Source organism: Sinohyriopsis cumingii, chromosome 11 (assembly GCF_028554795.1).
Source record: "Sinohyriopsis cumingii isolate HCF-2022 chromosome 11, ASM2855479v2, whole genome shotgun sequence".
NCBI classification, from domain to species: Eukaryota; Metazoa; Mollusca; class Bivalvia; order Unionida; family Unionidae; genus Sinohyriopsis; species Sinohyriopsis cumingii.
The window spans coordinates 35,669,251-35,957,608 of NC_142971.1; the positions used below are offsets into that span (position 1 = coordinate 35,669,251).

The following is a 288,358-nucleotide window of genomic DNA, read 5'->3' on the forward strand; positions in this document are numbered from 1 at the left end:
AACATCACGTACACGAAAGCGAAACAAATAAGGCCAATAACGTCAAACCAAAATCTCTAACTAACCGAGAGTTTCTCTAATTGAGTTAGTTGTTTTTGTTACTTTATTGATGTCTTTGATGTTTTTTTTTTAAAACGTTTGCGCGTTTGGTTACCCACCGTGACGCTTCATTGAGGCCGCGCCCTTTCTGCCGCTGTAAATGTATGAGTAATTGTCATTATTATATCAATAATGGAATCTTACACGGCTAGATTAGCTCGAGAGTGATTAGAAGCAAAAAAAATAATATCCCTGTTCGTGATGCTGTCAAGCAGCAACTACAAGCGCGTCAGGAGTCTCAGGTGGAATTTGCAGAGGATGTAGAACAATTATTTAAACCGGTTACGAAGGCTACCGAAGGTCTTCCTACGTTGGAGCAAACAGTTAAAGCAACTGGAAAAAATAGCAGAAAGAACTATATATAAAAATATTAACTGCTCAACCCCTTGACAAAGTTAAGGAAGAAATGCTTGAGGGTATTGACCAAGCTCGTGCTGAAATAGGTGATAAAAAAGATTGTATACTAGAATCAGAGCCAAAAACTGAACCAGAACAATCAGGGGTCAAAATTGATGTAAATGATAAAGTTACTGAAAATAGTATATGAATGATGCTGTAAATCGTGATAACTGGTTTAAATGGATATTTCGTATACGCTACGGAGTTGATCAGGCTCGAAATGGCAATACTACATATATTGCATTTATCAATACAATATATAACTATCTTGCACGGTTACAACAACCACAGCCAGTATTACAACTAAGCAAAAATCAGGAAAAGTTCTTGTCGCTGGCAGTGTAAACAGCCTTCCGCTGTCTAATAGACAATGTCCCAGCTATGTTCTCGATGACGTTGCGCGAGTAGAAATTCTGATTGGAGGGAAACTTGCTGGACATAATTTTCCAGAAATCATTAATGAAGCAGCTGATATTTGTTGAAGGTTATTTACAGGCGGTATCATGGACACCAATGTTTATGAAATCGTTGATGATTATCACAGTGACTAGATAAATAAATAATAAATAAGATGATCGTTCATAATGCTCAAAGTGGACCTGTAATGGTCAGGGTGATAAATCGCAATTACCTATTTATGAAGCAATTAACGGTGATGGGCTCGGCGATGTTGTTCAGGTCTATTCAGAAGGATAGCCCCCAAAGCAATACCGATTGAAAAACAACTAGGAACGAATGCTATTGACGTTGTTCCTGATAAACGTATTGGTGATGTTAGTGATGTGGCCGGTAAAGCATTTTCGGCGATCACAGATAGACTGTCACGATTAATACGACGAAAACCTCAGCCACCAGTGAAACTGCCCAGCAGTGAAGTTATTCCTGCAAATGTCAGTTAGATAATAAATCAAGCTGCAACCCAAAATCTATTAGAGGTGGCTGATGAAGCAGAAAAATGTTTAGCTTCAAGTCTTATTTCAGGAAGTGGTCTTCGTGTTAGACGATAATAATTATAATAAAATGTTCAAGCATATATCCGATCCCGCATTAGACATGGATGTACTAGTTTTCAAGGATGAATCAATACGCGATTATCAAAATTATTCTTACAACGCACGATAAGCAAATCAGCGCGGACGAATTGAACTACGGGTTCAAGAAATAAGTAGATGTTTCTACCCGCTGAGGCTTTTATTAAAGTAGAAGAGGAACAATAATAGGCCTAGCAGGATATTCTGATGATTATACATGATTAGTTGGCCCGTCAATGATGTTTGCTAAAGACACTTCTGACTTTCCTGACAACAGACAATATAATAAATGACCACCAAGAAACTCTACCAACACTGCTGGTGTTGATTCACAACATGTAACGATCAACGTTAATGTACGCTTCAACTTAGGTTTTACAACACGTCGATCAATGTAAAGAGGTAATAGAAAAAAAAATTTCATGCGTAATTCCACTGTCGCACAGTTTTGGATTTTGCAGAAATGTTAGAAAGGTTATTTTCGGAGCCAAACATAGAATTGTACATGCAAGAAATGCTACTGAAGATGACTCAATCAAGGGGGTTGTTGGCTATGATGCTGGTACAATATTACTAACAGAACTCGTTGTGGATGCCGTTAATAACTCAAACGGTTGTCAAAGAACTAAAATCACTCTTTTTTATGCATTCATGTGGTGAATCATTATTATCATGGTTAACAACAACTACAGACAGTGTTCAAAATACCGTTAATGGTTATTTACGTGGCATATAGCATCTCAGCATGCGCCAAGACACATTTTCATTGTTTTTCAAAATACTAAACGGGTAAACTTGAAAGAAGAAAGTCATATGTTATTTGACAAACTTGGAGTTAGTGTAGTTTCTTTACGGACAAATGGACATCAAGAAACAGCTGAAGATATATTATTAAATTTTGAATTAAATCATGTAGCACGTGCATATCATCGGTTAATGACATTTATGGGACGTAATCAGAATATAGATACTGGTTTGCAAATATCACAACTAGAATTTACAAATCTGTGTCCGATTTATTACCTTTCACTGGAACACCTTGATTTAACCAGAACATGTTTAGTTTATATTCACTTTCGAGCTCAAGTAAATAGAGATTCTGGAGCTGTTCCTAATTACAGAGAAATCGCTGTTATACTCAGCGACAAAATCAATGTTACTTGAACGTGCTGGATTGACGAATGCGAGTTATTGACGATCCAGTGGAAAACATGTAATATTTTCTGAACATGTAGTTAAAGCACTCACGATATTTATAATGTCATATCAACATGTTAGTGTCAGTCTGACTCCTGGTCTGATTAAAAAACTTAAATCGATATCAGCAAAGAAATATGGAATGAAACTATCACTAAAGCGAGATCCGATCACAGGTAGTGAGAATAAATCAATAAGGCCAAACAACCAAAAAAAGCGGTGTTAAACTTAATCTTTCTGCGGGTGCGATAAAAGACTCATTTAAAACAGGTAGTATATTTCCACTTCTTTCAACTATGCCAGCATTAATAGTCGCTGCTTAGCCAGCCGTTGCAATGGCAGCCGCGTTAGGTGTTGTTTGAACCGCATTAGGTGTTGTTTGAATGGCATTAAAGAAAGCAACAAGAAAAGGAAAAGAAAATTGGGAAAGGCCTAAGATTACTAAGAACTCCTTATCGATATGGAAAAGGTCAAATTTTGATTTACTTGATGCTGTTAAAGAAAAAGACATAAACATGTTATTGGTGTTTTTACTAAATTAACCACGCTACGTGTTCAAACCTTTCAGACCAAACAATATTGAAACAGGCATTATCAATCTTGATAAAGGTACCGGCGTTGGTACTCATTGGGTGGCATACGCAATTGATCCACGTGGAATTGTTTATTTTGATTCGTATGGGTTAACTCCACCAAAAGAATGTATGAATTACGTAAACACAATAAAAACTCTAGTCTGTTATTCAACATTACCAGCACAGACAATAACCGATCCACCAATATGCTGCCGTGAAATAATTACTGTACTCGACGATATATCAAAATCAACATTACCACCTCACAAAGTCGTGCATGATTATACAAGTAGACGATTTAAATTGATCTCAAAGTATGGTGGTAGATATTTACGGAGGACACTCTTTGTTCAATGGTAAGAAAAATTCGACGACATTGATTTGTCAAATTACGCTACAAGGGATGAGATCGCCGATATTATGAACCTCTCTGGAGATGACCCAGATGAAGTTGTTGTTTCTCCGGATAAATAAGGTGTTTTAAAGAGGAGTACTATCAAATGGAATGACATAGTTATTAGAGTACTTGGTGCTACCACGGACAATATTCCTGTATTTACTGACCGTGGTAGAAGTAGTGACTAAAATATATCAATCGCAACTATTAGAAACGAAATTGAAAAAAGTGTCGCCGTTCGATTACGATCTACCGGTGATACAATGACATATGAACTCAGCATGAATGGGAACAAAATAGTTGTTTTAAGAATCCAACATCCGATGAAGATTCCGCAACAAACAAATATGTAGACAATAACTATAATACAGTAGATACTAAATTAACCACGCTGCGTGTTGAGTATGACGCGCTCACGTAAGTATGTTTACAAATCTTCGTAGAAATCTTCAAAAAGACGATTTCTTTGACACCAAGTTGACTGTTGACGTGAAACTCTCTGATATTAACACAAAGCTCGATGGTATTAAGACAGCTATGTCAGGTATTGAAACGATTAAAAACCTAGAAGATGTCATAGTGGGATTCCTGATATCGTAAAATAATGTAATCTGATTAAACTTCCGCACAAGCAGATTACCAACAACGCATACACAGTGTCAACAGGCTTCTCAACATGGTCACAGCAAAATAACCCTATCAAACATACTGCAGAAATCACTGGTGTGTACAGGCTGTCTCTGTACAGCGGTGCAAAATTTAGTATATACACTACGTATCCCTGGTGTCATTTAAGTTTTCTGGAACCGTGTCTATTGTGTTACATAGAGGAGACGAAAAAACATTTATACTGGAGTCATCTGATAAATAAAATAACCGCAGAGTCTTACTGGTGGTGTCTGGACGTTGTCGCTGAAAAACCTCAATTGATTAATAAATAAAATATAATGAGCCTTCCAGACGTACCGAATTTTAGATATAATCAAATGTGTGAATGTCAAACAAAACTAAAATATGTCTCAGACGTGTATACAGCAAAAGTAAAGAAATATGATAGACTTGTAGTTGTTATCTACGCAATTGTGTATTCGGCGTCTGCTGCTATTGCTGAAACCGCTGTAATCTTATCAGTGTTAACACCATTGCTAGCAGTTGTAACAATTTGTGTTTCAGCCACAACAACGATTGCTGATATTTTTAATATCATCGCGAAAAATATATATACGTGCACGAAAGCAAACTTACGCAATTATGCAGTACAGTTACATACAGCGACGCTAGCATACTCTAAATTATCCCCGTTGATATAGTTAAGCCTTAACGAAGGCGCAATATCAGATTCTGTGTTTGTCGCGATGGTCAAAATCTACAACGAATTTACTTTAGATAGTCGGGATTTAATTAGCAATTACAGAACTAATTCAACAGATCGCCACGAATACAAAACCTTTGAAAACTACGGTGATATCATTAAGCTCAACCTACCCTGAATTCTGCTTGTTTTTCCAACTGCAATTCAGTGATAGAAATATCTCTTGCACAATTGCGATTATATTACAGCTGGCCCAATATTAGATCAAAATCATTTGGCGGATTACCAGCTAATAATTCTCTGGAGTTTGCTAATATTAATCGCTACGATGGAACTCTTGAATGGCACGTTGTAGAAATACCGACAGGCAGTTATCAAATCGAACAAAGCAATGATGAATTTCAGCGCAAAAAAACATCTATGACAAAAAGAGAATGCAAAAAAGCTATAACGGTTCAGGAACCGACGTTATCAGCCGCAAAAGTAATAAATTCACCATATCACGTCGTTCATATTTATTCTTCGTCGATTAGGACCGTTTTTGGATGGCCCGAAATAGCACCGCCAGCGCTGTCAGCAATATGTGGGGCCTACATTGGCTGATGTTACTTCGGATAAATGTACGTATCATGACTTCATTCCAAAATATGAAAGATACTGGGGTTTTATAACAGCAAAAAAGTATCCACGTGGTGGCGATCTTGGGTATGCTGATACACACAATGATACTATAGGATGGTTTTATAAAGGGATACCTGATCTTCGTGGTTGGCTCAGATTACGTGTGGAGGATGAATTACGTGAAATCAATCTAAATGATGTTCTTGGACTTATCAATGAGGAACATCGACTAAATTATTTCATTTGCTTTTCGAGTATTTGTTTGCATTACAATCTCAGGACAAAATTGTTAACTTACCAGACATCAAGAAAAATAATCAAACAAGTAGAAATATTAAATTAAATCGAATCTGATGGTGAGCTTTGTTCACGAAAGTGTTAAATTATCAGTGTCAAATACGCCGGAGGACTATTTGAGGTAGCTTTTTATGATTGGTATTCACTAATGGAAGCAGATCTACTAAATTTTGAATTTCCTGGATTTGACATTGATAAGTTACGCAAAGACTCAAAAGCCACTATCAATATTATGTTTTCTCAAATACTTGAAGCGTGGAAAAAAATAACACCACTGCAAGATACTATTTTCCGCGCTAACAATAATCGATACAGCGAAGGTTGTCATATTTTGCCGGGAATTGCAACGATCGCATTCAGTGGTGTGGGTGATGCAGTCGATGGTAGTTATCAAACAGATCTTGTAAAATGTAATCAAGCTCAGCAAGTATATATTCTATATACTTTTAGGCCTCAAATCCCTCCCAGACATTTGATCGTGCAAGAACCGATCAATCCGGTCTATCTACGATGTCATAATCCGCTATTATCCAAGATACATTTCAAACTAACTGACCAGACCGGCCACTTGCTTGATTTAAGGTATGAAATTCTGGAGTATAAATTTATATGTAAGATGATAACGATTTTTAATCGTGTAGAGTGCAAATTAATTATCTAATCAAAAGGTATTATGTAATGTACAAGCATGTGAGAGTTTTTATACACGACAAACACTTACTTGAAAATGCCATCAAAACAAAAAAGAAACCGTCCCAGGTCAATACAGAACAATTTAGTGTTAATATAATTATTGATGAATACGGTAGTGAAAAATGTTTAACCGTTCTACGTATACATTACAGAGTTATCTTTCTTCATCTGTCTGTGTCTAACACAACGGGAAATAATAAAATAATAATTTTACTTATACTTTTTTGAATACGTCGATTTGTATATTTTATTCGCTACACGCTGTACCAAAGGCATGCAAATATCCAAATACTTGCCAGCTGCATTCATTAATTGAAATATTATTTGTTCACCAATCTCAGCATTTACGGATTTAACGACTCTAGGAATTTTTTTAAAAATATTTTCTAGTTATTCCAAATCTGCATTTTTCTCTCTGTGTAGTAGCTCGCAAGTTACTTAAAGAGTTATTGAGGTTTTTTTTACATCAGTAAGATCGATCACAAGACCGTTTGCGAGTACCCCCCTCCCGGAAAAATTCGTATATACACTTATGAGAGAGATACTGTTTCCTCCAGACAATAAATCTTAATTAACCATTATTATTAACAGTAACGACCTTTTTTAGTCTATAGAGTCTGATTACATCATCCCGAGATGTCTCATAATTCTTGAAGATAAGATGTCTCACAAATTCATTTTGCTCCATTTATATATAATATTATTTGTCTAAATTATTATTTTTACAATCTAGCTAGATTGTCTTTCACATTTCTTATAACTCTAGTATTGTCGATGTTATTTTGTTTTATCATAATATCGTGCTAGCTCTCTGTTTTTTTTACCAGCATTTTGCACACACAACTAACTCCATCACCACACTGTAAGCACAGTTTTGGTCCAGACTTCCACGACGCACGTTTTATAAATGAAATCCACAAACGGGTAGTTGCAGAGCCTATCATTAGCCACCTACATTTGTTCTTTGTTTGAATTATATATATAAATAGCTGTATTAAGTTAAAGTACCAAGCCAGGAATGTTGTCTGATATTGACTAACCGTATTATGAACAAGCATATTCTGTGACCGCAGTTATTTATGGAATTTATCTGCTGAATGACAATCCTAACATCAATGATCTTGCGTTGATGAAATTATCAAGACTGATTGGGGAAGGCGAACGAGTAACGGAACATTTTACAAACGCGATACGTGGAAATGGGTTAACGGATCAGCGACGTGCAAAAAACCCAAATGGGCTGCATCAGTCATGGATATCGGATCTACAATAAATGATTTTGCTGAATTATGAAAAAATTAACATTCCCAATACAAGTAAAAACGGTTACTGGAGAGATTTTGTATGAATCAAAGAATAAATCGAGAGGAACTTCAATTGAAATTATTAATCACAATGCGCATCCGTGGACTAATGCAGTAACAATATTTCCACGAAATTGAATTGTTAAATTCTACCAGGGAAATATGTTCGATTTTATTAGCGAAATAAGTAAAAACGATCCTGCGTCAGTATGATTATTTCAGAGTTTGGAAACGACGATGAATTGATTAAAACCGATGGAAGTATCTGTATCGAAGATAAAAGTAAGTTGGATCAGTTTGTAAGACCTAGCAGCGAAATATATCGTAAAGAATCTCTCCATAAAAAATGAAAACAATCTTGCGCGGCGATATTTATCGCTGAATATACCTCATGCACCTGATGTTGCTAGGTCTGAACAATTACTGATTAATTGTTTTACCGTTCCGTAAGTCGTGGCTCATTTGCTCAGACGATAACGTCGTGGCAACCAACTCAGTTTGATTTTCTTGAAGAAATACAATGTAGTTGTATAGAATATGGACACGGTGGATTGTGGAATACTAAATACGATTATAAGGATGTTATTCCGTATGATATGGTCGCCTGTTATCCGGGAAGTTTTCTTGGCTACGGAGAGTATTCTGAGTATTTTAGTAGATTAGCATATCCCACACACGAGATGACCAGATTATTGATAAATGGACCATTACCGGATTTTAACTTGACTGGATTCTCCTGTATCGAGTATAAAGGTCTTCATCCGATTTTTTATGTCTGGTTTGGTAAACACTTTTCAGAACAAATGTGGGCACCAATAGTTTTATTAAGGTATATGCTCGATGTAAGAACACTGATATCGTTCTCAGAAAGAAGGTTGGTTACCGCCACAGAAAGACTATTTTGAAGATCCTGATATGACTGATTTGGAGAATAAAGCAGCAAAGGGTCCTGGAAGAAAGCTATTCGGTAAATTCACCCAAGGAGGATCATATATTCATAAACGACATTGTACAAGATTAATTATAGATGACGTTGAGTTAGATTTCATAATTGCTGATACAACGAATAAAATATGTTTAAAGTCGAGAAAAAGTTTTCTTGCCAAATGGAACTAAATTAGTACATTTGTGAGTTATGTGGATGGTGAGTAACCACAGTTTACTCATTTAAGATCTTCAATGCTCGAGTACGTTTCGATAAATCTATTATTGATGATAAAAAGAGTTTCTGAGTTTGCTATCAGAGTCGCTACAGGTTCAGTTTATATCAATAGGAATACAAACTTGCTAGAACTACATATTGGCCCTTATGCATTATGGGGTGAATGGAGAATAAAGCGAGAAAATATACTTGATTATTTTGAATCCGCTGATGTTTCGATTACAGATATTTATTACCAAAAAATCAAATATCACAATTGTCTTCAGCACCATCGGTATATGATCCTGTAGCTAGACATAAAACAGTTTCTCTCAATGTACCGAGAGGTTGTGGTAATACAACTCGTGTAATCGAATTATTTAGACTGAGTTCGCCAAATTCTTTTGATATAATTTTATTAACACCTACACACAGACTCCCAAGAGAAACAAAAAGTGAAGTATTAAGTCATAAATTCTTTCAATGGAAGGGAGATAAATGGACTCCTGAACGAATGGGCGAGAAATAAATTCCAAGGATTATTGTTTGGGATGAAATATGTAAAGTGTCGCTAGATAAGCTTAGAATATTTCTTGATTGGATGCTATTGAAAAATACTGCTGTAATAATGTGTGACCATCATGGTCAACTAACGTCTTTTGTTGGATTGTCTCCTCAAGAATGGTTAAAGAATGTTGTAGATTAGTATGAAGAAATAACAAATGATCATAGAACACTTCATCCAGAATTAAAGGGGTTTAAGAAATTGATCAGACTTCAACCGAATAAAATTAAATGTGAAATAATACGTGAAATAATTTTAGAAACTTCTATGAACGATTTTCTGCAAGTGTGGAGACCAAACGATTTGATAGTGGCAAGAAGAAAGATAGTTCGTGATATACTTCAAGAACAATTATATCAGTTACATAAAGAAAAAAATTCAAATCGAGTCAGAAAAATATCTCAGTCGCGGAGAATTTTCATAGACTTTATAGAAACTGCTGGCGATGTTATTGACAATGATAATGTAAGAAAAAATTAGTTAGTTATAAACAATGTGACAAATTTAAATATAATAAACGCGACTTTGATCTCGATGCATAATTTATAATGACATTGAAACAACAGCAAAAAAATCATTGTGCGAGTTGTAAAACAGTAATGTTGTGGAGCAATATTCTTAATAATCCAAGAAACTTTACAGTAGATAGAATTAATAGCAGTCGTGGTCATGCACGAGAAAGTACAATGTTGACCTGTCTTGAGTGTAATCGACGTAGGGGTGGTAGCTTACAAAACTGATCGCGGTGGTAATTGTGTATCCTCGGGAATTAATTGTAATTGTTCGCGTACAGATCCACGATGAGGAGCAGTTGAATCTAAGATTGCGGGTCTACCCGTGTATCTTACCACGCTAGATTTTGCATGTGTAGTAATACTCCAAATAGGATCAGTCACCCAAATAACCGCTCAACAAGTGTTCGATTAAATCGTTCAACAATTGCTTGATTATGATGAATTGCATTATGCCCTCGTCTAATTGTGACCTTACGCTTTTTCGTCAACGATGACACTGCACCAAAACGTTCTTTGCCAGGATCAACCTGCAATAGTTTTGACCGTTGTAAGGGTCCTCGTTGATAAATTCGTTCAAGCGCAGACGAAACATCAGTTGCTGTTTTAGTTGATAACAACTCTACCTCTTTATACCTACTTGCAACGTCATCAAAAGTCAGCGCGTATTTGCAGGTTAATTGACGTCTACCAAGTTTGATAGTATCATGTGGTAAAAATAATATATCCGCCTGATGAACTTCATATGGCTCGCTGACATCAAAATGTGCGTACTCGATTTTTTTAGGCGGTGGTAGAAACATTGCTATATTGTCTGTAGTGCTAACCATTTTTCAGCAGTCAAACGTATATCATTTGCTGCATCAGCGAGTTTTCTAATCGCTGCTCTACCCGTACACTATCCTCTTGGGCTATAATAAATCGATTCCATATTTTTATAATCGGATGATTAATTACCGGCTCCGAATAATAATTTACCTTTCATCGCAGATATTACCAACCAATTAGCTAATGATTCTCTGAAAGATTTTTATTTATTTATAGAATTTAACGAGTGAATTAATTTCACATCTGCAATATGTCATTGCTGAAGATCGTTACTTTTATAAGTTACATCATGAGTATGACATGCTTTATCAATAGCATTTAGTGGATACTCTCTGGGTTTTGGCTGATCTTGGTTATCTACAAAGTGCTTAAAGATTTTAATGAAAATGTGAAATTGTTAAATAAAGATGGCAGTAATATCATTGAATTTATTGCTTATATTGATGAAGTCACATTTGTAGATGACATTGATGGATTTGTTAATAATTTAGTAGTATATCGTGATGTGATGCTGGACAACCAATAAAATCAAGCAATAATATTTTCTCGAGGCAGGCGTGATTTATGTTACTCAACGATATAAACAAATACCAAAAGTGATCCGAGACAACTATACTATTTTAGTTGTATTTAACGGAATTGGTAGACATACTCAGCGAAATATTAACCAGACTTGGTGAAGCGGAGACATGGATATGATTCAATTGAAATATTTCGATTCGCAAGCACAGTCAACCCCGCACGAATTTATAACAATCAATTTACATGATCCCCGATCACAATATCGTATTGACCTTGATAAATGTTTTGGACGAGTGACTGATTTAATTACAGCAGCAGAGGGGATGCGATCTCAATGAAGCGTCACGGTGGGTAAACACCTGCGCATACTTTTTAAAAATCACAAACGACATCAATAAAGTAACAAAAACAACTAACTCAATTTGAGAAACTCTCGGTTAGTTAGAGGCTTTGGTTTGACGTTATTGACCTTATTTGTATTTGTGTGTATGTTGCAGCGTTACCGACATTACGGCGACAGTGCATTGTCACTGGGTAGTCATTATGTCGACAGCAACATTAGGGTTAAAAATTGTGTGACACTAATATTTGCTATCATTAGTACATTACCTTGCTGACTGATTCACACACATTATTTCGTATATTTATATATTATCGAATTCTAGTATTAACTAAACTGAATGCAAGATATGCACGTGTTTATTAAAAATTGCTATAAAAAATTTAAAAGTGCTTCCTATCTTTTCAAAGTTAATAACTATTTTAGGTTAGTATGTGTATACACAATTAATATTTTTCTGTATGTTATTATACGATATATTTTATTAAACTTTAATACATATATTTTTTTAATAATTTACCCTATATGTACATGATGGCCCTTAAAATGTGTATTAGTTTACAGCTATGACTTAGAAAGTATGTTTGACATTTATGCGTAGAATGCTGATCATGTGTCATAGTATCGCCATATTATCTTTACTAGCTCAATTGCCAGTCGTAGGACGGGAGTCATACAAGAAATTTTAAACATAAAAGCAAAAAAGTGAAAAACAAATTTGGATGTTCAAGTTTAAAAGAAAGCTTGAAAATAAAAGTTAAAATTGAAGTAAAAACAAAAAGAAAAACACTTGGTTACCGCAAATTTCGAACTCGCTCTCTTCTTTAGCAACCGGGACAAGACTCTCAGAAAGAAAGACAAGTGTCGGTGTTGGTGTATATATATGTATGATATTATCTTATATATGTAATAGAAAATTTCTATTCATTGTGTATTTTGCTCATGAGCTCCTTGACATTTACGAATTGCTCTTGAAATCTGGCGCAAGATGACATACTGTTTTCGTTATCTGAAGATGACATACTGTTCTCGTTATCTCAAGATGACATACTGTTTTCGTTGTCTCAATGGCCACCATCCTTTTTGCATATTATAATACACTCGAGTTTACGTACTTTTTCTGATTCACAACATCGCCTAAAACACGAAACGAAACTGAAGCCCTCAAGGACTCAAGGTTTGTTTCGATGCGATAAGAAGTTGATCCGTCGTTGTCATCATGGTAATAGGATATACGTATCTCAGCTCAATTTGTGTTTCCAAAAGCAGTACAAGATAAATGCATAAAACAGTCCGAAAATAATGCATAGAGCTTTACGATAATAATGCATAGTGCAATTGCGATAATAATGCTTAGAGCAGTGCATCTATAATGCATAGTGCACTCAGTACATATGCATAGTGCAATGCAATAATATTACATAGAACAATGCAATGATAATGCATAGTGCAATGCGATAATAATGCATAGTGCAGTGCAATTATAGTGCAAAGTGGACTCCGATAATAATGCATAGTGCAATGCGATAATAATGCATAGTGCAGTGCAATTATAGTGCAAAGTGGACTCCGATAATAATGCATAGTGCAATGCGATAATAATGCATAGTGCAGTGCAATTATAGTGCAAAGTGGACTCCGATAATAATGCATAGTGCAATGCGATAATAATGCATAGTGCAGTGCAATTATAGTGCAAAGTGGACTCCGATAATAATGCATAGTGCAGTGCAATTATAGTGCAAAGTGGACTCCGATAATAATGCATAGTGCAATGCGATAATAATGCATTAAAAAGATATATAGTACTGTGATAATAACTACACATTTCAAATACAGATTATTATTCTTAGTATTCAACATGCTACGTTTCCTGCTAAACCCATACCATTGTTTAAATACTACATTTCCTGTTTAAAAACCGACACCATTGCTGAATACTACGTTTCCTGCTAAACCCATACCATTGTTTAAATACTACATTTCCTGTTAAACCGATACCATTGCTGAATACTACGTTTCCTGCTAAACCCATGCCATTGATGAAAACATGTCGGCATCGGCGTCTGAAGATGCATAGTAGAATATTCCTCAATCAATATTTTTCAAAGTATTAACATAGAACAATACTAATGCCTTTACTTGAATGGAATATCTTTCAAACGCTAAACTACAGAATAGCGTATTATTTCTATCTTCCATAGCGACGGCAGCCACATACTGAACCTTGGGTACTAATCGCGTAAGCATCCACACAAAAAATCAAATTGAAAATTTATTTCAGTGGATTTATCAGAAGTAGACCCACGAATGAATCCATACATGATACTGATCAATTATGTCAACCAGAATTTGTAGTACCATTGAGAGACCCCAATCTGATTTAGATGAAACGAGTTTGCTTTTCATCGCGATCCTAGTCGGAGCACCTTAGCGTAAAACCGCGGTTATATAATTAGACCGGGTAGTAGCGTTGGTTGGGAGGGTGGGTGTAACAAGTAGCTAATTGATCTTAATTTAAGATTTTAAGAATTTATTTGTAAAAATTGCAGTTTTATTATTGTGAAAAGATTACACAGTGTTTCTACCATATAATTCGTAATTAGTTCTGAATTTAACAATAATCGCTAGATTTTCTTTTAAATGTTCTGAGTATGAAATACATGAAGATCTTTATCAATCTCTTTTTCTTCTAAGTAAAGGACCTAATTATATAAAGGAGATTCAATCTCCAAAAATGTTTGAAACTTTTAGCTATTCTGCCAACAGTCTTTTACTTTTTGAATATAAGATTATACATGGTTAAATATTGCCTACTCAAAAATCTTGTTGAAAACCGCGAATAAAAACAGCATTTAATCAATTCCAATTGACTAATATCCTCAAGTGTTACACAGTCAGACCGACTAGAAATATGTAATACCAAATTTTTGTCAAGCGCATATTTTGTCCCATTATAACCTGCCGAAATATCATTAAGGTCCGTCACAGTATCCAATGCGTTTATACCGCATGACAATTGTCAAACAGCAATTTTGAGAGTTTACCTCTCCGACTGCATGAGGCTTGAGTCCGTACAATTTAAACCTCAGAGGAGGCTGAATCTGCTGCCGTTAAAAATTTATCAGTAATGTAGAGTACACAGAAGGTTTCACAGCCATATGATCTCTCATTGCTCAATTTAAAAATGTTGTTTCAACATTATTGGAACACTTGACAAGACCAAATTCTATTTTTCCCCGTTGATGTTTTATTTACTTTCCTTTCCTATCCGTATTTGATTGGTATTGTAGTTACGGAACTGCAACACAGCACTATTTTATTGCACAGAAGAAATTGGAGTAAAAATTATTTTTTATGCGAAACACCTTAATAGACGATCTGGACTGATTACAAGGCAGGTTTAGGACTTGAACCGGCACTTTAATCATTGACCAACATGGAATCTCGATGCTGTAAGTGATTAACTATCTGTTAGTGGTGTCAGCAAGTACAAAGTTAGTGTTCTACTAAATGACGAAAGTATTTTGCGTACGTAAATTATATGTATGTATGTATGTATGTATGTATGTATGTATGTATGTATGTATGTATGTATGCATGCATGTATGTATGTATGCATGTTAGAATGTATGTATGTATGTATGTATGTATGTGTGTGTATGTGTGTGTGTGTATGTATGTATGTATGTATGTATGTATGTATGTATGAATGTATGTATGTATGAATGTATGTATGTATGTATGCATGTATGCATGTAAGAATGTATGTATGTATGCATGTATGTATGTATGTGTGTGTGTGTATGTGTGTGTGTGTATGTATGTATGTATACATGTAAGAATGTATGTATGTATGTATGCATGTATGTATGTGTGTGTGTGTGTGTATGTATGTATGTATGTATGAATGTATGTATGTATGAATGTATGTATGTATGTATGCATGTAAGAATGTATGTATGTATGCATGTATGTATGTATGTGTGTGTGTATGTGTGTGTGTGTGTGTGTGTGTGTGTGTGTGTGTGTGTGTGTATGTATGTATGTATGTATGTATGTATATGTATGTATGTTATATGTAGGTTAAATGCTGCATTATGTATTTGTTCCCCATATACGTGCGATTTGTAATAATACATATCACTTAAGATTTAGGTCAAGGTCTGTGAGTTTTAAATACAATTAATATATAAAGTAAATATATAAAGTATATGATCCAGAGTTTGAATAAATTTCGTTGATGTATGATTATATAGCAATATATATATATATATATATATATATATATATATATATATATATATATATATATATATATATATATATATATATATATATATATTAATGTAACATTTTACCCCTAGCAATATTGAATAACATCTACAAGGAAAATATTTTCAAAAATATTTGCAAACACACGCTGTGCTGATCAGGAAAAGGGAAATTAGTTGCTACCATGACAAAACATGACAAAGCCTCATTTGCTCCACACTACTTGACAATTTTCCCTCGAGAAAGTGACACTTTTTGATAAAACCTAAGATTAAGACGCATATCAAACAGGACGGAAATTTAACGCAATATTATCTAAAATCTGTTCTATTCTGAATTACTCTGTTCAGTAAAAGTCTTTGGCAAGTAGCGGAAATCAAGATTGAATACAACTTTCACACCCTCCTTGATTATCGATCCATTCCGTAATTAGAGTCTGCTGCGCATGTGTACAGAGATTCCTGCACGCGCTCTCGAGTAACTAATTCTACAAAATACGTGACTAGTTTCGGGAAGAAATATCATATGAATATGTGCATAAATGTAAATGGGATGTATGAAATTTTATAGAGGTTTTTGCGAATCAGGTTTTAGTCAACATGATCAAAAGCTAACCAAGATATTATCTATTTTGTAATATTGTATTGATTGTGTCTGCTATCGGAATACTTCAGGTAAGTTCGCTACTAAAATCCATCTAGTGAGTTCATAGGAGATTGGAAATTACAAGAAAACATCAATTATAAATTAGACGAGCTGCTTCAATCCACCTGAGAAACTTATATCCGATCTTATTTTACACAATAATTTTTTTTTTAACTCCACTACAAAAGAGTGTGAGATGTTAAGTACTGAACTGCAATCTTCGTAGGACACCCGCAGTAAAACGTAAAATGGAACTGGACTGTTAGTTGAAATAGACGGTGCCTTTATCTCGCCAATAATGCATATGGCATTTATCTTAGTATATATTTTTTGTGACATGTACATTATATCAGCAAATATTACAATGTATTCAGATTATGGAGTGCAAAATGATGAAACTAAAATATGGGCCGACGGAGATATCATATTTGGTGGCTTATTTCCAATGCACGAAAAAGGGAAGGAGGGCAAAAATTGTGGTGAGTTGAAGAAAGAGAAAGGTATTCAGAGATTAGAAGCAATGCTGTTCGCCGTCAAAAGGATAAATCGTGACCGTACGCTTCTTCCTGGGGTGAAGGTCGGGATGCACATTTTGGATACATGCAGTTATGATACGTATGCACTAGAACAATGCATGGATTTTATTAAAGCACAAATGACTACCATTGACCTGGCAGAATATAAGTGTGAAAATGGAAGGACTCCTAAATATCAACGTTTGAAGCCGGTTGTTGGGGTAATAGGGGCTGCCTCAAGTCCCGTTTCCATAATGGTTGCCAATATTCTACGATTATTTAAGGTAAGTCATATAGAGTGTGTATTTTGTGGTGTAAAGCCATTTTACAACACAGTATAGGCTATACATTGACTACAGTATATCCGGCGGAGGTAGAAACCGGGAAATCACTAGTTATCACCCACCCATGGGAAACAACTAGTAAACTTTCTCACATGCCCAGTTTGTCGAGCCAAGTTGGGCACTGACTGAGGTGAGATCTTAATGCCTTAGAAAACTTTCCTACCCTGATCCCTATGTTATATATATATATATATATATATATATATATATATATATATATATATATATATATATATATATATATATATATATACTTACTGTATGGCTTACTGTATATACTTTTCGTTGCCAAACTGCACAAGAGTTCATTGTGCCTTCAATTATTAATCTATTGTTACATTGAAATTAGATGTTCGTCTAACCCATCTTGTTTGCACATTACCTTCGATTTATTAATTGCACAAAGTTGCAGGTAAAAATCTATTTTCCAATCGATGCTCTGTTATTCGATGATTACGCGGGTCATTGCTTTTCTCTTTCAATCCAATTAACACCAGCCCTATTTGTCGGACGGGTTTGTTTGCATCTACGATGTGGAAAGAAGGTAAACACCAGTCGGACATTTTAAAAGATTGGCGAATCCGTGAAGTAATCAAAGTGAAGTAAATTTGACGACTGGAAGCCTATGATATGGGCCAATATCAAAATATTTTCATAGCCACTACTAAAAGATAATAACAGAAATATATACAGAATAAAGTTAAATTGAAGAGGATACAATTTGCCTTCCTCCCTCTCATGCTTTCTCATCTTCCTTTTATTATCTTTGTGTAAGTATTACTACCAGCAGTAGTACGGAAAAGTAGTGCCAGAGGCATTAAAGGTGACTCACCTAAAATGTAGAAGGGTCACAAGATTGAAACGTGTGGGAAAATACATTGCTATTTTTGGCACATAAAATAATAGCTAATTGATTATTTTAAAATTAATCAGAGGTCATAAACTCCTTTTATCAACTGCACAAAGAAACATTGTATGTTTCTGAGTGAACAATTTAGCATACGTGGCCCAAAGGCCAAATTAGTTTATGGGAAGAGTCCTTACTTCTGTCGCCGTCAACAATTGCCACTTTAACCGCTCCCTAAAAAGCAGCATGACCAATTTCAGCTAAACTTCTCACAAAGCATCTTGCATAAAGTCCTCTCAAATCTACACATATGATACAAATTTGTCTTCGTTACTAAAAATTTAAATACCTTTTACAGGAATTATTCATCAACGCTGCTGAAAACAATTTAACAAGTAATTAACATAAAAGATTCATGTAAAAAGGACGCTTTAAGCTTGTTCAAATGGTGTGGATCTGCTACTATAAATACAAGAAAAAGAAACAAATTTAAATGACTGTTGTCCTTAAACCACATAACAGAATTTGACAAAATTAAACAGAACGCACCATGTCGTGGAGACTTTTCAGATTTGTAGAATTCATGTATCTGCTAAAATAATTTTAAATGACACTTAAAAGACTTCGTGCACGGAACACCATTCCGCCAAGTATTGACAGAAAACATGCCCTTTCATATTTATACAAATATGGTCACTGTTACTAAAAATAAATACATGTAAATATTTCTTCTCAAAAAACCGCTGAAGATAATTTGACTTATATTTTACGCTAAGCTTTCTGGCATGAAGGAAATACCAAAGATGTTGGGGAGCCACAATCAAATATGACCGCCATTTCAACTACTTTTTGTCAACAAATCCAAAACAGAATTTAACAAAATTCACAATCTTGCACTCTGGCATCAAGTGTTTTAATCTTTAACAAATATAACCCATCCGCCAGCTCCGCAATTTAAAAAGATGGTGTGAAAATATCCGACTTTAGAATTATTCGGCAGAACATTTTGTAAAATTGTAATCTTATCAGTTTTGAACGACACTGTGGTTGCTCCTAGGGGTGTACTCATAATCTAAGATTATTATAATATAGATGTAGTGACATAACTTAAGAATATTGTCAGATACGTGATATGAAGCCATTATCTTAAGTGTAATTTGTCTGCTTAGCTTAAAAACAAATGTGATTAACATTTGTGTCAGAATGCATATTGCTATCAATAAAAAACACTCAGTTTTGATAGCATACAGAAGCAAGTTCAAGGTCATTGAACATATGTATGAGTTCACAGACTGGCAACTGTTTCTTCGTTGGGAAAATCGTCATACATGTATTTCTTGATAAATGTATGTACATTGTTTTGCGTATGCCTATTTTAAACAGATAAGATCGGTATTAAAATGATAATCGACAACGAATGAAGATTTACCCGAATAATACATATTTATGTCATCATCAAATATAATAAATTAGGGTAATTAAGACAGTACACGGTTACTAACGATTTAGGAAAAGAAAAGGCTCCCAGAATCGTGATGGATGTTACATTTTTAGATTCTAATGGTGACAATATTTTCTGATACTGACACTTTCGTCGAGTGTGTTAGGTAAAGCTTGGGCAAAAATTGTGAAAGAGGTGTTAAATATGTAGTCTGCTATCGTTTTTTTTTTTCTTCTAAATTAATATCGTGAACAAATATCTAAAGCATTGGAGAAATCTATCAAGACCATCCTTATGAATTTGCCCAACTTAAACTTTGACTAGTCTAACAGCCAGGTCAAGAACGTTTTGAAAGGGTGATGTGATTGTAACGTATTACCAACTTTGGACTATGTTTATTGAGACTTTTGTAGATATAAAGCGATGTGCTTCTTTTGTAAAGACGGGCGGGGTGGGCAAATGGTTATTATCTGAAGGGTCATTCTCGAATACGCTTTTATCAAAAGGACAAACATTCGGGAATGCAAACATTTTCTCAACAATTATTATCGATATCAGTGCGTGAGGGAGTTTTCAAAGATATTCAATATTATGACACTAATATTAAAGGATCAGGTTGCTTTGTTACAGACTTAACAAAGAAGCCAGGTGTACTATATTGAATCTATCAGAAAGTACAAGATAATCAAGAAATTGGGGAACGACTTTGGAATTTTTATCAAAACTCCCAAACTTTTCATTCATTTGATCGCTAACAGATACAAAAATGTATTGATCCTATTTGCAAGTGTGTCTTTATGTACATTTTCATTATTTGCAGTAATTACATGGGGTACACAGCAAGAACTCCATGTGTCAGTGAGTTTGAAATACTTCTAGAGCTTTGTGTCCATTGTACCGGAAATTAAACTCAAGAAATGTTTCCTTTTCATTCTTTAAGGGAGACATTCTCCTTTCTTTCCATATTGCATACTTAGACCAGTCTTTGCTTTGACAGTAAAGGCAACACAGTTTACTGACTGTCGTTATATCGCTAGTGTACCATGCCGGTTGTGTCTGTCAATTAAAACGAAAATATATTAGTCTGCATGTTAAATAAATTAACCACTTTTTGTCCAAATGCGTGGAAAATTAGTCTTTAATAATTTAATGGATATTTTTAGATGGTTTGATAGATTCATATCTCAGCATGCAGACCAGATAATTGTCTATTATAAATAATCTGGGTATAATGGTTTCAGATATGGACTTTGGACGAGTAGTGTATATATGATCAATCAAATGACATGTTGACTCATTTGACCTATTTGATGTTTTAGCAAGCTGAATAAGGTATTAGAGGGGACAATGACAAATAACATTCTGTGATTTTGATTTTAAAGGTCTGTGTTAAAATCATACATATATTTCCTATTCGGCATGAAAAATGTGGCATATTCAACTTTAATATCGAATATGTCAATAAAAGTAGCATCAGAATTAAGGGAAATTGAAAATAAAAGTGAAAGGGTATTGATTTGAATAAGGAACCCTCTGTCCATATAGATTCTGCGGTATCACCGTCAATATCTAATTAATGCTTGCTCTATAACTGACTATCAATGCAAACAAGTATCCCAACACCAGTACTCTGTCGTTCCACTCTAAACCGTAACAATTTGTTTTAATTACGGAATAATCAATTAAATTGACATGGACCTAATATACCGATAATGATGGACGAACCAATAACTGATTTGCGTCCCGTCAGTTTTTGGGAAGTTTTATTTCTTCTATTAAGATGTCCAATATGTAAAACCACAATTTTTCCATCTGCCAACAAAGAGGAAAATAATTACATGTAGCTTTATCAGCAATAAAGTCTGAATTCATTGGATAAGAATTGTATGTGAGGAACGATATATATATATATATATATATATATATATATATATATATATATATATATATATATATATATATATATATATATATATATATATATATACATTGTAGGTTAGATCCGTGGCCGAATGACATCAAAGACTTACAATAATGGTATCAACAGCTGCCTTCTTGGCACTCAGCATTACGATTTTAGTATTAGAACCGGTCGTCCTGGTGTCAGGATAAAGAGACTGGGTGGGACATCATGCTACATGTCTGCGGCATGATGCCACAGTGCTAGACATCACTATAAACTGTCAAACAGCAGATATATTAGCGACATGACTGAACAATTGTTAAAGATACGTTAAAAATCCAAATCACATTCATAAACACTTTATATTGGGCCTGTATAGCGACAAGGGAAAGTGTAGTTATTGTATTGGGAAAATAGGAATGGAGCAGGTGAGGTGACGTCACGGTACTGTAGAAAGGTAATAGTGTAGCAAGGGGCTGACCTCAATCGGAACAAAGAGCGGGGGAAAAACATAGAACGCTTAACGGGACATAGACTTATATAGGAAATCCAACATACAAACATAGATTCATCAGCATCAAACACATATAAGGCAGAGAGATTGAATATCTTTTTAAATCATATGAGTGGCCATGAAAAGGGCCTTCGGTTTTCTTCTTTTAATGTCTTATATTCCTTCACCATCATTTTCTTTTCCGTTCTACACCCTTTGTCTACTGCTTCTTCTCATTCTTTTCCTCTTCCAGTTTTTCCTTTTACTCCTCATCTTTCTTCTTTTTTTCATTGTCATATTCCTTTTTTCCATTCAACTGACTCATTTGTTTTATGTCCTCTTTGTCCTCCTCTTAAACTTACCTTTGGCTTCCTTATATTATTTATTTCCATTCTGAGACGGAGGTGAGTAAAGCCATAATCATCCTCCAGTCTCACGAACATTTCCTTCACCATTCCAGTATCATCAACCACTAATTGCAGCCTGTTCATTTTATTCAAATGTTTGCTTGCCATCTTCTTGGTTTATTCTGTGTAGAATAGCGCAAATGACGGACGCTTGACTTTATCTTTGTTAAGCACGGAAGAAAAACATCCCTTACATTCACTTCACATATCTACTATCCACACAAACGTACGACAAGTCATAAAACCCCCTAAATCTACTATCAATACACGGGAAGACGACGAAACAACAATTAAAATATACTATCCACACACGGCAAGGGGAAAAATTATTGTATACTATCTACAAAGCCCAAATATGCTATGCACACACGGGTAGAAGAAGTAGAAAAACAATCACAAATACACTATCCACACACGGGGAGAGGACAAGATTATTATATACTATCTGCAAACCCTAAATATACTATCCACACGCGGGAAGAAGAAAAAACTATTATATACTATCCACAAGCCCCAAATATCTACTAGCCGCACAAACTTACGTGCACTCATACAAACACAATATCTGCTATCCACACAAACGTACGTCAACACACAAACACACACACACTTCAGGAAATGAGTGTTAATTATCTCACTACTCCAAATACACACAAATTAGAGACTTGAATACTCTCTTTTCTAGAGATTTAGTTAGAATTAAAAATGGCTGTCGTTTTCGAACTTCAAATACATCAGCTTAATTCTGGCACCTCCCAGGCCGGGCGCTACATATATGACAGCGGCTTCAATCGTTGTTCCAATTCACAGTTGTTCACAGGAGCGCATACGTGGCTTGACACTTCCCCGTCTGAGGGATACTGAAGACTTGTTCCCTTATCCTATGCCACACTCGTGGATGACGTGGCCTCCTTATTTCATTTTCCCAGGTTTCCGTCTGAGGGATAATGGCTTTTGCTTTTGGTGGTATTGGTTGTTGTGGCTGTGGTGCTGTTACTGACTGTAAAGGCGTCCTCACCAAAGTCTTGAATTCACACAGAGGTCGCAGCATGAGGTGAGGCATAATCTTTTTTCCTTTTCTTTCTCTTTATTCTCCTTCTCTTCCTGGAGCTTTGCGTCTTCCTGTATTGGCTCAAATGGCCAGCCCATCCAGCCAGGAAGTGCATGCATACTCCAGATGCATCTGAAGTTCGATTAATTATGAAATCCTGCTTATCTTCTTTAGTTGTCTCGTTGACGATGGGTAGCCCGACTGACGAACGCTGTCGCGTTAATTATGCGAAGCGCGGACATGACGGAAAACATCCCCTGTTGCCAAAACTTACAAGACCCATATCATCACCCCAAAAACGCGGAATGCTCAGACCTAAAAGAAACGCTCAATTTTTACTTGCAAACACTAACTAGAAAACAAACACATACGGAATAGTTTTGACAAGCTACTAAGACGTTGTGATTATATACACATTTATTTTTGTATGAAAACAATGAAATGAAGTGCTTATAGACACACTTATATTTCCTTTAACTTACTAACATACCATTGGCAATTGCACTAGGATTTTTTTTTTCTTCTAGAATATTGGAGTACCCTGAAAAGGGCTGTTTTTGTGGACGGAGAGTTATGGCAATCTTCTTTTCATTCCCTTCTGGTGGAGGTCTTCCCACAGGATAGGGCCTGCTTCTTCGGAAAGAGAAGGAGAACAATTTTATGTCTAACAGTAGACAAAACCTCTGTCTTGTTCCTGCTGTTGTTGCTGCTGCTGTTCTCTCTGCTCTCTCTCTGCCTCTAAAGTCTTTACTTCTCCGTCCATTCTTCTTTCTCCTTTATTTTCTCTCTGAAGAGCTCTTCTATCAGGTCTTCAGTCACTTTCAACATTCGGACATTCTCTATCTCTTCAGGTTTATGTATCAGACTTTGCCCGACACGATGCAAATTCACGTAAGCTTTGTTCCGCTTGGCGAGTCCTGAACACATCATCGTAGGGGTCAACAATTCATGGTCAGACTGGAGACCACATCGCTTTATATGGTTGAAGCGCGGACGCAATATGAAACATCCATACAAATGTCAGAACACTATGATTGTTGATTTTATGATGCGGAATAGAATATGTATAATGATAAAATTGAAAACAAACGACAGACATTTTTTTTTCAAGAAACAACATTTTCATTCAAACAACAAACAACAAACAATTTAACCTCTTATGTGACTTGCTTGGTCTCGAATAAACAGTAACAAAAGAAAGGGTGAAAACAACAAGCTTAAAAAAATACAATAATTTATTTCACTGGAAAAATTTCTTAAAAAATAAAAAATATGAACTTACGGCTTTATAGAATCAAATCCAAAAATAATCCCAGAATAATCCAAGAATAAAATTTTAGTAGTCCTAATAACAAAAACGAAGAATCCACGATGGAAGACGATGACGTATGCTGCATCACTCCGGTTTCTGATAGCTGAATACATTTTTATAAAACAAACTGGTCTTGTTCCACAATATTACATGAGCACGCATGTCTTCCAGAATAAAAACAGAATTAATCATTTTGAATCCATGTAATTTGAAATCACTCCAAACCAAGTAATTTGAAATAACTCCAACAGCAGAACATAGAACTAACAATTTAACAGCCCAGCTTCTACTTAGATTAATTCTCCAAAACGTGGGTTATATGGTCTTTCTAAAAGATAAATAAAGGGTCATGTGATCATCGTTTACCCAGCGTGACTCCGACGAAACCCAATTATTTTACACTAAGAAATAAAAAATAAAATAATTGTTTACATTTGAGGACAAAGTCCCATCATGGTCTCGAAAACAACCAATCAGTTTAAAATAAAATAGAACTTGTTGCTAGTAATTTTGAAACAACGTCAGGATTTAGATCAACATCTGGTGTTTATAAACTTACAATCAAGGTCAAACTATTTTCTGAAAGAAGTATCATCTCTAGTGAATATATTTACAATACAATATTTTGCGACAAAAAATAAAGAATAAAACTGACAAACAATTAAAATTGAAATAAATATATATCGAATCTGATATAATTGAATCAAATATATATAACAAACCATAAAACATTTTTCAAACAAACAAACAGACATACAAAGATTTTTCAAATAATCAGCTATGTTTGACAAGGTTGACAATGTTGTGACATGAAGCTAGACTTCCACTGATGAAAGTCATTGTGCCATAGATGCACACTACGTTTCCTAGCTAAAGACAAAATATAGCCATAATGGTCACAAACCTTACATCTACTTTGTCATCGTTTTTAGAAGAATGATGATCAACATAAGTCACTAAATGTTCTAATGAATATCAAAGACTGCGTTGATGAAGAAAATACACGCAATATTTTCCACACACCATGGAATCTATGCCTTGTAATTTCCGATTATTAAATCTTTTCGTCTGGGCATTTCTACTCATACAATCGAAGACGTCGTCTTCCAAAGGTGGCAATCCATGCGAATCAAAATACTCCACACAACCCTCTTTAGGAAAGTAGACGGCTACCCAGTGGTTTCCTGGGAGACGTATGTCGTCCGTGTTGATGACATAAGCTTGATGGTCGTGAGGTTTGCGATGATGCAGTTCATCTTTAGCGCACACGACAGGATTCCGAGAAGCAGTATACGAACTGTGGTTCAAAAGGTAATAAAGTTCCCAAGTATCAATTTTGTGATTTAAATGCTGGGTTTTTTCACAGGTAATGATACATTATCAATTAAATCTGACTTTTTGCTTGAAAATCTCTGACAAGTATCATTTTCTTCGCTTCGTCTCTGCACTCTGAGCTAAGAGGGCGTCGATGTGATGAATCCCTAGAACAATCATTGGAGGAGAGGATCGATCACGCAAGTCTTTATACCACTGACGCAACACGGATTCTTCCGAGATGAGACTCCGAGCTTCGTCGAGATACTCGTCTAAGTTTTTCTTCAGAAATTTATCCTGTTGATTTTGACTGGAATGATTGTTTTTACATCCATAGCAATCTTTCTTGATTAATTCCGTAATTTGTCTCTGCCAGTTGTTTGGCAAAAATGGCAACTAAATATTGTTCTTGTTCTCGCCATCTGGACTACATCATTATGTACATTTCGTATTGATTTCGGCGTCTGCTTCCAAGGTATCTCCCCATTCCATTTCCATAGTTTCCCCACTATTCAAAGAGGGAAAATAATCTTCCATAGCTTTTGATAGTCTAGAATGACTTCTCTCAAATTGTTGATTTATATGGCATTGTCGAATTCGGCATACAAGATGACGTTCACAGTGTGGTGTAGAAGTATTATGAACTAAAGTTCTACACGAATCTGACCGGTTTGATAGGGTGGAAATGTCTGTCGTCGCTTCCTTACTGAGGAGTGAAATCGAAGGCCCACAAAGGGTAACCTTCTGCATAATCCTCGTACTTAATACCGTGACTGGTGTAAGTTCCTAACTAGTCAGTGGCCTTGTACAGAGACAAGTACAATCTCAAGTAATTCTTCTGCTCAAACTTAGGTTCGAAGTGTCTGGTACACAAGGTCTTTCCATCGCGACTAACTTCAATCTTGGATACGTCTTAGTGATACATATTGAAAGGATTTTAATTCTTGTGTTGCTCACGATACCAGTGATTAAACGTTTGAGTAACTGCCCTTGGAACAGATGATCTTCGATAATAGATCGCTGTGCATTAGAAATGGTGAAAGTTTATACTTCCACGCGTCGTATCGGGTACTTGGAGGTCGTTCTGTTCAAAGTGTGACTGATTTCGTTTCCCACTTTACGTAACACTCCCACAAGTCGTACGTAGAGTTTGGTTTCCTCGATGACAGTTTTGTAAGCGTCATCAGTTGTATCCATCAAGTGGAAAGGGGTTCAGCTGTAATTCAGTCTCAAACGGACATTACACCGTGCAGCAAATACGTTTCTTGTAACCACATGAACAAGTGCAAACGATCATCAGTTCAAAACTTTTATTGAGTCATTGTATTTTGTTTCGTCGTTCTATAAATGCCATATGTTTTGGAATTTTGCTGGTGAGATCAGTTTCGGTGGCGTGAAATTGGCCTGGTCAGATTTCCATACCATACAAGCATCCATATGAGTGTTCTTGGCTTTTTGTCCGTACGTCAAGAGAATTTCCAGATACGCTAGGTAAGGGTAAGTACCCATCCTGCTACTGACCTGTTTATTATTAAAGTACAAATCCCCTGAGCCGAGCAAGTAAAGCATACAATTGTTGATGGGAGCTACTGCTACATTGTCTATATGATTTCCAGTCAGAAAATATCTCCTGTTGAAATTTTATGTAGTTGATTTCAACGTGAAAAGTGTTTTGAGTTTCAGTTAAGCTTTTCCCAATGTGCATCGTGATCCAGTTGGATGGCTTGATTTAATTTGGCCGTGTAACAGCACAAAGTATTGCTGAGAAACACCTAAATGGAACTGTCACTGGGTAAGGTTAGGTACAATTGGTTGTTGTTGTTCATAATTTCAGAGTTCTGCTGCTGTCTCCGAGGTGTAATTCAAAGTCAGAGGAGTGTCTAATAGAGGGTTGCTTTGGTGATTTTTGTTGTTATGGTGGTGACTGGCCTTGGGCACAAGGCGTCTGTTATTTTGTTTCGATGAGTTTTTCAGTAAAGGATTGGGAAGACGGTAACCGATGCAACTGCTCAGTAAAATGGTCAACAATTGCCATCGAACAGGGTGACGACAACTTTATTTCAAAACCAGTCTAAGGATATTTAAAATCTCACTGTTCGATTTGGAAGTCAATGGGACGACTCAGGTTAATTTGGAAAAGACGTCGATGACACAAAACAACTATTTTTAGCCACGATTGTAGGTGGCGACATGAGACCTCGGCTAAATTGGCTTGCCATTGATGATCGATGCCTTCCACTAGGGTACGACTTCTGGAAAGGTTCAGTCGGATGGGTTTGTATAAAGTGTACGTGGCTTGTTCTTGTAACCATCGGTGCACTTGAGGTAAACGGAGACTTGTCAGACAGGATTTGGCAGCACAATACAATTTCTGAACTCCTCTGTACACCGCAGGATGGGATGGATCGTATTAAATGCTTACTAATACCTTCTCCATTTGTGTTAATAAGTCACCCACTCGTCACTGATGCTACTCTTTCATTCGTGTGTTATTGTCCTGGCTTTGCGTACCCTGCGAGCGATTGGTGTCGAAAAGGAGAAGGATGTTTGAACAGGGGTAAATGGTTCTTGTTTTACTTCTTTCTTCACTTCGTTCCTTTTCTCTTCTGTGGAATAAAGGGTGTCCATCATCTTTTTAATCCATCCACTTCTAGATGTCGGTGGTATTGCTATATTGCGTACTTTTTCTTGTGAAGTTTGAAACTCTTCTTCTTGTCTTTTTTATGTCTTGGTCACTGGGGGTAGTGGTGGAGGTGGACATTTCATCAGGGTCTTAAAATCTTTCAGATTCGATAGAGCTGTCTCGTCTACAGCTTTCTGGTGAAATAGTTGCAGTCGTTGCAACATTTGACCGTACAGTTGCGATTTTTCTGTTACAAACAAACCGTTGCAATTTAGACATGGCTGCAATTCCTGTTGCAACTGGGATATATCGGTTAAATGAGGATTGTGAGGCAAATGCAGGGTCCTTTGTTTTGCCATCGATGGTATTCCATCCATCGTTTGTAAGGCACCAAAGCTAGTTTTCGTCCTTCTATTCGATTTCAGTGCTCACATCTGAGATTTTGTGACTCCAAAGGTTTCTTTTATCTTCTTGGTTCTTTTTAATCTTGCTCCCATGAGTCCTATCAGCATTGTTCCCAATACTCGTTTCACCAAGGGTCCTCATTTATCACGTTGTAGCAACATCTTCTTCTTTTGATGGATGGGTATTTTCTTTTGGAACATTTCGCAAAGAACGTGTCGATGCTTTGCTAAGGATTCCGTCTGTTGTTTAGACAAATGTATCGTGCCTTTGAAGACATTCAGGCGACATTCACACACGGTATTTACGACGTCTTTGAAGGATGTTTGAATGAGTTGTTTTCGCATGGGTGAAGGAGCTTTGGACAGGACAGACAACATGTCCCAATGTTTGGCTAAACGAGGAGGCAGTCTTTTCTTTTTCTTTTCTTTTTTAGCCAGAGAGCTGTGTGCACTTCTTTTAGGGGACATCTTTGAGCGTTCAGGAGCACGCAAACACTAGTCCCCATCATTTACCGCATATCCTTTTTTTTACTGGAATGCGTCGCCACTGACTGTATTTACGTCGTATCAACTTGATGACATGCATCACAGGTCATGGAGGGGTTTGCAAGGGACTAAATCTGGACAGTTCATGCTTGGGTAAATCCAGTAAACTCTGTAAAATGCCTGATCTGTCATGGACATTGATTTTTGGGGGCATGTAATTTGTGAGCAGCTGCAGCTAAAGAGGAGGATGGTGTCACCACTGGAGGAGAAGTATTTAGAGACGCGGGTTTCCATTATTTCATCAAATGAGGAAGAACCGGTGTCAAACTGGGTTTGGCAATCATCACCGACAACGGAGAAGTGGAAGATCCCGAGGCTACTGGGGACACGGTCACCATCGCTGCAGATCGTGGTTTGCGAATGTAAGGTTGAGTCCCGGCCAAAGTGTAGAAGGTGTTTTCTGCGGGCTTTCATTTTTAGGGGGACATTTCTTTTCCTTTTTCTGTGGGCCTTTCTTTTTCTGAAGTTCTGACCTAGTCTTGACAACATTGGACGTTTTCGTCTTTTGGGTTCGTTTTGTTTTACTGGGAGTGGCTATTTTCTTGGAGAGGACTTTGGGGTTCTATTTTAAGAGGGAACGAATGATAGCACCTCCTAAAGAACCGCTACCTCCAGGTTTCAAAGTGATTTATTTCATGGTTTGCGTCAAGGCTACTTTGTTTCTGTCGAAAAAGCGTCTTGTGTGATGAGGAATGTGAATGATGCCTTGCAGTAATTGATGTGCTGTCACCGCAAACAATCGTAAGATTTCTTTGAGACTGGCTTCTAAGACACGAGCATTTGATTGTGGAATTGTTTCCCGACTGATACCGTTCAAGGCAAGAATCAATTTGATGGGAAGATGAGAATAAAGGGACGTCATCTTGAGGCTGTGTGAGACAGACCCAAATTGTCCGAGGTTTTAATAGATTAGTTTATTGTTGTGAAGTCGACGAAGGGGATGTGTACACGACAGCACCCCCTCCCCCTTTCGTCTTGGCACCAGTGGTGAAACAGATGGGTACGAAATCGTAGATAATCGGGGATAGTGGGTTTTAAATCTTCGAGTAAATGGGGACTGGGGTTTGAGTGGCATCGTCGTACGCATGAGTCAGGCAAGGTGTTCCTAACTGTTTGCTTAAGATTTGCACTTGCAATTTATTTCTAGGGCTTTTAAACTAGACCACGTAATGTGCATTTATACTAATGGTGTGATGGGCTGGCTTTACTTTGTTGAAGCAAAAGTTTGGGTGATTTAAATGACACTGGCATTACGATGATGCCCTTTGTGTGTAAATCAGTTTAATTTCTTCTTCGTCTTCTCCTAACATGGCTTCGAAACTGACCAGGAATGCCTTATACAAACATGATGGATTCACTTTGACTTTCTCGTTAGCGACTGTACGCCGATTGCCACTCTTTGTAACACCACAAGATCCGTTGAGGTGGACGATCGAACGAATGATGTTTATGTTCGATTAAACGTTTGACAAATTCAGTTTCTCCTGAACTGCTAGGTCCAGCAATTAACATTTGGTGATGGTGAAGATACCAAACCTCCCAACTAGGCACGACATAAGTGTCCGTCAATGACTTTCAAAGTGAGAGAAGAGGGAGCAGAGGCAGTAGATGTAGCCATAGTACAGGGAATGTCACTTTTGCCACGAAGACAGACATGAGATTTTATACTTTTTGAGGACACGTTTATTTTGTTTATAAAATGGAACAACACGAAAGACAAAAATACAAAGAAAAGCCAAAGGATTAAGTACAGCGATAAAATACACATCTAACGGATCAAAGTGGAATATAAACAAGTCTCTGTACAACACGTTTTGATAATATAAAAAAATGTGTCCTACGGACAGTGTGTAATGTTCTTACTGTCTATACATATGGTACAGTCACACAGGAGTCCTACCGGAATGGTCTTTCGAGAATGTCCATGACAGACCTGTCCTGAAGGGGAGTGGTTGTCCTCGGTGTATGGTTGTTTTTTTTTTCTGCCACTGTCACTAGCACAGGTTTAACAGTTTCTTCTTTCACTGGACGTTTGAATTTAGAACGCATAATTGGCAACATCTTCGGTCCAAGGCTCGAATCCTCCATTTTTTCAGTTACGTACATCTGTCCAATGGGGGTGTAAGTCACAATCTACACACATATCGTTGTACACATCTTAAGTACCTAAAAAATGACGAATCATTTTTCCACAGAGCTCGAAAAGTATCCACATAAGACAAAAAGGGTTTGAACAAAATGAGGTACATTTAGAGGTACCACTTTCCTGTTTTATTTAGTGATAATTACTGTTTGTAAAGAGTCCACGAGGAATCGACTGGAAAACTAAATCCCAGAATGCAAGTCACTAAGACACACACCCAACGTCGACCCCAATTCATGGGATACAGTGCTCGTAATAAGTGTTGTTAATTCTCCACAATTTGAATATTCTGATTTATTTATTTCCACTTAATCTGTTGTAACACCACTATTAAAGGTCTTGGCATGGTAGGTTGTTTTATACATCTTTTTGTCCGAGGCAATAAGTGTACTTTCTGCACATGATGAGATGATCCTACTAAAGTGGCGAATCTGAATGTTTTAGTCACTAACTTGCACATCACAATACACCGTTCAGAAGTTTCCTCTTGAACTAATTTTTACGTTGTGTACAAGATTTTGAGAACCCTCTAACTCTTCCTCTGGAAATCGTTGCAGTATGTCTACCTTATAGTAAAAAGAATAAGTCACAATAAACCAATACTTATCACCCACGTCCAGTCCAACAATGTCTGACCACTGAAACACTTTCATCTAAATCTTCTTACAACATTCAAGTACAAGTGGTATAAACATTGGTGACATGACGGATGCAATTGTTCTTTGCATTTCACTTGTTTGTTTTTTTACAAGCTCTCAGTAAATGCGTTCTCTTAACTCCACATTCAAACCACGAAAGTTCTCTTGTAAAGTATCCATGATCATGTCAGTCAGTATTATTTTATTTACAATCTTCTCATACACCGAAAGTAATGGACATAGTGAGTAATTTCTGACACCTCTAATTCAGGGCAACGGTCAAGAATGTCAATAAAATCTTCTAATGTAAACGTTCTAAAGCGGAATAATCGGAGGAACGCAGACTTGATGGAGAGAAACCTGACGATTTTGTTGGCTTTTTCACTTTCCTCTTGTGAAGTTCTCGACAAATAAGTTCTTTAGTCACCAACTGAGATTTTGCTCTGGCAAGTCCCTGCCAAACATCCTTATAGGTCTTTCCTTGCAGTTCACATAGTAATCCTTAAATATTACTTTTCAAATGGGGTGTATCTACTTGTCTTGGTGTTGTCCAATGTTTGACTACTAGCTAAGCTGGTTTCTTAAACGACATGGTATGTCACTTCATGGTAGTACCTTTCATGGTTTACTGGTTGACTTTGGTTGCGTGTAGACTCTCTCGGTATGGATTCGCACTCACACACATCATCTTCAAAATCGCTTGCATGATTTTAAGCCAAGACTTCAGCTACTACACGAGGCGAGAAATCTCGTTTCTGGCTCTTACTTTCTTCTCCTTTCTCCACCAAATAATGAGAACGTTTCATCTTGACTGCAAACAGTCAAATGACTACATTTTAAACGCCATGGGTCCCTATATCCATGTCAAAGCAGGGTCTTCCCTATATAAAGGGCCAGTGTCTTCCTCTTAGTATTGAATTGACTCTCCAATTGACCACAACGATGGAAAAGCCGACTAAGATCAAACTTCTGATCGTAGCTTTGCGAGGTGTCATACGAAAGTTTTCTTCAGACAAGCCGATAGACTATTCCACAAGCCCTTCGAGATAAAACTCAAGATACTTGTTATATCTGTAAGAAGTGGCACTTGGCTACAGAGTATCCAGACCGTCATAAAAGCAAGACAGGTGTCAGAAGAGACAACATTCAAGATACCTGTTATCATTGTCTAAAGAACGGACATTGGTCTTCAGAATACCATAAGAACAACGAGCAAGAGGACGAGAGAGGTTCAGAACAGGAAGAAGAGGTATTCTCCCAAAATGAAGGATCCAGACACGTCCAGAAAGACAAATAATAGAAGACAAGAAGACGAGGCAAAGCGAGGACAAAGTGGAGGAAATACAGGTGAAACTGAAGAAATTTAAAAAAAAGAGTGAGTGAACAAAGACAAAGAAGAAGTCTATGAACTTTTTAAATGGTTGTGTTGTGAATTGGATTGTACAATTTGTACCCGAATAGACCAGACAGTAAACGTGTTTTTTAACTTTGGCTTTTTATAATATTTATCTACACTCATGTATTCACACATTTACATCATGGGGCAATAAAGGGATATTGAGTTTTAATTGATTTTGGCAAAATGAATCCTATCTCTTTTCGAGAAAAGGGTGCGAAAAGAACCATTGGGTATTCTTTTTTAAAAACAAACAAACTTTGGAACGGAACGTAATCAGCTTTAACTGTCTTAAGCCTTTGCCACGGTCAAGGTCTACTTCTGGACTTGCTCCTGTCAATGATTTGGTAGAAATCACTAGTGGTGTTATCTCAGGTGTAGCAACGGGGGTTGGCTTCTTGGCTCGGGAAGGTATTTTTCTCTTGGATCGTAATAAAGAAGTCTGATACATTTGTTTCAGACTCCTTAACTCTGCCAAACTATCTAAGAGTACCGTCACCGTTTGACTTTCACTGTCCTCCTTTTCTCTTAGACCTTGTTTCATACCTACTGTTTCTTCCTGTCGTTTCCTTCTTGCTTCTTCTTCTCGCTGTCGCTGTTGAAGAAAAGCTTGTTTAGCTTCTTTCTGCTGTTGTAAAAATTTCTCCAATTCTTCTTTCTGTCTCTGTTTAAAATCATCGACATGTGGTAAAGAAGGTGAAAATGGCGAAGGTACTGGTACCAGAACAAATTCTTGCGAAGAAGAAAGAAAATCGACTAAACCCCAATTCAAAATCGGTCTCTTCTGGAAGTAATAATGTATTGACTTTGGTAGCCACTGCTATACCATCGCTCCTCATCTCCACGACCATGTGCTTCCCAATTCATCGTCTTCTTAGCTTCCGTCATGTTTGGAAACTTTGTCGCAATGATTCACTGCACACAGACGCGAGCGTATATATATAGGGAATGTGACGTTACAGTCAGCTTTCTTAGGGTTGGAAGACAGACTCCACACTGTGACTGAATTTTGTAACCCGTGTTAGGATTGGTGAAAAAACTGAATCCGTTTCGATCCGCTCTTCCACTATAGATAACCACATTTCATTTCATTCCCTCCACCTGTTCTCGTCACAAGATGTGGAATAATAATGAATCATTTACTCTCGTATCGTCGATGCTGTCCCGTACGGACTTATCGATATATGTGAAATCATCATGGAAAATCATCCGAATCACCAATACGAGCGTTTGAAAAAGAAGAATTTATGTGGAGATTCGATGCCCCCTATGTTAAAGGAATGATGTTAACATGAAACCAAAGGCCCATTTCAGGGCTACTCATATGCTCTCTCTCTGTGTGTGTGTGTGTGTGTGTGTGTGTGTGTGTGTGTGTGTGTGCACCAGACATGAGTTGTTCAAACGGCTTTATTTCTTCAAATTCAAGTATCTCACAATTTTCATTTGTGGTTCACACTTCATTTGATCTCTTCTCAACGTTGTAATATTATATATATATATATATATATATATATATATATATATATATATATATATATATATATATATATATATATATATATATATCCACATTGTCACAATATTTCATCATCCGCTCCCGCAGTTGTTATAATGAGCGGCAATTACTACAAAGTGCATTTTCTCACAACCATGCAATGAATTATGCACGTTGTTCTACTAATGTGTGACTTACATAAATTATAAAGTGAACGAAATTAAGCAACGTCAAAACAGTCTCCCTCTCCGACAGAGATGGTTGTAAGTCAAATTATAAATATGTGTGCTAAGGAACTTTGTGATCATTCTATGTAGAAAGAAATTAAATTAACCACTAGCGAAAATATTGGATATAGTTCACAAGATCTGGCCATCATCCATTATCAAACAATCAATCTTCGCCTTTTCAGTGGTTTGATGTAATTTGCTACTTTATAATCCCATCCATATTACAGTATTTCGAACAGACTTGCAGGAATGACGTTTTATATTAGGTTCCAAACAAACTTAGCTATAATATATACATACATATATGATTTTACTCGTAGTACGGTAAACACGATCACCCCAACTGTAAATTCTATCATTTAAAACGATGCATTAGTTTCCTTCTCTGTGATACAACGTTTTGAAAGCTTAACTTAAATTCCGTTCTACAGCGTCATGTCTGATTATGAATGCAATCGAACAAACTTCAATTAACATGTGAAGAATTGCCGCCCCCCATTCACAACAGGCATTAAAAAGTTTGTAAATAAATTGATGTTAGCTTTATCGGTATATGCAAAGTGCAAAATAAAAACTTAATGTGATTTTATTGAACGGAACTAACAAATTTTCAAGCCGGTTATTAAACTTCAAACCACAAACAAATGAGCTATAAGAACCGCTCAGTATGTATGCGTGAAGCTTGACATTTTTAACCTAGTTCTCATCTGAAGGACTCGTTGTATATACCTATCCAAAGTGACCCATTGTTGATAAAAACTGACGCTTAAATACTGAAACCTTAGGCTTTTCAGGTTTTCTTTAATATTACTCTACAATTCTTCGACTGAAAGATGGAGGGGAGGGTTAAAAAAAAACTTTAGATTTCCTTTAATGACGCATTCGTGAAACTAACACTCACAAATGATTTAAATATTTCGCTTAATTGTCTTGCTCTTTCCTAGTACAGTTATAAAACCACTATATGACATGCAACTATCAATACTATATATTTGATGATTTTTAATATATACGATGATCAAACATGGCAAGTAAGCCTAATAGTAATATGAAATTAAATGTATTGACCTTTAAGAGTTTTCAGATGGAAAACAAATAATAATAATAATAATAATAATAATAATAATAATAATAATAATGAGGACTTTGTATAGCGCCTAATCTTCAGAAGCTCTAAGCGCTTTACAACATTAGACAACACCTATAAGATAAAAGAAAACATAAAATGATATGATTACAAAAACAAACCCCAAGAAATTAGAAAACATTAAAAAAACATGCTGAGAATATTTAAGGTAGGAAACATTATTAGGTCTTTAAGTTTGTTCTTGCAGTCGAAATAAGTAAGTTTTGAGAGCCCTCTTGAATGTGATCACTGTGTCTTTGTGTCTAAGTTCAGTGGGCAATTCATTTCACGTTGTTGGGCCCTGGTATGCAAAAGAACGCTGTCCATATGACTTTATTTTCATAGTGGGAATAATGAGTATACGATTATCAGAAGAGGAGCGTAAGTATCTTGCTGGTGTGTACACATGGGTGAGGTCGGATAGGTATGTTGGACTAGAGTCCGACAGTGAAACGTAGAACAGAGAACAAATTTTGTGTTTGTTTCTGGATGGAATGGATAGCCACTTTATGGTACAGAGCAGCGGGGAGTTGTGCTCTGATCGTGGTTCTCTAAGTATGATTTGAGCAGATGTGTTTTGAAGTTTCTGGAGCAGATATTGAGATGAACCAGACAGAATTGAGTTACAATAGTCCAGTCTTGAAAGTACTAGTGAACACACAAGTGTTTTAGTGGCATTAACTGAAAGATATTTGCGAATTGAGCTAACGCGTCTCAGCTCAAGATATACAGCCTTGCATATAATCATGACATGTTGGTGCAATGTGACAGTGCTGTCCAGAGTAACACCTAGGTTTCGTACTGATTGTGTGAATTTAATGTTGGTGCTGCTGATATTTATTGTTTGAGGTAAAGGATGTGAATGAGAAAGTCTTTGTGTTGTGATCCGAATGGCCTCAGTTTTATCATCATTCATCTGCAGCTTGTTACATGTCATCCATGATTTCACATCAGAGATGCACCTCTCTACACCTTGGATGGTAGCATCAACTTCAGTTGGTTGGCTAGATTTGTATCTTTGGGTGTCATCAGCGTACAATTGGTGAGACACTAGATGATGATCTATGACACTTGGGACCGAATAAAGAGAACAGGTTCAAGAACAGACCCCTGTGGAACACCACAACATAGATCAATTGGGCTGGAGTGCATTCCATTTGCAGATACAATTTGTGTCCTGTTGACCAAGTAGGACTTGGACCACGGTAAGGCTGTATCATGAATGCCAAATGCATGCTGGAGACGGTGAAGTAATATATCATGGTATATTGTTTCAAATGCTGCATACACATTTAGGAGGGTGAGGACTGTAATCTTTCCGCTATCCAACGCAGAGAGAATGTCATTAACTACTTTTCGAAGAGTAGTTTCAGTATTGTGGCAAGGGCGATATGCAGATTGCACATTGCTTAAAAGAATGTTTGAATTTAGATGAGAGACAAGCTGGGATAGAACAAACTTTTCTAAGATTTTTTATATGAATGGGAGATTAGAAACTGGGCGGTAGTTCTTTAAATCGTTATGGTCAAGTGTTGGTTTCTTCAGCAGAGGATTTACAATGGCAGTTTTGAAAAATGATGGGAATTCCCCGGATGAGAGAGAGGTTTTAATAACATCAGTTAGTGAAGGCAATACTGGATCTAAGCACTCAAGCAGCAGTGATGGTGGAATTGGATCAAGTTCACAAGACTTTGGTGCAATCTTCATCACGATTGTACGTACGAAATCCATAGACAGGTTCAAATGATGCTAATGGTTGCAGCTCAAATTCTGTATCCCAACTGTATGGCGACGACGAGTCAATTGAAATTGTGGTGTCAAGCTTATCTCTAATGGTTTGTACTTTGTCACGGAAGAAATTTGCAAACATGTCTGGAAAGAAGGTAGTTGGAAGTGGTGTAGATTTGTTCCTTGACATTAGCTACTTAGTAATCTCGAAGAGCTCTTTGCAGCTGGAACTTTCCATGATCTTAGTAGTGTAGTGGGCTGATTTCGCTGCATGGACTATATTTGTGACATTCGTCTTAGCGGCTTCATAGATTTGCTTATGAATAATGAGTCTGGTTGAAAGCCAAAGCCTCTCAGCTTTACGGTGGTCTCTTTTAGAAGTGCGAAACTGGTCCATAACACTGCTATACCATGGAGAACACTTATGAGTTGATACTCTGCAATTGGTAGCTGGTGCATGTTTGTCAAGCAATGAACGCAGGCAGTTATCGAGTTGTTCTGCGGTAGGAGGTAAGCAAGTTGTTAAGTTAGCTTGGATGTCGTGCGTTAGTTTAGTTCTATTTATCATACGGAGGTTTCTCTTAGTAGCAGATAAAGGTGGAGGGTTAGGGACTGATACGTCAAGATGGCATATAATGCAGAGGCGATCTGATGCAAGGTCATGGGATACCAGGGAGGACCGTAGAATGTTATCATCAGTTATATGAAGAATCCAGTCTAAAACGTGACCGTGTTTATGGGTGGGTTGGTTAACTGACTGTTTCAGGTTGAAAACATTAATGGAATCCATTAGTTTTGATGTATTTGGGTTTCCTGGACAGTCAAAGTGAAAGTTGAAATCTCCAAGAATAACCAGGTTGCCACGTATCGAATTTCCATAGTCCAGGAGATTCGGAAACTGCTCCAAAAAGAGAGAGTCAGCCAGCTTGTTTTTTCTACTAGGAGGAGGGCGGCATAGGCAGAAAAAAATGGACTTAGCTTTGCTCCAGTGTGAGTGTGGTTTGGACTAGTTCAAACGATGTGTGGTCGAAATTGAATGTTGTGGTGTGGTTCAGACGTTTTATCATGGTGTTCTTTGTGATGACAGCAATTCCACCTCCGCGAGAATTACAGGGGAACAACCTGATGGAGCAACCAGTGGGTTTAAGATCCGCACACTTGGGCTCATCGCCTGATGTTTTTAGCCATGTTTCTGTCAGGAAAAAGAGGTCAATATTCTGGTCGTTGATAAAATTAACTATTTCTGTGCGCTTTTCCGGCGGTCCTACTGACTGAACATTGAAGAATGCAATACGCAGAGGTATCTCCTGGACAGTTGACACAAAGGTTGACGAATTAATAGGGATTTGAATTAGGTGATCTAAATTAACGGTTGATTTGTTATTAAATTGTTCAGCCGAAATAAGGGAGATAACTGGAATTCTTCTTCCTGTTCTACGCCGGCCAGCTTTGAAACAACGTTTCTTTTTTCGCTTCTGTTTACATTTAGGTAATGATGAATGTAGTCCCAGTTCGCTTAGTCTCGAGCACAATGTAGTCTGGAGAGCCAATGAGTGATCATTTAAAGCAATTAATGAGGGCCCATCATAGCATAAACGGGTTAACTGGCGAGTATAACGTGATGCCGGTTTGTTCAAAAACAGTGGAGCAAGACAGCTGAGAAAAAGTCTATTTGCTGTCATTTCCAAAACAATGAGATGAAGAAACACATACGAATTTAACAGCCAATACATAATGAACACAATAACGTAGATGAAAACAGGCAACAAGCACAAATATTATGAAAACGGCTATACAAAACTGAACAGCTGCTTCAAGTCGGTTAAGCGATAGCGGCCATCTTGTTTCACAGCCAAAAACAGAGTGAGATTTAAAATTGGAGTCCACACTTCATACAAATTTTTAGGCTGATTGATTATTATGAAGAAAATTATATTCCTTTCGTATATTCTTTACTATACATGACAAATTACATTATAGTTCTTGCAGTGATTGGTTAACTGATTACCAGATTAAGAAACTATGTAATAGAGTACTAATATTTATAGAAGAGTTATGTGGTTCAGTTATAACACGTTTATGACGTCACTGAGAATCAAAGCAAGAAATTTAAAATAGCAAAGCCTAAAAATAAAGTCTGATTAGTTTTGATTAATCACTACTTCCGAATTAGATATTGGCATGGTGGTTTGAGCTGCCGTTAACATGATTGATTTTTTCCAAATTTATAAATATTGAATTGAAAGTATATGGGTGCTATGACGACGACATTGATAAATTTTAAAAGTGAATGAACATGAACTAGTTTATATGTAGCATAGCCCGGATTAATGAGGCAAATAGTTGTTGACACTGTTTTTCGAGAACATATCGATCTCACGCTTAAGCTCAATACTCGGCAATGGCTCATCGATAAACTTTGAATTTATATGAGGTTGCATAAAATGCATTCCCAACTTTGAAAATGGCTCAGACAGACAATAAAAAATATAATCTATTTTATGCATATGGTTGACCTCACGATTCAGTATGTTTGAATTATCACTTTATGGAAGCATGCTAAATGTATTTAGTGACAGATTTGCAATACGTGAGTGTTTTAAAATGATTTGATTCAGGAACTTTTCTGTAGCAAATTCCAAAAGCTGACACATTGTAATAACAGGCAGCTCCTACAAATTCTACAGAATAATATATCCGTTTAATTATCAGATCTGAAAGGTGCCCCAGCGCTAATACAAACTATTCAGATTTTTCACAGCTCTTCCCCGGTAACATAAAGATAATTGCTAGGGGTTAAAGATTTCGAGCTTGCCAGGATAATGAAAGTTATCAATTTCACATTATTATCTCCATAGATTAAAAACTATACAGATAACGAACATTACAAAATGTCTTGAGATGCTTAACATCATATGAATCTATCCATGATTGAAAGGGCAACTGTAGGAGAATTATAATATAATTCGAACGACGCAGTTATTATGTTCATTAAGAATACCGTAAGGGTGACGGTGTCACTGTCCTGTGCTCTGAGCCTGACAATTAGTCTATGCATGGAGTTATTATTGCCACAGATCAAGAAAACGTCATGATCTTTTACATGGACTTAAGATAAGGATTAATAGTAAAAGGATTAAGACATGCATATTAAAGACGATTCTTTCTGAAATAGCGTAGTCCCCTACTTCCTTCAGTCGATTATCTACCCCACAAGAAAGGATATACATAAAAACTATTCGAAAACACAACCTCATTAATTGCTTATACAATTAAAAAGATGAATTCGTTTTGAAAAATCCTTTAAATGTTCACGGAATTAGATCCAACACAATGAAAATGCTAAACGTCTCCGTGAAACTTCTTTGCGACACAATTTATTGAGACCCCGGTTCCGGAAAACCTCCAATGTCAAGTCACAAATCTCCAAAGATTTGTAAAGGCAGATTTTCATTTACCTTATCAATTGTTTTTATCCATGACTGTTATTGTGATTGCTAAAGGTTTAGACAGTTTTTATTTCATTTAATAATAGATAGAAGTCGCAATCGGGTCATGTTACATCCATACTCCCCAAGTGTTCACAGCGCTTCTATACACTTGGGTAAAACTGACGTGGTTATAACGTATTTGTAACGTCAGGCAAAACTGCGTAGTAAGCGTTGAATGAATTATCAAATACTGAATAACTTAAACCTGCTCTGAGTCCTTTGAGTTTGAGTGCAGAGAGTGCCCCGTGTTAAAAGTCGCATCATTGCCGCCCATTCAAAATGTTGACCCCATCTTTAGTGAAACTCTTAGGTTACAAACTAGACAAATACCCAGTTTCATGCTTAATGCTGTAGTATAGCCGCTTTTTAGATCCGAATTTTTTGCCTAGAAAATGTAATAATAGATCTCAGTGAACATGTTTGGTAATAGAAAGTAATTCAGACTATCACCGAGTCATTACATTTTACTGATCATTCAACACTTCGGTAACGGCTGACATCCAATGACTGAAAATTATACTCCAAGTTGGAAGTTGCCTATATTTACTTTAATTTATCTCTTGGGGGTGGGGGAGCAGAAATAGAGACATAAACCGATTATCATTTATTATTAGACTTTTGGTGGTGCCATTGCCATGAAGTCAACCGTTCTCCCTCGAATTCGTGCAATAAGTCTTCATGCATGTGGTCATGCTGTATTCTCCGAACATCTCATGCATCATTCAAGCAGCCATTTATTTAGTTCAGAAGAATATTGCTTTACTTTTGCAAAACTCTGCTGCTCAATCATTTCAACAGTTCAAGAACATTAGAATATAAAATAGAATCAAGTTGAATTAAGACTGGCTCGATGATTTCTTTACATAACAAATGCTTAGAAATAAGGCTTCGATTGCATATTTCACCTTAACTAGTGTGGTTGTGAGTGTTATGTTAAATTAATGCAAACACTGCTAATCATAAAATAATGTTAGTGTAAACAATTGATCAAAACAACAGTTTGAATGGACTCTAAAGGTATTATATATCAACTACATAACAGTAGAAAATGGTAATGAAATTCGGGCAACGTTTGAAACACGCCTAACTACATTATGTGTCCCCATGGTAAAATGTGCAAGTGATATGAAAACATCAGATGATCTAACAATGAGTGGTTGCCCCACGAGTTCGGTTTCAGCTGACTGCAGTGAAATGCACAGCACGGTAAAGAGTGTTGTCAGGATGAAATAGTTTCATTAAATATTTTAGCGACGCTACATTTATGTTAAGTTTTCAAACCCACTGGGGTTTTATCCTACCAGACTAAAAGTAGAAAGGCTACATTGTGGTCACTGGATTGTCTCTTAAAAAGAAGTTTATCGTTCTTCAACTGTCGGTAGTCAAACGTATAAGTTCCTATTTTAACCATAGCTTCCAGAATCTCAGGTCAGCAGATAGTTTGTTATTACTGCATGAATACACCGTAAGCAGGATTATAACTGAGTCATACATGCAGCCGTTGTAAGCACAAACCACACTGTGTACATTCAATAATGGCAGCCGATAGTAACGACAATAAATCAGTACTTTTAAACTATTTATTTCGTATAAATAATAAACGTTTTCTATTATGGTGTGGAGAGTATATTTTCTACACACAATATGTAACAAATAAGATGCTGCTTGGATATCTAATTTAATTTGAAAAAACTAGGAATAATTAGTAGGTTACGTTACAAACACCAGTCAAATAGGTCAATTTGCGTCTGGGCAAACAATGGGAAAACAGTTTACAGTTATCAAAAACGTTAATGTATAACGGATAAAACTTAACAAACTGATAAATGATAGACACAATATTAACGCAATAACTGTAATTATTTGCAATGTCAGGTTAGGAAAACCTATTAATAGTTCAAGATTCCTTTTTTCAAGACGGAATGTACACGGTACTGACAATGGCAAGAAACTAATTATTTAACCCATCATCATTCTATGTTAGCACATTTACTATATTGCATTTTTATTTATAGAAATCATAATTGTTACCAATTCATGGTCTTAATTAAAAGAAAGAAGCAAAACCAACAAGTTCAGTAAAACGCAACAAACAATATTCCCTTCAATACAAGTCAAATATTTCAAGCACATTTAAAGTATTTTGATAATCCTAAATGTTCTATCACAAGTCAAAGAGTCAAGAATGTTCCGAATGAACTAAAACCAACCTGAATGTGCTGATATGTCAATAGCTTTGATTGTGCTGATGTACCAATATTCTTACTGGATCATAATGATGTAATCCATAATGTCTTTGAATGAATTCAAAATAGTTTTAAAGCAGTGTTCTAGCCCAGAAAGTCGTCTTAAGTCGAGTGAATAAGTGAAATAAATGATTTTTCTAAAATTATATCGAAAAAAAGAATAGCTTTCACAATAGATTAAATAAGAAACAGAATTGAATATGTACGAATCTTCTTTATTTACAGACTGTCAAATGACCTTTAAGGCAATAATGTGTTCTACAATACTGATCATTTCTAATCGAAAATTTCATTAATTCGCAAACTTGGGCAGGCATTGAACTTAAAGTTTAGTCAACACCTTTTGTATCCATGACACAAATCAGACAGACATTATACGACAATACTTGTAGGCCAACTCTAATCCTCAGTCACGGACAAAAGTCAGGTGCGCAATATGAATTAAATATATATAATAATATAAATTAAATATACGCAATACAAACTCAATTAGGCCGCACATTATAAAACTTTTTAAATAAGACTCAAACGTGGATTATCATCTCAAAATTTATTCAGTCGACAACTTTTACTAAAACTATTTTAGAATTACAAGACTTACCTGAGGTAGAAGAAATAAACTTCTGGTTTAGTATAAGATTCCTGCATTGTTAATTGTCAATGGAAGAAATATACCTCTGGTTTAATATCAGTTTTTTTGGGCTGATAGCGAAACTACAAGTGTAGTGCTCAACATGGCTGAACAACATGGCAAAAGGAAACATTTTAAGATCTCAGATCAGTAAATTTTTTAGGGGACAGGAACATTTAGGATTCTTTTTATTCCGACAGCAAATATCATGTGCAAAATGACATTGGTTGTCATAGACAATTTCTACAATTAAAACCTGAACTCACCCTCATAATTAACAGATGCGGAGTTGATGATATCTACTCGGCCGTTTGATCCGTCAGAAGGGATATGCAACCTTGATTGAGATGTAGCTATTCACAATGCGTCAACAGTCACAAGAAATAGTGATTACTATTTTCTACGGTAGCATTCCAACGGGCGCAAATGACACACAAATGCATTTGAGACTCCCACTGTCCGCAAAAGGACATGCACCTACTACCAGCGCCTATGTACCAACTATGACAAACCCAGCTGTAAACAATGACCAAGTTGTATGAAGTTCTGAGGTTTCTTGTTGTAACTGTATCAATGTCAAGCTACCAGTCGTCATTGGTGACTTCGATGCTAGAGTTGCCACAGAACAACAGACCCGGATAGGTGTAATTGGCAAAATAGCTTTGGCAGATGGAACAAAAATGGACACCTCCTATGTAGCAAATGCTCTAAACACGACCTCCTAATCCTCAGTCTTCCACCACCTGCCAAACTGCAACAATATATTTTTATGCACCCAGACTCCAAGCACTAGCATATGTTGACTACGTCACATTAAGTAGAAGAGACATACAGAATGTCCGAGTGATGAAGGCCATGAAAGTGCACAATGCTGGACTGACAACTGGCCGATAGTCTCCAAGTTTAATATCAATATTCAGACCAGCAGATGTCCACAAGTTAATAAGGTGATCATAAGCTTAATGTCTCTAATTCATATTATTTTGAACAAAATATTTGGTCACAATTGCCTCTTTACAAATGTTAAGCATTGCAACATTTTTTTTTCGTCCCTGGGCATGAAAGTAAAGCAAGATAAAGAAAATACACTCTATTGATTCATTCCTCCAAAAAGCGATTTAAGTTACAATAAGCTCGGATGCATGGTTAAATTACAAACAGCAGTAAATCCATTATTCATATTCTTCCACTAAAACATGGATAAATCATTTCAAATGTCAATATTCCAATGAATAAATCGTAATGAGAAGTTCCACTTTTATACATGAATATTCGATCTGAGTTTCAGTGATTGACGTCTTGTTCTAAATCCCACCAGAACTTCATTAGGATGAGTCAAATAAACAGGCAGTAACGCTAATTCCTTTTGATCTATATTATATTTTTAATACATAACAACTATAAATAACAATATAATGTGATGCATGGTATAGGATTGTCACTCTAAACAGTTCACTCAAAATTTAATTGAACCTTACCTGCCTGAAATCGAAAGGTACAGTATTTATGTTAGCATTCATTAAAATCGAAAATATAATTTGCAACTTACGAAAAACAAGTGACGTGGTTATCCAATATGTACAAACAGATTCTGTACAGATGTGCAGTTTTGCTAAACCACATGATCGCCAAATCTCGCAGCATTCATATTTTAACTCAGACGGATTGGATGGGACCTTACCTTACATAGGTTGTTTCCATCTTGTGACTGCGAAATCATGTGACCAAGTAATGTGAAACAAGGCCAAGTACGAACTCTAGTTTTTGTCAACACATCTAATATTGGTTCTGTCTCGGGTGGGTAAGGGGTTGGTGTTTGCTACTTATTACAAGATGATGAATATTCTACTTAATTTTCAAGCAGGTAAAGCTTTAAATAGGGTTACTTAATTTTGTCGGACGCTGAGTACATAAAGAACCTGTAGCATTCTTGTTCTAACTGCATAACAAGACATCAGTTTTAAAAGTTGAATAAAATCTCATATTTTGTTGTTTTTGTTTTAGTTAGATAATCTCTATTTGCTGAAGACTGCTGATCTGGTTATTTATAAGTGACAGACAAATAACTGTATATACTGGGGTTCACGCTTCGGACTTCGCTAGAAGAATGAAATTACTACGAATACTTGATTTCTATTACAATTTATTTATTTGGTTGTTTTCTAAAATAGATAATATAAAAAATGTACTAGATTGCTCAACATATTTTATTCTAGAAGCCACACTTACCCTGTGGGTTGGGCTCTCAAATCTGCATTTGCATAAAATTTGGTAAACATACACCCACATGCTCTGCGTTGCATAACACGTGGAGAATGTGTCTGCACTAATTCTGCATTTCCATTACGTATACATACTAATTATACATTTGAACATCATCAGCTACACGTCTCTGAATTGACATTGCAGTTTCATAACATTACGTGCACATTCATGAACGTGCTCTACATTTCCATGGCATTATGGAAAACATCCTTGCACTAAGTTTGCAAATGCATAACTTTAAGTAAAGGCCTCTCCACTAACTTTACAACTGCATACAATTTAGGTATTGATACCTGTACATACTCTACATCTGCATACTAATAGGTAAACGTGTGCATTTTCAATACGCATGCGTACCATTAAGCATTCATCACTGTATTTACCCTAAATTTGCATAGCATTGGTCAAATGGCTTTGTATTAACTCTGATTTTGCATAACATTAGATGCACATTACTGCACTTACTCTAAATCAACATTGCATTAGGCAATGCTACCTGCATTTACCCTACATTTGCATAACATTGGGCAAAACGTCTCTGCGCTAACTCTACATTTGTTTGACATTATGTAAACGTTACTATACATATTCTGCATTTGCATAACATTAGGTACTTATACCTGCACTTTCTCTGCATTAGTTTAGCATTAGGTAAATGTCTCTGAAATAACTCTGAATTTGTCTGACATTAGATATACGTATCTGCACGTACCCTGTATTTACATAATATTAGGTTCTCTTATTCTTCAGTTGCATAGGAAAAGGTACTTGAACTTGCACAAATCCCATATTTGCATAACTTTTGTGACTTTGAATTTACTCTAAATTTGTGTGTGTGTGTGTGTGCGTGTGTGTGTGTGATTTGGACTTTTAACATAGCTTTAACAATTTTTCAGTCATATCGCTACGAAGTCTACAGTGTGGCAGTTTATAGTAATGCAAAGCACTGGGCATCATGTCGAATACATGAAGCATGATGTCACACCCAGTCACATGGTCCTGACACCAGTCATAACACTAACGATTTAATGCTGAGCGCCAAGTGAGGCAACTGTTAGTACCGTTGTGTAGGTCTTTGGTATGACTCGGCCAGGGATCGAACCCACGACCTCCCCCATCCGAGGCGAATGTTCTAACCACTAGGCCACCGGAGTGGTCACCTAAATTTGCATAATATTAGGTAATATACCAGCACTTTATTAGCATGTACATGTATCCGCGTATTTTTTACTTGCATTCGTTAGATAAACGTCTATGTACTAACTCGGCATTTGTATGACATTAGGTAACGTCTTTTCATATAATCTGCAGTTGCCTGTCATTATGTACTTATACCAGCACTTGCGCAACGTTTGCATGCCATTAGGTACTCGTACCTGCAATTGCTCAACGTCTACATACCATATGGTACTCGTACCTGCAATTGCTCAACGTCTACATACCATATGGTACTCGTACCTGCAATTGCTCTACCTTTTCATAACATTAGGTATACGTACCTGCACATCAGCTCTATTTACACCACATTAGGCGAATCTGTCTCAAGTTACTCCGTACCTGAACTGAATGAGCATCATAACGATAGGTAAACATCTCTACGCCTACCCTGCATTTGCATAACTTATACTTGCAGTTATTCTACAAGTACCTGACACTGAATTACATAACTCCACTTCCTTTGCAGACAGAACATTAGGCAAATATGTCTCCACTCTCTCTGTAAACTGAAATGAAAGAGAATCATAACGATAATACTTATGTTCAACACTCAGGTAATATCAAAGACAAATTGACAGTTTGCACACACACACACACACACACACACACATATATATATATAATCACCATTCTAGCAATTACTTCTTTATGTCGTATGGAGAAACTTTTTGGTTTTTCATACCAATACTGTATATGTTTAATTTCTTTCCAAGCAATCCTTTTTTAAGCGTAGAAATTTGTAACGCATTTTTGTCTAAAGACGTACTTAGACACTTATGCACACTTGTGAAAATGTTTGAGAATAAAATATTACATCATATAAGATTAATTTCTTGAAAGGGGCAGTGTTTATACCTTTTCACATTAAAATGAACTCACGTTTAGAATAATAAACCAATAGGCTTATAAACCAATCCTTAACCACACAACACAGTTAGGAGGGTTTTTAGTTCAGTAATCAAATTCATTTGAGTCACGTTTTTATGATAAAGATTAGAACATCTTGAAACATTGAATGGTCGCATGTTTAAGTCCTTTTTTGTAATTTTCGACTAATCAACAGGGCCTCTTGGTTCTAAATATACTTCACAAAGTGTTAATTCGATTGAATAAGAGAAAAGCACACTTCATAAAATGAACTCAAACGCTTAAGTTATAACATGTGTTACACCGTCAAAAAGAGGTTTCTCCATAATTTGTCTCGAAAAGAAATGCATTTTATTCGGGTCGGTTTTCAGTAGCACTCAAGTTTCATTTTTATCAATGGATAGTGGGAGAGAAACCATTTTCTGAAACAAAATTACAAAAGTGGCAAAATGTTGCCCTTGGGAAGATGTGGTAACACAATTCTGCAATGACGTAAATCCCATGTGGTTTAGGTCATATTTGCATTCATCCTTGTACAAGCATTGCCTTGATCTCGTTGATGCTAGACAAGAACAACTGTTATTAAGCTGTATCACCGTTGATTCTTCGCCTGAAGTGTCGGATAATTGAACAATTGTTAAATTTATCGAATTTTGAAAGTGTACCCGAACCAGGACAATTATCACATTGCTTTACTATCTGAAGTACATACCGTATTTACAACTAGTAATGAGTCAAGAATGTATATATCATGCATTGCCAAACTATTGTTATTGTACTAACGTATTTGTGCATTGTACTATAAGTGCGATGTTGCTGTATAAAATGAGAGAATGTCATGCAGTCTGTACTGTACCCACTTACTGTGGGTTCTAACAAAGTGTATTGCCACTAACAAATAACTTAGACCTTAATACGGAAATTATATTGTATAGCACATGCCTAAACGTGGTTCGTAGACTGGGACATTATAAACTTAAAGGAGTGATTAGATACAGATTGACAACACATTATTTTGGTAAAACACATTTTTGTGAAGCAGTTTTCCTTAAATGAGAAACACAAAACAAACAATTACCCATGTATATTTGAACATAATGCTAAATATTATTCACATTGATGTATCAGTAAGATTTTGATGTTACATCATGTCTATTATTACGACGTTCCAATGCTGCAAATGTCTTGAAATGTTTCATAAAATGTAAATTTTCATCCAGTTATCAAGACTGTAGAATGAATATAATATGGTGTGTGTGTGTGTGTGTGTGTGTGAGTGTGTCATGAAAAGGGTAAGGAAAAACTTACGTAACCATAAATAACAACCTACACGTTGCAGTTTACTGTTTATCAGTATAATTATTATTATTGCCTCTGGTGTTATAATTTTGAAAATTTTGAAAATAAAGCTATACACCTTTGCGGTTTTGGTGTAAAACTGTATATAGGTGATTTAATGATATTTGTGATAAACATGTTCCACAGATTACTAGGTATTCAGTGTCTACTAATATTGACAAACAACAAATTTGATTACTTCCCTTCATATGATAATTTTAGGATACTCAAGGTATTATCTATATATAGTACTGGACAGCATCACGAGTTTACATCTAATATTCATACAAAGCATGACGTTCCTCTTCCCAAGAACACAAACCTAAATGCATTTTGTAAACAGAAACTAAACTCATTATTTGGTTGCAGCATAGGTAAATTATAGATATGATGGGGTAAAATTATATTACTGTGCTTCACCATAATAATGACACTTCTGTTATTGTAAGCTAAGTACACAATGATTCTAAACGGACTTAATGGTTTTGGATTCTAAAATCACTTCCAGGCTAAGCTGATTTGAAAACGTATGATGAAAGAATAGTTTTAATAATCATTTACGTGATGTGATATCTGAGAAAAAAAAATGATAAAGATTAAAGAATCCAAACTAAACGAAATTCATGAAGTATGATGCAGTGCATAGCGAAGTAATCATAAGAAAAGCAACTGAACTGTGATCCAACAGTAAAAGGTCTGATTAAAGCAATAGAAACGAGATTATAAACATTTTCTGGTTACGTCGATAGCATGCACTGCATTTTTGCACTCTCCACATTAATTTCTAGTAACGATTATTTTTTCCTCTCCATGCAAATCCATTCCTCACTAATGTGAAATACCATTGCAAGCATCAACTCAAATTTAAACCACCCTGAGGGCCGCATGAGGGCATTCTCGATGGCCCAAGGGCAACACCATCTATGTTATTTCTCATGACACCTTGTGATGCCAATCATTTTGCGGAACAGTATACGGGTTTGGCGGGCCCCATGCGGCCCGCGGGCCGTGTGTCGGAGACCCCTGATCTAGATTATTAATAATACAGCGTTTGTTCTATGATTTTTAGACGCCTCTCGTATTCTCATACCAACTTTAAACCATTTTCCATATGGGTTTTAAGTTTCTAGCTCCACTGTATCTTTTATAATGTTTTCTATGTTTTCTTTTTCCATCTTATTGAAAAAATTATTCCAATCCGTACAAGCGGATTTTCCACAAACACAGTGCTTGTTCTGGAGCATGCTTCATTGTCATTCCAATATTTACACGGAGTCATCATCTACGACAGTAACAGCCTAGGTGGTTCGAACATGTATACATTATTTCTGTGCGGAATGTATTGTGCTCAAAACCATGTCGCCACTTTTCAAAATCTGGAAGTTTTTCTTTGATTATCTATGCCAATCTAGGTGTTGGACATTTTACTTTATTGGTGTAAAACATTTGTCTTTGCAAGCAATGAAATTTTTGTCTTGGTTTCGTTTTAAAGTTTATAAATGTTTTCATATTATTTATATTATTACGGGCCTTGGCTATTGTCGGAGAGATGTATCAACGGTCATGCTTTTTAGACATAAAAATAGCCCTCAAAATAATTTCATTACTTATTTTCTTTTGTTTTGTTTTAATGGAACTTCTAACACATTACTGATTGTATTGTACAGAGGAAGAGCGAGTTAAGTGCCTTTCCCAGTGACGAAGAGGCCCTTCAAAAGTACAATGAATGATTATTGAAGTAACGCTGGAATTATGCATACAAACTTATAGTGCCTTGGCGTAATAGTCAGCCTTTGTCTATCGTTAATGGAATTCTTTACTGCAGAATTGTGTAGTTGCCGAGATAACGTGTGCTAATTTAAGCAATGCTTTTTAAATGTCCTTCATTCCTAGAGAGTCGAATATCCATGATATACACTTCTCTTTAATACTGCCGTATTTGTTGGATTTGCATCGGAATACCTTTTTGACAAAATTGGATTTTAGTTCTTAATTCAGTTTTGCATTTTCATAACGTTCAGAATTCTTAAAAGCAAAGTCAATTTTTTAAATTAAAATACATCGATTTTCCTTTAACAGATTTTTCGCCACACGTCGATTCACCTAGAAATATTTTAATGACACTCTTAGCCTTGTCGGTTGTTAGTAAATTCTGCAAGAAACTGTGCGTTTTCTTAGATTTTGTAAACTGTGTTTTCTTTGTGCACCAGTTGTCGTGCATTTTGATGCCATATATTTTAAGAAGCGCCTCAAAGTAATCCAGCCGTGAGGAACATGTGATCCACAAACCCATCGGCATATAGCTATATTAATTATTTTATTTATTTTCATATCACCAGTACATTTCAACTAAAAGAGATTTTAAATTTGACCAAAAAGCAAATTGTCTCCTTTCAAATTAATTGAAGTAACTACCATACCGTGTCATCATCCTTATTCAAATCAACTAGCAAATGCCACATTAGACTCGCTCAGCCTGAATCTTGATTGACTCTGAGAGATCTTGGTCAAGTTTTGAGTCCGATAGAGCTTTATGCAGTTAATTGTTACCGACATGTATAGCTCAATTTTTATATCATCTCTACTCTAACGTAGACTAGCACTCTTTATGCATACGCAATACATGTAAACATATTTTTAATATAATTTATACGTAGCAGACTGTATTATTGAAAAATATTATATGTATTCTTCTTGTACCGTCTGTTTTAGCGTCCCAGTCTGGCGATTTTCAAAAATGTTGTACGGAAGAGACAACCGGTATTATTTTTTATGTATTTTATGGTGCGGGTCCATAACATACAAATTGTAATTGTGTATGATGACTACCATGTCAATCAATCTAATTACCAGGTTATTGGTAAGCTTTATTTTGAGAGTAACAATTCTATGCACAAGCCCCGCCAACGGAGATCCCAAAGAGCCACGCAAGAGATCCGGTTCAATGAGACTGGTTAATGGTAGATTGGTTAACAGGCTATCAGCGCTCTTTACTAATGAATTAGATTTGTAAAAACAAAATGCACAATTTAAGTTTGATTATGTTTTCGACTGGCAATCCATTATCTGCAAAGGTATTATTGATTTTGTCGATGCAAATAAATATTGCATGTCATTAAAAACTATGACAATCATTTTAAAGAAATATGCGTGGCCACCACCTCTTTATTACATAACAAATGTGTCGCGTTTGCATCGTAGGTTTTAGGGATGTTACAATACTGTTGGTGCATTGTTCTGATAGTAAAGAGAATAGTTATGCGCGACACTTTTCGGTGATAATCAATAGTACAGACTTACCAGTCTATTGATCGATGTAGTGTTACGCGAGAGCCTCTCTTTACAAGAGATCAAAGCTTAAATTGTTTCTAACACATGGAATGATGTCAATTACCGTACAAATCCGTACCGTCCGTTAAAAGCTGAACTAATGTCAATTATCGTACTAATTCGTACCGTCTGTTAAAACATGGACTGTTGTTAATTACCGTACAAAACCGTACCATCCGTACTGTACCGTCCGTTAAAACAGTTACAGGATCCGTAGGGACGACTGTAGTTTATAATATGTGTCGAAAATGTAAAACTTCTTTGAGCCTCGCGGTATATTATCACTTGCTTATTAGGAGTTTTCATGCTGGGGCCGATACATTAGTTACAGAAAACCATTATTAAAGACGCTATGGATTATGATAAGAGTACGTGCTTGTGTAATAAATCTAATCACCGTTTTCGGTAATACAAATGTTCCATCTATTAATAATAAATGGATTATCCAGTGTTCATTGTGACCTACTTGGGAAATTGTACTTATAGGCACTGCCTATTACTCAATACTGACCTTTTGTATCTTTTCCACACCACGACGAACAGAAGATTGTATTGTAATTCTAAAAATTTTTGTACAGAAATATAATAGGGTCTATTTCCATACATCCGTTATCAAATATACATACAATAATGAGGAATTATAGAGAAAAATTTCTTATAACTGATATAGTTTCAAATGTTCCACGGATTTCGCAACGTTGTAATACATGGACAATATTATCAAAGTATCACCATCTTGATAGCTAGCTCACGCCGAGTTGCCACGATTATCTGCATTACTGTGATAATTATAGGTTACTGCATTTGTATGGGAAATTATGAACGAGATGTTCGGAGTAATACTGCACAACCTTGAGAGTGAAGTATTAGTTTGAAAAAAACGAGTTTATATTTCTCATATAAATGCAGTAATCTAATTATATAATCATTTTATTTTTCTACTTAAGGCTTAAATATAAAAATATACACTACAACAAGCAGTGTAATTGCACTTATGCTGTATTCCAAAATAAATACACAACCGTAGATTCATCAATACACTATAACAATATTAATGCGCACATAGCACAGTCCATCGACCTTGAACTTTGTCGCGCGCTCTACACTAGTTTAAAAAAGAAGTGTTGTTTTGGTTCACTTAAAGTTTAAATTTAGAGTGATATTGAATGCGCATTGCAAAAACTTTTCCAGTTGGTTTAAAATAGATGGATTTGTTTTGGTCGATTCTACTCAATTTTGCTTGTGATGGGCTGAATTTATTAGACGTGTCCATTTGATTGGAGCAAGAGGGACTTATTTAAATAAGCTGCATGTGTGGTTTTGTTCTGTTGTTGATTTTTCTAATCATAATGTAAGAAATATATGAACTTTTTCGATTAAAGCTAACAAAAGATGTTTTGAAACATCATGTTCATTTAATTTTGAGTACATTAAGGACAATGTGACTGCATTTGGAAATGTGGTCGAAATGACAGTACGATTCGGCGTATGTGATTAGTTTGATGTATGTAATAAAGTTTCAAAACCCATTGCAAAGCTGATGTAATTCGGATTTGCGAAACTAAGAACGTACACTTTCTGAAAATTCAAGATGCAAAAATATAATTATGTATTTTTTTTAATTTTTTTATTTTGCTATTCGTATTACCAACTAAAGAAAACATGCTTACGCCTTGTCATTTGCGTGCTCTTTGTAGGGACCCCAGCTATGTAATGACCTCTACTGTAGTATGCCTTCTGTCGTTAGCCTAAATCGGAAACATTGTATAAAAAGTTAACGTGGTAACTTGCAGAGCAGCTGGTGTTAGTCAATTCAACCAACAGAAATAATAATTCTTCGTCGTCTTGTCTTACTTTTCTGCCAAAACCTTCAACAGCATTTCTGTTTCAACAAATGTAGCACATTTTTGTACAATTGTACGTCTCTGGTAGATATACGAGAGCCTTTGGCCTCACTATGCTTTTCTATGCCATTTTTGTATACCCCAGAGAGCACTGGTCATAATCTGAACAATTCAATTTACGAAACGTTTCTCCTAAATATTGTGTAAATGATCGGAATGGTATTTTCGAAAACTTCGTCTCTCACACAGCTCCGGTGGCCTAGTGGTTAGAGCGTTCGCCTCGAATGCGGGATGTCGCGGGTTACAAAAGACATAAAAATGGTACTAACAGCTGCCTCGCTTTTCGCTCAGCATTAAGAGGTTAGTGTTAGGACTGGTCGGCCTGGTGTCAGGATAATGTGATTGGGTGGGATTTCATGCTACATGTCTGTCCCAGTGCTGGACATCATTATAAACTGTCACACTGTGGACATTGTAGCGATATGACTAAAATATTTTTTAAAAGCTTTGTTAAATATCCAAATCACACACACTGACGTTTATTGTGGTTATTGCAAATATCATGTTCATTCGTTTGCTTGTTTGAGAGTTTCATTTGTAAATAGTAAACTCGTCCACATCTCTTTCCAATAGATGAAACAACTTCATTTGTTCATCCACAAACAACACTAATAAAATTGAGCATATAATAATTATACGTTGCTGGATTTGTATGGGAAAATATGAACGAATTTTTCGGAGTACTATTGCACGACTTTTAGTTTAAAAGTAGTTCCTAATACAATGTAATATTTTTAGACGTTCGTGTCGAGCAATATGAAGACGTGCAATATGGATATATATTACACGATTCTGAGAACGTAAAGTTAACGCAGTAAAAAGGAGCATATGATAATGATATATTTTGTTGTATACCTGTCAATTTTAAGATAAATTATAATATTATAAAATTATAATATTATATTTCAATTCAGTGTACTAACTCACGTTAATGGGTTGGACTTATACAGTAATGTCTTATTACGGGATTTCCGAATGTGATCTTATTTTCTAAAATGGAATATCTTTATTTTTTTGTATTGACAAAAGTGTATATTTTAGATATAAAGCGAGGTTTCTCAGTTAGCATATGTTTGAGAGCTTTGTTTACTGCTAGCGATGGCATTTCTTCGCTAGGGGCGCTGCTTTTGTAACCATTAAACATTGAGGATAAAGCAGTTCCAGTCTTCCTTGACAGTGTGTGGTAATATCGAATCAGAAAATTATTTTGTGGGAAATTACGGTAACCATTTGGCAAATATCTTGGTGCTGAATTGTTTCCATACGTTTATGGTATCCAAAGTATCTCTTCATTAACCGAGTTCTTTATATATTTCATTATTTTTTTCTTCAGTTTTTAATGCAAGTTATCTTCCTTGAACGCGCCGACTCGCACAATCTTGCTTTGTCGTCATAAGTAGAAGCCAAGGCGCTTATCGCAAGAACATTTTTTAATTTCACTTGACTTTAATGCAGCTCTATTAATGAATGTTACTAATGAAATTTTCTGCACTAGTTAGCAAAACGTTAAGTCAAATTACAAAATGGACAGTATTATCAGTAATTTCGGTTGCATTTAAAAATGTGTCCGTCGTCAATTTTGTAATTGGATTGGTGAACCATGATTGTCATGTCACATTACGAGAATTTCGTCACGTGAGAGTCACGTGACGAATCCATTGACGTTCGAGTTGCAAGACCAAAGCAAATATTTCGAATGAGCAAAATCACATCCGATTGGTTCCACGATATTAATGCATCAGTCGATGTAGCCTGTTATTTCGAAACAACGATAAGATGTAGGGTTGGGCCATTTTACGTTGCTTTTAAAAATTTTAACATACTCTGCATGTTGCCCAAAGGATTTTTCGTCCAAGCGCAATTCAAGAACTGCGCGTAATACAAATAAGTGACTGAAAACGAACTGTCTATATTAACTGCATATTTAATGAATAGGCGGGAGCATGTCCCAACCTAATAACACAGTACTGGTTTGGGAACTGATTTATCGGTCTACCAAGCAAATAACTTGAATCTCATTCATTAATCATTCTGTGAGGCTGAGATGCAGTTCCCCATGTGATTATTCTTCTGCATCTCTCTGTGATCATGATGCGCATGTTGTCTCTCCATGATCAGACAAAAAACTGATACCATAGTTTTTCTTAAGTTATCAAATGCATTTAAGTATTAAATATTGTTGTTTTATCAATAATAAAATGCGCAGATCTAATAGGGAAATTGAATGCTGGTAGTCCAGTCAACTATGACTGTAACAGGATAGACCTGAATGGATGCTTGGATTGAATGACAACACGACACAGTGTGATGAAGATGAAAATGTATCAAATGAATTTTTTTTAAAAATTTAAAAAAGTATTTAAAAAAATACATAAATACATAAATAAATAGATAAATATATACACTACAAACACAGTGATTCATTCACGCTCCAAACATACGTCTCATTCAAATACTCTATCCAAACATTCACGAACTGGTAAACTAAAAATGATTCATGTATTATCATGTATGACTAAGATTCAAATAATCTTATGTAACCCCATGTAATGAAAGTGAGATTCAACTAATCTCATGGAATGAAAGTGAGATTCTCATGATCTCATGTAATCCAAATGACTGCATTGTACTCAGTTGAAACAACCAATTGAAACAAACATGACTCAGTAATTTATACAGCCGTATGATTCATAAATATTTGTAAAACTTGCAAATGTGTCCACCGTCAAACCACATAGCTCTCCCGAATTCTTGGGTTGGCCCTCACTGGTATTGGCCGTACACACTCTTCACGGGTCCAGCATTCGCACATGTTTACAAAGTAGCGGTTTCGTCTTCGCATGACCTTGATGGTTACATCATCTTCCATATCGACACACATACTGCCAGACAGGTTGCCTGATACAGACGCACACATGTACGCACCGACAGCACACAGTTCTCCTAAATTGGGTTGGCACACTTGTATTGGCCATGTCCACCCTTCATGGATCCGTCATGCGCGCAGAGATACGTATATACATACGTACAGACAGCTACAGATAGCCCTAAACAGCTTCAGACAGCCCTAAACAGCTACAATAAAACCAAACTGGTCATAATAATAGGATCGGAATTAATATCTACTGATGCAGCAACTAAATTAAACTGTAATAGCAACTTGTAATTCAAACCTTCACAACGTTTCAAATCTGCGTAGTAGCAAAGGCATCGTGTCACGATACGACATTAAAAATTGAATACGTTTCACATATCAAATAAAATACAAATGTAACATTTACTCCTAAGGCTGGAGAAGACAAATGGAAAACATTCACTTCATGACTTGATCCAAAAACCAGTGTGTCAGTTAGAAAAGATACTTTACTTAAATCCACAGGAGAGTGAGCATTAGTCAGGGTAAAATACACGTGCATACCGTGATTTTAGTAACTCTCGCCGCAAGCGATCTACGACGAAGTACATGGTAGTTCAGTTGATGACCTAGAAAAACAATTATCCACCCTAAGTAACATTGTACGCACGTACGCAAAAAATGATCAGATCGTTCTAAGTCGAAACCAAGTTATTTCTTGACTTATTCTGCGACAATGACATCTCATTGAATGAGCGAATTTGATACACGTTGATAGCTGTATTATAATGTTCATCCTTTGATATCTTTTCTACAAACTCATTTCAGAGCATCAATGGAAACTTTTTTAACATGTTCGCGTATTCCGGCATGAAGTTCACTCAATCTATTCCACTCAGTTCTATCAAAGAACTCAAACTCTGTAACTACCGCACGAATACCAGAATACATTTACAGATCCTCCGGTAAAGCTTGATACGTACTTTTCTTTACTTTTCTTAAACAATATGTCCACATTATCCTCACTTGGATCATCGAACTTATTGTTTCAGGCAATTGTTGTTGATTGTTGCTAGGTAACAATATTTTGTGAATACAATGAAAATTTGTTTATATTAAGGACAAAGTATGAAACGCAATAAATAAGACCTTGTGACAGGAACGTATGACGGGTTTTATGAGACTATTCCATCATAACATATAGTGGTGTCTGAGAAGCTTATATTATATATAAATACCCACATTTGTATGTGTGTTGCGGCGGCCAGACACTAGCTAGCACATTTGAAACGCGCAGAACATATCATTTTTTAATTATATTTTTGTATTTTAATGTTTAACCTCTTTTTAAAAACTCAATCGATAGATAGATTGAAATATATATATATATATATATATATATATATATATATATATATATATATATATATATATATATATATATGTGTGTGTGTGTGTGTGTGTGTGTGTGTGTATATATATAGATAGATAGATAGATAGATAAATAGATATAGATAGATAGATAAGTAGATAGATAGATAGATATATAGATAGACAGATTGATAGATAGATAGATAGATAGATAGATAGATAGATAGATAGATAGATGCAGAGTATAATGTGCGCGCACTCGTGAAGGAGATTAAAGCGTTAATGTAGCAAAGGACAAAATTTACATATTTTTCTATGGTTCCATATCATGTTTCCAGCAATAAATGCTTGAAGATGTCAAATAAGTGAGCATTATGGAAAAGATTGACAGTTAAAGGTCAGAGTTGCATGATTACACTCGGCTTCAACGGTTATGTAGTCCAAATATATAGCTACTTTTTAAATTGAAAAGGTAATAAATTTTAATGCGAACTTATTTAGCACAACGACACAATCCAGATGTAATGTAATGTGTTATTATTGTTTATAGAAAACGTCGAAACTAACATAGTTCGTGTATTAACACGCTAAATTACATTAATTAAGCGAATGGCTTCTTTTTCAGAAAACATTATCATGTATCCAAATTGTCAGTATAATGTAATCAAAGTTCCATGAAGGTTTTATTGACGTCCTTCTAACTATTACGTATTCGGCTCTCCAAAACTGCTCTTTCTTCAACAATGACTCTTTTTCATATCATAAGTTAAGTATAGTTTCCAAATGACGCCTTAAACTAGTCACGATTTGTTATCAGACCGTAACAGGATGAAAACCAAGCCCACCTTCATCTATCAAAGATGAAAATGAAACGAAAAAGATATACAAGATGAAACCGATAGAATCTATTGTGAGATAACAATAGTTTATGCTACACTTCTGAGGGAGATAAAATGGGAAAAACTTTCAACAAGGCGCTATCAACATCGAATAAAAAGAATTTAAAAAGAAAAGAAAAAATGTGAAATGGAATAGCTCATGAATATATATATATATATAAATATATATATATATATATATATATATATATATATATATATATATATATATATATATATATATATATGAAATTACAAGTTCTTTCCCTAAGACCCATTCATCTATTTCATCAGCGCTAGCATCTTCATAATTTTCTTTCTTTGTTTCTTTGTTTCTCATTTCTTGTCTTACATGTATATACAGTGTAACCTTTTTATGCTGTAAATGCTTATACGTTTCTTTCAGGTATCATTGCAATTTTGTGTGCATAATGTGCTTGTAATACCTCATTAAAATGTTTCTTTGTTTGCAATAGAATGCCACATTATAAAAATAATATCATTGTTAATTGCATAGCTCACAATTTGCGTGTTGCTTAATCCTCTCCATTATGACGTCAGATAAATACTGTTCTAATCAAATTCGTCTAAAACATGACACACTTGTACATCTTGAGCCTGTTTATTTTAATTTGTTTTATGGAGAGAAACTTAACCTTGTCCGAAATTTAAAGCGCAAAATTCATCCCTTTATACACCATACTCATGAATCTTCTTTTGCAGACTAAGCTCATCGGCTGCCCATATCACACAACTTGTGTTTCAGTGTATCGGTTCAATACTGAAACGCTTCGTTTTTCATATAACTAATCGTACGTTTCAGCATGTCAGTTCAATAATGAAATTTGCCGGCTATCAATATCACTCTAAATGTGTTTCAGGGTATCGGGTCGATAAAGACATATACTTTTCTACTCTTCCAGAACGCGTTTTTGTGAAGCTAGCTACAGTAAAGCCAAATAGTGCCTCACTGCAGTAGCCTAAATTGTATATCCTTTCAGGACAGTGCTGATAGTTTCGAAAAGTTGAAACGGTATTTCGATGCTTTAAAAATAATACTATTCAAATATTATATATTGACTTCCCGTTCATTGTAATAAATATTCTTTTAAGTTCAAGGAATTTGTCCCAGAACTGTTGTTTGGAAATCCAACTGAAGGTTTTTATTTGTTTGATCCTTTTATGGTATAAAACGACATTTCCTATATCAGTTGTGTTTGTCTTAAGACGATAATGACAAACATTATTCTATTATGTAACTCTAGTTTTAAAATGTTATTATGTTATGGATCCTTTCATTAACATTTCCATAAATTATTAGTGGAATTCAAGGAAAGAGTTTGTGGGCGATCATGAGAATAGTATTCAGAACTCGCACAAATTGATGCTAGACACTATTTTAATTGTCTTTTTCGATAAATATGCATTTAATGACAAGTTGATTAAATTAAAAAGTCTTTTTAGGTCCAAACACATGGTTTTAAAACCGTCATTGTTTAATAGTACATGAATAAAGTTACATGCATACGTCGTTTATTCTTTGAAGTAACTTGATATCCAACTTCAGGTCGTTAATTGGAAATGTGTGCTTCATACTTGACTAATGATAAATTACAGCCGTTTGCATACAAACAGTGTGCGTGTTATGCCATACAATGGTACAGAAGGAAAACCAAATCATAATAATCTTGTATTAAGCTAAGCATAGACCATTAACATGTCAAAAGTCTTTGAAATATTGAAAGCTTCCGCCTTCCGTTCTCGTGATATTCAGTTTCTTGTTACATGCTTGAAGAGGATCGTGCTCTTTGATGGAGAAAACCGACATTTTAATGATATTTGTATGGAGACACCCAGGATGGAAGTATGACTACATAATGGCCTCATATAGAATGCTTGAACGATATGCTATGAGACAGACCAAGGCATTCCATATTTGGAAATCAATTGCGATATGTAAATCTGAGCCTAGTTTAGCTGACTGCTCTAATAGTATCTGATTAGGCCAAGGTTGGACATGGATATCAAAGTATTATTGCCTTTTGATCAAACAAATTTTCACCATTACTGGCCACGAATCAAACAAATATTTACTAACGTTGCTGTCGGAATAGGGACAAATGGGCAGACCCTGTATATTCGTTATTTATTTATGTAACCATTGTTTTAGTTGGATGCATGCAGACACATTTGCATTCGTAACGTTATGCTGATTGCCAGTTTGTGATAAACAGAGCTTTAACTAAATCGGAAAAGTTAATATAAGACAACATCAAAGCAATAGTGATCACTGTCAAATGAAGTCATTATATCCAGTGTTCAATAAAAAAGGAGGGAGAAAAATCTTTAGCACAAAAAAACATTTGAACATCAAACTCCTTTTCAATAAAAAAATTATTCAGCATATGTTTTTTATCCACTCTACCAAAAACATTATCGAAACGCCTAATACCAACACTTAATTGAATAATTATACATAGAATATTAAAATAATGAATTATTTAAGTAAAGAAAATATGGAGGGTCCATTTTATGAAGCCAAACGATAACACTATAAAGTCTCGTAAATACTGTACATTATGATGTCTGCTTCAAGTAATTTGCCAATAGTTCGATTTGAGAAATATCCTTTCAACACCGACTCTCCATAATCAGACGAATTATCACTAAAATCGAAAAAATCTATTAACAAATGTCACACACCCTAGATATCAAATTTATATTGTACACGTATGCATAAACAATCAATACTGCAACGTAATTTTCTAGTAAAATCATATAATGTATTTACCTTTTCTTCCTTGATTGAATTTTTTATTTATCTTTCTATTCCATTTAGTTTAATAAGTTTTTATAGAGACTTTTAAAAGCAAAACTTCGTAATTCCTCCAGGATTACTTTCTAAATCTGATATAAATTATAACAGCAGAAACAAAATCTTTTGGGCACACTGTAACTTCACGTGCATCTGTGGCAATGGTCGTTCTCCTAACTGTAAATGTATTTATGAAATCTTAAATATGAAACACATATGCATTATTGAGGAACCCTAACTGAACTCTTCACTGCAAAGGTATTGACTCCAAGTCAACGTATTGCACACAATCTATTGTAACACTGCTCAGTAATAAAGTTGTAAAGGATAACTATATTATATCAGTACGAAATACATTATCTCAATCACAAAATATGTCTGTGTAGAACATATCAGTAGAACGAGATACAGATTTATTATTATATGTGTTTCCATTATGATCTCCGCAAATAAATACTGTTCTACCAATTATATTCCCCGATGATTGGATGTCAGGTAACACCTTGATATTCAAAGGAATGTGTATTTCTTTAGATAAAGAAAACACCACTGTAAATTGTGCTGGAAATGATTAGATTATTTGGTTTCGTAAATATTGTATAAAGCTTAATTTGATAAGGTGCAGTTCTTAGTATCTAAAGTCGATAGATAAATGCCTCAAATGAGAGACGCAAATTAACTAGGAATCAACAAAAAGAAGAAAACACCAATACTCTCTTATTCGTAGGTGTGAGACAATCATCTTTGCTCTCTTTTCATCTAATTAAACCGTCATGCCATATGCCCATTTGATATGGCAACCTGTTAAACCCAAGCGTTGCAAATTAAAAAATATAGATATCTTAAATTAGTTCTCACTTGTCATGTATGGGTTACATTTTAATCAAAAACCTTTCCCGTTGAAATGATTGCTGCATTCTGTTTTATTTGTTATTTATTATTTACTTCACGAGTGGTAATAGTGTACTATTGTAATATTTTCATCAATCGGTGCCGATTGAAGATCGATGTCATAATTTCATTTTTTAAGGCAAATCACACACACACACACACACACACACACACACACATATATATATATATATATATATATATATATATATATATATATATATATAACAATCTAATAAAATAGAAATTTGCAGTCTTAACTTTTTTTTAGACAAAGATTACAAAAATAACATTACAAAATTCAAATTGATCATATATTAAAACACCAAAAAGAGAACATATTAAATAGTCGCTCGTTGTATAAACATGCATAAGGATCTGCTTGATTCCCAGCTATGTCAAGCTCGATGAACTTCCGTGCACACATTCCATGTAATAGTAATCGTTTTTGTCTTTAACTATCAAATTTTATTTAAAGAAAAGTCGATGACTACAATCCAAATATACTAAACGTAAAAAACCTTCAAAACGAGATCCATCAAAAGACATCCCATGTATCTAATGATAGCCATATTACGGTAGAACGTTTCAGGTAAGTAATATTGCAACGTTGACTATTTCCCCTTTTTATATTAAAATAAGAGATCGCTATCAATATTGAATAGATACGAAATCTCAGAATTCTAAATTGATAAATTAAAGAAAGTACGTATACTGTTTTATACAACAAAAGATACAACTATCCATATTTCTAGGAATAAAGTTAAAAGAATACCACTAAAAATACATATCATTTTAGTAGTACTAGCATATTATAGAATTAATTTGTCAGCAAAAGAAGTATTTAAACTCATGGGAAAAAATGTTGTATTTTCGAACTTTTAAGCAATATGATTTGAGCGTTTACCGCAGTGAACGCTAGTTGACTTAGTTGATACAAAATGTAAGGAGTATTTCATGCAATAATTAAGTCTTTGGTCATGTAAAGAAAAATGAGGTGTTGATTTTGTCAGTTGTTCTTGATGATAAATGGGTCAGGTAGGAACTGATAGACTAACACTCATAGTCCCCATTGCTCTGGAGTTTGATCTTTGACCTATGCTGGCAAGCATCAGATCAGTTATAGTTCAGGTAGATCTTTTAAACTATTTCCATATCTCTTGTGGTCAAGGCACAATCGTTAACGTATGTCCACCGACGGCTAGAATTTAGATCACGCGGCAAACACTGTTCTTGTTTGGTTTCTCAGATTTATGGGTTTTTTTTGTGATATGTGTTCCGTATTAATATATCCACTTGGAAGTTGTATTCTTTATGTAGTAATCGCTTTGCAAGTTCTGAATCCTGATATATTTAATTCAATTTGCATTTGTTATATATTGCCAATAAAGTTCTATAAACTTCTTTTGTGTCATAAGCACCCCTTAAATACCAAGCATTCCCTGTAGAGTATTCAGATATGGCAGTTTGTAACCATATCTTTTTACAAATGCTTTGTTTACTGTGACAAGGAATTCATCCTGCCGCAGCATGAATTCCTCAGAGACCGACAATTGCAACTGCCAATCCTTTAGTAAACCAGCCCCTGATAAGGAAGAATAGGACATGCAAATGTACAATGATTATAGTATTGTCATGCCATGGTGTGGCTTCGAAGTAACTGACAAAATGATTATTAATTTAAGTACTACATTCAGTATGACTTTTTCGCATAGCTAGATTTCCCAGCGGTACAATATTATACAAGTTTCTATAGCAACTGACAAAGTTTCAGGCAACATTTACGGCTATTTTCTTTTGTACATTAAAGTTCGATTTACATTCTATTCTCCCTAAAACGGCTTCTTCGTTTTGAAAGTATTGAAAATTTATATAATCATCAATGACATGTACATAAACTATATAAATGATCTAAGAATCATTTTTATTCGTAACGCTAAATGAACATTTACTGTATTAAATTAAACATAACCAAAATAATTATACCCTTTTCCACTGAATCTATAAAGGGAATATTAACTCAGTACATTGATTTCCGGTCCCAATTTTTACGTGACATATATGTTATTCTATTTTTTAATCAACAATAATGTGACAACTTTGTCCTTTGCTGACAATAGCTAGAAAAATCGTCTTCCGCATCACATCGATTAAGGGCTCCTGCCAGATAGAAACTGTGCAACCAGGAAAGGACAAGGGACCAAAGAGATGGTGTTTGCAGCTCGTCAACTCCAGGAGAAATGCCATGGATAGAACTCAAACCTGCATACGACATTCATTGACCTAATAAATGTTTTTTACACAGTCAGCCAGAGAGACCTTTGGAAGATCATGGCGAGATTTTGTTGAAAATATTTAATTATTTGTAATAATAATTTGAATATTTAGGAAGATTATTATGTGACAACTTTCGTGTTATGTATAATAAATTTGTATTATTTGTTAGCTTTACTTAATTATTGCATATTATGTATATCTTTATTTTCTACTTGACCTTGTCCAAAATAAAGTTTATAGTGTACCTGATCAGGGACATTTATTTTTTAAATAACATAATACATAGTAATATTATCTTTGAGTTTGAATACAATATTCAGATCGTTATTCGTGTAAACACGTTACCTTAATTTATCTTTAAAGGTACAGACTGAAATCTGACATTTGCTATTTCTAGAATGGCAGACACCATTAAGTGTATTTTCAGAAAATGGTAATTGCGACCTAGATATGATTGAGAGGTATAAAAATTGTTTGTCTAACAATTACTCATTCTTCCTTAAACATCTTGAAACAGAATCATTTTTGTTGTTGTGTCCAGTTTTTTTATTGATGTGGATTTATTCATTCACATAGTTTTCCCTGTAAATACAACGTGTTCATCAATTTTATTAGTGGACAGAGACATTAATTTGGAATCATAGTGAAAAGACATTAGCACATTATGAAAATTCACGCAACTGGCACATTATCACATTAGAGACCGAAGGCACATCAACGCATTTTATACTGGAATTTAACTGGTAAACCACTGGAATTTAGTTGGAGCTAATAAATTTGGACTTGAAGGACAATGTGGGATTTAATTCACACAGCTTTGAGTTCTTTTTAATCTTTCACTTTGTGTTATATGGTAATAAAAAATTGTTGTTGTTGGCTTATTCTTTTTTCTGTTACTTAGTTAAAGAATATAGTGTCGTAAAACAAGACTTATCTCCACTCCACCCCATCCCGCATATTACAAATTGTCATATTCACGTTTGCAAAATATTATATGGTTTTCGTTATTTTGCTGAAACGTAAAAAAATGATTTATACGATATATTGTTCATTAGGTGTATTTTATTTTATTGGTTATTTAGTGGCTGATCTACTGACATGAAATTTGGTGATCTCTTACAAGAATTTGTTATGCCTCAAGAACCCGAACCTTACGTCTTGTTCGACATATATTAGTAAATTAACAGGAGAGTATTGTGCGGAGGCATTGCATCATAAAAGTCATAATAAAAATGTATACCTCATTAAAGGCTTTTCACATTCTAGAAAAATGTAATTGCTCTCTCAATCTACCCCATTGGAAGATTTGTGATTTTGGGAATAACATGTCATTACTCACAGTCTACCCCATTGCAGGCTTTGTCATTCTGAAGAAAAAAGTTATTATTCACATTTTATTTCCATTAATGCTTTTGCCATTCTGAACAAAAAAGGCATTTTGACATTCTACCCCGTTAGAGGCTAATCGCATTCTGGAAGAAAAATGCCATTATTCACAGTCTACCCCAGTGGAGGCTTTTGGCTTCTGGACACAAATGCCATTACTCACATTTCATCTCGTTTGAGACTTTTGGCATTCTTGACAAAAATGTCATTACATTCTACATATAGTTCCTATTGGGACCTTAGAGAAACTAAACGCGCATAGAAAAAACTTTTAATATTCCTTTGTAGAGATTGATCAATTTGTGATTTGGTAAATTTGTGGTTTGCATTTTTTTTATGTCAGCTGTAAATTTGAGGTTACTCGTATATAGTGACAATCTATTACTGGAGAACTTATGGTAACAATTTAGAGTACTCCAAAATGTATGGCTATCTATTAAAACGTAAATAGATCATGATGAACGCTTGGAAACAGAATTACGTAAGTATTATTTATCTGTGTTCAGCAGGATGTAATTTGCAAATAAAGGAATATTTTATTTACTTCCTTGAAAATGTACATTCGAAAGCTATATTCACTACAAGTTTAATATCGTATTATTTAAGAATTGAACATCATGCCTTATAGGGTTCATGAAATCATTATAAGTTGAACTTCTATTACGTGCTTCACGAAGACCCGTATCAAAGCCAAGACCGTTAATGGACAATATTTAGTTGATGTTCACGCTTTATGATCCTATGCAGCTATAATCTGAAAAAATTACAATAATTTATAGAAATAATAACGAGTCTCAAAAAACCCCCAAAACAACAGTTTAATATGTTAGTCATTGTTTTCAAATATTGTCATAGTAAACAAGAAGGATGAGGACATTTATAAGTAGTTTCTTTCTGGTATTATGAACAAATATACTCCTAATTTCTGAGTCACATTATACGATTTCAAATAATGCTGTGAACAGGTTAAACGATTATCTGACGTGGGTAGAACAAGGTTTGACATTGGTATGCAACACGACTAAATTTGGTTCATGTTTCATTTATTATTATCTCAGTGGCACCAAGTTAAAGTAAAAGTTAAAGCCAAGTCTTAACGTCTCCTGCATGCCGAGTCTTTATGCCTTTAGAAGCAGGAAGCCTTGACAACTTGCAAAATAAAAAGCTGACAAATACCAAGCCAGGAGGATGTAAAGTCAATGCAAGTACCACATTTTCATGCATAAAATACATTATTGACACGAGCAAGCAATAATGTAAAATTTGCATATAAATAAATGTGTTTATGTTGCAAAATGAAGCAAAAGCTTAAATAATTTAGTCATAGAAAATTATTTTTAAAAAAAACAATAACAATAATCTTGGATTCCACCATTGATAAACAGTAGATGTAAATAATTTCATTTTTTTAAAAGGCATACATAACTTTTCTCTCAAACGTAAAGCAATTGGTAGCCAAGTATAAAAGCGGTCACTTGTTCTTGAACAGCACACTGATTACCCAAATCAAGTCAAAACCTTGGTGAGAACATCTTTCGGAAATGTTAATTCAGTCACTCAAATCAAGACATTTCCGGTTTTCTAATAAGATTTGCGCTTCACACAATAGCTTGCTAATACAACAATCAGTATTCATTATGGCAGTTTAGTGTCTATCTTAGTTCCAGTCGAACCATATCAAAATTGTATAACATGTATAAAAAATACCAGGAAATTGCGCCAGTCCTTTTTTTAATCTAAAACGTGCATTGGATCATGAAGACTCGCAATATTGATATAAATCATTAATTACACTAACCAAAATTGGTTCTTCTCCGCTTTCTCTTTATGATAACGCAATTTTATGTTTTTATCAAAAAATCAAAACTCATTACAGCAGTTCATCTTCATCAAGTATCTTTTACAATTTGCACTTGGTAAATTTCTTTAAAAAAACTAGTCCAAAACATATTGTCAAAAATTGTTTAGTTACCACAATCAATCAATCAATCAATCAATCAATCAATCAATCAATCAATCAATCTATCTATCTATCTATCTATCTATCTATCTATCTATCTATCTATCTATCTATCTATCTATCTATCTATCTGTCTGTCTGTCTGTCTGACTATCTATCTATATATTTATATATCCGTCTATCTGACCGTCTGTTTATCTATCTATTTATCTATCAATCTAACTATCTTTCAATCTATATATATATATATATATATATATATATATATATATATATATATATATATATCCATCAACCCATTAACCATATATATATATATATATATATATATATATATATATATATATATATATATATATATATATATATATATCCATCAACCCATTAACCATATATATATATATATATATATATATATATATATATATATATATATATATATATATATATATATATATATATATATATATATATATATATATATATATATATCTTTGTATATGTCTGTACGTCTGTCAATTCATTGAATGCAATAAAACCAGTCTGGCCGATAGTGACCTAGACTTTTACAGGTTACTTACTTGATCGAATTTTAGAATAGACAAAACTGGACACAAAAACAGAGAATGAAAATAAAACATATTAAGTTGGTTGTTTGATTAATAAAATAGATTATCTCGGTGAAAAGAAAAAATAATTGAAGGCCTAGCTTCAATGGCATAGAATGTTGGCGCTGTTTTTTCCCCACAGTGATTCTCGACGAAATGATTAGTTTTAAAAATGCTCAAAGCTGAAGTTTGATTTACTGATCAATAGGTCATCAATAGGTCATAAATAGGTCATCAATAGGTCATACATAGGTCATCAATAGGTCATCAAAACATGATTCTCCATGGGACGGAGTCAGATCTTGCTCGGCACGACTAACGGTATTAAAGTCGAACGTTTCTGATTTTAGAAGTAGCACTAAGAGAAATAATACCTTTTAGTAATTTTAGATACAACCTGCCCAAAGATCTAAATGAGATATACAAACTACTATAATAATCAAAATCTATCCAACATATCAGTTCTGTTATTGGGATCTGGTCAACCGTGTTTTCGACATAAAAACGCGATATATATCATGACTTCTTGAAAAATGACACATTTTCCCGTAGACTTTTATGATTTTCATACATCATATTTGCGTTGTTTAATCAACCTCTCTGTGTCTGTAGTATTTCTTTTGATCAGATGTAAAATTGTAAATGAATCAGTTTGTTTTGGTGATTCTAAATATTAAACAGAAAATTGTGTTTCAACATTGAATTGATTTCTTGTTTGAATTTGTATCACCCTTTTCCTAAAATTTCTTGCAAATTGATGAAAAATAGACAAAACAAATTATATTGCTATTTATCCAGATTTTTCGTAAAGTATTCATACAACCAATAATCAAAGCCGGTATTTGTACCAGAAAAATTGTCCCGATGAGTACGACAATTAATATTCACGGAATCACCCTAATTAGCTAGCGTGTCTGACCACATTAACCCTTTCTATGTAATTATCTTTAATTAGAAAGCTTTTCAAGATGAACTGCCAGTATCATGGGTTTTGTAAACAATAAATAATGTAGATTCCACCATAGTAGGATAATTGTGATAAATGGTTATATGACAGTAATACGCTAACAATGACACTGTAAGGACGTGGAACTTTTAATCGTGTCCTGTTGCTCTCTTTCAACGCCGGAGGCTTGTTCAAAATACAATCCATCCTTCTTTTATTTCCCTGATAACATAATGTAATAAAGCTATCCTTACCGTGTTGTGATATGGATTGTCGTATCACAACAGCTTCAGGAAACGGATTTAATGGGTGTAAAAACAAGAGACAAATAAACACACAACAAACATTTTTCCACAAGTTAAGAATCAAGAAATCAATAATATTTTTGACTAATTACTATCTTGTAACGAGAATACTAAAATCGAAATTAAAAACCACTACACCATGTGTAGTTTTTTATCACTAATATATATCGACCATTAAAAAAACAAAATTAAATTACTAGACAGCAGCCAAAGATCATAGTGAAAATTAAAACAGGCAAATTTACGGGCATTTTCAAATCCATTAAAATATTTAGATCAGTTAGACCTATGCGTGAAGTGAGAGATGAAACTCAAAGTTACGAAAAACCTAGACCAGTAAAACTAAGATATTTCAAAAATCAACATTCAAGAATAATCAGACCAGTCCAATCTAAAACAAAAACGAAAATCATAAAAATTACCTAACTGGCCAGGCTGTGAGGAACAGTACTCCAGAGCAAATTCATACTCTAGTGCTATTTTGAAATCGTGCAACAACAACACATACATACACTTGATACATACAGAGCCATACATGAGATACAGAGTGATAGAAGAAAAGTGCGATAAATACAGTTCTTAGATAACCAAAAAAAGACACCAGTCACATATAAAAAGTATGTTTATTATTTTATTGATTTAAGAACAATTTACATGTACATAAATGGATTGATGTAATAGTTTGCGAAAAGCAATATACATTAACTACATACCTTTGGACATTTGCAATTGTATCAGTTGACAATATAACAATCTGGTTCACAACTAAAGTTGAAAAAGAACTGTCTTCTTACGGCGAGAGAATAAAGTCATTACAAACATTTCACAGAACATAAGACGTTGCATATTTTGCAACACAGATTACCTAACGAAAACAACACTGAATAAGAACAATGTATAATGTTGTCTTTACGTAAGAAACAATTATATCAGGCAAACCGTGCAAAATTAAATACTGAAATAGATTTAACGAACAACCATGTAAAGAACTCCTTGGAGGAAAATTTCGACGTTGGCCCTATATTGTATACGTCTAGATTTTGCACACGATATGAACCTGTTTAAGCTGTGTTTCATAATGCATTCCTGTTGACCAACGGTGAATGCTATCTGCTATGTTTTTTGTCTCAAATACGTTGATTATATAAGATATAGCACATTTGAGGGATTTAATGATTGTCGCTCGTTGTTGCTTGCCTGTCTACGTGGTCGAAATCTCGAACATTTAATGTCTCAGAAATAGGACAGACTTTACACTGGCTCTGCAAACTTGTTTTCTGCAAAACTGGTTGTCACGATGATTCATGACTTAGATTAGTGAATGACATATCTAAAGACAAAGACACACACACACACACACACACACACACCTGGCTGACCGAGACCGAGACAGACAGACAGACAGAGAGATTGACAAAAATATTATTAAATAGGTTCGAGTGTCATAATTCGTCTCATTGGGGATTCGAAACCTAGCACATATTGCCGAATACAGATGCAATTGCGTCCTAATAAATTTAGCCATGTACTTGTCCCGAGAAAGGTATGGAACAAGGTCACAAAAATTTACACTTCAAGTACGTAAGAACTCACTGTCTATGACAGTGGAACGTAACACCCAGCTTTATGCACAAAATCCATCAGTCACAATTGCTACCAGTTTTCAAGAACATCATGGTTTTGTTGAAATTTGTTACACTGTGAGTTATTACCATCAGCGACTCTATGACTTGGAAATCCATTCGAATACCTCGGAAATTACTTCTTTATTGTATATGAGAAAGGGTCTAGAAATGGTGCTACAGACATTGTAGCTTTTCCTTAGCCTTCGTCATCAATACTGCGGCTCATGGAAATCTCACCGTTACAGTCAAAATGCAGAAAATAATACAATTTGAACGCGACTCTACATCGGTGCATGTTAAGTGTGCGCACTAATGAACAGTACATCATCAGAAAAAGAAAAGAAAGGAACAATTCAAGTTGCCGTATTTGTTTTCAGAGAATCTGCAAATATCAGTTAGGAAATATGCAGTAATGAACATGCCTTAACAATCGAAAACTACTTTTTACCGGTGGATTAATAGATCGTGGTTAAATATTAAACCCATTATTGTCAAAATGTTGTTTGTTTCAGCCAAAGTGCAGACCCGTGGGCAATTGACTAGTTTCTTTTTCTCTAACAAGTGCTGTTTGATATGGGTTCTAAGAGTTAGATTTGTTTAAGGTCTTCTGATGACTCGACTGTGCATCTCTAGCGGTTCCTTTGTATTCCGAATTCTAACATGCTTAACATGCTCTATCACATTGCTTCCTATTCCGCTTCCAAATCATTTTGTTGAATCAATATGTTGTAAATGTTTGCGGCTAGTATAACTGGGTAATTGGCATAGATATTTCCTTGGAATCTGATAATGTTGGTTGTTTTCTTCCATCATCTTTTGCTTGCCCTACTTCATCTTCCTACCGTTCCTTTCAGCACCATTCGATGGTTTTCAATATGTTGTATTGCAGCCTTCCATTTTTTTGTATAGTTCATATAGCCACATTTTGCATACTTTGCCACGTATATATTGCAATGCTTGATAGTAAAGCACCTTCGCCTCCGACGTATTTTCTGGTGACTGTGTAGTAGTATCATGGTGTGGTGTGTGTTGTGGTGTTTTCGTTCTCTCTGTTTCTTTCCAGGCTGCATTATGATTTCTGCTTTCTTTTCATCCACCATCCCATACCTTCCCATTGTTGTGTTGAACTAGCCGTTAGTGAGCCTATAGGTATGGCCACGGCTTTTCATTTGCAGCTAAGGGTGGTGCTCTTTTTAGATGATGTGTTGTTGCTCTTGAAGAAAGGTAATTCTTGGCAGGGGCGCTCGTAGTCGTCGGGTTTGCGCTCGAGTTCGTTCCCTCGACTGACTGGTCGCGGTCTTTTTGGGACATGGAATCTGCTTCTCCAGTTGGCGTTGTTTGAGGTCTCACCCCACCCACCCACTCCATTTAAGAAACAACGTAGTACTTCTTGCTTAGGAATTTAGAATCCAGCCTGAAGCAATACTAAGGCCTAAATCCTTTATAGCAATTTTGACCTTGGAGGGAATCATCACTACCGTATGTGAATGTCTTGATTTTATATACTGCTCACTGCTCTCTAAGTTGAAGACTATGACAGGGCCGTTTGATGCGAGAGGAATGCATGTGAAGGAAAACATCCCTTATTTTAATAATCAGAGAGGATAGAATACATTTTAAGAGTAGTCACGCAGATGTGAAGAAAACATCATCTCCCCTGCCTAGAAAGTAAATAAAGGATCGAAACATAGATAATGTAACAGCGTAAAAGAATTAGAACTCGATCGATAAAGTAATCAAACCATTTTTTAAATCGAAAATAATCTTTTAATAAAAGCTGTGCAAAATTATCATTCTCAAATTGATTAAAATACAACTGCAAACATATAAACAGTAACGTAATATTTAAAACAATGACAACATTGGTAAGTGACACGACTGTGCGCTAAAGAAAAGAGATGACTATCATGACAACGAAGTCCCATTGCTAGCCTCTTCATCATTTTGAGCGAAATGAGGCCCAAAACAAGTCAGTAAATATTCTAAAAGGAATTCAAAACTTAATAAATTCAATACATTCAAACGTGTCCCATCATGGAATCTGAGCCTTCTTCTTATAAAAGTATGTCATATTCTAATCTATACGAATCGACATATTCCACAATGGTATTGCTTCTAAAGTAGTCTGTCACTCAATGGGCACCAAGTCGATGAATGTGGTCACTGTTAATGACATTATATTCAGCGTCGTTACCGCAGCGTAACTGGAGTTACTTCACTTCCAGGAAAAGGAGATTGGTGAAGGCTAACGGAATTCATTTTTGGAATGGCACAACAACTCGACAAAAAGATAAATGAATAGGAAGCTGGAACACTTGAGAGAGCTGTATCTATAATATTAACTTGAACAACATCACAGGTAACAGCAGCATCCCAATAGTGGAACAATATCATAAACCATCCACTCAAGAAGAGTTAATGATACATGTGGAAGATTGGAAAACTTATTTTGAACGATTTCACTTTACCCTGTCCGTCTCTGTTTTCTATGATAACATGATACATTGGGAAAAAGATGTTATGGATGTGGCGCAATGCTCGGGAACTACGGGCACTAAATGAATACCCTTTTCATGGTTCAGGAATACTTTTCAGCATCGCCATTTCCCCAAAATCGATTTTTGTATGTTTGTATTAATTTGCATGCAGAATAAATTCATATAAATGAAACGTTAATTTGACATTTTTGGATTTGTTCGGATGGGATGAGATAAGTTGTTTAGTAGCATTACATTTATTATATATTTATTTTTAAGTGTGCAAGCACTAACGCATGTGCATACTTTATTAAAACTTTGTTATTAGTGTCGGTTGAGTATATGATGTCATTTCCAGTATGCGTGATGTGATTTCTGTACTATGTTGAACATGTTAAACTTTTAACACATTCACTATCTTTAACATCACAAAAACTATCATGAAAGTTGTATTCCCGTCTTAATTAGGTTGACGGTATCTTACCCTTATGTCATCATGCTAGTGAGGGTGTGAATTGGATGAGTAAATACGTGTATTCAGTCCCAATATTGATGTAATTTGAAACCCATATACGTTCTAAACATTAAATTCATCTTGTGTCCGGATCGACACCAAATGTTAAACCTTGGATAGTTCATTTTTCACATGAAATTACTCTTTGACCATATACTATTAAGCCTATGGACATTGCTAGCATTAAATTCACCTGTTCACAGCCCGTTCTGCCCGACAGACGGACACACTACTAAGAGTTTATAGTGAGATTTAGGCTCAATGATCCTTTATTCAAAAGATTATGGAATGTTATGTTATACATAAATTATATGAATGCAGCAGAAAGTGATTCGTGAACACCAATGAGAGTATAACCGTTTCAATAGCTCCTTTATTCTCCACATACGGTTTTTAATCAAAGGTGAACGGACGTGAACCAAGAGTTGCGTGCTGAAACGGCGCATGTCATGCCTAACGAGGCCTTTGGCATTCAATCATGGTGGTTATAACCATGTTCCAGACAGTATTGCCAACCATCAACTAATAAAACTTATTATCAGCCTTTAATGCTCAGTTAGAGAACACAGACGGATAATTTAGGAGGTAATTAATTAGTATTAATATTGTAATAGTCAAGATGGAAATCAACGTTAAAGGCTACCTTCTGACAAACCAAGAGGCTCATTGTTAAAGCGAATACGTAATCTTTTCAATTATCCGTATTAATTGCTGCGCAAATGTGCACATATCAGTGATTTCTATGAGTGGTTTCGATAAGAACTGGAATTATTTCACTATATATATATATATATATATATAGAGAGAGAGAGAGAGAGAGAGAGACAGAGAGAGAGACAGAGATAGAGACAACGTGCATAGTTTCATATAAATTCTTCACTGTCTACCAAGCATCACGCTTTCGTTTCATTCTACTGTTAGCGGCGTTATTGTTGGATTTGTCTTTCGTCTCAGGTTCTACAATATGTTCTCTGTTCAGCTCATCTATCTATCTATCTATCTATCTATCTATCTATCTACATTTCTGCAAGATAATTTAATGAGATTTATTATATAACTTGCAGTCATTGGCGGAAGACAGGATTTTTTATTCATCATTTTGCTATCTATAATCAAACCGTAGTTTACCGCTACTTAAACAACAGGTCACCGAAAGATGAAACCACAAAATGACCAAATATAACATTGGGAGAATCTTATTTACGTTTTAGGTGGGACTTACATAAAACATTCAATAACAATAAGCAATTGTTTGCCCGAGAACGACTATCATTAGATTCCAGTAATGCTTATAGTGCCTATTGTAATGCAGGAAATGGGTTGACTAGAAAATCGGTAAAATTTAGTGCATTTGTTATTCTAGCTACAGTCGTAGTCTGGTCAACAGCGATACGTTTATTCGGGATGCCAGTGAACATTGAGTTCCATAACCTATGCTACAAACTCCTTTCAATAGGTCATTAGTTTCAAATGTCAAGAAAGACGAAAAAGCATTCACATATATGTACTGATTTGTATCAGGGCTGTGAAATGCCAGCAAAATGCTTCGAAAAATGTTTTAAACACATGAGCAGTTATGATTTACGATTATGCAGTTCTTTTCAATATTTATCCAGGTTTTACACCTGATCACTCATTCACGTTTCTAATCCTTTATAACTATTATACTATTTGCAATGCAGGCATATATATTAATTTATGTTTCTAAAACCTTATAGACGGGAATAGCTGCTATAATTGGGAAGCTTTGGGACTGAAGATAATTTACTGCCATGGATCGAAGAGTACATCAGTACTAGGACACAGAGTTCTCGTCTGTGACAACTTTTCAGACTTTATACAACCAACCAATTATGAGCAGATTATTTATATCTGGCGTAATAACAATTGATTTTTGGAAGCTTCTCCATTAGAAGGTTTAGTTTAATAACAGAGAAATTGAATGTTTACGTTTTTTAATTTACACCTGGAAATATATATTTCGTACAATCCATTGTCAGCTTAAATTTATTTTAGCATCAAATGTTTCTAGGTTGAATTGTATCGATGCTACGATAGTATTTACTGCGTGTGTATCCTACAGCTGAAGAAAGTTAAAACACTGTTTATTAAGACAACCTAAACAAAATTTAAGTAACTTATATTCGGTCGATTCATGAATACGCATCTGAAAGTGTACTATCATGTACAACTACTGATTCGGACAACTTGCAAAGTTACACTTCAAAACAGCTAGATGTGTTCATAGTGTATCCCTCCGTTCATGTAGAGACACGCTCCATTTTAAACAGCCTGATCTAACCAAACAAACATTTGTACCCTATGCACTATTTTATATAAACTAAACGACGATCAGAACCATGATCAATATGCACACAGTATAGTGACCTAAAGTGTGAGAAAATTTGCCAATCGCGTCCATTCTCGATGTCGTAAATCAGTGAAAATTCATACCATTAATCTACAATTACAGATGGAATAAACTATCTCTACACACATTAAACTCTTCATCAGATTCGTAGAAATTATATAATTACCCAATGTGTTATTTAAGCAACCGAACGAGAAATTTGTTTAGCTTGAAGCGCTTTATTGTTTTTTGTAACGTTAATAAGATCAATCTCTCTGTATCTCTGTCCCTCTCACACACGCACAGACAAACATACATCGTGTAATGCACTATGTGTAGTTTTCATTTGCATCATATTTATATGTGAGTATTTTAACATCCAATTTCAAAATTGAATAAAGAATAAGAATATATCTGGAATTCAGCTTGAGAAACTTCTTTTAAAACCTTAGCTAAAACAAAGGATACTGGCATATTAGGTAATTTTATATCTGACAGCAACTGTCACACATAATGTAAATTAACAATATTATATTAGGTACATTTTTTGAGATGAAATGTAACACAGACTAAAACTACGGAATATGGTTTGATCATATATAATCTGACACCTAAAATAAGATATAAAGTTCTTTACGAAGTATGAGTATCGACAGCTGGGGTATACAATGGAGAGGAAAATTTAAGTTGAAAACCTTGTTTCAATACATTTGTCCTGCATGAATAATTGTGATCTTCTGGGTAATAAAATACGTTAAACTAAACAAAATTAAGAAATACGTCAGATAAACATCTTTTGATATAATCAAAAAGATGATATTCAGTGTATATATAGTACACAATGCTAACAAATAGAACAGTATGACTTGGAATACATCATGTAGTCTACTAGAATATTATGACTTCGAATACATCCTGCTTACAACTAGAACCTTGAAACTTGGAGTACATCCTGTCGTCTACTAGAACATTAGGACATGGAATACATCATGTTGACAACTAGAACATTAGTACTTGGAATACATCCTGCTTACAACTAGAACCTTCGATCTTGGAATACATCATGTTGACGACTAGAACATTAGGACCTGGAATACATCCTGCTTACTACTAGAACCTTGGACCTTGGAATACATCATGTTGACAACTAGAACATTAGTACTTGGAATACATCCTGCTTACAACTAGAACCTTCGATCTTGGAATACATCATGTTGACAACTAGAACATTAGGACCTGGAATACATCTTTCGTCTACTGGAACATTAAGACCTGGAATACATCCTGCTTACTACTAGAACCTTGGACCTTCGAATACATCATGTCGACAACTAGAATGTAACGACTTGGAATACATCATGTTGGCAACTAGAACGTTAGTACTTGGAATACATCCTGTTTTCTACGAGAACAATATGACTTGGAATACATACTGCTTACAACTAGAACCTTGAAACTTGGAATACATCCTGTACTCTACTGGAACATTAGGACATAGAAAACATCCTGTTGACAAATAGAACACGAGGACTTCGAATACATATTGTCGTCTACGAGAACAATAAAACCTGGAATAGATCCTAGTTACTACTAGAACTTTGGACCTTGGAATACATCATGTTGACAACTAGAACATTAGGACCTGGAATACATTCTACTTACTACTAGAACTTTGGACTTTGGAAAACATCATGTTAACAACTAGAACACTAAGACCTGGAAACATCCTGTTGACAACCAGAACATTGGAAATATGAATACATCCCGTTGATAAGTAGAATATTAGGAATTGGAATACAGCCTGTTGACAACTAGAACATCAGGACTTCGAATACGTCATGTTGATAATTAGAACTTTAGGACTTGGATTACATCCTGTTGACAACTAAAACATTAGGACTTGGAACATATTCTGCTTACAACTAGAATCTTGGATCTTGAAATACATCATGTTAACAACTAGAATAATTGGGATTTGGAATACATCCTGTCGTATAATAGAACATTATGACCTGTAAAACATCATGTTGACAACCAGAACATTGAAAATTTAAATACATTCCGTAGATAAGTGGAATATTAGGAATTGAAATACATCCTGTTGACAACTAGAACATCAGGACTTCGAATATGTCATGATGACAATCTAAACATTAGGACTTGGAATACAATCTGTTGACAACTAGAACGTTAGGACATGGAATATATCCGGCTTACAACTAGAAACTTGTAACTTGGAATACATGTTGTTCTCGACTAGAACATTAGCTTCTGGAATACATCCTGCTTACAACTAGATCCAAAGAACTTAGAATACATCCTGTTGACAACTAGAATATAACGACTTGGAATACATTCTGTTGACAACTAGAACATTACGACATGGAATACATCCTGTTTTCAACTAGAACATCAGGACTTGGAGTACACCCTGGTAACAACTAGAACATTAACATGCTCAGATACGCAGTAAACAAAACCAGTAAAGTTCGTTTGATCGACTATAGTTGTTAATATTTGCAAGCAATAATCATTGTTCTTTACAGACGATTTAAGCAAGAAATTTGACTAGATGTACTGAGCAATACTACATACCAACCGAATTTCTCGGAATTAAAACCCCAACAAATCCATATTTAAAATAATGAATCTTACTAATCTTGCAGCAAACAAGCCAACATACAAACATTCCTTAAAATTACATAATGGATCTCAGATCTATAAATCTAACACGCTACCTTGCCCTTGCCCTTTAACTCGTTTTGACGTTTACTTTACATGAATATTGTTTACTATTTAAACACATTGGTATTTATTAATATTGAATAACATGGGCATTTGTAATATTTAACGAAATGGGCATTGTTTAATATTTAAACACATGGACATTTTTTATATTTAACAGCAAGGGTATTGTTTAATATTTAATGATATGAATATTGTTTGATTTTAACGACATGGATATCATTTAACATTAAACGACATTAATACTGTTTAATATTTAACCGACATGGATATTATTTAACATTTACCGATATGGATATTATTTAATATTTACCGACATGGATATTATTTAATATTTACCGACATGGATATTATTTAATATTTACCGACATGGATATTATTTAACATTTACCGACATGGATATTATTTAATATTTACCGACATGGATATTATTTAATATTTACCGATATGGATATTATTTAATATTTACCGACATGGATATTATTTAATATTTACCGACATGGATATTATTTAACATTTACCGACATGGATATTATTTAATATTTACCGACATGGATATTATTTAACATTTAGCGACATGGATATTATTTAATATTTACCGACATGGATATTATTTAATATTTACCGACATGGATATTATTTAACATTTACCGACATGGATATTATTTAATATTTACCGACATGGATATTATTTAATATTTACCGACATGGATATTATTTAATATTTACCGACATGGATATTATTTAATATTTACCGACATGGATATTATTTAATATTTACCGACATGGATATTATTTAATATTTAGCGACATGGATATTATTTAACATTTAGCGACATGGATATTATTTAACATTTAGCGACATGGATATTATTTAATATTTACCGACATGGATATTATTTAACATTTACCGACATGGATATTATTTAATATTTACCGACATGGATATTATTTAACATTTACCGACATGGATATTATTTAATATTTACCGACATGGATATTATTTAATATTTACCGACATGGATATTATTTAATATTTACCGACATGGATATTATTTAACATTTACCGACATGGATATTATTTAATATTTACCGACATGGATATTATTTAATATTTAGCGACATGGATATTATTTAATATTTACCGACATGGATATTATTTAATATTTACCGACATGGATATTATTTAATATTTACCGACATGGATATTATTTAATATTTACCGACATGGATATTATTTAACATTTACCGACATGGATATTATTTAACATTTACCGACATGGATATTATTTAATATTTACCGACATGGATATTATTTAACATTTACCGACATGGATATTATTTAACATTTACCGACATGGATATTATTTAATATTTACCGACATGGATATTATTTAATATTTACCGACATGGATATTATTTAATATTTACCGACATGGATATTATTTAACATTTACCGACATGGATATTATTTAATATTTACCGACATGGATATTATTTAATATTTAACGACATGGATATTATTTAATATTTACCGACATGGATATTATTTAATATTTACCGACATGGATATTATTTAACATTTAGCGACTTGTGTATTGCTTAATATAAACCGACATAAGGATTGTTTAATGTTTAACGACATGAATATTGTCTAATAAATAACGATTGTAGTATTTTTTAATATTAAACGCCATAAATATTGTTTAATTATTTAACGACATAGGTATTGTTCAATATCTAACATAATGCGTAATGTTTAATGATAAAGAAGATGACAGTAAACTTAACTGGCACTTAATTTGTCCATGCAAACCAAAACTAGTTTTGATAACGACAACATACAATCTTTAAAAGAACATTCTCTGCAGAGATAAAACCGCAAACAATCATAATATATCGTCAGGCTTTAGTAGAATCATCCAGTATTGACATTGTGTGTAAGAACAGTTGTTTGTTGAATCTCCTCCCTGATATTTAATAACTTTCAATACTATACTATGAGTTTGATTTGTGATGTGGATTTTGTTTTTAAAATTACGGTCATATCGCTACGATCTCTGCAGTGTGGCAGTTTATAATGATGTCTAGCACTGGGGTATATTACGTGTTTACGCTCGAATAAACAGTAACACAGAAAGTGTTGAAACAACATGCTTTTTAAAATTTAACAAATAATTTATTTTCCTGGAAAATTCTGTAAAATTGAAAAAAGGGAAAGAACTTAGGGTTTCAAGAATCAAATCCAAAAATAATCTAAGAATAATCCACGAATTAAATTACAAAAGTCCTAGTAATAAATGTTCTAATAATTTCAAATCGAATCCTGATGTAACATCCAAGATGGATGACGATGACGAATGCTGTAGTCAGTACTGTGCTTATCTACAGTTCCTTGTAGAAGTACAAATAATGACACATTAAACTTGTAAGCAAAGTCGTTTCAAAATGTATGTGAGCATTCGTCAAAATATTTCCAGTGAATAAAGAATTAATCCTTTTCAAATCCAACTGATCTGAGGAATTATTAACTTAAAATCTAGCTACAACAAATTAACTTAACATCATTGTAAAAAGCCCAAATATTGAGAAATCTCTCTCTACACATCACTGTTATAACTAACAAATGCGTAGTTATGGAAAACCAGAAGTGCGAAATCAAAGGGGTCAACGTCAGATGATCGCGTTTATATCACATACTCAGAATATAGCCTTGATTAGACCAATGATTTTATTCCTAGAATAATTTTTAAAAAAAGTATTTACTTCTTAACCCACGTAGTTCCATCATGACCTTGACAACAACAATCATTTTAAAATAAAATAGAACTTTGTTTACTAATTCTGAACCCAGGTCAGAATTTAGATCAATACCGGTTGTTTATAAACTAACAGTCAATTTTCTGAAATGGTGTCATCTCTAATGAATACATTTACATTACAATAGCATGTAAGAAAAATAAAAATTTAAAAATGACAAACAAACAATTAAATTTTAAAAATTATATATATATATATATATATATATATATATATATATATATATATATATATATATATATATATATATATATATAAGAGGCAGCTGTTAGTACCATTTGTTTAAGTCTTTGGCATGAATCGGCCGGGATTTGAACATGTGACCTCTCGTATCCAAGGCAGACGCTTTAACTACTAGGCCACCGGAGTGGTCCATCATTTTTGAAGATGCATGAAAGGAAAATGTAAAACCTCATCAATGATGATGGGTATATTTGAAACCCATAATTGAAATTAGTTGTATTAAAACAAAATAATTTCACCGTGGAGCATAGTTCATCTATTGGTTTGCTGGTACCTAGAAAGATACATGAACATACAGATTTTATAATGCGAAAATAAGCGCTACTGAACCTACTGAAGGAAATATTTTTCTCAGGATACCAAATTGCAAATGAAAACTACTGAACGAACTTACATTTTTTTTCTTGATAGCAACTGATTAACAAAATAGTAAATATAATAAACCAAGGCATCAGACTGTACGTAAAGTGCGTTTTTTGGCACAAATTGGAAGTAAGATATCTGTGATCCAGTATGTTTCCACTATTCAACACACTGCTAAAATGTTAACTGAGCTATTTTGAGAACAACACTGTCACTTAGATAAAAGCATTTTCAAACGTTTTTAAAAATGCATAACACATCGAAATGCAAAGTTAAACTATACTGCTTTTTCCAAAAGCGTCTTTCTGTTATTAAGTAAACTAATGATGAAAACTGGTATTACGTTTTATTATAGTAACAAGTACAACAATCCAAAGACTCGTACGAACAGATATCCAAAGACTCTTTAATATTTGGAATAAACCATTATAATAAATACCTATGTTGAAACGAACGGCATTCCCCCAAAATGCTATTAAATCTGTGATATTAAGAGAGGATGAAAAATGAAGTGACAGTGAGTAAACATTAGGTAGAGAAGAAGGACTATAATCACAATAGTCCTAGTGTCAGGTCTGATAATTAAATCCAATTTTGTTCCAACGTTCAGATGACACACAGTAATCACAAGGGGTTGACACCGTTCCAGTTATTAACTTGCAAGACCCATAATTGTCTTAAACTAATCGATCATTTGTCTCGATACTAATCGTTGCTATAGTTTCATTTCTTCTAGATAACAAATAATCTGTCCACTGTTTTTCAAACTGAAGCTTACCACATTTCCGATAACATCAGGTAAGCCTGTTGTTGCTTTATTTGCCTAACTCAATCGAATAATTCATAAGCTAATTGGTTGATTTTGTCTATGAATAAATCATATTTGCCTCATGAAGGAGTACTACCACTACTTATTTCTCATTTACCACCTCTACAGAATCTTGACGATAAGCTGCTATATAGAGAAAACAATATATAGGATTTTAATATCAAGCAGTATTCATTGGTAATCATTGGAAAAATCTATTTACCTTTTGAACTAAATAGATGTCATGCTGATTCCTGCTTTTCTTGCCATGCAGCTATTTTGTTTGATCAGTACGTCGCTAATGCCAGTTTTATCCTTTGTATCTGTTTTAAAGATATGTCAGTGTCAGGTTTCATAGAATCTATTTACAAACGGAAAGGTCATATAATATTTGCATAACTGTTTAAGTGTCCTTCCTGTTTATGCTGTGAATATTTAAATTATTGCCAATGGTAGTTGTCTCTCTTGAAATTCTTTCTTGATATTCGCCAATTATGATCTCACCTTCTCTGTTGACTAACCAGTTCATTCCTGTGTATTTTGTGTATCTCTATTTCTCAGTATACTTTTACTGGCTGTATATCTACTACAGAGCATTCCAGTGCGTAGATTTGGCATTGAAAAGGCTGGTGTAATGTAGTGCTAGAGGATAGCATTTTATTTCTCCTCGAAAGTGTCTGCTTCCGTTTTTGTTGCAAACGTATTGATTGTTACAAATATTAACACTGCGTGGCTGCTTCCAATACAGTTGGTCATATTCTACATAGATTAGACAAGACAAGTAAGTGTCTGTATTGTGGATTTTGAATGTATGTTTAACAAATGTTCAGTGTATTTCCTACAGTGTCTGCAGTGTGACGTTTTATAGTGATGTCTAGACTGAAGCATTATGCCGCAGATATATAGCATGATGTATCAACCGGTCACATTATTTTGACAGCCGACCAACCAGTCCTAACACTAACCACAAAGAATGGTACTAACAGCTGCCTTGCTTGGCGCTCAGCATTAAGAGGTTAGTGTTAGGACTGGTCGGCTTGGTGTCAGGATAATGTGACTGTGTGGGACATCATGTCACATGTCTGTGGCATGATGCCCAAGTGCTAGACATCACTAAAAAATTGCCACACTGCAGACATCGTAGCGATATGACTGGAAAACTGTTAAAGCTACGTTAAAAATCTAAATCACATACACACATACTCGTTGGTTGAATGAGATTAAAGAATCGCAGGCAAGGCGATAAAGTTAAGAAGGACAGTATCAACAAATTATTGACGTTACATACTGATATATTCCCGTCAAAATCATTATGCTCGTATTAAAAATATTCAATTTGAATTGCGAAGTTGACTATAATCTTGTTTCTTTTTTCATTTTTATATTCCTGGTATGAGTTGTAATAATTTACATTGCTTATTGTCGATTACATGTTTCCCACATGTTACAAAACTACGTTAAATATTATATTTGTTGATGCAGACAAAACATGTTAATATTACTGACCGAATAAATTTGTATTGTATAAGTTAAGTGATAATGAGTTAGAGATTTGAATTGAGGTTATATTGGAAGGTTTTGCGATCTTTCTAGTAACAACAGAGGAGTAGATATTCTCTTTAAAAAAAAGTACTTTCTGAATGAAGTTAAAAATGAATGCATAGTTTTCTCTGAATACGATAAAACTCAATCAGAGATTACCCTTCATGGAAATCAACATACGAACAATAAAGCTTATTAATAACATAGTTGGTATAGTTTTCCTATAGCATGTACAGTTTCATATTTTTATATGACAACTTGTATCACTTTATGTGATTCTGATTGTTCCCAGTAAGCATATACAATTATTGGGAGATATTGTCTTCAATGATTCGCTGCGATCGTGGGAAAACGTTTCTAACCCCGCTTTCTGGAATGTTTTGTAACGAAATGGAAACTGGGGTAAATGGTCGCAACTGTTCGAAAAAGGGCAATGTACTCCAACAGTTGTATCAGTATCATGATATCAAAATGGCGTAAATAGCAAAGGCTCTCAAAAGCTGTACATTATTCAACCCGTTTCATAAATGTCCTAAATTTAATATTAAGTCATTACCCCATATGAGATCCTCTATATCCGCCATTTATGTTCATATTGTCAATACTATTTAAAAAAAAATATTGTATCTGTAGTACCCACTCCTTTTATGACGCCAAAATGGCCATCTGACATTGTATTGATTTCTTCACGGACCAAACCTATCGACCCTATATTAGGAATAGCGCAGACATACAACATGTTATATTGTGTCCCCTATTATTTTATGTATCTGCAGTATCGAAATTTATATGGACTGGTTTATTTATTTCTTACTCCACTGTATAATTTTCCTTTGGTATAATTACCCCGTCACCCAATGTATAATCTCTCTTTAGTAAATTACCCCTATATCCAACGTATGATTATCCCTTCACGCAAATTATATGGGTTGAAGCCACAATCAAGCCAAGTATTACATATGAAGCATGCTATTGGAGCTAAAATATCACAGCCATATATCAAATATTCATTTCAAATAAAAAATGTAATATACAATTTATGTTTTCTCTTTACTGGTTACAGTGACAATTTCATCTGAAGATATTATTTCATCTAATTCATCATAGTTTCATCCAGGAATGTAATTTAATTCGTTCTCTTAGTAATCATGCCACGATAGAAATCAGATAGTGCTTTTGCGTGATTTCTTAAAAAAAATAAACTATTTTTGAAAAGGAAAAATCTAACAAACCAGTTTTGACCTTTCCGTTAAAAACGCTAAACAGTCCAATGTATCTTTCTTCGCTAAATCAGAAAGAATGTCAGATAACTGCTTCCCGTTAACGGACTTTGCCTTCCTGTCACCCGTTTTGCAAATCGTTTTCATGGTTTGAAAACAAAATTAATCAATCAGTTTCTTGAAGAGTTTTGACAGGTTTTCCGTTTGTCTAAATTATTCTTCCTTCTGCAATACATTCATCGTTTTCGTATCTTAAACGTATCGTCATTGAAGTATATAAAACCCGTTTATATCTAAAAAATAACGTTTAAAGAATGGGTTTCCCCAGCAACTCAAATCAATTGAACAAGTTTGTCTAAGGAAAAGTCAATGACCCATGGAAGTTCTAATGACGTACCTCTCTACCTTGCATAGATTACTTGGGTAATATTTTTAACCCGCCTTCAATCTGATTAGTACAATCTGTATTCCATTTAATACTCTTTTGCTTAAATGATAAATTAAGCTTACATATTTGGTGTCAAATCTAATGTTTAATAACCCAAACAGGTAGATGAGACGTGTATGTAAAATTAAGAAACCAGATAAAAACTTGTTCTTTCAAAGTCTAAAAACAATCATATCTTAATGGACTCTTTAAAATTACCGTAAAATTAAGATTACTAACTCTCAGTGTCAGTGTCAGCAATGCCTTGAATATATCAAACGAGTATAGTCTGAAGACCTGTGTGCAGATGCAGACCGCAGTATTTATGGGAATGTTCCAAAACAACTTTGACGTGACGTTTAGTAAAGTTTAAAAACTAACCAAAAACATCATTGTTTCTGTGGCAATTTATATAATACTCTTATTACTTTAATCAATTATCATGCTGTAACCCAGCTTCATTAGAATTAGTCTCAATATATGTTATCCTTTGTTCGTTTCGAACTCACATGGCTAAAATCAATACATGATTAAGTGACCAAATTTGGATTATAAACCTATTTCATTTTCTTATTGCACTTCTAGCACTCAGATTAAATATTAGGAAACACAGTTTCTGGGGTTTCATAGCGTACCACGTGTCACTGTTATTTATTTGCATCGTCATCAGAGAACCTCTGCCCTTAATAAATTCAATATCAAAAATTGCTGGAAAGTATATCCATTCCCTTGAAACATCAGAAAATCACGTACTTGTTACATTTTCGAACTTGGAAGGCATATTTTACTTATTAAGCACAACAACACTTTTATGAATTTTCTGATGTAATTATCAATGCCAACAGGAAGCACCTGATTTGTGTTTTGCCATTAAATCGGCATAACACCAACAAATTAGCACCATCTGTAACTCTCAGGCAGAGGATTGTCAATTACTACATCGAACATTGCAGAAACACCCTAGCGCGTTCTCGTCACCAATGTAACGGACCAGGGACAAGGAAAGTTACGACTGCGATTCCCTTAAACAATTTGTCTCACATGAGTAGATTAAATCTGTTCAGTTATTCTTATCAAATATGGATCTCAAGGAAACGTGCGTCCCTCTGCTTCAACTGATAATTGCTGCATTTCTTCGGAGGTAGATTTGATTGGTGAAAGTGTGTGACTAGTTCCGATGCAAAGGGCTGCAGCGCATAATACCGTCATATACAAGAAAATTAATTTGTCAGGCATAGCTATGATTTCGTCAATGAGAGCTTTCTTTCATGTCATTAAAGTCTGATCATGAGAAGAGATAAAAGTGATTTGAAAACAAGGAAAACAGATACAGGAAATAGTCATATCTTAGGCAGTTTTGAAGAACTCTAAACTTTAGACCTAAATTTAACCGTACAATGGTTTGTATTCAAAACGTTTAAGCTCTGAATCATCTGAAGCATTTTGACCAGAAACTAATGTCAAAGGAAAATACGTAATGAAATGCCTAACCAATTCTGTTATCATCATAACTCAGTTTTTGATCAAAATTCATTTTGATGATTATGTCTTTCTTGATTTCTATCCATCTTGCTAGATGAATGGCCTAACAGCGGAAACACTAGCAGCCGGCTGACAAAGAGATGGGTGGTTAGATACATAGACGTTGGAACATATACTGCGCTTCAAATGTAGATAATCAATCACACTATTTATTATACTAAAGATTTCTCTTATGATCGGCACACTGTGGTACGGACTTTGAATTTACAGTAAGTGGGGTCGAACATTTTGTGCGTAGCACATTGTTACTTCACTACAAATGAAACCTTTTGTTATTCCTCACGTTAAATGAGACACAATTCCTAAATGTAAGATTATTTGATGGAAAATAGTTTAATATTCAGTTACTGAATTGTTACACTCATGTTATCCAAGGAAGGTATATATTGTACGATAAAGACCTATGAGGGGGATTGATTTACAAAATGAATCTGTTTTGATTGTAAAGTAACGCATATTGTATTAAAAGCAATTGTGATGGTTGGCCATCTAAAATGCTACCGCTTATTATAAGACCATGGATTTGTTAGTCACGGGTCAGAAACTGTACTCCGTAGATTGTGTTCTTAAATGTTATGACTGTAGATGTAAAATGTGGTCAACGTGGATATTGGCGTAAATAGGCAATTTAGTGTTTGAATTTGCATTGAGCACGGTCATCATTATGATATACCGTTGGTTTTCGAAGAAATAATTTAAATAAATTTGCTTTTGTTTTGAATTGAAATTATACGCTATGTTGTGTAGTCGTGGAACTAGAAGTTTTAGCTATGAAACGTTTTTGGTGAGCATAAGCATATTCGATTTTCTTTAAAATGTAGAGAAAATCTTCCTTCTTGGTTGATTTTTAATTCTGGTTTCTAAAATAACTGAATATTTTTGCTAACAACAAGGCAATTCATTGAACAATTTGCAGTTACGTTAATAGAGTTGCTATTTCAGTGTGTAGCTAATGGATTTCCATCAAGTAAAGATCATTATCTTCAACAACGTATTAAGATCGGGGATGGGTAGATAGTAAACTTGGATTCCTTGTTCATTTTTATTTCCCTGTTTATTCCCCCAGATCTCTTAGTGTCTGTTTATTTTCCTGTTTCATTTTAGTGTTTTAATGTGTTCGTTTTGCGATTTGATATTTGTAATATACTTGCGGAAAGCGATAATAATATATTGACCTGCAGTAAATCAACATCGCTAATTACGTCTTTCTACGAATCTTGAAACTCTAGGTTTCATGAAGGGTTGCGGGTTGGAATACGTAGCTACAGAATACAGAATTAAATACATTTAATCACGTGGTTAAGGTGACCGTAAATACGAAACATAGCTTCCTAACGCTGCGGGGGTGCTCCATAGAGCGGTACGCTGACTTAGACAATTTAGACTAAAATGTGCACAGAGCTTTGCTAAGACTCAGAACTTTCTTAGGTGCTGTAGATGGATATATGTGGTTTATAGTCAGTTTGAAATTTGAATTTTAATATACATTAGTTCATTGGAACGATTTTAACATGCATAGAAACATACATACATACATGCATAGATACATACATACATACATGCATATATACATACATACATAGAATCATATCCAACACATATAGGTAGATACATATTCATTCTCATAAACATTCAGACAAACATATATGTTCTCACACACATCAAATCATTAATTTCATTGATTATGTTACTAGTTAATTAATTTTTAAGCCAGTAAGAGATACAAACCCAGTTTCTAATCTAAATTATTCGAATTCAGTTTACACATAAACAGTTGGACAAGACTATGCACATACATACATAAACAGTTAGACAACACGATGCAAATACAGAAATAGTTGGACAAGACTGTGCACTTGCACAAAGAAACAGTTGGACAAGAATATGCACATACACACAGAAACAGTTGGACAAGACTATGCAGATACATACAGAAACAATTCGACATGAATATGCACTTACACAAAGAAACAGGTAGACAAGAGAATGCACATACATAAACAGTTGGACTAGACTATGTACATACATACCGAAACAGTTTGACAATACTATGCAGTTATACACATAAACAGTGGACAAAACAATGCACATACATACAGAAACAGTTGGACACGATTATACACATATGCACAGACAGTTGGACAATAATATGAACATACCTACAGAAAACGTTGGACACTACTATGCACTTACACATATAAACAGTTGGACAAGACTATGCACAAACATACAGAAAAAGTTGGACAAGACTATGCACAGACATACAGAAACAGTTGGACAAGACTATACACATACACACAGGCAGTTGGACAAGACTATACACATACACACAGACAGTTGGACAAGACTATGCACAGACATACAGAAACAGTTGGACAAGACTATACACATACACACAGAGAGTTAGACAATAATATGAACATACCAACAGAAAACGTTGGACACGACTATGCACTTACGCATATAAACAGTTGGACAAGACTATGCACATACATACAGAAACAGTTGGACAAGACTATACACATACATACATACAGTTGGTCCAGACTATGCACATACACACAGAAACAGTTGGACAAGACGATACACATACACACAGACAGTTGGACAAGACAATGCACAGACATACAGAAACAGCTGGACAAGACTATACACATACACACAGACAGTTGGACAATAATATGAACATACCTACAGAAAACGTTGGACACGACTATGCACTTACACATATAAACAGTCGGACAAGACTATGCACATGCATACAGAAACAGTTGGACAAGACTATGCACTTACACATATAAACAGTTGGACAAGACTATGCACATACATACAGAAACAGTTGGACAAGACTATACACATACATACATACAGTTGGTCCAGACTATGCACATACACACAGAAACAGTTGGACAAGACTATACACATACACACAGGCAGTTGGACAAGACTATACACATACACACAGACAGTTGGACAAGACTATGCACAGACATACATAAACAGCTGGACAAGACTATACACATACACACAGACAGTTGGACAATAATATGAACATACCAACAGAAAACGTTGGACACGATTATGCACTTACACATATAAACAGTTTGACAAGACTATGCACATACATACAGAAACAGTTGGACAAGACTATACACATACATACATACAGTTGGTCCAGACTATGCACATGCACACAGAAACAGTTGGACAAGACTATACACATACACACAGACAGTTGGACAAGACTATACACATACACACAGACAGTTGGACAAGACTATGCACAGACATACAGAAACAGTTGGACAAGACTATACACATACACACAGACAGTTGGACAATAATATGAACATACCTACAGAAAACGTTGGACACGACTATGCACTTACACATATAAACAGTCGAACAAGACTATGCACATGCATACAGAAACAGTTGGACAAGACTATGCACTTACACACATAAAATGTTGGACAAGACTATGCACATACATACAGAAACAGTTGGACAAGACTATACACATACATACAGAAACAATTTGACATGACTATGCACTTACACACAGAAGCAGTTAGACAAGAGCATGCACATACATAAACAGTTGATCTAGACTATGTAGATACATACCGAAACAGTTTGACAATACTATGCACTTACACACATAAACAGTTGGACAAGACTATGCACATACAAATAGAAACAGTTGGACACGATTATACACATACATACAAAAACAGTTGGACAAGACTATACACATACACACAGACAGTCGGACAAGACTATGCACATACATACAGAAAAGTTGGACAAGACTATGCACATACAAACAGAAACAGTTGAACACGAGTATACACATACATACAAAAACAGTTGGACAAGACTATACACATACACACAGACAGTCGGACAAGACTATGCACATACATACAGAAAAGTTGGACAAGACTATGCACATACGTACAAAAACAGTTGGACAAGACTATACACATACACACAGACAGTTGGACAATAATATGAACATACATACAGAAACAGTTGGACTAGACTATGCACTAACATACAGAAATAGTTGGATAAGACTTTGCACATACATACAGAAACAGTTGGACAAGACTATGCAGATACACACAGAAACAGTTTGACATGAATATGCACTTACACACAGAATCAGTTAAACAAGAGTATGCACATACATAAACTGTTGGACTACTCTATACACATTTATACCGAAGAAGTTTGACAATACTATGTACTTACACACAGAAACAGTTGGACAAGAATATGCACTTACACACATAAACGGTTGGACAAGACTATACACATACATACATAAACATAAATCTCTTTTCTATGTTGATAATAGATTCGGGCATTTTAATGACAACTGTACATTATATTTATATGTTAGTTATGCAATTGAAACATCATGGACAGATAAGTTTCCTTGGTTGGGATGATTGTTTCTGTTCTCTTTTGGGAAGAGTTAAAAAGCCGTCGTAGTTCATTTGGTAGTGAGTCGGACTCTTATTCCATGGGCTGATGATTCCATATACCAGGGGTGTCAAACTCAATCGCTCAGCGGGCCAAAACTCAAATTACACGTAAGGTTGCGGGCCGAACAGGATAAACATTCAATAAGCGGAAAATTAAACCTTTTTTTAAACATTAATATAAATTAAAACAGAAAAAAGTTTTAATAATAAAAAATCATTGGCATACCCATTTTCGCTCTTATGCCAATTTGTCAGAGCTGGATGTTTGGCATCTTTTCTTGGCTATAAGTTCGTTTATGTTGGGAGTAATGTTCTGTGTCATTGAGATTCTCATGATGGACTGCAAGACGACTCCTGTGTGATGTTTTGTTAATCTTCATCACAGAAAACAGCTGCTCACATAGATATGTGCTACCAAACATGCTCAAGGTTCGAGCCGCATGTAGACGAAGCTAGGGCATCTCTTCAGGAATGAAACGAGTGAACTGTGCAGGCCCCACAATGTCGTACTTTGCCTTTAGTGTCCCATTACACTGCAGCTCTATTAGCTCCATCTGCAAATTTACAGGTGCAGTTTCCACGTCTATGGCAAATGGGTTACGAAACAGCTCGAAATTATAATTGTACGCCGGGCCTGATGTGGCCCGCGGGCCTTGAGTTTGACACATATGCCATATACGCTCAGGCCAGACCGCGTCGGCTGCCTGGTGATGTTCCTGGAAAAATAACATTTAGCTAAATTTTCCTTGCCAATTATTTAGATATAAACGAAAAATGTTAAAATTTCCGTCAACACCAATCAATCAACTCACTCCGTCTACTCTGCACTATGTGTCCAGTGATATAGATGTCTTACTGGGAACAGCTCAGGAATGAGATCACTTTTCAAAAATCAATATCAGATGTGTTGGTGGCAAATATATCACTAAATAAACGCAGGGGCAAATTTATTTCCTCATCTCAGTGGGTTTGTTTTCTTTCAAAGGTATGAGGCTCCATAGGGTACACAGGCATGCACAATGAGAAAGTAGCAATTGATAGTTCAATCTCACATGTCGAGAATTCTAATTTCAAACGTTGAATCAAATTGTTGGTGTTGAAAGTTCTGCTTGATGTGTTGATTTGTTTAAAAGCTTCCTTGGTTGAATTTCTTAGCAATTGTTGAAGGTTGCATAATCTATATCAAGTACTTTTTTTTATTATATTGGTTATTGAAATTTCAACATTGTATATCGTGAATTCCATCTTCAATGTTGAATAAAACTGTTTACGTTGAAAGTTCCAAACATCGAGTTTTGAAATTATGTCCATGGAATTACGAAGCGAGAGTTGAAAGTTCTATTTCCTACGTCGAGTGTGTAGATTTAACTTCTGAATCACATCGCGGTGGTTGATATGTCAAACATTCCAACTAACTTCAATATAATGGTTTGTGTTGAAAGTTTAATATAGAGGTTTTCGATGTTATGTGCTGAGTAGTAGAAAGTTCCGTTGTCAATATGGAGAATTCCAATGTCACGTATTGAATCAAACTGTGTGAGTTGACATTGTCATCCATGCAACTGTTATCACAGACACTATTCTTTTTTTACTGTTCTTGTTGAACAGTGATATCTTCCAAGGTAAAATAATTTAAAAATCCAATATTATATACGTAGTTCATCCAAAAAAATCATTTTTACGTTAGTGTGAAATGAAAAGGGCCATTTTGAACTTATTAAAGTGCAGATTGCTGAAGGAAAACGCTTGACACAATGTAAGCGAAACTGTCTGTCGCAGGAAAAAGCAAAACAGGAAAGAAAAATCTGCTGTGGCGCCATTCTAACTTTGCTGGTGCTAGAGGGGTGGTTCGAGTGCGTTACTCAGTTAAGTCAGACCGACATGTGCCGCTCATGGCACACTCTCGTGCAATTCTAGTGCATTGATTTGTCACGACTTTCCTGCATCCTTTCAATAAAAGGTTGTAATTGGCAATAACGCTTTGCTCTCACATTCACCAAGACAAATTTCAACACCATTTAGGATGCATATGAACCATATAATCCTTTAAAAACTTCAGAGAAGGGTAACAACAAAATTGCAGTGACCTACTTTACTTGATATGTGTGGCATTCGCCTAGATGCAGCGAGAAAGTTGCATGGCTCTGGGAATAACAATGTGAGAGAAATTGACATAAAAAGAACAAAACAAGGACATAAACTAAATTGAAAGCAGCTGTGTAAGGTTTTCAGATATGACATTTAAGTCAAAAATAGATATAGTTGTGCCATGACAGCATTCCAAAATACATGTCATGTAATCAGCATGACAAATAATTTAAAAGGTGCAAGAGTAGATACAGGAGAAAGTATGAATCAATGTCTTGCTTAGTTGTTGGGATTTTTCCAAATACGGAACAGAACTTTCGCACACCGCTTTGCAAGTCAACAGAGAAACAGAGTCACACAAGAGACATAAAAATGGTACTGCGGCTGCCTCGCATGGAGCTCAGGATTAAGTCGGTCTGGTGTAAGGATAATGTGATCGATCTGGTCGGCCTGGTGTCAGGATAATGTGATCGATCTGGTCGGCCTGGTGTCAGGATAATGTGATCGAATGGGACACGATGCTACATGTATACGGCATGATACCATAGTATTAGACATCACAATGCAGACATCGAAGCGATATGACTGAAAATATGTTGAAATTACCTTTAAAATCCAAATCACACACACACACACACACACACACACACACACACACACACACACACACACGCACACTCACGCGCGCGTTTGTATGATTCGCATTGCTGGTTTATTTTTAGTTATACAACTATTGCTGTATCTTTGTAATTGTGTCTGATATATAGAAAGTTTCTTTGAAATAACATAAACTTTAGGCTCTGAAAGCCTGAGCTATATGAATCAACCTACGTGAATGGCGTCCTACAAACTCAATGCAAAAATATTTTGGGGCGTGCTTATCAATAGATTTTGCAATTTAGGTCCAAACTCATTCCAGATGGGTCTAAAGGGATGTAAATGTCTGCTCTGATAAGGCAGAAACATTTATTTTTCCTGTTTTATCAATAAAGCAGAACGTGCAGGGGAAAACATACTTAGCTTAGCAACAAGAAAATCGTCAGCCAACGATCTATGTATCTAATTTGTCAATAACCTTTACAACTGGAGTGAATCTATTTATTTCAAAAGTTAAACATATATCTGCGTTTTCATACAAAGACACAATTTATGATTAGTTGCTATATTTCCGTAAATATTAAGCCAAGGAGAAAAAATGGGTGAGGCCCAATTGTGTTATCTTCCTATTTTGAATCACTGTGAACACAGACGTAATCGTTTAGATTACGGGAATATTAGAAGAATTCCATGATGCTGCAGAGAATAGCCTAAATGTGTTTCATGAGATTAAATTCTATGTTTGTAATGCCAAACAAATATAGAGGTTCAAAATTACAATATTAATTTATAATGTTCTGAGAATCCTGCAACAGATAAGAAACTGAGTATCTCATTCTAGTTCTATCAGTGTTAAGCAAAGAATTTAATCAGAGTTAAAGTAATTTGGCTGAAGTGGTGGACTTCTGTTATAAGTGAAGTTTCTTTATAAGCTGATGTTTGGTAAAACTGAATTCCCATAATAGTTGAATTTCTTTGATCTTGCTTTGTTTTCCAAATATTAAATAGATCTTAATAAGTTTCGTAATCCTTGCAATCAATGTTTCCTATCTCTTTTGAATCTAATGGATTCAAAACCTGCATCACTTACGTGAATTAAACTTCTAAAGGTTATCCGTAAATCAACGGTTATTGCTTTTGTCCTTGGCAGTGGAGGTTTTTTCCTTGGGTGAGATAATTATACACATAGACACTGATATATACTGAGTAATTGTGTTCCTTCCTGGTGATTCCGTTAGATCTTAAAACTTATTTGTTACAATTTTCGTTAAGGGCAGAAAACTCTATTAATGACCTTCGAGAGACAACAAACGATTCGTAAAGCTATAATGTTTCGAGATTTTAAATGCCGTGAGACTGAAGCTTCCAGTTATAAACAGAAGTAAAAAGTGTGCTTAGTGCAGGTATATTAATAATTCTGAGCTCATACGAAGCATGGACATAACAAAGCGGGCAGAAAAATAAAATTGCTGGTATAGTCGTCTGATTCAAAATTTAAAATAGCATTATGATTGAGATATCTTAACTAGCCACAATACAAAATGATCAGCAATTATTGTTTGTTTAATTTTCTCATACAAAATGATCAGCAATTATTGTTTGTTTAATTTTCTCAACTAATTTCCGATCACAGAATTTACAGGATGGTACCTTCTGAAATAAAATATATACTTATTACTAGTTGGAACTGATAGTAATTGTGTCTGTTTCTGTCTAATCTCGAAAGTTGAACTTCAATGTTAAACTTTGAATGTCATTTTGATTTATAACAGCTACATTATCAACTAATAAAGATAATTATATCGTATAATAAAGGCTTGGCGATCTTGTTAATTGTTCGTGTGCCAATCATAGATAATATTCATGTTGTCCTCATTCGAGTGAGAAGATATAGATTTGCAATAAATACAAAAATAAAATATCGGACGATCTACTAGGTAAAAGCTAGTTACCTAAAAGGTGTAAAAAGAAAAGACATATGATTTAGTCTTCAGGTGTACTAAATAGTAGATTAATTAGCCTATATGTTGGACACATTAACACTAAAAGGTTAATCAAGCTGTAAATAACTGTGTTGGGTAGCTTTCAATGTCTGAGAGCCAATCAGACCATATCAGTAGTGAATAGGGATACTCTAGCGACAATGGAAATTAGCATTAAAGGACCCCCTGGGACACTCTGGCGACAATGGAAAATTAACATGGAGAAAAATCGTGGGACACTCTGGCGACAAGGGAAATTAACATGGAGAAAAATCATGGGACTGTTGAGCGACAAGGGAAATGAACATGGAGAAAAATCGTGGGACTGTTGAGCGACAAGGGAAATTGAACATGGGATTTTTTTTTATTTTTTTTTAAATTTTTTAAAAAAGGGGTAGGCAATCGAAAGGCTATCTCTTTTCGAGAAATGTGGGTGGCCCTGAAAAGGGCCTTTGGGTTTCTTCTGCTTCTTCTTCTATTTCCTCCATTTCCTCATCCAACCCCTAATCTTTCCCCAAATTCCTTTGTTCTTCCTCTTTTCTTTTTCTGGTAACCAGTCTGGGTGACCCATAGCTCTGAACTTCTCTTGTATCTTGATCCAATTTTGATTGACTTTGTCAAAGGCCTCTTTCTTCTTTATTGTTTCCTTATCCTGTCTTTCTTGACTCCATTTTTCTTTTATCTTTTTCACCTCTTCAGTCATCACTTGTTTCATTATTTCTTCTCCTTTTTTCAACCTGTCCAGCCCCCTCTTCACATATGACAACTCCGTCCAATACACTATATGTTCTAGGAAGCACCGGACTTGGATGACATAATCCAATGCTTCCTTCAAACTCTCCACTCTGACATAGGTGGGATTTATCATACCTCTCAATCTCTTTTCCTCCTCTTCTATCATTTCTGCTATCACTTCTTTTGCTACGTTTAGGCATTTAGCGTAGTCCAGATACTCTGCTATCTTCCATTCTGTTGCTAGTCTCTCCACTACATAGATACCATCCATTATCCAATTGTATATATGTACCAAATTGTTGAACAACTCACTTGCAACCACTATCTTCGTTTTTATTATTCCGTAGAATGGTTCAAACATCAAACCTCGTGGGTTCTTATAGTTAAAGTACGGACGTGAAGGAAAACATTCCCCTAAGACATAAAATTGATCTTACCTAGATCATGACCAAACAACGCGCGGACGTGAAGGAAAACATCGCCCTACTTTTCTCATTTCATATGATCTACTATCCACATACGTGAAGCAACATTTAACGAACCCCAAATCTACTATTTACAAACTCATATCATTCAAACTAAATCCATAATCTAATATCCACACAATCGTACGTGATCCGTTACAAAACCCAAACTATACTCTCCACCTACGCTAAGAAACAATAAACAAACCCATAATCTACTATTCACACAAACTTACATGATCAGTTACAAACACAAACACAAACACAAACACACAAACACATACCCTCACATTATGAAAAAAGAGTCAGTGTTTATATTCACACTACTGTACCTACACACATTGGCAAATTGATGGTTATTTCTTTTCTAGGGTATTGGGTAGCCCTGAAAAGGGCTGTTTTTTTTGGAACTTCATGGACACCTGGTTAATGATGACACCTTCCAGGCCTGGCGCCACATACACATCTTGTTCTCCAGTTGCTTTTTACTTTTTTGGGGGAGAGAGCAGAGGGAGGATAAATAGCTTCAGAATCCCAATTTTCTGTCTCTGGGATTCTGAAATTTCTTCTTCTTCTCTCCTTTTCCTCCTTTTCTTTGTTTCTTCTCTCCTCCTCCTCTTCTTTGTATCTTCTCTCCGCCTCTTCTTTGTACCTTCTCTCCTCCTCTTCTTTGTTTCTTCTCTCCTCCTCTTTCATCCTTCCCTCTTCCACAATGGCTTCCGCGGCCAGTTCGTTCAACAGGCACCTGGCATAATCCAGATGCACATGAAGTTCCAACAGTTTCGCTAGTCTGGTGTTCATTTTGGTGTTGATCAATCAACAAGAGTAGCTGGACTACCAAACGAGTTTCAATTTATACTAAAAGTGCGGACGTGAAGGAAAACATCCCCCTAAAAACATAAAATTGATCTTACCTAGATCATGACCAAAAACAACGCGCGGACCTAAAAGAAACACTCACTCACTTTTTATACTACCCATTCCTATTCTAAATTTTTTTTTCATTACTCACTTCAATATACTATGCACATACGCAAAGCAATCAAACCCCAAATCTACTCTCCCCACACCTCAAACACCGAAAAAAAACATGATCTTAATCTACTATCAACACCAACGTACGTGAGCACTTACAAACACACAATCCTATACACAAACACATACCCTCACATTATGAAAAAAGAGTTAGTGTTTATATTCACACTACTCTACCTACACATATTGGCAAATCGATGGTAATTTCTTTTCTAGAGTATTGGGGTAGCCCTGAAAAGGGCCATTTTTTTGTTTGTTTGTTTTTTTTTTTTGTTTGCTATGACAATCTTTTAGTTTCTAAGAATGCGATGTCCTCTGATTATAGACTTTCTGGCGATAGGTCTGCTTCTTCGGAAAGAGAAGAAGAACTCTTTGGTGTCGATACGACAATCGACAAAGCCTCTCTCAGGTTCAGGTTGCTGCTGCTGTTGTTGTTGTTGTTGTTGTTGCTGTTGCTGCTGTCTCTGAAGTCTGTACTTCTCTGTCCATTCTTCTTTCTCCCTGTTCACTTCCTCTCTGAAGAGCTCTTCTATCAGGTCTTCAGTGACTTTTAGCATTCTCACATTCTCTATCTCTTCTGGCTTCGGTATCAGACTGTGTCTGACCCTATGCAAATTCACGTAGGCTTCGTTTAGCTTAGCTAGTTTGGAGCACATCTTCGTAGGAGGATGAGTCGACAATGGATGGTTTGACTGGTAACTACCCCGGTTCTTAAAGTCAAAGCGCGGACGTGAAGGAAAACATCCCTCTACGGTTTTCGAGCCGCAACGTTCAATGAGTGTCATGAGAGGGATAGTAAGAAATTAAAGAGCATGAATCAAACATTCTTATAGCCAAACAAAAGACAAAGGCATTTTTTTCAAAACACAACATTTTTTATTCAAAAGTCACTTAACACTAAACAACAACTCTAACATTTTTTAACAATAATCCAACACTATAACATCAAACATTTTTTTCAAATCACAAACATTTTTCAATTCACACTCTACTTTAAACAGGGCTGACAACGTTGTGAATGAAATTGTGATTTCCACTGTTGGAAATCATTAGGCCATTGATGGACACTACGTTTCCTAGCTTGAGACAAAAGATAAGCATAATGGTCACAGAACCATCGATGTACTTTCACATCATTTCTAGAAGAAGAACGAGGATCAAAATGACTCACTAAATGTTCTAAGGAATAGCCCAGGCTGCGATGATGCAGAAAAATACACACAATATTGTCCACACACCAAGGAATCTGTGCCTTGTAATTTCACATTATTGAATAGGGTGGTCTGAGCATTTCTTCTCATAAAGTCGATGATATCGTCTTCCAAAGGGGGCAATCCGTACGAATCGAAATATTCCACACATCCTTCTTGAGGAAAGTAAACAGCTACCCAGTGAATTCCTGGGAGATGACTGTCGTGCGTGTTGATGACATAAGCTTGATGGTCTTGAGGTTTGCGATGAGGGAGTTCATCTTTAGCACAGACGACAGGATTCCAAGAAGCCGTGTACGAACTGTGGTTCAAAAGGTAATAAAGTTCCCAGGTATCCATTTGTGTGTGGTTTTTTCTTCTTCTTCACAGGTAATAATAAGTCATCAATTCGATCCTGACTTTTTGCTTGAAAATGTCTGACAAATAACCGTTTCTTCGTTTCGTCTCCTCACTCTGATTCTTGAGTGGTTAATGGTGGACAAGAATGTTCATGCAAGTCTTTATACCACTGATGCCACACGACTTCGTCCGAGATGAGACTCCAAGCCTCGTCCGGATACTCGTCCAATTTTTCTTCTTGACTCAGCATCAGGCATTTATCGTGTTGAATTTGACTGGGATGATCGTTTTGACATCCATAGCAATCTTTCTTGATCAATTCCGTCATTTTTTCCACCAAGTGTTTGGCAAAACAGGAGACTAAATGAGCTTCTTGTTCTGGCCATCTTGACTTCATCATGAGCACTTCTTCTTTTTCCACGGTCTCCTCACATTCCATCTCCAAAGTTTCTCCACTAGGTAAAGAGGGATAATAGTCTTCCATGGCTTCTAATAGTCTAGAATGACTTCTCTCAAACTGTTTATTTCTATGGTATTATCGAATTCAGCATACAGGATGACGTTCACCGTCTCTGTTAGATTTGTAGTAAACTGAATTTCCACACGAATCTGGCCAGATTTTATAGGGTGGAAATGTCCCTCGTCGCTGCCTTGGTCTGGATTGAAATCGAAAGCCCACAAAGCATAGCCTCCTGCATAATCCTCGTACGTAATGCCGTGACTGGTGTTGGTTCCTAACTGTCCGGTGGCTTCGTACAGGGATAAGTACGATCTCAAGTAATTCTTCTTCGCATCACTAAAGTCAGGTTCGAAAGGTCGGGTACACAAGGTCTTGCCATCACGACTGACTTCAATCTTGGACACATTGTTATGCTTAAACTCAAAAGGATTTTGATTGTAGGCTCCGTTGAAGGCTGCATTGCTTACGATGCCAAGGATTAAACGCTTGGGTAACTGTCCTTGGGAAAGATGATCTTCGATCATGGATCGCTGTCCAGCAGGAATGGTGAACGTTTTCACTTCCACTCGTCGTATCGGATACTTGGCGGTCGTTCTGCTCAACGTCTGACTGACGTCGTTTCCCACTTTAGGTAACACACGACGCACGTAGAGTCTGGCTTCTTGAATGATAGTTTTGTAAGTGGCATCAGCAGCAGCCATTAAATGGAAAGAGGCACTGCTACGATTCAGTCTCAAACAGATATCCACCCCGTTCAGCAAATATTGTTCTTGTAACCACATGTCTAGATGCAAGCGATCCATCAGTTCTAAACTACGACTTAGATGAATTTTCTTCCGTCGTTCTATAAATCCCGTTGGATTTGAAGCATCCCCAGCAAGTGTAATGCCGTTGAACTTAGTCGCTTGGTCAGGTTTCCATACCACGCAGGCATCCAGATGAGTGTTCTTGGCTTCTTTTCCGTACGTCAAGAGATTTTCCAGGTAGGCCCCATAAGGGTAAGTATCCATGCTGCTGCTGACCAGTTTGTTATTCAAGTACAAGTCCACTTCGCTGAACAAGGAATGCATGAAATTGTTGACGGGAGCTACTGCATCATCATTGTCTAGGTTAGCGTTGGGTGGTTCGATCACTTTCACTTTCAAATACAGGTAACTGCTATTCAGATCGATGTAATCTTCGGGCTGTCCTTTGATTTCAAACTCGATGGAAGCTGAATCTGTCAATGAGGAAACGGGATGAAATTCCACCCAATGGGATTCTTGCATCGTCATCATAGTGGGGGGCATGGCAAACAGATCCAGTTCCGACTTGGAACAAGCGCAAGATTCTCGGTGCATCATTTTGTTCTGTGTCTCAATAATCGAAAACGTCTAAGTCTCGAACGGTTCTTCTTTTCTTGGTCTTTCTCGCTTTAGACGTGTGAAGTCTGGTGAAAGGGTGTTTTCTTCGTCGTCTCTTTCTGCCTTGTCCTTGCTGAATGCCTGACTCGGTAGCGTGCAGGGCATTTATAGGTGTGTCTCGCCGGCCCAAAAGGTCTATGCCCGTTTTCAGCAAGACAATTTTGCCTGCCCTCATGAAGGCTTCTTTAGGGTTTTGTTTGTCGATGATGACATTTTGGAGAAATTCTTTGCCTTGCGTCAGTGCCGCATCTTTCAAGGCGTGCAATCCGCGTGTCACCATCGGTTTCAACACCGGGGCCACCGAAAGAAAGGCCGATTTTGACATATCTCCTAAACCGTGTCCTCGCTGTCGAGCAACCCCTCGGTACACTGGATACATGACTTACGAGTCGTGAGAGAACCGTTTTCGAAAATGGAGTTTCACCGTGACTTTTCCTTTGGTGAATGGAATATTTTGTCCCAAATCTCCTTTTATAGCAATGTTGACCGTGTCCAAATAAGACTTGCTGACCGGCAAATAGTGAGGATGTACAAATTCGCGGTGAACGTGGTAAGTGTTTCCACCTTCCTCGTCAGCGACCGTGGCAGAATCCACTTTGAAAGGAATGACACGCAGTAACGGTACGGAGGTGTGTCCACCACGTTGTACTCCACCACATCAGAGTACACAAACATCAAATTCAGTCCTTGGTTCAGTTCTACCGGGGCACAAAAAAAACTTGGCAAAAGACTCGTTGTCGTAAATGACTGGTAATTTGCCTTTTTGTTCTACTTTCTTCCTCAGCTCCATGTTCCCGCCCAACATGTCAAACAATTCAGGACAAAATAAAATGGACACGACTTTATTCCGGTCAAATTTCATCAAGAAGCGACGAGCTGCTTTGTGGTACTCCATGGTGACACTTTTTTGGGCACTTTCCAAAGCTTTCAGAAACACGACATTAAACCTGGAGCTTATGGTGCTGACCAAATGTTGACCACTAAAATAATAGCCTGGGGGAATGAACAAGTGGTAGGTCCACGTTTGAGTTTTGTCATTATAGGTTTTGTGTTCATATTTGACATTCTTATCCAAGTGATGTTGCACGTGCTCGTCATGAACTTCCACATCAAATTTATTTTGATTGGGAAGGACATTGTGAACTTGGGTCGGGTGAATGATTTCCACTAAAGCCACTTCCCAATGGGCTTCGAGATCTAACTGGATGGTCGGAGGAAATTTGGCCGTGTAACAGCACAACGTGTTGTTGGGAAACACCTCCATGGAACTGTCACTGGGTAAGGTTAAGTAAAATTGGTTTTCGTGACTCATAATTCCAGAGTTCTGTGGCTGTCCGAGGGGTTACTGGACGTCAGAGGCGTGTCTCCGCCCAAAATGGGGTTCTGGTTGTGGTTGTTGTTGTTGGAGTGGTGACTGGCACTGGCACTGGACACAAGGTTCTCGTGGTTCCCGTTGGAAGAGAATTTCAGGGATGGATTGGGAAGCAGGTAACCGATGCAACTGCTCAATAAAATGGTCCACAATTGTTTGTCTCTTTGTTGCAAACTCAAATTGGCGATGGCTGCCCCGATGACACAATACACCACGAAGATTTGGCAGAAAAAGACGATTTGCGTTTTAGGCACACATTCTCCACACCACACCCACAAGGGTTGTTTTTGTAAATCTTGTACAGAAGAACTAGGTGAAGGAGTGGTCGACGTAGCTGCGTCTGTGTGAAAGGGCATGATGGTCACTTCTTTTTATAGTCGATGACTTGCGAAGCGTCGATCCAAGAATCAAAACTGGGTGGATATCCTTTCCAACGTACTTTTACTTCTTTGACACGTCGTTTGCCCACTTTACGGGTTCTGCGTTCGAGAATGCTTTAGATGTCGTACACGTCGTCTTCTTATTTGGTCACACGTTGTAACTCGGGCAAATAAAACGTTCCTTTGAGCACTTCTCCGTTCATGTCTTCCAATTTATAGACGGCATGATGACGGCCATGCACTCGTCCAGTGACACGAAACAATTCGGTCGTCCAGTTAGGTAAGTAACCTTTGTCGAAAGTGCGTTTGGTTTTGCCAATGCGCACCCAATCTCCTACGGCCAATTCTCAATTTTTCTTGGGGACAGCCCTCGTCGGGGACGTACCAAACAGGCGCTCAAACACCAACACTTCGTTCTCGGGAGTCACGTCTTGCGGGGCACGTCCGATGCTTCGATGGTAAGATTGGTTGTACGCTTGCACCAGGTGCGGTAAGATGTCGATGTACTTCAGAGTGTGGTGATGCGTAAAATATTTCCACATGCGTTCTTTCAAAGTGCGTTGAAAACGTTCCACGATGCTGGCTTTGGTTTCGGGATTCTCGGTGGTAAAAAAATGAATGTCACGTTTCTTTAATTCTTTTTGGAAAGCTTGGTTCAGAAATTCGGTGCCTTTGTCCGTTTGCCATCGAAGAGGGTGACGACCGCTTTGTTTCAACACCCGTTGCAAGGCTTGCACTAACCCGCTGCTCGATTTGGAAGTCAAGGGCACGACCCAGGCAAATTTGTAAAAGACGTCGATGACACAAAACAAATATTTGTAGCCACGATTGTAGTTGGCCAAGAGGATGCTACTCTTTTTCTCTTGGGGTACTTTCTTGGATTGCAATGCCTTGCATGTGCGACTGGCAATAGGTGTTGAAGAGGAGGATGTCTGAGCGGGGGATATCGGTTCTTGTTTCACTTCTGTCTTCACTTCTGTCTTCACATTCTTTTTCTCTTGTGAGGAAGAAGGGGTGGCCATCATCTTTTTAATCCATCCAATTCTGGAGGTAGGTGGTGTTGTTAACTTGCGTACTTTTTCGGGTGGAGTTTGAAACCCTTCTTCTTCTTCTTCTCCTTTTTCTGTCTTGGTCACTGGTACTGGTGGTACTGGTACTGGTACTGGTGATGGTGCTGGACTTTTCATCAAGGTCTTAAAATCTTTCAGAGTGGGTAGAGCTGTTTCGTCTAAAGCTTTCTGGTGAAAGAGTTGCAGTCGTTGCAAGAGTTGACCGTACGTTTGCGATTTTTCTGTTTCGGACAAATCTTGGTGATCCATCAAGGACTGCAATTCGTGTTGTAACTGGGACATCTCGCTCAAATGGGGATTGGGAGGTAAATGCGGGGTGCGTTGTTCTTGCCAACGATGGTATTCCATCCATCGTTTGTAAGGCACTAAAGCTAGTTTTCGTCCTTCCATGGGGTTGTCAGGGGTCGATTCTGAGATCTTGGAACTTCCAAGGGCCTTTTTATCTTGCTCCCACCAGTCCTCCCAACATGGTTCCCAAGACTCCTTTCAGTAAGGGACCTAACAAGAGGGGGAAAATGCTTCCACGTTGGACTAGCATCTTCTTCTTTTGACGAATGGGAATTTTCTTTTGAACCATTTGGCGAAGAACGTGATGATGTTTCCCTAAGCATTGTTTCTGGTGTTTGGACAAAGGGATCGTGCCTTTCAAGACGTTCAAACAACATTCGCACACGGTATCGATGACCTCTTTGGAGGCTGTTGAATGAGTTTTTTTCGTAGGGGTGGAGAAGCTTTGGACAGGACAGATAACATGTCCCCATGTTTGGCTAAACGTGGTGGCAGTCCTTTCCTTTTTTTTCCTTGGGGTTTTCTGGAGGGTGACATCTTTGAGTCTTCAGGAGCACCAAAAACACTGATACCCTACTTGGTCACAGGCCTTTTTTTATACTGGAACGCGTCGCCACTGATTGTCTTTACGTCCTATCAGTCTGAGGACAGGCATGACACGTCGTGGAGGGGTACGCAACGGACTAAATCGAGCCAGTTCTTGCTTGGACAAATCCAGTAAACTTTGTAACATGCGCGATCTTTCTTGGACTTTGATTTTGGGAGAAGGTACTTTGTGAGCAGCAGCCACTGCCACTAAATTGGAGGGTCCTGCCACTGGGGAAGTACTTTTTGGGGTCATCAACGGAGAAGTTCTTGGTGTGATCAACGTCTCCAAGTACTCTTCAGTTCTTGGTGTCATCAACGGAGAAGTGGATGAACGTGAGGCTGCCGGTGACCGTGTCACCGCCGTGGCAGGTCGTGGTTTGCGAGTGTAAGGTTGCGTCCTGGCCGAAGTGCCTCTCTTGCGAATAGTTTTCTTCTGTGGACTTTTCTTTTTCTGGGGGCTTCTTTTCTTTTTCCGGGGTGGTGTCTGGTAAGAGGAGGGTCCCGCCACTGGAGAAGTTCTTCTCCTTGGGGACCTGGTCTTTTTCTTCTTCTTGGAGCTTCGTTTGACTTTTTTCTTGGGGAGAAGTTTGGGGCATTAGGATCCCATCTTAAGAGAGAGCGAATGATGACCCCTCCTAGAGTACCGCTCCCTCCAGGTTTCAAAATGATTTGTTTTTTGGTTTGAGTGTCGATGCGGGGATCGGCCAGTTGGACCAAAGCGACTTTATTTCGATCGAAAAAGCGTTTGGTTTGATGAGAAATCTGAATGATTCCTTGGAGTATTTGACGTGCCGTCACCGTGAACCATCGTAAGACTTCTTTGAGACTAGCTTCTAAGACACGAGCTCGTGTTTGTGGATTTTGTTCTCGACTGATGCCATACAAGGCACGAATCAGTTTGACGGGAAGATACGACTGAAGGGACGTCATGTTCACACTGTGTGAGACAGACGAAAAGGGTCTGAGGTTTTTATAGATTTTTTTTGTGGAGTGAAATTAAGTCGAGGACGGAGACGTGTACAGGACAGGCACTCCGTGTTGGGACCAGTGGTGAAACAAGTGGGTACGAAATCGCAAATCCTCGGGGGTCGTAGGTTTCAAATCGACGAGTAAATAGGCGTGTGACGTTTGAATGGCATCGTCGTACGCCTGAGTCAGCCAAGGCGTTCCTAACTGTTTGGCTAAGACTTGCACTTGCGATTTATCTCGAGGGCTTTTAAACAAGACCACGTAATGCGCATTGAGACTGATGGTGCGATGGGCTTTACTTTGTTGAAACAAATTTTGAGTGATGTAAACGACACTGGCATTACAGTGATGCCCTTTGCGCGTGAACCACAGTTTCATTTCTTCTTTGTCTTCTCCTAACATGTCGTCGAAAATGACCAAATGGGTTTGACGGGAGTCAGAGACGATGCCGTCGTCTTCTTTAGGAATGCCTTCCACAAACACGATGGAATCGCCTTGACTTTCTCGCAAGAGGCTGTACGCCACTCTTTGTAACACCACACGATCTGCTTAGGTGGCCGATCGATCAAATGATGTTTATCTTCGATCAAACGTTTGACGAATTCGGTTTTGCCTGAACCGCTAGGTCCAGCAATGAGCATGTTAAAGGGATGGCGAAGATACAAAGCCTCCCAACTGGCACGATCTAAGTGTTCGTCGATGACTTTGACAGTGGAGGAAGAGGGAGCAGAGACAGCAGAGGTAGCCATAGTGTGAGGAATGTCACTTGTGACACGAAAACAAACAAGACGAGAGTTCATATACTTTTTTCAGGACACGTTTATTGAATGTTTTAAACATGAATACGAAAGACAAAAATACATAAAAGCCAAAGGCTTAAGTACAAGGATAAAAGGCACATGATAACCATTAATGTGGAATAAACACAAGTGTCTGTACAACATGTTTTGGGTAATGTTCTGACCAGTTCTATAGTAGGGGGTAAGGTCACACAAGTGTCCTCCCGAAAGGGTCTTTCAGGCCTGTCCACGACAGTCCCGTCCTAGGTGACGGGTTCTTCTGGCACCGTCACTAACACGGGTTGAAAAGTAACTTTTTTCCTTGAACAACTCTCGTGCATACTGGGCCACTTCTTGGGTCCAAGCCTCAAAATCCCATTCTTTCCAGGCACGGACATCTGTCTAATAGGGGTGTAAGTCACAAGCTACACACACATCGTCATACACGTCTTGAGTAGCTAAAAGTTGACGAATCTTTTTTTCCCGTAGAGGTCGAGAAGTATCCAGATGAAAACGCAAGGCTTTGAGTAAAAGGAGTCTCTCGTGACCATTTAAAGGCACCACTTTCATGCTGAATGGGTGGTAAATACTGTTCGTAAAGAGTCCACAAGGAATCGGCTGGTAAACGAAACCCCAGAAAACAAGTCACTAAGACACACACTATGCGTCGTCCCAAATTGAATGGATACAGTTCTTGTAATAATCGATGGTAATGATCCACGGTTTGAATATGGTCATTGAGTTCCTTCCACGGAATCTGTTCAATCACTTGTGACATAAGCCGTGGCATGGATTCCTGTTTTTATGCTCTCTTTCTTTCGGAAGTAATACACGTACATTCTACCCAGACATTTTCGTTCTCCAGTAGGAAATCTAGAATACTGTAACCTACAGTTCAAACTTCGATTAGAAGTTTTCTCTTCTACTAAGCAGATTCCACGTAACATATGTTGGTAATGCTTTAACTCGTCTTCCTCAATGCTTTGGTCTAGGTGAATCTCGAAGTAACCAAAATGATGAACATTTCGTTCATTCACTAACTCACTAACAAGGTCTGAACACTGAAACAATTTCTGACGAATCAGTCCTCTTATACCATGGAGGCACCGTGGTTAAAGATCTGGTGACGTAACGGATGCAATTGTTCTTTACGTTTGACTTGTATTTTCACCAGCTCTCGGTAAATCCTTTCTCTCAACTCGTCAGGCAAGCCCAAAATGTTCTCTTGTAAAGTATCCATAAGTATATACACTGTTTTTGGAATCCTTGGGTGGTGGCCAATAGCCTCGTTTACCTTTGTGCCTGATGTAATATCCACTCATAATCAGTCTTCTTATACTTTGGAACAGAGCATAATTTAAAAACAGTTGAATCATTTTGCGTTTGCGTTTCACTTGTATTTTGATCAGTTCTCGGTAAATGCGTTCTCTCAACTCCACAGTCAAGGCACGAATGTTCTCTAGCAAAGTATCCATGAATAGGTCATACTAAATCCTCTTTTGTCTGACACAAGAAATGTACCATTTGCACAGACATGGTTTTACTTCAGTGTCGAATTTAAATCGTTTAGTTACTAATTTACACATTACAATTCGTTCAGAAGTTTCCTCTTTCACTAAGTTGACATTGTGAACAAGATGTTGGTAATTCGTTAACTCTTCCTCTGGAATTCGATGCAGTAAGTTTACAATGTAGTAGATAGAATCATCCAGAGCAAACCAATCCTTTTTAAAACTAGGGGATCGTTGATCAATGTCTGTCCAATGGAACACTTTCAACTGAATCAGTCCTTGTATAGCATTCAGGTACCAGTGATTCAAACACCGGTGACGTAACGGATGAAATTGTTCTTTACGTTTGACTTGTATTTTGACCAGCTCTCGGTAAATGCGTTCTCTCAACTCCACAGGCAAAGCACGAATGTTCTCGGGTAAAGTATCCATGAACAGATTATGGTAAGTTACTTCAATGTCTCGGTCCCACTAAGGGTAAGGAATGGCAATTCGGTGACCATCGAGCATGTTCTACGTAGGCCGAATCTTGCTTTTCCCAGGAATGAAGTGACACACCGCAACTGAAGCACTTGACTTTATCTCCTTCGCCCAAGTAGAACAATCCGGCTCTGGCTAATTCTTCGGGGGTCGGTCCTCCCAGATACTTAGGCCATTTTCCTTTGAACGATTGAAGACGATTTTCAAAGTCGCAGTATTCCGACAAACGCACAGGAAACGAATATTCGTCTTTCACAGGTTCGTTTCGATGAGGGTTGGGTGACATGGACAGGCGTTTGCTCAGGCTGGATGACATCCGTACGGGGGTAGACGTGAAGGTGAACATTCCCCTTTAAAACGAAACCCAGTAAAATATCCAAGAGGACGAGCGGCATCACTTTCGCATCCCTCAGGTTTGACACGAACAGCATCACTTTCCATGATAGGGGTAGGGACACTAAAGTTCCCATGATGCTTTACGGCATCGCTACGGTCACAACGTACAGCATCGTACCCATCGCAAGGCTCACAATCGCATTCCACTTCCGAAGCCCCACACTTGAAGTCTGCCTTTCTAAACAACTTGTTTTGTGATTCTCTGAAAGTATTCATCTTGTTCGCTCGGTCTTGGTAGTCACAATGAACTATCGATCTTGACCATAGCCCCTTTTTATACTAGTCGCAATGCAGTCTCCAGCTTGTACATCTTTCTTTTTTACGTTTTTTATGTCTTGTTTTGGAAGGTACCGTCTCTAAGGTACCGTCAACATTGTACCGTAATGTCATGGGTGGAAAGGCCATAGAAAGGTAAGGACAGTGCGGAGACCATCGAGTATATTCCAGAATAGCTGAATCTTTGTAGATACATAGATCCGTTCGTAACTTCAGGCCACAAGCGAAACACTGTACTTCGTATCCCAATCCTGACTCAGGTCCCAAGTAGACAAATCCTGTTCTAGCTACAACATGCGAAGAAGGTAATCCTTCCCTATCCGTAGACCATTTCTGAAACGTGTCCAATCGACGGGTACAATCACAATAGTCAGGTAAGAAGACTGGAAAATGGTAGGGTTCGAGTTCTCATCGGGTTTCTCACTCGATTCTTGCTGTGGCGAAGTCATCCTTCTGGTGGGTAGCTATCCTCTTACAACCAAAGTTTTATACCAATGTGTCCATACGGCAATGTAAAGTGGTTGGGTAGTCGCACTCGCTTCTGGTACACGATTTGATAAACTTTTTCCAAGGGCCGACTGACGATGTGGTGAGTGGGTAAACGCACAATCTTGTTCGGTTGATAGGTGGTCACTTTAAAGTTTGCATCCTCTCCCGATTGCAAGGCTTCTTTCAATAACCCAAAGTTGACCACACGACTGGTACGATAATTCAGAGTCAGTCCTTTCACTTTGCACGTCGTGTGCACTTCTCCTTGTGGGTCCCGGTATTCGTAGCCATAATGTTTGGGACCGCCACTGACGAAACTTAGAATCTTGTCGTCGGGATGCTCGTCTGTCCAGGCTCCTAAACGGTCTCCTTCGATGTCAGGGTGATGTTGACTCGGGTGATGGATGTAAATGCAACTGTCCGTGTCAAAGGACAGGACTCGTTCCCCTAACAGTTCTAAAGCTTCGTACAATTTTAAGCGAGCATGGGCTGTCACGTAAGCCGCAATGATGACATTTCCAAAAGGGTCGTCTTGTACAAAGTCCAGATCTTCTTCGTAATTGACCAAGATCAAATCCTCGCGAACGACGTCCACGTGTTTCATGTATTTGGTTTTGTCGTGAATCATCTGGAAGTAGCGGGAAGGTTCTGTCAAATATTCCGTCTTGGGTAAACACGGTCGTTGTGCCATTTTACCCAACAAGCAATTTAACATCACTTTGGCAAACGATCGCCTGCCTTCGTTTTTCTCGATGTGGTCTAAAGTGATGCCTTCTTGTTCATAGTATTTCTCTTTGAATTGTATTTGGTCTTTGGGAGTGTGACACCAGGACGGATAGCCGCTGCCTTCTTGCTTCAGTTTCAAAAAGGCATCCACGTAGTCGGCGAAAATGCCTTTCTGACTGGGATCACCCTTGTGGTATTGTTCTGTCATGGGAAAGTGACAAATTTCGTACACTTCTAACAGTTGGTATCCCATGTCCAGAGCTTTGAACAATTCCACGCTGACCCAGGTTCCCGTCAAGGCCTGTTCTTCCTGGGTGTGATGGCAAGGCTGGTCTTGGTTGCACGTTTCGGCACAACTACGGCACAAAGAAAACATCAGTTTGCCTTGGCAATGGTGAGGTAAGACGGGATGGTCCAAGTCCGTGGGCGGTAAAACTTTGCACTTGATCAGACCTTCGTATTGTCGAATGTTTTTCAGGTCCATGTGTTCCGTCAGCACTTGCGGGTGCCCTGCAGGAAAGCGACAATATTTGCACACGTAGGGATACAGCGAACACACGTCAAAGTATTTGATTTCTTCTCCTATCTCTTCGTCGGCTTGGTACAGCAAACAGGTGGCATTGGTCCTTCCTCCGTACAAACTATCCCTCGGGTTCAGCGGGTCCATGAACTGGTAACTTCCCACGAGGCGTTTAAACTCGGGATCGGTTTTCATACGGTGATCGTACTCGTGTTCCCACATTTCCACCACTTGGTATCCTTCCTGTTCCAACTTTAGGCGTCGCTGACAAGTGTCCTGGTACAAGTCTTCCATGGTTCGTTGTAAAAACTGATTTTTAGTGCTACGATCAGGGTAACAGACGGGACATCCGTGAAATAAGCAACCGTTAAACTTGTACACGATCTTGGGGTTTTCTAAGTCCCAGCCATCGACCGAATACGTTCCGATGGTCTTTTCGCCCCCTCCGTTGCGGGCATGCTGAATCCACTTGTCTTCCTTGTCGCACAAGTAATGTAACCAGCGTAGGGCTTTGACCGAATATTGAAGTTTGACGTAGTGGGTCGTTTGAGGGCTGATGACAGCCACGGTGTTTTCAGGCATGAATCGTTGTCGATACACTAAGGAACACGCTTTGGCAATGTTGCAAGCTTCTTTCAAAGGATCGACCCCTCCGTGTTTCATGAACAGTTGTCGAAATTTTCCACAGCAACGCCGTAAAATGTCCACGTCGGAACGACAATACTTTAGCATTTCTTCCTGAAAGTCGAAAGGGTCCGAGGCGTGAGTTTGGTACCAAGCGTAGAAAGCTTCTCGTTGTTCGGTACGCATGTTGTCGGGGTCGTAATAGTGAGCCTCAGGTAAATGGGGTAGAACGGCGTGTTGATTGGCTTCCGTATTGAAAAAGTGTGGAAAGTACCCTTTAATCATTTCTGTCATTCCAAACGTTTTAGGCATTCGACTCAAAGGCATGGCCAAATAGCTCATCGAATCTTTAAACTGTACTTGTCCCACTTGCATGAAAATGATTTTGGCTCCGTACAAAGTCACTTTAGGACGTTCGATGCCTTGTTCCGTATAATACCTCAAAAGAAACTGTCCATCGTATCCGGAGAAATTGTGAGCCATCACTGTGGCATGACGATGACAATCTCCGTAACGTTCGATGTCCTCTTGGCTCCACGTCTTGTCGACGGGGTCTAAGACCCATCGAGCGAAATCGGCTAACGTGTTCGGTCCCCGAAATATTTTTTTCACGCCCTCCAGGAATCTTGATGCAGTGAGGGCAATGACTGAAGATAGGTTCTTGAATGCACTTCTCGCACGCTCGATGAGCCACGCAGAAATTAGGGATGTGAATACTGGTCTCTTGCATGCATTCGAAATCAAAAAAGATGAAATTGCCTTTCTTCTTGTGACCGTCCTCTTTCTCTGGTGGAGGTTGGTATTTTTGCACGTAGCATTGGTGTTCCAAGTCCACGATGTGGTGACAAATGTGACATTTTTTCTTTCCTCGACATACGTGTGCCTTGGCAGTATTGGTACATATGCCTTGTCCACACGTAGGGCACAATGTCAGCAGTTGACAAGTACATTTCTGCTTCTGAACCTTGCGTCTTCAGATGTTGTTGGTAACAGGTAGGGCTGACAAACGTGCGCAGACAAGTTGAACAAGGCACTGGTCCTTCGCTCAGACAGGGTGGAGAGGCCAAACATCCTGAACATTTCAATCCTCAATGCTTGTATTGCTCTCGATTATTATAACCATAGTCACATTTCTTACAGTAATAACCGTATCCCAGGAATGCAGTGATACTGGTAATGGTATCGAAATGGTCATCGTGATAATAGACATGAATGTATTTTCCGTCCTTAAAATCTTGGCCTCGAAACAACAGAGGCCCGCGCACTTCTTGAGGGTGCACTTTCAAGCTGTAGCGTGGAGTTAGGTCATCTTGCAATTTTTGCATCTCAGGAATGCCACAGGGTGTGTCTTTGAACAGTCCGGCTTGTTGTAACAGGAGTTCTGCTTCATTTCGTTGTTTGGCTCGGTCGGATCGTTGAATAGTTTTCCAGGTTCTTTTCCATTCTACCGTGTCGTTCTTGTTGGCATAGGTTCGTCCCACCACGATGGCACGGGCTAAACACATCTGGTCTTGAGGGTTGTTAATTCGGACGAGACTTGTTTTGGTGTTGCGAAGGTCGTCCACCAATAACATCTTTTTGCGTCCAGTCCCTTGAGGAGGAGAGACATGGGTCATGTCCAGTGTGGCTTTTCCATCGGTGATGTCAAACTGGTCATTAGATTGTTGCACGTGTTGAATCTTGTCCATGACTTTGGAAGCGGTCAATTCTGCAGGGGTGCTAAACTCGATCCAAACAGGGGATTTCAAACCGTCGTGTTGTATGGAAAGTCTCAAGCGATCGTCTTCTTTGGGTTGACATTGTCGCTTGAGTGCGGTGAGCAAAGAATCCCACACCCCAGTGATGAACCCTTCTGCTTTCTCTAACGGTACTTCAGCTTTGAAACCTTTAAACTTCACCGTGTATTTGTAAGCCGTGGTTCTAAATTTTCTACAGGAGCGCTTTTCCGTCTCTCGAATGGAATAGTATTTTTCAGGGTTGACTAAGGGTGGTGAACTTGGTTTAGAGGGTTCAAATTCTGGTTCACTCATGTCCTCTTCAAAATCACTGGCATGAATTTGTGCCAAGACTTCAGCTCTGGAACGAGGCGATAGATTACTTTTCTGCCTCTTACTTTCTTCTTCTTTTTTCTTCTCGAATGAATAGGATCGTTTCATCTTGAGTGCAAAACTTCAAATGACTCAAGTTTAAACACCATAGACTAATTTATAGTCATGGCAGACCAGCGTATATAAAAGGGTGTGTGTCTTGTCCTTTCACTATTCATTTCGCTCTCAAACCGAGCACAACGATGGAAGAGACTAGCCAAATCGAACGTTTCATCAGAGCTTTGCGAGAGTTCATTAGAAAATTCTCTTCAGACCAGCCGACGGACTACTCTCCTTCCTTTCGAGATAAAAGTCAGGATACTTGCTATATCTGTCAGAAGAAAGGGCATTGGTCTTCAGAGTGTCCAGACCGTCAAAAAAGAAAAAAAGGGGCTAGAAAAGACAAAAGTCAAGATACCTGTTATTATTTTCAAGAAAAAGGACATTGGTCTCCAGATTGCCCAAAAAAGAAACAAGAGGAGTCAGAAGAAATGAGGGATTCTTCAGAAGAAGAGAGGGATTCTTCAGAGGAAGAAAGCAGACAGGTGAAGAAAGAGGAGAAGAAAAGAAGAAGGGAAGAAAGTGAGGAGGAAGAAGAGGAAAAGACAATGAGGGTGAAGAAATTAAAAAAACAGAGAGACTAAACAAGGAGAGAGAAGAAGTCAATGAACATTTTAAAGTGATCTGTTGTGAATTGTGAATTGGATTGTAACTATGGATAAAAGAATAGATTAATTATATAAGGTAAGTGTCTTTGAGTTTTGATTTTAAAATAAGAACGTATACTCACTCACTTATACAAAGAAACGTACTATAGGGGTAAAATGGATTGTTTTGTTGTTTGTTTTTTTTGAGTTATTGGCAAATTGAATGGCTATCTCTTTTTCGAGAGGTGGGTGGCCCTGAAAAGGGCCTTTTTTGGTGTAGTGGTAAGTTTAAGCAATCAACTTTAACTGCCTTAAGCCTTTGCCACGGCCATGGCCTACTTCTGGACTGAGTAATGTTGATGATGATGATGATTGGGTTGAAATCACTAAGGGTGGTACGGTAGGCTTAGTCACAGGGTTGACGTGTTTAGCTCGGGAAGGTCGTATTCTCTTCGGTCGTAATAAAGAAGTCTGATACATTTGTTTCAGACTCCTTAACTCCGCTAAAATCTCCGTTTGATTTTCACCCTCTTGTTTCATTGCTGCTACTTCTTGTTGTTGTTGTTGTTGGTTTTTTCTTACCTCTTCTTCTTGCTGCTGTTGCTGTAGGAGAAAAGCTTGTTCCGCTTCCTTTTGTCGTTGTATAAATTTCTCCAATTCTTCTTTCTGTGTCTGTCTAAAATTGTCCACTTGCGGTAATGAAGAAGGTAACGAAGGTTCCGGAACAAATTCTTGCGAGGTAAGAAAATCCACAAAATCCCAATTTACCTCTTCTGAAAGTAAATCCGGGTTCCCTTGGGCGGTCTCCACTGCTGATGCACCCCAATGGATCGTTTTCTGAGTTTCCGTCATGTTGAATCACTGTCGCATAGATTGACTGCACACAGGTGCTAGCGAATCTATATAGACCAACTGACGTCACAGACTGCTCTCTTCGGATTGGATGCGGGCTGACTGAATTTTGTAACGCGTGTTCGGATTGGTGAATGAACTCAATCCGTTTCAATCCTTCCTCTACCTATAAATAAGCGCAGTTCACTGCATTGATTCATCTGTTCTCGTCGCATCACGATGTGGACCACAGTTGAATCATCCACCCTTGTGTCTTCAATGATGTTTAGGACGGACATGCTCATGTATGTCCGGTCCAAGTGGACTATTGTTGATAGGACAGATACTAGTCTATGGATGAGAAGAGTTTACATAGAAAGACAAGGATGTCTCAAGAGGGTACTTGTGTATGGACCTGCAGTTAGAAGGAGTTTAAGAAGAAGAAGAAGATGTGACAGATGCCATCTATGTTAATATTAATATTAACATAAACCCAAAGGCCCTTTTCAGGGCCACCCACATTTCTCGAAAAGAGATAGCCTTTCGATTGCCTACCCCTTTTTTAAAAAATTTAAAAAACAAAAAAAAATCCCATGTTCAATTTCCCTTGTCGCTCAACAGTCCCACGATTTTTCTCCATGTTCATTTCCCTTGTCGCTCAACAGTCCCACGATTTTTCTCCATGTTAATTTCCCTTGTCGCCAGAGTGTCCCACGATTTTTCTCCATGTTAATTTTCCATTGTCGCCAGAGTGTCCCATTGGGTCCTGTAATGCTAATTTCCATTGTCGCTAGGGTATCCCTATTCACTACTCATATCAAAGTGTATTACTGATGTGCAGTATTGATGTGCATCAGACGCACGGACATCACCTTTTTTGACTGGGATAGGCCCGATTTAACTTAAGGGGTGGATTTTTTCTCGAAATCTCCATTCACGAGTCTATATTATTTGAAAATCTAAACTCAGATATGGAAAGGTTTGTTTTTTACGACAATGAAGGCTGAAGGGAAAGGGGCAATCGATTTATTTAGTGAGATTTCTAGCATGTTCAAATCGCCCCCTCTTTATATTTTCTTAAGGTCATCAATAAAAGCTGCATTTATATGCTTTGACTGATTGACCATTACTGCTTACACCGTAAATTAAACGAGTAAAATGCTGTGACAGTACCACTGGCGAGATATCAGAATGATTATAACTATACATTTTTATATTTAACCAAACATTAACTTCAACGCATTTTCGATAAAGGAAGCTTTTATTTATATGCTTTACGCAGATGACTGCGTACCAGCTATCCAATAGCGACAAATCTTCAGTTGTTTATATGAAACCGAATCGTGATCGGAGGATTAACGTAGAAATCAGATATGCAGAAAACTCATTGTTATACAGCCTATGAGAAAATTATCAATCAAAATATAGTCGCATTCATACTATAAAGCGCCGTAAGGCATATTGCTGAACGTTTGTCCAGAAATGCTAACAATGGTTACAATGCTGTATTGGGTACATTGCTGTTACTATGTACAATGTTGATGCTGCGCACTTTTTAGTGCTTTGTGGATTGCTATGTATATCTATATTGTTTTTAAACTCTTCTTACACGATTTGTCAAAGGTTTTAAAACGTTTTTATCGCTGGCTACAAGTTGTAGTTATTATCTATGGCTGGTTTGAAGATATTAAAGAACGTAAAATTTAATATGATCTATAAAAATATGTTTACGTATGTATTGACAGTTATTAATAATGACATTTTTCCCCTTGGTCTCGTCGGTCAAATGGTATCTTACGAGAATTAAGTCTATTGAATACGTTACTTCACATGAATAGGAATTACGAGAATTAAGTCTATTGAATAAGTTACTTCACATGAATAGGAATTACGAGAATTAAGTCTATTGAATAAGTTACTTCACATGAATAGGAATTACGAGAATTAAGTCTATTGAATAAGTTACTTCACATGAATAGGAATTACGAGAATTAAGTCTATTGAATAAGTTACTTCACATAAATAGGAATTACGAGAATTAAGTCTATTGAATAAGTTACTTTACATGAATAGGAATTACGAGAATTAAGTCTATTGAATAAGTTACTTCACATGAATAGGAATTATGAAATAATATATTGAATAGTAAGATCTGTTGCACTGGGGTATATTGCGACTTACATTTGTAATATACTCTTGAATGTGTATATAAGAAGAGAACTGAGCAATCAGATTCGTTCCTATTTCGGAGTAAATCTTATTTCTTGCGTTCCTGTTGTAGCGTCAAGTCTGCAGCCGTGTTTAGTGTTGCGCTTAGATATCACTTGAGAGAAAAAAAACATTTGTTTTGACTGTTCAGTTGAAACACAAAATGATGATCTTTTGGCCAATAATATTATTATAGAACTATTGTGAATTAATCAAAGGAGGTTTTGACGAAGCCATTTTAACAACGTCACGATTCTTACATTTCTGTTTCTGAAATTTATACGGTACGTTTCATTCTTTTGGACTTTAATAGAACATTTTCAGGATTGTTTGGGATTCACTTCAAAATACTGTAAGTTCCTCTCACATTTTCATGTATAACGTTTATAATTAAATTGCTTGTTACCCTTTACACAACATGTTGGGATTGATTCTTTCTCTTCCTTGGATTATGACCGTACAGTTGTAACAGAATAAACACCCTTTCCTCGAGGAACCAAGTTGGCAGTAGAAACTAAAACAAAGGAATACTCGAAATAACTAGTGTCGCTAAATTTTTAGTGGGAACTACGTTTCTCAACTATCTCATTTAGATTGTTGCATATATATATAATGTTTTTGGATATATTCTATGAAGGAAAAGGTTTCTCACGATGAAATATTTTTGCAGCCTTGCTTCTTTTGACCTTTTGTGATGGTTCCATGACTCGGTGGGGCGTCAAGTTAACGTCTTTACAGATCATCCACATCTCACCTTTATATGTGAGAAAGTATGCAATTATTTTTTCCCCGTGGGTTGGATGTTATTCCCGGGTCTACATGAAGTTATTTCACCAACTGTACTAGCCGCCATGAATATCCTACCATTTGCTGAAAAATGACGCTAACCCCCTCCAAAAAACAAGTCCAGGATTAAGTGACAATGTAAGTTACATTAAATTTTCATTTCGTTATATGTATATATATATATATATATATATATATATATATATATATATATATATATATATATATATATATATATATATATATATATATATATAAAATGATAGGAGAGGTTTCTTAACTCCGACTTATTCCTTTCAATTCTCCTTGATCATTAGTCGCGAAATTCCCTGAATAGGTTCTCTAACGCGTCCTTGATTACAGACCTGACTTTTATTGTCGCCCATCGAACAGTAATCAAGGAGTGTAGCATATGCCCTCATTAAGGAGAGCTACTAAATTAACATGAGCGACATCTCTAGGGAGACGGTTGCAAAGACATTATAGATCGGAGGAATATGTCCAAGACACTATAGATCCGAGGAATAGCTCTTATAGTTCATCATAATTCTGTGACTCATGTTACTATTCTAAGGTGATAAATTTAGAAACAGAAAAAAAAGAAAATTATAACAATGGTTCATAAATAATTTTCGTCCCCACAATACAAAGTGAGAAGATAAGGTAAAAATAAAACGTCCAGTATTGTGAATTAAACCCCACATAGTCCTAAATGTTTTACCACAAGTCATAAAGTAAATCCTTTCAAATATGAAGAGTAACACAGCTAAATTTGATTCCTCTAAAGACTGATTTTACTACTGGAATAAAAATTTTCTGTTTATTTCTCCCTTAAATAAAAAAAATAAGAAACAATAACAGAACTAAGGTGAAGGTCATTTTCAAATCATATTCATAAATAATATCCCTTCTAGAAACTGTCGATTTGAAAAGGCCACATGAACATGTTTACTACCAATGTTTACTATTAATGTTCTTAATAATAATATAAAATCATAGACAATAATTAGCAAAGTGATATGTTGATTATAAAAAGACATTCTGCCATGAATTATTCATAAAGGTCAATCACATAATATAAATCAAGTATATATTAAAATATCTTTTTGGACAACGCATGCACACAAAAGTATATATATATATATATATATATATATATATATATATATATATATATATATATATATATATATATATATATATATATATATATATATATATATATATATATATATATCTATATATATATATATATCTATATATATATATATATATATCTATATATATATATATCTATCTATCTATATATATATATATATATATATATATATATATATATATATATATATATATATATATATATATATATATATATATATATATATATATATAATTATGGTGCAAACACACACGAGAGAAATAGATGCAATTTTTTTTCCATCTATTAATTGCAATGAATTTTACCTTTTAAGAATTTGATATTTTTCCGAGTTTTGTGATAGATAACAAGCAAGAAAGGATCTTCAAAAATAAAATACTCTCATCATCATAGCAGTAATGAGCAAATAAATCCACCGTTCTTCCTAATTTCATTTAAATATCTGTAACATTTTAATTTGTTCAGCAAGCAATAATTATTGAACTTAATTCTAGGTAAAACTAAGTCTTAGATTTTATGAACCCAGTTTCCAAACCAATGGTTGTTGCTGTTGTTTTCCAAACATCATCTACTGTAAGAAAATAAGTAATTTCTGAATAAACATTTAAATAGACAGAGGAAAAGATATTTATAATTATCAACACAGTCTTATTTTCAAATCATTTTAGGTAATTTTGTTTTTACTTGGAGATCATTTCCTTTTTTATTTTTTGGCAAGCGTCAGTCATATGGTTACTTAAAAAGATACCCAAACAGCGAACAAGCTAATTATTTAGAATTTAGTAAAATGATAATGAAATCGTCAGTCATTCATTTAATAAATTAAAATATTCACTATTTATTTAATAACTTGTATAAATGTAGGAGACCCGGCTGGCTGATTGTTCTGAGGAGCTCGCCTTTACAGATCACGGACATCTCACCTCTCTCCGCGGAGAATCGAGTCTGGGCTCCGCCAGCATGGGTTTGTGAGAAAGCTTGTCAGTAGCCTTCCGTTATTCATTGAAGTTAAACTAAGTGAAGCATGTTGTAATTAGAAGAAAAAAAAATCTCTATGCCCATTTTGGCCTGTTTTGAAAATATGTCTGACATTTTATTATTTATTTCATAGATAATGGATCGAAAATGTTGCTTGGAATATTATGAACTAGCAAACAGTTGATGTAAATATCTAAACCAGAGATTGCTCGTCTGAAAGTTTGAATATAATGACACTAATCCATCTTATCCATAAAGATATAATGAAAAGGTGTTTTTATTGGTACCTCGCACAGAGAAAAATATTTTATAATATCATTATCATTCTCTTCTTCTTCATCGTCGTCGTCATCGTCGCTGTCTCTTCTTCTTCGTCAAGGGACTACAGGCACATAAAATCACTATCATTTATTAACGTTCCAACACAAAATATCTGAGTGTTGTCACGTGAACTTTGATTTCATGAAACGATCAATACGTAGATTCGCAATCCTATAGGAATATCGGAATAATTAGAAGTCTATATGCAAATTTTAAAGCGAAACGGAGTAATCGTGAATCTTTTAACGGAAGAAGCCAGCAATTGGTACTAAATAATTAATTTTCTAGACGGCTTAGTTCGACTTCCTAGTTGCATTTATTGCTTTTCGATTTTGAGGTACCGTAAGACATAGCATTAGGTTGTATGGACAAAGTGTGCACAACATCTATATTCTGTCTGATATCGTATTATTCAACACCAATAACAGCATTCTGTCACCTTTCAAGATATGTCCTTGCTAAATTATAATAGCTTGTCTACTTGCAGTGAGTTGGACGACTTTACTTGATGTTTTGTCGAGAGTCCTCTAGCTACTGAGACTGTTCAAATATTTTATATGTCAGGCGAATGAATACTTTTCGTTTTTTTTACATTCAGCAGTGCTCATATATTTGAGATGGTCTTATTTTGGTTTGCTACGCCTTCGTATTGTTTTGCTCGCTTGGGTCAGGTACATCATAATGGTGAATTTATTTTCTGTTACCATAGTATCCGGACCAGTTCCAGTCTAATATTCCACTGGATTTATCCACTCTACCCTACCATTTTCTGAAACCATGGGTGAAGTAAGTTAATTTCATGCAGAAACACCTGTTTTTGCTTTTATCTCATTTTTCAAGAGATTCCTTAAAATTAACAGAAAATACAGACGTTTTATTCCTCGAGCCTGCAGTTGTTGTACTGCTATTGTTAATATATCATTCTGTTTGCCAGAATCCTAACAAATAAATATAAAATTTTAAAAAAGACAAAACAACAACACAAAATGAGGCTGACACAATCATACTGTGTATGCAGGCTTTGCTTAAGTAAGCAATAGTCGCAGTCACCCGATCAGCTTCAGTTTTGATCACTATGTCATAGAATCCCATGACATTGCCGAGAAGAAACAAGTGATATGAAAATGTGGCGCCATAATTTGGGGGCGATAGATGGCGCTGGCGGTGTTGAATGAAGCATATATAATGATAGGGAATCCTGTCAGCGTAAGCGGAGGGGAAACTTTGTTCGTTCTTTTCCAAGACTTATATTTACAATGTTTCTATTCATACATTTTCAGAATGAGAATAGCCTATTTTAGAAAACGTTTTACATCACAGATTTTGGTATTTCCAAGAAATAAACAAAAGTGAACAAAATGACATTGAATTTAACTTTCATTCGTATAAACGCACGCAAGCATCATTGAATAGGAGTTTTTTTATATTTATTTCTTCAACATATTTAAGTGTAACCAACATGTAAATTGTTTGCATCTAGTTCAATAGAATATAATAATAGATAATATAATCGATCACGTGATGTGTAACTTAGATGCTGAGTTTTACTTCAATGCAACAATTTCTGTTTGAACAGTCGTAAATTATGGACGTTGCATTATAATAACTTCTTTAAGCATCTTTCGTTAATACCGTTCTTTTGTTATTTTAACTATCCTTCATTCGAATAAATTATATCCCCAATTAACAGCATGAAATCAAATTCATTGACAAATATATTACCTAACCATTTGCTTTAGTTTTACTGCAAAAAGGTAATGATCCTAGAGTCTGATAAAGTCAAACGTTTAGTGATAGACATAAAATGAGACTCTTTAAAGGAGGTTCAGCAGCATTGTCAAAAGACCGATCCTATCCTCGTCGCACCTCATGAAACAGAGCACTAGAAGTAACAGTGGAAGTGAAAGGAATCATGCGAAAACTTTGTAGCTCTAATGGGAGTATTGATTTCGATTATTGAAGTCGGCGTATCTCTTTAACTTTGGTACAAATTATAAAAGGCTTTGTGTCATAGGATCAGCTTATCTGTGATTTTTATTCCAATATAGTTTGCAATAAGGGTTGTCGATTTTTCAAGCATCTTTAGTTTGCACTATTATATAATTTTATCGCATCCGTTGTGTAATTGCTTCATCCATTTTGTATTACATTATGGATAGTACGCGTATTATTTTCTTGAATGAAATTAGATGAACGAATATTGGGAGGAAAATGAAATTGTGGATTAACTTCTAAATCATTGATTGTTGTTTCGCTGTTTTCAAGAGACATTTAATTATGTGGTATTTGTTTATATCTCTGCCACATTTGCATAATTTTAATGATAATCTAAAGATATTGTTATGCTTAGTAACACATAAACACACACGCACACAAACACACACACATAGACACATATATCTAATTACTCACAACCCCAACTGATGTTCCCAAACCAGGAAAGAAAAGGAATCGTACTGGATACGCCGCCTTAGAATACACTGGTCAACAGTGAAATCATTACTGACTTGAAAAGGCCCTAATCTGTAGTATTTGGTGTGCCGAACACGAATATAACCGTGAAAAATTTGTATTGGCTCTCGTTTTGAAGATATTCATATACCTCATTTTCTATGTTTCACTGTGTAAATTTCTCCAGTAGGACTGCAGCAACATCCGGAATAATGATGTAACATTGCATAATACCATCATGCTCACATCATCCACAGTTGATTGCATCATTTTCTGATGCAGTGCAATACTAATGCCATGCGGCTGCTGAAGTAAGTTGACGTCAGCAGTGTACTATACATGTGTAGGCCTATTATACTAATGCCAGGCGGCTGCTGAAGCTGACGTAAGCAGTGTACTATATAAAGCCCAATCAGATAGGTTCAGCATTTAAAATATTTTAGACGTTGTGCGAGACAGTTCAAGCTACTGTTACATAAAACTTATTATTTTATCCATTTACGTACAATAAAGAACAGTAATGCCTCGAAAGTGTGTTAATACCGCGGACAATTTTTGCTATATTTGTGGGGAAGTGACATTTGCCAACCAGAAGAAAAGTATCAATTCTCAAGTGAAGAAGGCATATCATCTTTACTTCGGATGCAAGGTTGGTGACCAAGACAAGCCTTGGGCTCCGCATATATGCTGTGCTACATGTACAACACAGCTTTCACAGTGGTTGAATTGCAAAAGGTCATCAATGCCATTTGCAGTCCCAATGGTGTGGAGAGAGCCAAGCAACCACCTAAATGACTGTTACTTCTGCTTGGTTCCTCCTCTTTCCGGCGGAATAACGAAGCGAAAGAAGTCGAGAATAGTCTACCCAAACATTCCGTCTGCATTGAGACCAGTTCCACATGGTGAGGGACTTCTTATTCCAGAACCTCCAGCAGAATATTCTCTTGATTCATCTGACGAAGACAAAGGTGAGTCGACCTGTTCTTCTCCTGGTCCATCAGCATGCAGTGATCCAGATTTTCACTGTGGTGCATCATCAACCCCACACAGAATAACACAGGAAGAACTAAATGACCTGATTCGTGATTTGGACTTATCAAAGAACAAGGCAGAATTGCTAGGATCAAGACTCCAACAATGGAATCTTCTAGAAGAAGATGTCACAATTACTGCATATCGAAAGCGCCACCAGCAATTGGAGCCTTTCTTCAGAAAGGAAAGTAATCTGATATTCTGTTCCGATATTGAGGGCCTCATGAATGCTTTAAAAATCACTCATGACCCACAAGAATGGAGACTATTTGTGGACTCTTCGAAACTGAGTCTCAAGGCTGTGCTTTTGCACAATGGAAACATTTTTCCATCTATTCCAGTAGCGTATGCTGTCCACATGAAAGAGACATACGATAACTTAAGGCAGCTACTGAATTCCATTGAGTATAACAAGTACAGCTGGCACCTCTGTGGTGATTTGAAGGTAGTTGCCCTTTTAATGGGACTGCAGCAAGGATATACAAAATACATGTGTTTCTTATGCGAGTGGGATAGCCGAGCAAGGGAAATGCACTACATGAGGAAGGAATGGACTCACAGGCAGAATGTAGCCATTGGAGAGAAGAATATCCAACACCCAGCTCTGGTTGAGGCTCAGAAAATCTTGTTACCACCCCTTCACATCAAACTAGGTTTGATGAAGAACTTCGTGAAAGCCATTGACCGGACTTTGCCAGCATTCCGATACCTGCATGAAAAATTCCCTCGACTCAGCGAAGCAAAGATTAAAGAGGGAGTTTTTGTGGGTCCTCAGATTCGAGAGCTTTTCAAAGATGACCGGTTCAACAACTTGCTGGAAGGTGACGCGAAACAAGCATGGAATGCTTTTCGCCTAGTTTCTACAAACTTCCTCGGAAATGTTAGGGCAGAAAACTATAAGGAACTAGTAGAAGACATGTTGATGAAGTATAAGAAACTTGGCTGCAATATGTCTCTAAAGATTCACTTCCTTCATTCCCATTTGGATTTCTTTCCTAGCAACTGTGGTATTGTTAGTGATGAACACGGCGAACGTTTTCATCAAGATATCGCAACAATGGAACAAAGATACCAGGGAAAATGGTCCACTACAATGCTGGCTGACTACTGCTGGACACTCCTCAGAGATGCTCCCGAACAGCTGTACAAGAGACAGGCGAAGAAATCTAAGATGTAGTCAATGACTTGATTTTTTTATAGGTAGGCTATTACAGTTGACCTTTTACTATTGGAATGCATTTCGTTATGTAAACATTAATTTCTTGCAGATTACAAAAAAACTAGAGCCAATTTTGCAATTTGACTGTCATATTCGTGTTCAGCACATACAAATTGATAAGAATTGACTAATTTTATTTCAGTAACATGACTTTTGTAAAAATTTGTTGTCCAGTGATATTGACACAAAGCGGTTTAAACCAAGAATACTAGAAAAAGACATCCATGCACAAATACAATTATCATTTGCAGCCGACACATTTTCTTTTAAATGATTAGTTAAATTTGCTTAATAGCCTATAATGACTATTATAACATTGAAATATTCTGGATGTAATTTGTGCTTACATACATTTACATAAAATGACAGATGTCGTTACTGCTCATCGATTTCTAGGCCAATACTAATATTTTCCAGTATCAGCAACGAGTTGAAATGAACTAGTTGAAACATGATAAAGTTAAATATTTAATTCCTGTAGAAACAGCCATGTAAGGTTTTGCAAACGTAACCATTTTTCTTTTTTTATTTCTTTGTCTTGTCTATGTTTCGTATTTGACTTTGAAAAAGACTCATTAGAGAGTCGAAAGCGCTCAGGCTAGTTAGATGCTATTTTAGCACTGTTATATATTTATATAATCTATGTAAAATACGATAATACGATAATCACCTTTTACCTACTTAGTGGACACAATCCGAATCATGCTTTTATTCCTCCAATATGAAATAATTATGCATTTTTCCATAAGCGAGTTTCCATTAGTCATGCATTTTTAATTCTGGATTATTTTTAGAAATAGTCCGAATCTCTTTGATATGGATTATGGATAAATAAATATGAAGGTGACTCTTTTCAGAATAGAGAAAGAAAGTAATCATGCAGGTCAGATAATTTTAATTCGTACTGTACTGAGATTCGAAACTGGGACATCTGGTTTGCTGCACACATCACCTTGCCTGGAACCGCCAGCACCACAACCCATGGAAAAAGCACATAGCTCCGAACAATAATAAGTTTCATTTTAATACCAGTTTTTCACTTATGCTGTTTGTCAGTTATATATATACAGTTATATATATACTTAATGTACTTAAGAGGATGGCAAACGAATTAGACTGTCATTGAATCATGGACTTGGGCGGGGGGGGGGGGAGCAGGGGCGGTCGGGCCGAATAAGCTTAGCGTCATTTTTAGCACATGCTATGATATTCATGACTGCCAGTACAGTTGGTGGAATAAATCAGGGTAGACCCCGTGAATAACTACCTACCCACAGGAAAAATAATTGCAAGCTTTCTCACATACCCACTCTGGACGAGCACGCGGACAAAGCTGACATGTGAGTAATCTGCAAAGGCGGTAACATGCCTCCCCAGAGAGTCACGAAGGAGGGACAAAAGGTCGGTAGAAGCAAGATTGCAAACCATTTGGTCGTGAATATACTTTGAACAAGCTTTTTTCCTTCATATAAGATATATCCAAAACCATTGAACAAACGCAGTGCAAACTATTGAAGACAATCATATTTGCTTTTCTAACATCTTTCAAGAATGACCGTAAGACACGCAAAGCCTACAATCTGGTTCAGATATATCTGTTTCATTTCTTAGTTTGCTTTGTACTCAGCAGACCGTAAATCTTTATCGCGTACTTTTGCCTGTTCAAAAGCACGATTACTAGCAGATCTGCAAATTAATAGTCTCGGAACGGTTGACATCGGCATATCGTGAACCTCATTGGCGGTGAATCTTTTGAAACGTTAGATTAGTATAGCCGCTGTCTCTTCTGTGAATGGAACTTGTGCATAGTTAGTTTTATGCAAAGGCCGAGGGATAATCATTTCACGGTCATATCTTCCTCTCACATTTTGTGCTACATCAGCCTTTTGTCCTCTGACGGGTGTAATAAGTTGCTGCAGCTGAGTTAGCATATTAGCATCGAGTCAGCAAATCATCTTCCGACTCAAATGCATGTTCACATTCGTTACATATCGCGTTTTTTGTGGGTCGAAGTGTTTTCATGTGGTGTATGCTATTGTCAACTTTCTTGTACGGAAGCATTACGCAGCAGTAATCGTGGTATTAAAACAGAACTGAGGAGAAGGGAAAAACTAATCAGTTTTTGAAAGCCATATAGCTCATATAGATTATTTTGTATGCTGACATGAAAGAAAATTTCTTTCTATTTATCAAATTCACGCCCCAGGAAAGATTAATATTGACAAATTTCCGCATGCAAGACATCGTCACAATTTTAGATTAGGCGTTGCTTAGAAGATCGATGGAATTCAGCCGATGACAGCCAATTTTTCCGTCAAATCAAGCAGAAAGTCACTTTTCTGACTAAATGCAATATCAACAAAAATGAATGATTTGGTTCCGAGTATGAAAACAAAAGATTCCGAAAATTAGATAGAATGCTACAGTTTAATATCCTAAGTATTTTAACACTGAATTATATTACTAATAAATAGGTTATTTGGTATGCATAAGTTATAGAAGTTGTATATTTTGGACATAGATCCACAGAATAAGAAAGGTATTGTCCTTGAAGCGATATCCTCTTTAAACTATGCTCAGGAAATAAATGACCTAAATCTTGGTGAATACATTAGTCATATTCCGTTGTGAATATCTTCAATAAGGGGAATATTTAAATACTTTTGTGAAATTTGGCCATCCTATACGTTTGTTTCGACCAAGCCGCTTGAACAATTCGAAGCAATATTTGTCGATTTAAGAACCACGTAGTACTTTAAAAGCAAGCATGTCTTTATTTATTGTGACATAAGCCACAAAAAACACTAATGAAGATTTCTATGATAAATCTTGAGATTGCCTTAAATTGCAGTCTACTCACGCCTGCAAGGTTGAAAATCGAAAATCAATTTGAGTTACGAATAAATAAATTAAGAGTAGCGGTGAAGCTGAATACCCCTGAATATATCCATGCAATTTAATATATCACAGTATGCGCTAATGACTGCATTCAACTACCATGCCATTATATGTGAAGGAAAATCTAGCTTTTTAAGATAACATTGTTAAATACTAGTAACACAATATACCAGACCTGATTTTCTTTGTAAAATCGTAACTTCTCTGGCTCTTGGAGATATGCAGAACGTGGTTTAAGATTTCGCGTAAAGGGAGAAACTCGAACGTGGTAGTAAAAATATTTATGATGTATTTCAAACGAGTTTTGATATTACTACATAGGATATATATATATATATATATATATATATATATATATATATATATATATATATATATATATATATATATATATATATATATATATATATATACACCTATGCAAAACGAAAGCAGTTTGGGTTTCAGAGTTACAAATGTACTATAATCCATTACAGTATGTGCGTAACTTGAAATCGATGGCGCTCCACCTGCCTTGGTTCCCAATTTGCTATCCTATTACAATGAAAATATTTCATTTCGAATGATTCAGTTTCTTTCATTTACGGTATGCAATATCCATTTTTTTAAATTTCAACTGCAACAAATTATAAGGTTGGTTTGAAAACACGTTTTATAAAGCTTGTTGCTATTATATGGAAGATATACTGTCTTAGTTTTTTTCTGGTACGAGAATGTAAGCAGTCATTTTAATCTAGTCTAATATCTTTCATCATTTTAGCAAAAGCAAAAACGAAAATCTAGAGTACAGAAAGAGAGACTAATCGCTCTTGAAATGCTTGATTAAAATTAAAATAATATAGGTTGTACAAAATTGGTATAAAATGGCATTATCTGTATTTGTTTGCTTACGGAAATAATTGCCATATTTTATCATTTTTCTTAGTTTGTGGATCATTTTGATAACAGTGTCTTTCCGATATATATAAACACAAAATCGCGGATGGATATTTAATTTCACATACGATTATATCCTAATATGTACCAGACTGTATACCTTAGAAGAACGTCAGGAGAACTGCACATTAAATTTTCGTCCACTAACAGTTGTGTATGGTACTTCTCATACTTAAGGAGTAAATTTAGCAGCTATTCGATTTAAATGGGGAAAAAGTTGCCATAAAGATATCCGTTTCATTGATATACAAATCACAGTAAAACCATTTAGATTCTACTTTAAATCAGACAGAAACAATCATAGTCATAGAGATTTCAGTAGCCTGACGCCACACTTTCCATATGTGCATAACGATTATACCACTGTAGAAAGTCATTCATTAACGTTAGAGAATTGATACAAAAAATCAGCTGGGATTTACACGTTACGTTGTCATGATCAACAAAACATGGACGATCGTTTAGGTTAATTGAGATATATGTAATCTATGTTGGGGTTTGTTGCCGAGAACAAGGAAATCGCAGTTAAGGATTTACATTATTTGTCTCACCACGAGGCTTGCCAGAGTGGAGAGAGATATAATATAAACCCTCGACTGGTATTTCCTTGTCTCGGCCCAAACCCCAACGTAGATTATTTTTCTCACCCAATATTTTCCTTTAAAGTAAAATGAATTCTGCACTAGTGTTCACGTCCAATGTTTACATGCAGCGCATTAATATAAATATGTTAATGAAGGCTGTGGTGTGAGCGTTGCGTACGAAGTACACAGTTTATACGCGTGAGCAAAGAAAAATAAAAACATTAAACGTCACATAATAATGAGGTATTATCACATTTAATATATGGAAGTTATATGAAATTGATGATAAATAATTAATATTGATTACAAGAAACTTTTATTTTCATCAGTTCCAATTTTGAAAAGTTATATTATAAATAATAAAACGATACTGGCTACTCAGCTCTACTGTAGTTATATTTGGTACAAGTTGTAACGAAGAGTAACATCTTCCTTTAGATTATTCATGGGAAACTATCGTATATAACTATTCCTTTCTTTGGAGGAGGTGAAACTGTGTGTGACATACTTGTGTTGTCCTTAATATTGATTGTAAAATTACCTCTGTGTACAATAGACCCTCCAAAAACGGACTCTAGCGGATAACCATGTGCTAAACTTTCAAGTTGACAGATTCTTTGAAGATTTATTTTTCTGTCCTGGAAATATTGCAAGTACTACAGTGAAATTTGCTTAAGGAATTATGTGCTAACGGATAAATGATTCCTTCTGGCTGGTAAGTGTATTATTTGTCATTAAATATTGTAGGTATATTTTTGATTCAACCGGGGAACTATGGAGATGCTTAACAAAATTAGAAAAAAGCATGTTTTATATAACAATTTTCTGGCTGTTACTAAGTTTTCCGTAGTTGTTAAGATAGTCTGGAGGCTATGAAGTGTATAGGTCTATAGTCTGTATGCACAGATCAGTGTTTTCTATTATATTGTTCATTTCACACAGCATTGAGAATTTTATCCTATCTGTAGCAGTCATTCACAGGTCAGCGTCATTAAATGTTGCTAACAGTATATACTTTGTTTCATACGAAGTATTTAAAACTAGTTAGGTAGCTTTAACTGCATTTAATGACGCTGATTTAAAATTGTACTGAGCTAGGACTGCATGTAGAATAAAAATGACCATGCTGTGTGGAACGAACAAGCATAATACCAAAAAGCTCGACATCATATGCGTTGTCTTTGTCTCTCTCGAATTGTTTTTGTATGGTGTGTTCTCAAAGATGGATTTAACTTAGGTTACTATGTTTTTGTTATATATTTGTTGTTGTTGTTGTTTGATTTTAGTACAACTACGTCAGGCACAGCAGAAGACAACAAGGGTTTCTTTTTTTAAAAGTAGTTCTGAGCGCGTGGACACCTTGACTGAGACGACTGGTCTGAAATGACTAGACTGAGACAAGAAAAGTAAGGTTAGCAAAACAAGCAGATATCTCTGTCGCATGGGTGAGAACTAAGTATGTACTATATATAAATTTTATGTATAAATCTTGAATTCAAAACCAATCGCTATTTAAAATATAATTGCAATCTTCCCAGCCAGGTAACTAGGTATCTCCTACGATAGCTTTACTGTTCGCCACTAAGTCATTCACACAGTACTACTCTGTCCGTTATTAATGATTCAATTACTGTCTGGGTTTTAGCTTCAATTTTCTTTGCATAATTCTTCATCACTAAAGCTCTCTTAAGGTGTACATTTTGCCCTCTTGAGAATTTATTGGTTTCTCGGTAGATCATGAAGGGACTATCTTGAAAGCCTCAGCAAGATCTCTCATTATAGCAAGCAAGTGACGTCTTATTAGACATAAACGTATAATTTGTCATCCGTCGATGATTTTGGCAGGAGGGACGTCTTTGTAAATGGATTCGTATCCTGCATTCCTAGACCTGACCATGCACAATTTCCGTTTTTAAAAATTTTATCGCAGAAAAGAATTATTGCCAGTAAAAGATCTCACGCAATTCATTTTGTTATTTGAAAACTTGTCCTGCACCTTGTTACACACACACACACACACACACACACACACACCAGATACACCAGAATGAACAAAAGGTTATAACCATGGATTCCTGTAAAAGAATGCTTGATAATAGTAGGCAGGAGTAATATTTTAATACAAATAATACTATCATACAGGTTAGAGAATTTTTAATTTGTACTATGCGGAGATTCGAACTCACGGCTTCGGGTAAACGGTACCCATCGCCTTGCCTTCACGCACAAACATATTCCATTATGCTATATATATATATATATATATATATATATATATATATATATATATATATATATATATATATATATATATATATATATATATCAGTAATTCTCAAACTGTGTGCCGCGACACACTAGCGTGCCGCGACAGATTTGCATGTGTGCCGTGGGAGTTTTGAAAAATATTTAAAATTGCTAGCGTTTTGAAACCTTGAACATATCGAAAAATTAAATGGTAAACCAATGTCGCACAAGCTAAAAAAGTAACATATATAAAAACGCAATCTCTGTCAGTCTGTCATTCATTGGTTCCTTTCGTAACGCGAATATGAATATGGGTGGGAGACCAATCCATTCGGGAACAACGAAACTACAAATCTTACAACTGAAGAAGAAGAACAGCTCATTGATTTAAAAACGATACATTTTTTCAGTCAACATTTCCCTAAAAGAGCCTGGATGAGTTTTGGATCTCATTCAAGAAGTCATATCCTGCAGTCAGTTCAAAAGCAATCAAAGTAATTCTGCCATTTGTGTCTTCGTGGTTTTGTGAGTTTGGATTTTCAGCATTGACTGAAATCAAATCGAGAGAGAGAGAGAGAGAGAGAGAGAGTTCTTAAAATCGACGGTGAAATGCGCGCTTGTTTGTCGACTTTGGAGCCTTGTTTCAATCTGATTTGCTCTCGAAAGCAGGCACATCCTTCACATTAAATTTAAAATTAAATATATATGTAAAAATAAATAAGTTCTTCACCACAAAAATTGTTAAATCTTTTCAGGTGTACCGTGAAGATTTTTTAGATCTTTTTGGTGCGCCGCAAGACAAAAATGTTTGTTAAACACTGATATATATAGTACTATAATTAATTAATCCGATTAATTATTCACGTTTAAGGTCTACCGTGAAATGGTGCTTGTGCCAAGAAAATGTTTACGTTTGGTACAGTTACTCAAGCATGTATATTCATTACATAATGTCATTCTTCTAAAATAGTTAATTAACATGTCGCATGCTAGTCATCTTTCCATTATGCCAAATCTTAGAGTAGTTTTTTATTTCCTTAAAGTACGTCTATTTGGTGTCGAGGCGACTGAACATAACTGACCCGAAATAAAAACTACGTCTACTATCCTGACAGAGGTCCCCACCTCCTCGTTTTGTGTTTACTTAATAACGAAAATCTCCGTGAGAACGGATCTAACAGTGCGCCTTCCAATTTCACCTTCGTGCTAAAGCAAACCGCTGGTCAGAGATGAATTCTTCGGATGTGTATATACATTACTTGACTGGCAAATGTTTTAAAGTATTTACCTGAAATCGCCCTTGGCTACCAGGAGCGCGTTTCGCCTAAATCATCACTTCGGCGCTTTGGTGACATTGGTTTATCTGAATTTGAAGCACAAGTTAATTTTCTTTCATTATAAAATTGGTTACCAACAAACTCTGGCAACAAAGTGAACAACATTACTGGACAATGACCCAAAACGGACCCATGTAGAAGCAAGAAAATGTTTTACCCCAAGAATAAAGTTTTTTTTTTTCTGGCCCAGAACTCGTTCCGATATAGCCCGGATGTTAGCAGAGGCTTATCATACTTTCTTCTTAACTTACCGATGAATGTATGTCACATATACACCTGGTGCTTAATTAATACGTATGAATATATAAATAATTTTGCAAAATACCTATTAATACAAAGCATGTGCAAGGCAGTTGCATAGTCTAGAAATTCATGTTTGCACAAAGAACACGTTTTGCTGCAAGGGAAACGCTGCAGCAACCCCCATCCCCAAGAAAAACACGTTCGTCTATTAGATACTTACCAAAATTGTATAGCTATATAATAATTCTAAATAAATCGCTTTGTGTTGTTAGTATGAACAATAATAAATGTGTGCTGAATTAGAGATAAAGTTTTATACACAACAAGCTGAACAATAAATAATAAAAAATCGAATTATGATAATGTTCCGGGATTTTTTGTTGTTGTGCAAATCCGTACAGCTCAGAGCAGAAGGCATACGTGAATACATATTTGTCATTTTGTCATTTCTGAGAATTTTGGCAGGCTAAGGGACATGTATAATGCAAAGGATACAACACGTTGCTAAAATATATGCTTCGGCATTGTAATTCTAAGAATGTTTGATGATGATTTTTTTATTCTTATATTGCTATAATTATTTAAATTTCCATATTAAATAACTATATCATCGTGCCAAGCTTTGTTTTGCAAGGTAAAAATGGAAAGACTTCAAATTTGTGTTCATATCAGACTGCGCAATAGTCGCCAAAAATCGAAACAGTCATCAATGTAGCTTTCAAATGTCAAATGTTGTCCAAAACTGAAAATGAACTTAGATATTCTTTAATCAATCCATCATGATCTAATTTAAATTAATGATGACACAGTGGCTATTTACTCACAATATATCACAGACTGGTTTACATTCATGTAATTGTTGCTGGAAAGTTTATCCTAGAAGGTCCAATTAAGAGAAGGATGGCATTTTTGCAAGAGGTTCACAGATCTTCACGAAGGGGAGATAAATCTGACACAAAGAATATATTATCTACAGTATAACTATTTTCTCTGACGCACAAAATTAGAGCTTAATGGTGGAACTATCACAATTAACATTAGTATTTCACATGATTCGACGAAATGTTTAAAGAACTTAAGTTGAGACCTATTGTGTTTATTCAGAAGGGAAATAAAATTAGTAGTTAAATATAATGTGCGCAGACCATGTAATGTGAATAAACATCAAGTTAATTCAAAATTTGATTTTAATATTACTAAACGATCGAAAATCAAATTAGCGTCAGAAAGTGGCATTGCATAATGTATCCATTCAATCCAAAAGTGTTATCATTCTCCCGAATTTATTTAATAACTACATGGGGAGCACGCAACACTAGATGCAGGAATCTACCTCGCTCAGAAAACCAATTGGAACATGTGATGCTTCAACTGCTCACTTTTCACTGTAAAGAAATATAAATTAAATTTTTTTATTGGTCATTTGAATTTGTAAATGGAAGCCAAGAAATTTTATCGACTGAGTATCTTTGAATATTGCTTTTTAACCAAAATATAGCGTGTTTCATATCGTTATATAGGAGGTACGAATAAATATGAAAAAAGTTTAACTTGATCAGGCACATTTTACTCACGAATTGACTTTTGACAGTCAGAGGGAGATCTATGTAATTGTTTAATTATTAAACATGTTTGAGTATCGTCCTTAAATGTTTTCTGTTTTAACTTATTAGACAAAACTTTGTCATTTTCGACTGCAAGAACAAACTTAAAGACCTAATAATGTTTCCTACCTGAAATATTCTCAGCATGTTTTTTTAATGTTTTCTAATTTCATGGTGTTTGTTTTGGTAATCATATCATTATATGTTTTTTATCTTATGGGTGTTGTCTAATGATGTAAAGCGCTTAGAGCTTCTAAAGAGTAGGTGCAATACAAAGTCCTCATTATCATCATTATTATTATTATTATTATTATTATTATTATTATTATTATTATTTACATTGCTTTATGTAAACAGCTTCATTCATTAATTTTTGGTTTTATGTTGAATACAAGGGCTGGTATAAGACTTAACAACACAAAATTCCCAACTACGATTTATATCCGATGCAACCAAAATATTTGCCATTTGATGTATCATGATGCAGATTTAAAAGTTTGGCTTCACAGGGTGCTTTTTGAACAAAAACAAAACGAAGACTCGACATGATTTTATCAAATGTGTTACAATATATTTTTATTGAGGCAAATAATGGTAAATAAAACATCACAATTAAGCTCATCATGGGAATTTCATTCTGTCAAGTCAAATTGAAAGAATAAATATTTGCTGAGGGGCAAAAAACTACGTAAAGCTGATATACTGAACATATCGAAGTTCAATTCCGTGAGGTAAGAAAACATGCTGCACTATCACACATAGTAAAATATACCGAATCATGTAAAGAACGAACAAAAGGAAACCGAAATCACATGGCCACCAAGTTTCTGGGTGGGGTGTCCCAACATTTCATCTTCTTCAATTTCCAAACAAACTGACTACATAAACCCTAAAACCATCTTGTTTGAATTCCGAAAGAATCTTTCTTCGTCAGTGGTCATTGATACATTAAAATGAACCCAGAAGTTCAGAAAGTGCCTAAGCTGTATGGTGGTCAAAGATCAATAGCTGTGTTAAACAAACGTTGCTCACTGAGGTTTGCCGGTTTAACACCCCCTCTCCCCCCATAAACATCGGCTGACAAACACCACACGAAAAATGACTCCATTAGCAAGTTCACAAATAATAATAACAGGCTTGACAAATTCACCAAAAATATAATAGCGTGGAACCTTTAATGTGCTGTCTTACTTCAACCACTACCATCCAAGGTGCCAGTGGCTCTCAAGGGCCTTTGATCAACACATTCATAATTACTCAATCGGATTTCGTTAAAGTCAATGATTTTATTTGGAAACGCACGAGATATCAACACGAATTAAATTGAGGAGAAATAACGATGATCATGATGATGATGGTCTTAAATTAGCCAATAGTATCCTCAACCAAAGTTTCTGGACATCATGTGTTATTACCGAGTGTTACGAGTAGGCTATCACTATTGATAGGTGCAGGAAACTAGGTCAGCCCACTGCTTGCCGCAATTTCATGGCAACTAATTTTTTAAAAAGATAATAACTGTGGAAGCAGCTGTTAACATTTTTCAGGTGAAAATTATGTTGTGTTTATGAATGAGAAGAATAAAGAAACTTGCAATGTCATTAATAAATCCAGTTTTCGAACTAATCGGACTCGATCGGTTGAACGTCTGGTCCAAAGTCGCGCTCTCATACAAAGTTTTATAACTAAAATGCATCCTTAAAAATAACCACATCTTCATATGTATTTGGCAGCCGTTAACTTTCGGCTCCTTAAGCAGGTTTATACACGATGCCTTCAAAGCGATGTCTACATGAAGCTACGTAGTATACGGAGCATGTCAGTACATTTAATATTACTTTGCCTCAGCTATACACAGATATAAATAATTTAATGATTTTAACAACAGTAAGGCGAAATGTGTACATGTTCCTTTTTTCTTCTTTAACAGTATTTCCAATTACGTGTTAATTTTTGTGGGACTTGGATATATGGTAATGACAAAAATAGATACTAATAACACCAAGAATAATAGTATACGTTATACAGCTACAGATAAAATAATATTGAAGTATGACATTTCCGCACGAGGCTGCAATTAGTCTTTATGACGGGTTTGCGCAATCGAAAATAAAAACATGTAATTGTAGCTTCAGCATTCATTAGCGCGTTGAACTTGCAATTGGATATTGTGTTTTGTTTTGTCTCGATATAATCTAGGATTTCGTTGTGCCTTTTAGCATTTTTGGTGACGTTATAGTAAATGAACAATCTGGCTTTGGAAACAAGTCTACAATCCAAAGTTCATATCTCAAGGGCAAATGCAATGAGGCGGCAATGATTGTTGACAAGAAATCATTCTGCCATACATGTACCCCAACACAGCGGAAAATGCGATGCCATCAACATCAAATGCATTTATTCTGATCTTGTGCCTGTTATACAAAGTCTGTCGCTGTGCCATTGTTTTCATTCTGGCCTTAAGGAAGCTCAAGCCTCGCAAATATTTTTCTTTTGGCTAGCATGTTATAGACGTTTGACTCTCGGGTATAGCGAGAATACAACTCCTTTATGAGGAGCATAAGGGGAGGGGAGTGTGTCGCAAAATAGACACCGAGTGGGTCTTTGGACAAAATGAATAAGACAAACACAATGTGAGAAAGATGGAAAGTTATGAATGAATTAATAAAGATAAATATATAAGGTAAAAATACAATGATTCTCTCACGCTCTCAACATACGATTTACTCAAATCATTATTCACAACATTCATACATCGAAAATAAACCAAAAATATTAAATCAACATGAAGTACAGATCCAAGATACCTCATGGACTGCACATACGCTTCAAACAGTATTTTACACAAGAGATTCACATAATCTCGAATATGAATTATATTAAGGTTCAAAATAATCTTAAGAACACAACTAAGATTCAAAATAATCTTATGAACATAACGAAGATTCAAAATAATCTTATGGATATAAAAATGCAATGGAACAACAAACGTATGCTTCTAGACCCCTTGTACAGTCGCACGATTCCTTGGGTTGGTCCACACTCTTATCGACCGCTCGCACCCTTTATGAATCCACCACGAGTACAGTCATACGTTACACGTACAGACAGCATACAGCACTTTTTCAGTTTTGTTACGTCTACGTCCGTGGCACAGACATACGTACATACATACATACGTATCGACAGCACGTAGCATTAAATGTTCTGGAAACTCCAGATAGCTCTAAGCAACTTTAGACGGCTTCAGACAGCTTCAGACCACTCTAGTCATATTCACAGCCACATTGACAATTACACTTCATAGACACAATCACAGCGACAATCACAATCAGCTACAATAACAGTCAGCTACAATAACAGTCAGAATTAGCTTCAAACACAGTCAGCTACAAACATTCAGCTACTATAACAGTCAGCTACAATAAAACCAAATTGGACATAATAGTTTCTGTATAATCTCTAGATATATGATAATACTTTAACCTCTAACAGTTACTTGTAATTCAATACTTTAAACCTACGTTGTAATAAATACATTATTACGCGATAAGACATTACAAACCGAATAAGCTTCGCATATCAAATGAAAATGTAAATTTAACACTTACCCCTATGGCTGGAGAACAATGGAGAGCGTACACTCCTTGACGTGATCCAAAAACGACCAGTGTGGTTTTTAGAAATTGGTCTTACTTAAATCCATAGGAGAGTGAGTACAAGTCAGGATAGAATACCCGTGCATATCATGTTAGTCATGTTACCTCGTCACAAGAAATCTCTGTGGCTAGGTACATGTTAATACAGTCGCTTACTTGGAAAAACACATTCACCCTAGATAACGTTGTACGCAGGTACAACGTGAAATAGTCGAATTGTTTTAAGACAAAACCAAGTTATTTCTTTGCCTAATTCTGTGACAGAGTGGTTATACAGGCGTGGATCTATAACATATATATGTAGGGTACTGGCATTCTAATATAATAAAGAAATTGAGGCCCACCAACACGGTCACTAAGAGTCAGAAACATGATATCTTCTGTTTTGTGATTGTTTGGGTTTTCTTTGTAGATCAACATAATGCGACAGAATACATCTTTTTGAAAATCGCAAGAGCTTTCCATCGGGCATTCAATCATGCGAGCTGAGAGATACATGGTGGTACATACCCATAAGGAAAGGTTTTTGCTGAAGAAGATTTTGCTAAAGGCTCTCCGCCAAATTTCACAGCGGGCATTGTAGTACCCTCCTTGTGTCTAAGTAATTTCTTGGGGAGAAATTGAGAATGCGCACATAACCTGTTCTAGAACCACAATTTCAGCAAGATGATTGGTCGGGGGAATGTGCATTGCCAATGTCTGTGTGCATGCAATGTCATTATCTCGCTTTAATAGCGATGCAAAACACGTAGTTCTACAGACAGATAGGACGAAATATATTAGATTCAAGAAATGTTGCTAGATCCTGACATATACGTACGTGATGACTCCGCCTTTCATTAACAGTTCAATGACTTTGCCGATAATCATGAGCTGCATCATCTGAGATTAAACAAATGTAGAAGCACTGCAATTCTGGAAATCGGGAGTCTGGGATGATACTTTGGCAAAATCCAGTGAATATTGCCGTCTCGTGCATGACCCTGGCTACGGCTTAACAGTAATATTTAATCGATGCTCACGTGCGCTCTCTTGTTGAGTTTGGAATGAGTAAAAGCTTGGATTGGCCGAATACACATGGCGTTAATAGCCTATGTGTACTGTATATCTGATTTTATCAAAGAGTAGTTATTTATTTTCGTGGATATAGGACTGACTTCCTACTCATGATCTACATCCCACTGCATTGATCCAGGATATTCTATGTTTGATGAACATGCAGGCGGAAAGCAGCACGATGCCTATTTCGCGCAGGACGAGGATAAAATTGCAGAAAATGATTCAATCTATTTTATTCCGTACAAATCACAGGGCATTACCAGCGCGTCCAAGGGTTCTTAATGAGAGCGTTTTAATGAGCGTTGTGGAATTTTTGGTGCACAAAACGAAATGCGCTCATCACTACTGGCACCAAGAAAGGGTGGTAATTTGAAAAATAAGTTTATGGAAACCGTGAAGATAATAATAGGAAGTTAGTGAGTTAGATTACGTTGTTGAGGGAAATCTTTAATTTCTGTCAAGCAATATTGGCTAACAATTGACTTCCGGTCCTTGTCTAACACTCGAAATCATGGCAACATTCAGAAATGTGATTATTCATTCAGAAAGGATACCTACCCGACCACTTGTATTTGTCATAACAGCGACAGTATCTCAACAGCCGTAATCAAAGAAACATGAAGAGGTGGCTAGCGCTTCGACCGTTGGAGCCTATATCGCGTTAATTGCTACTAACGAAAAATAAAGCGTAAAGCATACCCAAAATTGAAACTGAAACTCACGAAGCCAACTAAACGGTTTTTGTTGGGGCCGGTATTGCGATGTGCTTACGTCGTACAATCGTGAGCTTGGCTTTTCCAATGTGCTTGCAGGAATGTTAGCTGATAACCGCAAAGAGGAGAGAACTCTGCAGCTATTGCTATGACAAGTGCACGAAGTTTTCGGCAAATGACATTGCCAGAGTCTCTTAGCAAGAACAGCACTATTGCCGTTATTCCTGCAGAACTGTCGCCGCCACTTGTATTTTCAGCATACAAGGCAGCAGCTCCAAATGATGTTTTTGTTCATTGTTTTTACGCAACCAGAATCTGCTTTAGGTTCCGTGGCTGGAGGTGTGTTGGCGATACACCGCCGCTAACTGTGGCTGAAGGATTGAGAAACACATGCGTTGTGTAACTTGAGGCTAGAGCGATGATCTGCTTGTGGAAGAGTATTCTCAGCGTCAGGTTCTAGGGTTGTAGACTTCTTCAGAATTATGTCGGTGGTCTTCTTGATATAGTTAAACTGGGAGCGAAAATCTTTGCAGTTGGTGCTGGTAGTCTTACGACGTCGCAGTCGTCATCGTTCTTCTTCTCGGTTCTTAATGCGCTTACTTGGTTCATCCTTTCTCTTACCTCATTAGATAGACTCGAATAGTTTCCTGTACGGAGCAGCAATATGGTTAAAGAGCCACGCATCCTTTAAAGTACCCCGTTGAGACCCATGATCTAATAAGGACGTTATAATGTATATATGCTTCTGCTTTTGTTGACAGCTCGATTTGACTTTATGTCGTCAAATATTTATATATTTTAATCATAAAGCTATAGTGCAGACAGCAAATGGTATAAGACACAGCTTTCAAAAAATGTGTAAGCTGTATCCCTCTTGACCATTAATAAGCCTTTTTAACCGAATAGTCTGAACATATGTGTTGTATTTAACCTGTTATGATTAACGATTATCATCCTTCAGGTCGCGAAAATCAGTCAAATTTGTTGGTAAGTTTCCTCTTTAAGTTTATGTAGCCGAATTTCAATACCAGTACCTATATAAAAATAGCCGGTATAGTCAGTAAATATCGCTTCTTCATCCGGCGCGTTATGATCTTCCAAGTTATCCTCTGACGTAGCAAGATATTTTCGACCTGTCATGTCAAACTCGGAGTCTCCTTCAGCCAATGTGTGTTTGTCGGGAAGATTTTAATAGCAATAAATAACCAGGGAAGCATATTGAACACCCATAGCAGCGTAGTTGAACAGCTAGATGTCTCAGTACGGAAACTAATTCGATCCATCCACTCCATTTGTCATGCTCTTGATAGAGAAGGAGGCAGAGGCAAGACTATTTTGACTGCACTCCAACATACATAATCCAAAACCAGATACTTACTGCTAGATATTTTAACCTTGACAGTAAAGATGTTATTTTTCATCGAAGCGCCAGACTGGCATTGTCAATAACCCTGACCGACCGGACCAGACTACAGACCTCAGTTTGGCGAGAACCGTACAATCATGAAAATCCTAGGCCGTGCCATCGTTAAGAAGGCAAGTGTCAAGCTCGATGTCAATGACATTGCCGTTATCGACGATGCCTATATCTGGTGCTTTTGCAATTTATATGGCTGACTGAAAAGGAGAGGACCTGCTCGGTCTGCCCTGGCATACAGATCTCTAACAATGCCACTGATAATGCAGTTGCCACCACTCAGTCCGATGCGTGTATCGCTACCTCGTTTGGGATCCGCATTTTTCTTGCTGCCTATCACTTCGAGCTAATAAATCACCACATGCTATGTCATCATCCTAGCCCCAGTCAATTCAAGCGTTCTCACCTCTAAGCCCATGTTTGGCAAGTACGGGGGGATCAGTAGCCCTAACAAGACGCTGATCTATACCATCTGCTGTATCTCGATAGCATTCGACGTCGTGATCCACGCATGACCTACAGGTATGATGAGTAGTCAGAGTGCTGCGCCAGGTCAGATCAATACTAAATCATAGCGATTGTTTGCGGAATATCAAGTTCAGTCTTCCGCCGACAAGCGTGAAGGCAATAATTGTACTCTTCGAGGAATAGACAGAAGCAACTGTTTTAGTTCGCGATATGAGTATTTATTTCATCTCCCTTTATAACAAAGCGCCGGTGACATTAGTGTTAACCCCAAACCAGATATATCTTTATGAATTTTTCGGATACCAACAATGGGAAGAGGTCCTCAAAATAATGGCAAGGGAGTCTATCACGGACTCAGTGATGCTTTCCATACACATTGGTAAATTTTGCCAAAATAATTTTGCTTTTGTCATATTATGAGGTCCACAGAAGATACATTCTCTCCACAGATCAGGAATGCCGTCGAAAACGCGAGTGAATGTGTATCACAGCAGATCACAACAAACAACACTGGTAGCTTCATGTGGAACGCGAACGAATACATCCTGACGGACGTGCAGCTATGCGTACAAACTGTTTATCTTAACGCATGCGTATTTTAGTTGCAGGTTTATTTTGATAACTTACAGCCATAATGCGCTATGATTGCCTGCCTCAGCGGATGTGGAACGAGCGTGTTCTTATATGAACGTCTCCAATTAGCATTCAAGGGTCATTTCGAATTTATCGTCATCATCTGCCAGACCATAGTGTGGTCAAACATGCGTGGTAGTCTTATCGTCAACCTTTTAATATCTCGTGCTAGGTTATATGCGCTCGCTAAAATGTTTGCCTATATGCATGAAACAACCATGTCTTCTCTAATTTCCTTGGGCGTTCGGCTTGATGAAATGGCAACCAATGAGCACCACTATTGCAGCACCATGTTATGTGGACCATAAAATAAAATACGATGCCGTTTCCCGAGATTTATGCGGACAGATCTCGTGAATATCCTGCTTCTTCTTCTAATACGGAGACTCATTGAGGGTCACATTGAGAGAAAACAATATAAACGAAGCTGAGCGTCGTGTGGAGGTCCGCAGGTTTCTTCAAAAGAAAAGTTTCGGCAAGCTCAATTATGGCATTGATCCACTTGTAATCTACCAGTTTGTTTCGAGCTACCGTCGTTCCTACTAGACCGGAGCGACTTTCCGTTATTGGACTTGCTTGAGGCTTGAGAGTTACACTTGAGAAACGTACTCGTGAGACACTGGTGACACGGCCGTGATGTGGTGGCTTCGTATTATAATGTTTGCATGCGCTGCCAGTAGCACCAAACGAAGTGTTACCTTAGGCTACGTACTAGTTATAGAGAAGCGATCAATAAATTATTTCCAAAACTATATAAGAGGCATGGCAGAATGTATTATTGACTCAGATCTTGAGATACTCAATTTACCGGAAATAAAACCAGCAGAAGCGTTTGGATAACAAGGAAAATCATAACGAACCAGCACAGCGGGAGCAGTGGGAACGTCAGAAACAGCGGAAACGATCTGAACGAAGGCAAGTCAACGTAACCGACTGTCTGAGCTAATGGAGTTTGAATAAGCCTAATAATACATAAGCCTGCATCACCTCCTTGAAGGCCTTAAGGCCATAAACATTGAAAAGAGTTCAAGAGCCTATGGCATATATAAGGCTAAACTGTGGGTTGAAAAGACGACCTCGCTTTAGGTCGTATATGCTAGATCTGAACACAGCTATCGTAAACCAATTTCTGCTAGTACATAGCAGTGAACGCCTTTCAAACGATTTAAAAGGAGGCCTCTTTATGGGGGCATCTGTCACAACAGGAAAGTACATATTGCATGCAAACCCTAAGGCATGTTGAAGAATTCAGTTCGAAACCTTACCGTTGCTTCCACTCAGCCCAAAGGGTAATGCGTGGGACTCCAGAACCAGCACAAATATATTCGCGATACGTGGATATAGCAATGTCGGTACCAAAGTCGGAAGCAATACCTGAACGACCGCGGTGCGGTGCCAGGATCCACTGCTAGACATGCCGGACTCTTTTCATATGAAATCTTAGCGTGCAAGATGTGTACATAACCTATCGCCAAAGACCTTGGAAGGCTCCTTTACCATCGAACAGTACTTGAAGTCAGGTATTCGATGATTACCAGATGCTTAGTAAAAATTAAACCTTACCCACCTTGGCCATCTGGATTTTGAAACGCAGATAAGGCCATTACCATTACATTGATGATCCTTAATGCACAGGACATGCTAGTCAAACAAGACTTCAATCCTGTTAATGCCATCAACGTCGCCTAATGGCCAAGGTCCCTCACATGGTCGGAATGGTGCTAGTTAACGCCATAGCATTCACTGGTTTGAATTAACTCTTCTTTAATTTCACAATGAGCCTACTAAGAACATATCCATCTGTTCTGATTTTTATAAGACACACATTTTGTTATGGATCTGGAATTCTTTATTGAACTACCCAGAATATGTACAACTATGTCAATGGCATAGTAAAACAATATGTTGTAAACTAACTGAATTGTCAAATACCGTCAAATACCGTCTGTGATACAAGATCAGTTACTTTATCAACATTATCATTTGAGATAATGGGCAAACGTTTCTTAATCCAAGAAAATGCGGAATATTAGAAAAAGACGCAAAGCTATTAGAGTAAATTCAGAACATAGAACAAGATAATAAAACTGTCATTATTTTATATAACGGAGCAGGAAAAAGTAAGAGATGATGAAATACAGGAGGAAAAGGGTTTTCTACACCCTTTGTTAGTAAAATGATTCCTGTGTTAATAATAATAATAATAATAATAATAATAATAATAATAATAATAATAATAATGAGGACTTTGTATAGTGCCTAATCTTTAGAAGTTCTAAATTAGACAACACCTAAAAGATAAAAAAAACATATAATGATATTACAAAACAAAACACCATGAAATTAGAAAACATAAAAAAACATGCTGAGAATATTTAAGGTAGGAAACATTATTAGGTCTTTACGTTTGTTCTTGCAGTCAAAATAAGTGAGTTTTGAGAGCCCCCTTGAATGTGATCACTGTGTCTTTGTGTCTAAGTTCAGTGGGTAATTCATTCCACGTTGCTTGGCCCTGGTGTGCAAAAGAACGCTATCCAAATGACTTTGTTTTCATAGTGGGATTAATGAGTATACGATTGTCAGAAGAGGAGCGTAAGTATCTTGCTGGTGTATACATATGGGTGAGTATGTTGGACTAGAGTCCGACAGTGAAATGTAGCACAGAGAACAAATTTTGTGTTTGATTCTGGATCGAATGGATAGCCAGTTTAGGGTACAGAGCAGCGGGGATGTGTGATCTGATCGTGGTACCATAAGTATGATCCGAGCAGATGTGTTTTGAACTGTTTGAAGTTTCTGGAGTAGATATTGAGATGAACCAGACTGAATTGAGTTACAATAGTCCAGTCTTGAAAGTACTAATGAACACACAAGTGTTTTAGTGGCATCAGCTGAAGGATATTTGCAAATTGATATAATGCGTTTCAGCTCAAGATATGCAGCCTTGCATATGTTCATGACATGTTGGTGCAATGTTGGTGCAATGTGAGAGTACTGTCCAGAGTAACACCTAGGTGTTGTACTGATTATTTGAATTTAATGTTGGTGTTGCTGATATTTATTGTTTGAGGTAACGAATGTGAATGAGAAAGTCTTTGTGCTGTGATCAGAATGGCCTCAGTTTTATCATTATTCACCTGCAGCTTGTTACAAGTCATCCATGATTTCACATCAGAAATGCACCTCTCTACACCTTGGATGGTAGCACCAACTTCAGTTGGGTGGCTAGATTTGTATATTTGGGTGTCATCAGCGTACAATTGGTGAGACACTGGATGATGATCTATGACACTTGAGAGCGACTGAGTGTACATAATGAAGGGAACATGTCCAAAAACAGATCCCTGTGGAACACCACAGCATAGATCAACTGGGCTGGAGTGTATTCCATTTGCAGATACAATTTGTGTCCTGTTGACCAAGTAGGACGTGAACCACAGTAAAGCTGTGTCATGAATATCAAATACATGCTGGAGGCGGTGAAGTAATATATCATGGTCTATTGTGTCAAATGATGCAGACAAATCAAGGAGGGTGAGGACTGTAATCTTTCCACTATCCAACGCAGAGAGAATGTCATTAACTACTTTTAGAAGAGTAGTTTCAGTACTGTGGCAAGGGCGAAATGCAGATTGTACATTGCTAAAATGACTGTTTGATATTAGATGAGACACAAGCTGGGAAAGAACAACCTTTTCTAAGATTTTGTATATGAATGGGAGAGTAGAAACTGGGCGGTAGTTCTTTAAATCGTTATGGTCTAGTGTTTATTTTCTTCAGCAGAGGCTTTACATTGGCAGTTTAGAAAAATGATGGAAATTGCCCCGATGAGAGAGAGGTGTTAATAACATCAATTAGTGAAGGCAAAGCTGGATCTAAGCACTCAAGCAGCAGTGATATTGGAATTGGATCAAGTTCACATGACTTTGATGTACTCTTCATCACAATAGAACGTACGAAATCCATAGAGACAGGTTCAAATGCTGCTAATGGTTGCCGCTCGAATTCTGTATCCCAACTGTATGGTGACGATGAGTCAATTGAAATTGTGGTGTCAAGTTTGTCTCTAATGGTTCGTACTTTGTCACGGAAGACATTTGCAAACATGTCCGGAAGGTCGACTGGAGAGAAGGTAGTTGGAAGTGGTGTCAGATTTGTTCCTTGACATTAGCGTGTTAGTAATCTCGAAGAGCTCTTTGCAGCTGGAACTTTCCATGATCTTAGTAGTGTAGTGTGCTGATTTCTCTGAGTGGACTATATTTGTGACATTCTTCTTAGAGGCTTCATAGATTTGTTTATGAATAGTGAGTCTGGTGGAAAGCCAGAGCCTCTCAGCTTTACGGCGGTCTCTTTTAGCAGTGCGAAGCTGGTCCCTAACACTGCTATACCATGGAGAACACTTTTGAATTGATACTCTGCACTTGCTAGCTGGTGCATGTGTGTCAAGCAATGAACGCAGGCAGTTATCGAGTTGTTCTGCGGTAGGAGGTAAGCAAGTTGTTAAGTTAGCTTGGTTCTATTTATCATACGGAGGTTTCTCTTAGTAGCAGATAAAGGCGGAGGGTTAGGTACTGATACGTCAAGATGACATATAATGCAGAGGTGATCTGATGCAAGGTCATGGCATACCAGGGAGGACCGTAAAATGTTATCATCAGTTATATGAAGAATCCAGTCTAAAGCGTGACCGTGTTTATGGGTGGGTTGGTTAACTGACTGTTTCAGGTTGAAAACATTAATGGAATCTATGAGTTTTTACGTATTTGGGTTTCCGGGACAGTCAAAGTGAAAGTTGAAATCTCCAAGAATAACCAGGTTGCCACCTATCGAATTTCCATAGTCCAGGAGATTCGGAAACTGCAGACAGTTTGTTTAATAAGGGATGATGGGTCACAAACATTAAACAAAAGGCAATTTCGACACCAAAACAAATTAAATAGTTTGAGCATTTATGTCAATACTGGAAAGTAGATTGTATGAATTTAACTGTACTGCATAATAATATAAATTTGGATATGCTAGTAATGGATGTCTTGGAGGGTCCCTTTCCTTTTGAGGAAGCATTAAGATGTTTGAAACAGCTGGAAGACAATACAATTCACACTGTTATAGTACTGAATTATTTTCGTTTCCTGGTACTTTTCTTGTCCGATCCGTACATTATGATTATAGCATAGAGGAACATTCATCAACACATAAGGAGGGAATAATTACTTGGATACTCAGAGACGAAAAACCGAAGCCGTATGTTAAGTACTGGAGACACTAATATTTCTAAACGTATCATATAAAATTACCTCTGCTGATAGAGTGAAGAGCTTCTTACCTCGCCGTATAAAAAAGAATCAGTCTAGTGTTATTGAAGATTCAGATAGTTAGGAAATCATTAACACCTTGCACGATTTGATATTTTACCTTGAAAAACACAACATTACATGTCTATTAATTTTAGTCGACTTTGAGAAGGTCTTTGATTCACCGGATGGGTCCTGCAATAAGAACGTCATAGCTTTTCTTCGATTTTAGAGATGCTGTTATGAAATGGATATTAGCCTTTCATAATAATATAAAGTCCTGTTCTACAACAATAGCTACATCTTCTTATGGTGTACATACAAAGATGATTAGGAAGTCGACCCATTTTCTAAATATATCTGTATCCTATTTGCAGGTATTGGCATAAATGGTAAGAGTAGTTAATATATTAATGAAATGCAAATAAAAAAGAGAACACTTGATCTCTTAATAACTACATGAGAAATGTTTTACCATGGAGGGAAATAGTAAATCATTGAACTCTGCCCCTGATGTTTTTTTACATACTATTCTACATTTTCTGGACTTAGCGTCATCATTGACAAAGCTAACTATCTGGTTTTGAAAGTCAATTTTTGGAAATGATAATAGATTTCGACAGAGTTATCCAATAAATTGGAGTGACAGCGATTTTGCAGAACAAAGTGTAAAGTTTTCAAAAAGCTTGAAAAATATTGCAGTAATCAATTATGAAAATAAAGCGGAGAAAAATAAAGCACTATTAAATCTGCGGTCAATAAACTCTTGCATCATTTGGTGGAATTATAGTTCTAAACGTTTTGTATTATCTTAAATAATATGTCTTTTTTATTCTTACCAGCACCATCTAGGGAAATTCTAATCAAGCTCAACAGTATATTGGTTTTAATTTATGTGAAATAACTCATTTGATAAAATGATACGAAAAGTAGTTATTAATGAATAGTTAATAGAGACCCTGCTTTTACGCATGGCTCAGTTTTGAAATATACTTTTCAGTTGATATTCCAATTGTTTTTAGATGGTCCTATATGGCACAATAAATTATTAGAAGATGTAAATATGTTATTTATAAGAGCTGGTTTCAACATGGAATGAAAATAATTAACGCCTTAGTGAATGACATTGGTTTAGTTCGAACCAGTTCAGCTGTTATTCAATTCAAATAGTTGAGTATATCAATGTTTACGATTAATAATTTATGTTGAAAAACATAAAATAACAGGTCTATTAAATTTAGTCCTTGATTCATAAATGAATGTCGGACAAAGGTTGGAATCAGACAGATAGAAAAAGTCATGTATCAGCTCTAAACTACTGTACACTGTAGCATGACAAAGGGGTTACAAAAGTATTTACAATACACTGGCTTAAATGGCGAAATTCCTACCTCAAGAAGGCAGTGATACAGAGACTTTGGTCCAAGATCAGATGACAATTGGCATAACCCTTTTTTTATCTTATATCTAAACTGACAAACTAATAAAGCGTACATAAATAAGATGGTTTCAGATAACGATTAAAATCGGTATTGTGAAATTAACAAATATGTCCACAAATTAAGTCATTTCAGATCAACACGAAAGTTGGTATGTAATAGATAGTAATTTGAACTTCCTGAATCCATATCCCATCTCTTGGGAGAATGTAATACAATTCAGAAATTTAGGGAAGACTTGTTACTGTGACTAATGATAAATGTAATCATACACCAAATTGCAATTTATCTATTCAAAATTTATTGTGTAGTTTATACGGTGGGCTAGTGGAACATGATGTAATACATTTTATCCTAGTTCACGCAAAGTATTTTATTTATCAAGATAAATATTATACCATATTTAAACAGGGTGTAAACAGCATTTTACTTAGTAGAAAAATTCAGGTTTTTTTATCGTTCTGAATGTGAACCTGTAAAGAAAAGAAAATCAAGATATCATGTCAAGAAATCAGATAAAGTTGGTATAGCTTTGTACACGAAAATATGTCACACCTTATCTGTTTCCTTTCTTCATTTAGAATTTGATCAGAATGATCAACGCACGTATTATCGTCATTGGTATCGTGAATGAATATACATGTATCTTCATATTGAATCATAAAATTCTCTCTCTCTCTCTCTCTCTCTCTCTCTCTCTCTGAAGACATGAATTCAGGACAATAACCCTGATATCTCCACGTGTGTATGGGCTACAATAAAGCAATAATATAGGGTTGATCTACCAAGTCCTATGTGAATATAAAAATGAAAATTGGTCTTGCATATTTTGACAGCACTTTCTGCTGCTGGAATAGCGATTAGTGTATACATTCGGAGCGTGATTCATGGTGTGGAGTACGCCATGAAACGTGACTCACTTGAAGGACCAGTCGGACATTCTGATTGACGCCAGTCGTGAATTGCCATTGTTAAGTGATGCAAACTTCAAGTGAATTTTGATGCCCCATATGTGCTGCATAATCATTAACGGACAATACACCCGAGGACAAGAACCATTAGTTATTGACATAATCTTTTTATGTCAGATAAAAACATACTGCTTTGTGACAATAACCTCAAAATGTATTTTGTTGCTGTAGGCGTATGCGATATCAATCAGAATTTGCAGATTATTTGGATAAGTAACCACCAGTGAAATATCATAAAACAGGGTTATATTTTCCATAGCTATTAGTTCATTTTTGTTTCCAAATATACTATTCTCTGACTATGAATTTTGTGTACATCCAAATAGATCTTTGTATCACTCGTTATCCATTGATAATGGTTTTGTGCTGCACATTTATATCTATTCAAAAATATCGTATACGATGTACCTGTAATTCTCAACTTAAAGTAACCATTTGTGCCATGCTGTACTAAATGCCTTTTCTGTATCAAGAAAAGCATTGAAACACTCGAACCTAAGTTTACGTGATATTGTACGAACATCACTGTGGTGCAGCCTAAACGTTCCGGAAACAAACATGTTATACAGTAGGAATCCTAGACCTGTTATCATCGACTCACGCTAATATACTACGACATAGCGCAGAACAAGACTTAAGAACAACCGACTATGTCAGCCCATTCAAGGGATATTACCAACCTGATCTTCATTTCCCTCTTGAGAATGACTGTTAAACCTATGTGTCAAAAGCACCTTTAGCCATGCTACATTATTTCCAGCAGTTTGGCATTATGAGTTATATATTGTTAGCTTGAGTGCGAGAAAATTAGGTTCACCGTGGATGTATTTAACGGATTACAGCTCTGCGTCGTATTATTCTAAAACTTTATTAAAACCTTCTTCAATAAATTTAACGCCAACGCCGCCCACATACTATCGCCTTGTTCTCCGTCTAACCATACGACGGATGTTACATTCTCATCATCATCAATATAATCCAAACCATTTTCTCTAAAGGATTTGCCAAATGAACAAAACATACAAGTCTGACCACCAGACACGTTACTTATGAGGACGAGTACGAGGACGAGTATGTAGATCAATATTATTCACGTTATTGTTACCAGAAATCGAACGCATATCTGAACAATGCAATCTAGCGGGGTTTTTTTTTCTTCAGTTTCAGTGGATTTGGTAGAACCATATATCTCACTGACATGCAATGTGTCGGTGGAATTTTGCGTGATATTTACAACGGAAGGAGCGGCATCACTATCGAAGATATATACAATAGCAAGTGCAATCTTATGTGAAGTTATGTTTGAACGTCTGGAAACCATATGCCGAAGAACCCCTTTCGTTTCATTCTAACAAGTTGGCCATAACAGCCTTCATACACCAACACGGTTCTTACTGGAGAGATCCATTTAGTCACCCACATAGAAGTCCCGCTTTGCGATGCACTAAATAGAAAGCGATATTCATCAGAACCACTAGTGTTAAATGATGGGGGGCAACGGTATTAGTATAAGTCACGGGTCAAGCAAATGTGTTCAGCTCGACACCAAATGTATCGGGAACGGTATTATTACTAAGCAGTTCAATTGTTTGAGCTTGTGTTCGCGCCCTATTGTTTAAATCTGGACGAAATGTATTAGGTCAATCCATTTCAGCTGTAAAATGTGAATTGCCTTCAGGGATTTATTCGCCTCTTGGAGTGACACTATACAATGTTGTAAACTACAGCAGTCACTCTTGATGTCACATTACGATTATCCCGCTAAAGCAATTAGTTGTTCTGTTTTCCGCGGTACATGTTGATCATGCTTATCACACTGTTCAATTTGTACACTTATGTTTGATATTATTTTGGCTACATTTAGACTCGGTATAACAAATATCATCTATCATAAACATAGCAAATGAATAGCTTATAAATGATTTATATGTATTCTGAGTGTCAAATATTCCTATAGAAAGCCAGGAATATATCGTACTCTACTAAATTGGACTGACCTACAGCATCTTCACAATCCTTTGCATGCTTTGGCAATATCTTATTGTACATATATCTGGGTAGATCGTTTAATCCCTGGTCAAGTCTTCTAATCAAGTTCTGATGGTCAGCGTGAGATATGTCCTGTCGATTTCTATTGCTGTTTATATAAAAACATGAATCATGGACATCCCTATCATAACATGATTGGTATTTGACAAACACGTGTACCGAGGCTGTGAACGAGGATCTACATTCTCTTTGTCATCAAGTATAGAATTATTTTCATATAATATGTGTGTGCCACAGTTTTCACGTATAATATAATCGTTTGAGTTTATCGTTACCAATTCAGAATAAGTTTTTCCGAACAAACCTCAAAGACTGGATTATCCATTGAGTGCACAGGAACTTTGTAAAATTTCTGTGAATAATCCAACTTCTTTGAAGACACTTGCAGCCTTGGACTGTTTGTGAGCCAGAATGCGTCAAAAAGGTGACGACTTGGCCAACCTGCAAAGCTGAATAGGTTACAAATGAACATGTTCTCTTTCCAGTTTTATAGTATGCGTATTGAAGTTGATGGAAACTAAACACATACTGACACAAATATAAATACGTACATACATTCACAACAAATATAACGTTGAAATTGTTCTGGTTCATTTTCAAAGTCTTTTTTTAATTGTTGCAATTCAACCACATACTTTGAATGAAAAAAGAAAACCTTTTAGTTGATCATCTAACTTAATGATGTATGTTCAATGTTCCTTAGGTTAATTGATATGCTAATTACACAAATGCTATAGAAAAATGCATTTAAAAAATAGATCTTCTAAAAATAATAAAGACCACATACCAAATCTTCTTTGATACATCTAAATATCTTACTATAAGGTATTGTTCTTTCTTTCTTTATGTTGCAGTTAATAATTTTTATGTGTTTCAGCTTAATATTCTAATCTATATGCATTGATCATAATACTTGCCATTCGATGTTTAAACCCGCGTCGAATTTCTATAAAGTTACTTTCATCGGAGTCATAACATAAAAATTGTCTGGTTAATAATTCTGTTTTACTCTATTTAATACTACACACATTCTCGCTATACCTGGTAGGTGGGTCATTTTTAAATGTCAAAAGTGCTTAGTGTTCCACGCAAATCTGAATTAGGAGAACAGATATAGTTGGAACCATAGCTCGTACATTATCATACATGACCAGTAACATGGAAAGAATTAAGTGGTGTTGTCTATATGCAGGTTTCTAGTTAATGCCTTATACTGATAACCGATTCATCAAACATCAGTAGATACTATTCCCAAATTAAGAACAACGAACCCGTCAGTCCCTACAACAGCAGTAATGCCTTCTGTCAGCGAACATGACTGATATGGCTTCACGTGTTGATTACTGAGGACAAGAAGACAGGTTCGGGTTTTAATTCGTCTAGAATTTGTAGAATCTCTTCGACTATAATCCCCTAGAAAGAGACACGTGTCGTCCTCTTCCTGATGTATTGGTGTTGCCTTTAATAAGGACGGAACTAACTAAACAGCAATTATAGCGTTTCATTAAAACTAGTGAACGGCGTTGCTATTTTTGAATTAACCAGTGACGTATTATTTGTCTTGCATCTAGATGTGATTGAGTTTTGCTCGTGGAACATTTTCATCTAGCATTACTCGAATGAAAATATAAAAATACAAAGGCTGAGCAGAGTTTTTGTGATAGATAATGCTTGTAAAATACAAAGGAGAGTTAAATGTTTACCATAATTCTCAGTAATATGCAGTTTATAGAAAACATATGGGTATGGTTATGTGGTGAATAGTTGCTGATTAAGTCTGGATACGAGTTTGTATATAAATTATTTACTTTTTGGATTTGTATAATTACAAGTATAATATATTATCAGTATTATCATTTTAGATCAAGGCCATGTATTATCCAAAGATAGCATTTTCGCAATGAAGTATATATAAATCTATATAAAGGGTAATGCTTTCGGTTCTCCTGAATATTTTCAGCGGCCATATTAAACGGTTTATTATCGCTTTCAATAATATAATGAGAATAGAATGAAAGCTGTACCACCATCTGTTAAACATCTTCACTTTCGTCAAGTATTTGTACAGCAGCAATAAAAACCGTTTGCCGTCATACGTGAATCTTTCCACTATAGACAACTTTTCTCAGTTCAATGCAGTTTATAACGATATAATTTTACTTTTAATATGGACTCCTGTTGTTATTTTAACAAATTTCAAAGTAACTTGAGAATAGTATTCAAAACATTAAAATACATAATATAAACATGCAATCCAATACTAAGTACATCGTATACACATGCAGTCCAATACTACGTACATCGTCAAAACATGCAATCCAATACTAAGTACATCATACAAACATGCAGTCTAGTACTAAGTACATCATATAACATGCATGCATTCCAATACTAAGTACATCATATAATCACGTAGTACAATACTACGCATATCGTATAAATATGCAGTTCAATACTAGGTACATCGCATAAACTGGCAGTTCAGTACTACGTACATCGTATAAACATACAGTCCAATACTAGGTACATCATATAAACATGCAGTCCAATACTAAGCACATCGTATAAATATACAGATCAATACTATGCACATCGTATAAATATGCCGTCCAATGCTAAGAGCATCATATAAACATGCAGTCCAATACAAAGAACATCACATTTATACATGCAGTCCAATACGAAGTCCATCGTATAAACATGCAATCCAATACAACGTACATATAATAAACATGCAGTCCAATCCTACGTACATCGTCGAAATATGCAGTCCAATACTAAGTACATCATACAAACATGCAGTCCAGTACTAAGTACATCATATAACATGCAGTCCAATACAAAGTACATCGTCTAAACATGCAGCCCAATACTAAGTGCATCATATAAACACGCAGTCCAATAATAAGTACATCACATAAACATACAGTTCAGTACTAAGCAGATCGTACAAATATGCAGTTCAAAAACAGGTACATCGTATAAACATGCAGTCGAAGAGTAAGTCCATCGTATAAATATGCAGTTCAATACTACGTACATCGTATAAACATACAGTCAGATACTAAGTACATAACATAAACATGCAGTCCAATACAAAGTACATCGTATAAATATGCAGTCCAATACTAAGCACATCATATAAACATGCAGTCCAATACTAAGTACATCGTATAAAAATGCAGTTCAATACTAACAACATCATATAATCATGCAATCCAATACTAAGTACATCGTATAAATAACCAGATTACTGCTACGTACATCGTATAAATAGGCAGTTCAACACAAAGTACATCGTATTTTTCATGCAGTCCAAAACTTAGTACATCGTATAAAGATGCAGTTCAATGCTAAGTACATCATATAAACATGTACTCCAAAAATAATACATCTTATAAACATGTAGTCCTATATTAAGTACATCCTATAAATATGTAATTCAATAATACGTACATCGTATAAATATGTAGTTCATTACTACGTACATCGTATAAACATACAGTCAAGTATCAAGTACATCATGTAAACGTGCTGTCCAATACTAAGTACATCATATAAACATTCAGTCTAATCCTGCGTACATCGTATAAATATGCAGTCCCATATTACGTACATCATACAAATATGCAGTCCAATACAATGTACATCATATCAACATGCTGTCCAATACTAAATACTTGGTTGAGACATGCAGTCCAATACTAAGTATAAACATGCAGATTAATACTACGTACATCGTATAAATATGCAGTTCAATACAAAGTACATCGTATAAACATGCAGTCCAATACTAAGTACATCGTATAAAGATGCAGTCCAATACTATGTACATCATTTAAACATGCAGTCGAAAAATAATACATCATAGAAACATGCAGTCCAGTATTAAGTACATCGTATAAATATGCAATTCAAAACTACGTACATCGTAGCAATATCTAGTTCTTTACTACGTATATCGTATAAACATACAGTCCAATATCAAGTACATCATATAATCATGCTGTCCAATACTAAGTCCATCATATAAACATTCAGTCCATTAGTTCGAACATCGTAGAAATATGCAGTCCCATACTAAATACACTATACAAACATGCAGTCCAATACTAAGAAAATCATATAAACTTGCAGTCTAATACTAAGTACATCGTAGAGACATGCAGTCCAATACTAAGTACATCTTATAAACATGCAGTCCAGTATTACGTACATCATGTAAACATGCAGTCCAATAATATTACATCAAATAAAGATGCATTTCAATACTACTTACATCATATTAACATACCAACGAATACTAATTATATCGTATAAACATGCAGTCCAACACTATGTACATCGTATAAACATGCAATCCAATACTAAGTTCATCATATATATATATGCCGTCCAATACTAAGTAAATCGTATAATCATGCATCCATTACTACGCACATCATATAAACATGCAGTCCAATACTAAGTACATCGTATAAATATGCAATTCAATACTAAGTATATCATATAAACATGCAGTCCAATACTACGTACATCGTCTAAATATGCAGTCCAATTCTAAGTACATCATACAATCATGCAGTCCAATTCTAAGTACATCATATAAACAAACTGTCCAATACTACGGACATCGTATAAACATGCAATCCAATACTAAGTATATCATATAAACATGAAGTCCAACTCTAAGTACATCATATAAAAAACCTGTCCAATACTACCTACATCGTATAAACATGCAGCCCAATGCTAGGTATATCATATAAACATGAAGTCCAACTCTAAGTACATCATATAAACAAACTGTCCAATACTACGTACATCGTATAAACATGCAGTGCAATACTCATTACATCATATAAACATGCAGTTCAATACCACGTACATCTTATTAACATGCACTCCAATGCTATGTACATCATATAAATATGATGTGCAATATTAAGTACATCATTAAAAAATTCCGTCAAATACTACGTACGTCGCATAAACATGCAGTCAACAACTAAGTACATCATATAAACATGCAGTCCAATACTTTGCACATCATATAATCATGCAGTGCAATACTACGTACATCTTATAAACATACTGTCCAATACTAAGTACATCAGACAAACATGCAGTTCAATACTAAGTACATCGTCTAAACACGCAATCCGATACAAAGGGCATCATAAAGACACCCTGTCCAATACAAAGTACATCGTATAAACATGCAGTCCTATACTAAGCACATCATGTAAACATGCAGTTCAATACTAAGTACATCGTATAAAAATGCAGTCCAATGCTACATACATCGCGTAAACAAGCAGCCCATTACTAAGTACATCATATAAACATGCAGTCCAATACTAAGTAGATCGTATAAACATGCAGTCCTATACTAAGTACATTATATAAACATGCAGTACAATGCTAAGTACATTATATAAGTATACAGTCCAAAACTAAGTGCATCGTATAAATATTCAGTTCAGTACTACGTAGATCTTATAAACATACAGTCCAATACTAAGTACATCATAGAAACATGCAGTCCAACACTAAGTACATCGTATAAACATGCATTCCAATACAACGTACATCATATAAACATTCTGTCCAATACTAAGTACATCTTATAAACATGCAGTCCTATACTAAGTACATCATAAAAACATGCAGTCCAATACTACGTACATCGTATAAATATACAGTTTAATTCTACGTACATCGTATAAGCATACAATCCAATACTACGTACATTATATAAACATGGATTCCAATTCTAAGCACATCATATAAACATGCAGTCCAATGCTACGTACATCGTATAAACATGCAGTCCAATGCTAAGTACATCATATAAACATGCAGTCCAATGCTACGTAGTTCATATAAGCATGCAGTCAATGCTAAGTACATCGAATAAATATGCAGTTCAATACTACGTGCATCGTATAAACATACAGTCCAATACTAAGTACATCTTATAAATATGCAGTCCAATACTACGTAAATTGTCTAAACATTCATCCATTACTATCTACATCATATAAACATGCAGTCAAATACTAAGTACATCATATAATCATGCTGTCCAATACCTAGTACATCATATAAACATGCAATCCAATACTAAGTACATCATATAAACATGCAGTGCAATAACAAGTACATTATACAAACATGCAGTGCAATACTAAGGACATCGTATAAATATGCAGTTCAAGACTACGTACATCGTATAAATATGCAGTTCAATACTACGTACATGGTATAAACATGCAGTCCAATACTAAGTACATCGTATAAACATGCAGTCCTATAAGTACATCATATAATTATACAGTCCAAAACTAAGTGCATCGTATTAATATTCAGTTCAATACTACGTAGATCTTATAAACATACTGTCCAATACTAAGTACATCATATAAATATGCAGTCCAATACTACGTACATCGTATACTCATGCAATCCAATACTAAGTACATCGTACAAAGATGCAGTTCAATACTAAGTACATCGTATAAACATGCAGTCCTATACCAAGTCCATCATATAATTATACAGTCCAAAACTAAGTGCATCGTATTAATATTCAGTTCAATACTACGTAGATCTTATAAACATACTGTCCAATACTAAGTACATCATATAAACATGCAGTCCAATACTAAGTACATCCGGTGGTTCTTTCCGGGGTTTTCCGGGTTCTTCCTCCACCATTAATACTGGCCGCCATGTATAGCCTATCGTGCTGAAAAATGGCGTTAAACCCCACAACAACAACAACAACAACTAAGTACATCGTATAAACATGCAGTCCAATGCTATGTACATCATATAAACATGCAGTCCTATACTAAGTACATCGTATAAATATGCAGTTCAGTACTACGTACATCGTATAAACATGCAGTCCAATACTAAGTACATCGTATAAATATGGAATCCAATACTAAGTACATCATATAAACATGCAGTCCAATGCAACGTACATCGAATAAACATGCAGTCCAATACTAAGTACATCGTATAAATATGCAGTTCAGTACTACGTACATCGTATAAACATGCAGTCCAATGCAACGTACATCGAATAAACATGCAGTCCTATACTAAGTACATCGTATAAATATGCAGTTCAGTACTACGTACATCGTATAAACATGCAGTCCAATACTAAGTACATCGTATAAATATGCAATCCAATACTACGGACATCATATAAACATGCAGTCCAATGCAACGTACATCGAATAAACATGCAGTCCAGTACTAAGTACATCATATAAACATGCAGTCCAATACTTAGTAAATCGTATAAACATGCCGTCCAATACTAAGTTCATCATATAAACTTGCAGTTCAATACTTAGTAAATCGTATAAACATGCCGTCCAATACTAAGTTCATCATATAAACTTGCAGTTCAATACTTAGTAAATCGTATAAACATGCCGTCCAATACTAAGTTCATCATATAAACTTGCAGTTCAATACTTAGTAAATCGTATAAACATGCCGTCCAATACTAAGTTCATCATATAAACTTGCAGTTCAATACTTAGTAAATCGTATAAACATGCCGTCCAATACTAAGTTCATCATATAAACTTGCAGTTCAATACTTAGTAAATCGTATAAACATGCCGTCCAATACTAAGTTCATCATATAAACTTGCAGTTCAATACTTAGTAAATCGTATAAACATGCCGTCCAATACTAAGTTCATCATATAAACTTGCAGTTCAATACTACGTACATCGTATAAACATTCATTCCAATACTAAGTGCATCGTATAACCATACTGTCCAATACTAAGTGCATTGTATAAACATGCAGTCCAATACTACGTACATCATATAAACATGCAGCCCGCTACTTTCCTATTGCATTCTTTAACATTCACTTAACTCTGATATAGTATCTATTTCAACTCAAAGAGAATTGTTTTGCATGCCAAATAAATAACATTATTTCAATTGTAAGGACAACATTATTTTAACGGACTCAAGATCTTGCATCTCTTACAGACTCCTCACGTACACGGAACTGCTTAACAAATAAACCTCCTGCATAATAACTACACCAATGAAAAAATGGTGGTGTGTTGGGGTGCGTTCAAGGCTGACAACAATGTGCCTTCCCCAACTTCTTTTTACATTTATTTACTAGTGTTATATATACTAAAGTAAGTTATTTGGCACTGCATTTCACCATGTAACATCGTACACTTTGCATTATCTATTAGTAACTTGCCTCTATTACAGCGGCGCAATTCAAGACCGTCATGCTAAAAGCCTCTGCTATCTGATTTATATGTGAAACGTCAAGAGTCTTATTAGTATCCTCGAGAAAGGGAAACATTAATTAATACATGCGGGTGACAGTCTGAAGAGAGATGTGAATCGCATATGCAATTGCGCTGATATATTGCACCAAGTAACTTATGATATATTAATATGTACGGTAAAACTTTGTTGTTTAGTAGATAGTAAACAAAAATAATTTCGCATCTCTTATGGACACGGTTTTCGGATTCCATCTAATTCAACTTGTTGGCAATGCAGTCTTGCGGTGATGTATAATGGTGGTATCAGAAGACCCAATACTCCTATTTTTGTCATCAAAGTCATATTAGTCATGATACATAATTCATATACTTTATGAAATGCTGACAACTTAATTGAACCTATATTTTAGTCTTTGCTCAACGGTTGACATAGCGCTTGTCAGAACAAGACTCCATTTAGAAGACGGAACGATTTCAAATACTTGGCAATCATCACTTTCACCCACTGTGTGATTGATAACAATGCAATTGCCTTGTTTGGTTACAAACATATTCCTTAGGCAATTGAGCTTCAATATTTAATGCTGAAAATAGTTATACTGCGTAGTTCTTGAAAATGTATCAGATTCTGTTGCAACAGAAGTCTGCTCATAATTTTTTTTAAGGCAAACATATGCACGACTTCAACGTCACATATTAAAATCACCACTTGGAGTAAGACACTAAACAAAATCCGTAGATACTTAAATATAAAGATAGTTCCACCTACAAACCGCACTGACCCAGTTTTTGTTTCTCCATCCGACTGATCTGGTTACATAAAGTTTCTTTCAACTGATCAGTGGAGCAAATAATATGAGAACGTTTATCTGGGTCTGATGTGGTTGCAGTTGGATCCGGTTTATAAGCAGGTACTGATAGTACGTCTACAACAATAAGTTTTTAAACATATTTTATTGCATGTATTAGGAAAGCAAACGGTTTCTTACTCAGAATCGTCTTTCCAGGAGCAAATAAAATACACATTGTATTTCAAACAACAAGTGACGTTGTACATAAATTTTGAAATATTTAAGCTAGTAGAAGAACAATAATGATCAGAAATGCGAACGCAATCATTGTTTGAGGTGAAAATTTGTAACGAAATAAAGAAGAGTGAATTGCGATGGGAGAATAGGTTACATATAAATAATTGTATACATCTATTGATTCCACTAATCAAGATTGTTTTTATATTGTTTTTTATATTTCAAGGTAAGGCTCAATGATCTCAAGACCGTTTTGTTGCACTATAGTTAACAGTTCTTCTGACCCATTTATTGATAGATTACAAGTACCATTTTAAACTTTGTTTGGATCATATAACTTCTAAAAAAAATGAAGAAACAAAACAACATACACAAAAAAACGAAATAAAAATACAAAGCAAGGAACAAAAATAATACACCTAGATGGAGACTTTTCTAAACAATTTGGTGATATTTCATCATGTTTTAAAATTTAAATATGGACAAATAAAGCGAAGTTCAAATACAGTTGGTATTTGCAAATGACATCAAGAGTTATTTGTAACATACACTATAAGTATCTTAAAAACATCTGAAGAAACCTTCATTATTCGATGAGTAAGGAAACTGAGTCTTTGTGTTTTGACATCCTTATGGCGCTCCACCACAAGAGTCCGCATCCTTATGGAATAACAATGCCCTCGACAAACGTCCGCCTTTATAAAGAATAATTAAATCCTGGAGCAAATCACACTTTAGCACATGGAACCAAACTCGACAGTTATGCTTTATTGCTACTACAGGTTGAGAAAAAGCAATGGCAGTAAATCATCACTGTGTTAGTTTGTGTACTCAGCTGTTATTGATTCATAGTGTTGCCCATTAGAAAATCATTGATATATTTCTCTTATAGTCTTGCAATCTTCTAATCACTGAAGAACGTAAATTATATTCAATAGAATGCAGCATTAAAGTCTAAACAGAAAATAAGAAGATTATTGAATCCAGCATCTTATATTTTGCATACGTTGACAAGCCAATGGGCGCGGTTCGGCCTATTCTAGACTGGTCACATGCACCAAAACGCCCTGTAATTTTATTTAAATGCAACTATTTGTACAAAATGCAACTGTACATGTGCTGCTTTTTCACATGGTGTGTCCAGGCTAGTGACTAAAATAAGGTAGATATTCTTGATACGTCTAAGCTAATGATATATATTCTATAAACAATACATAGAACAAAAAAGAAATATATGAAGAACTTATTTAGTGTATTAATACCTTGAAAACGTGAAAGACAAATCTGTGTTGAAGACATACTTTTAATAACTAGGCATCATATATTGAAAACAGCGTTTTGTTTCAATATGTAGGAAGCTTCAGATTTAGACAAGATGTATTTCTCATAGATACACCCGGTACAAACCTTATTTGCCATATGGCTGCATAGCCTTGTATTGTTTTCAAACTTCATTTCGATAGAAATCATTTATGTCAGAATTGTTAATTGAATGTGTTTCCTTCCTCCATGGGGTACGGCTACAGTGTAAATAGGACACGTGAGGTTGATTCGGTTATTAAAACTTAGTTTGAATCAGAGAAGAAATAATTTATTGCTTAATTATTAATGTAATTTGTTGTCTTCACGCATAAAACATGTAGTGTAAATATAACACTTGAGGTTGGTATAGTTATTTCAATTTGATAAGGCTATGATTTTTATTCAGGTAAGAGCACCATAACTTGGAGTGTTGCTTAATCTGTTGGTTGTTTTTGTGGCAAATAAACTCCGAAACTTCTAGATCACGCTGTCATAAGCACAAAATAAATGACGGTTCTGGACATTACCATTAAAAAGAAAGCTCTCCTAACGCAGAAATATCTCATTAGTAGTCATTTAAAATATCCAAAAACTTTTTAATAAATTGGACAAATTACACAACTTGTCTGGTTAATTGTGCGGATTATATTATACACTTGGTTTTGACGTCATCAGATTCCAAACATCACTTTAACCCCATAGTGTAACTATTTGCTGTCATTTTCAAATATAGAAAATGAGGTAGTTAATATCATACAATTCCACACTCGCCGTGGACTGCTTGTAATGAATTTTCTTTCATTTCATATCAACACTAATCTTGTTGGCTAATTTGCAGTGTGAGAAATAATAAATAAGCATAGCGTAGATGAAATAGATTTCTTATGCCGTTGAAAATGAATACAGATTTAGGACAGAGGCCCTAAGACCGAGTAATTAAGGAAGCTATTTATATAACAGTGTGTTGTCGATCCGTAATATAACGACCATCGTCATGAGTGATTATGGACGCAGTTGTACAGTACGATTCAAAGCAATTTTATTTCTAAAAGCTCGATTGTGGTGAATTATTTATTGCCTGATATCAAAAATATATAATTATCATGCAGCTGAAAAGACATATACAAGACTATACAGCATGTCTGCGTAAGAATTAGTTTCATATTCTTACAACTTAATTATTTTTGCAAAGGCTGGAAGGTATCTATATGTTTACCATTGTTGCCATACTCAGAAACAGAAAGATTAATGGGTGTGATATATAAACCATTAAGGTTATATAGCCTGCAGAAATTCTAATACGATTTTTCAAACAGTCTTTTATGCATTAAATTTAAAAACTGTATCAGATGATTTTAAGTGTTGAATTTTAATTTTTAATTACCTTGTTATCAATTATGGATACAACTGATACAGTTCTTCATTGTTTATTTAAATATGACATTTTAAAAGGATAGCTATTCTGGTTGAATGAGATATTTTCAATTTTTAAATTTCAATTACAAAGAAGGCATCAATAAAGCCTATATTACTTTTGCTGACATCATGAAAGGCAAAGGCATAATATTTATTAAAGATTAACTTTATCTATCGTGTAACCGTGAAATGCCGTCGAAACAAGTGAAAAAGTAACTTTGCGTCAGAGCGGAATAAATTTAAAATCCAATTTAATGTAAAACATGGCTTTTGTATTAATGTCTTTTGTATTGTGTTTTAATTTGTGTGCCAATTTGTCCATTTTCTTCTATAAATAGACTCCAAAATGTAAAGGTCTGTTGTAGATAATGTATTTTAATAGACACTCCATGGTCTTCCAGTGTGTTTATATTACTTTTCAAACACCACAAGGAGTTACAACCACCTTCTCAACATGGATCCCAAGCATGGATACATCCATCATCGATCAGTTATTTAAGGAAGACATTTGATCTTTTTGATACTAGACGTTTTCATATTTGTGAACAATATTAACAAAGATATCGCTTCAAACACCGACAAGATGATCCAATAAAGTAAACTTTATTTCTGATTAATATAACCCCCTCACACATTTTAACCAAATGAACATATTTTCAGGTGTAACCAAATATTTTGCGCTAAACAATGAACCAGTGTGTATTGCAAACTGACGTCAGGCATTCGTGTCACTCAACTCATAAGAGTGGATAAGTGCAAACATTTTATTAGTTTCGAAAGATTGGTATGGTGGCTCCTCAGGATGTTACTGATTGCAACTTGAATGAAATTGTATTACTGATGGCACGTAGGTAAGCTAAATACGAAGGAAGTACTCGATTTTTAAGCTGCCCTCTAAGTTTCCATTTCTTCTCTGTTATCTCGTGCCAACGCCTTTCTTTAAAATCCTTAAAGGCATTCAAATACATGGCACATGATGCAAAGTGGCTTTCGTTTTATGTAATAACATTTCTTGAGTAAATTACGTGGTACTTTAAAAAACCCAAAACAACAACAACAAAGAAAAAAACCAAAAATACAGTTTCTTGTATAATTTACGATGCCATGTTATAACTTCCATTTAATAAAACATGTAACCTGTTTTCTTGTGAGACGTTGCATTTAGTAATTAAAGTCACTGAAGTCATTTCCTGTAGAAGAGAACCCGAGTTTCAGTAGTTTAATAGCAATGAAACATGATTAATCATGTTTCTTCAAAACACCTACAGGGAACAGATTACAATCAAGCACAACATTTAAATTTTAAGCTAATCACTCAAATTACACCAAGAAATAAATCATTTAAACTTCAATTCTGTCGAGAATGCCTATTGGAAAGCTCCACATATTGAATATGTTGGCACCTAAGCGTCAGACCTTTTTTTTTTTTTGTTGGTCAACACAATAGACTGATCTCAATTGTAATGTTCTGTTTTACTTTTCTTTTATGTCAACGAAAATTCTATACCACCCGCTCAAAAAAATATGAAAGCTCTGAGATGGGCTCGACACGAAAGCCATGGTGAGCTTCTTTTCTGCGAAGAAAATCCTCTCTCTTAAATTCTTTGTACGATCTAACTGTATCGATATGTCATTTATGTGACAATTGTCTTGCATTTTCATGGCCTGCCTACTAACTTGCTTAGGTCTTGCTCCAGTATAATAGTTGAGAACCCGCTGAATATTGGAAAATTGCCTTCTTCATGGATGTTACCTATTTCATGGATTAGAGAACATGTTTATCACACGTGTAAAGTTAGTAAAGTGTTCTTTGTATCATAGAACTATATAACGGCATAACACGTTTGCTTTGATTGCAATGTGTTAGCGTAAACATTACACGAGAAAGTTACGTTCAAAACTAAGAATGGCTTTATATTAACCGAATTCATCTTTATCGGTTACATCAATAACTATCTACTGGAATTTTGACATCCTTCTTGCTTATACTGTATAATATTCCCTGAGTGATGTCTAATCATTTAAATTTACTTTGATTTATTAACTTTATTCCATAGATGCATTTATGAAACACATGTAATCAAACATATTCTGCCACAACATCGTTCCTTTGAATGTTGTCAGGCAAAACAATCAACACCAAATTTATTTTCACTGATTATTTTCCACAGGAACACAGTTGGTGTATCTGATGTCTTAATTTATTTTCTTGACCTCGTTTTGAATTAGACATGGTATAGCTTTTAGTTTTGTCGCAATTTTGATTTTCGTTTATAAGCCACTAATAATTTGTTCCGTTAATTACAATACATTGCTCCTCTTTCTAAACCAAAACAATGAGCTGAAACGATCACATTACGCTCCCTTAATGGCAGTAATCCACTATTACAATAGTAATTCCCATTGGAATACAATAATTAAAAAAAACGTTACTGAAATAACCATCGGTATTTTTATTACCTCAGTGGTTCATACTGTGACATCATCAAAACCACACTTATAATGCACTTCTGCATTAATACCATACAATGTTTTTGTTTGCCATATCAGTTTATTGCAATAATCGGTTATTACAATAAAGGCACAGCGATCATCACACTTACAAGAAATAACTGTTGTCATACAGTTTATTAATGCAGATGTCGAAGAAATATCCTAGAGATGCGATGACAACATGTGATAGCCCGTATGGATCACTGCATAGGCAAGTTGATTTTCTTACCGGGTCAGTTTATTACTGCTTAATACAGTAAGAGCTCATCTTAGGCTTTATTTGTTACTGGACATTGACGTAGTCAACATAGAATTTCCAATGATGAATTAATGATTGATACCAGCCCCAATCGCCCCACATCCGTCCCACGAAAATAAAGTATTGTCTGTTTCTCTTTAATATTTAATAATGATTTAATATTTAGAGGTCAATATCCAACGAGTACAACTTTTTAGCAAAGTTATGCTAGTATGAGCACTCGTATTTTCTCCAGACAAGGTCTATGGTATTTTTAGTCATACAACATTAACACATACAGCAATACCTTACATGGTTTTATATGGGCGCAAGTCACTATCAGAGTATACATTACTCCTCCAATTAGAATATTCCTACATGTATAATACATGTATAATAATCTACTTTCATGAAGTATTTGACATTCATATGACCGTACTTTCTGATTTTACTTATGTCGCAAGTGGTTCTCGCGTCAAAGCAGTATTATTCCTCGTTTTATGATACTGTACGCTAATTTAAATTATCGCGCTATTCTAGTGGTAACACGATCCATGTTTATATATTTAATAGTATTTCTTGCAGAGAGTTGTATTTCCGTTACTCGAAATGAAATGTCGAATATCATGATTCTCCTTCCCTAAAAATCAAAAAGCATATGCAATCAAGGTCTGGGGGAGGCTCATGAGCTGATTGACACTATTACAGCTTTTAAATGAAGGAAAATAGCAGGCTTGATACGGCCAAATATCATAAGAAAGCATCATCATCAGCTGTAATTTAAAAACGTCCTAGCCTTATTTTGTGGGAGGTTTTGTTCTTGTTGTTTTCGTTTCTTTTTTGTTTTTGTTTGGTTTTTGTTGTTTCGTTTTTTTGGGGGGTGGGGGTGGGTGGGTGGATGCAAGTACAGCATACAACTGAATCTCATTAGGACGTGGAAATGTGTTTTAGCTGACAAATTCCGGACACACACTGGACGAGATTATTTACGGTTTGCAAGCACAGTGGTGTGGTAATCAGTTTTAAAAAAATGTCTCAAAATCACGCGAGGTTATAACAATACCTCACGCTCACGCCGACAGAGTAAGACCGACCATATGTTAATCTGAAATCTTAACACATTAAAACAGGCCGCTTTAAAGGTAACTTATTAACAGCTGAATGTTTGCAGGCACGTCATTTAATAAAGATAATGTGTGTCATTATTATCATCTAATCGTGATTGATGCTATTCGTTGGTATAAATGATCGTCATAACTTTTTGTGTTTGAATTTAAGAACTGGGTTTTATCAACCAGGCTTGCGGCTTCGTATTTGATAATGTGCCGTGAATGCCTACAAGACAGTATTTATATCAGATTCACTCAACTAAATAGCAAAGGAAACAGACAACAAAACATATATGTGTTTATGTACCCATGACTATGTCTTCAATCGCATGCCAGGATGTTAAATATCAGAATGATAAGCTATGCGTCATAGGACTGACATGTCCTTACAGTATACAATTAGTCTCATTCCAGAGTAAGAATCTGTGCCAAAACTAACGCGAAGGAACTAGGGACAACAGGCATAAAAACATTATAAATTATACATAGTATTTAAATATTATGGGTGGTATAAAGCGCTCTCCGTCACGGATCACTGCCATCTCACCTCTGCCTGCGTGGGTTCGAGTCTAGGATTCGGCCAATGTGGGTATGTGAGAAAGCTTGTCGGTAGCTTCTCGTGGGTCGGTGGTTCTTTCCGGGGTTTTCCCGGTTCTTCCTCCACCATTAATCCTGACCGCCATGTATAGCCTATCTTGTGCTGAAAAATGGCGTTATACCCTATAACAACAACAACAATCAATATTATGGATTATGATTCACAATGCTAACTGACTTTTTATAGTAAAGATATAATGTTATCTCGTTCCTAAATGGTTCTGGAGATAAAGACCGTATTTCTATGTGCAAAATCAGCATATATTCTCGTTACTGTATGCGATTTTGGAAGGAATAAGCGTTGTTCAGCTAATGTTTCATTAAGTACGTTTTAAAAAAAAAAAAAATTTTCATAGTAAAATATTTACATTTTAGACACATGCACAGTTTTCTAATTACAGTATCTGCTTTTTTCTTTCTCGTCACGTAAGTTCTTATCAAATATTCTTTGGGTAAATCTAGTCAACACCAAGTTAACCGAAAACACCTCAAAAGAGATAATTAAATATTGTCCAAAGCTGTTTCCGTTCTGAGGTTTTTCATTAGAATAAGGTATTTCAGTGGTAATATTTTCATTTTAAAAATTCAGAGTCTGCAAAGAACAAATTTAATGCATGCAATTAAAGCTAGTTTAGACACGGAATATCGCTCTAATGTCTTAACCAGAAGATATTACCTAATCTGGTACTAATGAAACATAATGCATCCAATCATAGGGCTTCTGTGGTCATGTTATCTCTGTTGCGCCTTCTGTGGTATCATATAATTACAAAACCTACATTGTTTTATTATTTATCGCTATATCTATAGGATATTTACGCATTGTGTACTATTCTTAAAAAAATGATTTTATCACACCTGAAATTTTATAAACAATTCGTCTGTGAAAACATTTCATTTATCACGATAGTCATTATTAACACATGCCTTTATTGTACATTTTCTTTTTCTGTTATGCGTAGCTTATGTTTTATTCACTTTTCATAAATACGGAGAAAAAATTGCCAAAAAGTCTGAAGACCGACCGATTAAATATCGTTAATATGATGTATGTGTACTAATTATATTGTCGTGTATGCATCACAATTAATTTGGTTACACTGGACAACAAATTTTTACAAAAGTCATGTTACTGAAATAAAATTAGTCAATTCTTATCAATTTTTATGTGCTGAACACGAATATGACAGTCAAATTGCAAAATTGGCTCTAGTTTTTTTGTAATCAAGGAAATTAATGTTTACATAACGAAATGCATTCCAATAGTAAAAGGTCAACTGTAATAGCCTACCTATAAAAAATCAAGTTATTGACTACATCTTAGATTTCTTCGCCTGTCTCTTGTACAGCTGTTCGGGAGCATCTCTGAGGAGTGTCCAGCAGTAGTCAGCCAGCATTGTAGTGGACCATTTTCCCTGGTATCTTTGTTCCATTATTGCGATATCTTGATGAAAACGTTCGCCGTGTTCATCACTAACAATACCACAGTTGCTAGGAAAGAAATCCAAATGGGAATGAAGGAAGTGAATCTTTAGAGACATATTGCAGCCAAGTTTCTTATACTTCATCAACATGTCTTCTACTAGTTCCTTATAGTTTTCTGCCCTAACATTTCCGAGGAAGTTTGTAGAAACTAGGCGAAAAGCATTCCATGCTTGTTTCGCGTCACCTTCCAGCAAGTTGTTGAACCGGTCATCTTTGAAAAGCTCTCGAATCTGAGGACCCACAAAAACTCCCTCTTTAATCTTTGCTTCGCTGAGTCGAGGGAATTTTTCATGCAGGTATCGGAATGCTGGCAAAGTCCGGTCAATGGCTTTCACGAAGTTCTTCATCAAACCTAGTTTGATGTGAAGGGGTGGTAGCAAGATTTTCTGAGCCTCAACCAGAGCTGGGTGTTGGATATTCTTCTCTCCAATGGCTACATTCTGCCTGTGAGTCCATTCCTTCCTCATGTAGTGCATTTCCCTTGCTCGGCTATCCCACTCGCATAAGAAACACATGTATTTTGTATATCCTTGCTGCAGTCCCATTAAAAGGGCAACTACCTTCAAATCACCACAGAGGTGCCAGCTGCACTTGTTATACTCAATGGAATTCAGTAGCTGCCTTAAGTTATCGTATGTCTCTTTCATGTGGACAGCATACGCTACTGGAATAGATGGAAGAATGTTTCCATTGTGCAAAAGCACAGCCTTGAGACTCAGTTTCGAAGAGTCCACAAATAGTCTCCATTCTTGTGGGTCATGAGTGATTTTTAAAGCATTCACGAGGCCCTCAATATCGGAACAGAATATCAGATTACTTTCCTTTCTGAAGAAAGGCTCCAATTGCTGGTGGCGCTTTCGATATGCAGTAATTGTGACATCTTCTTCTAGAAGATTCCATTGTTGGAGTCTTGATCCTAGCAATTCTGCCTTGTTCTTTGATAAGTCCAAATCACGAATCAGGTCATTTAGTTCTTCCTGTGTTATTCTGTGTGGGGTTGATGATGCACCACAGTGAAAATCTGGATCACTGCATGCTGATGGACCAGGAGAAGAACAGGTCGACTCACCTTTGTCTTCGTCAGATGAATCAAGAGAATATTCTGCTGGAGGTTCTGGAATAGGAAGTCCCTCACCATGTGGAACTGGTCTCAATGCAGACGGAATGTTTGGGTAGACTATTCTCGACTTCTTTCGCTTCGTTATTCCGCCGGAAAGAGGAGGAACCAAGCAGAAGTAACAGTCATTTAGGTGGTTGCTTGGCTGTCTCCACACCATTGGGACTGCAAACGGCATTGATGACCTTTTGCAATTCAACCACTGTGAAAGCTGTGTTGTACATGTAGCACAGCATATATGCGGAGCCCAAGGCTTGTCTTGGTCACCAACCTTGCATCCGAAGTAAAGATGATATGCCTTCTTCACTTGAGAATTGATACTTTTCTTCTGGTTGGCAAATGTCACTTCCCCACAAATATAGCAAAAATTGTCCGCGGTATTAACACACTTTCGAGGCATTACTGTTCTTTATTGTACGTAAATGGATAAAATAATAAGTTTTATGTAACAGTAGCTTGAACTGTCTCGCACAACGTCTAAAATATTTTAAATGCTGAACCTATCTGATTGGGCTTTATATAGTACACTGCTTACGTCAGCTTCAGCAGCCGCCTGGCATTAGTATAATAGGCCTACACATGTATAGTACACTGCTGACGTCAACTTACTTCAGCAGCCGCATGGCATTAGTATTGCATTGCATCAGAAAATGATGCAATCAACTGTGGATGATGTGAGCATGATGGTATTATGCAATGTTACATCATTATTCCGGATGTTGCTGCAGTCCTACTGGAGAAATTTACACAGTGAAACATAGAAAATGAGGTATATGAATATCTTCAAAACGAGAGCCAATACAAATTTTTCACGGTTATATTCGTGTTCGGCACACCAAAATACTACAGATTAGGGCCTTTTCAAGTCAGTAATGATTTCACTGTTGACCAGTGTTATATTCAATGTTACCAAATTTTATTCTGTCCGTTTCATTTTATTCATTTGTGTCACCAATCTCAGAATACTTATTACCAAGATGTCTTCCAAAATTAAACCTCGCACTTCTAACACCCAATAATTTGGCACACAATATTTTATTTTATAGATTCCTCAGATAAGCTACGCATCCACCAGTATCGACTTAAGCGACAAGTCCCGGTTTGAGTACTTTTCTAGAGTCGTTCCACCAGATTCGTTCCAGGCCCAGGCAATGGCAGACATTGCGAACTATTTTGGCTGGAACTACGTCAGCACCTTGGCCGACGAGGGTAACTACGGGGAAAAGGGGATCGGGGCCTTTGAGGAAGCAGCAAGACAATCAGGTGACAGCATGGAAATAACACCGATGTGTATTGCAACCATATGTTATAACGGAAACGAATTCTGCACATTATGCACTTGCATTTCATGCCAAGTGTACACATATGTCATGTCTAGTACACAGGGCGGACATACAAGGTTGTAAATGTCATAGAAATATCACATATGTTTGGTTAATATGAGCTTTACTGGTTTATATTACTTCATAATTAATAAAGGATCTATGCATGCTTTTTTAACAGACTGAACGCAGAACTTTTGAAGTTTGTATAGTCTCGGACTCAAGGACGATTGCTATATAGGCAAACTATTAGAGAAAAGGCGTGAGGAGAAGAAAATGTTATTTTATAACAATATTATTGTGTTATTAGGGTAAATTAAACCCGCATAATAACTTTGTGACGTCACAAAGACATTGTGATATGTTATGCAAGCTATTCATAAAATCAATTAATGTAGTGAAAAATCGGGCACGAAAGTAACGAAATACTGCAGATAATTTCAAATCTTTCGCACGCTGGAACTCGATTAAAGTGGGATTTATTCGACGCATTTCATAAATGTTTGCGATGAGCACTCAGGTATGAGACACTATATATATTCATGGCTAAAACGAAGCGTACTGATATTACTGTATACCCGGTATAACAGCTCGTTCACTGATCTGTTTATAGTTTAATTATAATGATCCACAGTTAAATTCCATCGCACTACATAGTATACATAACAATACCTATTAACTTTAAGACACACCTATTCCTCACACGGTTAAGATTCTAGTGACCTCTCCATCAAAGTTCTGCATTTACGACCATATTTTGACCTAATCGTAAAACGAAGACCATATGAGACCGGTTCATTAATACTCTAGAGACACTATGCATTGATAGTATATACTATACAGCGATGTGTCATCGACACATATAGTAGTAATTCTAACTATTATGCGCATTGGTTAGGTCTACAGAACTAAAGGTTTTACTGATCATACGTCCTAAAGTAGAAATCTGATAAAGTTGAAACAGAAGAGCTCATACAAAGATCCTTTTAAAATGACGTTAGGTAGATACAGAGTACATTTGGTAAAAGGTTCACTTTTAATATTTTATAATTAAGCCATTTGGAACTTAACAAAAAATCTGTTATATTGCAGTCATTATTTTTAGTACAGACCTAAATTAGTTAATTAGTAAACCAAGTAATATACTGTAACTAGTAAAATATGTTTCCGAATTTGTTAGACAGTGACGTCATTTGCACAACAGCACTATCATTCCCATATAGGGCAGCTATACCTAAAGGGAAATTGTTGTACATTTTATAATTTTATTTTAAAGATCGTGGTTGATATGTATCCGCGGTCTCGTGAGAACTCGAAGTCTGATGCAGTTGTCAACGGAACATTCTTTAGCAAACAGAGATTGTTTGACTATTACTAGATTTAATGAACATGTCCTGGTTCGTCGCTCGTCGAAAAATGTAGCAACAATTGACTTATTTTCACAAAATGAGAGTCAATACGAGAGTTTCGGCAAAGGAAGAAAGTCTTTCAAAGTTCAGATCAGAAATGTTTTGCTACTATGGATGTGTGAATCAGCGTAAACTATCCATGATTATCTGTAACCTTTCCCTTCAATAGAGTGTGTTCTAACAGGAATAACGTTGCTTGATGGCAAGATTACTGCTTGTGATATTCTGTACAACTTTATTTCGTATAATACACGACGGTTGATTCAGGGAATGCACTTCCTGTTATGTTGGTTTATAGATATAAATTTGAATCGTATTTCATGTATATGCATTTCATTTTCAGAAAGAAATCCACTGGGGTGTACATGTACCCGTGCACCAAAAAAAAATTCACCTGCAATAACTCGATATTGTATGCTTAATCATTTTTGTTGTGGTGTGTTTATAACAGAGAGGATTATAATGCTGCTGCGCAAGAGCATGTCTGAGTGTTGTTACAAGAAGTACAGGTTCAATACCTGCTTGAAATATATATATATATATATATATATATATATATATATATATATATATATATATATATATATATATATATATATGACATAATGCTCCACAAACGTATAATCCTGTCAGGCGATTTAAATATGGTCTTATCTTCTTGTAGGAGTTTGTATCTCACAATCAGTGCGGATACCCCGAGTGGTTACGGACGCAGACTACCAGCGAATAGTGAAGGAACTTCTGAACACTCCCAAAGCTCGCGTTGTTGTAATGTTCGTAAATGAGGACAACTGCCGTAATATTCTGGCTTCTATGAAGCAAATGAATCAGACCAATGAGCTTACATTTCTGGCGAGCGACAGCTGGGGTGCTAAGATCCATCCAGTGTATGGTCACGAGGAGAAAGCTGAGGGAGTCGTCACTATTCTGCCCAAACGAAGTATGGTTAAAGGTACATTATTATATCCATGCCCTAAAATGTGTCTGCGCGTCCCCCCCCCCCCTTAAGTCACGGTAAGAGAAATGTTTTAGTTTATTTTATTTTAGGACATATATAACTCTGAATTTGTCAACTGTGTATTTCAGAAGCCATTATGACGTCTGGCGTTTGCTTTTCTAGGCTGATCCCAATGTTTGTGGAAATTACGTACATAAACCAGGCTACTCAACTGAAATAGAAGCATATTTTATGTTTACCATTTGCAAGTATAGGTGTAAATATTTCAAAACTATTTCATCCATTTTAGGAACTATATATATATATATTTCTTAAGAGGTGTGGTAGATACCCAGAGCAGCCGTGACTGTCAAGAGTCGCGCAACATAACTTGGTACGAAGAAATTAATTCACAGTTGTTAAATCATTATATCACCTTAACTCAGTTAGATTTCTTCCTCTGCGAATACCTGGACTGATTGCCATCAACGATTAGATTATGTACGATTTGTACAAGTTTAGTAATGTGAGGGTCTTCGTCTGTGTTTGACATTACAAACGCTTTATCGGCCTTGAAAATGGCATCTCTTTTGCTATCAGAAAGTGACGGTCGTTCTTCTCGAAATCGATTTTTTACTTGAGTTAGGAAGTAATGTGATAAGTTATGCTGATAATATTTGAATCATTTACTTTGTTTTCAAGACCTAAGTAAAATTGTAATTTCTATGAATTGTAACAGTCGGATAACATTATTATATATTCTACTGGAACGAAGTCACAGTTGATACTCTTCATCCTACAATAAAAACTTCACTATTGTTATGAGTAGTTTTGCTAATCTTAACCAGATTATCCTTTAAAACGAAATAGTACAGAATTAACAACGCTTAATGTAAGCTGTGTGTAGTGATCCTATTGAAACTTCCAGCAATTTCAATATATGAGAAGGTTTTCGAGTTATTCTGAAACTTTTACTATTTTAAGGTTTCAGTTATTCGGATTGTAGAATTATATGAATCAACCCTCTTATATATGGTACGAAGTAGACAAATGTTTGGAAAATGCATGACAAGTCAGAACGGTTTCCCACACGTTGTCACACTTTACGTATTTTCAGTAATTTTATAAAATCTGACAGATTATCAGGCATCTTCTTTTCAAATTTCATCAGTTGTTTTAAATATTTTTCTTGTCATTTTCATAATTTCAATTGCAGAGTTCGATGACTACTTTCTTAATCTAACAATCGCACACTCAAGAACTAACGTTTGGTTCAAGGAATATTGGGAAACGATCTTCCATTGTTCATTCAGTCGAAATGGGAATCAGAGACAATGTACAGGTAGGCAGTACTGTGGCAAGTTAGTATGAACAGACGGTTTACGGTTCCACACGACGCATGCCTGAATAATGATTATTCGAGTCTGTTCAAGAAGGGGAAAACGTGAAATTGAGAGTAAAGAAAACTTTGCAACTGTTTGGGGTTTTTTTGTGACTACTCAAGATACCTTTGGATATGCGCAGTGTAAAACTGTACATTATTGCATTATTTTTAATGCGCATATTTTTGTCTACATAACTCATATAACAGCATATGATTATTGATTAAGAAAAAAGACGTAGGTTACTTGGACCCTAACAAGTCTGCGGAATAAAAAATGCAATTAGAAAAATAACTGACTGTTGCTAATCTGTCAACAAAGGCATCACGACTAACAAAGTCAATTTTTATTGATTGAGAATACATGGTGCTCGTTACTTAAGCGTTTCTTTAATTTATATTTATCCAGCCAGTTTTCCGGTTTGAAACAAAAGCACTTAGTTTCAATCGATAAAGTTAAAGACACATACTATCATTAATTTATTATAATGATTTTGAAGCCAAAATCAATAAGATCATGCCATAATGCCGTGCTTTGCGATCAAGGTAGTGTCGAAAGGCCAATGAGCATTTTTAGTCGCGTCAGTATGTCATTAGCAGACTGCCAATCTTGCAATAATAACTATACTTTATGACTATACGAATCAATTAGTTTTTAGGGTTGCTACTGATACGCTGTACTTCTTGCTTTGATAAACTTCCGTGATTACAAAATGACTGAGTTGACATCAACCACCTTGAAGATTAATAAAGTCAAAGCTTGCGTGCAGCACATTTCCCTGGGTTGAACATTAATAACTCGTGGATGTTGGTGTGCGTTTCCGCGGTCTGACGAAACGAACCTGTTCCGACGAAGAGTTTATGATCCAAAACATCTCCATCTTTACTCACGAAAACAGTTTAACTTAAGCAAGATACGAAATAAATTTTAACAAAATTATCTCAGTTGAAACTCTTTTAAACTCCTTCCTTTTATTACATATTAGTTATTTATTGTAACCATTTCTCTATGCCAACATACAATTTGCATGTGTCTGGGATGTTTGTATATTCACTGGATTACAATCAGCTAACCAAAGTCCACAGTGAAACATTTTGATAGTGAGGGCATCGCCTAAGCATTGCCCAGCAACCGATTGGTTAGATGATAGTGGGTTGCATTTGCTTAACGTATACTCTCAAGAAAGGGTCTTTGCCCAAGGCAAGGAGACATTTACATATTGAAGAATCAGTAAACAAAGAACCACCTTGCACGCAGATGTTTAAATACTTGTAACCATATTATTGTTCAGCACGTTTTATTCGGTGTTATATTAAAAATATTTTCATTTTTTTGAAAATTATTCTTGACACGAAATTCAGATATGTCTTTTGAAAGACCTAAATTACTGGAAATATTTTGAAAGTCGTTGGTTTTGATGACAATGATTTTGCTGTTTAAGTGATTTAGTTTTGTGCTTGCTATTTTAGTTACCTGTACGGTTCCAGCCAGTCATGTAGTGAAAAGCTAACCCCTGGATTAAACATTCCTGAAACGTATATCTTAAGGAGGAATATATGATGGGTAAAATAGCATAAAAAATAACAAAGATTCGCAAGACCGCTGGCATACACATCCATGCGTATGTATATAGCAGATTCGTTAGCTTAATAGCCAGTTTCTTGAAACCTTGAATTCGTTTTTCTCACTTATCGTACGCTTTAAAACATGTAGCTTGTGCGTACATAGTGGAGCAGTGGATTGTACAGTTACTGCTGGTAAGTTGTTATCTTTGAATAGTTTCTTAGTATCCACATTTTTATCAAATGCTATTTGAAAGCTATTTCTTTCAGTAATAAAAACTGTGATTATTTTTTCATCATTTATTTTGGACATTATGACATTTTGCTTTATGACAGAACAAAAATCTTGCAATTGCTTTATTAATGTTTTGCAATTAATTTACGCTGAGCTTTATGCTTTATTCTAATACGATTCCAAGAAATTTTATTTACAGTACTGATACGTTTAAATTCTCAGTTGTTGTTTGTTGAGGCTGACACGTTGTTGTTCTTTTGGGTATAATGCCATTTTCAAGCACATGATAAGCTATATATGGTTGCCATTATATTTTGGTCGAACACCCCGTGAAGAACCACGCATGCTACTAACAAAATTTCCCACATACACACGTAAACCGAGCCGAGACTCTAATCAACGTGGACAAAGGTGAGATGTAAGTGACTTGTTAAACCGGGCGCCTTAGATCAACCGCTATCTTGGGACCATAGACTGACAAACGAAACTACTTCATATAATTGTTGCTTACTCACTCAATCCAAATTTTTTGTTTATATTCCCGTTAATTAGAAATGAGTTGCGCTGTATAGGAGCCTTCATGTGTTTACAAGAGATGCAAGCACAAAGGTTTGATAGTATATGAAAATGAGGGAGAAGGTTAGGCCGTCAATATTTTTTCACATAATCTGATTGGGTAATTAAAGTAATCTGACTCAAGTCTAATCTAGATTACAGCATTGTTCCTCATAAGTAAAAAACGCTGCGAATGACCGCGTCATAATACTTTGTTTATTGTTATATATCTATTTGATTTAATTTATATCTGATTTAAAAGTTTGTAGGTTTTAAATTATTTTCATTTTTTAATTTCATTTTATGTCAAACTAATGTAGGTTTGCTTACTAGGAACTCGATACTTTTCCAGAAAATTATCTGGTTTAGAACACTGAGACGTATATTGTTTCTTTTGTTGTGTCATTTTGGGAATTACATTTTAATGTTTATTCTAATTATCTGGATTCTAAAATATTAGGTTGTTCCTCTGGAAATAATTTGAGTGCTCATACAGAATTCTTGAACAAAGACATTTTTTTAAAAACATTTATTCGGATTTCCAAAACCGGAGTGTTTCTACAAGGAAATGTACACAACCACACTCTACATGATACAGCATACGTCATCGTCTTCCATCTTGGATTTTTCATCGGGACTCGAACTTGAATTCATTAGAACATTTCAAAATTAGGGCTTCTAAAGTTGTATTCGTGGATTATTCTTGGATTATTTTTGGATTTGATTCTTTAAACTGTAAGTTCTTGTTTTTTTAATTTTACATTATTGTTCTAGGGAAATAAATAATTTGTTAAATTCTTTCAAAGCTTGTTGTTGTCAGTCATTCTTGTATTACTGTTTATTTGAGCATAAACACGTAACAAAATATTGTTTTGGTTAGGCACAATAAATATTTATACTGACTGCGTTAACAATCAGCTGATATCATCATAATTATCTTTACAAAAGTTAAAAAGATATAGACCAAAACAGTAAGTTAACTTTAGGAAGCCATATTGAAATATATAAGGTAACATTTCCTGTATAAAATTTGTTCATAGGTTTTCTCCAGGATAAGTCTGTTTGGTTGGAAATCATAACAGTGTAATATCTTGGTTCTATTTGGAGGGAAATGTGATTGGTTGGAATTTGTCTATCCTCTGACTATAAATGGATATTAAATATTAGATTTATCACGTGATGTGAGTTTGTCTAGGTGGATATGGTAACAAAGTAATTTGTTGAATCTGTTTTGGTGCGAACTGTTTTCATAAAAACTTATATGTGTGATTGGCTTTTTCTTCTTGGTCATTATGAAGTCAAACTAGGTTTTATTTGATTGTGGAAAACTAGTGATATTTTGCTTTGTTAATCATTATTATTATTATACTTCCAAATATCGTACCCTAGATCTAAAATTGCCTAAACCACTCGGCCACTCGGGGCCCCGGGAACCAAATGCGATATGATCATTACTGCACATGGAGTACAACTGGAAATTAATATCATGCCACCAGTTTTATGGGATTATGGGAATGTGAAAAATTAACACTTGGCAGCCATGTTGAAATGTAGAGGAGAAAAATAACTTCAATGTTTTTCACATGATAAGTCTGTCCTGCCAGAAATGGGAACAGTGGCTCTGTTTAGCGGGAATTATACTACTTTGGAGTTTTTCTGCCCCCTACCTCAAATGAATATTGTGTCGTTTATCAAATATACTGCGTCTGTCTGACTAAAAATGGTAAAAGTGTACTATGTTGCGTCTATTTGGCAGGAAACGTAATCGATTGGAACTTGTCTGCTCTCTTAGAGGAAATATAACTACATTGTAGTTTATCAGATCTGAAAGAGAGAGAGAGAGAAAAGGAGGAGTGTATCTTAACCATACTGAAAAGGAAACCACAATCCAAGACATTCATACATATCTCTTTCAGTATAATCTCCTGGATAAAATCAGAATGAAATTTCAAAAAACATATCCCGAGCTGACGAAAATACACATTTGCCTACACGCATTATCGGAATACATACTCATTTGCCGACACACAGTATGGAAATACATACACATCTGCCTACACACACTATAAGAATAGATATACATTTGCCACACACAGTACTGGAATACATACACACTTGCCTGCACACAGTATAGGAATACATACACACTTGCCTACATACTGTATAGGAATACATACACACTTGCCTACATACTGTATAGGAAAACATACACACTTGCCTGCACACAGTATAGGAATACATACACATCTGCCTACACACACTATAAGAATAGATATACATTTGCCACACACAGTACTGGAATACATACACACTTGCCTGCACACAGTATAGGAATACATACACATTTGCCTACATACTGTATAGGAATACATACACACTTGCCTGCACACAGTATGGAAATACATACACATCTGCCTACACACACTATAAGAATAGATATACATTTGCCACACACAGTACTGGAATACATACACACTTGCCTGCACACAGTATAGGAATACATACACATTTGCCTACATACTGTATAGGAATACATACACACTTGCCTGCACACAGTATAGGAATACATACACACTTGCCTGCACACAGTATAGGAATACATACACATTTGCCTACATACTGTATAGGAATACATACACACTTGCCTGCACACAGTATAGGAATACATACACACTTGCCTGCACACAGTATTGGAAAACATACACATTTGCCTACATACAGTATAGGAATACATACACATTTGCCTGCACACAGTATAGGAATACATACACATTTGCCTACATACTGTATAGGAATACATACACACTTGCCTGCACACAGTATTGGAAAACATACACATTTGCCTACACACTGTATAGGAATACATACACACTTGCCTGCACACAGTATAGGAAAACATACACACTTGCCTGCACACAGTATAGGAATACATACACATTTGCCTACATACTGTATAGGAATACATACACACTTGCCTGCACACAGTATAGGAATACATACACACTTGCCTGCACACAGTATAGGAATACATACACATTTGCCTACATACTGTATAGGAATACATACACACTTGCCTGCACACAGTATAGGAATACATACACACTTGCCTGCACACAGTATTGGAAAACATACACATTTGCCTACATACAGTATAGGAATACATACACATTTGCCTGCACACAGTATAGGAATACATACACACTTGCCTACATACTGTATAGGAATACATACACACTTGCCTGCACACAGTATTGGAAAACATACACACTTGCCTGCACACAGTATAGGAAAACATACACACTTGCCTGCACACAGTATAGGAAAACATACACATTTGCCTACACACTGTATAGGAATCAATCTCACGTTATTGAATTGACGATATACTGCATTTTGTCTTAAAGTGAATGATATTATTTTCAAGCGTGGTTAGTCCATAGAAATAAAATATATTCCATCTTTGACATGTTTAGTCCCTTTCTTTACACATTTCAACATATTCGCTTTTATATAGGTAAGCTGTAAACGATGCCTCATGTCGGGCCACTAACAAAACGTGAATTTCATATAAAGGTAGCCGTTCCGTTGAGAAATCTATGCATTAGTAGTAAAGTGGGGCACCCTAGCGTCGATGGGACTTACCATTACAAACAGGGTCCCGGCACTCTGGCGTCAAGTGGAATTTAACATGGGGAAATTGAACATGGGAAATAGAGGACCGGCACTATAGCGTCAATGGGAATTAGCATTACAGAGAGGGTCCCGGCACTCTGGCGTCAAGGGGAATTTAACATGGGGACATTTAACATGGAGTGAATGGGGAATGGAACATATCGATTGGGATACCCTGGCATCAAGGGGAATTTAAAATGGGAATATATCGTGGGACTGTCTAGCGTCAAAGGAAAATTAACATGGGAATATATCGTGGATTATAAACACTTACACAACATTAAGAAGAAAAAAATTGAGGCAACAAAGAAATTTCTTTTCGAGGCCTATGAGGGCCCTGAAAAGGGCCTTTATTTTTCTTCTGCTTTGTCTTCTTCTTCTTATACTTTCTCCAGTTGTTCCACCATCTTTTAATTTTTCCAAAAAATCTTTTTTCTTCCTTTCTTCATTTTATGGCATCCAGTCAGGATGGCCGATTGCTCTAAATTTCTTCTGGACTTTCATCCAGTTGTTGTTGAGTTGTTCAAATCTTTCTTTTGTCTTGATATTCTCTTCTTCTTTCATCTCCTTTGTCCACTTTTCTTTAATCTTCTTTACCTCTTCTGTCAGCATTTTTATCATCAGTTCCTCTGCTATTATGAGTTGGTCTAAGCCACATTTCACAAAGGACCATTCACTCCATTCCAAGATATCTTCTAGGAAGCACCTGACTCTCGTGACATGATCAAGGGCTTCCATCAAGCTACATACTCTCACATAAGGAGGGTCAATCAATCTTCTTAACATTTTTTACTTCCTCTTCTATCATGCCCTGGAGAAGATGAATGGCTACTTTAAGACTAGTCACTTGTCTTGTCACAAAATCCTTGGTAACTTGATACTTCCATTCCTTCTCAAGCCTTTCCACTACGTACTTCCCATCCACTATCCAATGCCAACAGTGCTTTAGTTCATTTAAAACCTGTATGCTCATCTTCTTTGCTTATTCCGTTGAATGGCGTGAACGACGGACGCTTTGAGATTTTATTTCTAAAGCACGGACGTGAAGGAAACCATCCCCTACTTTTTCTTCTCATATTATCTACTATCCACACAAAGGTGAGGAGACAAAAAACTAACCATATTATATACTATCCACACACGCAGACTAGTCAAATCAAACCTCAAACTATACTATCCACAAACGCGGAGAAGCAAAAACATAACCAAAATCTACCATCCACACACGCTAACATGCCTGAAAAGGGCCTTTGGGTATTTGTTTGTTTAAATCAATTTAACTGCCTTAATCCTTTTCCACGGCCAAGGCCTAATTCTGGTTTGCCTCCTGTCGATGATGTTTTGGTAGAAATCACTAAGGGCGGTACGACAAGCGTAGTCACAGGATTGAGTTGTCTAGCTCGGGAAGGTCTTATTTTCTTCGGTCGTAATAAAGAAGTCCGATACACTTGTTTAAGACTTCTTAACTCTGCTAAAATGCTTAAAAGTACCGTGACCGTTTGACTTGCACTATCTTGTTTCTTCGCTGCTTCTTCTTCCTGTCGTTTCCTTCTTGCCTCTTCTTCTCGCTGTTGTTGAAGAAGAAAAGCTTTCTCTGCTTCTTTTGCTGCTGCATAAATTTCTCCAATTCTTCTTTCTGTCTCTGTTTGAAATGATCAAAAGGAGAAGGTACTGGCAAAAGTACTGGTGCCGAAACAAATTCTTGCGATGTAAGAAAATCCACAAAATCCCAATTAAAAGTAGCCTCGTCTGAAAGTAGGTCTGTGTTAACTTGGGTAGTCGCTTCTATTTCATCGCTTCTCGTCTCCACGAACGGTGCACCCCAATTCATTGTCTTCTTAGTTTCCGTCATGATTGAAATCGGTGTCGTATGGACTGACTGCGTACATACGTTAGCGCCTCTATATAGGGTATGTGACGTCACAGACTGCTCTCTTCGGATTGGACGAATGAGTCCGTGTGGTGACTGAATTTTGTAACGCGTGTTTGGATTGTCAACCAACTCTAATCCGTTTCGAACTTCTCTTCCCCTATAAATAACCGCAGTTCGCTGCATTCCTTCACTGTTTTCCTCACAAACATGTGGACCGACGTAGAATCCTCTATTTTCGTATCTTCAATGCTGTTCCGTACGGACTTACCCATGTATGTTAGAGCATCGTTCACCAATGTCAGGATGACGGATACAAGCGTTTGGAAAAGAAGAATTTATGTGCGGAGACAAGGCTGTTTAAAGATAGTTATGATCTACGGACTAGAAGTCAGACAAAGTTTAAGGAAGAGAAGACCACAATGTCCTCCATGTCAACTGAATAATGTTAATATAAACCCAAAGACCCTTTTCAGGGCCACTCATAGGCCTCGAAAAAAAATTGCTTTCTTGTCTCATTTTTTCTTCTTCATGTTATATAAGTGTTTACAATCCACGATATATTCCCATGTTAATTTTCCTTTGACGTTAGATAGTCCCACGATAAAGTCCCATGTTAAATTCCCCTTGACGCCAGGGTATCACAATCCTTGTCAATATGTTCCATTCCCCATTCACTCCATGCTAAATTTCCCCATGTTAAATTCCCCTTGACGCCAGAGTGCCGGGACCCTCTCTGTAATGCTAATTCCCATTGACGCTATAGTGCCGGTCCTTTATTTCCCATGTTCAGTTTCCCCATGTTAAATTCCCCTTGATGCCAGAGTGCCGATACCCTGTTTGTAATGGTGAGTCCCACTGACGCTAGGGTGCCCCACTATACTACTTGCATCCCTTAAAATATTGCCCAAACATGAAACCATTCACGGGTTTTTCTAGTAAAATCTTAATCTCTGACACGTAACGTTTATGTATGATTAATTGCTCTAATTGCCTTTCTAAATTTAGAAGAATAATACTCTTTGATGCAATTAATTAAGACACAATTTAATCATGAAGTATTTCAGAAAGTCAAACTGTAGTAGTTTCTTATATCTAAGGTTAAGGACAACATATAACTATTTTGCGGAAAAGTCACAATTAAATAGATTTATGTCTAGTATCACTTAACAATAGACTACAGAACATTAAAAAAAGTTATTTTGACCTTAAATGGCCGTAGTGTTTGTTTAAACATGAGGATACGTTATATCTTGCAAATGAGTCTCAATAGTCAAAAGCGTATTTTCTGCTTTGTGTAATGTTTGGCAATCAACATTAAGAAGTTAGAGTTATGACTGGAGTCAAGATAATGTGAATGGGCGGGACATCACGCTACGTGTCTGCAGCATGATGCCCCACTACTAGATATCACTATAAACTCTCACACTCCAGGCATCGTAGCGATATGACTGAAACTTGTTAAAGCTAAGTTAAAAATCCAAAATACACACAACCACATACACCCCCCACCCACCCACCCCCCCACCCACACTAATTCGTGTTCTATTAAATCAATTCATGCGGTGTATCGTTTAAAATCTAAATAAAAACTGTATTTAGGCTGCGTACACTCAGAACGTTTATACTGAATTTAAGAGTAGTTTCTAGGCTCTACACGAGAGCACACGAGAGTACAAAATTATATATTGGAATAACCTGAACCGTTTTTATATGGCAATGGTCAATTACCTCTAAATTATTATACTCTGCTTAATATTTGTATCTCTTACTAAATCAAGTCATATGTGGCATTCTTTAAAATCTAAATAAATGTATGTATTCTGCGCTACGTCTAGGACATTTGAATTAAACACACACACACACACACACACACACATAGTTAGACATGCACTTACCTGGATAGTCTCCTTGTATATGAAAAGGCAACCAAGATAGGGGCCCAGTTGGGGATCAAGGCGCTAAAGAGGACTCTGATGTTTTAAATCAAAGTTCAGTCATGAGAACACTTTGAATTCTTGTCATTCATAAATATATACTAAATCATCGTCTGTTCAATTTCCACACTATCCATCCACTAAAAAGTATACACTCCACAGAAGTGTGTATTGTGCTTCACGAATTGGAAAGCATAACTGGTGTTGAATGTAGTTATTTTATTCTGTTTGGAAGACCCAGATAATATAATTGTAAGAGATTCTTCGAACAAGTAAAACCTTTTGACAAATTTAATGAATCAGTGGTTTATTTATTCTAAACTATTTTACATGTGGCATTCATCACCTTACATGGTTTACGATATTCACTTTGCAATGTTCTTGAAACAGAAACAAAATCTTAATGATTGGTTTTGATAACATGCTTGTTCCCTGTCTAAAGAAACGCTATAAAGATGATGTTCACTACAAGTGTACATCTTCATGGTGGAACGAACATCTTAAATCCATTCCATTTATCTACTTTCATTTTATTGAGGCAACGAGAGGATGACAGACTATGGTGTACCGTATGAACAGGAAGGACTGGTCCAGTTTGTCATAGATTCTGTGTATGCCCTCTCCCACGCCATCCACCATCTTCTAAAAGATACCTGCACTGGAAGCTTCAAGAGCTGCCTATCACGTGGGCAGTTAAGTGGTGAAGAGGTTCTAAAATACATCCGAAACGTGTCTTTCACAGGTAATAATGCAGATAAGCTTGGATTTTTACCACTCTTCTGCAACATTCCATGAAAATATGTTCAGTTGTTATTATAAACGAATTTAAATCTTAATTGTGCATGCATTACCATTTTATCGAAAAATGCAGTGTCAATTTTACGCCAGTTGCAGATTATTTTTTTGTGTGAATCTTTCAGAGATATTTAAAATTAGTTATCCAGTAACTAGGATCTGTCTGCAAGGTCAATGAAATACACATGACTTATATGGCCAGGCTATGGAGCTAGTGGAGGATTACTGTCATTTCTAGCTTCTGTTCAGTCTTATTTCACGATGTGGTTGAATTACTGAACGAGCATTGGGTGTACGAAGCTTAATGCATAGGAATAAAACTGCCATGACAAGTTATGGAAGTCGCATTTCGAATGGCTAATATGAATCTTCCAATATTTCACAATATGCAATCGCAGATGAGGGTCTATGTTGCTTGTTCTACTGACCGACACTAACAGACTATACTTATTGGCCAATCCTAGCATCATGAGCCAGACAATATGGGTATATGCAGTTTGCAGTTGGATCAGTCTTGTCTGCGTGTATATATGGCAGTTTTCTCTCCGTGAGGGTAATGCAACGCTTTTGCGTCAGGTATATTTAAATGCATGCGCTAAGATACACATTTTAATTGTTCATCTTAATACACTCAATATGCATGTGAAGAGACAAAAATATATTTTTTGTTCTTTTGAAACGCGTGCGGATAAATAAAGATTTCTAAAAGCGTATCCTAACCTTTCAACGTTACCTAGAACCAACATGTAAGGGACAATGTTGATTTGCGAAATTTAGATTTCAATAAGTAACTGCACAGCTCACGTAAAAGACAACAAGCATTTTTCGTAATAAATGCGAAGGGGTATAACGAAAGGGAGAACGAAATACACATAATTTAGTATAATTACTTCTAAGTCGTAATTTGTTGCAACGGAACAAATCAGTTACAGAAACTCAAGGTGGATAATTATCATTCATTAATTACGTATGAAAGCTCCTGCTGAAATTCTCACACATATGACTATGTATTCTTTGTAACATTACAAAAACAAACAGAAAAAGTTATTTTCGAATGAGTTATACAGTCAGAGATGAAACATCTCTAATTAGAGGACTGATTCCCGCATGTATACAATTTACTGTGTCCTAAATCACTATTAGACGGCTCACGTCAAGTGACAATAACATTTGCGTCAAAAATCATGACATGAGACAGGCTTAAAAATGCTCGTTAAAGAAATTTATTCAATTCTTACAATCATAAAACCGACTTAGTATAAATTTATGTACGTTTATGGTAAAAATTTCCTGCAATCTGAATTTACAAATCAGCTGTTGTATATAAAGTACTTCAGGGTTACGTCTTATTACCAAGGAAAAGAGTTCTGTAAGATACCAGTGAAAAATGGTATGTCAGTATTTGTTTTCAATGTGCATATTTACCATATTAGCTAAACCATTGTCCAGGTCTCGCTAGCATTACAGAGCTATTTGACAATAACGATGTGATAAGTACTCGTAATGTCGTGATTGCTCCTGCAAATGTAGCTTATTTTCTTCATATAATTATATTTATCTTCTCATTATATACGTAATAATTATAATAATAATAAGAAGAAGAAGAAGAAGAAGAAGAAGAAGTAGAAGAAGAAGAAGGAGAAGAAGAAAACAAAGAAGAAGAAGAAGACAAAGACCAAGAACAAGATACGTTTATTATTTATCAGGTGATATTGTACAAACAAATTTATACTCATGAAAGGCAATAATTCGCCGAGTTTCGGACATACACCGACCAACTTGACTTTGGCAATAGCCGCATGAAGTTATGGTCATTCAAGGATGCATATTGCTTTATGTACTTCGTCGAATAGGTTACATTTCTCATCTTTTTGTAAGAGTCAAGCACCAGAGGGGATGACTGTACATGTGACTCCTCCTACTCGTCATCGTCATTATGCCTTTCTTTCTCCTTATAGAGACATGCACAAAGATAGAACATAATGCAAATATGCACACAAATGCGTAAACATACATCGACACACATGGACAGTATTCCGAATGGCCTTTATTATAGAAATTACTTTCTTTGTTTCTTAAATATCATGATAGACAAACTCCGTGATTCAAACCTAATATAGGAATAATCTGAGAAATTTTAATTACTTGGTATGATTGTTTCCTCAAGGCCTTTTATTTTTGCAACATTCCTCCGTTGGCCACCTGTATACCCGACCCATCATTTCGTAAATTCGACCCCTTTCATTAACTGGTCATGTAAAGACCTAAGAGAGAAGTAGGACTGTGTTAACCTATTCTGTCACAATAATCTACATTTGGAACATTTTGTAAACCATTTGACTCAGTCTGAAAATAAAGCCAAATTCACGAATGCATCACAGCCGGTTTGTCATTGTTGTCAGTGAAGTAAAGAAAAATTTCGTCTGCAAAAATCAATTTTTATGTCTGAAATGTGATGCAGTTCCTGTCTATTTGTTCCAGCTCACAAGATACAAGTTTTGTTACGTGATATACAAGTTCCTTAGGCACACACAAACAAGCTTCTTTTGGCATATCTTATAGAATATATTGTTGCATGTGAAAATATAGGATTGCCAAATATGAAAATTATTTTGTTAATACTTTTTATATTTAACACTACAGTATATATTACATTGCATGTTTTAAAGCAGAAATCGCTTATTCAACCTGTTAGGTAGTAGTGTATGCATTTTGCAACCAAGCGTTGTAAAATCGGATATAATGTAAATATTGTTTATAACTTTCTAAAGTTTGTACTATCATCACATTCGTTTTCAAATTTTGTATGTCTTTTACATCAAGTAATCAAGAATCAGTCAAAGGATCACTACACTGCATCGTCTGTTAGTGAAATCTTACGCCGTATAATGCAACTACACATGTAATCAGATGTCCAAAATTAACATCATGTTTGGAAAATACTATCCAGCATATATGCATACAAGCGTACGTGTGACTCTCCAGCCGTTGTGGTCAACTAAAGACCAATTTTCCGAAAGGAAACATCTCTATTATCATATTCCACTTTTCAATTGACCTCTTCGATTTGAGTACAATGCTCAGTCAGAGTATTAGTATAACTATTTTTGTTGGCTTTTACTACCGAAAAGTCATGGTCAATTGCATCAAATATTTAACGAATCTATGAATGTTTCATGAAAAACTTAACGAAAATGTCCTACGTTAACAGCATAAAATGTCCAGGTGACCCATCTGGTCGGATACACTGGTTTCCCACAAACGAATGAACTACAACCTGCAACAATGCATTTAAGTAAATTCTAATGTCTCCGTAAAAAGACTTCGAACCATTTAGCTTTTCATTTTTGGCAACTGTAGCAATGCCGTCTGGTCGGTTCTCTTGCAAGAAGGAACACATATACAGAATTATATATGCATTATCGACAGCTTCTTAACATATTACAGTAACATTTATCTTCAGGAATCAGTGGCGATTTGGTTCGCTTCAACGAAAAAGGTGATGGTCTTGGGAAGTATGACATTTTCCAGTTTCAGAGAATCACAGATAGCAAATTCGATTACGTCAAGGTTGGGGAGTGGACTGACAAGTAAGTTCAACAAGAGCGCTTGGATATATATATATATATATATATATATATATATATATATATATATATATATATATATATATATATATATATATATATATATATATATATATATATGATACTGCTGAGTACAGTCTGCTGCCAGAAGCAGATCAATGAAATACGTATATTAGATAATTCTTGAAAGCTACCATAATGTATTTGGGGCATTTGAAAGATTTTGAATCTCACCATGCTATACAGCTAAGTATTTTTATTTGTGATCAGTATATCAGTGCATCTAATCCAAGTGTTCTCCACGTGTTCGCAGGCTGAGTCTCCAATTAGTAACAGTTCATTAGTGTTCCCGTTTTTGTACTTTGTTCATACACTGGAAAACTACACTTACACCACATGAACAAATGATTCAGAACGTTTCAAACACCCCTCGTATTATATTATTAATACAGACGATACAATCGCTGCAGGATATAGTATAATTGACACCCTATCTCCCAACTGAAGAGATGTAAAATGTTGTTATGCAATTGGGTCAAATTTGTGCATTTGCATTCTATTCACGGTCAGCAGGGATTTGAACTGGTTTTGGTCCAATAGATGCAATACACGAATTAAAATTGTCTATTGAATTTGCCTCTCCATGTGTTTAATTCAATGAACCTATTTATACACCAGGATTAGAATACAACAGCATGCAAAATCTTGGTGTATAGTGTAATATTCTGAAAAATATAGCTCGTGTGTGTGTGTTTAGGATTTTTAACGTAGCTTTAACAATTTTGCAGTCATACTGCTACGATGTCTGCACTGTGGCAGTTTATAGCGATGTCTAGCACAGGGATATCATGCCGCAGACATGTAGCATGATGTCCCACCCCGACTAATTATCCTGACACCAGTCCGATCAGTCCGAACACTAACCTCTTAATTCTGAGCGCCAAGCGAGGCAGCTGTTAGTACCATTTTTGTAAGTCTTTTGTATGACTCGGCCGCGGTTCGAACCCACGTCCGAGGTGGACGCTCAAACCACTAGGCCACCGGAGCGGTCAATATAGGTCGTTGTTTTCAAAACAAATGTATGCATGGGTACTTTGTTTTTCTGAAGGACACCAAAACCAATGTAGGCACCCATGCATCATTTTGCCTGTGGTAAACAAGAGCTGAAGGCGAAAATGACGTAACTCTCTTATTTCCTCTGAATGCTCAAAATTACCATAAGACTGTGCGATGTAACTCACTAGCTGCTTTATTCTCACGACTAAAATATTTACAGTCCTTAAGACACAATTTTCTATTGCAGGTTGTTCATAAATAGCAGCAAGCTTCGATGGAAAGACCAAAGTCTAGTGCATCCTCGATCAGTGTGCAGCGAATCGTGTCAATTCGGATACGCCAAGAACAATACGGACGAGACTGCCACATGTTGCTGGCTTTGTATAAAGTGTGGCGACAGTGAGTATTTGTTTAACGAATTTACGTGCAAAGAATGTCCTGAGGGTCACAAGCCAAATGCCAACGTAACGGGATGTGTTCCCTTGCCTGTTTTCCACCTTGACTGGGATTCTCTATGGGTATTGTTGCCTGCGTCATTTTCCACTGCCGGAATTATGTCCACCTGTTTTGTCCTGTATGTATTCATACGCCACAATGCGACACCGATCATCATGGCGTCAGGCAGGGAGCTGTGTTACGTCCTACTGACGGGAATAATTTTAGCCTACACCACTTCATTTGTACTTCTCACGAGACCTTCCGTTATACTTTGTACTGTCAAGAGATTTATTCTTGGAATTTCACTGTGTTTGATCTATGCGGCTATGTTGACCAAGACAAACAGAATATATCGTATTTTCAACACAGGTATTAAAGTAATGGTTAAAAGACCAGGATATACAAGCCCGAAATCTCAGATATTTATATGTATGTCCTTAGTGTCTGTGCAGATAGTTGGTGGAATAACATGGCTATGTTTTGAAAAGCCGGAGACCATGTACGAACAGCAGCATAAAGACTTTTTAGTATTGAAATGCAAAGCTAGTCAAATAGCGATCTTGTTGTCACTAATGTACAATATGTTTCTCATTATACTGTGTACAGTCTTTGGTTTCAAGACTAGGAAAATACCTCAGAATTTCAATGAAGCTAAATACATTGCCTTCACGATGTACAGTACATGTATTGTGTGGCTGGCTTTTATTCCAATATACTTCGGCGCAAACCACGATTTTAAGGTAAGTAATTTCCTTGCTAAATATAGCCAGTACGTTTTGGAAGCACATTGAAAATGGATATATTCAGTCAAAACACGCAAGCATTAAATCATCGTCATGGTTAATTTACACAGGCGCTTAAAATAAACTGTCTTAATTTCATGAATAGCATCTTGAAATTACATCTTGAAATTACATGGGTTCGATGAAATATTTGCAAACAAAAATTCATATTATCGATCACTGCAGCCCAAGTGAAACACACGCACACACACACACACACACATACACACACACACATATATGCATGCATACTATGTCCAACCGTAAACAACATAGACCTTGATCTGTCAACGCATAACGCCCCTTTAGATCAGGGTCACTGCTGTTTTTCTACTGATTACTCCAGAAAAACTACATATGCCTATATATACGCATTGTGCAACAACAGATCTGGATCTACGTAGTGTGCCGTTGAACCTGATTTATAAATGAATATTACGGCTCATGTACAAACCAACATCAATTTTGTGAATCCATACAAAATACTAAATCTTCAACAATCTTACAATTTTCCTTTTAGGACTTCGATCCCACAATTGCAAAGATGTCTATCATTTCCATGATTTATTTATGATTTTCTTAACTCAATTATTTAAATAAAGATCACGAATGCATCCGATTGGAATGCACGTTTATTGTACTTTGTTTTGAATTTAGGATTCGATAATTAGCACTTGGGATTCTCATCATACCAGCCTTTATTTGAATTTTCTACAGTAAGTTTCTCCAGCAAAGCTATAATTTAATATATCATATCAGTATGTTAGGTTTTGTATTTATGATTAGTATATTTATGATTGTAGCAGGAATACAAGTGCGTTCGTAGCGTGTAGATGTTGTAAATGATAATATAAATGTCGAGAGCGCAACCGCTTTTAAATTTATTTTATTCTAATCAATATTGAGGCATTGCATTGAAAATTAAAATTTTAAAATGTCTAAATCTCTTTTGGATAGAGTTTAATTGCATGGATTTGTTACATGTAGCATTTCTGAAGAGTTTTTTTTATTAACTAAATCATTTTCCACTAGTACTGCAGGAGTTTGTTGTTTTGCAAGCGAAGATGATATCCATTATGGATAAATTAGATGGAACGTCTAGAATTATTGAATCCTCTTTAATACGATGAAAATAATCTTTTTCATTAAGACCCAAACGATCCTATTTAGCGTAGGTCTCATTGAAACCATTGACAAACTGGTCATACGAGCTTCCTATGTCAGTGTGTCTGGCTATATTTTTAGAATAATTCCCTGCTAGATAAATGTGACTTACATTCACAGATTAACTTTGGAAAAGTAAGACTTTAAAAGTTAACGATCATTTATCATCCGTTATCTATCCGTTAAATCCATTTGGGTCAGATTAAGGTTGATCTTTGGACACATTGAAAATGACAAAATGTTATCAGGGGACAGCCGCCAGTTTGTGAAGGAGGACATTTCTAGACAGAACATTAACTACATTCTCTTAATATATCTAAAACTTGACTTGTAGCTATTTTGCAAAGGAACTTAGACAATAGAACACTCCCAAAATATAAATATTAAAGCTAACCATACATTATGCAGCTTTAGGCTTCGGTGTGGTAAAATTGAAAGCAAACGGTGTACGGACAAAGACGGTTCAATTCTTAGTTGGGAAGTCAGTAAACTCGTTTAGTGATAAAGATACAATAGCGATGTGTCAATGCAGTGGGTAGCATAAACAGATGGTTTCTATGTAAAAGTGGCTACATTTACTCTCCTAAAAGTTCGGTAATTCATTTATATTGCTTCTTTATATTTTCAGATTGAAACTACATCACTATGTATGTGTGTTAGCATAAGTGCCTCCGTTGCACTGGTATGCCTGTTTGGACCCAAAGTTTACATAGTAATATTTCAACCACACAAAAACATCCGCCAGGCGGCGACACCGTCATTGCAGACGGCTAGTAGAAGCTTTCCCAGACCTTACGTTCCGGCTCAGTTCTCCATTACAAATTGTGACAGTGACCGAAATGGCATCGCGCCGAGCATGAATAATGCAAACGCAAAGATAGATAATATCACCAGTATGTTCTCTGACAGTATGGAAGAGGGCGAGGAAGACGAAGATGAATTTGGGAAAGATGATGAAGAAATTGAAAATCGGCCCATGGAAGACAAAGCTACATCCACTAACGACATCAATACGTTATAGCTATACAAGCACATTGGTGCATATCGTTCCGATTTTTATATTCTTGTATCGAGCGAAAGTGGCTAACATAGCTTTGTGTGTTCGTGGATCGTTGTATTGAAAGCACGGAAGATACGCGAAGTCCCTGTATAGTCTCCAAACAAAAGGCAAAGGGAGTATTTATAATCCAAAATTTACCACACAAATAAACGCACTTAGAGAGAGAGAGAGAGAGACACACACACACATACTGATATCAAATAATTTTATAATAATCATTTCTTTTTTTATACAATATAATATTATAATACTGTTAATACAAGTAAAATCTTATAATTCGAACCATTCTCTCTTGCCCATTAGTAAATTGTATGCGCTACTAAATGTGTTTTAAGATTTTAATTGAAGTTAGAATAGAAGAATTATCATGAGACACGGACTGAATTTAGTATCACTATATATATATATATATATATATATATATATATATATATATATATATATATATATATATATATATATATATATATATATATATATATATAGTTACACACTTTTATACTCGCTACCAAAAATGAATCGCTTTACATAAAAAGATATCATATTCAAAATGTATCGTATTCAACATCCATCATTTGTTCATCATAGTTACCTTTATATGAATTCAATATTTTGTTATAATATTATTGTTTTTTGCATGCTTTGATGAACCAGATGATTATCAAGCGATGAGCGCTTTGCATTCTATTGTAACTTTCTCAATATTTTAGTCATGCAAAGAATAAAATTTGTTGAGGAAGATTATTATTATTATTATTATTATTATTATTATTATTATTATTAAATGATATGTGACGAAAAATGTTCGAAGTTTGTATACATCTACTATTAATAGGTAAAGTCTTGGTATTGATATATTATATTAAAGTATCCTGAAGTAATGAACGTATTTTAAAAAAAGGAAAATAGACGGGAAAGGAGATGGATAGAAAGGCATATAGAAAATAACAACACCTACATATTCAAATATACATAGTATTGTTATAAGCCAGGGGTCTTTACTTGACCGGTGTCAAACCCTGGGGCGATTCCTGCTAGAAGTCATAAGTTTACCCCAAATTTCTAAAGACTTCCATGCAACTTCATTTGTAAATTAGAAAGCCCGATGTGTCCGTTCTACACATCAATTATACTCTGATCAATGAAAGATCACAGATCTCACAACCTGCCCAATATATATCAACCGCACATTTGCATGGTTTTTATTCATTAGGTTTCCGTACCGCCGCAGTTCACGCCGTAGAAACTATACAACTGTCCCTTAACACAGGGAACTATTTTAACTACACCACCTTAGGCCAATAAAACTATGGTTTCCAGCCACATTTCGCCAGTACAACTGCATCACATTTGCCACCATGGCGACATAACCGGTATGTGCCGGGTCCTTTCTTATTGTTTCTATTGTGTAATTTACCGGTTTCCTACTGTGCATACTGCCACTGCAGTCAAATCACCAATGTACACCACTAGTTTTTAATAGGTTCTGTGCTAGTCTTGGGATATCCATTCTGTATTGACCTGAATTCACTACTGGTGAACCACGGCATCATGGAAACTCACTAACACTTTACTACGTGACGTTTGCTCCTAGTAATTGGCTAATTATTTCGGGCAATGGAATATTTCTATTGCACCGAATTCTAATAATCAGACAAGTAATCACCAAAATCTAAGAATTCCTTAAAACAGGATGCTATAACCAAATGCGCATACTCAAAATTTATTACAGTATCTAAAATTTTAGTATATGAAAAGCAGAATGATTCAATGGGATATAATATCTTCCCTTAAAAGAAATAATGCATCGAAGAAAACTACGTAAAAGATACTACAAGATGATGCAAACCTCAACGTACACAATAAATGTAAAGGCCGATCTTGGAAATTCTGTAACATATATCTCTCCTGAAAATATGCAAATTTGCAAGTAGACAGGCTATTACTGCATCGGTTATGTATATTTAATTTGCATATTTTTTAGTTTTTCCTTTATGATTATGATTATATTTTGTTATTGACATTGTCCAATATCAAGTTCATGTTGTACCTAACCAATAACTTTTATTTTTGTAAATAATACATAGCTAATATGTTCTCTATAAATGTGAGTTAAATATTAGGACCATATGAGTGTGGTTGAATAGTAGGACCATATGAGTGTGGTTGAATAGTAGGATCATATGAGTGTGGTTGAATAGTAGGACCATATGAGTGTGGTTGAATAGTAGGACCATATGAGTGTGGTTGAATAGTAGCATCATATGAGTGTGGTTAAATATTAGGATCATATGAGTGTGGTTGAATAGTAGGATCATGTGAGTGTGGTTGAATAGTAGGACCATTTTCAGTAGAAGTAAACATACATTTTTTGATCTGGGTCTCCTCTGTAAAATACCTAGCTTACCTGATGTTTGCCATATCCTTATTATCATTTTAGTAACATTGTATCTTGTAAACATCTTGGAATGTTTTAGAATGGAACAGTTCATTAAGTCGTAGTATTTCCAGGAAATGCTAATCGTGACCCAGGACAAGTTGGCCGCTTTATGATCTTGCTTATCTAGAATATACAAATTCTTGCTTTAAGAGTTTGCCACAGATGGATTTGTATTTTTGTGTTCAGTATTGTTCAAATTATTATTTTCTAAAAATAACAAAGTGCTCAATAATATTCTTGAGCAGAAACATTAATTTGGAATTATAGTGAATTTAGACAAGGACATCTTGAATTATATTATTTGGTTAAATGGAAGACTGTTAGTAAATCATCACACTCAAGACTACATGGACATTAGTACATTCGAGACTAAGGGTAAAGCAACGCCTTCAGTGCTGAATCTCATGTCGATTATCACTGGAATTTAATTAGAACTTTATTCATTAGGACTTGTCATATAACTTTTCGAAATATTTAGGATTTAATTCGCAATACTATAAGTTCTTTTAAATTTTTCAATTTGTATTCAAAGGAAATAAATTATTTTGTTGAATTTTTCAAAACTTGTTGGTTTTCGCTCTTCTTTACTACTTACTTTAAGGTCATAAAGTCGTAATACATTCAAAACATGAACAGTGTTCACAACAAATTCTAACAACGTAAATACATTTTCGACACTGCGGGAAATCAAATATATGCCCGTATACAATTTGGCATATGCGGGTAATTAAAAAAAGAAAACGTTTATAATTTGTCACTTGCAGGTAATTGAATAATGCCAGTATACATTTGGGCACTTGCCGGTAATCAAAATACATGCCCGTATACAATTTGGCTCCTGCAAATGGACGCACTCATATAAGGATAATGGGGGAGGAGCAGTTTTCCCCATCACCGATTTCATATATATACATGTTTTGGTCTACATCTGTGAAAGTTAATAACTGGCCACCACATGTTTGTCCTCCTCCTCCCCCCCCCCAACAAAACGAAACAACTCTACGGGCGCCTATGCTGTTGCAGGTAATAAAATGCATGCCTGTATACAATTTAGCACATGCAGGTAATCAAACACATGCCCGTATACAATTTGGCACACGCAGGTAATCAAACACATGCCCGTATACGTAATACTGGTATATGATGCCACGACGCAGAATTTCATCTGTCGGAAAAAAAATTAAGCAAGTTTTATTCTCGTTGCATAATTGATCAGTAGGTTCTCAAGAATGCCAGTAACAAGAAACGATCATAATTATTGATCTGTTCAGACAACATTTATTCAACAGATGAACCTCGGCAATTTATTTCGGTATCAACATACTTGCTATGCAAGTTTGATATCTACATTTTTTTAGTTGTTGTAATGAAATATTTAACGAGTGAAGTGTGACATTTTGTACTGTCGCGAGTGCTGAAGTATTTTCGCCCAACTACTCAAACAACTTAGATTTCTATTAAATTGTTTACCTTGTAAACGCAAAAGCCGTTGATTTGCATTGACTTTCTCCAGTCTGAACCTGTATGATCAACAGCCTAATTACTGCGTCAATAAAAAGAAGTTCCTAAATTTTACAATCATTTGGGAAAGTGACGTATTATAAGTTTAATATCATAAATCAGACTGAGCATTTTGTAACAATAATGATTGTGTTCGTACAAAAATGAGGACATTTTGTAACAATAATGATTGTGTTCGTACAAAATGAGGACATTTTCATTGTTCTTAACACATGTGTGGATTAATACTGTAATGGTGGGATAACTAGTGACGTAACAAAGAATTCATTACTGACACACTTCCGAGTGTAACATATTTAAACGAAAGAATTTAATATTTAAGTGTTTACTTGTAAAGATTTTCGTTAAATATTTTGTTGCTTTCTACATTCAAATTTTTGTGTGGATTTGCAGACGTTCTCGGTACCAGACGCTGTATACAATTTTCATAGTCGCTTAATGATAGTTTGCAAGCAACACTAATCAGCATTCGATTTATCCCTCGTTTACAAGCCCGATTATGACGCGAGTTAAAATTTCTTCTTAAAAAATTGTATTGTATTTAATAACGATTTTTGTTTCTAAAATAAAAACGTGTGCTGTTTCATTGAATATTATAGACATGCAATAAAGTATGGAGAACACATAGCAACAGGTGATTTAACTTCAGTCAATGACAGCTCCATTGATTCACGTAGAAACTATTTAGAGAAATTAGAAAAATGTTAATACTTGAAGCTTTGCTGTTTGGAGATTGTTTTATGCATTTCTTGATAGCACCTCATAAGTTGTATAAATGTACGCTATAGGTCCTTAAGGTCAAGCATTTTAAGATCAGTACGGCTTGGTGCCGATCGATCGAGAGATCAGTACAGCTTGGTGCCGATCGATCGAGAGATCAGTACAGCTTGGTACCGATCGATCGAGAGAACAGTACAGCTTGGTGCCGATCGATCGAGAGAACAGTACAGCTTGGTGCCGATCGATTGAGAGAACAGTACAGCTTGGTGCCGATCAATCGAGAGACCAGTACAGCTTGGTGCCGATCGATCGAGAGAACAGTACAGCTTGGTGCCGATCGATCGAAAGAATGAAAAGAAGAAGTAAAAGAAACAATTGAAAATGTCTAAATATGGAAATATGGCTTATATGGCTTTGAATAGCACACATTAGGGCATTTATACTTCCGAAATGCAAAACGAAAGTTGTTCCGAAAATCATATCAATACTTTCTCAATAAAAATTATATAGGATCTGTGGCGATAACATTTTTATTTCAATATCTCGCTATGAAATTTATAATCAAAAGCTATATAATATCTAAATAATACTGTACTCCAGCACACGAAAAAAGATCTCGTTTAAACAGCAGAATTAAATCGATTATTTCAATATGTTTAAAATATACACATTAAGCCTTCGAAAACTCGATGCGTTGCTTCCAGTTAAGGGCAGTTTCGAGTTTTGCTGCAAATGACATTTTGCAGGCCACGTGAATGACCAAAAACAGGAAAGTTTCGGATTTGCTAGAAAAAGAATATTATGAAAAGGTTTCAATTTACACAGACAAAGAAGCATCTGTGGTGGACAGTTTTAACAGAATGTTAAAGACCAGATTGTGAAAAAATGTCACTTAAAATGAAACCAGAAAATGGATTAGCCAAGCTTTAATAAACCAAATCTCATCTAAAATCAATACACGCGACTCGTTGTTAAATAAAACAGGTCAAAAGTACAGATCATTATCATCGGATTCCTGACAACTGACACATTTTAGGAACTAAATTTAAAATCAGTGAAACATTTGGAATCTTAAAATACTCAATAATTGTGACAAAATTATAAATTCTTAACTTTACCTACGACATATTTAAAATCAAGCCAAAAACTTTATGTGGCCCTGTCGTTTACAAACTGGAAACCTTTAAAGCAAAAAATATTCCTACTAATCAGTGATAGTTTAATACGTAAATTACCTGTTCAAAAGGATCACTGTCTCGGGATCGTAGTAATCGCCATGGATTATTATTTCTTCATCTATCGACATGTTTCTTTTTCTTCTTCATGGCTATTCTGCTATTTCCGAATATTTTTCCCGTGGTCTTAAATGTCAATGAAGTTTCTTCGTATTCTTGCTGGGGTTATTTTATGAGAAAAGCCAATTTGTATAGTAGCTCTGGCTTTAACTTTCTTGCGCAGCGTCTTTAGGTTCACCCTGAGCTTACTGGATATAAGCTCTAGTGCTCTCACCATAATTGCTATGTTCTATTTTTAAACTCGGTGCCAGAGATAACATGTATGTGTGGACGGTGACATGGATCAGATTATTTTCTTTCCTTGAAATGCTTTGTGTTGACAATATGTTCAACGATGGGACTTTGTAATGTGCGACGGGTAATGCAAGTCCAGAAACTGAATTCGTCTACCTAGCGGGATAATATAAAGCAGAGGAAAACAATTTTAGTTTTGCATCCTTTTACGACAAAATCTTGATTCAGTTTAAAGGTTAAAAGAATCACGGATCTGTTCATATAGAAATAAACTAACAAAGCAGCTAGTAACTATTTTTTTTTAATTCAATGTAACAAATGATAAACACTACTGAGTAAAACAAGACAATCTACTTTTCTGCTGATTAAACAAACCATATTAATATACTTTTGTGCTAACTGAACGAAACAAGTTAATTTATAGCGTTCTGCTAACTGAATGAAACATTTCAATATATTATGATTAGCTCCATGTCATTGATCATATTGCAAGATTCTAGCATAACAATATTTCGCAATATCTCCCACGTGACTTATGTCGCAACACAACCAACATGACTTAAGTCCTAACAGCTATCAAAAAAGTTCAAATACTGGTAGTCTTCAGACAAGAAGGTATAATCCAACAGCAAGAATTAATCAACGCTACCATAGACTGCAGTAGATATGAACCCTATCAAAGTCATTCTCAGCGTCTGGAAGAAGACATCATTAGTCAATCGAACGATTTTACTTACAGTACTCTCAAATCTCCAGCCTAGAGACAATATAAAGGGGTTTGATAATGAATTCAACGGTATTGTATAAGTTTTACATTGAGAAACGTACAAACCTTCCAAATGAAAAGTAGGACTTAGTTTAAAATCGATAAACTAGAAACAGCAGTAATGAACCAACTGATCATAGAATACTTGCTTTTGGACAAGAGAAACAAATCCCAGACTTCGATATAAACGATGTAAGGACTGACGATACTCTGACAACTTTATCGAGTATAGTGCAGAAATGCTTGTAAGTATTGTCTCGAAAATATCGGTAACTGAACCAGATGATTAATGATAATTTCATAATGGGGAGACAGAGTGCAACATCCGTCCGTGATTCGAATTTTCTAAAGTAGGAATGACAAAACATAACAGTGAGAGTAAATATTCCCCCGAAAGAAACATAAATTATAGAAATCGAAAACTTTGTTTGACCAAATGGTGTAACCTGCCGGCGGTATGTCACTAGAAGCAAAATATTTCCAACAGAAAACCCATTAAAATACTAATAAAAAGTGATAGTAGGCGCAGATATATATTGAACGCAGCCAAGATGATACGTTAGGGCCAATTTTGCGATCATAATGATTGTTGCTGCTCGTCTGCGAGTTCGAAGAGGATCACGTCTTTACCAACTAATTTCGTTTATGTGCGTGCATGATATGCTGATCATGTCAATTCGTGCTCTCAAGTGTCAGTTACACACTTGACAGGAGATGCCCTATGGGTTTGTTTGATGAAAACAGTTTCCGCGTGGATGAGATTGAGCCAGATGGAGAGAGTGTGAGGTCTTCCCAAGGCTCATGGTCAATGACGAAGTGTTTCAAGGATGTCTCCTGGGAATCTTTGAAGCGTTACTTCTGACCACCTTGAGACAGCTTTCCATCCTTCAGCTTGAAGATCTTCTTTGGTAGTCGGTCTTCTGATAGCCCGATGACGTGGCTTGTCCGTCTCACATGTGATCTCATCAGCAGAGAGTGGATGCCTGAAATGCCCGCCAGTGTGATGAGCTAATTGTTTGGAACCCTGTCCTGACATCTGATCGTCGTCAGTTTCCTCTTGCATCTCATTTGAAAAATTGTTCAGCTTCTTGCTATGGAGTCTGACACCATACAGATTTCGTAAGCATACAACAAGGGTGGCAACTAAATGGTTTTGTAGATCTTTAGTTTTGTTCGTAGACTGATACCTCTGCGTTCCCACACATTTACGTATAGTCTGCCAAATGCCACACTTGCTTTAGTAACTATGTCATCGGTTTCATCCTCGACGTGAACTGTGTGCTGCCGAGAAAGATGAACTTGTCCATTGCCAAGAGTGTTTGGCCATTTGCTGTGACGGTAGACTCTACCTACCTAATGCTTTCCTGGTGTGGTTGGTGCATCAATTCTGTCTTCTTTATATTGATTATGATATTGAGACCGAAACTGAAGTAAACTGAAGAGAAATGATCCATATTCTGTTGCATGTCAGACTCAGATTGGACATTCATGGAACAGTTGTCAACAAATGGGAGATTACGAACAGCTCTTTTATGAAACTCCGTCTTCGTCAGCTGTGTCCTCAGATTGAAGAGCTTGCCTTCAGTATGTCTGGTATCCGATGTTATATTCAAAGGAGGCATCAATAACAATAGCAGAATACTACATACACAGCCTTAATTGACTCCATTGATAAATTGTAATTGTTCAGATGATTCCCCATTGTCCACAACACATGAGATCATGTTATTATGTAATTGGCAAACCATCACGATAAGCTGCCCTGAGCAACGAAATTTGGCCAGGAGTTTCTAAATGCCTCCACGAATGACTGTGTTAAAAGCGTTTGTCAGGTCGGTAAATGTCGTATCATGCTGACAGTTTATTACTGTCATTATATATTCTGGAGTTACAAATCTGCAAACGCCATGTCTGTAGTCCTTCACCCTGTCATGAATTCACACTGTCTTTCAGAGGAGCCATTGATCGAAGTGATGCCAAAAACATTTCCGGCTACTGACAGCTAGAACGTAATATGTCGTAGGATTTCCTATTGCATTTGCGCCTGTACAAGTGGAGGATGTCTGCAACCTTATACTCGTGAAGTTATTTTATGAGCAACGTGAGAACCTACAGTTTTATAGCCTTCTGCTGGTATAACATATGCTCCAAGTGCTTTGCTATTTGACAATAGGACAATTGCTTTCTCGGCTTCTGTCAGCGCTGGAGGATCAACAAGTGATTCGTTGATTTCAACTTGTGGCAAATTTATCAATTACTTTCTCTCTTATAGATGACAGTTGATTGAGGATGCTGTTAAAATTATCTGCCCATCTTTAAATTATAGTTTGTTATTGAGTAGTGAGTGTGGTGTTGTGAGCAATCAGTATATGTGATGTTCCTAATCAACGTTGCCCATATATTGTCTTCAAAGTATCATATAACTTTTCCTTTATTCACATGACTAAATCTCCTTTTCTAGATGTTGTTGAAGGCTGTCTTGTAAATTGACATTCTGACTCCGATATTTCGTATTCAGATGTCTCTGTATAGCGGCATCTTTTTCATCAACCTAAGATTGGTGCTTACGTGTGATAAGACCAGAGGATTTCGATGAAGTTGAATCTTTGAAGGATGCCAAGATTTCATCGACATTCTCGGAGTTCGTTTGAGTTGTATATGTTTGGTGTGGTGCACAGTTCTTCGAGTAATGCCATTTCCCATCTCCTAATTTAATTTGGAGACATGCAGCTTTTGGAGCACTTTATTGGCTGGTGGGTTGCGTATAGGCTGACTCTTGATGGTAAACTTTAACTTCTTTCCTTTGTCCACTCCAAAGAAGGTGTAGCCGGCTTCTACCTCCTCATTATGGAGATTTTCACTTACGTCTACTATGTGATGTTGAATCTGGCCAGTACTCTACCAAATAGAACTGTTCTACTCTCTGGTCTATCTGCTGATGTACTGTCTATTAGTGCAATCACGTTGGCGAAACGGATTATGAGGTGCGTCACCTTTGCCCTCTTGTTATTTTTTTCTTAATCGAAAGTGGGATTCGCGTAAGCCGCTGTGTGCTGATCAGGTTTAAAGTGAAGAAAGTAATGTTATGGGCATGTTTCTAACCCCGTAATCATAATGCAGAGGTGGGTAGTATGATTTTAAAAGTGTCTGCTCGGTCATCCAGTTGGCTACCGAGTTCCATCGCTGCTTCGATCCATTTGAACGTGACCCAGTGCCCTGAGCATCCTATATTCAGGTGTGTAGCTTCGGATTCCAGTGTATATATACATGATGCTGTTTTGCTTGCCTATTGCCATCGGACATGAAGGTATCTGATCGGGGTAGTGAAATAATGTCATAATGTTCAGTCTTGTCTGGAGTAAAGTCCGGATGCAAAGGATGGCCATCCGTTCTTACTGTACCCGTACTGATGCAATGCGCTGTCCAGACAGCTCTTGCCATTTGCCTTTAAAGCCGGCAGGATGACTATATATACTCGGCCGCCTGACCCATCAGACAGGACATTCAAGAGGAGGCACTACATGATGATCACATGTGTTGTACAAAATTTGATAATACTAAAAACTGTTTATCTCAGATGGTCAAATAAGTGAAGTTTTAAATATAACAAAAAACACAATGGCCTACGTAGTACCATAATTAAATTGCAGTAATGATCGACTATTGACACTGATTTAAGATGTCACACTTTTTACATTGGGTCTGTATTTGCCCTCGTCGGACATCCTAACCGGTTGTTAAGAATGTTTTAATTTATCTGAGTCTTTCTTTGAGTATTACTCGTGTTAGACTAAAGCCACAATCATTGATGATTTTCATGTCACATACAGAGAATCGTCACCATCACGATATGAATGTTTGAATAATAAAAATATAATGTGTTTACGGATTTCGATGACAGCAAGGACTTGATACGATATTACACGTCAAGTTTAATTTTTTAAAAACAACTGGGATATACGGTCTAGTAATGCAGAACAGCTCTTGGTATTATTACGATTCTATGCCTTAAAAATATAACAGAAAGAAGATGAAACGAACAATTTAAGTAAAATCAACAACTGTACAAAAATGAAAATTCACACGTACAATATTGTGAATTAAATTCCAAATAATCCTAAAATAATCCAAAAATATATACAATGTTCAGAATGAATTCCAATGGTCTTGAATGTCCTGATATAAAACAATGCTGCAATCTAGAAGGTCTTCAAATGAGTTCACAAAAACCCCACAAAGTATTGTATTTATTGAAAAGGAAGCGTGCCATTTAGTAATTCAAATCAATATTTTAAATACATAATTCCTCTCCAATATATCTAACAGACGGATGTAAAACAGAAATGAGTTATTTATTTATCAAATCAGTTTTTATACTAGACTGTTGAAAATGTCCAATCTAACTGTAAACATGACTGGGTCTGAATGTTCCAAACCCAAATGCTATGTAAACATTTTATTTACAACTTACAATCATGGACACAAGTTTAGTTATGTAAACATTCTGTTAACATTATCTAAAATACATCATAAAATCATGGAAAAATGTTTCAAGGACACAAACATTAAATATGCATAAAAATATAGTATTGTTGACAGAATAATGCTAGACTGGTTCCTTTTTGTGCTTACTTTTTACCAATTCATTTGCGTGAATAGCCTTAGATCACCATCCTGTATGCAGCGCTCTTCCTTTTCCGGCTGCAAGTTATTTTAACATTTCTCCTCGTCTTGTCCAGATGGGAGGGTCCAAACTATCAGTTTATTCACCTCAAAGTTGATGGACCACAAAATACAGATAGTGAATCGATCTCTTAATCACCGCAACGAAAAGAACAGCAACAAAAAAGAAATAGTTGTCAATCAACATCCATAACGAGTTATGTCACTTTTCAGGTCTAATATTTTTAATAAATTTTAATCTTCACTCGAAACCTCGCTGGTCGCCTGAAGTTAACAAAGCTCAAGATAAAGCTCAATCCTTTCGGAAACTGTGCATCGAAAATGGAATGAATAAATACGCAGGAACAAGCGATACAGGCGTATCAAGAAGTTATCTTCAAAGATTTTCATGAAGCAGCTGAGTTAGACGTTATGCTCCTTTCTCAAGCTGAATAACAGACAACGTAACAAGGGCAGAGATTCCAAATGATTTTTTTTCTTTCTTTTTTTAAATTAAAAAAGTGACGGTGAATAAGTATTATCTCTAGGTGAGATAACTCGTCTGTTACATATCTTTTAATTGTACACTCAATCTACAGATATATTTTGGAAATCATGAAGAAACTGATTAGTTTGTATTGATTACGTCATCAAGAAACAGCCTGCCTTGATACAGCTTAAACGTAGGGATACAAAACCTGAGCATCGATGGTATTCAAAACTACATACATACATACGTACATATATATCTACATACATACATACATACATACATACATACATACATAACAATTTAAGTAATGAGTACCTAGCATGTTCAGCATTGTATATATTATTCTGACTAATTTCCTACAAATTAGGGTTGATAAATGAATATAGTGACAAAATGGATACCAATGATACCCAGGATACATAGGATACCCAAGATTCTGATATTGATTTACCGTGCGCTTCTTAATTAGAACGCTGTATTCTTGCAGAAATAAGATAAAAATATGGCAAATTGGACAAACAGTCATTCAAGCGAGAGTTATCGAGTAGTCTTGACGTAACGTCCCTTCGTCATATTCGTAGTTTTTGCATGATATTGGTAGGCTCAGCTATCCAAGTTATCCTTCTGGTCGACTGGTGGAGAGGACATCGCGTTCTGATAGTGCCCCGGTGAAGGAAAAAATAGCATACAACATATATGCAATATTTCATTTTCTAGAAGGAGATGGTAACACTAGTGAAGTAAAGGCACGTATGTCAAGGTATGGAAACGGAAAGCAGAGTAGAACAGACAGTTTCAGTTGCTTAAAGAGTCTGCAAGAAACTAGTCAAGAAAATGGTCAGTCGAGTGACATGGATCAGTCAAGAGGTAATATATCAATCGGTGATTGTGGAATTAATAGTCAAGTAGAGAGAGTTGAAACCAGCACTCCCATATTGCATTATGAAAAATTTATTGATCTGAAACAATTTGTGAAAGATGAACTACACGTCAATTGTACAATTATTATGGAAGAAATGAAGAGAATGAGGAAGGACATCGTTCGTTTGGATGGGATGATACAAAGTAAGGATGAGAAAATTAAAAGACTCTAATCGATCATTGACAAGGCAAGGGAGTCGTAATTGCGTTTGGAATCTGACCTACATGCATTGGCAGATGTAATAAAGAGCCAGGCAATGATAATCGAAAAGCTACAAGTTGTAAACGAGAAACAAATTGAGACAGTAAGTGCACAGATGCGTGGAATTCAGCTCCAACTTACAAACTTTATACAGCTGTCTTGCTCCTATGCAAATATGACCAGATCTTCTTACCCATCTTCAAATACATCTGGTACACCAAATACAGCTCCGAATATAAGTGTAATTGATAGCCATCATCTAGAATCCCGAAATAGGATTATGCCAGATCAACAAGAATATAAAAGTACCGGCTTAAGCGTTTCCAGGCTACCAACATACAATATTCGTACTGAAGGTTTGATGCAATCTCAAGTAGCACAAACCCCTAACACTACATCACCTACTGTAACATGTGAAGCAGATAAAGGAAGAACATTTGAAAAGAAAAGTGTTGAAAAAGAAAATCACACTAATCGCACTAATCAGAATCAATTATCGGATGCTAGAAATTCTCCACTGAAAAACAATGTCATGAATGATGTGAATAATAATAATTCGAAACCAATCCAGGTACGAATCAGTACTATGTCATTCAGTGAAATGAAGAGGAGTTCGAAACCAAAATCTTTGTTGTTCTCTCGAATTAAAGCAGACTATGTCCCAGAAGAGCTAAATCATGTAATACACAGACATGCATACAATCGAGGAGTAAAGATCACAGATATTAGGATTCTTAAAAGTGGTCAAATTGGAATGGAGAAACTTTTACCGTTCGTGTCACTGTTCCGGAAAATCTGCTTACCAAATCTTTACAGCAGGGATTTTGGCCGGAATTTGTCTTAGCCAGAGAATGGTATGAGAGATAAATGATCCCGTGTCTCTAAATTGCATGCGGAAAAGCTTCTGTTTACTTTTTGAATGACTACTCTAAACATAATGACTTGGAATGCGAATAGAATTATGACAGGAACACCATATCTTTGTTTATTACTTTCTACGGTAGATATTGTATGCATACAAGAGCATTGGCTATATCCAGAGCAACTGCAATTTTTTCAAAGCATTGATAGGACATTTACTGCTTTTTCGAGACCGGATAACAGAATTGATACACGTCCATGGGAATGAAAGCGTCCCTCTGGATTTGGAGGAACTGCAATTTTCTATCGGAAATCATTACCTGTTCGTCCTATGAATAACATCGGGAACGACAGAGTTATTGCAGTTGAAATTAGCCTGCGCGATATCAAATTGTTTTTGTTCTGTGTGTGGTTTCCTTCCACAAACGCCTCATTAGATGATTATAAAGAAATAATGGAAACTGTGAAATGCCTTTATGATGAATATAGTCAGAAAGGTTTAGTGATTATCTGCGGTGACTTTATTTTCCCTTCTAGAATACCAGGTTATAAATATTGCTCATCAGACGGCATACACTCGTCCTTGATTGACTACATTTTGATACCCTCCTCCAAAATAGATTTAGTCCGTAGTGAAATTATTGAAGATGACCATCATCTCAATCTATCTGATCATTTACCTGCACGAGCAGAGTTGTTAGTTCCAGACGAACTCCTAGAATCAACATTTTCCAGATATCCAGTTGCGGTCAACTGGCGCAAAGCTTCTTCAGAACAGTAGGAGCGGTACAGAAGTGAAACCAACGAGCTGTTAAACTCTGTGGAGCTATTTTTTGCACAACATTTCAGATGTACAAAACGCCCTAATTACAGTTGCGACTGTTTTACGTAATACAGCTGACAACATTCTTCCAAAGAAAACCTTCCTGCCACACTTAAAACCTTACTGGAAATTTATTACGAACTACATAAAGAGATGAGAGGAAAACGAGCGTTATGGATAAAAGAAGAACGGCCACGTGGTACACAATTTAAAACTTATGCAGAATATAAAAATGCGAAAAGAAAATTCAGAAACCAATTAAACAAGACAAAAGACCAATACGAACAGGAACAATTCAATGAGCTGGAAAAAGCTGCAGAACTGGATGTAGGGAAATTCTACAGAATAGTAAGACTTCATAAGAAGGGTCAGAGACAAGATATTTCTGAACTAAAAGTGGAAGGAGAAATAATACGGGACCCTGATTTGATTCGTGACGCGTGGCGCCAGCATTTTAAAATTTTAGGTACTGAAATACCAGATATTCATTTTAACGAATCGTTTGCAATGGATATTAGAAACAAAATGAAGAATATTGTGGATTCAAATATTGATGACGGAGCAGAAAAGGATATGTGTGAAACTATACTACAGAAAGACATTGAAGAGGCTGTACGAGAGCTGAAGAAAAATAAATCATGTGGACATGATAAAATATATGCAGAGCATTTAATGTTTGCCTGTCAATTGATTAGTTCTATTTTGTGTAAAGTGTATAATAGCATATTTTCCTTGGAAACCTATCCTGACTAAATGTTATACCTATCTTTAAAGGTGGGAAAAAAGACAGACTAGATATGAATAACTATAGAGATATCTCAATCGTTCCAGTTTTTCAAAAAGTATTTGAAAAAATATTGTTGAAAAGGCTAATACTTTTTAGTGAAAGGATCAATTTCCCTCATCCTTTACAACAGGGATTTCGAAGCGAATGCAGTGGCATCACTGCAGCCTTTATTATAAAGGAGTAAATAGCCCATTATTTAGAAGGCCAATCAAACGTTTATGCTGCATTCCTGGATAATGCTAAGGCCTTTAATACGATATGGCATGATGGTCTCTTTTATAAGCTATTCTATCTCGGAGTTAAAGGAAAACTGTGGAGATTGATTAAAAATTTTTTTCGAGAAGTTAAGGCCTATGTTCTGCTCAACAGGCATCATTCGAAACCATACTCAGTCAATCAAGGGGTGGGTCAAGGAAGAACGCTATCAGCATGGCTATTCTTAGTCATGATAAATGACCTAATATCCTTGCTGCAGTCAACAAAATCTGGAATACAAGTTGGTACCTTAAGTATCCCCTGTGTTTTACTAGCGGATGACACGTCCTTGCTATCTTCGTCATTTAATGGTATGTGTGTTTTACTTCGCAACCTCCATGACTATGCATCGAAGTGGAGACTCCTGTATAATGCTGATAAAAGCAATATTGTCATATTTTTGAAGAAAAAGTCATGCAAGAATATAAGTTCATGCTCGGAGAAAAAAGGATGTCATAAGTCTCTTCTAGAACCTATGTTGGGGTTACTCTCTCCACAGATCTTTCTTATACTGCTGCAGTGAAAAATGCTTGTGATAAAGGAAGATCAGTATTTTATTCCCTTGTTGGGACTGGCATTGGAAAGGATGGAATGAATCCAATTAATAGTTCTAAAATATGGTCAAAAATAGTACTACCTGTAATGACATATGGATGCGAATTATGGTCCAACTTGAGCCAGTCACAGGTATATGATCTAGAAGTATGTCAAAGAAAAGCTGCAAGAAAAATTATAGGGCTTGATCAGCGCTCTTCTACAGAAACAACAATTAGCAGTCTTGGACTGTGGTCAGTAGAGGGATATGTAGATAAAATCAAATTAGGTTTCTTCAATAAAATCTGCAGAGCTAATGGTTCACTAGCATGGAAAATTATATTCAACAGAAGAATTCTTGACTTCCTGATGCACGAGAGCGAGAGCGTAGGTTTTGTTAAAGATATATATCGTGTTCTTTTGAAATACCAGCTTGGCGGTTTTTTCCACCTATACGTAAACACCCTATATTCTGTCCCGAAACCAGTCTGGAGGAGGAATATTGAAACGTCAGTTCACTGCTGCGAAGAAGCATTGTGGAGATCTAAACTTGAAATGAGACCTGAACTTTTACATTATGCAAGTGTCCATACTAGTCTTCAACCACTCACTGTCTGGAAGCTTGGTAAATGTTTTCCTAATAAAACTTGGACTTTCGCTAACATTGCCTATTTAACTATGTTTTCAATTTCCACAGAGAATGAATATAAATGTAAACTCTGCAAAAGATTGACTACAGACAGAGCCAAGCATATGTTACTCTACTGCCAAGCCCTAAACGACGAACGTAATACTATGTTTGAAAAACTAATAGATGCAATAGACATTCTAGAATCGCACTGGCTTTATGGTCAGGACAATGACTCATTACTTCATATCCTTTTGGGCAAGAGAGTAGACATCTTTGATTATATGGATGATCAGTCATGTCAGGCATTCATGTGTGTGGTGGCTGATGGAATAGACGCAATGTACAGAAGAACAAATGAACTTCAAAACGATATATGATACTAAGCTTGTGCAGTAAATTAGGGAAATGGACCCTTTTCATTTCGATCTTATAAATTATCTACATGTGTTCAAAGTGAGGGAGAACATGAAAATCCATTTAAATCGTTACCGTCGAATGTAAATAATTCCAATTCCTTTATTTTCCTCTCTTAATCTATGTTGCGTATATATCTCGTTTGCAATGAGTTATCTCACTCATGTGTTTAGATATTGAGTTTTCTTTACGTTTCTTTATATTTTTATATATATGTGTATGTATGTATATATATATATATATATATATATATATATATATATATATATATGAATGTATATGCATGTATATTTGTATATATATGTATTTATGAATATGTATACATGTGTTTATATTTGTGTATATGTTTGTATGTGTATGTATATATATGTGTGTGTATATATGTATGATAATATGTATCTGTGTATATATATGTATATATATGTGTGTATATATATATATATATATATATATATATATATATATATATATATATATATATATATATATATATATATATATATATATAGTGTACTGTAAGTACATTAATGTCAAGCTATGTTCCTATCTTTTCTGTATTAACGAAAAATTAACTGAATGAAATCTCTTCTGAAGAGGAAATAAGGAAAGTCAGTCAGTCAGCCAGTCATACATACATACATACATACATACATACATACATACATTTCTATATTTCCACCTTTTAGAATTATGACAAAAATACTTTACTGTTTCTTTAAAATTCAAAAAGCTTTTGTCACTGTGAGTAATGACGACCTTTCATAGAACTCAGAAAACTGGACATTTAAGGAAAGATATTACGTGTAATTAAGGAATCATACTGAAATACTTTAAGCACTGATTTGCGGAATGAATCAAAACCGAACCTTTCCAACAAAACGTGGTAGTCGACATCGAGGCGTTTTATCAATATTTTCATGTCTTGTTTATATCATCAACCTTTTACAGAAATTACAGGAGTCGAAATTGTTGGGTTCACTCCTTCTGAAAATCTAGCCAAATACACACACTATTTGGAAATGTTGCTTGATATATAGAAGTTAAAAATACTTACCGCTTTTATCGGTAGTAATTGCTGTGTGTTAATTGGAAATCAGTATAGACAAACATGCACATTCGAGAAGTTTAAATAGGCTATTATGCTATAGTTATTTCAAATGTAGCTGATCATATTGGAATTCATGTGTATTATCTGTGTTTGGACATCATGTGATGTTAGAAGTATTTATCGGCCTGCGACATTATTGATATAACAATATTATTTACGTTTGAATGAAATAACTAAAATAATTAGGTATTGGAGGAATTTGTGCCTAGCGTTTTAGTAAGAATTGTGTGTTTTCATATGAGCTTCATATAGATTCACGTCATGCATATCTCTGGTTATTCTGTATATTTCTTATGATCGTACATTTCTATTTTCTTTCTTGTGTCCCTTGTTTAGGAAAAGAAAAATAAAGATTTATTATGATCGAATCTATATTTATTGTTAGTATTTCATATGTACATTCTCACTTTGTCCAGATAGGTGAAAAATTGCTTTCAGATTTGAAATTATAAACAAAACAGCCAAATTTTGGGTGTGCCTTTCTGTCAGTTGCAAGTATATAATGATTTCTTTCAATGCGTGCTGTTAAATGTCACAAAAACAATTCTAACTTTTAAAAATACAATCCAAAAAGCAACCAAAAAACCCAAACAAAAACAGCAACTCGCGTACAAAGGAAGTTGCCAATAGCTAGCTTAAGTAAGAGAGGTAACTCATTGCGGTGTCACTGATGAGGATTTGCTATTGTTAATTCCCCTTCTTTGTAATACACGGAAGGTATTTGGGGTATTTGAAAATAAAGACAATTTAAACAAAACAAAAGTAAGAACATTAAAAACAGTAAAGCCCAACATGTTTCAATATCTATAGCACAAAGCGAACGCATTAATTATATAATCAGCAATGATTATAAAAGTATGTCTGACCAATACTAACAAGCTGTGCATTCTAATATAGAAGGTTCATCAACGTGTTCAGTGTATAGTATATTTTAAACAGATAAAAAAAAATCTATACATTCAGAACATCTTATGACAGAGACCAACAGAAGGAAGGATGGTGCAGTACAGAACCTGGAGTGCAAACAATTTTCCAATCTACATGGGAGTCATTTCATTACTTATTTCAAAGTTTAAATTTCCACGGGTGGTATATAAAACTAAACTTAACTGAATCTGTGTTAAAGTCAACCATATAAATTAATGATGCATTTTTAGAGTCTCAGTTTTAAAAGAATTGTTATATCACATTTGCAGGTTTATTCAAATTCTAACCTACAAGTTATTGTTTTCTGAAAATTCACAAAAATTGTTGAATTTCATTTAATATTTTCTATGCTGTTTATTTGCAACGATATTCTATTCAGTGCATTCCTAAACTTTGTTGTATTTATATCTACCTATTTTATATATCATGTTGTACTTTATACCGTCATCTACATGCAAATTAATATACAGTTAGTTGGATTTTTAAAATAAAAAGGTACTTATATATATTTATTATTGTCAAGAGAGAACAAATGGAACATTACTTGCATATAAAGTCTGAGTTATTTGGTTGGATGTTATGGGCTCAATGCCATATTTCAGTACATAAAAGGCTATACATGGTGGCCAGTATTTTCGGTGGAGGAAGAACCAGGAAAAGCTCCTGGAAGTATCACTAACCTACGGTGTGTCACTAGCCAGCTTACTCACATTGCCAATAGAGAGAGAGAGAGAGAGAGAGAGAGAGAGGGGGACATACGGACAGAGAGGTGATATTAAGACCAAGCAATTATACGCACTAACTGGTTAAAATTACTTCTTTCTTCAACATGAAATGTGAGTCATGTTAATTTACCAGTTTATTTCCATCTTAAGATAGAAACAAGAAGGTGAAGACCAAGATCATCTAGTACATTTGGTGAATATATTTAAAAATGAAATTTTCTGAATCAAAAAAGTACATTATAAAAGACTATATAAGTATACTGATGACAACAACATATACTATATCCATAAAGACCCAAATATTGCAACGTCTCAACCACTTTAGTCGACTAATATTGAGCTAATGATAAAGTAATGCTTGACTAACTCAGACTGCCTCCTTCTTTGACTTTTCTGTAGCAAACAGAACTCTGAAAAAATGGAGTGTAAAGGGCACTGAAATTGGTTTTTGATGATTTTAATAGCTCATATGACGCTAAGAAAAACATACCTTCCAGCTCTGCCGATAAGCATAGTAATCTCTTTGGCAACCAACGTTTATAAGAAAAGATAATTACTTGAGTAAACCTGTAACATGCAAAAACTGCAGCTATAATCTCAAATACAATTATCTGGTAACAATACTAAGGGAAAAGGCTGTGAAGTATGGTAGGCTCTCTGTCAAATGTGCCACCACCAATCCACCCCTCGAGTCTGGAATAGCTGCCAAATGAGCTGAGAAAAGTCATTGATTTGAAAAAATTTAACAGCCTGATCCAGACATGTCCAGCCATTCAGAGCCTTAATGTTAACGAGATTTATGTTTATCTACTAAACACCAGTGGCAATTCAGAGCTACCAAATTCACTGACATAATCAGGCTTAAATCCACCACCCATAACGCCTATTTTAAATTTCTCGCCTTCTGAGACTTCTACTGGCATTTTTAGATGTCAAGTGTAATCCGCTGTTTTTGCGGGAATTATAATATTGTTTTCTTCTTATTGTTTCACCATAAATATTAACCGTGTACCAGTCTGTTGAATTATGAAATGCTTTTATCACGTCACGACGATAAAATAACTCTTCCAGAGCTAGTGTTTCACATTTTACCCAGATCACCGGCGTTAAATAACTTTTTTCGTTGTTGTATCCTGTATCTTTTTAAACAAAAGGTATCAATAGGATGTCTACTAGATATGATTTTCATGTGAAAATATGTAATGTTCAACATAGTTGTTGATTACGGTTGTTTTTCTTCTTGTTATTATTATGAATTTGCATCTTCTAAATAAAATGTTCCATAAAATCCATCATGCAGAGTAATCAACTAACAACTAATCAAATCTGAATAACGGATCAAGGAGTCTTATTTAAGTAGATTAAATCTTCTATTTATTTTTATTTTTCCCCATTTGTACATTCTCAAGCGGAAATATTTGATGATTTAAACAATCGGGATAATAAGGACAAACTCTTACAGATTTGAAATAAAAAGGAGTCCATTTTAAATCCTGAAACGCACTGAGCTTTCGTTTATGACTCGGCCAATTGGTGGAACATAGCTAATGACCACCGCCTTCCATAAAATCTATATAGACTCCTGTCATATTCAGACGAAATTGTCAATATTTAGCCCACGCAAGGGAGGTAACTTTTTGTAGTAACACAGAAAAGAATATAGCTATGTTAATCGCTCTTTCTTGAAATGCGGTATTGGGAAATAAAGACAAAAATGATAAACAAATTAAAAGTGAAAACGTTGATAATACAGAACATGCGAACTTTAGAAATGTATTCTGCTCACAATAGGTTTAGCACTAAATGTAAGCTAAAAGATGATGTATAAATCAGACACTTTACTCTGAATGATTTAAATAATGGTATCCTAGTAAAGCAATACAGTTATTTGTTTAATTCAAAAATATTAAAACTCACAGATTTTTTTACAAATTCTATCTTATAGAAGGTGTGCTTGTAACGAAACCAGAGCTTTGTTCTGAAGCTAAGAAAGCTGATCAGTCCCATTTTGTCTAGTCTCACATTTTTCAACACGATGCCGTCAGCTCCTAACTCATCAAACATAAGTTAAACTTTACCTCTTTTGTTATGATTTATTGAAACAACAATAACACTCTTTGCTTTTTAAGTGTGATACATTTATTTGTTTTACAAATACAGTGTAAATTTTTTTCCAGATACACAGGTCGGATTTTGTTCCTTAAAGTTAATCTCTTTGTAATTATGCGAATCATCTGTGACGTCAAAGTAAGTACGTTTTGCAGAGTCCAAGTAAGAAACATGCAACTTGAAACAGAGGCTACCAAATGTATTTTCTCTTATCTCAATATGATTTTCAATTGTACGAGTTCCGTATTTGTCCCTTGTGCAAGCAGTCTTAAACCGAGTAGTACACAGACTGCTACAATATGTAGTTCTATAAGAAATTAATTCAAAATTTTCAATTTTAACTCTTCTTGTTCATTGTTTACTGGACACAGCTAAATATACAAATTACAGATTCAGTCTTTGACTTACATTATCAAGGATTTTCATCTGTGTAAATAAAAATGTCAGCTATGGAATACTTTATTTTTTAAAGAGTGAATATAAATGTATCGTGAAGAAAACAACAGTAAAGCTGTAAAACCAGATGCGTTTAGACTAGACAAATTGACACTAGACGAGTGGGGAGCAGACAAAATGACACAGTAGAATAGTGGGAAATAGACACATTGACGCAGTAGACGAGTGGGGAGTAGACAAACAGACACAGTAGACGAGTGGGGAATAGACAAATTGATACAGTATACGAGTGGGTAGCAGACGCTGACACAGTAGACGAGTGGAATGTAGACAAATTGATACAGTAGACGAGTGGGGGTGGGGGGAGTAGACCAATTGACACATTAGACGAGTGGGGAGTAGACACATTGACGCAGTAGACGAGTGGGGAGTTGACAAATAGACACAAATAGACACATTAGATGAGTAGAGAAAAGACAATTTGACACAGTAGACGAGTGGAGAGTAGACAAACTGATACAGTAGACGAGTGGGGAATAAACCAATTGACACAATAGACGAGCGGGGAGTAGACACATTAACACAGTAGACGAGTGAGGAGCAGGCACATTGACATAGTAGATGAGTGGTGAGTAGAGAAGTCGGTACATTGGAAGAGTTGAAAATGGTCGAGTTGTGATTAGGCGTTTTAAAATTAGACGAGTTGAAAGTTGACAAGATTGGATGGAACGAAATATTCTAATGATTTCAAGTTCAAATCCCGACAAAGAATCCAAGAAGGCGATGACCTATGTGTTTCCGGTGCAGTGCTGTCGTATACAGTTCCTTGTAGAAACACACCAAACAAAAAACACTCTGGTGTTGGAATTCCAAATAATTGTTTTAAGAAATGTCTTTGTTCAAGAATTTCGTATGAGCACACGTATATTTCCAGGGGAAACGAATGAATCCTTTCGAATCCAAAAAATTCAAAATAACTCCAAACTGACACAGCAAAAGGATACCTTGACCACAAGTGTCATAAGCCGAGACTGCGATAATTTCTCTACAACGATGGTTTAAAACTTGAATTGTACAGATGCCAGGATAACTGTCACGTGATTATGTTTACATATAAAAAAAATCACGTAGCTCCTGTATTTCCTTGTCAAGAAACAATCATTTTACTCTGAGAATAAAAGTTGTTTACGTCACTAAACACTATTTAAAGTATCGAATTCCTAAACAGAACTACATTATTCTGACATATAATGAAATTAAAAGATAAAATATTTTAAAACTTACCAACAATTAAATCAGATATAAATTAAATTAAATATACATAACACTTCCACATAAATAAGAAAGAAAGATTTATATGATAAAGCTTTTTTGTTACCACAAACTAATCATACATGAGGTAAAAAGAAACTCATGTAAATTACATACAGTTTACATGAAATAATACATTTGTTTTACACGGGAAAGTGCATCTAACATTAAATTGTTTTTCCCTTGATGTGCCTGATGTCAAACTCATATTCCTGTAACAACAAATTTCACCTTAGTAGTCTTTGATTTTTATTTTTCATCTTACCGATGAAAGTAAGGGGGTTGTGATTCCTAAACACAATAATCGAAGAAGGGGCTGAACTAATGTAATCTTCAAAATGTTGTAATGCCAATATCAAGACCAGAGGTAATCATATTCATGAAACGTTGGAATGTACTTGGCTACCATTTCATCCCAAACGTCATTACCTTATAAAATCCATCTGGAGTCACGAATGTCGAAATTTCCTTTGCTCTTTCCGTTAGTGGAATTTTACAAAATCCTTTCAGAATGTCAAATTTGGTGACATACTTGGCATCCCCGATCTTATCAATACCGTCATCGATTCTTGCAATGGGAATAAATATGTTTTTGCCACACTATTCACCTTCCTATAATCAATACTTATACAGAAAGTTTTATCGGGTTTTGAAGCAAGTATGTATGGTCAACTCCAATCAGTTTTACAGGGCTCAAATGAATCATTCTTCAGCAAATACTGAATTTCTTTTTTCAAGTATTCCTGTTTGAGAGGGTTCATCCTGTACAGGTGATGTTTCACAGGTTTGGAATTAAGAATTTCAACGTCATGAAACATTGTTTTCGTTTTAGTAGGAACATCTGGAAATAAGTGCTCATATTATAACTGTTTAAGTTCATTTCTTTCTCGCTCTTGCAAATGTGAAAGTTTCTGGTCCAGATCTTTTATAATTTCTGAATTCCGAAGATTTGTCACTCCAATATCATTAGAATCTGATGATAGTCCCTCACTTAAATCTTCACTGAGTGGGACAGGTACAACTAAATTAAATGCATATTCAACCTGGCTATTTCTTTAAATATATTCTTTCAGCCTGTTTAAGTGACAGAGTTGTTTTTGTTTACGCCTTCGAGGAGTATTTACACTGTAATTTAAATCATTTATTTTCCTGTCAACTGTGTAGGTACTATAATACTTGACCTGAAGAAGATTTTGTGGTGTGGGCAAGAGAGCCAGGACTCTATCACCAGGGTGAAAACTCCTTTCCTTCAAGTTTTTATCATACCTTGACTTCATTGTGGATTGAGTAGAGTGTAGATTTGCTCTTGCGACCTCACAAGCCTTTGACAACTTATACTTAAAACTGGAAACATAATCAAGAAGATTAAGTTCAGTATTTTCAGTATAACAATGTATTGTTTCATGTACATTGTGTGTAGTTTATAAGAGTTTTTAACCGCATGTGGTAAAAAGATGGTTTTAACATATAAATCTTTCTTTTTTCTTTATGTGGGAAGTGTTATGTTTATTTGATTTAATTTATATCTGATTTAATTTTTGTAAGTTTTAAAATCTTTTTATTTTTTAATTTCATTATATATCTCAAAATAATGTAGTTTTGTTTACTAGGAACTCGATACTTTTCAGAAAATAGTTTCACCTTGATTGTTCATTTTTATAAACACATAAAGCTGACCTAGTTCCCGACCTTAATTCAAAATTAGTAACAGTCACGTCAACAAGTTTATTAAGCTCTATTTTTATTGTATGAATAAAAAGAGTGCGATCGAGGCTGTATTGAATACATGACCCTAGGCTTGTAAATAGTTTTTAGTGAAGTCAACAACTTTTTTTCTCGGAGCAAGATGATTGGTTCTTGTCAGGGCCATGCTGAGAGTACGTGATTTAAACATGATTACGTTACCCTAATCCAGGCATCTGTTTTGCGTAATATTCAAGTTTTAAACCATTGCTTAGAGAGAGATATCTCAATCGGGCTACTAAACACTGAGACGTAAAGTTATTTCTTTTATTGTGTCTGTTTGGGAATTACATTTTAATGTTTATTCATATCGTTTGGATTCTAAAAGATTAATTCGCTTCTCTGGAAATATTCTGAGAGCTCATGCAGAATTCGTGAGCAAAGAAATTTCATTAATTCAAACAACGGAATATTTCTTGTATTTCTACAAGGAACTGTAGACTTCAACACAGTACAGGATACATCATACGTCGTCGCCTTCCATCTTAGGTTCTTCGGGACTCGAACTTGATTCTCAAAACCGTAAGTTCTTCTTTTTTCATTTTTACAGTATTTTTCCAGGGAAATAAATTATTTGTTATATTTTTCAAAGCTTATTGTATTTCACTATTTCTTGTGTTACTTTATTTTCGAGCCTAAAAACGTAACATAAAAATAGCGAACGACTTAGATTCATATGAAAAGGTCTTATTTACTGGATGAGTAAGCGTCAGATCTATTGCGTCAGAAGGGACTTAATATGCATTTCAATCTCTTTCATTTGTACGTAGGAAAAAGTTTAGAAATAAAAATAAATCCCCAAATCCCAAAACTTTTTTAAATTCCTAATTTCTCTGTATAAAATGTATAAGACCTTGGATCAAATCGATGGGAAAATAACATCTTCCTGATGCACATTGTTTTTCTCTCTCTCCATATATATATATATATATATATATATATATATATATATATATATATATATATATATATATATATATATATATATATATTGTGATTATATATATATATATATATATATATATATATATATATATATATATATATATATATATATATATATATATATATAATCAAATAATTATACGCTATATATACATATACGAAACTCTCTCTCTCTCTCTCTCTCTCTCTCTCTTCCTTGATCTCCTTCATAGCAGAAAGACTGGTTAACACTGGGCTTTCTCACGTACAGTCATAGTCGAAGTCGAGGTGGGCACGCAGCTCGTACAGGAAATCGACAAATCTCTATTTGAGCATGCCAGTCACTCGATATCCTGAAGAGGAAGGATTACTTGCTTTTAACTAAGGAATACTTTCGCTCTAGAAAAATAAAACTGAAAATATATTTTGAGGATAAATAGTGTTTGCATCGTATTATACAATGCCAGTGTATTCAAAAATAGATGCAGAATGGTCAGTACTTAAAGAATTTTCCAGATGAGTACATCAGACTAAAATATATATACCTTAGTTCCGGTATACGAGGAGTCGGTAATTTATTCAGCCTTTTTCACTTGAATCCATGTCTACATCCGGGATATTTTGTCTATTATTGTAGCAATGAAACTTCATTTTCCGACTTTTGACAGAAGTTACACTGTGCATTAAACCCACACTTTCGTCAATAATTGCAAAATGTCACTAGTTTTACAAGCGGCGTATATCCGTGTTTTCAGTATGTAATGTCCCTTTATTATGTAACAGAGAGACATGCATGAAACTAACGGACTGGTGAAGGCGAAAGAGGCAAATACATTAGCCGGGTGGTAATATGATGCGTGCTTCTCTGACAGAGATTCATACTCACGATAAATAAAAAATAATCATAATCTAAACTTTAACAAAAACAAATATATCCTCTCTGAATCAACAAATGTTTTGATATTAGGTATAGCTATTATTTAAACATGTTCTATCTTTAGATATAAACACAGAAATTTTATTGCTATGCCATGAGCTCAACATGATGTTCAGCATGAATTAAAACATTTATGCAGAGAAATATATTTCTCTGCAGACGACTTATTCTGTTACATAAACATAATGAGACGTCATCGGTTAGCAGATGCGTGTTAATATTCGAAACATATGGCTATGATGAAAACGAAACAGCCACATATACTGTTAAGTTACTTTGATAACATCGATGATTCCTTCTGACCAGCTGAGTAAGAGTTCTATAATACTAGATGTCATAGACACAAAGGCATCACGACGTTAGGAAAATGCCATGTCTTACTGATATTTAAAAAATTCGCCTGATTAGTACAACCTTTGTGCTTCAGTTTCATTTGCAAACGAAGCTTCGACAAATGCCGCATACATCTGTATATCATAGATAACCAGCTGCAAGCAAGTATCAACCCCTGTCTGCCGTTGTATAATACGCAAGCAGACTAAGGTCTACGTTATTTGATACAACGAACAGCGAAGACTCTATTACGCCCTGTCGACGTCGATCGTAGTTGAGTTCGCTTTTTACTCGAGAAACTGTGGTCTTTTCGTCCGTCGGCCATGCCGTTTCCACTAACTGGAAGCAATTCTTCAGATCATTTCCGGAGATTGTTCAAACTGACAGGCATTTAAACCCTACAGAACATGGTTCTGTTTTGTTCTCATAATATATGATATAATACTGAGTGCGATTGTATCCTTACAACCATGAAACAAATTTTCTTGAAGTCGCTTCGTGAAAATGAAATTAGTATTGTGGTCATATTAAATGGAAGGCATTTACAACTTTATGCTTTATAATAAGCTTTAAACGTACTCTTAGAAATTCTCAAGGTGTCAGGAGATTTTAACTGAAAGTTATCCAAGCTAAATATGCTAATAAGGTATCGTGTCAATGGAATAATTTTAAATCTTTGGAGGATAAAAATATCCATTTCTGTGTTAACCTTTCAAATAAAAAGACGAGTGTAACCTCAGTGTATAAATACTTTATTCCAGAGGGAAAACCTTTGACTTTGACAACACTCTTCACGTCAAAGATTACGTGTATCATTATTTCTATTGTAAGTTCAGTCATGCCTTGTGATAATAGTTCAACCAATTACAGCCATCGATAGAGTTACCATCTTTCATGCATATCTTACCAGTAAACGAAAGTTTAGCAATAAGAAATGCATACGTATGAAGTAGGCATTACTCCAACCCACTGGAATTGAGAGAACAAAACAATCGGTCAAACATCACTGCTCGCCACATGTTACTGTAAGTAATCTTGGAATTAAATACTATTTTTGTAAGTATATATCTCAGCAAACTAAGTTAGAATCTGTCAATCTTGTAAATATACTCCGAACTAATGAGTCTCAATAAAACTTAAATTTATTGATGAAGGAATCATGATTTTTGAAAGTGTCGTTCTAATGCCTTTATGTGAAAGCGTATTCCCATTTATCAGAAAGTTATTTCTGCCATGTAATGTTCCAAGCTCAGTGCCTTCTGCAGGGCAGGCCTTAGGCCGATTGGACCGATTTGGCCCATTCGGGCCCTGCCCACACAGGAGCCCGCACATTAGTATTTTTTAAGAATATGACTATAGAGAAAAAGTAATTTGAAAGCGATTGAAGAAACTTTTAAGTTTAATGTCATATAATTAATTGTTTAAAAAGTTTATTTCCAATTGCTGTACTCGGGGGTGGCGGGGAGGTGGTGACGCTAGTGCGTCCAAGGGGACCCCTCCAAAATGATCCAAATCGGGCCACTCGTTTTCTAAGGCCGTTACTGGCATTACGTAGCCAAAAGATATGTGAGTTCATAATTAGTCGCATCGGACATCTACATTACTTGCCTCACTTACAAAGTTTAATCCAAGGCTGTGCGCGATTATGCTCAATAGTTGCTGAATAGGCCGTGCCAATCAGACGCCAAAATCACTTAAATAATATGAATTGGTGTCAATAATTCAACTAATCTGACACCTTGATGATTAAAGTTAGCATACAAAAACTTTGATTAAAATCTGATCAGAAGAAGCAGCTGTAGGTTGGTGAAAGGTTTAGCGAAACAAATGCCGAACGAATCATTACATGCACCTTTTCTTTACATTGTTGCTCTTTACAGACGTCATTGAGATCTGCATACGTATATACAAACGTGATTGAAATCTGACAGAAATACAACTTTTCGATGGTACTAAAGGTGTTAATGTCGTTCATATTCGACTTCATGCGAAGCTTACATACCTGGCTTGATTAAAATCTGATTAAAATACAGCCTACTGGGATTTTAACAAAACTCAGTCAATCTGATCCGAGAACACCTCATTGAAAAGTGGTGACGTCCTTCATTACTGAACTCATCCAGGCTTTTGATTATTTAGCTTACATATAACGTTTAATCAAAAACTGATCCGAATTGCAGTCTCTAGGGTGGTAGCCATTCAGATTCTTGAGCACCGGATTAAGAAGCGTAGATGTCATTCATAATCAAATTCATCAACGATCGTGTCGATAAATGTTTACATAACAAGTTTGGTTAACAACATGTTAGAAAAAAAGCCCCAGGGGTGGTAAAATGAAATTCCTCACAGACGACGCACAACAGATGCACGGTCATGCATTGCGGTCAGAGGAAGTAAAATGTATTTTTTTTTAAATCCGTCATCCCCGTTTTCCCCAGTGAAATAGTTATTTGCAACTAGAATTTCGAATCTTGTAGAATAATCTACGGTTAGAAGATTAGACGACAAACAATATCACCTGGAATTGCAAGGGATATTGGAGAACCTGATAGCCTACTTGAGGAAAATCTGGGAAAGACACTTATAAATGGAGAAATGAAATCTGATATCTTGCAAAGTAATGAAAAGAAAAAGAATATTTGGGTGAAGTTATATTCTAATGTTTAATATCACGACCTCTATCACGCAGATACTTGCATCAATTTTAGCATTTGGTTGAATGTGCCACACTGAGCGACACACTAATGCATTTGAATTTATGAGGCTTCGGGTTTCAGGGACGTCGCCAAGTTTAAAAGCACAAAAAAGCAAGCTTTACAAAAATAATGATGGGATGGAAAAGCTGTTAATGCAAACATTTTAAGCATATCAGCTATTCTTGCATGTGACAGCAGAATCGGAAATTAGAACATTAGACATGCATGAGACTAGAATAATATCACTATATATCATATGTTTTCCCATAACACATTTGCATCGTAGAATACAGAGCAGGAAAAGAAGAGAAAAACATAGTGTAGTTGTTGTTGTTGTTGTTGTTGTAGGGTTTAACGCCATTTTTGAGCAGACGGCTATTCATGGCGGTCAGTATTAATGGTGGAGGAATAACCCGGGAAAAGCCTGGAAAGAACCACCGACCCACGAGAAGCTACTGGCAAGCTTTCTCACATACCCACATTGGCCGAATCCGAGACTCGAACCCACGCAGACAGAGGTGAGATGGCTGTGATCCGTAACGGAGAGCAATTTAGACCACACGGCCACTCGGGGCCCTTTAAAAAAAACAAAAAAAAAAAACACAGTGTCAGTCTTAACTATAACCTAGCAAATATAAGCGTATTTGTATTCATTTATTCAGTCCGAACTTATCCTATGCCCTTCATAGTGACGTCACAGTCGGCTCAACAATGATGCAGAAACTGGACTTACTTATTGATCTTATCACTATCCCAAGATCCTCTATTATAATACCGTTCCCCCTGGTTACATTTTGTAGCATGTAGGTACTCTAGACTGTGTTGCTGCTGTTGTTTAATTTTGACTACATATATATGCAGTGCTAGGGTGGGAATAAGTTTTTACCCTGGGATGGCATTCTTGTATTCCCTCGTGTTTTACTAAAAAGAAAATTGTGTAAATAGTCAAACATGTTGCATATCAGCTAAACTTTAAGAATGCTCTCCAGAAAAGTGATTACACAGCTAAACTTTAAGAACCCTGTACATAAAAGCGATTACACAGCTAAACTTTAAGAACCCTGTACAGAAAAGTGATTACACAGCTAAACTTTAAGAATGCTCTCCAGAAAAGTGGTTACACAGCTAAACTTTAAGAACCCTGTACATAAAAGCGATTACACAGCTAAACTTTAAGAACCCTGTACAGAAAAGTGATTACACAGCTAAACTTTAAGAACCCTGTACAGAAAAGTGGTTACACAGCTAAACTTTAAGAACCCTGTACATAAAAGCGATTACACAGACAAACTTTAAGAACCCTGTACATAGAAGTGATTACACAGACAAAATTTAAGAACCCTGTACATAAAAGCGATTACACAGACAAACTTTAAGAACCCTGTACATAAAAGTGATTACACAAATTTTAAACATTCTTTACATATAATACGCACTATTAATAACCATTCATTTTAAAACTCGTTTGTTAAAATAAAAACAATAGTGGGTGGGTCAAAATTCTAAATGTGTGCACACAAAAAGACAGTCTCTAATTATATCCCAGGTACGATCTTTAGCTCTGCCTTGAAGGCTAAGTGTGGAGTCACATGCCATTACGCACACACGCACGCAGAGACGAGAAGTATACAAAAAGTTATGTCTTTTCCTCTAATGACAATTGGGATTGAACGTGTGCATAATAATAGAATTGATAAATCTTATATACCATTAAGTGTATTACATAAAGTCAGAAAGTATAATTCGTACAAACAATTTTCAAAATACCATCTTCTTTCTCCATACCTCTACCTGCATCTTTCATGATTTTTCCTTCACAACTATACGCGTCTTGTTCAATATCTGTAAAGGTCAAATGGATTAAATCAGAATAAATATTACGATATTTTTTATATCAAAGCGTGAATGATCTGCCAGTTATCTTAAATAGTTTAGCTCTTATTATAAAATATTGACAGTCTACCGAAAACACGATATTCTGTTGTTGCTTTGTATCCTTTGTTCCTTGAATTCCTAATGATTTTCGAGATTGGCATAGCTTTTACGACTATAGTTATATTACGAAAAAAAAGACTACATAGAGTAGATATGTATAAACCTTGACGCTCAAGTTTTCTAAGTATTATACAATAAAGGGTATCAGGAATGTTCTGCAGGTATAAAAAAATTAAAAATGATTTTTTTTAGAACAAAAATCATTGTTGTTTTAACTATCTTGCATTTAAAACAGTCCAAAAAGTTTGTGTACTATATAGTTTTGTAATGTTTCGCTCGGTATTATATCAAGTACCAATCCTGAATGTACCAGGTTTAGAAACATAATAACAGCCACCGACGTTTGATCAACAAAATTGACTTATAACTCCCACATGGTATGTTACATTTGTTCATGTGTAATAACGGTATGTGGAAATAATAGCACATATTCATGATTTTCAAAACATCCACACATATTCATTCATCTGTATTATATCCTTTAATTAAATATCTCTGAAACAGTTTTAAAATTATATGTCAAAACTGAAACAATACACGAGATGTTTTTACATTAAAAAGAAAGAAAGATAAAAACGATTCAACAGCTTGTAGTTTTGCTCAAATCAAGCTTAGAGTGACAACAATAAAAAATTTAAACAGCATTTTAAAGTCAAAAAGTGGAGATGTAATCTTTAACAATGTATATAATAATAATAATAATAATAATAATAACAGCAATGATGATGATGATGATGATGTTTTTTTTAACATAGATATTGGACAAAATTACATGTCTTTATTAAATGTAGGCCTAAGTTACAACCACAAAACATAACAATTTTAGGATTAATACACTGATTATCTAACTTTTTAATAGTTTGATAAATAAAGACCACAAATATATTGGATATTAACAGTATTATTGATTCTCCTGGTTATACAACTTGATAGTATTTGCATTACAATAAACGTAGGAAGGTATGTAAGACATTCCCGAATTATTCAAAGTGAAATTCAATATCTGTACGAAACGTGCACAAACTTTCAACATGGAGGATATAATTATACCTCACTATATTTGCCGTTATGGGGTAGCTTCCATTTCTGAACATGCATAGTAGGCAAACACTGTACGAAGACTGGAGATAATCTATATGGTATTAGCAACTGTTTCTGATCTTATTACAAAATAGTAATCTATCCATTGAATTTACTCTTCATTTAGTTCTTGCTGAAATATATCTTTACAACATTATTTAAATATAGTCAATAGTTTCTTATCACTCATCACTTGATTAACCCAACCGTCCCCCATTCCGCATGACAACAGTAGATTCTTAATTTATTCACACAACAGTTACAGTGTTCGCCCGATGTCATTTGTAGGATATAGCCATGTTTTGGGAAATTATCATCACTGGTCTTTAACAATTTGAACGAGTACTAAAGATTTTTTAAACTCTTATTAATTGCATTGGCATTCTTGTGCAAAACTATAAAACACTCGTTTGTATCCGTGATAATTTTTGATCCAGATTTATTGCCTGAATTTAGATATTGTCTGTTTTCTAGACACTCTCCATCCCACCCACCTTGTCAAAATATTCCTCGTTCCCAGTCTGTATGAAACATGATAGAAACGGATAACCTTGCAAAAGAATGCAAATTGCAATGCATATTTCCATCATTGACACAAATAATTAGCATTAGGAGCATGGTTTTATTATTTCTGTCCCTGTAGGGTTCTGCAGCAGAAAGGCTAATGGGTCATCTTCATTTAATAAGGTTAATGTTGAACTGTAACAATAGCGTAACAAATGTACAGTTTTAGCTGCGAACACATTACAGCATATAACATTTGAATGCTGTGAGAAGCAATTCTGAGCTTGCAGTGGTTGAGAAAACGCAGATTTTTATCTAGCAAGTGTTCGATAAATGTCCATTAAAAGTCAATTTTAGATATATTATCTTTATTGAAACATTATTATCTCGCAAATATCGGCTTCAGGTGTCACCAAATGAAATGATCTTATCAGCTGAATTTGTGTTATTTCTAAGATTTTATACTGGTAAAAAAAGAAGAAATAATGTTTTTTAATTATTTTTTTACATCATACCCATGTTTAAGTGCCTTGTACACAGTGGATACATTTCATATATATGATTTTAGCTATGCTTTTACCATCATTACTGCGAAATTTTCGAAGCGTTTTGTTAATTTTTTTTAAAAATAGAAATTCTCAATAGTCCATACCAGTAACTGTATTTAAAGAAGACTTTCATCTGCATGAAAATCGTTTTACTGTCTTAACGTTGTTGCGATGTTCTTCGAAGATAAATAGGTCACAGTGGAGGGTTCCTCAAGGGAGGGCCGAAGTAGGATACGAGATACGAGCAGTTACATCTCTTTTTTAAATCGTCTCTGATTTATAGAAAAGTTATTGGCATAGTTACTCAGGGACAGTTTTAATTCATTTGTATATTTGAAGACACGAATGAGGCAGACCAATCCTTATATTTTTTTAACAAATATGTCATATACATGTATGTCTTGTGCTCTATTAATGCCATTTATTAGTAGATAAATAGGTTGTAATGGCAGGCTCCGCAACGGTGATCTGCAGTAAATTAAATAAGACCATTAACTGTATTTGAAAAACAAATAGGTCAATTGCATGTAAGTCTTTTCCTCTTACTCTTATTTTGATTTGCTAACAACGATAAATAGTTATACTCAAGGTCTCCCCACGGTTATTGACGAAGTAACAAAAACAGTATATATAAAAAATAGTGTCGGAACGAAGTGCAAATGAAAATAAATGTACATGAAAATAGTGAATGTGGGCGATATAGTGACAATGGAAATTCAAGACAAAAAAGGTCGTGCGCCTGTATAGGGACAAGATTTGTAGCTACAAAAGGTTGGGACTGTATATGGACAATATGAATGGAACAGGTGGGTGACGTCATGGTACTGGACACTGGCAACATTATTGCAAGGGGCTGACAAGCAAACACTGAAAAAAGCTAGAACGCTTGGCTGGACAGGACATATAACTGGATAGACATAGACATAAGGACATAACAAATTTTTAGAAAAGAGAGCAAATATTTTCGAGAAAGTGGAGTGGAGCTGAAAAGGGCAATTGCTATTTTGTTAACACCATTCCATTTACATAGAGAGTATCACATAGGTCTTTTTCTCTTGTTCAAAATTTTTCTGACTTCTTGAACGTAGATGATGACTTTCTTTAGACAGCCTTGTCTCTCTTTTCCAAACGCTCATATCGGTGATCCGGATTATTGTTCATGATGATTTGACATACATGGGTAAGTCCGTGCGGAACAATATCGTCGATACGAGGGTAGATGATTCAACGTTAGTCCACATAACAGGTGAACGGAATGAAGTGAACTGGAGTTATTTATAGTGGAAGAGCGGATCGAAACGGATTGAGTTTTCTCCAATCCTAACACGACTTACAAAATTCAATTACAGTACGGAGTCTGTCTTCCAATCCAAAGAGAGCGACCGTGGCGTCACATTCTCTATATAGATGCACTAGCGTCTATGCGCAGCGAATCAATGAGACACTGTTTTCAAACATGACGGAAACTAAGAAGACGATGAATAGGGCTGCACCTAACGTGGAGATGAAATGCGATGTCATGGCAGCGGCTTCCAAAGTCGACACGGTCCTACTTTCAGAAGAGATCAATTTTAATTGGGATTTAGTGGATTTACTCACTTCTTCGCAATGATTTGTTCCGATACTAGCACCTTCCCCACCTTATCCTTCCTTATCACACGTAAAGGATTTTAAACAGAGACAGGAATAAGAATTGAAGAAATTTATACAGCAGCAGAAAGAAAGAAGGAGAACAAGCTTTACTTCGTTAACAGCAAACAGCGAAAAGAAGAAGATGCAAGAAGGAAACGACAGGAGGAAGAAACAGCAGAGAAGAAACAAGGCATGGGAGAGAAGGAGGGAAGTGAATGTCAAATTGTGACGGTACTATTAAACATTTTGACAGAGTTAATGAGTCTAAAACAAATGTATCAGACTTCTTTACTACAACCCGAGAGAAAGAGACCTTCCCGAACCAAACAGCCCAGCCCTGTTACTACGCCTGAGACACTCACCCTAGTGATATCTACCAAATCATCGACATAAGCAAGTCCAGAAGTATGCCTTGGCCGTGGCAAAGGCTTAAGGCCGTTAAAGGTGATTGCTTAAAGTTCCTGAGTTTGTTCATATGAAGTATAAAGATTTCAGATCCAACGTACCGATCTGTGGCATTCTTTATAAACCACTGTGAAACGACAATGCCACGCCAAAGAAGACGATCGCTTGAGACTTTCCATTCATCAGGACAGTCTGAAGTTAAACTGCCCATCAGAATTACCACCTTCCAAAGTCATCGACAAGATTCAACACGTGCAACAATCCAACGACAAGTTTGTTTGTCTTTTGCATAAAAAACAAACATCCAACAGTCCTTTTCAGGGACACACACATCTCTCGAAAAAAAGATAGTATTCATTTTCCCAAAATCAATTGAAACTCAAAATCCCTTTCTTCCCCCATAATGTGCGTTTGTGAGTGCGTGCGTGTAGGTCCTTATTCTAAAAATGCAAAACCAAGAGACAAATTTTCTATATGTTATATTCTGATACCAATTTTACAATCCAATTCAAAACCCTACACTTTAAAAAGTTCATAGACTTCTTTTGTGTCTTTGTTCTCTCTCTCTCTCTCTCTCTCTCTCTCTCTCTCTCTCTCTTAAATGTCTTCACTCTCACAGGTTTTTCCACTTCTTCCACACTTTCTTCTAGTAGTCTTTTCTTCTTTTTTTCCTCTTTCTGGACATGTCTGGGTTCTTCCCCTTTGGAGGGTACATCTTCTTCCTGTTTGAACCCCTTCTCTTACTCTGAGTTTTTGTTGTTTCTTACGGCATTCTAAATATCAATGTCTGACCTTTCTCTTGACACTGATAACAGGTATCTTGACTTTCGTCTCTTCTGGCACCTGTTTTGTTTTTATGACGGTCTGGACATTATATAGGTAAATGCCCTTTCTTCTTACTGATATTGCAAGTAGCTTGACTTTTATCTCGGAAGGAGGTGGAATAGTCCGTTGGCTTGTCTGATGAAAACTTTCATATGACGCCTCGCAAAGCTCTGATCAGAATTTCGATCAATGTTGGCTCTTGCGTCTTTCTGGTTGGTTTGAGAGTGAAATGAATACTGAGAGGGAAGACACTGACCCTTTATATAGGGAAGACACTGGCATGACATTGATATAAGGACACATAGCGTTTAAAATGTAGTCATTTGACGTTTTTGCAGTCAAGATGAAACGATCGCATCAGTTCATGGAAGAAGGAGAAGAAAATAAGAGGCAGAAAGGTGAATTATCGCCTCGCACAGATGCTCAAGTCCTGGTTCAAATTCATGCTAGAGATTTTGAAGAGGACATGAATGAGATATAATCTAGACCCAGAGAGCCTACATCCATCCAAACTTTACCACCACTACTACCAAAAATCTGCAGAGTACTACCACTTTCAAGAGACTGAAAAGCGCTCCCCTGGAACATTTGGAACCACAGCCAACACGTACACGTTGAAGTTCAAGTTGGAGAAAGCAGAGGTGTTCATCACCAATATCTGGGATTCATTGTTACCCACACTGAAACGACAGTGTCAAGCCAAAGAAGACGATCGCTTGAGTCGTTCCATTTCTCATGATAGTCTTAAGCTTAGCATTCTATCAGAATTAGCACCTTCCAAAGTCATCTACAAGATTCAACGCGTGCTACAATCCAACGACAAGTTTCTCATCACCGATGGAAAAGCGACACTGTTCATGACCCACGTGTCTCTTCCCCAAGGGACCGGACAATGCAGAAAATTATTATTGATAGGCGACCTTCGTAGCCTCAAGCGTAGCCTCGTTCAAAATAGCAATCATCACGACTAGATGTGTTGAGCTGTGTTATCCTGGTGGGATGTACGTATGACGAAAAGAACGACACGGTAGAAAGGAAAATAGCCTGGAAAACTATTCAACGATCGTACCGAGCCAAACAACAAAGATAAGCAGAACTCATATTAGATCAAGTGGGGATATCCAAAGACACAACATGTGGCATTCCTGAAATGCAAAACTGCAAGACGTCTTGGCTCCACGCTACGCCTTGAACGTACACTTTCAAGAAGTGTGTGGACCTCAGTACTTTCTAGGCAAAATATTTAAAGACGGAACATGCATTCACGGCTATTATCATGATTCACGTTCCGATGCCATTACCAATATCACTGCATTCTTCGTAAACAGTTATGTCTGTGCGATATTGTAATAGGTCTATAACAATCGAGAGTAACACAAGCATTGTGGATCGAAATGCGAGAGATGTTTAGTCTCTATGCCCTGTCGGGGCGAAGGACAAGAACGGGTGCAATTGCCCTGCTTGTCAGCGCACTTTTGTCAGCCCTACTTCTTACCAAGAATATCTCAAGACGCAAGGTTCACATACACGTTTTCCTAGCACTGTATCCTATGAGTTTTGGTTGTCACGTAGTGTGTGTCTTAGTGACTTGATTTCTGCGATTTCATTTACCATTAGATTCTTTGTGGACATTGTACGATTTGTGCAGTAAAGTCTCGCGAAAACCCCATGAAAGTGGTACCCTATGAGAGACTCATTCTGTTAAATTCCTTGCGCGTTCATCTGGATACTTCTCGACCTCTATTGGAAAAAAGATTCGTCAACTTTTAGGAACTGAAGATGAGTATGACGATGTGTGTGTAGCTTGTGACTTACACCCTCACTGGACAGATGCACGTGACTGGACATGTTGGGGTTCGAGGCTTGGACCAAAGAATTGGTCAATTATGTCCAAGATTTGTGATACTAAATTCAACTCTCCAGTGAAAGATCTACCTTTTGAAACTTGTGCTAGTTACATTGTGAGAAGAAGAACCCGACACCGAGGAAAACCACTTCCTTCAGGACAGGACTGTCATGGACATTCCCGATAGGCTATTCCGGGAGGACACCTGTGTGACTGTACCCAATGTAGAACTGAAAGAACATTACACACTGTCCCTTGGACACATTTGTTACCAAGAACATGTTGTACAGAGACTTGTTTATATTCCACTTTGATTGTTTTAATGTGTATTTTATCGTTGTACATAACCCTTTGGTGTTTATGTATTTTATCTTTCGTGTTGTTGCATTTTTACTTGCAATAAAAGTGTCCTAAAAGAAGTATACAATTCTTATATTGTCTGTATTCGTGTCAAAAGTGGCAATCCCTGCACTAATATGGCTACCTCTGCTGTCTCTGCTCCCGCTTTTTCTACTTTCGAAGTCATCGACGAACACTTCGACCGTGCTAGTTGGAAGGCCTTGTATCTTCGCCATCCCTATATCATGCTAATTGCCGGACCAGGCGGTTTAGGATAAACTTGATTTGTCAAACGTTCGCGCGAACATAAGCATCATGTGATCGATTGCCCATCTTAACGGATAGTGTGGTGTTACAAAGAGTGGGAATCGGAGTACATTCTCTTGCGAAAAATTCAAAGCGATTCCATCGTGTTTGTGGAATGCATTCCTGGCGAAGACGACCGGATCGTGTCTGACCCCAATCAAACCCATCTGGTCATCTTCTACGACATGTTATGAGAATGCGAATACGAAATTAAACTATTGTTTACGCGCAAAGGGCATCATAGTAATGCCAGAGTCGTTTACATCACTCAAAATTTGTTTCAATAAGGTAAAACACATCGCACCATCAGTCTCAATGCTCATTACGTGGTCCTGTTTAAAAGCCCAGGAGATAAATTGCAACTGCAAGTCTTAGCCAAACTCCTTGGCTGACACATGCATACGACGATGCCACTCAAACCCCACACACCTATTTACTCGTGGATTTAAAACCTACCACCTCCGATTATTTGCCATTTCGTGCCCATTTGTTTCACTACTGGCGCCAAGACAGGGGGAGTATAGTGTTTACGTCCTCGTCGACTTACCAAAACAAATCTATTAAAACCTCGAACACTTTGGGATTGTCTCACACAGCATCAACATAACGTCCCTTCTGTTTCATCTTTCCGTTAAATCGATTCGTGCTTTGTACGGCATCAGTCTAAAACAAAAGCCACAAATACGTGATCGTGTCTTAGAAGCCAGTCTCAGAGAAGTCTTACGATGGTTAATGGTGACAGCACGTCAACTACAGTAAGTCATCATTCACATTCTGCATCAAACTAAACGTTTTTTTGTTCTTGACAGAAACAAAGTTGCCTTGACCCAACTGGCCCACCCTCGCATCTAATCTTAAACCAAAAAGCAAATCATTTTGAAACCTGGAGGTAGCGGTTCTCTAGGAGATGTCATCATTAATCATGGGATCCCAATTCCCCCAAAGTCCTTCGTAGCAAAAGAAAAACAATAAAAAACAGAACAACGGTGTCTAGACCAGGTCACAGCCTCATAAAAGAACAGTCCACAGAGAAGACCACAGAAAGCACCTTCTTCCTGCAAGAGATGTACTTTGGACAGGGCGCAACCTTACATCGCCAAGCCACAACCTGCAGCAACGGTGACCATGTCTTCAGTAGCATCAGGTTCTTCCACTTTTCCGTTGCTGGTGATGCCATCAGTGACAGCCTCTTCCTCTTTAGATGAAACGGCAGCTAATCACAATATACCTGCTCCCAAAATCAAAGTCCAAGAGAAATCGGGTATGTTATAGAGTTTGCTGTATTTATCCAAGCAAGAACTGTCCCTATTTAGTCCTATGCGAACCACTTTACGACGCGTGATGCCTGTCATCAAGTTGATATGACGTAAAGACAATAAGTGGCGACTCATTCCAGTATAAAAATGACCGCAAGCAAACTATGGGAACCAGTGTTTTCTGTTCATGAACGCCAAAAGATGCACCCTTTAAGAAGTGCCCACCATCACCGTCGTTGCTGACCTGTCCATAAAGAAAAAGGAAAAAGACAAGGGCAGTCTCCTTATCCGAAAAACCGCTTAGCCAAGCATCGACGCTTAGCCAAGCATCGATTTCACCCCAAGAAAAGACAATATCGTCAAGAGAATAGGAGAAGCCAGCAAAGGGGATGATTTGTTGGCGTTAAACATGTGGTAAATCACTTTAAACAAACCCTTGAACTCGTATCAAAAATAATTGAACTTCAGTGTATTTTTACGTGTGCTTCAGAATGCCTCAAACAATTTCACACCGTCACCATCGTCGTTTTCCTGTCCAACAATGAAAAGCAAAAACAAAAAGTCAGTCTCATCATCCGAAAAAACGCTTAACCAAGCATCGATATCACCCCGCCAAAAGACACAGTCGTCCAAAGAAAAAGGGGAGTAACAAAGGTAAGGATTCATTGGCGATTGGAAAGCACACTGTCACGTTTCTGACGAAGCGATAATCCAAAAAAAGATAAAAGGGCATGTACCAAGTCATCGACGTCAGTGTATCTTTGGTATATGAAAACACCCTTCTTCACTCCACATAGTAAAGAAAAAGAATGGACTTCATCCTCGTTTATTCAAACGTGGTTACATTTGGTCCGTCCTGTCCAAAGCTCATCCACCCATGCGAAAATAACTCATTAAAACAGACTGCAACGGCGTCGTCGATACCTTGAGCAAATATTGCTCAATGTCTTGAAAGATGATGTGGAGTTCATTGTGGTGGAATAGGCCTCGGTACCTTACTGCGTGTCATTTCTATCAAAGAGGTATCTGGCACGATTACTGACCAAGAAGGTGGAAACACCTATCACGTCCACCGCAAATTTGTACATCCTCATTATTTACCAGTCAGATAGTCGTATTTTGACACTATCAACAGTGCTATAAAATGAGATCTGGGACAATATATTACATCCACCAAAGGGAACGTCACATTGAAACTCCATTTTAGAAAACGATGCCCTTAATACGTAAGTCATGTATCCTGTGTACAAACTAGTCGTTTGACAGCGAGGATATGGTTTATGAGATATGTTGAAATCGATCTTTCGTTCAGTGTCTCCCGATGGTGACAAGAGGATTGCATGACCTGAAAGATACCGCAGTGACGCAAGGCAAATAATTTCTCCAAAATGTCATCATCGACAAACAAAATCCCAAAGAAGCTTTCTTGAGAGTAGGCAACAATGCTTTACTTCAAACGGTCAGAGATATTTTGGGCCGACGAAAACTTCTATAAATGCCTTGGACGCTACCGAGTCAGGCATTCCTGCTTTCCTAACGCCACACGTTATTTAGAAGAGCTGGTTACCAATAAATATTCTGTATCACGGTATTTTTGAACATATTGCGAAACGTAACATGGTATACCGCAATTATATTAGAGACCAACAATCTAATATTCTGGAGCAAGGCCCTGGGGTTTTTTTTGTGGTAAATTTACTGCTCTCAAATAGCTGGAACATATTCCTTCCTCTGATTTATAACCAAATAACACCCTATTATATCCATATTTCCTTTCAAGGAAAAACTAATCCTCGTGAAATAAAAAGCAAGAAAATATCTTGGCTGGAAAGATAATCGCAGCAACCACCACCCCACCCACCACTCCAAAAATCATAATTACCCAGTATATTATAGTACAAGACTTTTACATGTGTATGTTAAATATGTTTACATTGTTACTTGAAAACTGTAATTAAAGAGGAATGATTAAGCTTGTATTATAATCAACACTCTGTAGAATATACAATGCGAAATACGGAGTATTTGCTCATCGATACGAAGTGTACTTAATCATATAATATACTAGCTACACAATTGATATAATCGGCGTGGAAACTTTGAATGGGATGCCAACACCCGGGCAGTTAAAACTGAATTATTTAGGGAGCCCGTATGATGAATGATGACTGCATAATGTTGATATGCGGAGCGCTTTTAAGAACAAGTCCGAGTATATCGGACTAAAGTCACAATTTGTGCTTCCGGTTCAGTACTCATGACTGTATTCCCAATATACTTTTAGAGGATGTGTTCCTCTTTCATTTAGGGGTAGTATAAGAGTTAGATTTATTTATTTGTAGTTTTGTTATATAAAAATAATTGTTTGAATCATATAATATGAGCATTTTGTCGACAGTACACAGTGAGTAATGAGGCTTTGAGGCCGCTTCGGAAGTGAAATGTGCTAACTATTACACGTTGCTTTATTTACAGTCCATTCCCTCAAAACATTGCGTCAGTTCACCCTTGAATGCAATTTAGATTGACGTATGATTTATTAAGACTTGGAAACAGAGAAACGTTGAGTACTGAGAAACAAAAGTAGCGACTATATAGGAGAACTAATTGTGATAGGAGTCCTGTCAGTGTCATATTCATTAAAGTTTAAATTGGTATCCTGGATTTATTACTGGCATGTCGTGTGTATTGTCTTTAAAACGATAGTTCTGCAATTAAAATTGACAACATTTAGATTAACAGGAATTTAAGTTAATGTTGACCAATTGTTAAAATTTCAAAATTTATACAAACAATTTACAGGTATTTATAGGATCAGTTATAGTATTTATAGTGGGGTTTATACACACGATCAGCATGTAAGTATTTTACACCTTCAACAAGTTGCAATGGTGGATATTTAATTCTATCTTCAAAAATATTTGCAAAAGTCAGAATATGACCTGTATTCGAAATACACGATGATATATTTCTAGTTGATATTGTCATTGCATGTCATTCATACTACTTTTCGTTGGTTCAAGCAGTTACAGTATATGCTTTGGTAGGGTAATTATATGACTAACACATATCAGCGTGTATGTCTTTCAGTAATTGTTTATAAACATAACTGTATGTTTCTGAATGAGAGGATGGAGACGTACAGTATACTAGTGTTGTCTATTAAGCCTGTTCTGAATTTTCCGAGATTGAAATATGTCAAACGAAACTCAGGTCAAAGGCATATCATATATTTTCCCCATACCTGTTTACCTTGACTATAAGAAAACAGCAGACAATGAAGTAAATCTAAAGAAATGCATTCCCTTTTAATTTTAATTTTGGTTAGGCATCGATTGATAATGTGCCGCATTATGACATAAGCTGATACACCATTCTAATAAACCATTTTACTTTATGTGTTATTAATTACTAGCAATAATTGTTTACTGATAAAACAAACTTTACATGAGATAATGTTAATTGAATTAATTGTGTATGACAGATCTTAAAAAGGGTACATAACCCAAATGAGCAAATATACATACATTTTAGAATGGTTGAGATCAGAAGTTCACATTCAGTACATCATGCAGGATCTCACTGTACCTATGGTTGATCTTTAATTCACATATTTTGCAATATGCACGTAAAATATCCCACATTTTGCTTATGTATAGTAGCATATTTTAATTAATTACTTTGACGTAGTGCGGTGTTGTTCCATCATCTGATATCACATTATAATGTACAGTTCTACTGAATAATTATCAACTGACACTATCAAATCAAAAATACACCAGAAATGTTCCGACAGATCATTTAAATTTGGTTTGCACATTTTATGTTTACAAATGCTGGGATCAGAATTTCACAGTTACTCGATGATATAGAACCTATTGGTACATATGGATGACCTATGAGGCACATCGTTTACTGTATTCACTAGAAGTATCTAAAAACTCATTTCCACCATCAATTAGTTTATTCATGGTATTACAATTTAATTTAGTACATTGTCAATTAAATTCCGTCTATACTGGTGTGTTCTAGTTGTTGCATCAATGATTTATAACCTCACCATCCCAACATTACCTGTACACTTTTACGATTATTAGCTCATAAACTAAGTACCCGGAGGAAACGATACCAACAAGTTGCATACTTAACAAATTATCAATTTATCAAAGTTGTAAAATGAAACTTTAAGAGGAACTTAAACCATCACTAGTTAAATCTAAAATAATCTAATGAAAAATTTCTTCACAAATCCAAAAGAATCAAATGTTCCGAATGACTTCAAGGCTCTTGAATGTACTTGAACAGATGTATCAAAATGATATTGTCCTTTGAATGAACTCACAATAGTCCAAGAATAATAATTTAGTCCAAAGGTCACTTTATAATTCCAACGAATAATCCAAACAATTGTCTCTTCTTGAAGTATGTTTAAAACCAACATTAAACACATCTGCAGACAGACTTTAATATATGAAATATGAATCCTAAATAGGAATGAATTACATGCTCAGTCCTCTTTTAAATACACGTCCATGAGTCTTTTTTATAGGTCGCAGTATACTCCGTGTGACAGACCTTACTACTCAATCTGTTATTTCATAATTCTATTAAAATGACCTACATGGCTGAACTCAGCCACCTGACAGTTTAAACCACAAATAACTCGAAAACATGTTTCTTATTAGAAACTTGACAATGTCTATTTCTACAGCCTTTTGCAATCTACAGGCACTCTTTATACCGTAAAATATAATGCACAAAATTACCTGTGTAATATCTCCTTCATCGATAATCTCCAAATTTACAGTTATGAACAAAACTTACAAGAATATAGAAATAAATATCAAAATTGCTGAACATACATTGTCTTTCGTAGATTTTGACATTGACACACGATGCAATTTTGATATAAACCTTGATATTGGTCCTGTAAAAACTGGAAATTTTAGTACGCTATTATTTATGTTCCACAGCTGGCTGAGTACCTAACAAAATAAATGTTGACATGGCATTTGACATTGTTTCTTTAGTGTAATCAATTATATGCATTTTAAGAGTCATATTACAATTTGATACAAAAATCACTTTGAGCATCTTGATTCACCCCTCGACAAAACGTTATAAGCCGTACAAACCCGACCTACTACTTGTTTTAAATACCATTGATTAGTTAATTTATCAATGATTTTTGTTTCAAAAATAGAAATATTTTCGTATTACAATTAAACTGCGATGATTAAGGTAGATATAACGAATGTAGTTTTTGCGTCACAATATAACTTTTCCCAAAGCTTGCACTCCAAAAGCACCTGAAATCCAAAACGAAGTCGTGTGCCAAGTTAAAATAGGCATGACATGCAAAAACCATGTTTGACTAAAATAGGTCATACAAAATTTGGCCTGACGGGTATCAGTTCTTTAGAATATGTGCATATGACCATTAGGGTTGTCTGTGTGGCAGTGCACACTGAGTAATAATAAATTGATGCTGATCCGAACGTGAGATATATGACCCACTGCACGTTGTTCTGTTCTGTGTTACAGTCTAGCCTCTCTTCAAATGCCAAGAACTTCATCGTACATTCATCTTTGAAGGTAGTTCAGATTAATATATGATTTATTATGCTCTGGACTCAGTGAAAAGTTACGTACTAAGACAAAAATGAAAAGGCTATACAGGAAAATTATTTGTGACTTGTGTCCATTGGTAATAATTTACTCCAAATTCCACAGGTATTACTGACATGGGGCCGTCTGTGAAGCACAGAGTGGATGCAATGACCGAATATGTTAAACAAATTATGAATCATACGCTAAAATTTCATCCTTTCATTGCAAAGACTTTGCATGCTGCATTGAACATCCCGTGTGTCTCTGTGTGTGTGTGTGTGTGTGTGTGTGTGTGTGTGTCTTCCGCACAGGTATTACTTATTATAAGAAATATAAAGTAATCATGAGAATTGTGACTGAAATGTATGTACATCGTCAATTCAGTTCGCATAAGTAAGTTTTGTAGAGCAATATACAGTTTACGCGATCATCGTCTTGAAAACAATGTCCAATTATAGTGTCAGCTTGTCCATTCTTAGGTCCCTCAGTCTGAGAATAGCTGTATGCCTCTCCAATCTCCAAAATCAATGTATATGACTTTGATCCAAACGTTGTAAATGGCAATCAATACACATCTGTCATGATAGTTAGATGCACATAATAGACACAAATGAGCCATTTGAAAAACAGGTAAGATAATTTGAGATTATAATTGACAAATACTGCGTGATAAATCAAAGCAGAGACCTTCCAGTTGCTGTTTAAATGGTATTCAATATAAAAAAGAGGAAATATATTGGGTTATGTGCATGTTATAAGTTGTCAGTATAAAAACAGATTGCATAAAATCTAATGTGAACATATATAAAAAGAGAAAGAAAGGATGCAACATTAGTCGCTGTTGTCCAGCATTAGGTTTTTCTGTATCGGCCATTGCTCACTCTTTAGCTAATGTTATTCAAGGTTTAGTAGGTTGTGTAGAAACAACAAGTGGCAGCAGATTCCCATCAGGAGCCAAAGCTGATTGGTTCGCATACAAAGTAAAGAAAGGATTAATAAACATTGACAATTATTTGTTTGAATTAACCATACAAAGCAAAAGCAACATTTGCTGAAATTATATGTAGTGTAACAAACTGGCTTTTGAAATCAGCTCGAGACATTTCTTTCATACTTGAAGATGTTATTGAATCTGCGTTGGGTTTGTGGGGTTTGTTATTTGCATTTTGAATTGGAGATGTAAATAGATTATAAGCTAAGGTACAAAATTAGCAATGCAGCCATTGGTATCACTATAAATAATTGTTGTTTTGTTATGACCTTTAATCGAACCTAGTCGGCATTTATGCATAGCATCCTTGCTCTATAACTTCGTGGTCACCATATGTTATCGTGTTGTGTACAGTGGTATAGTGCTAAATAAAGAAGTGAGACGACGCAATAAGAAGCGAGGGAATCCGTGTTACTCAGAAGGGTAGGGGGACAATGGCGAACGCAAAAAGGTCCTCACAGCACTATATATATGTTAATACCTTACCATGTTCCTTCTTCTCTACATGACTTTTACCAAACTTATCTTCCAGTTTGATAGTGAAAACTTTCTTACTGTACATATTCACCGGCTTCATCAGCCTTTGGAATATCGTCCTGTGTTACTTTGTACTGATAATGGGGTTTAATAGGAATTCAAACCAGTCTTTGGATTTATGTACAATTGTTGATGTGTCTAACTTTACGACTCATTTTCCTAACAATGTCATTTAGTAACAAAATATACATTGTAATACACTGAAATATATAAGTAGATACATTTGCTCTTTTGAATCAGTTGCATATGGTTGCAGGCTGGTCATAAAGTCTTAATTAGTGCCGTTATCTGCCTGTAATACAATTTATCCCCTTTTAAAGTAACTGATTCAGTGGGGTAGTTGTGTAATAGTGTCTTACTTTGTATACAGTATGTACAAGACATTATTGTCATGACTCTTGCAAATTCACCATCAGTGAGACCATTACTGTCTTCTAAGGAAGAATGTTATCCAGCATGTTTCCTTGTATGGTATTGTTTGGATATTATTTTTCATGGCATATTAACTTTAAAGAAACTAAAACCGAGTCACCACATGTTAGCCTCCAGTTGTCTTTTCTTTAGGCACCATGTAATCTAAAGAACATTTTGTCATAAAAAATGAATTTTGTTACTAACCATTTTCGATTCTTATCCTGTCTCTAGTCGTAATGAGAACGTGTTTTAAACATCGTTACAGACTCCGCTAAACTGTTTTATTGTTAATGTTGGTTGAATTACAGTTCAGTTAAAAGCAACAGCACGTCAGAAAGAAAATACTATTCTTGATCCAAAATTTTTGGTGTAATGTATGTCACCTCAATATTGTCGGAGACAAACCTGTATAATATCACTGAAAATGTACCTGCGCAGTATAGAAACTACTATCAGAAATTTATTACTCGTGGTGTTTCAATGTATATGCAACAGAAAATTATTATACTATGTCTAGGACCTATTAATGATGAGAAAATGAATTTTGAAGAGCATGTGGATATCGGATAAGGAGAGAGCTAACTCTGACTGCAAAAAACCGAATCACTACGGTGAATATGTACTTACGTTTTCTCACTTATCTGTGATAAGATTCGAAAAAGCAGATGTGGAGAAGAGGATAGGATGAGAAATTATTTGCTAACAGGTCAACCATTAATCACATGTATCTGCTTTCAAAATTGGTAATAGCATCGAATCCATATACCTGCCGAATATTATCTCAGTTAGGTCTCACTGAAATTAAGACTTTAAATAACTAACATAATACAACTGTTACTCCCAAACATATATAGGTTTGGTGTGTTGATAAGAGAAATACACGTATCAAACATTTAAACTCTTTATTCCTACAAAAAGATGACCCCATATACATAATGTTGGAACAGGACGAAATCTATACTGATTCAATGTCCCAAACGTTGGAACAGGACGAAATCCATACTGCTTCAAATACGTGTATGGGTATATGAAACAACACACAAAATGAAGAACGCAGTGTGCATGTCAAATGTGAACATCCATATAATTGTTTAACTCAGACTGTAAACTAGCAACGCATCATGCACATTATGCTCTTCTAATATTACGACTTATTGATACAAGTGAAAATGTAGCTTTATACAAGTGCTATTGCACGTCGTACAACAATTCTACCAAATATAAAGGAGAAGTACGCAAAGTAGATGAAAAGGCAAATTTAGAAATTGCTATATGAAAACTGGCTCTAAACGATTATAAAAACATTTAGAAAACCGAATAAATACTACAAGTACAAGGTTATCAGCACTGTATTATATCAGAACCTTTGGAACTATTAAGTAAAGACCATATTTAGACTATTGACAATTATCACTAACTTCTAGACAATATGACAACTGATGAAGTATGTAGAATTGATAGATGACTAAAAGTTGGTACATTTCCTGTATTGATAAACTTTCAACTGATTTTTCTTCAAGACAAGAAAACCAGCACCACATATATTAGTATATGTGTGCAGTAAACTCTTCGAATTTGGTCATTTGCATGCATGAGAACAGCTGTAATTACATAGAGTAACACATGATTAATGCCCGACGGCTACAGAGGAATTGGTTTTCTACCTGTTTTGAGTAAAATATTTGAATGAAAGATTTTTTCGAGGTAACGACAACAATTTTATGGGAGAAGATAAACTGGTGTCTGAACCATATACTCCAGGATGGAAAATATATTTAACTTAGACTCTCGTTAATATGTAAATACATATGAAATCCTAAACTGTACAAGGCGTAAAATAAAAGGGGTACTTCACTGAATATTTTTTATTGTGTATTAAATGAGTTATCGCATACTGACACGTCCAATAGTTATTGTTTTTCGTTATACCTTTGATGAAAATGCAATCGATGGTTGACTTGTATATTCCTTTACATCCCAGAGAGTGCTACGAGTCGTTACATCTAGATATGATAAGAGTCCAAAAATTTAACCTAGACTTATTTGGATATTAACCGTGTCATGTTTTTAAGTAAACGTGTTCAGTGTCTCATAAATTGCTGTTGGGTTCCATTATCAAAGAAAAGAGATTTTTAACCATTTCAAGGGTTATAAAAATTGAAGTTTTAAAAAACTTTATACTAAGTATTAAATGTACGGAGACTACCAATATACAGGGGAAATATTGAATGTACGGAGAATACCGTATGTACAAGCAGCAGTGGAGGTGAACAGACCTTTAGCAGAAACGTCATTTATGAAAAATAAAACTTCCTACGAAATCGAAAAATATATTCGTAATAACGCTAAACCGAAGCCTTTAACTTACCGATCGTTTCTCTAATTGGGTTAGTTTTTTGTTACTTTATCTTTTTCGTTGTGTCTTTCTAAATTTGTATGTGTTTTGTTTACCGACCAGAACTTTTATTGAGGTCGCATCTCCTCTGCTACTATAATCCAGTGAGTAATTAAATCAATCTCTCAACCAAATATATTATCAAGACGATACGATATCGCGATCGAGGATCATGTACATTTATTGTTATAAATCTGTGTGGAGTAAATTGTGCTTTTGAAAAGAAGTGTATTAACCTAATCATGTCCATAACCATACTACACCAAGTCTATTATGCAGAGTATGTGTATCAACTCCATTAAACAAAACTAAAATATTGCAGTTTTCTTTGATCACTTTAGGTATTTGTGTATATCGCTGAGCAACATAAATCACATCGGTATTTTTATGTCTGCCTCGATAAAATACTCTTGCTGGATTTGAGTTTTTGTCCAGTATTACGTCGTCATATACTACTAAATTATTAATAAATCCATCGAGGTCATCTACAGATGGGGCTTCATCAATATCGCGGATAAAATCAATATCATTACCATCTTCGTCCAACAATCTTGCATTTTCATTAAAATCTGTAAGTACTTCGTGACCTCTCTGATCATCAGCTGCTGGGGCAACTAAATACAACTTATCCCATTTGAGTCAACTCATTGTCAAATTAAGCAGTAATTGTGTTATACCCGATCCGGATGGATCTATTATTATCATTCTGATGGAATTCGGTAATGCTGAATTATATTTTATTGGCTCTTGTCGCTGAGTAATCAATGCATATATGTTGTATATATATATATTAAAAATAATATGAATTTATATTGCGTTTGATGACAAGCTTCCACCCCCACAACTGGATTAACAGCTATAATAATAAAAAATAAAAAGAGTGCACTTACAGGTAAATTTGTACAATGTGGTACAAATAAATATAAATTTATTTCTAATAATAAAATTGGTGCTGATATCGCTACATCGTTACGAAAATTACCAGGAACTCAATGGGCTAAATACCCGGGAGAAAAACATCTTTCAGGACATAATTATTGTGATCCTGGAACCCGACTTGATATCCGACTTGACGAACGAGATCAACCAAGACTTGGAGAGTATCCAAAAAAGCTATTGGTCAAGCATGTCACGTTCATGATGTAACTTATAAAAGTAAAGATCTGCAACAACGACATATTGCAGATGTGAAGTTGGTTCACTCGTTAAATTCCATACAAAATAAACATATTAAAGAATCATTAGTTAATTGGTTGGCAAGCTGAGATATTCTTCTGACTCGAGACATTGAGAGATAAACTAAACTTGACCATTCGATACGACCATCGACGATCCGAACATTTGTATCAGAGATTGTTAATCCTTGTGATGAATGAATCATATATTTCTCTCCCATTCGTTCATGAGTCCATGTATCTCCCTTCCGTCAAAAGAACTTATGATAAGTGCATGATTTACTATTTCTTTCTGTCATTCCTCTTGAAAGTCTGTGTGCATGTGTAAATACAACATTTTTTGAACAACTGTTCAAGAATAATTCAAATACACTAGTTGTTTTATCAAAGCCTACAGGCCCATTAAGATAAAGTGTTTTGTGTCTAGCTACAGGATTATATATAGATGATGCAGATGACAATTTCGATATTTGATTTTTTTGGTAATAAATATTCTTAATTCAACGGCGGATTCAGAATAATTGAGTATATTTTCTTGTTTTCTTCTTCATTCACCACATGATGCATAAGTGCCGATGTATAGTTGTTCTAGCAATCCTGTATTCTTGTTGATATAAAATGAATCCGTAGCGACTCTGTGAGCGAACTCAGAAACTCTATTTATCATAGATAATAGATGTAACGAAACATACGAGAGCATTGAGGATCTTAAATGAGTATATTGTGGTGACTCACAATCAATATAACTCATAATTGTACCTAATTAAGATCGGTCTGATTAATTAACATTACTTCGACTTATAAACGTATTTCAAATCGTTGTATCAGCAATCATAAAATCGAGTTCAGCATCATCTATAATCAATCTAGTACAATGGTGTTTAAGATCACATGATCCTCTTTATGTGAATTTATCGATTATTTTTCTGCCGAGATCTTTTGTGATTTTATTCTCAAAATCAGTCACATAAGGATTTTTATCATCAAAATATTTATTTTGTTGTGGTTAACAAACTTCTTTCTATGGACGATACGATATAATTGCTTCACTTACTGTTACCAGTATTAGTATTTGTACATGAAGCATATACCGTAATAATACTGTTGGTGTTCTCATTTTTTGTGAGCAATGTTTGCCAAACCAGACATAACAATTCGGATGAAGATTTTCAGCGAACTTAAATGACCCAATAGAAGCAAATCCAGTCAAATCATAATCTGGTAATGGTCCATTTACCGATACTCTGGTTATCTCGTGTGTGGAATGTTCAAATCGCACAAAATACTTAGAACACTCTCCCATACCAAGAAAACTTCCGGGGTAAATGCAACCATTTCAATCGATATAACATCCCTATAATCGTATTTAGTACTCCATATCCACCGTGCCGGTATTCACACAACTCCATCGTATTTCTGCAAGAAAATTCAATCCTGTTGGTTTCCACATATATTTCTCTCTATCATACTGAGCAGGAAATGAAGGGACGGTAAAACAATTACTCAGTAACTGTTCAGCGTTGTCATGGTTATATTTCAAAGGAAGATTGTTTATTTGTTCACGGATAGATTCTGTACGATAAATATATCCATAGGGTTGTACAAACTGATCATATCTTGAAACAGCCATACTGATACAGGATCGTTCTTACATATTTCGTTAATAAAATAAAATGTATCTCCTTGGTGAAATTTAACAATTCGATTTCGTGGAAATAATGTTACTGCATTAGTCCACGCATCCGTGTTATGATTAATAATTTCAATCGAAGCTCTTTTCGATTTATACTTTGATTCGTATAAAATCTCTCCGGGTATCGTACTTATTTTATTGGGAATTTTAATTTCTTTCCTAAATCAGCAACGTCTTTGACAGATGCTCCGATATCTTTAAATATATTTCCCCTCTCATATAACGTCTTGTAACCGTCAAACCATTTCTACGTATCGCGTTTGTAAAATGTTCCGTTACTCGTTCGGCTACACAATTTGTTTTTGAAAATTTGGGTTTTTCATTTATTGGATAAATTCCAAAAATAACCGCGGTTACAGGATACGCTCTTTCATAATACAATTTGTCAATACCAGTCAACATGCCTGGCTTGGAATTGTAACTTACTTAGGAAGGAAATGGACACGTTTGTCGCTGATAATTAAAGTATTATTGTTTGTTTCTGCTAATACAATAAACTTTACTCTGAACAAATATCATTGTCGTTCATTGTTGCATCGACGACTTTGTCGACACCAGTGGTGTTGCGTATGATTTTGAACGTCGACCACACATGAGATTCTTTGCTAGATACTTTCTTGTCATGAATAGTATTACTCAGTTTTATTTGTCGGATCAATCAGAGCTCGCATCGGTAAGTCAGGAAATATTGTGTCAATAATAATTATGGGCAAAATGTCATGATAGAACGGTTATTTATTTATTCTGAGACTTCTATTATCGAAGGGACATAACTCTGTCAACCTAAAGCTCTCTCACACAGAGTAATTCATTAGTTACCTTGCTTGTTACTAGGTAATATTTCTTCGACTAATTAACATTTTATTTTTGTGGATCATCGTAATTAATTCTATACAATAATTTAACAATCTCTGTTATAATTAACAAAACATCTAGATTTCTAAATAAATATTTCACTTACCTTTATTCACTTCCGATGTGTTTGCAGACTGACAGAGACAAAATGAGTGTGGCCGTCTTTTATAGTCAAATAAACCGCGCAGAATGATTCACTCACGTGATTTTCTAGAACATACACCCGCACAGAATGCCGGAATTTCCCGAATTATTTAGGCACGTGATTTTCTAGAACATTCATTCACGCAAGTACTCTTGACATGACGGATTTTCCAACGTATTTTCAAGAACACATGGGTTTGTTTATTTGACTATAAAAGACGACCAGACTCGTGGTGGATTTGTCTCTCTAGAAATACACAGGAAGTGAATAAATGTAAGTGAAATATTTATTTAGTAATATGGAGCTTGTGTTTGCGCTATATTATATAATTGTAATATACCGTCTTGGTTGAAAATTACACACACACACACACACACACACACACACACATATATATATATATATATATATATATATATATATATATATATATATATATATATATATATATATATATATATATATATATATATATATATATATATATATATATATATATATATATATATATATATATATATATATATATATATTATAATGAATTCTGAAAATAGTAATGATAATGTTTCTGCAATTAAACATTTAAAAAGAGAATGCATACAAATAAACACGTACTTTTAAATATAAATATAAACTACCCACTGTGGTTGTTGAAATTATATTTACAATTCCTTGTGAAATATGTCTGCCGCAGCCGTGTGGATCATTGTTATATTTGAGATTATTTGATGGTGGAGCTATTTTTCTCCATGATTCAAGTATTTTGGGAAAATTTTCATTTTGATGAGATCCTTGGCTGATTTTTTTTGTCCGTGTATTTTAAATTTTCGTTTTGCAAATGTTGGTAGTTGTTCTTTGGTTATTTTATAATGATCGACAAATATATTCCTAAGTGTTGTTCTTCGACGTTTTTCTTTTAGATTGACAAAATCATCGCCTCCATAATCACTGGGAGAAATCACTGTTGCAATAAAAAAAAATTATTGATATAATCAAGATCTGATGCAACCTAATTTAAATGTTGTATTGTTTTAGTAATCTGCTTCTTTATATCATCGTTGTAATTTTGATATACTGGAACATTAATTCTACAGATCACCGATTACTCGTTGGTATTCAGGTTTAATTTGCTTAAGAAATGGGATAATAAATTCTTTATCAATAAATGCAATACTAGTTTTTGGATCAACATCATATATATTTTTTATCATCAAGGAAATTTTTCACTATCAGGCGCAATAAAATAAACTTTTTGATTGTTAAAATATATATCTTTGTCATACCACGTTATAATTTTCGATGTTTGTTATATTTTAGAAACATTATTTTTATCTGTATTAAAATCATCTCGTTTTGGTTCTGGTGGTCCTTTATAGTTTGGTGAAATTTCAGGCCACTCCCAAAACACTGCGAATTGGTGATTGACAAATATCTACAACATAATCGTGTAGATATATTTTTATAGCAGCTTATTAAGTTGGTTCGTAAACTTTTGTAGATATATAGTCTTTGCTTCTTTGTAGATTTTAATTTTCTCCGTGAACTCAAAATCTGATATTTTTCCATCACTAAGACCTGTTGATAATAACGAGGCTACTTTGGAGCATGAAAGCGTTGCTTTATGTTATTTTATAATATAATGATGCAATTTTGCGTTCATGCATGTACACATTGTTTTCCGATGATATTAAGAATGCCAGCAATTGTTGTTGCAGCTGAAACACAAATTGTTACAACTGCTGGTGCCATCACTAGCAATGGTGTTATTATTGTTAATAAAACACCGGTTCCAGCGATGGAAGCAGACGCTGAATAAACAATTATGTCAACGACAGTTACAAGTCTGCGATATAATTAATTTGCTGTATATTCGTCAATGATATTTTTATTTCCGTTTGCCATTCACGTTCTTGATTCGAAAGCTCGTTATATTTTAATTAGGTGGGAATTTAGCTACTAATTCAAGACACCAATAATAAATCAAGACGAGGTTTTTTCTTCGGTTTGTACAGTAAACTATTCTCAGTCGTTTACGATCTAACATCACTAACATAGATCCAGGAGACCATCTGATGGATTCGTGAATAACGCCATGAAATTGTGGTAGATATTATAAATGTTACAACACCAAGTACTGAGAGCCTGTATAAATCGGTAACCTCAGCGCGATGTTTAATGGATTTGTTGACTGGAGACCATAATGCTTGTCCAGACCCTTCTGTATATACTACAATGTCAGTAAAAAAAATGATGTCAACGACTTAAATATCAATAGTTGATGGACATCCAAAAAATTCATTACGGATCTATTTAGGTTTCTACTAAAGCTCATAAACGATTGTACATGATTTGAATAATCAATTCTAAATCAAGTTATTTCATTATAAACCGAACCTAACGAGTTCATCATTGGAAGGATTCTATTATCGATATATTTCTTCCTTACAGTGTCATTGTCTGATTCTGGTTCTCCAAGACCAGTAAATTTATTATTATACATATTGAGAGAACCCGTCATTGTATCACTGGATTTTTGTACTCGACCACGAATATTATCAGATATCGTTGACATAATCACACCAGACTTAATTTTTCCATCACTATCAAACACACCTATGCTATTCTCAGTTACTCCATTAATTTTAACGATAATGTCTTTCAATGAAAGATTACTTGTTTTTAATTTACCTTGTTAACTTGAAATACAACCAGTTCGTTTGGATCTAATAATTCAGATATTTCATCACCAATCTGTTTACTTATATTTTCAATAGTTATTTCGTTGTTTTTGTTGTTACTATTTTTCTTTGCTTTTGTTTGAATGAAGATCTTCCGTAAATATCTACCATTATAATTTAAGATCTGTTTAAAACGATTACCGGCTACTTGTATACTCGCGCAAGACTTTATGAGGTGGTAATGTTGATGAAGATATAGCGTCAAATACAGCAATGACTTCACGGCCGCATATTGGCGGATCGGTGATTTGTTTGTATTGGTAATACTGAATACCAGACTCGAGGTTTTATTGATTATACGTAACTTATAAATTCTTTTGTTGGAGCCAACCCAAACGAATCAAAATAACCAATTCCACTTGAATCAATTGACTATGTACCCCAATGTGTACCAGGACCAGAACTATTATCAAGATTAATGATACCGGTTTCAATATTATTTATATTACACCTCTAAAAATAATTATATTTAATTTTTTAGCAGCATCAAGTAAATCAAAATTTTACATTGGAAGAATTAACGAAGTGTTCCTGGAAGTCTCAGACCTTTTCCGTATCGATGAGGGGTTCCTGGTAATCTAAGACCTCTACCCCTATTTTAAATACTTGTTGCTTCTTTCATGCCATCCCAGCAAGAGTTCCAACAGTACCAATTGCAGCTGCTTTTACTACAGCTGGAGCTGCAGCGGCTATTAACGCTAGCATAGCTGCAATAAGTGGGAAAATACCGCCTGTTTTAATTGAGTCTTTAACCGCACCTGCAGAAATATTGTGTTTAACGCCTGTTTTTGATTGTTTAACGCTATTGAAATGTCTGAGTTGACGTTCTGACAATGATAATTTACTTTGACCACATGTGATGTGATCTTTTATAGAGATAATTTTACTAAGCAGTTTTTCGCTGAACTTGATTTAATCTTTTTAATCAGACCAGGAGTCAGACTGACACTAACATGATGATATGCCATTATAAATATGACGAGTGAGTTCATTGCATATATTATACTGAAATATCAATAATTCTCATTCGTCCACAAGCACCTTCAAGTAACATTGCTTTATCTCTAATTATCACTGCAATTGCTGTACAGTTAATACCAATGTCGTTTACACAATGTATAAAATGAATATCAGCAACATATTCTTTGAATAAATATATATGCTCCAATGAAAAATAATAGATCGGATACAGTGTTGTTAAATCCCGCTGTGATATTTGTAAACCAATATATATATATATATATATATATATATATATATATATATATATATATATATATATATATATATATATATATATATATATATATTTATTTATTTATCACGTCCTATACATGTTATTAAACGATTATATGCACGTGCTACATGATTTCGGTCAAAATTTAACAATATATCTTCAGATGGTTTTCTATGTCCTATTATCCGTAAAGAAACTTCACTAACTGCAAGTGTGTCAATATCATATGACTACGTTCTTGTGAATATGCGATATGTCACGTAAATAACCCAGCGACATTACCTTGAGTGCTATCTATGGTCATTGTTAACCCTGATAGCAATGATTTTCCATCTGATTGTTGTTGTTGTTGTTGTTGTTGTGGTAGTGTTTAACGCCGTTTTTCAGCACAAGATAGGCTATACATGGCGGCCAGTATTAATGGTGGAGGAAGAACCCGGAAAAACCGGAAAGAACAACCGACCCACGAGAAGCTACTGGCAAGCTTTCTCACATAACCACATTAGCCGAATCCGAGACTCGAACCGACGCAGACAGAGGTGAGATGGCAGTGATCCGTAACGGTGTGCGCTTTAGACCACTTGGCCACTCGGGACCCCGATTTTCCATCTGAATTCATAAAAGTAATTAACTTTTCTTCTTCAGCAATTGATGGAATCATTACTGGCATCCACAGTGAAAGTTTTGTTAACCTTACCATTTAATTGTGAGTAGCAGCCGGACGCCAGATTGCATCATTATCAGTATTTTTTCTTACAAGTGTAATTGTATGTTTAGCTCCAAAAATAATATTTCTAAAATTCCTACAAATTCCAAATATATGAGATAGTGGAATTACACATGAAAAGGCTTCTTCATCATTTAACGTTGTTCTGTATGTAGCAAAACCTAAGTTGTGGTTTGTATTGATTGATACAATTGCTGGCACATCAGCTGCTCCTTTCCTTCAGTGGATCTTACATTACCCTGAACTTCCCTGACATGTTCAGGATGATTAGATGTATCTTTTGCAAACATCACTGATGGACTGGATGATCTTGTATAATCATCTGAATATCATGCACGACCAAATATGGTTGTAGCAACATCAACGTCATTTTTAATTGTTTTAGTATTTCTTCCGTCAGTCATGTACGTAGCGCTGTCAAGCAACGCTTTAATACCATTGTAAACAAAACCAACTATATTACCAATTGCAACTCCTGTACCATCATCTTGCAAAAGTATACCTTCTACTTCAATAAACGCTTTAGCAGATAAAAATAGTTGCTTGTATCTTGAACTTGTAATTCGATTCGACCACGTTGATCTGGTTGCCGTGAGTCATAAGAATAATACTGATAATCACGTATAGATCCATCTTTGAGAATTGGTGCGTCTATATCAAACGCTGGATTAGATACATGTTTGAACATTTTATTATAATTGTTATCGTCTAACATGAAGACTACTTCCTGCTATTAAACTTGCCGTTATAGTTTTATCTTTTTCTGACTAGGGTTTATTTTACAATTCTGTTATATTTGTAATTTGTAGCTTGAATTATTATTTTACTGATATTTGCAGGCATAATTTCACTGCTGTGTACTGGTATTGGCTGTGGATATCTTCGTACTAATCGAGTTAATCTTTCTTTGATTGCTGAAATTACTTTACCAGCAACATTACCAACAGCACCAATACCTCTTAAATAAGCGCATAACGACATGACCAAGTCCATCTCCGTAACCCACTTTGTAAGTTGGCAATCGTGAGTTTACTACCCTAACTATTACAGGGACACGTTGGGCCGTGTGTATAATCATTTTTAAATTACATGCTGATTAATTAATTGTTTTCAGTCGCTGTAATAATCATCACCAATTGAATTAATAATAGAATAACTAACATTACGATCCATACACCACCTGTAAACAATCTTCGGCAAATATCAGATATTTAATTAATAATTTCTGAAGAATTATTTCTTGAATTATTTCTTGCGCGTTTTCCTCTAATCAGAAGTTCAAAGCGAACAACATCGGCATGGACACTGTAAGGACAAGTAATAAGACCACTTCCTTGAGTAGAACAACCACTTCCAGTAGCACTGGGAGATGTTTCAGTTTTTATATCATAAAATTCTTCTTCAGAAGTATATGGGCTTAATAATGAACCAAGAAGATCTTTTTCTTTAACATGTTTTTTCAGTTAATAATGATTCAAGTGCACGTTCTTTTTGTCTTTTTACATCACAGGAAAATTCACAATAAATACGATCATCCTTGAAAGGTCTAGTTTTAAGTATATAATGTATATCTTTAATCTAATCATCTTCATTTTGCCAAGATCCAACAAAATTAGGTTTTGCATATTTTGCTGTGTCGTTATATCCCCATCGCGGTAATTTGTACTGCATCATCATCGTCCTGTGTATTGTCGAGCAGGACCAGATGGTATAGATCCTGCGTATTCAGTAACATTAAAGTTAGTTTTCTTATGACTCATTAAACACCATTCTTACATATCTCTTTTTGCTTTGGAATTGCACGGTATATTCTTTGTTTATCTGCTTTCCGCCATTTTTTCTGATAACATGTAATCACTGCTTCTTTATCATTTAATCATATCCTTCGTACTTTCAGTGTTAATATTCTTAGAAGACGGCTAATATTGACTAGTATTAACTGCAGCTCTTATTAAGTTCACTGGCAGATGATAACGAACCGTCTCCTCCAACCCCCATGAGATGCTGAAAAGAGTGCTTTATAAAATGTTCTGAACATATGATATAGAAGGTATAACGGTACCAATTGCGCAAGTCCAGGTGGGCGGAGCTTAAGGTGTATGGAACATTGTATTCAGAATTAAAGAACAACACTAGCTGTGATTGGTGCATTATGTAAGAGTTGTACTTTCTGTTTGGCTTAAAAAAAAGTTGAGCCTCTTGGCAACATGTGAGTTTGTGTTAATTTCTATCTAGATCATATTTTGTATTTTTTATGATTTTTTTAAAATATGGTACACATGGCTGAAAATGTGCTTGTTGTGACTAGATAACTCTTACCCCTGTCTAGTTCCAGTAGAGTTATCTCTCTTAAATGCAATGGAGTACCTGGTTATGTCATTGTCAAATTGACAATCTAGCATTGTTCTATATGACAGTGTGTGACATGCATGCCCAAGTAGGACAGAAAGTATATTTATTTCACAAAACATTAGCATTGAGGTATATGGAAAAACAATTGGTACCGTGATACCAGAAAGTGAAGTGAATCAAAACCCCAAAAGGACGATGCAAAGTTTTATATAGTCAAGTTCTTAGTATCGTGTCATTTAAATGTTGATTGCAAAACTGAACTATAGCAGTTCAAGACATTCAGGCACAAAATTAAAAGTTACAACCAAATTACGGATTCGAAAACGTGGAATGGCTATAAGAAAACCATTATACCTATATAACTAATCACACGGCAAAACAAATACTGGTATATCTTCTAAAAGATACAATGCAAGAATTTAGAAAAGATGAAGCAATTCTAAAAGGTCAACACCTTGGAAAGTCACTGAAAGTTCTGGTCTATTAGAGAATTTCTGAAGTGCATCTAGTTCAAATGGCCCAATGAAGCAGCTTATCCGGAGTCCAAACGGATAACTACAAATTCTCGGCAATACACCAGCCAAGCTTAAAACGCCAATGGAATACAGAGGTCTTGGTTTTACATAAGGATTAAAGATATATTTAAAAAAATTCTTTTTCAAGACTAAAATTTTTTGTACTTTCAAGAAAGGCAATTTTTATTAACATCCCTTACATTCGTATGCTCTGTTAGTTCCTGTAAAATTATTTTTACGGCAAAGATAACAAAAGAAGTACAAAAGTGACAAAAGACTAACATTATTGAATATCCGCAAAGTATCTATTTTTTTCTGTCATAAAATATGTCACGCTATCTTCATTCATCTACAATATGTATTTAGTTGTCTAGGTAACATATCTTGCTCTAAATCGTTTTTTGAAGAAATGTTTTCATGTACATTCGTTATGATTACGAAACAAACGACTGTAAATATTGTCTATTAGGCAAATTGGTAATAGCTTCTAGAGTTAGTTGTTAGCGATGCATGGATCTGAACACTTTACTGGTCTAATATTGAGATTATAAAAATAAATTCATTCAAACGACAACGGCTTATACATTGCAGCTTCTCTACAATCGATACATTATATTAGCCAAATTATAAGACTGGTATATTTGGACAAAAGACGCGTTTATACTGTAATCTGTAATCCAATTATACTGTAGTTCTGAAACTGATTAACAATAAAGCCTTTTTATACACGCGTCACCGACTAGGTGACAAGTTTATAGCTATTGTTCCTACCATTATTTACTAAATAGCAATTATCACAGCATATACGGTAACGCTTATGCTTACTCTCTTTGGAAAACATTCTAGATAAGTAATGGAAAGAAATCCACGTTCATATTATTTGTATGTCTTGATTCTTTGTAATGAAAAAATAATATAACTCAGAATAGTTGCACATGTTCTATGATTTGTATAAATTTTTCTTAATGTTAATTTCCAGACGATAATGCAAAAATAATAATAATAATAATAATAATAATAATAATAACAAGAATAATAATAACGATAAGAAGAAGAAGAAGAAGAAGAAGAAGAAGAAGAAGAAACTATTACATTTTTGCTTGATAAAGTTTACGGCAATGCCTTATCTATATTGAAACTAGATCATCCTGAAAAAGTTCAAAATAAATTCATCTAATTAGTAATTTTGATCAGGATATATATATATATATATATATATATATATATATATATATATATATATATATATATATAGATACATACATACATACATACATACATACATACATCGTGCCAATCTTCAACTAACACAACGTATACAGTGTTCTCCTTTCGCAATCATCTTGATTTCATCACCACTGATGGGGCCTAACATGACCTAAATCTAACGATGGAATGACTTTATTCTGTGTTATGAATATGGGCAGGTCCGATGTCCACGTGTATCTTGTTTTAACACCAGTAACAACAGTAGAACACAAACTATGTGTTACCACGTTCACCCAAAACTACACAGATTGCGCCATCAAATCGTGTCTTCGTAGATCTTGTTTTCGCTCAAGAACAGCCATGCGAACGGGTGAGTCGTCTTGGTGAAGTCACTAGTCAGGCAGTTCCTTACAATCTATAATTACGAAAATATTAAACACACACACAATATATATATATATATATATATATATATATATATATATATATATATATATATATATATATATATATATATATATATATATATGACTTAAATGATCTAGTAATACGAGATCTATTCCATCTCAGATCTTTGCATTTTTTTCTATTCTGTTACAAGATGTAACTCAATTGTATTTATCTGCACAAACATTTCTGAAAGTGGGATTTATTTACGAAGTGTTTATTTGCCATTCTGTGTTTACTTTTTATAATGAAGAAGAAAGAAGCTTTCAGTGTCACGAGGAGATAATTCCAAAACATAAATGCTTACGACGACACTCAGAATACATAATATAAAAAAACGAGTTACCGATTGCATTTCGTTGACATGATAAGGTGGAGAAGAAAATAATTACTAACTTCTGTCCTTTTAAAGCTATGTAAATTTATCTCATGTATGCATAATCATGTCAAAATATTGCAACGAGTAGCTCGTCTTGACTACGTAAAATACGTCGTCTTGACCACGTAAAATACGTCGTCTTGACCACGTAAAATACGTCGTCTTGACCACGTAAAATACGTCGTCTTGACCACGTAAAATACGTTGTCTTGACCACGTAAAAATACGTCGTTTTGATCATGTAAAATACGTCTTCTTGATCACTTGAAAACGTCGTCATTATCTCGTAAAAGACGTCATTTTGATTGCATGAAAGATGCCGTCTTGACCACGAAAACACATTTTGTTCGCGTAAAAATGGACATCTTGACCAAGAAAAGACGTTTGTTCAAGTAAAAGACTTAGTCTTGACCACGTAAACTACGTCGTCTCGCTTACATATACCATATAAATATCTAGTTATGACGACGATAGTTTAATGTCTGCATATGACAAGCCACGTACTCAAACATTAGTTCGCGAGAGTAGCATCGTACCTAACCATTACTTCACGAGAGTTTCCTCGTACATAAACATTAGTTCACGATAGTAACCTCGTGCTTAAACATTAGTTCATGAGATTAGTCTCGTACGTAAATACGATGTCAAGAGAGTATCATCGTGCTTAAGCATTAATGCTCGAGAGTAACCTGTTATTTGAACACTAGTTCAAGAGAGTGTATTCTGTCTCGTTGTACACCTAGTTTTATTATATTGTTCTATGTTTTGCTTCTTACTCACGCATACCTTCGAAATACTTTGTCTTATGCCAATAATAAAGACCCCAATATATAAAACCAATGTTGCTGACTATCCAAATCTTAGTATCTTTTCTACACATCTACTTAATACCTGCAGTCACAAATGGTGATACTTGTAGACAGACGCGATATTGTAGCGTCAACCGAATATCAAAGGAATAACACCTAAAAAAGGGATTGTAAAGACTTCGTGAATATTCCATAGTTAATAATATTAATGTAATCATCTATTTTTTTCGTAGTTGATAATTCCTATATAGTGATGATATCTTTTGTTAACAAAGTTAATTATATGAAACATTAACCGAAATGTTATTGAAATTGCACTGAACAGACTCGACATTGCAGAGGTTGAGACGCGCAGTCAATTCCGTCTTTTCATACAATTGTCTTGGATGAAATCTGTGTCATTCAAGCATCTCGACTTGTAATATTTACAGAATGTGAAGCGGGTTGGAAAAATAGAAGAGAAGAAATGTTTCAGTAAGTTATGCGTGTTGGTTCAGACACTGCATGTCTTCATTTGAAGTGAGAGACATGCAGTCGGACTTCAAAAACCAGTGCTAGTATTTCTAACGTATCTGTCTTAATAATAATCGACCGGAAATGGAATTGTGTTGGAATTGTGTTGCTTATGTTTAGAAAGAAAGCTTCATTTAAGTTGAAACGTTGACATGAAAATGCCCCACACCAACCACAAGCCATTACTTTTTTACTCAGAACATATGGTAAAAATAGAAATCAAGAAAGGACGGGTGTGTGTATGTAATCTAGACGTACTCTGGCTGCTAACAGGCAATGACGACTTTATTGAATTATCAGCAATATTTTCATCAAGACAACGTGATCGACGATATTCTTACTGTCTGAAAATGTGGACGATTTACACACAGACAAGACTCTTCGTCAAGCTGTTTTCTTTAATTATCTTGTTTTGCGACAAGTGTGTGCCTACTTCTCTAATGATTTAATCTGGACGCGCTGTAGACTATGAAATTATATTTTCTGTTTATAGTCGCATAATATATAACACTGTAATCTCGACCTTCTAAATAATGACAACCTAACGATAGCGAGAGCAAAGGCATTTAAGTTTATTTCCATACATTTTCTGTCAACAGTAGTGGTTTTCGAATTTCGTTTGAACCGTCGTTGAATATATTTGCTCAGCTATTTCTGAATTGAAGGAAATACAGAAAACTCTCTATTTCTCTCTCTCTCTCTCTCTCTCTCTCTCTCTCTATATATATATATATATATATATATATATATATAGAGAGAGAGAGAGAGAGAGAGAGAGAGAGAGAGAGAGAGAGAAAGAGAGAGAGAGAGAGAGGGGGGGGGGATTGACAGACAGGCAGACACAGACACAGAGAGACATAGAGAGAGACAGAATTATTTGGCTTGGAGAAGTCTTCGGTTAACTTCCATTCACTATTTTCCACATATGTATGCGATGCATCTGTGCCTATAATATTATGTGATCACATGTCACATTTGATCAGACGTCAATTGCAAACAGTTACTAAAAATAGGCATATGTAGACAGTAGGATTTCGTTGCTTCTATATTTACATAATGGTTTTATTTAACTCTAAATGGCTGATCATACACGTTGGTTTAATCTCGGGCTTTATTTTAGTATAACTTTACTTTTGGGGTCGAGAATGTTTGTTTTTTATTTTAGAGGAGAGCAGTTTTGGTTAACTAAATCACAGTTTATGGAAATGAAAGAAAGATGTATTTGTGGCTATAAACATCATTTTGCTTTGGGGGATTTCATTAAACAAGGGTTTCGGCCTTTAGCAGTTGAACTGTATGTTTATTTTTTCCTCCATATATAATTTCACTTTATCACACTCTTGTAAGATCTGGTGACTTTCCATTCAGTTTGGTGCACCTTTGTCACATTCTACATAACCTCCAAAAGCCTTAATTTGGGGGTTTGTTTTAATTATATAATTTCATAAATGTGTATAATACAAGGGGTATTTAAAAAAGCAAGAATGCCATGTTTAATAGTGTGCTGCTATACTAAGGCGATATTTATTTGTGAACCGTTCACGAGTGCACCCCTTTAAAGTATTCACATACACCTTTACATGCTTCTGGGTCTGATTGTCCAGTTATTAAATGCAAGTGAAATCCCGCTGTATGTAATATTATTATATGCTCATTTTTTTCCCCGTTAACTTTACATTGTCAGAATCGTTCAGTATTAAACGATACTGAACTCACGCGACAATACACATACAGCATTCACGTGTATAAAAGAACTACTTTCTATTGTAAACAAACAATGGACGCAGACGCCAGCACTTTTGAGTTGTACACAAATCATGCACACTCGCGTAAGAGGTTGTTTGCGTTGTGGTTGTTTAAATTTGTTTCTGAATGAACTAAAACAGATGTTTCGTGGACTGCCACATACTACCAGCAGCTTTGGCACATTCCGCGTTGATACAATGTTACGGATTTAGGCTAGCTACAGTAATTAACAGACAAATAAGGTCCTTACAAATAACATACAAGTGACAAGTCATATACTCTCTGCTTTAGCTGGTGATACGAATGGCAAAATAAAATATACTTAGTTTTACATCCTGAATTTCCTCAAAATGTATTTTCTTAATTTTGCAAATCCGAATTACATGAGCCATGTCATAGGTTTTCAATCTGGATTACACATTTCGAAATTGTTTCCAGCTGGCCAATGAGAAGGCAGAATTCCATTCAGTGCGTTGTTCTGGCATATTAAGCGGGTGTGATCATGGCCATATCAAGCAGTAGCATGGGAAAATGTTCGTACATTCCTTAAAAGTATGATCGCAAGCCAAACTGTGGGTACGCATGCAAAGTCGCATGCCTGAGCTAAACATCGGTACCACATTTATTACTGTAGCTTGAAATGTTAACGTTTATTCTTAAAAAATAGTCGCGCGAAAAAGAATAGAAGTGTCCTCCCTTGTAGTTATTATATATTACATGTATGATAGGTAAATTGTAAGCTACGATGCTACCCCCTGTGTTGTATACTATACATGTAGTCCGACATGTTTGTCCATATTCCTAAGGGAAATTCATGTGAATATCTCGCCTTAAGACTTTCTATATAACTGGAGGCTCAGGGAAGTGCTAAAATGGAAATACATGCAAGCAAGAGACGGCGAAGAGTCTGACAAAGACATGCACTCACTAAACACATATTATCTTACGGTAGCAGTTAACCAAAACTAGTAGCAAATCCTGATGATTGTAACGTCCCCACACATCCATCCACAATATGATCCAGGGGCGATGTACTCCTGCTGTCTGTACAGTCGAGATGAGCAACTATTACTGTAATAGCCATTTGTTTGTGTATTTAACCTTGGACCCCTCTTGTTTGGGGACCAGACAGAACTTGCAATGACTGCACAGTCATCAGAAAGAATAAAAAGCATTAAAAATAAACTAGACAGGCCAACATGGACATAAAAGTCAAATTATTAATAAGTATGTCTTAAAAATATACCTTTTTGTATTCATTTTAATGTAGTATGTACATTGGCAGATTACCCATTAAGCATACCAAGCACGTGCTTTAGATCAGCAGGCCAATATGGGGCACCAGAAAATAATTATAATTATTTGCTGATAATAAAATTGAATTAATTAAATATGACTATTTCGATCTGCATGTAAGAGTATTTTGATTTGGAACGGTGGCAGCACTGATATTTTCCAGCCTTTTTAGCTTCTGGTATATTTTTTAAATTTCACATTTAGTAGTTGGGGTCGGGTACTATACTATTTTTAGTGATAAGGGCACTGGAAGGCGTTAATCTGGCAATTGTTATACATAATCATTCTCTCTTCATCATTATCACACAAATAAGATGCCATAATACTGGAAATATCATTATATGAATTACAATTTGAATTATACAAATTTATCATTTGTCATACAAATATAAAAGGAGCCAGATGACTACTGATGAAAGTAGTGGTCACAGTGTAGAAAAACAACTCCTCATTTGATTCACCATTGTCATATTTACATTCTGTAATAGATGATGAAACCTTAAGATGAGTAGTTTGTGATGCTTTCTTTGTCAGCTCATCATTTACCCATCTTTTTCAGCCAATAAACCATAGGAACCTACATACATGGGCACAACCCCCAACAACTCGAGCAACCTTGCAGATACAATACCATACGTTGATGGAGTCCATGGAATATTTCGGCCTGTATTGAATCCACAGCAAATACATTATATATTTTTAGTGGCGAGACTGGATTTTTACATGCAACAGGCCTGTAAAATCCATCAGTGCCACAACCTTTTAGTGCCCCTTCTCTGTGAGATGCTCATTTGTAAATTTTGGAGCCTGTTTGACTTAATAAATGCCCATTGTGATGTCACGCAGGTAATCAACTGATAGCATGGGGAATTCATTCATTTTCCAAGTGGATGCATCCATCTTGATGTACAATTTGTGCTAATTCAGCAAGTTGTTTTCTTGAAGCAGGATTTAAACCTTATTTCTTTACAGGAATTGATTCATTTTCAAGCCATAAAAGGTGGAAATAGTCATCACCGGAAAAGGGAGAAGGAACATCACAGTTAAGATATGACTGTTTTCATTAGCTCACGAACATTTTGCAAAAGTAATTTAATATCTGTTCTTCAAAAGTTTTCAGACTCTTTTGTTGCAGTGATATATAGCAGGAATTCATTAGTGAAGTAGGAAAATTCCAAATGAAATTTGCAATATCTACTATTTGACTTTATAAAAAATACTACACTCTTCTTAAGATTGGGTTATGGCACACACTGAGACAGTAACAAGACGATTTTAATGCCCATGTGGTCTTTTACATAAAACACAATGTGAGATCTTGATGTCGATGGAATTTGAAGCTGAATTGACTGGGCATTTTATGGCAGCATTTGAAGTGTTTTAGACCATTCACCAAATTGTCATATCTGAAATAAAGTCTCATAAAGTCTCATTTGTTGGTGTTTTTCATACATTTGTAAGTAGTAGCTTTGGCAGCCATATTTAGTCTATAATGATACACAGAGCCTGCGAATTTCATATAATCTTTATCTTGTAGGGATGGAACCAGACACTAATTTTATGAACAGTATCTAAAAAGAAACAAATCTGTTTATTGTGTAGTCATTATCATAATTCTTGTTTTATATCATAAATTCTTGTGTCATCCATTGTGCCATGTTACATACCAAACATTTTCTTTTCAGAATAGCTTTGATCTGAATATATTGCATGCTTGATAGGTTTCATGGTTAGTGTCAACCCAACCCCAATTTTGTTTCCACTATACCAAATAGGTAGATGTACATTATTTTAGTATTATTATTAATGCCGCTATTATTATTTTTTTAAGCAGTAGTAGTAATAGTAGTAGTAGTAGTATTAGTATGTTAATAGTAGCATTATTATTCATAGTAGTGGTACTTATATTCAAAAAGGATGTCCTTTGAATAAAAGATTTTCATCTGTAAATGTTATTATAGTTATGATATTTTGTTGTTACAATCAATAAGTGAACAGGTTATGAGGTTATCATTTCATGAAATAACGAAAAATATGCTATTGCAATAATTTATGCAGTATTTAGATAAATAGATTCAATAAACTTGTTTTGTTTATTTTTATTTTTGCTGGTTAAGGGGATATTATTAAACGATTTATCCTTTTCAATTAACACACCATAAATCAATTCAGTTACTTTAGCTTCCATCCTGACCTTGGGACATGTTTTCTATTTTTGGAAACAAAATGTGCAATTTATAATTTCAGTAATTGCTAGAAAAATCATTGATTTAGTAGGCAAGTAAAAATTGAAGTCACTCCAAACCAGTTTTTGTGGAGTGATTAGGAAAATGTGATATAACATTAAGTCTTATAACATTTAGCATAACAAACATGTAAAAACAAACGTATGCTATATAACTATGGAATAATAATCTCTTCACAGCACTTGTTCCACCACAATCATTTTCTGATGCAAATATATTTGGCCACTCTCTTAGTTTCCTTTTATATAAATACCATGCCTATAAAAAAAATATTACACTCTAGGAACATAAAAATAAAATGATTTGCAAATGATTGAGGCTCATACAATTACTGGGTTTTTGGCTTTGAAGTAATGGAAATAATATTTTCAATTAAAAAAAAATCATAAATCAATTCAGTTTCTTGGTTTCCATCGCTACTGTGATTCTGATTGTTTAGAAATGGTTTCGAATTTCAGTAATTGTTAGTAACATCATTGATGTAGTAAGCAAGTTTAAAATTGTTATGTCAGTCTTAAGACGATTATTCTTGATGTGGACGAGTGCACCGGAAAATGGTGATAGAAATTCAGTATGAAACAATTGAATATCAATATACTTGTATGAAAGGTAAGCTATTTAATTGTGGAAGAACAAGCGCTTCACAACACGGGTTCCACTACCTTTAATTTCTGATGCAGACATGATTGGCTTCCCTTGTAATGTTCGATTTTAGATGAATTTCATATTCATAAAAATGCTATCTTACATGACATAAAAAATAAAATGATTTTCAAATTGTGCATAGCGCTTTATGTTTCGTTGGTTTTGAAAACTGAGCAGTTCCTAATTTTATTTCACACCTATAAATTGACAGCTGTTGATATTATGGATATTACTTCTTAAAAAGAAAAAAATATAGATGGCTATTCGGGGGATTTGAATTTGGTACGACAATTTGGCGCAATAAATACTATACCGTTTGAGCTATTGAAACTTGTGTTGTTGGGTATGTATATCATGTAGATGACACATTTTTTCCAAGCAAATTTTTATAACTGCAGACTATCCTTTGTTGTTTGCCCAGTTAATGTATAAAATAAATGATATATATGTACTTACCCTATTATTTACAGCATCATTTTGCAAAAGACTGGCAACGTAAAAATACAGTTCCTTTTAATGTTTACTCCGCGTAGTCTTTGTTTACAAATAGTTCCAAGCTCCTCTTCAAAACATCTTGTTCCTAAGGCAATTGAAAAGAATGAAGAAAGAGAGAAAAGAATGGATAACATTTTTTTTAAATATCTGAATTGTTATTATTCCCGGAATTTTTTAATATATAATAATGAAGGAAATTAAATAGCGCACTCTAGAAATGCGGGTCTAATTACTCACGCGTAGCGGCACGTAGGCATCTACTTTGCAACAAGGAAAACAACGACAATGATACATTGGCAGCAAAATTCAATAATTTTTAAATTTTTAGTGATTAGCGCAAACGTGAACACATACGTTAATATGAGAATCCAAAAAAGTTTAATAAAAATTAGCCAATCAGTGTAAATACCTTGTCTTATCAAACCTGCGCTTAAATCTTATTTCTAATTTCAAGTTGCTCAAATGTAGCATTTTCTCTTGAATTTCCCATACCAGACCATGTTCAAAGGTCGTGGTTATGTATGAAAAAGAAATGTATATACATATTTATTACAGAAAAGGGTGGTTTGTGCATCGAATAATACAATGAGACACATAGTTGTGATATTTACAAGAATTATTTTCCCCATACAAACGGAGGCAGAAAATGGCCATTATTCAATGTAGTCCTTTACATTTCGAAGTATATGATGGCTATCAAAATTATGTACAGCTCTGCATATCTTTGAAAACAGGACTCATCCAAGAATCACTTGGAGCTCAGCCAGAGCTGTATGATATTGGGATTCAGCCTAGACTCACTTGGAGATAAATCAGGACTGTATGGAGTATGGAGAACGTCGCACAGTTTGAATATTGTGCTCCTTAAGGAACTCTGTCACGATGGCGGGATTACAAGACGTTGTCATGGAGTAGATAAATACGTCTGTTTTCGTTACTGTTCAGCAACATTTAGAAACACTATGGAATCATTGAAAATGCTCGGCGACATTAGAAGAGTAAGGCACAGATACATGGACGACCGGGCCTATGCATGGAAAAGAAAATCAGTATAAAGGTCTCTTTATAGTCCTATATTTAGTCTTTTCATTTGCTTTGATCCAACCCTTATTATTTCTTCTGACATGTGTTGAAAACAACGAATCTCGTTCAAAAGTCTCTGATCACTCTTTTGATATCTGGAGAGAGCAGTCACGGCGATTTCAACCCGATTCTGTCTTAGATTAACTGTCTTTGATTAACTACTACTTAGTTACTTTTAACTGTCTTTGATTAACTACTATTTAATTACTTTTAACTGTCTAATTACTTTTAGCAACTGTCTACTTACTTCTTTTTACTACATTTACTACTTTTAAGTACTGTCTAATTACTACTTTTAACTACTGTCTAAGTACTTTTAACTTTTAACTACTACTTAATTACTCTTAGCTGTCCTTGATTAACTACCACTTGATTACTTTTAGCTGTCCTTGATTAACTACTACTTGATTACTTTTAGCTGTCCTTGATTAACTACTACTTGATTACTTTTAGCTGTCCTTGATTAACTACTACTTGATTACTTTTAGCTGTCCTTGGTTAACTACTACTTGATTACTTTTAGCTGTCCTTGATTAACTACTACTTGATTATTTTTCTGTATTACAAATGATTTTTCAGTATATTAAAATCTGGCCAATCATTTCCCGTGAAAGTAACAATTGTCTATAGAGCATCTTCATCATCTGCAGCGTTTACGGCAGCCACGTTCTTTCCACCATTTGCAAAGAGCGGTTTTCTTGAACGTCAGCCATTCTTCATGGATATGCGACCATATTTAAACCATAAAACCACGTCAAAAATGCAGGATATGACAAAGAATTACATCCGTAACCTTGATCCAACTTGGCTTTGATATCAGTCAGAAAGTATCGTAATGGCACTCGGATTTTACAACATGCTCTTTGCATAGTATTGGAATTGTGGAATTGTTCCTCCATTTATGTATCTTGTTGCACTCACACACATACACACACACATATATACATTAATATATGACATGAGATTCATATTAGTAACTTACTCAATGAAACATCAATTATTTTGGAAATATTACATTTCAGAAAAGGAAGAAAGAAGCCATGCTTATTAATTCCTACATTAGTGGTGTCATGTATATCCCTAAAATATGTCAATTCAACGTCTGGCACGTTATTGACACTACCTATCCAGCAACCTTATCATTAGTGTATTGATTCGCGTTGCATGCTGCGGCGAGATAATTAATGTCGAAAAGAAACCTGCTAAAAAGGCGTACACTCTACCGATATGGCTTAGCTGAACTACAGTATATATATATATATATATATATATATATATATATATATATATATATATATATATATATATATATATATATATATAAGAGTGAGTGGGTCGGTTGGGGTGTCCTCTACAATAATGTTCACTTAGTTTTCATTCCTGTAAACAGCATATACCTCTTCAGACTTGTAACTGAAAAGGTTTAAGAGACTATTTTTCATTAGATTTGACATTTGTCAATCACGCAACAGGTTATGCAAAATTGCGAAAGGTTTTCATGTATCGTGATATTCTTCTACTGCTAAGATTGTCAAATGATTTACATTTCAAAAACTCAAGTTCTTCCCGTTTATAACTATTTAAACAAGTTACCTTCTCAGAATGATTAGCCTGAGGTGGGTGGGATCTTAAAGTCTATTTCACTCACGTACACACACAGTCTTTTTCCACTCTTAGCATATTGTACAATGCATAACGGATGGTCTTAGTACTAATTACAATTTCAGACGGTTTATAACCCCCAAAACCCAAAGAACAAACACATTATTTATGTTGTTGAACTATGGATTTTCCACATTGATAGGTGTTACTACGAGTATTTAATTTGCAAATCCATGCTGATATAAGTACTTAAATTACTTAAATTACTAATCCATGTTGATGTAAGTATATGAGTTACGTTACTAATCCAAAATGCTATAAGCATTTAATTTTTCATCCCTGATAATATAGGTACTTAATGTGATAATCCATGCTGAGATAAATATTTAATTTCCTAATATATGTTGATATAAGTACCTCAGTTTCTAATTAATGTTGTTATGTGTTATAAAGTTCCCAATACATAATGCTATAAGGACTTCAATTATTGATACATCTTGATATAAGTATTTAAAAGAAGCTAATCTATTTTGATATATATATATATTTAGGTTGCCAATCCACATTACGTTAAGCATTTAAGTTACTTATCCATTACGCTATTATTACTTAAGTTAATAATTAGTGCAAGTGAAACGCCTAATTTTTCATTGGAAATAAATTACATATGCATGTTGTGCGTTTTGATGTGTTGAATCAAAACATATCAGCAATGATCTATACACGGTACTTATCTCGTGATCAAATCACAGGTATGCTTTCATAACTGTTTTTCTTCCTCCCGAATTTTGTCTCTCTGTATGACTCATAGATCTATTCCGACTCATAGTGAAATATCTATTCCAAGACACGTGATAATGACAGTTTGTGTTTGAGCTTAATTATGCAAATTTTACGAGACTATTCGTCTCATAAACTCTTAGTCAAGCTGTTTCCCTTCACCCGATAGAGAGATTGAGAAAAAGGAAGAAGTTCAAACTCTCTTGAAAGAGGTGTCACTTTGACAACGAAGATATGGTTACATCTTGGAAATATGGCGAAGCGGGAGGTACTTTGAGACGCTGTAACGACAGAAGCCTCTTTGAGTTTCTGAGAAGTGAACTAACTTTATTGAAATTCTCAACATATATAATTACATTCCAATATCAATCTACATATACGTAAATTGCAGATATAAGAGATACATATAAAACTACAACATTCCTTCACTTACCAACATCATACATTGTACAATTTCTGCCTTTTAGAACATAATACAGATCATTAAATATCGAATAAATTCACGATAGCTAAAGAATCTAAAATTCAGTATTTCAGACTAATACCTCAATCATTTAGCAGAAATATAATTTACTGAATTTAATCTAAAACGTCAACATATTAAACTATATTATTTAAATAGTATTTCATTTCTAAATTAAGTATTACTGAGTATGAAGTTGGTAACGAAAGTCGTTATTTACTATAATCAATACTATAATTACAAGTTAATATAAGTTCTTCAAATAATTAAACTTTCCAAAATATTATATTAAAGAATAGTAAAGAAATATTAAAATAATCGAATGTTGCAATGTACTGATGCTAGATTAACATTTTAACACTACAAATCCTTATGATATACGAAAATGTGTACATAGACGATACTCTTACCCGTAACGACACAAGCCTCTTTGAGTTTCTGACGAGTGAACTGGCGTATCAATGGATTAACGCTTTTTATGTCAGTTTCTTAGGACATGGCCAAATATGGAGATAGGTCTAGTTCTTGCGTTACGTCAGAATCTCAAAGTGAGGCTCCATCGTTCAATACGGACTATTGTCTGGGTCTCTGTACGTCATTAGGTAAAAAAATCTGCTAGATCAGCTCATCTTGGCTTTTTGCTGATTTATTATACAAGGGAAATGTATAGAGAGTTTTGTCTTTTGCTCATAAGGGCGAAATCTTTATTAAATAGTATATAATTGTAATACCGAAATAATCGGATTTAATCTTAATATATTTTGATAGAAAATTACTTTAAATACAATTTAGAGAAAACTTTAATCTTATTAGTTTTACTAAACAATTCTGTCCTAATACAAGCATAACGGTTGAGAGAGAGAGGGGAGTGTTCGTTTTCTTGAGCATGATTACGTAATTTCATGTAAATGTGCAGATAATAAAGGTTCACTTCAGTGGAAAGGCTTTCTCTATGGAACGAAATCAAAATGGTATTATTATTAAAAATTGTGTTATTATTATTATTATTATTATTGATTTAATTTATATTTGATTTAATTATATTGTCGTAAGTTTAAAATTAATTTTTTATTTCATTACATGTCAAAGTAATACAATTTTGTTTACTAGGAATTTGACATATTCCAGAAATTAGTTTGACCTGACTGTTTTGTCGAAAACACCTAAAAATAGAACTAAGAATCCTTATGCTGACCTAGTTCTTGACCTCGATTGAGAATCAAGTAAACAATTTCTTTTATTAATTCATGTGTAAATGATAACAGTGATGTCAATGTTGAATGGGACTATGTAACTTTAGACGTAAATACTTCTGCCCTGTTCTCGAAATTCTGGAGGCTAGACCCTCGTCCTGGAATCTGTTTTGCATCTCAAGTTACTGTATAACCTTTGTCTATTGAGAAATTAATCAGTCTGTCTTCTAAACATTGGGACGTAAGGTGGGGTTTTTTTTCTCCTGTTGTGTTAAGTTGAGTTATATTTTAAATATTCTTCAAAAAATTTGGATTCTAAAAGATTTTTTCTGAAAATATTTTAGTACTCCTACAGAATGCTTGGACAAGGACATTTCTATCAATTTTATTCAGAAATTCAAACATCTGAATAGTATTGTCTGTAGAACAAAAAAGAACTGTAGAAACTACAGCACTATACTTGATAAAGTATACGTCATTGCCTTCCATTTTGGATTTTTCGTCAGAACTCGAACTTGAATTCATTAGAACATTTCATTACTCTGACTTCTAAAGCTTAACAAAGCAAGAGATTTTTTTTACCCGTATTTAGTATTGAAAAAAGAATCTTTTGGATAAAAGTGCTTTGGTTTGGATCAGTAAAGCTGTATCACACCCTGACATAAAAGTCAAGGAATTAGAATTAAAATACAAGAAGGAATTGGAATTGAGGAAGCTGGAACTTCAGAAAGATAAAGAAGAAGAATAACTAATGCAGTTGCAGTTGCAATTGGAGAAAGAGAAAGAACAAATAAAATTGGAGAAAGAAAAAAGAACAAATGTTGTTACAAAAAGAAGAAAAACAAAAGCCGTTACAATTTGAAAAAGAGGAGAGAGAAAATCAGGAGAAAGAAAAGGAAAAACAAACGCATTTACAAGAAAAACAAATACAGTTCCAAGCAAGTAAATGCAGTTAGATAAGTAAGAAAGAGAGAACGTGAGAGAGAATATCAATTTAGAATAACTGACATGGACTGGCAAGTGAAAATCCCATTCCTACTTCCTACTTCAAACACAAATTAAATTTTTGATGTTGCAAAGAATATTAGGTTAGTCCCCCTTTTAGGGCAAAAAGAGGTAGACAAATCTTTTTTTATTTTGAAAACGGTGTTGAAGATATGATATGGCCAAGGGAACATTGAACTCGATTATTATAATGTGTACTTATTGGTAAAGCTAGTGATATTTACCATTCACTGTCAGTTCAACAAAGTGGTGACTATGATACGATAAGGAATGCGTCTTCAAGGGTTATGAGTTAGTTCCTGATGCTTATCGGCAAAAATTCAGAAATGATAAACAGGAAAAGCTGGACAAACTCATGTCAAATTTGCTAGAGAAGAAAAGCAGTTATTTGATAGATAGTGCTTGGCCAAGAAAGTTGAACAAGATTATGAAAGTCTCAAACAACGTGTGATACTTAAGAGGTTCAAGGACTGTGTCCATAGTGATACTAAAACTAATCTTGACGAGGATAAGATAGAATCATTGCAAAATGCTACTCGTGCTGCTGTTGAGTATTCTTTAACTTATAGAGGTCCTTTTGTAAATAAGACTTCCACTGATCGGTCTTCTGGCAGAAACGTACTCCAGCCTAATAGAAGCCCTTCTAAAATCTCAAACTGGCACAACTTCTAAAAATCAAGCTTCAGATAAACTTGATCAAAAAGCCTTGTCTCTTCCTACGTGTACTTACGTGTGTCTTGAGAAAGAACACATTATTTCTAATTGATACAAATTGAAAAATAGGCACCAGAGAAAAGACAGCTATTCCAAATACTCTTATTTCTAAGAGGTCAAGGTCACGGTCATGTAATGAAAGCAAAACATTTGATACATTTGTTGGGTCTGATTGTGTCATGGAGAATTAGGTGATTTGGTCAATTATATCCCTATTAAAATGTTATGGGACACAGGAACTTCTCAGTCTTTTATTGTCAGGTACGTTTCCTTTTTCGGAGAAGTCTTCTTCGAATGAGAGTGTTCTTGTTCAGAGAATATAGTGCGGCTATGTTAATGTTCCTTTCCATTCTGTAACTTTGTCATCAGACTTGGTGTCGGGACTTGTGACAGTCGGAAAAAGTGTATGCTTTTACCCGTTAAAGGCATACATTTATTACTAGGCAACGACCAAGCTGGAGACAAAGTTGTGGTTAATCCACCTTTAGCTGACAAGACTTGTTTGTATCAGGAAGTTGATCCAATTGAAAAAGAATTCCCTGATTTATATCCAGCTTGTGCAGTCACCAGAGCGATGGCAAATAAAGCTCTTGAGAATGATGTTGATAAGGAAAGTAATCCTTTAGCTGACACATGTATTTGTCAGGCTTTAGATGAGGTCGCTTTCACTCCTTTTTTGGATCAATCAGGAGGTATTGATCACAGTGATCCTCTGTTAACTACGCAGTCTCTCTATTCTAATCAGGGTGACAAACGATAATCACTTGTCGTCGAACAGGGAAAAGATCCTGAGATCTGTTTGTTTCAAAGGGCCATTAGTGAAACTGAGGCCACTGAATTACCTGTCTATTATTGTATTAACAATGTAATTCTTATGAGACAATAGAGACATCCCGAGGTACCTGCTGATGACGAGTGTCAGTAAAGTATCGCATTGTAGTTCCAAAACCTTGCAGACAGGAAATAAATAGTCTGTCCCATGAAACACCTTTAGTTGGTCATTAAGGATTAACAAGACTTATCACAAGATCTTGAATTCTATTGGCCAAAAATTCAAATGTGATGTTGGTAAATACTGTAGATCTTGTCGTACTTGTCAAATGGTTGGAAAACCCAATCAGAAAATACATAAGGCTCATCTACAACCTATTCCTACATTTGACGAACCATTTAGTAACCAATACCAATTGACCAATATGTATGCGTCAACATGGTTTCCAGAGGCAATTCCATTGAAGAATATTAAATTTAAAACAATAGTAAAAGCTTTGATAAAATGTTTTACTCAGTTTGACCTTCCCAAATCTGACCAATCTAATCAAGGCTCAAATTACATATCCGGAATTTTCCAGAAAGTTGTGTACGAAATAAGCATCTAAAACTTCAAATCTTCTGCCTATCACCCTGAGAGCCAATGGGCATTAAAAAGATTTCATCAGACTTTGAAAATATGATTCGATCATATTGTTTTGATACGGGTAAAGATTGTGATGAAGGCATTCATATGCTAGTGTTTGCTGTTAGGGAATCATTTTAAGAATCTCTAGGGTTCAGTCCCTTTGAACTAGTTTTTGGACACTGTTCGTGGTCCACTGAATTTGTTGAAAGAGATATTTCTTTCTAATGAAGATACTGAAATTAGTCTTCTTGATCATGTTTCGAATTTTAAGTATAAGTGGTCAAAGTCTTGTGAGGTTGCAAAAGCAAATCAGACTCTACTCAATCAAACATGAAGTCAATATATGACACAATCTCGTAGGACAGGAGGTTTCAGCCTGGTGATAGAGCCCTGGCTCTCTTGCCCATAACACAAAAACCTATTCAGGCAAAGCATTATGGTCCCTACACAGCTTACAGGAAGATAAATGATTTAAATTACATCGTAAATACTCGCGGATGGCGAAAATAAAATCATATTTGCCACATAAACATGCTAATGGAGCATATTGACAAAGGTAGCCAGGTTAAACATGCAGAACATTTATTTGTACCTGTCTCACACAGTGAAGATTTAATTGAGGGAATATCATAGGATCATACTGATAACGGAGTGATAAAACCTTCCGAATTCAAAATTTATAAAAGATCTGGACCTGAAATTTTCACACTTGCAAGAGCGAGAATAAAATGAACTTAAACAGTTATTAATTTAATATGAGAACATATTTTCAGATGTTCTAACAAGAACTAACAAAGATTTGCATGACGTTGAAATTGCAAACTTCAAACCTGTGAAAAAACACACGTACAGGATGAACCTTCTCAAACAAGAATATTTGAAAAAAGAAATTCAGCATTTGCTGCAGAATGATTTTATAGAGCCCAGTAAATTAAAGTGATTGGAGTACACCATGCGTACTTGTTCAAAGATCGGATAAAACGTTCCGTATGTGCACTGAATATAGGAAGGTGAATAGTATGACAAAGACAGACTCATTTCCATTACCAAGAATCGATGACTGTATTGATAAGATCGGGAATGCCAAGAATGCCACCAAATTTGACCATCTGAAAGAATTTTGACAAACGGAAAGAGCAAAGGAAATTTCGGCATTTGTTACTCGAGATAGACTTTACCAATATAAAATAATGTCATTAGGGATGAAATGGTCTCCAAGTATATTTCAACGTCTCATGAATATGATTACCTCTGGTCTAGATAATTGTGATGCTCACAAATTACACGATCAAACTTTGTATTCATTGAAACATGTTGACAATGTTGATTTTCAGTCTTTTCTTTACTGTACAGTTATTTCAAAACTTAACCATATAGAGAAATCAGCTTACCTTATGTTTGTTTTCTTCTTTGCGCGCAGAGAATTTAGCCCACTGATAAAAGATAAATGATAAAACATATTTATTATAGCAGTGTGCTGATGACACCCCCAAAAATCTCGTAAATTATAATAGATTGTGTATAACCATACCATAACGTTTCCAGAGCAGGATAATAAGGTAAAATGGTTTGGAGCGGAAAAGGTTGTAATATCAAAATTTTAGCAGAATAAACGATAGACCTGGTGGGAGTCTTTTAAATTCACCTATCGTGAATAGCAATAACATTTTCATTGAATTTGACTAACGTGATAATTTCCAATTATGATTTTAAATTTAGGGACGCAAAGAATTTGCATTTTAAGCTGTATAAATATTAATTATCCCATTGCAGTAATTAAATATTTTGCATTAACAAAAATTCCTCATATACTCATATCACTACACAAACTACCTTTAGCGATATTGCAGGATATGTATTCCCTTTTTTACTGAATTCTTTTCAGAACCGGGGTAAGAAAAAAAAAGCCATGATTGTTAAAGATAAACACAAAATTTCTCTTCAACTAACACGAATTAGCATGTTGATAACATAGGAAATAATATCGAAAATTATCTCTGCGGCCAACTCACCATATACAAACAAGGTTGATAGGCAATTATATGAAGGACTCAAAACATTGTGGATGCTTTCAATTTCTTTCCAAATGAGTAATAGTTATCAATAGCATATTGAAAGAAGTTCTCCGGGCTGTTTACGGTTTAATCCTAATAATATTCGAACACTGGTTTGAATTAAAATATTGTATCTGAACATTTTGGGAAACATAATTATTGAACACTTTTCTAACAAGTTTAGATTTCACGTTTTTAAAAAAATCTTGCATATTACTTTAAATATAATAATGCCTTGCAGAGAAAAATAACTTAGTTTAAATGTTAGAGGAAATATAAATAAGCCATTTCTTACACCCAGATATTTTTTGATTAAAAAAAAGGTTACAAGGTTTTATAATAATTAATCAAAACCCGATATCTTTTAAATTGAACCAATTTGTAAGGTCCAGTTGAATTTTGAACTTGTTTGCATATAAAAAATGAATAGTGTATATATTTTTTATTTGTCATTTAGTGAAACATTATCACAAACCTCTGATGGTTATCAATTAAGATTTTACATAAAATTTTGAGCACAATAAATTGTGTTATATGTAACAGGTAACTGTGCAACCTGTTTACAAATGCGATAGAAACCGTAACATATTTTTGAGACATGTTCGAGAACAATCATTTTTTTCTTCAAGACATTTTGAGATATATAAGAATAGACAGCCATCATTTTAATACTTTTTAGGCTAGCAATGAAAACTATGTTACAGGTAATGACAGACAAAAACAATCAGATAATATTGTTAATTTATTCATTTTGCAAATGAAACATTAGCAGATGTTGCTGTTTGTTTAAATCACAAATTATATTACATTCTGAGATTTGTTTTAGCTACAGTCTTTTTATCAGAAAGTGTTTTGCTTTTTGTAAATGACATTATACAAAAATGGATATTTTATAGAAAAGATTAGTTCATTAAATAAATGTGTCCGTTAATATGTAATTCAGTTATTAGTAAATGAGATGGGACTAAAATGATACGGCTTGAGAAAAAAATGAATATGTATATAAGCATGAATGTATGTATATATGGATATGTATCTATGTGTCAATTTATTTAATTATGTTGGATTATTTGTTGGAATGTACGTGTAATGGCTCCCAGTACCTAATGGTAAGTTGTCTCCCCATTGTGAGAGTCAACCAGCTGGTACGTATTGAAAATATGTACTTATTTTTTTACCACAAAATATTAACGAAATAAAAATCACAGTTTTTGTGCATGTAATATAAACTCAATAAACTGACAATTTTCATTGTTTTGCTTATTTAAATCACAACAAAATTGCTCCTATCCTTAGAAATGGACTTAAAGTTCAGCTGGATATTGTAAAGAATCGCGCCTGTTTTTGGGCTAGTGAGGGTGGATTGATTAGCTTGATTCTACAAGCAGAGAAAATGTATGTATTGTACAAGGAGAATTGCATTCGGGTTTTCGCTCGTTTGTTTGCTTCTTTTCTTGTTGTTTTTGTTGTTTTCATTGCACTTTTTAGAGGTCGCGCGGTGGGTGGGGGGGGGGGCAGCGGCACGTTTATCACATTATTTGTCATATCATGCCAAGGAAATGGGGTCTCAATTTGAATCCTTGAGGGCAAAATGACACAGACGACGATATGGCCTGGGTGGATATCGAACCTGCGACCCTAAAAAATTGCGAGCCCGACGCTCTACTAATGTAATTACCGAGACTAGCTAAATCAAGAATTGTAATGGACCTGTGTTTACAACGGATGTATTACAGTACCTACTTACTGGATGAATTTTGAGAATATATCCGGTAAGAAGAATAAATTCTTGCTTATAACCCATATCACTTTAAAATGTGTAGATCAGTGTACTTGTAATTGAATATGTAGATAATAGGGTGAAGATACCTCACCATTTTATATATACACACACACACACACACACGAATTAAAAAACGAAAAGCATAAATGAGATATAAAAGCATGCACAGAACTTAGTTCATTCCTGGGGTGGGTGGGGGGGGGTGCGCTAACACCATTATCGTCTGAAATTTGTATACGAAACAAAAGTTTTGAGTGCAACTGACGACCTTGCTCGTGGGTCATTTCTAGTTCCTGGACTAGTCCATTTTCAGCAAAAGGGGCCGATGCACAACTACACATGTATGTTTATAGAGGGTAAATACTACGTCGTCTGCTTCCGGTGTTTACAATGTCGAATCAAGAAAAGGAAAAGAAGGATAACTAGAAATTAGCCTGTCACGTGGATTTAACAAGCAGATTCGCCTATTGTTTACTCAATATGGCACCGTGTACTAGTATGGAAAGTCAGTTAAGCAAGAAACCGCGTTAGGGTCTCCATGATCACAGTCAGATTACAAATTATAAATCAATGAATTTAATAACTGAGTTCTGTGCATTTTTTGTATCACATTAAAAATGTTGATATTAAAATGGACAGAGTGGTAGAAACAAACGGGGATTTATGCAAAACTTATAGTGTACTCGATATTTAATATGTATATATTAGTTTAGTTGCTATTCAAGTAACTGACGACTATGTATTCTTGATACTTAGTTTCTCTACCCATGCCCATCACAGTCATTATGTCCAAAGGAAGTCACTTTCAAACGAGTTAATGTTGTAGCTATTCATTTATTTATTCATATGATTAAACTCTCACCTGACCGCGCCGATGGCCTAGCGGTTACAGCGTCCGCCTCGGATGCAGGAGGTCCTGGGTTGGATCCCCGGCCGAGTCATACCAAAGACTTATATTAATGATACTAACAGCTGCCTCGCTAGGCGTTCAGCATTAAGGCGTTAGTATTAGGACTCGTCGGCTTGGTGTCAGAATAATGTGACTTGGTGGGACATCATGCTTCATGTCTGTGGCATAATGCCCCAGTGCTAGACATCACTATGAACTGTCACACTGCAGACGTCATAGCGATATGACTGAACAATTGTTAAAGCTACGTTAAAAATCCAACTCACACAAACTCTTACCTTTAAAATAGTTCTATCTGACAGTACATAAGTGAATTTTGCTTTGTAAACGGCGAGTCCAAGACATCTCAACCATGGTACCATTGTATATCAAAAGCAAAAGGGAAGATAATGTTTAAGGAACCCGGAGTGTGCATAGAATATCGATGGTTATTGTTGAGAGTCTCTTGGCCTTATTTTGACCGTTCAGACACCACAGAAGGGAACTCTCTCTCTCTCTCTCTCTCTCTCTCTCACACACACACACACTCACACACACACACGCACACACTACGGAATTGTGACCAATGCAGGTGTCGTAACCTTTGATCCGCTGCGTTGATGATGATGATGTATCTGCCTGCTATGACCTCCAACTCAAGAAGGAAAAAATGGCAAATCTGTTACTTTAAATGTAATTTGTTGAGCCCCTGCAATGACGATGGGAAGGTTTAACAATAATACCCTTTCTTCACAAGTTACCTGTACGGTACGGAAATATTAAAATGCTTATTGAAATTAACTCACTGCGACAGTATGACCTCACATGTAACAACATCTCGAGGCAGGTAATGCAGTCGGTAATTTTGGACAATGTAACATTTCATTAATAATAAGGAAATTAGGAAAACTCGATTGGAGTAACTTTTATGGGAGAAACAGTGTTTAATCTACACGAGATTTTCTCCAGAAGGCCAGAACTCTATGTAATTTTAATATTTTCTTCGTAAGTGACCTTTAAGCTAATTGATAAGCTTGCGTTGCTTACAGTACGTGACAGTGGTTACTATTGGCTCCAGATCTTTTCTCACACATGCGACGGCCAGGTTTTTTGCACTCGTTTTAGGGTTCAAAATAGCTTGTCCACTCTAAAGAAATATCAGCTTGAATATAGCTTTGTCTTTATTACATTTCACAAAAGCAACTCTGCAATAATCTCTGTGCACAATTATTTTACGAAAAGATCGCCAGGTGCATCATACTGTGGTCAATGCATGAAATTTTATATCGATTTTCAAATTAAATCCTTAGCGGATTGTTTCACTTGAAGACTGGCTGGCTAACTGCAGAAGTAGTGGCCCAGTTGATACAGGTATTTATTTTGATTTGGGGTGTGGGATTTATTTATACTTTTAGGATTTCTGAAGAAAAACGCATTATGACTTCTATCATCTGTACATCTCAAAATCAATGAGTGTCTGCAAATAAATTTGGCTGTATGTTCCATTTTTATCCTGTGCAGTTTTATTTTCTCCCATTCCGTTTTAACATGTCAACAGTCTTATGGTAATTTTGTTTACAAAACAACGATTTGTGCAGACTGGTAAGCATTTTGTTCTCCTGTTTTCTTTTGAATCGCAGCGTAGTTCTCGTTCAAACATCGTACACTTCTCTCTGATTCTTCCACCTTTTATTCAGTCGACTATATATGATGGCGGGTTTCTTAGGTTCATGTTCAAGAAACGAAGTTCCCTCCTTGTGCATATTTTTTGCAATAAGCAGTATGAGAGATAGCCAATCTGATTAAAATCAGGCCTCCACTGTCGTACGTGAAGATGTGACCGCGACCTCTTTGAAGTCATGTGAGCTTTGAATTAGCAAACGGAGAGGCAGCTTTCATAAATCTGAAAGTGACTCATATAATTCTGCACACATTGATACTCTTCGGCCATACTGCTCAGTCCCTCAAACGCGAAGATATGAGACTTCATTTTAAAAGATGGATAAAATTAGCAGTTATGGTAATAACATAAGTCATCAGAACATGACCCCTAAGCGGTCGCTGTCAGATTTTCATGTAGGATAGTGGATATACGATTTTAATCAGATCGGCGAAAAAGCCTCAAATACATGCATTATATAGCCCATGCATTATTAAAGAACCTCAAGTCCTGTGCGTTTTAAGGCGGATCTCCTAATAAAACACGGAACCATTTTAGTTGGCCCTTTGGAGGGAGATGAGAGGGCCGAACGCCAGATTTTGGTACACCGAGGTCAGGGGTAGATGATGAAAGAATTTCCTAAAGGCTTTGTATGGGGAGGGGGGGGTCTTGCTTTTTTTACCACCTTACCTTTCGGAGCCTAACTAAT

At 35.6% G+C, this 288,358-nt stretch overlaps 1 protein-coding gene across 1 annotated transcript; it reads left to right on the plus strand.

The window, feature by feature from the left end:
• Window positions 1-17,198: 17,198 nt before the first annotated feature.
• Window positions 17,199-200,716, plus strand: LOC149787912 (metabotropic glutamate receptor 8-like). The gene is made up of 8 exons (XM_089975683.1): window positions 17,199-17,552; window positions 177,635-177,851; window positions 179,984-180,271; window positions 181,473-181,598; window positions 192,008-192,211; window positions 195,728-195,854; window positions 197,155-198,085; window positions 199,920-200,716. The coding sequence occupies exons 1-8, from the start codon at window positions 17,199-17,201 to the stop codon at window positions 200,310-200,312; spliced, it is 2,640 nt and encodes an 879-aa protein (XP_089831809.1). The 3' UTR covers window positions 200,313-200,716.
• Window positions 200,717-288,358: the final 87,642 nt, after the last annotated feature.

Excerpts from the sequence above, each read along its gene's own strand:
- LOC149787912 (XM_089975683.1), top strand. The coding sequence starts at position 17,199 with ATGCACGAAAAAGGGAAGGAGGGCAAAAATTGTGGTGAGTTGAAGAAA. Across the intron at positions 180,272-181,472 it reads CAAACGAAGTATGGTTAAAG|AGTTCGATGACTACTTTCTT; the intron begins GTACATTATTAT and ends TTTCAATTGCAG. Across the intron at positions 181,599-192,007 it reads GAATCAGAGACAATGTACAG|GCAACGAGAGGATGACAGAC; the intron begins GTAGGCAGTACT and ends CATTTTATTGAG.